This window comes from Strix aluco, chromosome 4 (assembly GCF_031877795.1).
Source record: "Strix aluco isolate bStrAlu1 chromosome 4, bStrAlu1.hap1, whole genome shotgun sequence".
NCBI classification, from domain to species: Eukaryota; Metazoa; Chordata; class Aves; order Strigiformes; family Strigidae; genus Strix; species Strix aluco.
The window spans coordinates 36,370,118-36,639,215 of NC_133934.1; the positions used below are offsets into that span (position 1 = coordinate 36,370,118).

At 39.3% G+C, this 269,098-nt stretch overlaps 8 protein-coding genes across 21 annotated transcripts; 4 read left to right on the plus strand and 4 right to left on the minus strand.

The window, feature by feature from the left end:
• The first annotated feature begins 13,687 nt into the window (after positions 1-13,687).
• PDLIM3 (PDZ and LIM domain 3) lies at positions 13,688-37,551 on the plus strand. Of its 3 annotated transcripts, XM_074822716.1 has the most exons (8): positions 13,688-13,907; positions 19,552-19,703; positions 21,377-21,461; positions 26,221-26,288; positions 29,483-29,746; positions 32,393-32,520; positions 34,674-34,785; positions 35,552-37,551. In XM_074822716.1, exons 1-8 carry the CDS (start codon positions 13,815-13,817, stop codon positions 35,739-35,741), a joined length of 1,092 nt encoding a protein of 363 aa, XP_074678817.1. In that variant the 5' UTR covers positions 13,688-13,814; the 3' UTR covers positions 35,742-37,551. The 3 variants fall into 3 exon arrangements, with proteins under 3 accessions (XP_074678817.1, XP_074678818.1, XP_074678820.1); XM_074822717.1 differs by lacking the exons at positions 26,221-26,288; positions 29,483-29,746 and adding an exon at positions 25,586-25,773; XM_074822719.1 differs by lacking the exon at positions 29,483-29,746.
• Positions 37,552-38,506: 955 nt separating this feature from the next.
• Positions 38,507-69,527, minus strand: CFAP96 (cilia and flagella associated protein 96). Of its 7 annotated transcripts, XM_074822722.1 has the most exons (9): positions 69,362-69,527; positions 67,297-67,484; positions 66,019-66,238; positions 62,628-62,765; positions 62,463-62,538; positions 61,611-61,790; positions 59,474-59,646; positions 57,549-57,606; positions 53,329-54,083 (listed from the first exon to the last, which is right to left on the minus strand). In XM_074822722.1, exons 1-8 carry the CDS (start codon positions 69,382-69,384, stop codon positions 57,558-57,560), a joined length of 1,047 nt encoding a protein of 348 aa, XP_074678823.1. In that variant the 5' UTR covers positions 69,385-69,527; the 3' UTR covers positions 53,329-54,083; positions 57,549-57,557. The 7 variants fall into 7 exon arrangements, with proteins under 7 accessions (XP_074678826.1, XP_074678821.1, XP_074678827.1 ...); XM_074822725.1 differs by lacking the exons at positions 53,329-54,083; positions 57,549-57,606 and adding an exon at positions 38,507-38,630 and having other exon boundaries at positions 61,611-61,724; XM_074822720.1 differs by lacking the exons at positions 53,329-54,083; positions 57,549-57,606 and adding an exon at positions 38,507-38,630.
• A 141-nt stretch (positions 69,528-69,668) lies between these two features.
• Positions 69,669-85,226, plus strand: UFSP2 (UFM1 specific peptidase 2). 3 transcript variants are annotated; one of them, XM_074822727.1, is made up of 12 exons: positions 69,669-69,729; positions 71,452-71,530; positions 73,370-73,550; positions 73,629-73,695; positions 74,028-74,185; positions 74,960-75,152; positions 76,657-76,803; positions 77,260-77,424; positions 78,766-78,890; positions 80,979-81,055; positions 82,533-82,657; positions 84,102-85,226. In XM_074822727.1, the coding sequence occupies exons 2-12, from the start codon at positions 71,467-71,469 to the stop codon at positions 84,186-84,188; spliced, it is 1,389 nt and encodes a 462-aa protein (XP_074678828.1). In that variant the 5' UTR covers positions 69,669-69,729; positions 71,452-71,466; the 3' UTR covers positions 84,189-85,226. The 3 variants fall into 3 exon arrangements, with proteins under 3 accessions (XP_074678828.1, XP_074678830.1, XP_074678829.1); XM_074822729.1 differs by having other exon boundaries at positions 74,031-74,185; XM_074822728.1 differs by having other exon boundaries at positions 69,706-69,726.
• Positions 84,688-87,454, minus strand: ANKRD37 (ankyrin repeat domain 37). Its single transcript, XM_074822730.1, has 5 exons — positions 87,266-87,454; positions 86,763-86,915; positions 85,989-86,080; positions 85,225-85,454; positions 84,688-84,941 (listed from the first exon to the last, which is right to left on the minus strand). The coding sequence occupies exons 1-5, from the start codon at positions 87,290-87,292 to the stop codon at positions 84,928-84,930; spliced, it is 516 nt and encodes a 171-aa protein (XP_074678831.1). The 5' UTR covers positions 87,293-87,454; the 3' UTR covers positions 84,688-84,927.
• A 4,166-nt stretch (positions 87,455-91,620) lies between these two features.
• On the plus strand, positions 91,621-101,648 carry LRP2BP (LRP2 binding protein). Of its 2 annotated transcripts, none has more exons than XM_074822733.1 (8): positions 91,621-91,882; positions 92,109-92,221; positions 93,497-93,610; positions 95,135-95,277; positions 95,359-95,464; positions 95,934-96,157; positions 99,144-99,309; positions 101,139-101,648. In XM_074822733.1, exons 1-8 carry the CDS (start codon positions 91,699-91,701, stop codon positions 101,202-101,204), a joined length of 1,116 nt encoding a protein of 371 aa, XP_074678834.1. In that variant the 5' UTR covers positions 91,621-91,698; the 3' UTR covers positions 101,205-101,648. The 2 variants fall into 2 exon arrangements, with proteins under 2 accessions (XP_074678834.1, XP_074678835.1); XM_074822734.1 differs by lacking the exon at positions 101,139-101,648 and adding an exon at positions 100,413-101,122.
• A 695-nt stretch (positions 101,649-102,343) lies between these two features.
• Positions 102,344-187,479, minus strand: SNX25 (sorting nexin 25). The gene is made up of 19 exons (XM_074822731.1): positions 186,768-187,479; positions 174,326-174,410; positions 165,622-165,838; positions 153,488-153,660; positions 152,438-152,624; positions 146,628-146,698; positions 136,675-136,865; positions 130,045-130,176; positions 127,823-128,098; positions 123,672-123,827; positions 119,856-119,987; positions 115,302-115,442; positions 114,603-114,716; positions 113,894-114,058; positions 109,141-109,258; positions 107,871-107,937; positions 105,857-106,038; positions 104,199-104,299; positions 102,344-103,351 (listed from the first exon to the last, which is right to left on the minus strand). The coding sequence occupies exons 1-19, from the start codon at positions 187,215-187,217 to the stop codon at positions 103,277-103,279; spliced, it is 3,033 nt and encodes a 1,010-aa protein (XP_074678832.1). The 5' UTR covers positions 187,218-187,479; the 3' UTR covers positions 102,344-103,276.
• Positions 187,480-194,075: 6,596 nt separating this feature from the next.
• Positions 194,076-229,715, plus strand: CFAP97 (cilia and flagella associated protein 97). 3 transcript variants are annotated; one of them, XM_074822735.1, is made up of 6 exons: positions 194,076-194,176; positions 205,476-206,360; positions 206,449-206,520; positions 217,764-218,026; positions 226,942-227,092; positions 227,808-229,715. In XM_074822735.1, the coding sequence occupies exons 2-6, from the start codon at positions 205,496-205,498 to the stop codon at positions 227,933-227,935; spliced, it is 1,479 nt and encodes a 492-aa protein (XP_074678836.1). In that variant the 5' UTR covers positions 194,076-194,176; positions 205,476-205,495; the 3' UTR covers positions 227,936-229,715. The 3 variants fall into 3 exon arrangements, with proteins under 3 accessions (XP_074678836.1, XP_074678837.1, XP_074678838.1); XM_074822736.1 differs by lacking the exon at positions 194,076-194,176 and adding an exon at positions 194,324-194,400; XM_074822737.1 differs by lacking the exon at positions 194,076-194,176 and adding an exon at positions 204,071-204,089.
• A 4,343-nt stretch (positions 229,716-234,058) lies between these two features.
• On the minus strand, positions 234,059-236,920 carry SLC25A4 (solute carrier family 25 member 4). The gene is made up of 4 exons (XM_074822738.1): positions 236,732-236,920; positions 235,950-236,436; positions 235,255-235,395; positions 234,059-234,900 (listed from the first exon to the last, which is right to left on the minus strand). The coding sequence occupies exons 1-4, from the start codon at positions 236,840-236,842 to the stop codon at positions 234,743-234,745; spliced, it is 897 nt and encodes a 298-aa protein (XP_074678839.1). The 5' UTR covers positions 236,843-236,920; the 3' UTR covers positions 234,059-234,742.
• Positions 236,921-269,098: the final 32,178 nt, after the last annotated feature.

A 269,098-nucleotide genomic window follows, 5' to 3' on the forward strand; every position in this document is an offset into this window, starting at 1 on the left:
TCTTAAGAAAAGTCACAAGACACCAACAAGCAAGGAAGACGGATGCATGAGCAGTGCAGGGTAATGATCTATATTCCCAAACTAAGTGAAGGGTCACCCTGGCAGGTTTAACATTCTGTCACCCGCGCCAAAGCAAAGCATGTCGTCATTCTGCGATGCCTGGTATTTACTAGCTGCCTTTTAACTTCTGATGTACAGAACCGGGACAGGAGCACGAGGTGCTTCCTGTGCATTTGAAAAAGCAGTGCCCAAGCCAAGGGGAAGCTAGAAACATGAAGTCAGTAGCTCTAGAAGGACCTTAGGTCACTGTTAAGTATATTCCCTTACAGCATTTATAGTTGCATGGTGAAACCCTGCCTTTGCTCCAGTTAACAGCAAACGCCATTGAAGTCAACAGATCTCACAGTATTGGTAATACAGTTTCTGTGTTAGCTTGAAAAGAAAATTGCACAAGAGAAGAGCACTAGAGCAACTGCATGTCCAGTTTGGGTTGGGTTTATTATATTGAAAAGTATGAGCACGGGCAGAGACCAGAAACCGCTTCTTTAACTGCTCCCACTATGCAGCACAGCAGATAGTTCCCTTCCCTAGTACCTTAACTGGCAAGTTAACTTCAAGTCAAATCATATGTGGCTCTAAAGTTGCAAAAGCATACTGAAAGGGCCAATAATTCAATTTTTAAACATGTTTATACAGCAGAACCCCTTGTTACATCCAGCAAATATCAATCAGACCAAGACCTGAACCATTTTACAGAGCAAGGGAACTTGCCAGACCAACATGTAGAAATTGCTGCCCTATTCATACACAACAAGCAGGGAAGATGAATTTATAAGGCTTTCTTCTGCAACTCTACAAGTAATCAGTCAACATCATGCTATTTATTTGACTGGATGCAAAACATGCCATTTTACTTTTATCCTTCCCCCAATGGACAGATAGTTAAGTTCCTAAGTCCTATCTAAAAATTGCCCAATAGAATCTATTATTCTCATCAATATAGTGGCCACATTCCTTTGAAAATGAAAAATATTTTTACATATATCTGTGCAGAATATTACAGAAATCCATTGAAAGTGAAACAAGAATGAACTAATTCCTGCTTGCACTACCCTGAGTCAGATACTATTTAGGCCAAAGAAAATTATACTGGCGACATACAGGCTCTCATTCAATTATTCTGTGTCATCTCTGAAACATAAAAAGTTTCTAGGCTAATAGGCAGTTACGAAACCAGGGAAGAGCCTGAACAATCCTGCAGGTACATTTTTTAGTGTAATCCTGCTGGTTGGTTACACTGTGCACCTGCACCCAAAACCCCCAGCTCCTGTTTCACTTTCATCAATGTGAATCCCATACATAAAGCATTACAGAATTAAACCTTCTACTATTTATCTTCTGTTTCTTCAAGAGTCATAGAGAAGGAGCAAAGTTCTGTGTTAACAACTATTTAATATTACCAGAAACTAGAAAGCATTCTTACTAAAATAGCTCTGATGTCTGCAATAACTATCCCACAGCAATTTTTTGAGCAGCCTTTGTGTAGTGATGTCACATCCAACTACAGACTGTGTGCACAGAGGGTTCTGTTCCAGCAGAATGGAATTACATCACAAGTGACACTGGGGGGGGGAAGAAAGAGGAGAAAAAAAGGGAAGGGGAAAAAAAAAGGAGAAAAAAAGAAAAAAGAGGTAAAAAAAAAAAAAGTGTTGACTGACAACCAGAAATGTGGTTGCTAGGTTTATCCTCAGTACAGATACTCACATCTCAACAATTTATGTTTCTTGCTGCCAACACAAATAACAAACTTGGAAACCATTATTTCATCACCCACATACACGCATAGCAAAGTAATCCTCCTACAATTTCCATCCATCAGAGAAATCAGTAAACCACTTTAAAAAATACCCCAAGAATAATGTAATTATTTATTTCTACCAGTGAAGAATTACCAGACAGTTACACACAGTGATCTTGATACTTCAAAAAGGAGGGAGTACACTTCTCTGGTGCAAGCCACTGTTTGCCTTTGCAAGAGAGGGTCCTGTATTCACGTGGGTCCACCTCGGGTGCCTAGCTCTAGCTCCAACTGATTTGAACAGTAGTTTGCTATTTAAGTATCTTAAAGGATCTGGTCCTTTAAGACTTTTTTGGCTGTCTTACTTTAAAATAAAATGGAGGCATTTTATTTCAAGACTGTCTACAAGTGCCACTTAAGAACCAAGAAAATGGACTGTCGTATTAAAATAATAATCAAACCTTCAGTCATTCGCATCAAGACTTTTTTTCTCAACACAGAGTTCAGCATACAACTGAAACCCGCACTGCAGGCAGGGAACACCAAAGAGACTGAACATGTCGTTCTAAGTGGGTCATCACACTGCTTCTGTCGCTGTGATTTGCTAGATAAACCCTGGGCACGCAGTGACCCAACTCAAGCTTCCCCGGGTTAACACTCCAAACTGTAATGTGAAACATGTACAAGTACTGGCTGGCTTAAGACCCACTAAATGTTTTTCTCACACTACCGCAGATTCATGTTATAGATAGGGGTTTTTTCACATGTAACTGGAAATATGTGAACAGGTGAGAACCAACCCCTCCTCCTCCTTAAACCATAAAAGAGGACAAATGAATGTGTCCAGTACGTCTGAGGTAGTAGAGGGCAATACTTAGATGCCACAGAAGAGTTCTAGAAACTATTTATAGATTCACGTCATCTGTTCCTGCAGCCAGCTCTGAGGTACAAGGCACCAAGCAGCACTACACACTATCTGAAGCAGAAAGTATGAAAGCATTATGCCATCAAAACCACAGGAAAACATCTAAGACACACAAAAAAACCCCTCTGTTAGCCACCAAGCCACATATATGTCCTGAATCAAGCAGACGGTTATAGAGGGGTGCAAAACTTTTGTACCCACCATTTAAGTCAAAAGGAGCTCTAAAAAAGAGTTGTCAGAGGAAGAAATTTGCCCAAACCTATATCAGCATCAGATAACAATTTCTGATCATCACAGTTTTACTCACAAAACTTCTGGGTTTTAAGCTATTACAGAAAACTGAATTTTCACTGATAAATGATCCTGAAACTACTGCTTACTATCCAAACCCCCTTCATTTTTTGCACTCTTCCTTTGTTTATCTATTTCATTGTGTGGTCATAAACAGTGCAGGCTTCGAGACAAGAATCAGCTTTCTGCAGCTTATTTGTACAGCATTCATGCTAAGAGGTCCTTGGTCCTTCAAGGTCTTAACCATTTCTTTAATGGGCGGGGATCACTAGATTAAAATAAATTGTGTCACTGAGAGACATATTCACAGGCACATCCTGTACCTCAGATACAGAAACAGCAGATGTTTCATGCCTGTTAAGTTAGACTTCAAAACACACACACATGCACCCCACACCCCCCTCAAAAAAAATAATAAAAAAAAAAAAAAACAGTAAAAAGAAAAAAAGAGAGGCAGGGTGATTACTGGTGGAGAAACAGCAGTCCTTTTAGGACATCAGAGGCAGACAAGACCAGGGGATCTGTTTCAGGCCCAGGAAACAGGATACTTGGCCTATTTCATGGAGCCAGCCTTGTCAGCCTTCTTCCTTCACCACACACCCACTGTGCTTCTATGAATGATACCTCCTCAGAAAAGCCTTAGAAAGGCAACTGTTAAAGTCAGACCACGCTAGGAAGAGAAAAGAGCAAGATCAATGGGGGAAGATACAAACTGCTATAGCAAGTTCAGCAGAAGTCAAGCCATTTCTGAAATTCTTCAGGCTCTATGGGTCTCTTACTGCCCACCCTGAAGGGCAGCCTGTCCTAATTTTCTCTCCTGTTCTACCACTCCTTCCCTTCCTGTCAGCCTCAAAGCAAGAGGACACTGAAGGAAAGGCAGCCCGCCATGGAAGTATGAAACATTGTACAACTGAAAAATGCTGCAATTATGTTTTATCCCATTCAATGTCTTGTTCTCTGGCTCTTGTCTTAACACTATCCAGAGGTCTACCAAAACCATTACCTGCAGCATCTTGGTCATCATTACTGAAAATCCAGAACTTCCAAAGACGGAAGAGGTCTCCTGCATCAGGCCATAAAACGTATGCTGGCTGACAGCTGCCACAGCACATGACCAGAGTTGGTCCTGACCAGAAGGTCCTGACTTTAAACATCCCGACATTCCCTCACCCGAGGAGACCTTGGAGTCTTTTAAACTCTAGGAAGTGCAAAACAAATTACTAAAATGCAATGGACAGGCAAGAGAAAAACCTTCAGGGAGGCTTCTTTCGCATTTCTGAATGTTGTTTTGTTTTCAGGAGTTTTGGTGGGGGTTTTTTTGGGGTGGGGGGGTTAAGAATTGTAAGCAACACAGTTTCCAGACCTTTAGTTCCAGAGAGGTTTGTGTTAAGAGAGGTTTACTCACATTTCAAAGCACTAGCTGTGTATACCATGATTTACCTGTCTTCACATTGTAGAGGAAGGATTATCCTTTGGAAAGCTGTGGAGGGATTACATGCAAATTCTGGCCTGGATTTCTACAGTACTATAAAACTTCAAGGGCAAAAGTTCCCAGCTATGGTATGAATTATATTAACTCCCCACATGCTGGAATATAGCAATAGTGGATGTGCCGAATACCAGTTTTAAGACTGTTTGTCTATATGCATATCTGACAGTTTTCACATTGACCATTTCAGATCCAGTAATTACATGTCAATAAACCCAAGAAGTTCATCCTAGCTAAATTTCTGCTGGTTTTGTCCCTGCTGTGGTTGTATTCTTTCTCACAATACAGCCAACTTTTGCAGATGTTTTCTCAAACCTGTGCACTTACTCTCATATTCACTGAGCAAAAGCAGGCAAAAAGTCCAACCAGGGCAAGGTCTGAAATGCATAATTATTTACTTCCATTCAGTATCTTACGAGGAAAATACTTAAAGCATAAGCTAAATTTAAGCATTGTGCCTGAGTAACTACAGTGTGCGTCAGGACCCTAGGATTCAGCTTTGTGGCTAGCTACATTCTGAAGCTGCTGATCTCTGGCTCAGGGCCCACCTTATACTTAAAACAGAATACCATATTTGTCTTTCAGCTGTTGCCATTTGTCATGACCCAATAAACAGGGCTAACTCTTCCATAGCAACTGCGGTTAAAACGCTAAGCCCAAGACACAGGGTGAAAGAAAAATAGATATTGAATCCAGTACTTTATGGAACATAAGGTGATGATTGTATATTGAAAGAAATTCTGATGCCTGTTTCTTAGAGAAAAATACTCAGAAGCTTTGACACTTGGACTACAAGTGACTGTGGCCTTACCTGTGATCTCATCATTTGTTTGTGTATGAAGTCTCATCTCTTGGGAGACCACAAAATAGATCAAGGTATTGATCTAAAAGTTTGACACATGCTTTGCAGAAATCCTGGACTGATCTGTGCTTAGAAAAATCCATGTGTTCTTTCAGGTTTAAGGCAGAATAAGCTGCTTTTTTTTTTTTTCTTCTTTCTAAGCTTCCCAGATAGATTTTTTGGGATCAAAACAATTTACAAAGCAATTGTAAATACCTATTACTAGAGGTGTCTTTCTCTCATACACACAAATGCGCAAAAATACACAGCACTCAATGGAAAAACCTGTCAGCTTCAGTGGTACAGAATAAGCCACCATGGACCATTCTCCAAGTCTTTATGGTGCCCTATGGCCTACATGCAACCAAAACCCTGCAGCAAGCCCAAGGGAAACACCAGGGACACGCTCTCAGTGCCATTCACACTGTTGGAGTATAGCTGCATGTAAACACTTTGCTCTGCTAAATCTGAAGAGTCCTATCAAAGAGCACTATTTTACAGCTGAGGATAAAGACATGGACTAAGAAGAACTGCTTAGAATGAAAACAGGGAGAAACTTCAGAATAAGCCCCAGACAGGATGGGCAGCTTTGCCTCCTACCTTACTTCTGCCTTCCATAAAGGTACTTTGGAGATAGTCGTAGCATTCCCAGACTTTTATTATTTGTTATTTACAATGGAAGGTATTCGCAGTAAGTCAAAAGTAGGATAATAATTTTAAAATTATAGACAGGAAAAGAAGAAAAACAAATTGCTTTAAAGATCATCTAGAGGGAGGCTAAAGCTTAAACCAGCAATGAAGTACAAATCAACCATACAAGCATGAGTGTTTTCTTCTTTACCAAGAAATCACCGTTCTTTTCTTGATACTTCAATTCAGATCTTTTTCCAGATATAAACTTTCACTGACAAAAATAAACTAGAAGGGAGAAAACATACACACACACGCAAGTGTTTCCATGGGGAGAGACATACTTACACTACACACAGGATCTTGAGCTGTCAGTTTCACTACTCCAAGAACAAGCTGCTTCTTATCATGCAGTAATGACTAGAAGTGTTAATCTCTCAAAAAAGCAGTTTTTCCTAAAGTAACAATGCTACTACCTCCTGCCTGACATGTTGCTCAAGTCACACAAATTTTACCATGGATCTGTTCTTAAAGTCTGGAACTTTGCAAAATTCTCTGAAATTTTTGTCGCATAAAATCAACCTCTTCTCCAGTAGCAGAATAGGTAATCACCACACATTGTGTTTCCTGTAATTTACCTTTTATCTTGATTAGTTAAGGAGTGGAAGGTGGCTAGTTCTGAAGGGCTTGTAGTCACTCCACACTGATCACACTTTTACAATTAGAGCATATATTGCTATAAACTAACATAGCAGGGACATACCACAGTGTTCTATACCAGTTTTAGTCTCTCACTAGTGTGGATACAGTAATTCACATCCTATGACTCACACTTGGATAGCAATGACAAAATGCATGTCTAAAAAGAAAGGATGCAATGTCTAAGAAGCTGGGTCTGGGACTGGGTCACATCTGAAACACAGTCAACCAAGAGCTTTAAGGATCTAAAATTACTGCTATTTCCTGAATTACAAGTTAACATACCCCCTCAGAAGAGCTGATGTTACCTCCATCACTTCCACTACCTGTTTCCCTCATCATCTTACTTTCTCTAGGACTGTCGGATATCCTCTTCTCTTCTGTGCATTGCCAATACTTGACTTGTATCATGTAACCCAGCACAAGAAAAGATGCATGGTTAACTACCACTGGCATACTAAAAGCACTCGTACATTTATTTTGGCCTACACAGACACAGGCATCCCTTGCATTTTCAGCCCAAGCACCCAGAAAAAGCACAACAATAGTTGATGCTCTACAGTCTCTGTCCTCCCAAGATATCTGGGGTAGAGAAACTACCCCAGCTACTGCAAAGTGTCGCACGGAAACAGTAATAAAGCCACCAAAAGCACTCCCATCCACTTCTACCAGGGCCCACAGGCAAGGCAGCAACATTTGCTTGTTAGTGGTATATGGGGCAGCAAGCTGACAGAACATATATTCATGCCTGTTTATAGCACTACAAGAGAAAAGCTCATTTGTAAGAATCCTCACAAGCCATTGAGAATAATCTAGTGGTAACATTCACATTTTACCCCTATGGTTTGGAAAGAACAGGAGATCAGTCTCTTGATCCCACTTGATCTCTTCACCATTCCTTTAATAATCCCTTTTCTCTGGAAAAGACAAGGAGGTTAAAGTTGCCATGTAGTAAAAAAAGATTAAATTATAGCTAAATGCATACTATCACAGATTAAATCAACAAATAGGACTAATTATTGTAGAAATGCAAAATGAGACTTTGCTTTTATTAGAGGCAATGCTGGGTGTCCGAAGAGTTATGTTATGGTTTTTGTAGGTACATGTTATTACACACCTAATGAAGTATTTTAATTTTCTTGAATGCTGTTCTATAATATGTATCATGAAAGAAATTTCATAAATCTAACCATTTCGATGCATTATTTGTTCAGGTAATGTTAAATAGCAAACACATCAGAGAGTTGTTTAACAGCTACCTTATTTTGTTTAAAAAATTCTGTGTCAGCACGTCGATTTATGAAGCATACTGGACTTATCTGCTGGCACAGAGCCTTGCTAATTTCATTCCATCTTTACTCTTTTGGAATGAGATTATTCAGTTTCCACTGCCAAAATGGGCTTTAGCTTTAAACCAAATAAGGCATCAGCTTGCCAGATTTGGAGGAGTTTGACTTGCAGCTATTAAAGGGAACAGAACCACTGATGAGTGAATGAGCTGAAAAGAAAAACAACTCCTTCCTCACAGTCAGTTTTAAAATTCTCCATCAGAACTTCTACAGGCTGTCAGAACAGAAGGACAAACCCTTTTCCATACACAACAGGAAAACACATGCTCTCAGAAAACATTCAACTCTCATAAAAGCAATTAAGCATGAAATTTGAAAAGTGCAGCAATTAAGCACAAAACTTGAGAAGTGCTTTGCAACTTACTTTTTGGCTAGGAATCATAATTCTAATAGGAGCTGACATTACATCAGGCTCACAAAGAAACCAATGAAGGACAACAAATTTCTTCCCTAGTCACAATAATATCTAATCCCTGTAAAATAGGCAAAGGCACAGTAGAAATACTATGACAGAAGCAACACCTCAGGTAACCAATGCACTGATCAGAATCTTAGCAACACAGATGGAATGTCAATACATGCGTATGTCAGTTTGCAAACAAGTTATAGACATGAGTTTTCAAAATGAAGGTGAAGAGTACTTCAATGCCTTAATGCGACTTGAGCATCTCATTCCATTCAATATGCTCTTTAGATATTTTTGAAACACTAGTCATTATTTTTATACATGCCCACAACTCCTCCTTTACAGTTTTTGAAAATTAAATGGAAAACAAGAAAATCAGTGCACAAATTTCAGATAAGATGAAAACTCTAATGGGAAAAAAACACATCTGTAATTAAATAAGGGGTTTTTTTAAATAGAATATTTCAATTTCTATTTTCAACTTTCTTAGAAGTTTATGAAACACTGAAATACCATTTCAGTAAAAAGTTTACTTTCCACTCATTTGCTTGTTAATTTAGATCAGATTCTTAACATAGGCTTTAAAAGGCTCTAAGACACTGATTCCACTTGCTAAGTAGGAAGCTTCTTGGAGAAGGTGAGAAGGTTTAAGCCTTCAGTTTCTGCAGTACTCTCAGAACAAATTTATCATCCTTGAAAGATTAATGGGGGGGGGGAAGACATTCCTGGCTTCCTGAGCCTGCAGACAGAAAATTTAAGAAGATGCTTACCAGTTGCATTTGCTACTCAGAACCTAAACAGCAGGGAAAAGTATCAGAGCTATGTGAAAATTATAACCAGAAGTTTAAAATGAGAGGACAGTTGATCCAAATCACTGTTTCAAAACAACTACGAAGCTGGAGCAGGTGGGGGAAAGTTGTAGGAATATCCTTTTCCACCTCATATGTATTTCCAGGCTGGAAATTTCTAACACCTGGGAGAGCGGTACAGTACCAGAGCCCCACTCCTCCTCTCTTTACCAGATGCACAAGAAGAATACCAGAGCTGCTTGTCATACCACCTAGGAAGAGGAAAGAGAGTTTTTCCTGGCAAAGCAGAAATCAAGGGTACTTCTAATTTATCAGACATCCACTAAGCAAAAGCTGATATGAAAAGTGCACCAGGATCCAAGTTATTAACCTTTCCTGCTCCCTGACTGTGCAATTAGGAAAAACTTCAAACTGTACATAAACAGTCATATCTTAATGCTTTGGGTAATTGTTTTAAAATAAGTAACATTTATTATAAGAAGATTTCCCATATACTCCCGTGTTGTGAAATAGAAAACAGGCTGTGCAGTAGGGAATACTCTGGCCTTTCACCTCTGGAGAGCCAGTTTAAGTACATGCTGTACCACATGTGCAAGTGATTTTCCAGCTCCATTTAGTATCCTAGGTTGCTGCTGTCAAAACTTCACAAACAGTGGCCTAAACCAGTACAGTGTATCATGACAGAGACCAAATTCTGAAATAGGAGAGGAGGTTTATGGCTTAAAATGCACACTCTGAAGAGCTTTTGGGTTTGTTTCTGCCTCTACCAGGGTTTATTCTAGTTCTGCAGCCTGCAACAGAGCGCTCCATGAGTTTACAGAAGGATGAATTGGTTTTAAACATTTGTTACCTATAAGTTATTTTTCAACTCTCGGTCTGCCAAATTGTCAGGAAATTAACATTTCCTTGCATCAAAGCAGGGACATACTAGGAGAGAAAATAGAAAACTGTCATCCAAAAATGTTCTAATGTGAGTTAGGAAGCGTGCCTTTCACTAATGCCAGAGAAAAAATGATGCCATGTCACGGGCACAGGAGTTTGATTGTCCAAAGCTAGTGAGGTGGCATAGTATGCAATGACAAATTTGTGCATCATGCTACTACTCTAATGCCTAATTAGTGCCCCCACCCCCAAATCTCAAAAATTTGAGTGATATGAAGAAAGTTGACATAGCTTTCCCCCGGTCCCTGATTCAGTAAAAAAAAAAAAAAAAAAAAAAAAAAGAGTGGTTGTACTCTTTCAGATTGCATTGGATAGAAAGATAACATTTGGCACAAAACTCAAACGAAATACCAATCTAGAGAGCAAGAGCCTGCTTCAAACATGGTTAGTCACACTACAAATCAAAAGACTATATTATGATTCTGAGGAGGCTACTTTATACATAAATTCATAGCACAGCCATTAAATTCAGAGGATGTATATTTGCAGGTGAGAAAAGTTGTAACATTAATGATCTTATAGTACAATGGAACAAAATCTATTAAAAGTAATTGTTCCCTTATATGGAAGCTTCAATGGCACAAGAAAAAAAAAAAAAAGAAAACTTAAAATGTCACATTGCTACATATTTACAAAAATCCATTTTCATAGCTAGAACTATTATGAAAGCCAAAGCGATGAGCAGAGAAAGCTATAGCTAGGTATGCAGTTTGAAATCTGTACTATCATTATCTTAGAGGACTCATCTTACTCAGTTTCATATTGTTTCATCACAATGAATCTTTGATTTCAAGATTTGCTTATTTAGAAGCTGCTCAGTGCGTCTAGTAAAGCCTATCCCAGGACAGTATTCTTATATGTAAGATGCCTTAAAACCTGACAGAAGAAAATAGCTTTTACTTCACTGACAGGAATATACCTTTATTAAATGGATAAAAGGCTCTAGTTTCAATCCAGCTCAGCTGGTCATTTTGGTCTAGTATGTAAAAACAGAAGTGCTTTAGGGAGATAAAACAAAAAATTTAAAACATACTCTGTAAATGGGTGAAGGACTTTCTCAAAAGAAGCCACTGAAAAGAAACTAGGACACAGCCTTACATCACAAGTATCAATTAAGTATTGCCTTTCAAATATGGGGGTTTTTTGAGAATTTTAAAAAAAGAGTGCATAAATTTAAAGGTCAATCCATGATACATCAATAAAACAGGATCTAGCAATTGCTGTCTGAAACAGCAGCACCTTGGAGAGCAAGTCACCCTTCCAGTAAACCAGGCAGAACAAAAAAATCTTTGAAAAAGAAAATGCAAATTGAACATGAAAGAACTCTTTAAATTAATACATCTAATATGCTATGCATTCCCAGCTACAAAAATCAAAAGACATTACAGGATTCACTAGGAAAAGAGCTGTAAAAAAGGGTACCAAAACAGGTATCAGAGAAGAAGAGAATAGGTAAAAAACCAAAGTACTACTTTGTGTGTTCAAGGTCAGAATTTATCACTATGTAATCTAGCAGGAGGAACTGCATAGAGCATCAATATATTGAAGGCATATACTGAATCAACCTCAAAACATGTCAGAACATATCAGAGTATATACACTACTCATAAACAATGGGAGGATTTTTTTTCCTCAGCTTCAAAACATACAACATATCTGAGCTACCAAGACTGAGATACCTCTGACCTAGACACCTGCCTCACCTTATTTCTTTAAATGTGCCTATCTTCCTTCACATCCCTAATGTAAGTTGTTCCTCCATAAGATCATGACAACTGTCACACTGCAAGCTCTTTACGATACGGATATGTTTTCTGATAGTTTACTTGAAAGAGTTACTACTATTTATTTTATTCCAATCAGGGTGTGAAATACACTCTAATGACAGAGAAGGTCTTTGAAATATTCTGGATAAGAACACAAATACAAAAACCCACGATGAACACTATTATCTACTAGCAAGCCACAAGTAAAGGACAAACAGAAGAAAAAATATTCTGATGCTAACCTTCATAGCACTAAAAAAAACCCCTAACACAACAAAAACCAACCAAACACCACCAAAACACAGAATATCTTACTAAGAAGGACTTTATATAGACAGTAGCAGCAGACACAGATAAGGACATTCAGTGTCAGAGTAAGAGGTGGAAGCCCATTTTATATTGAAATCTACAGATAAACAAATTACCCATATCAGAAATTATATGAATGGTATGAACCTGCATTTTATTCTTCCATCTCGCTTACTGCTCTTTTTTTGTCCATCAGAGACTCTAAGCAGGCTACAGCTAGTAAGAAAGGAAAGCGCACGGAGTGAACAGAAGTGGGTAAATCCTCTGCCACAAGGAACAAAACCAAAACTAACAAAAGAAAAAAAAAAAAAGCACACAAAATGCAACCAACAAAACCACAAAATACATAAAAATACCAACCAGAAACTTTCCTCAAAAGTAGAAAAGTTATGTCTACTGTTATTACACTAAAATATATATCCTTATCAGTTTTTATTCTTTCCAAGCTCTCACTGACTTGCTGTTGAGTCATTTAGGGGGAGGAGGAAAAAAAACACCAAACCACACAGCTCACTGTCTGATGAGAGCTGTAGATACTGTCCTAGAACAGGCCAAACTTTGGGCAAAGACATGCTTAAAGAACATTACCCATGCACATATTATCTTTGCTAATATCACATATAAAAAGAAATCTGTAACACCATGAAAAGAAAGTGTTTGAACATGTACACCATCACTGCAAAATTCCCCATCTCTTTTTGAACAAAATATAAGAGATATGGAATTCAGAAGGAAGCTGATCAAGCTGATTCAAGAAAGCCAGAAGGAATGTAAAGTATTTATTCAGGAACACCAAAACCCAACAGAAGGTATCTGCAACTACCTTAAAAAAAAAGCTAAGATTTCTACAAAGAGAATAGACATCATCAGCTAATACTGCATTTCTCTTCTTCAGTATGAGAAATATGCATGACATCAGTCCAGATTTTTCAAGCCATTAGAGCTGATGCATGACATGGTCTCAAGCAACTGTAACCAAAAAACTCAGCTGAGGGGCTGGAAGGACTTTTTAGTGCAATAAACTATTACATTACAAATAAGACAAGATGTAAAACACGAGCTTGAGGGGAAAATCTCCTTATCAGTATTTCTGTTTATGTGAAACAGAATCACGTACAAAGACAGAGCACTGCATTGCATAGTTGAAACAAGCACCAGCAATGCAATCAGCATGGTATCAAATGAGCAACAGGGTTGCTTTAAGAAATCAGAAGGACACTGCATCCTGAAGCTTACTGATTGTTGGGCTGAGGGGACGCTGAAGCAGCAGATAGAGCTGAAGTATTTGTTGTAAACTTTCCAGCATTCAGTCTTTATTTGTCCAAGTTTGATACTCCCCTCTGTGGGTGGAGAAGCCGAGGGACTGGCTGACGTCACCCAAAGAGTGGGGATAAAGCACAGTGCCCGCAGCTGTGGGACGAGTTAAACTTCCTAAGAGGTATATAAGGTCGGCTGCCCTGTTCAGCAGGTGCTCTACTGACAGCACCCTTCCTCCTACAGCTTGGCTCCACACGCAGACCTAAGGAACAAAGAACAATAACCAACAAAAAACTATCCACAATGCCACAAAACATTATTCTCCAAGGACCAGCACCCTGGGGATTCAGGCTCTCAGGAGGAATAGATTTTAATCAACCCTTAATCATAACCAGGGTATGTATTCTTTCCATTTTTTTTTCTATTTATTAGTTGTTGCAGATTTTTGCCTGTTAATTTTCTGGAGTTCAGAGATGCAGACAAAGCTGTGAGTAGATTATCAAGTAGCTGCTAGTTCTGAGGAGAGACAGCTGAATGCTAACAGTTTGTACAAAGTTTTGTGAGACATATTTCTGGGATTGCTTTATTGGTCTAAGAGACTTTAACTGCATTTCTACTTTTATGCCTCAAAGACTTAATTCAAGTGGTTTGGTGGCATGATTTCCCCAGGCATTCAGATGAGAAAATTAGTTTTGAGCCTACTAAAGACAAGACCCCACTTTTATCATTTTCACAACTAGCCTCCATGATCACTGGGGAGAAGACAGCTTGGCAGCAGCTCCTCATGTCTGGAAGTTTGTGCTTTGCAAACTCCTTGCCAACTTTACAAGATTAATCTGACTCATTTAATTAAATCAAGTTCTGATTATTGCCAGCAAACGCAACAGCACCTGTTTTTACATATGCAAAGGTTTTCACTTTCATCGGTGTTAAATCAGTGAATTATTATAAAGTTAGCCAGTCCAGAATATGAAGGAGATGGGGGTTTTCTGCCATATTTAGAAACACACAATTTACTTTACCTCCTTAAAGGGCAAGAATCCAAGCCTTAATTTTTTCATGGATTTTGAGCTATTAATTACAATTCATTTAAGAAAACAGTTACTTGATGAATGGAGCATATAAAAGACTGTCAGCTGCCCTGAATCTACAGGCAGATCTAATCAAAAGACATGATATGTATTTTGATAACTGGTATATTTTGAAAATTGTATTCAATGCACATCAGACTAGAATTAGTTCTCCCTATATTTTTACTGCTTTTCAGAACCTCAGACACACCAAGTGTGTGTTCCATGAACCTTCAAATCACCAATGCTTTTTTTTTTTAAAGCCCTGCACTATGACTCAATATATACACTATGCGTGGCATTAAATAAACATCGAGAGCCTTGAAGGATGGATACCATTGGTGATGCCTTGCAGTAAATACGCTTCTAGACAAGAGTCAGTAAAAAGCTGAAGGACCAACCTTCCACATATTGTACTAGTAAAAAATAATCACTTATTCCCAATTTATCTAAGCATAAAAGATTTTACTTATTTTAAACAGAAGTAAACCAGAATGCTATTATTTGACTGTGTGTAGCTTCATAACAAATACTCACAGGACACAGCAAAGCCTTTGGAGAAACAGGAGATAAAAACATTGGATAAAAAAGAAAAATATCTCTGTATGTTTGGGGGCCTTCATTGCCTTTTATGGGCCTCCAAAAGAAAAATAGTTTCCATTATCTCTAATGAAAAATATTTTAGCAGTGTCTGGTTTGTATTTTCTTTGTGTTTAGATTAAGTGCAATGAAGTTTAAAACTGTAATAACAAAGCATGTTACTATAAATGTAACTTTCTAAAGAATAAATTATTTTGTGATCAACTCATACCTACCAAATGCTTCAAAAGACATAAGCCATTGATTTCTAGCATATTACAGAAATACTCAAAATCACATTTCAAGTAAAACTACGAAATAACATATATATATATAGGGAAAAATTATATGTTTAAGTTTGCTTAGCTCAAATTCAAGAATATTAATGGTAGATTTAATATTTTTGTTGCTGCAGCATACATTTAGAAGAGTCCCTAAATAAGTATTCATGCAGTACCCCTTAAGAAGTAGTAAATATTTCACAAGATCCATATGCCTTGCTCTTTGGGGCCTAGGTGTTCCTTTTGTAAAAGGTATCACCGGCAGCCCATTCACATTTGGTTTAACAGACAAGAAAAAAAAATATTAGCCATTAAAACAATAAAAATATTTTTAAACACACTTTGAATAAAACAATTGGACAGGTGTTAAGTTTGGTTGGCTATAGTCCTTGTTCAACAAGAGAAAGCCTTTACCAGGACTTGTCAAGACAGACAGACAACATAAGAGCTCATCATCCACCTGTCTAAAGAACAGATGTCATCTCAAAAACCCATCTGCGATTTGTTCTGTTGTTTTGACTGTTTCAAGCAAATGCAAAAACCACAGATCATGATCACTGGGAGAGTGGGAAGAACAGGAGGGGACTAAAAATAGACATTCAGATTCTATTAGGGTCAGAAACAATGAATTAACTAGAAATAATGAAAACATTTCTTGAAATCCTTGGAACTTTACATAGATGCAAAGAAATTACATCCATGAAACTAATCAAAACCCTAGTCTTAATGAAACTCAATAATTTCAGTTTATTCTGACTAGAAGATAGTATTTTGTGTTAAGTATTTAGAGGAATGCTATCCTAGAATTTAAGTCATATTGAATAAAGCATTACGGGAACAATTGAAACTGTAGAGGTTGGAGGGAACGGCAAAATTTCCAGATTTAAATTCTATTTTAATATAAACCTTTACAGATCACAATGCAAGTATTTATATTAACTCGGTTTTATATTTAGCAACTCTGTCTGCAGACATTCATACTTCTGTAAGAAAACCCAGAGCCTGAAATATTTATGAAGGTGTGCCATGATAAGCTTCACAAGTCTATTAATAGATACAAAGAGGTTTTCTTCAAAGTTTCACAGAAGACATTAGTTATCTAGCCTCTGATATCATATGAATGCTCAATACATATCCTTGTATTTATCCAAATGTGAGATACCTAGGACACAGGAGCAACAGGTGTGCTATAGAGACATGTCCTGAATAGCAAGGCAAAAATTTTCCAAAAGCACCAGTAGAATCTACCTCATGAAGACAGCGTGAGCAAGCAACAAACACCACAGTCATAATACGATCCTAAGTATTCATAACACACATTTAATGCATCACTAATAAGCTCCTTAAGAAACAGTACCACATTATTGAGGTACCCACAATATCGATATTATACCCATGACATGGTGTAATCTTGCAACACACAACCTGGTCCCTTTCTATAAAATGTAAGCTGCAGTACTTTTGTCTGCCCCCCTTCCCCATAAGAAACAGTTAAGTTTTCCTCCCTGAAATATTGAGAAAAGAGAAGAGCTGGCAGCTGGCCATATTCATCCTACCCCATCCTCGCAGCAGATCTCTTTTCATCAAACCCAGCAAGAGCACATGAGGAAAAGGATTATACGTGGGCAGGTAGTTCTGCACCCCAGAAGGCCTGTGCAAGTAGAGCTCAGCACCCCCACCAAGGTGTTAAGGCCCAACAGACACATCCCAGAAGGCTGGCAATAATTGATTCAGCTAAGGAATAGCAAGTACAGACTCCTGGCCCTTTCCCTCCTTGCTCCCACATAACAATGGTAACCCCATTCAAGTGGTATCACTGCAGCTGGTGACAATATGCTAAGAAAACCAAGGGATTGTGCATTATTACCAGCAACACAGAGTGTGTTAGGTCCTACTAGCAACACAGCTGCAAGGGAAGGTACCATGCTAGGCAGATATGCTACTTTATAAGGCAGGATCATGATCTCAGTACATCGCTGCAGTATACCACAGATACAGCAGATGATTTGTTGTGACACACAAAAAGCATAATCCACCAAGTAACCTATATAAGGATTATTTAAACAGGCTCTTGAGAAGGAACCAAGAATGGCGCTTTTTTCCTGTTTTGGTTATTAGAGCATTAACAGTCACACTCGAACAGTAGGAATTCTGCTGCAGTTTGTCATTTCATGCATGTCCACAACATGGAGTCAGTAGCCATTCCAGGCTAAAGGAAGAAGCATGATCACACCTGTACCCTGTCCTATTACAATAATGTAAGTGGTCTCAGTGTAGTTCATTTACACTTACAGCTGTTGAAGTCTGAGAAACAGTTTTGGAGATTTCAGACTTAGAATTTATGAGCAACTTTCTCAATTCATACTCAGATTATTCAGGCACCTTAACACCTTGTTAAACACACAATACATGAGCCTACACTTTTGGAGGGCAAGGGGTTTAAAGCCTCCAGCTGGCCACAAGTACCCATTTGGAAAGTTTGCCTGACTTCATAATAGCACATGCATTGCAGTTTGTTATAGCAAAATCAAAAATAAGTTTACATGCTGAAATGCAGGAAAAAAAAGCCCACAAAACAAACTCTAAGTTCTTTGAGCATTCAGACCCACCTAACAGAGATGGACACCTGGAAAGTGTGTGGAAAATTTGGCTAATTTTTGCCATTGTTTCAATACTAACACAGCGCAACACATATCAAAAAGAGTATTTCTGTTTGGCTTTTATGCTGACAGTGCTGTTACCTTCAGAGGTAACAAGTCTGCCAGGTTCACTGTAACTGGGGTTCAGAACATACTGGAGGTATACTGGGCAGCTTACTCTCTTCCTCTGCTGGGAAACACCAAAACTGAAAAACATCTCCATAGCATGTTTTCCAGTCCTCCATAACACTTAATTACCTTTAATAATAGAGATAGCTCTTGGTTTGGCTGTAGCAGAAGCCATGGTGAGAAAAAAATCTCTCCAATAGCTTTTTTTTACTTCATACTTGGCACGGATCAGAGAACTGCTCTTGTAAGTAAGACTATATTGATGTTTTTGTCCTTCACATTGGGATTTATTTACTTCAGATAAGCAGCGTTAGTCTAGATGAATCAACCTGTCCCCTTTGTTCTGCTGTTCCAAAAGACCTGAATCCCAGAAGTTTATGTGCTACATCCATCAATTTCATGTTGCTGTCTTGATTATCAAAGGTCACCTAAAATGGCAATACACACCTAAGGGACCTAAATCTCACTTAGTGACCAAAGACCTGTTCAAATGGTATGGTGGTATGAGAAGTCATCTGTTTGCAAATAAAGGCCTGCAATTCTAGAACAAGCTAGGGAAAAAAAAGCAAGCATAGAAAGATGAACTTAGGGCTATTTCTATGAACATCACTGACAGTGGTACGTTTCCATGAGGTATGAATTGCACCACAGAGATCACCTTGAAGGATCAGGGCCACTATTATTCAAATTCAATGGGACTTAAAGCTAAGCACCTTAAGGAGTTCAGGGTCTGGATTGGACATGAATAAAGAGAAAAATGTCATTTCAGGATTATTAGCATATTTCTGATTACTTAGCAATACAGCATGAGAGGCCAGGCTAGCAGAAAACACACTAACTGTTGTGTTTGTCCTTAAATGTGGTAAGACCACAAGTGGCATTCTATATTATACAGTCAATGGCACATCATCCACATGAACATTAAGTATCACAATTTCTTAACAGTTCTATTTTTCTGATATTGCCTGGAGTTGTAAGGGAAAAACTTAACTGTTTTTTTTTCAAGCAAACCACACAATGGCAGTTGAGATATAAGATTCAAAGACAAGTTACAGTAACTACAGAAATCAGAATGGAAACTCTTTAATGCAGAATTGTGAAGATAATTTCCATCTAATTTGATGCTATGATGAATAAAGCATTTATATGGTGATCTGACAATAGAACTACAGAGGGTCTGGCAGAATTAAGTACTCACTTTTTTTTTTTGTAAACAATCACATAGTTGTTTACAGGCCCACTCCCCAACCCAACAGGAAATACGGAAGCATGGTGAAGTTTATTCTCTCTATCAGTTTTCAGGTATGCATGGTGCTTAAGCAGTTAAATTTTCATTTTTCAGATTACACCTGGAAGTAAGGCTTCAGCTGCCAACCTGTGCCCTGGTGATGTTATTATAGCTATTGATGGTCTAAGCACAGAGAACATGACACATAATGATGCCCAGGAGAGAGTTAAAGCAGCTACACATCAGCTTTCTTTGAAAATAGAGAGGTACGTGTACATGTCTGCTTGCTTCTGAAAGAAGAAACTACCCAATCAACTGATTACACAGTACAACTATTATATAGTGTAACTATTTTCAATAGTTTTAAGAATTTCACAAAACCTTTAAAATTACAAGCACCCAGACTTATCTCACCAACTCCAGATCAGGCAAGACTCCCCAGAACATGTCTTCACGGACACAAGAATAACAGCCTCCCTCAGGCTACCCACCACATTTATTGAGATGTGAACCATACAATCTACTGCCTCAGCTGACTCCACAAGTCCTATGTTTGCTGTTAGTAAACAAACAGTTTTCATATTTTTGGGAAATAATAAAACTCTCAGCTAGCTATCACTTGTTCAGTTATCTCTCTGCTCTAACGCTCCCTCAACCACAGGTGCTTATCATTGCCTCCTGCTCCCAATCACAGACAAAGCTGCTAATATATCCTCCTAGTGAAAGAAAGCAACATCGTGTCAGATTTTCCTAAGGGGTGACAAAAAAGGCAGGTTACAGTCAACCTCTTTGGTCACAATGTATTAAGCCAAATACAGGATTCTCAAAGCAAAACAAACCAAAACTTAAAAACCTTCTTTTACCTAAACTGCAGGAGTCCAGAAACATTTTGTGCTCATTTTCCTCAACTAAAGCAAGCAAAAAAACCAATCTGCATCTTCACATCTCCTAACTGAGTTTGCTCAGCCTTTAATCAGGATCACCTAGCGCACTCTCTCAGCTGTCTCCAAGAATCAGAGCTCTGATTGATCCAAGGCCCTCAAGGAGGCATAGCACTTTATTACAGCTGACCACAATATTTCTTTCTAAACACAGAAGGTGGGGGGTTTTTTTAAAGGAGCATTGTCTACTTACTAGAGCACACACCACAGTTAATTCCAGGTTCTGTTACAGATTGATATATGCCATTTAGCAACTAGGAAGCAATTTTCAAAATATGATAAGTGTAACTGTGCCTATGAAATATGTGCATATTTTTAAAACGTTAAATATTTGTATTTAGATAACAAACAGTACTAGATTAATATTTAACACTAATATTACACTATTTTAAAATTAGCTCCCAATTTTTACTCTGTCAATGAAAACAGAATTGTAACAGATATTTGCATATTTGCATGCCTAATGACTGAAAGAATCATCTCTGCAACTTCTATTTACAATTGCACATATACTTTGCATACCTAGATTGCACTTCTCTGACATTGAAAAGCAGGCTTTGCATGGATATTGTGGTCATAAAAAGAGAAATTGATGTTGTTCTGGTTTAGGATTATTACTAATATTTTCACTTAATTGTGCAAAATATTCTGAGGACCCAACATGCATTCTATCAACCATTAAAAAAACAACACTGTGAAAAAGTTTAGTCAGCTCAGGTCAGAAGGGCACTAATTTCCATTTCCCTTTGCATTTAGTAACTACTAACAAATTATTTCCCATGGTTCATGGTATACATAATTTTTATAAAAGTAAATACACTTTTTATATAGTTTACATATAGTACATATTATATAATGTTGAAGTATTTTTCCATAAAAACATTAAAAAAACATAGAACAAACAAAAGCAAATTTTCAAGCTGCGTTATATTTTACATGGACACATACAACTCTGCAAGAATTCAAGTTACTTAAATTCAGCCTTTCTTTCTTTCTAGGGCAGGAACTAAATTATGGTCCCCACAAGTTTCAGAAGATGGCAAAGCACATCCCTTCAAGATAAATTTAGAAGCTGAACCACAGGTATGAATTGTTAAAAGTTACCTAACCATTTTCATGCACCTTTTTACACTCTAAATGATCTCCCTTGTGGTCATTAAAATTCTTTGAATAGCACTTCATCCATTATCTGCCAGTTTAAGCTGGACATCACAATTATGATATCTATCAACATCATTTTATCTGAATGGATGTTTTTGATTATTCAGCTATAACTGAAACAAAACACTAACAAGTTACTACACATCCTCCTTTTTCTTTAAAACTGTAGATATCACCACCGTTTTATTATGGAAAGAAAGTATCTCCATTCTGATATGGTTTAAACTGCTTTAACTCTTTTAGAGGTTCTTCATAATATGAGGAGGTTCTTCAATCAGGAATAAATGTCAAGTAACAAGCAATGCACTCATCACATCACAAAAGTCATTTTGATGTAACAGTCAGAGAGATCCATTAATGCTGGATCTCTTTACTTCCATACATTTTTACAGTACAGCACAGAACTGAAAGTTACAAATCTGTACAAAACCCATGCACTGATCAATAAGCAAACCATTCACTAATTCTGACCAGCAAAGTCTTGATCCTTGTATACCAAAGTAAATCCAATCAATTGAAATCCTCCTCTGTCTTCAAACTCACACCCAGTCCTTTGTGCAAAGCTATGAGCCAAAGCTTCGGTATTGTTAATAGTTAATCAGCTAGCTACTATCTACAATTAGTGCTTTATTCCTTTATCATTCCTCTTTAACCTACATGAACATTTGCTGTTCTCTCAAGACAGGGGAGGTAAAAGCATTCTGTTGATCCTGGAAGGCCAGGATCAAAGCAAGTATGTCAAAGTATTTATTCTGTGCTATCCTAGAAAAAATGTAAATGTAGATTCCATTTCAATAAACCCTACACAATAAATACTTCCACCAATTCTGTTTTCATGGAGACACTCCCAAACACGAATATGGCGTTTCAGTGTTCCAGTTCTCTCTCTTCTTTCCAATCTAGAAACTTACATTAAGTGATACAGCAAAATTCATCAGAAATAACATAGCCTCTTCAGTGGTAGGAGATAGTATAGTGAAGAAACAAAACTATTTTAAATGCATATTTTTGTGGAATAGCTAGCATACACATAAAATAAATGGCAATGGAACAAATTCACTAAAAAAGCTGTAGAGAAAACCATGTAGGCATGTATGACGGGAGTAATCCCTTTGCATGAAAGTTACATTCCTAAAAAGGATAGTTACTTAAAAATAAATCACAAGATTTCACTAAGTGCTATTTGGCAGACTATTGAAAAGCAGTGTCCTTTGGGCAATCAGGAAAACTGTTTCTCCTAGATTAAATAGTCAGCCTCTTCGTTTTAGTATATCTCTCTCTTTCCTTCCTAGGAAAATCAAGAGTACCAAGTATATTTAATAAATAGTAGGCCCCAGAAAGTAGCAATGCTTGTAAACTAATATGCTTAAACCATTCTAGGGATGATTTACATTTTAGATTAAATTCTTCCATCCAAGAACATCACTCTGATCCCCCTACGGAAAAAATATAGCCTTTTTTTCTACAAGTGCTGAAATTTTAAATTAAATTTTACTGCATATTTAGTCACAACACAGGAGACCCACCACTAGTGAAAACAGTACAACATCAAAGTTTCTTTAACCTCATGAATTTTTGGCCATGAAAGACATTATACATTCCTGGGAGATATAAATATACTATACACATAGATAAGCATAAAAATCTAAAAAAGCCCCAGCCCGCTCTTCTAAAAAGTAAGTTTATAGTCTATTACCACTTCTAATCAAGTTTTGAAACAATATAATTGTGCTAGTCTAGTTTTGAGGACCTACCCCCTCTTTCACAACAGCATTCAGAGATAATTTCAGTCACATACCTCCACAATGTAAACATCTGTGTACTGTCATAGCAATTATCCCCAAGGAATGCTATCATATGGTCTGTGTTGGATGCATTTCTGCAGACTTTAGGGGCTACATTCTTTCTATTCCTGATACCTATACCAGTGCAAAATGTAGTTAGCCCTGCAAAAAAGACATCAGTCAGCTAGAAAAAAAATAAGAAATTAAATACTGTAATTCTTGTATATTTCTCTGTAATTCTTGTATATTCCTGATTAGGAATTTCAACAATCTCCAGTTCTCATTTAGCTTTTGAACTAAAAGAGGACTTTTCACAGATTCAATGAGATCAAATAAACACAAGAGCTGGACTATTTTTACTGCTGTATGTTCTGCCACTGACATTTTATATGAATAGATGAGTTAAAAAGAAAACAGAATTTAACTAACTGCAAATACTTGTTTCACAACTGTTACATTGTAAAGATGCTATTATGGTGCCATGTGTCTTCTGTGATGTCTATTTGTCAACAAGAAATAAAAAAGGGGATGAAATTACAATGTTCACAGTTGTTTTTGTTTGTTTTGTATCATACATGGATTTAAATCTATTTTAAATACTTTGACATTAATATCTTTCATTAAGTAGACATGAACCTCATGATCCTAAACACTAGATTATTTCCATTTACTAATACATTTTGTTAACTGCAACCCAGTTCTATTAGACAGAAACAAGGAATTGCAAGTAAAATCTTTGTGCTCATTTATCTGATTGCTGCTTTCAGTAGCCTCTTACAGTGCGATGCTGCTAAACATTTTCATTTAATAAAACTGCTTTTTACTGTTTGCATTTTCTGGTTGCACATTCTATATATCCATGACTTTTCTTTAGGTCTGTTCCTAAATATATTTCTGAATCTGTTGTTTTAAAATAAAACAAAGGGCCAATTCACATTCAGGTTTTCATAATTTTTATAAATTATTCACTGAAACTTTGAACAGAGACTTGATGCTGTCTGAGAAAGGAAATAATGCTCTGAGGAATGAATAAAAATCTACAGATGTCAAAAATGTGTCCATGCTTATTTAATTTGCTCTTATTATCTTGATTTATTCTGTGGATTTGAGTATTCAAATATCTGTTTTGGTGTTTGGTAATAGATTGTATTTTTTCTAAGCGGAAATTTTTCTAGCATTCTTAAAGACTAAGGTAATCTAAAAAAGGCATTTCTGCATCAAAAAAACACTTTGTTTAGAGTTTTATTTAGCAGAACTAGGAGACTAGTTTGTACAGCTTGCAAGACATAAGTGAAAGACCGCAATTACACCTGAATCATTTTAAAGCTGGAGATATTGGGTGTGTCACCATTAAAAATATGAGATAGCAAATACCAAACAGTGTAAACTGTACACAGTGATTAAGCCAAAAGCTCCCGTACCTTAGATACAAGCTTCAACAGTTTGAAATAAATCTCATACAGCGGTATCAGAACTTAGACTGTCTATAAGGTGGGATAGCAACATAAATACAGATATGGTCTATGGTACTGTAGGTGTATTTCTAGTACACCAATCACACTCAAAAACAAAGCCAAGCCAGAGAACTGGCAAAGATCTATGAAAATTTCCAAATTACCCATTTCTGGGTTTTACTTATTTATGATGATTTCACATTATCTTTCAATTATACAGCATCACAATTTTTGACGCACAGGTATGCTTCAAAGTATGGAAAAGTTCAGAAGAATGTCCTCAATCTGATGTACGTTCAAGACTATTTCAGTTAAAGTGAGCGTTAAAAATTTTGTGTTTTCTAGGCAAGACATTTACAATAAAATCTTCATACTTTAGGAGTCACTCCATCAGTATATGACAAAAATGGAGAAGGCAGATATTATCACTTAAGCAAAGCAATTAAGCTAACTATACATGAAATATTTCTAAAAGAAGAACGTAAACTGTTCAAAATCCAGAGAACAATACAACAGATCACTATAATATTCATCTCTCTCATTTCTTCTTAAAGTTGTACACTATTCACAAACATGGAATGCCTTCTGCTTGCCCTGAGGCAGGAAAATAATAGTCTCTGAATGTGTATGGCTTAAGTAGCATATAGAAAGTTCATGGAAAAATATAGTATGCTTGCACCAGTTAAAAAATAACAGTCGCAAAAGTAAAAAATGCAGTGATTAACAATACTGATGTTGTCAGTTTTACTCATTACTAGCTTTGGTGTGCATTGTAGCTTTGTGTATTTTGTCTGCCTATCATGTACAGGAATTCAAGCCTATTGGTACAGCTCACAACAGAAGGGCCCAGCCTTTTGTTGCAGCAGCAAATATTGATGACAAAAGACAGGTAGTGAGCTCCTCCTATAATTCTCCAATTGGGCTGTATTCATCTGGCAATATTCAAGACGCGCTTCATGGACAACTGAGGGGTCTCATTCCTAACTCATCGCAAAAGTGAGTACTGGTATTTACTTATAATACATGATCATTTGTGGTATATCACTATCTGTTCTGTTTTCAATTAAAAAGTCCAGCTCTTGCTGTTTTTTCTGATAATCAGGAGTTTATTGATTATCCAAAAAAAAAAAATGGTGATAAGTGAAGCAATTTTTTTCAACATAGAAAACTATCCATTCAGCTCTGTAGTAGCAACGCTGCAGGTAGCTAAAATATGCCCTCTATGTTGGGCTGCAACACTACCTACCATCCTTCTCTCTTATAACTGCACTTTACTCTGAATGTTTCTGAACACTAAAGTGATCGTATTTTGAGTACCAGGAATGTACAACCTAAACACAGTTACTTCATGGTTAGAATTTTAAAACTTTGTTAGCTACTTTTTAGCTAGAAATAAGTATTTGTAGACCAAAGAAAGTTATTTTAACCCTTTTTTCTTTACAGGATATGAACTACTTTGAACACAAGCATAATATTCGGCCCAAACCTTTCATAGTCTCAGGCCGAAGCAGGTTATAAACTCTGAGTGCTGTGCTGAATTTGGATGCATGGTGTTATTTTTTTAATGGATACTCACGATTCATATTAATAAAGCATACTGATGCATTTGAAATTTACTTATAGTAGCATATAGCTTAACACTGAAATAAAAATTAAAAAAAAATAAAAAATGAAATGGTTGACTTGCAGAGATCAGGCTTGAAATTCAAATTTCTATTTCCAAAAGAAAGCAGGTCCACACTCCCATCTCAGTTATAAGAGTCTGAAGCAACTGTATTCATGAACCTGATTCAGTTTACAGCATAGCACCAGGTATTGTATACTTACAAATCTATGGCACTCTGAAAGTCTTCTGTCCAAATGCAAATACATGTAATTTGCTAACTTGCTAAATTAACGATAGCTAGTTTTATAAGTTACATCTAGGCCATTCAGAGATTTTAAGTTTGTTTTTCAGCAGACCTCTATTCAGAAGGCAAGCTAATGCAGAGCTAAAATAGAACTATGTGATGCCACAGACATGTAAAGCTCTAAAATGCAGAAAAGCTTATATATTTACATCCACCATTTTAGTGTAATATTCCTCTATCACAACTGGGGATGAAATGCCTCACTTACTGTTATTTACATTATTAAATACATAGGGGAAAAAAATGCAAACTCTGTGGCTAAAAATGCAAGGAAGCTCAAAAGCACCTGAATGATGCAATACATTGTGACGCTACCCTTATCTTTTCTAGCAGTAGCAGTTTTTACCAGTCGACTTACTTGGTGTTCTGAAAGTTTAAAATGCCTGCATTTCAATTATACTAATTTAAGTCTGACAAACTAGACCAGAACAGGATGGTAATTGATTCCTGTGTACAAAGGACATTCTCATATGGATTATCAGTTTTGTGAGATGCGTTAAATTTTTCAACTACCTGAATGATAAAGAGGAGACTGTAGAAGATGGATAGAGTCCCATCCTTCTGTGAACAAGAACTACCAATGTAGAACACCACCACAGTGGAGGAAAGGTGTCTGATGCTGATCCAGGATAAAAGAGAAAACAGTCCTTAGCAGACATGCATGGCCTTTAACTGTGGGCAGCACTTACATACAGCACCTACACTAACCTTTGGACCACCAGGTACCATTTACAGGTACCTAATCGTATTCACGGAGATTCAAATGAGTATATCAAGAGCCTAATCTCCTAATTCAGAAACCTCTATTACACAGTATTTTTCATTAAAATATTGAAGTAAATGGCCATTTTTCAGCATGTCAGATGGGGAAAAAACCTGCAAAAATTAACCTGACAGTGACACAACAAGTTTCAGAACTTTAGTTGGGCAAGGTCTGTCAGGTGTTCTAGCACTAGAGAAATCTGTATTTACAAACTGCAGAATCTCTGACGCAGGGTGTTACATCTACAAAACTGTGATTGTCACACTGTTTGTCTGCTACTTTGTCATCAGTTTGGCTCAATATACATCCTCTGTTAAACACATCAAAAACCAAACCACCACCTTGACTGTAAATACCCCTTTGGGACAGACAGCTGACACTATATAGGACTTTTACTAGAAGAGGAGCGGATTCCGAACTGTGGGTTTGAGCTACCAGATTGGACATTAGCCACACTTTTGGACTTTACTCTGGCAAAACTAACTGGAAATTATATTAAATATATAATTATATTTTATTTACACTTAGAATTTATTCTGCTTTAACATTACTTTGGCTGTTCATAGAAAAGCTGTGCTTTTTCTAGCCTTTTCCTGCTACTTTCCATTTACTAACACTATCAGAACTGACAAAACTAATTCTACTGTAGGATCTAAAGGTGGTCTTGATTATTCCAGAAGAAAAGACTGTAAATTTATAAGTTGTCCCTGTGTGAATTTTTTGGCTGGTTCCTGCTAGGCAATGATGCAGAACTGTACTTTTGCCTTAAGGCTTGATTACTGTTTCTGGAATTTGATATGTCTTTGATGGTAGAATATATATTTCCCTTTACATTTTTGAGAAAGTGGTCCTACACAAATTCCACTCTGAATCAAAGGGAGAATTCTGAGTCATCTTCTCCACCCAAAATTAGCTACTGGGCAGAGCACTGTACTATCAAATTGAGTATCCTCCCAGGTTTACATAGAAACATTCAGTTTAGAAGGAACTAACCACAACCCTGATATGCAGGTTGAAGGAAACATATTAAGTAATTATCATCTCATAGCTCCAAATATCACATCAATGGTAACCAATGACTGTGGAAAACCTGGGTTATGTGCTGTTACACAGCAACTGCAAAGAAATATCCCATAACAAAGAAAGCCTCTGAGGGACTATGGAGAAAAGACTGAAGTCAAACTGGTGTCCAGTAACTTTACTTCAGTAATGTCAAGCAACATGAATATTTCTAAAAAACTGTACATCTTTTTGCTTATATAAAAATTATATGTAAAATCTAAAACAGCAGTAAAATTCTCTGTATACATATCCATTGTTCTTGTGAAGGACCACTTTATGTTCTACTGGAAACACTGTAATTTAGAAATGCAAAAGTATGCCTGGCTGGTTTAGTATCTTTTCTTCTTTAAAATGTTCAACAGATATTTAAAAAAATATATATATTGTTAAACTAATTTTAAAAGATTAATAAATATCTTACTGTAGAATTTAAGAAAATCCAGGAAATGTCACATTCATTATTTTACACTACTTTATAGTAGTCTCTTCAACTGTGGACTGAGATGGTTGTGAGGTACAGGACTGGAATGATGTGCAGTTGTTTATTCTGTCACTGACATGGACAACTCACATAACCTTTGTATGTTAGCCTTTTGTAGACATTAAGAATTACTCACAGACAATTTTAGGGAGGCTTAAATAATCCTCAATAAAATCTAGTATTAAAAATGTAAAGTAATATTATGTTCTAAATTATTCAATCCATCAAAGAAATTTTACTATCTTTAAATGCATGCCAGAATGTTAAAGACTGCTTTATAACTGGCATTGATATTTTCTACAGGAAAATACTTTTCAATGAATGCACATACTTTTGCTTTTCTCTACTTTCTATACTTTTGCTTTTCTGTATCTGTTCTATTTATGCTTTTCAGCCCTGTTAACATCACCGTATTCCTGTACTTTTGTCTTTATTCTCTATAATCCAATATGCATTGCACACTCTTCTGTAATCTGGCTATTAACACAGCGGATGCAGCACTCCTTCGGGGATTGACTGTGGCAGTGGACGTAGTACCCCCTCTTCAATTAGCACGGTTAGCTCTATCTGCCCTACCGAGCTGAAAGCAGTGTCTAAGATGGCCCCTAACATTCCCTTGGAAATGGAGCTTCCTGGTGTCAAGATTGTACACGCTCAATTTAACACACCTATGCAGTTGTACTCAGATGACAATATCATGGAAACACTGCAAGGACAAGTTTCTACAGCTCTGGGGGAAACACCCGTAATAAGGTAATTAGAGCAGTATCTTTAATATTTATGAATATACAAATTGAGAGTATACCAAAAATCATGAGCTTTATTAATATCACAGTTTCTATGAAAATGGTTAAAAGTCATTTAATGCCATTCAATATTTTCATTAAAATATTAGTAATTTATTATTTTAACCCAAAGTATTAAAGGAGTCCTTCAGAACTTACAAATAAATATTTCATAGGAAATAATCTTCTATTTGTAGATAATAAATAAAAACTGATGATGCTACCTGGACTATTAGCTGACTGACCACTCCAAATCAAGATTATAATTCCCTCCAAAATTCAGAACTATTTATTACCATAATTATTTAATAACCATTTAATAACTTATTCTTACTAATAATTTATAAATTATAAAATGTTATTAATACTATTATTAACTCAAATTTATTTCAACTGTTGAAATTCAGGTTATGAAGCTCAGGAAATCTTGTAGATGTTCATAATGTTCTAGATATTTAACTCCAATTCAGGACAACTCATTCAGTATGACTAGCTCTTCCAAAAGGAGCCAGATGAGATGTGACTTTGTAGGCCTACAAATCCATCTCTGACTTATGAATTTTATCCATTGCAATGACTAAAATTCAGGTAGGAATCTTATGTATCTGGATAACAATGATGATTATACAATTAGAAGTTTTAAAGCATTTTTTCCAAGGGACAGTTTGTCATTCACATTGCTTTACCTTTTGCATAATATTCACTTGTTTTTCTGTTTTACAACAGTACTTAATTAATAATATGTATGGTGTAAACTAAAGCTAATTACTAATATTTTAAATAAGTAATAATCACTGGCACCAATGAGCCTTCTTCAGCACCTTGCAGACTTGGGCTGTTACTAACCATAAAAATCACATTTATATAGAAGTATTAAGTTCACCCTATCTGATGAAACCAAAACCATAGTTCATTAAGTATTTGCAGAGTGATGTTACTCTACTGCATGAATATTTATCCTTAATCACAACAATTGGAGACTAATAAAAGAAAAATTTGCTTTTTGTTTATTCTGAAATCATGGATTAAACCCAGAGTAATCAGATTTCACAAATGCCTGTGGCATTCCCAGTTTGAGAACTGACTCTCTACACAGGTTTGAAATGTCTCTTTTGTTGTGGGATTGGTTTTCACTATGTATGCATTTAGAAACATTATCTCACACCTTTCTGTCTGGTTTTTTTGCCTTCTGTATATAATTGTATTATCACTTGTTTGATGTTTAGAAATATTTTAGTAAAAAGGAGAGAATCAAGGGTTTAATTAGCCATTGGTGAGAATTGTAAAAACTCAGCTCCTTCTATTCATTAAAAAGCTTGTGACAAGAGAAGAAAGTGGTAGTTTCTTCACCAGCTTAAAGATGGCTCAGAGAAATCTGAAGATGCAAACAATTAACATAAGCAAGAGGAGTCACTGCGCAACTGCTGCTGCTCTCACTCTGCCATTTGACAGCTTAGATGCTACCATGGGGAAAAAAAAACAAAACCAAACCAAAAACAAACCATATGAAGCAAAACCCAGTCTAATTCCTTGTGGAATTAGTTGCTTATTTCCAGTGGAAATTTACCTAAGGTTTAACAGACAGTAGGAGGCCAGTTGTAACAGGAAATATGAACTGGACATTTATGTATATATCAGTGAGATAACAGACTTTATCAAAGTAAATTTGAACCTTTCTAATTAGTCCCAGTAGTGGTTTCAAAAGTACAGATGCCACACATTCAGCCTAATTCCTTGCCAGTGCATATAGTCATCTACTCTTCCTCTCAACTACTTAGGATGTTAGTTATCACGATCAATTTAAAACATTCAGCACAGAAATATTCTCAGCAAAATCTTCAGCTCACGTGTCATTGGAAATTCAATCATCAACTGTTGTTTGGACAATAATTTACTTTACATTTTTATCATAAAATTGGCGTTACGGAAAGTAAACCGTATCTCATTCTAATTAAATTAAGAAATGGAATTTCCATTCATTAGTATTCACTTTACAATGCTTCTTACCATGCAATACCTACTTCACTCTTTTTTGTCCTCTCCTTAAGTTAGATAAGTAACAATTATCTTAGCCAAATAATCACTATACTAACCAATGATTGAGCCAACCTAGAAAAGGAAGAACACCTTCACATCACGATACTCTCCCAAAAGATTTGTTTGCTTAGTTTTTGGCTGATCTTATGTACAGATGTGAGCTGTGATTTTAACAACATTCTTCAGGCCAGCTGCTGTGAAAACAGAACTTCTGGATACCATACCAAAGAACACCTGGTAAGATAGCAGTTGATTACAGGAATGCAACTGCTTTGAGGTTAAACACAGGTACTGGCCTATTTCCAAATGCCATTAGAGACAGAACACTAATTATGGAAATACTTTCATGAGTTTGCAGATTTATTTTTGTAACGATTACACCGATTATTTTTTTCAGCACTTTTTAGATCAAGAAGAGGCTCTATAAAGCAATGCTACCTGGAAGAAAAACTCTTTCAGTAGTTGTAGAAACACACTGTCTTTATGTTTGTTTCCTGTATCATATTCTATGCCTGGTAGAGCTATTGTTTTGAAGTTTGTTAAACTGCTTTATCTGCTCTTCTCCCCTGTGATACAGTGACCCACCTCCCAATGCAGTGCCTCAGTCTGACGTGTACAAGATGCTGCATGCCAACCAGGAGGAGCCCAGTCAACCTCGCCAGTCTGGCTCCTTTAAGGTGCTCCAGAATTTAGTCTCCGAGGAAGGTGGTTAATAATATTCTACCTGTTCAAAGCATTTTTAAATGTTTGTGGGAAGGGGGAATCTGAGAAGAAAATATGATATATCAGAACTATAAGAATTTCTGAAAGCCCAAGTCATTCTAAATCTTATAGATAGCACACCAGCCTCCTAACATTTTCCCCCTTGCTTTTATACCTAGCAATCTCCTGTTTGCATAAAATGGGGATGTTAATCACATTTTTCAGAATCTCTCCTCAGATTTTAAGATTGTTAATGTACAAAGTTGGCTTAACTGAATGATAAAAAGTTTTATGCAAGAGAACTTTTGGGACAAGCTGCACAAACTCATGACACCAAGAAAGAAAACACTCTCTTCCGCATCCAGGAAAACAGAAATGTAAACCAATTTCTAAAATAAGTTTCACCCAACCCCTCTTCATTCTAAATAAAAATTAAAGAGGACAGTATAATTTACAGTCATACTTCCTTCAAATGAAGAAGTTCTGAAAATAACATTATAAAGGATGCAAGTTTGTTATATTTACAGTATGTGTAAAGAATAAAATACAACAAAAATTAACCCAAAGGTAAATATTAAAAAATTTTAATTTTTATCTCTCAATATTTACCAGAGAAGGGATAAATACATCTGACTGTCAATATATATCATTGTGGGATTTTTCTTGGCATTTTCCTATATTTTTCTGTAATTCTCTATTCATATCATGTTATGAATCTTTCTGAATTTGTCATATGGTTAGTTATATAAATAAGAAGCTTTCTAACAATAGGTCTTGACTATGTTATGTTGCTTTGTTAAAGTCAACTCCGCTCTCTCCTGCTTTACCCAAGATCTAATATCAGAGAATTAAATGATGTCTATGAGACAGAGAGCACTATATATATAATCACTTTTGTACTTGCTTTTTGGCTACAACTACACAATATTTTTCCCGATTTCAAAAAGGTAGAATCTGGCCCACTAAACTTGTATAGAGAAACTTTATTGTTTGTTGATGTGAGGGAAAGCCTGTAAATACATCCAGAAGTGTATTTACAGGAAAAGTATGGATGGATGGACGGTCCCAAAGAGTGGTGGTCAATGGGGTTAAATCCAGCTGGAGGCTGGTCACAAGTGGTGTTCCTCAGGGCTCGCTGTTGGGACCATTTCTGTTCAACATCTTTATTGATGATCTTGATAAGGACATAGAGTGTATCATCAGTAAATTCGCAGATGACACCAAGTTAAGTGGGAGTGTTGATCTGCATGAAGATAGGGAGGCTCTACAGAGAGACTTGGATAGATTGGATCGGTGAGCCAACGTTAACGGGATGAGCTTCAACAAGGCCAAGGCCAGGTCCTGCACTTGGGCCACAACAACCCCATGCATCGCTACAGGCTTGGGGAGGTGTGGCTGGAGAGCTGTCTGGAAGAGAAGGATCTGGGGGTTCTAATTGACAAGCAGCTGAACATGAGCCAGCAGTGTGCCCAGGTGGCCATGAAAGCCAACGGCATCCTGGCTTGTGTTAGAAATAGTGTGACCAGCAGAAGTAGGGAGGTGATAGTCCCCCTGTACTCTGCACTGGTGAGGCCACACCTTGAGTATTGTGTCCAGTTTTGGGCACCTCAATACGAGAGAGATATCGAGGTGCTGGAGCGAGTGCAGAGGAGGGCAACAAAGCTGGTGAAGGGCCTGGAGAACAAATCCTGTGAGGAGCAATTGAAGGAGCTGGGACTGTTTAGTTTGAGGAGGAGAAGGCTGAGGGGAGACCTCACCACTCTCTACAACTACCTGGAAGGACATTGTAGAGAGGTTGGTGCTGGTCTCTTCTCACAGGTAATTAGTGACAGAACAAGAGGGAATGGCTTTAAACTGCAACAGGGGAGGTTTAGACTGGACATTAGGAAAAAATTTTTCACAGAAAGAGTGGTCAGACAGTGGAATAGGCTGCCCAGGGAGGTGGTGGAGTCACCATCCCTGGATGTGTTTAAGGGTCGTTTGGATGAGATGTTGGGGGATATGGTGTAGGGGAGAACTTTGTCGAGTAGGGCTGATGGTTGGACTCGATGATCCCAAGGGTCTTTTCCAACCTGAATGATTCTGTGATTTTGTATTTAACTGCATCAGATGCTTTTATATTACCCTGTACATAACAGGATTGTTTTGATTCTCAGATGGACGCCCCATGGGTACAAGAAGTGTGAAAGCACCTGTAACAAAGATACCTACTGCCGTGCCTGGTGTCCAGAAAGTGCCACTGTGTGACAAGTGTGGGAATGGGATTATGTAAGTTGTTTCTTCTTGGTTTTAAAAATCTCTAGTTCAAGCACATGTCCTCAAACACCACTGCAGACTACAGGAATGCTTTCCAAATGATGGTCTTGGTTTCCATCTGCACTAGTAGAGAAATGCTTCTAGAGAACAAAGATGTAAAAATATATTGTTCTAAACCCCGTCAAGGCTTTCATTAAGATTTCTTAGGACCATCTGCAAGTCAATCATTAACACATACATAATGAAACCAGCAGTTACCTGTGCTGCATTGTCTCAGGCTGTGAATTCTCAAGTTTCTTGGTAGTTTAAAGCACCCTTCTCCCAACCCAGTGGGAGTATCCAGAAAGCTCTCTGGGCCTGTTTTAAAACTACAAGATTTCTATGTGAATGACATCACTAACTTCAGCAAAGAACACAGATAATGATAAGCTCGGAGCACACAGTCACTGAGGAAAACAAATGGGGTTTTTAAACTCATTTTGTCACCATTTTGATAGGTTAGACTGTACTTTCTGTGTTGTAAGCAAACTAACATGTTTCTTCAAACTCTACTTTTCCAATGAACTGTTGAACTATGTGATCGACTCTACGACATTTTATGCTACTTAGTCAAACACAGCTTCCAACCTTAAGTTATATAAAGTAGCTGGCAAACAAATCAGATTAACAACCTGAAAGCCTTACGATCTAGAATTTGTTTTGTGTCATATTGTAGTATCTTCTCACTTTAAATTCATATGAATTAATCGGGTTTTTCTTTTCATTTTTTTCCCTATAGAGGAACAGTGGTGAAGGCACGTGATAAATACCGGCACCCAGAATGTTTTGTGTGCTCTGACTGCAATCTCAACCTGAAACAAAAAGGCTACTTCTTTGTGGAGGGCCAACTATACTGTGAAGCTCATGCACGAGCTCGCATGAGGCCACCAGAGGGATATGAAGCAGTTACCGTTTACCCAAAATGTTAGTCTTACATTAACACACAAATATATGCATGCACACAAAAAGCCATTAACAGCTTAGAACTGCAGTACAAGTGTCAGGACTTCTGCCTGATCCCAAAGTAGCAGCTTTTAAACCTTTTCTTGTGGGATTCTGGGAGGTGGAAGTCCCTATTAGCCAGCAGTAGCATATTATACCAGTAAAATTCTGCTAAAATATTATCTTTGAAGATGCCAACATAACTCAATGAAGTATTAACTAAAACAGCTGTACTGGAATAAAAAAAGTGAAACAGCCAAGGTATTACATGATTACTACAGCATATACATAAGTGCTGTAATCAAGACATTATTTTTAACATAAATTAAGTATCTATGCAAACACCAAAGCCATCAAAGTGATACAGGCTGGGCCCTAACAAATGGAGAAACTTGACGGATCATTAGAAAAGCAGCTATTTTACATGGATAGTACAAAATAAGCAGTTGTTCATGTCTGCTTCTACCATCTATTATTCAACTACCATTAATGTATGCCAAAACTAGATTTTGCTTATTTTGCTTTGAATTTGGGGTTACATTGACTTAATTTTCTGAGGCAGCAATGTGATAAGGGATAAATTTCAATTCATACAATAAAATGGCTAGTGTAATAAAGACTTTAGTAAGAAGTAAAACAGAAGTTCTACATTGTTTTAGTGATTTGCAGTGACATCAGCTTTCACATCACTTAGCAGAAAATTGTTCTGAGGCATGCACACATATACATTGTTTTTTGGGGGGAAAAAAAAAAAACAAAACCAAAAAAAACCCCAACCAACCACACTCTAATAGGAACTCACTGCAAATTTAGAATGAAAGTAAATTTAAAAACCTTTCTGCAGAAAATGGTACTGGTTTTTGCATCACCATCTTTCAATTTCCATAACAGAAACAATAGGGAAATATCATCATAATGTCTTTATTGGTGGTAAATTAAAACTTGGACAACTTTAAAAATAAATGTTAATTAAAATAAGCAAAGGAAAGATCTTTTATAAAAAGCCTGGTGAAATCCTAAGGAAAGAAAAAAAAAAAAAAAAAAGGCTGAAAGAATAAAGTTTTAAAACAATTTCTGAAACTTTTTAAGAGCTACATTGCTTTCAGGTAGGTGCCAGCTACATATATACACCTGACTGACAAACTGAACCTTAGCATTTTCGAAAAATATCAGCACAAATCACAAATGATTTATTGGGGTATTTTGAATCCACTTTAAAGTAGAAAAATCTACAAAATTTTATATCAAGTTTAAAAGACTAGTAGGAATTAACAACTCAGTAGCAAAGTATCTTATATACTTCCCCATTCTACAATATAAGAAGCTTAAAATGTAAGAATATGGAATCAAAGTAAGAAGCTGTACATACTTTAAATTTATTTTAAAAATTCAGATGCATCCCAAAGCTTGAAATACAATGTCCACATATTCAAAGACTTTTCAAAATGTCTTGAAGTATTATTTCAGAATTTAAATGTTTTAAAAATGTGTGTGTCACTGCATTTATAATTTATGTATGCATATCAAAAGCAGACATAAAAAAAGTGTTGCACCCTTTTAAAGGTTAGTTCCTGAATTATTTTTGGGCACAAAATGTAATTCTGCTCCTCGTGGAGGCTATCTGTAGCATTTGTAATTTTCCACTGATAAAGCCCATAAAATCCTTTTGAAAATGAGAGTGCACATAATGTCTATTTTTACAAACCTAAAATGTCATCTGTGTTTTAAAATATTTGCTTAATGTTCATTTATTTGTGGGGTAACTGAAGGTAAAAATAAATCTACTACATATGATAATGATTTTGTATTTCTTTTCAACTGGTATGAAAAACGAGAAAGTGTGAGTGTCAAGTGACTTGACAATAATAGAAGTTTGGCATTTTCAGCCTGACAGAGGAGCATGCTTTGGATTTATCAAACTACTGGCAAGAACAAAACACAATTTTTGTATTAGGCCTTTTGAGTACTTTTTGAGTACTTTTAGTTAAGCAAAATTAGCTTTCTAAAACTAAATGAGATCATGTGCTTTCAAAGCTGAAGACCCAAAACTGCTCTCTCTTTAACAGGCCAAACTTACCAATTGTAAATGTGGGGAAACTCTCGGAAATGTAGTTACAAGAAGTGTTAGGTTAAAAGAAAGTCATAGAACATGACCTGATGCCAAAACTCTGGGGAAAATTCAGTGGTATTGCATCATCACATGAGACGTTTTGAGACGTTTGAGGTTGGACATGATTTTGATAGAATTAGAAGGTAGGCCTATCTAATTGCAAGTACCGACCTATGTGAAAACATTTACACCAATATAACATAAAGGAAACAAGGATTTTCAGTTAATGCAGATTCTAAAATCCTTGATCCTGATAGAGGAGAAAAATAGGAAATCTCATCCTACAGTCACTTTAGTCTTGGGGAATTGAATATAGAGATTTAAATGTGAGAGAAAGGTATAGAAATTCTCTCTATCGCATGCTCAAGGCTGAATTCTTTGTGTCAGTAGGGTGTCAGTGGTCCCTGGCACAAATCCTTTGCAAAGTGTCCAGCTAAAGAACTATCCACTTTATCTCTGGCTTAAGAATGGCATAGCCAGTAAATCACAATAGCTTAATGTTACTATGCCTCTCAGCTGTGACCAGACTTTTATATATATATATTATAAGCTGAAGAGAGTCATGGCATTTATTTTTAGATGGAGAGAACGATAGGAAGTGTGACTTCACATGCTTGTTATCTTGAGTCTTCAGATGTTGATCAACAGGTGTGAAAAGGTTTCCTCAGCTGTGCTACTGCTGCACAAACAGCAGGGCTGTTCTGGGAGATGTTAAAAAACTTTGATGAAACTGTAATTCTCCAAATGAGTAAGCCAAGAATTGCATCTGAAAATACACAGATTAATTTATATGGTGCTTTTGTATCAGTTGTTCCAAGACAAATGCTTTAGGTCTTTCAGGTAATGCTGAAGTGTTGCCAACAATTTGAAATCTAAAAAGTTCTCTAAAGCAGTTCAAAGAAACTACGTTGTTTCCATCAACTCAATAACTTTTTTCAGTTTTCCAACCATATTTCATCACTTCAAAAATTAGACTCACTTTTGTCCAGATCAGAAATATGCCATTGAAAGTAAACCCACCACCACTCCTACTTCCTTCATTTTGTTCTACATCACACAACAGCTTCCGAGTGCACAAAGTGGTTTCCTTTACAATGAAATTCAACTAGAAGATGATCTCTGGGAGCACTGCTAATGCACACCAACCACTAATGGGAATTCAGTCCATTAAATCAAACAAGAGCTAAATAGCCCCTCCCTGAATCACATATTAGGTAGATGCCAGGTCCTCAATACCGACTGATCGGCTCCTACTGCACCATGCTGCCTGCTAACGCACACGTAGCTTGAAGCATTTCTTGCAACTTTCATAGAGAAAAAGTTTCTTAACAGAAATTAAATGATAGACTGTTTAAAACTAGAGATATATCTAGTCTCAGAATTTGGAACCAGACTTCAGATGTTCCAAAGCTCAGAGGTGTTTGATCAAGAATTTTGGTTCAGATTTCTATAAACCATACAAAAGGGAACAACTGTGCAGTTGGGTATAGATATGACTTCAATGTAAAATGCATACATTTGATTTAAACTCTATTTTATGGCACCTTTTCACGAGGACAATATTATTATTATTTACCTGGTGGGTTCATACATTTATAAATAAGATGGTGGGAAATAAAAGACATGTTTTGGCATATATCCAGCAAATTTTATCTCTAAAGGCAACTATACTCTGCAGATTTGCCCTTTTGTGTTTCTTTTTTTTTCTCCTCTCATCCAAGCAAGCTACTCAGATAGTTTTTTCGAAATTGTTAACAAGAAACTTTCACAGATTATTTTTTCTTAATATATGACATTTTAAAACAAAATGCATACAAGTCTTCAGCATATGCTCAGCACCATCAAGTAAAATCTTCGTCTCCACAGCATATGGTTCATAAGTAATATTATCTACACAATGTTCACAAAGGATTTTGTTTCTATATATGGTAAAGCACATTTGTTTTAGCATACTGAGTGTTTTTAGTTACACTCAGTCTACTTAATCCTCCTCCCATACCAGGGCATAATCCAAAGACCAGTAAAGCTTTTAGAGAGTCTTGTAAGATTGTATATTATAGTACTCTGAAATAAATGCTCTCCTTGGCACAAGTTGTTCCTACAGAAACCATAGAGTAGTTAAAGGTGATTATTTATTAATCAGAAAACAAAATATTTAGTAAATACCAAGAGGAGTCTGAGCAAGAGGAAACACCTCTTGCGAGCTTTTCACAGTCTTTCTTTTCCAAACACTGTTCAAAAACAGAGTTTTATAGATGTCTCATTCTCTGTATAATGATTTTTTTTTAAATCTTTTTAGTATATTCTTAATTTAAGAGGTTTTTAATTATCCTGCTATACCAGCAGCCTATAAAAAATTAAATATTAATTAGACCAGATACACTAAAGAGATATGACTGGAACAACATGTGAAATGGCAAAAAAAAAAAGAAAAAAAAGTAATACATGCAGCCAAATTGTCTCAGCACATTCAGGCCAAAACCAAGTTTCCATATTACAGGAGCAGTGTTGTTTATGATTTTACGCAAAACCTGTAGGGTGTCAGTAGCAACACCTTACACTCCTGCCACAAGGCACAGAAATATTCAGCCATTTGCATATAGAAAGGAATCTAAGTTTCCCAGCACCAGTTTTGCAGCCAGTTCAATTACAAGGTGTTTGCAAGTTGTGCAGATACACAAAGAACAGGCAGAGGTAGTTTTCTTTGAGCAAGAGTAAATCCCAAAGAGAATCTATGATTGCACAAATTACAATCAGTCTTCTGGTCTACTTAAAGGTCTGCTTACAGATAAAATATCCTTTTCACACATTGACTATTTAGTTTGTGTACAGAACTCATTCAACCTCTTAATTATAAATGAATGCTATCTATTTAGTAATCATATTTCTGACTGAAATTTCTCTAATTGGCAGTGTCACAAAAAAATCTCACTACTGCTATACTTTGTGGAGATTGAACTTGTAACATTTTTACTTCTGCAGTTTGCACATTTAAGAAAATTAGGAGTGGGTTAAAACTGTCAAATGAGAGACACTTAATTAAGAGACTTTTATTTTGGTTTTCTAATATTTTCCAAGAATTGCATCCCTTTCTGCTGTTTTACTCTTGTAAATTCCCTCAATTTCATTTTACTTCCACTGCAAGAAGACCCCTACCTTCCAAACCACTGTCACTTTTACAGAGAGCTCCTGTTTGCTGCCCTAGATCTCTTGCACCTCTTTGAGCAAGCCAGTTCAAAACTATATGCAAGTAAGATGTATGAGGTGAAAAGTATAACTGTTTCAAAGTGAGATTCTTCCACTGTCTACCTTGTCTCATTTTATTACTTATAGCAAATAAAATAAAGCAAATATTACAGGAACACTCAGAAGCCCAACCATATCAGCCACTGTATAGAGAACAAGAAATAATTGATTGCCCACAGTTTAAAATTCAGACTAAGCAGATAAGGCAGTTACAATATGGAAAGGAAAAGACACAATATGAAGGATAAATGACATGATAATTTAGAAACATTTTGTTCATTTGCTTTTTTTCACAAAAAAAAGTTGACTGAGCTGGTGGACTGAGGTTGAAATAAAGAAGCTGTAAGAGTTACAAAGGGAGAGAAAAAAAGCACAAAAACCCGTTCAGCAGAAAGAAAAAACACAGAGTAAAATGTGTAAAAACTGGTCATATACCAAGACACCAGCAAGACCTTTTATCAGCTGATCCAGTTCCTGGCTGGCTCATAACAATTTCTCTCTTCCCTAAACTCAAATGAATTGGAAAAATGAGAGACCAGGTAAGGATCCTGCACTGCGTCAACAGGACTAGTTGTTTACACTTCTGTTCAAGTATAAATTAAGTTATGACTACACAATCTCAGGGATTTCAGGAGATTCTCTGATCCTAATACAGGATTATACATCTAAAAGTGTTCACTTATTTCTTCTCTGACTCATAATTCATCTACCCTTTTCTATTCTCACTGCAACTTGTTACGAGATTCTTCTCTATGAATACATACACTGCACAACTCTGTTAATTGCCTTTCCTACATACTTCCTATTCACTGCTTACTAACAACCAGCTTCCTGAACCAAGAGCTACTCTCACCGTTGATGAAGTATGAAAGTGTAGCATTTCAAAAATGATGCACTGAGATACGTGCTGTCTTTCCTTACAAGTCCACAAAAACACTAACGAGGTAAGTCCCTTTATTAAGTGTCTTCTAATGACTCTGTGACATAAAGGACGTTCTTTGAAAGTCACAGATAAACACAGATGTAGCTTTTGATGTCTGTTAGCAAAAATTTTATCAGTTATTGCTCTGCTCTAGGCAGAAGTAAGGACTGAGTAAAATATGTGTTACAGTGGTAGCATCTGGGCAAATAACGAGCTATCAAATTCATGGTTCTGCTGTGGCATGTAAGGAAAAAGGCAGAACCTTTGAGGCATTCAGACTGCAGTGTTGAACTGGATCTCATTGCTGTTTGCCAAAAGGCTTTCCACGGTAATTAAATTTCCTGAAAACAACCCCTCCTTCTGGATGCTGAAAGGGCTCAAACTCATGTTGTCACCATGATACAAGATAATATAGTAATCTGAAAGTAGGACAATCTTTTTTTCCCCAAATTACAAGGTCAGACAAAAATGTTAAGTGTCTAACCTTATAACTTATGTACCAATAATAGAGGATACTGGATACACGGTAAAAATTAATTAGTAGAGTAGAACAATATAATGGTTACATTCATAGAGATTCCTACACATAAAAGTGGGCAAGTTTGCCATAGTGGTGATAAAAGAATTCCCTTTTGAATTTATATCTTAAATGATTCTGCCCTTGATACTTCAGACCTCCCTGAAAGATGTCAGTTTATGTAAACTGACAGTAGCTCTGACTTATACATTGCCTCTCAAGTTAGAGAACCAGACTGACATCTCCAAATATTTAATGTATTCTGTCTCTATGATCACCCTGTCAGATCACAATGCCTCACATACTTGTATACTTACTGCTATCATGTCTTAATAAACTTGTCTAGGTTGCACCTGTTCAAAGGTTCATGGAGCATGTCCACTCATCATCTCACAATAATCAAGAGGTGACAGCTGTCCCTGTAGCAGATTCTAACATTTCTATCATATTCAGGGACATGGACAAATTTAATTAGCTGCTCATATTTAGCCCACGTTTCCCTAAGAAGATTCATGGGGCTATAAAGATCTGAGCCATGAAGTCTCAAGACAGGTTGACATCTGATAATGCAAGTTATGAGAACTGTTTCCAGATATGTCTCTCTCCTTTTTTTTCTTTTTGAAATTTTTTTGAATAAAACAGTGAATACTGTTGCTGGCTCTTTCTGCAAAAGTTTTCTTTAAGGAAGAGACAATCAGTGTCAAATACCGATTAAGGAAAATACTAGTAATCCTTGGCACTTCTTGCACCCTATTATTAAAATAGTAGTGCCTGCCATTTTTGTGAAGTTTTGCATTAGCTGATGTTGAAGTGTTCTGTAAAATAAATCAGTATTTTTACAATCTTTTTAAGGGTGGGGAATGTATTCAGCATCAGTTTTTAAAAAGATACTAGTTCTGATTTTATTCAAATTATTAGCCTCTGATCATACCTGCTTATTGGAATCATCAAAAAAAAAAAAAAAAAAAAACGAACGAGACGCAGAATTCTCCTCCAATCTTCCAAATCTACCTTCATCTTCAGAGACTGTCTCTTCCATCTTAAAATGACTGCCTCTAAGAGGTAAGAGAAAGACTTATATCATAAGATGAAATGCTGCTTCACATCACTGGCTATTAGCAATCTCTTCCAAAGGTCTCTTTTTCCTGCTTAGCTAAGCAACTCAAGCCAAGGGCCAAGCAAGCACAGGGTTTTTCCCAGGCAAAACATTCACTCAAAATATATCACTTGCCCTTCCCCCAAAGAAGAATGTTTTCATCCAATAAGATACACATTTTTCTAAGCATCAAAGAGGTTTAGATGTTCACAGATAATGACCATAGCTGGAAGAGGCAAGAAGTTGGTATGTAAAGGATGCTTCCTTTCCACTCCTTTGAAATGAGACCTAAAGACTTCTCCCATCCCTTCTCTCTATCTGCTCTTGTCCAGTAAACCCACCAAGGGAATAACTTCATGACAAATAACTGACTACTTTGTACATACATTTATCCCAAAAAGACATTTTTAATTGATCTTCCTCATTTATTGGAACTTGTTCTACAGTTCATATACTCTTCCTGAGGTGTAGGTACTCTTTGTCAAAAAATAGTTATTTACTTTCTCTTTGTCATTTCACCTTCACATACAATTCACCTATCCACAAAGCAGAAATTATTTTCTGGTGAGGTGACCAAGCAATTAGAGACTTTCACCCCACAACCCCATTTTTTTTTTTCCACCAAACCCTTTAATGTGACATTAGGTTAAAAGGGATCATCTTAAAAGGGATCCAGTCAGCAGCCCTCAGCTCTTAAGGCAAACGGTGGGGAATGAGGTGAGCTGGCCACCCTAAGTACCACACAAGAACAATGGCATCCACACAGTCCCATTCAGAAACTAACGCCAAAACCATCCTTCAGGGCACAAAGGAGATCTCTACCCATGGGGTGGAGAACATGGTACATGGAGAACAGGACTGTGCAACGTCTCCATGGTACATGGAGAATGGGACTGTGCAACAAGGGTTCTGCTGAGAGATTTCTCCCCTGTTCCTGCCTTGGTAGCCACAGAAGTCCTGGTCCAGCAAGCTCTCCAAAGAACCTCTGCGTCCCAAGTCATGGAAGAACATGGGCAACTGGGAGGTCTTGTAAGTTACCCTGGAAATACTTCTCATCGCACAAGGTGCCATACATTGTTTCCTCATAGGTTTGTACTGCCCCTGTTTGCTGCCTTTGTTAAGATGGTTTATGCTCTTGTACATACCAACTTGTCACTGCATTTCTTTATTTACTTCCATTAAGTGCATGCCTAGTCTTCCCTACAATGTAACTGCTTGCATCATAATATCTCCTCCTTATAATTTTGACCTTTGCCCCTGCATATTTCAGCAGGTTTTCTTTTCTTTCCCAAGATTGCAATCTGATAAATTACTGATAAATTTATGAATCCTACAAAACTCAAAAATATCACCTTTAAAGTGAACTTTAGGCTTCTTCTACCAGAGTTTGCCCCATTTTTTACTCTCTGATCACCATTAAAATTTGAGGCTGAATTCTGGATTTATCTGCAATTCCAAGCTAGCTCAACAGCCTGAAAACTGTTAAGAATGCTTCATAAATTTCTTCATATTTTAAATGTCATATAAAATTGATAACCTTTGGAAGTTGGTTTTTTCCCTCAAACACTACATTATTCCTCAAACTTTGTAATACAATCTCATAAGTAATTGCCTTGTCCTTACTCAGGTAACTACATGCTGCTAAACAAATCCTGTATCTCAGAATCCTGGTACTCCTTTCCTCATTTGACTTGTCACTGCTTCCTGAATTCCATCCACTCATTGCTATGTTTCTGGTGATTTTCAGATGCACTGAATTTTAGCCACTGCTCTATTTTATCTACTCCCGTCTTTGGTTTTCAGTTTCTTCTCCCTCTACATCTCTAGGGAAAATTTTTCAGTGGTTTTTAATAAGAAGCCTGCTGCACTGGAGCTGCAATTTAGAGAATTCTTTATCTTAACGACAGGAAACAAATATTTTATGGAAAAGAGCTCATGAGAGAAGGAAGGACATTCTACATATATCTCCACTGACTGCTAACACAGAACTAACTCAAACTGGCTAAACAAATTCTTCATTTGCAGTCAACTGCCTAACGGCCCACTGTTGTTTTCTGTAGTTTCATGCAGTGTTTAACTTCCTGGCACTTCTTTCTGCATTGGAAAATTTTCCTGTACCTTGCATAAGAAATCCAAAAAGAACATTCTGTTATTTTCACTGTTCATCTTGCTGGAGAAGTACAGAGGATCCCTCATGGGTCAATTTCTGGACATGTGTTTATATAAAGTGCACAATACACTTTATTTCTAAACAAAACAAGGTACTGGTCTTGTTTCAGATAAACATGTACATCAAAATTTTACAAAGATCATAATGTTTTCAGGTGAAGACTTCTGTATGTTTTCAGGTCAAGACTTCCATACCCATTCTCCATTTGTCTCAAATTCGGAACTAGTCATTTCTCTATTTAGGAAGTTTTCAAATAGCTGATCTTGTTTATTTAACTGCAAATAGGAGCTGACAACTCCAGAAGCCTTTGTTGTTGTCCTCATTGTTCTTACAGGCTTTTCAGGAGTCCAGGAAGATCACAATGCAGATATACCAAGAACAGTCTCTATACCACACACACCCTCTGACAGCACAAACAGGCAGCAGAATACCATGAAGAAACTTCCAAGTAAATGTTCTTTTTCAGGGTAGGTTTATAGTTTTGTTATTTAGAACTCTTCTTTGGTCTTTACTCAGGATTCACTCTCTCCCTGACTGAGATTCACACACAGACTCCTGGTAATGCTAACTTGATGTGTTGTGCATGTCAATTCCTACACATATCAGTGGCAGAACTCACTGGTCTTAATGGTTCTATTTTCACTGACAAAGAAGATGCAATATTCTGAGAAATTTCCACAATTTGCATGGCTTATACCATAATCATGGAGGAGCTGTGTAGGAGTCTGGGCCGCGCTGGGAGAAAGTTAGTGCAGACAGAAGAATGCAAGGACGAAGACAAGGCCAGCAAAATAAGGCTGGCAAAAACACACAAGATAGCAGATAAGTGAGAAACACCTGTGGTCAGCAAAAGCACACAAGTCTGAGCAAAACAGGGTATGAGATAAGGGAGTTTTGGCAAGTTTTGGGCTTTATGTGCTAATTGCAATTAACCAATGCAAATGCTTGTAGAGGTGCGTGAACAGCGCGTGTAGATGACCTGTAGCCTATTAGAAGATAGATGAGTGTGTGCACGGAACTTAGTAGAATATAAATGTAACCAGAAAAGGAAAAATAAAAAAAAGAGATGGACGACCTGATCATCACATTGGTGTTGCGTCGTTTCTGTTCCCGCATGGAGAAATAAGGACCCCGGCTAATGGTGACCCCGACAGAGCTGAGCTTGAAAATTAGTTTTACATTTATTGAAATGGTGAATTGTTCTTGCATCACAAGTTCATTCTTCTTCCTCTTGAACTGCTTGGCAGCAAAGCCGCCTGCTGTCTTCCAGATCTTTCATAATACAATATGGTCTTTTACAACTTACGAACATTTTGCAAGTTATCTTTGACAAAACAGCCCAATATAAAACAAGTCATACTTGATTTGTCAGCATAGCTTAAGGACAAGCTGAAATGCCTGATTCAAAAATCAAAAACATTAACTGTTACAAAGAATCATTCCCAAAACTTTAAGGGCAAATTTCTCCATCAGTGACTCCCAGTAAAATGTTCTGATTCTAATTCACAGAAGAGTACTGAAGAAATATCTCTGGAGGCAACATTGTCACTAATGTTAGAAAAGGGTAAAAAAAACCTCAAAAATTGTAAGCAGGGGACAGATTACAGTGACAGATTTTATGTTCTATTAATTATGGATTGTAAATATAAGCCAAAACTTGTTTTTCCCCTTATCATGCCACAAAAATGAAAAGAACCTATTTCTGGGCTGGAAAGTAAGAAGCTAAATATAAAATTTATGTTTGTTGGTGTTGCGCAATACTGCTGGACTAATTCCAGCCACTAAACTCTTCAGCTGTCCCTCAACAGGTGTAAAGGGGTTTCACTAACTTTGTACTTCTGCAAAAACACGTTAGAACTATTTGGAGACCCTGAAAACCTTGAACATTACAGCTATGCCATTCTTGAGGACTGAGAGTCATGATCCCAATTTAACTCTTTATCTACATAATTGCAAACTGTCCTTCCAAAAAGATGTACCATTATCAATGTCTTTGTCAGTCTGTGGAACTATAATCTTCCAATGGTATAAGCATGTGTAAACTTTTAGCATAAGCACTGAATGGCCAGTCCCATGACTGAATATTAAAAAACTCAAATTTCTTCAACATCTCCCACCACTAAACTAGTTAACCAATTATATCATAGATTTCATCCACTTTCTATTTAAAAAAAATAAATAAATGAAATAACTACACACATTTGAATGTGAAATAAAAACAGAGGTTGAATTTGTTCTTTCATCGACACATCCCACCAGACGTTTAGCTTTCATGCAATATTGGGTTTAAAATATTCCACCAATTAATTGTCATACAAGCTTTAACTTAAAACCCTGACACAGATCAAAATTAAAATAAAATTTTTAAAAATCACTTTACCTTTGGTAGTACGGCTTTCCGAAATAATGTCAATGACATATGTTAGCAGCTTCTTTTGCAACGAAAGGTTTCCCATGTACATCAGGCTTACAGGTGCTTTACAAGACACAGTCAGGCTTAACAACCTGTGTCTAATATTACAGACTTTATTTACCTGAGCCCCCTGTTCCTTGAGGAGTCTTTCAGTGAGTCTACTCACACAAATACAAGTAATTTATAGTGAATGCCTGTTTTTATACTTCAAGCACAGAAAACACTAACAATGAATATCGTTCATATACTTTATAGGAGCTTCAAATATTTTGGTAGAAAAACTTTTTTCTCTTTCTTTTTTTTCCTGGCAGGATGAAACTACACTCATACAATCTGTTTAAAGTTAAACAATGTATGGCAGAATATTACTTTCAAAATGTAAATGACAAAAACAGGTATCACAGATGCGAGTCCGCTATAGAGCAAGCTCGCCCAGAGTGACAACATATGGAGTTGTGTGAAATAAAAAGTTTAAAAAAAAAAACCAAACAAACAAACAAAAAAAAAAACCACAAAACAACAACAACAACAAAACAAAAACCACCACAACGGGAAGTAGGAGGCACTTGCCGCGCAGGCACGCTCCCCTCACGTTGCCCAGGGACGATTCTGACTGAGCAGGCCGCTGGACCCGGACCCTCAGCGACGGCCGCCACGCCGAAGGGACTGCCGCCGCCACGGGGGTGGCGGGTCAAGGGTTGCCCCGCGCGGGGCAGGGGGAGCCTCCCGGGTCAAGGGTAGCCCCGCCGGGCCGCCCGTTCCCCCGCCGCCCTCGGCCCGCCCGCGGGGAGCTGAGGCCCGGCCGGGCCGGGGCCGGCGGCGCGCGCTGCCGGCGGGCAGAAGGGTGTCGGGCAGCGCCCCCGCGTGGGGACGGCGGGCCGCGAGGGGCGGCTCGAGCGGGTGCCCTCCGCGCGGGTGGCGTCACCGCCAGCCGTGACGTCATTGTGACGGCAAGGAGGCAGCAGGCCCCGCCGCGCCCGGCGGGCGCTGGGCTGTACCGTCCATGGCGTGGCCAAAGTGGCCTCCGGCGGAGCTGCCGGCCGGCGGGGCGGTGCCAGAAGCCCCTCGAGGTACATGTTTTGCCACGGTTGCTTCTCTTCTTCCGAAGAGACACCCGCTCTTGGCGGAAGCCCGGGTGCTTCCTCAGAGACCTTCCGGGCACCAGTGCTGCTGCAGATGATCCCGTCCAGCGCCAGGAACTGCAACAGGGCTCGGGCAATCCAGAGCGGGAGAAATAAGCAATTATGTCCTCCCTCAGGCTGAACAGCAAGGCTGAATTCTCTGTTTTCTCTTGTTAGAGCGGAAATCACTCTTGCTGTGAACTTCAAGCTCTGCTAATTGTAGAGGTGTCATTTTTATTTGCAGATAATCCCACAGTAGGAGCAGAAGACCCAACTGACCTGCGAACAGTGGAAGTAAGCTGATTTGATTCTGACTGCAGATGGCAGCAGGATGACTGGGCATAAAGAGTCCTAGCTAGCAAAATTTCCATATGGTGTATTATTTAAGTATATGGAAGTTCCTGGTGCCAAAACACCTCCAGTTGACAAACTGACCTGCACCAGACTTCACCAGAGCAGCTCAGGCTAGCTGCTGATCACAGGTGCCTTACTTCAGGAGCTGCTCAGGTCAAGTGTTAGTTCTCGGTATTCACAGACTTCTCTAATTCAAATCCAGTCTCAACAAATGTGAAGGGATTAATAGGAACATAAATACAGTGATTGACTGATTGTTTCAGTATACCTCTGTGTGCAGGGCTATGACTCTACAACAGAAGCTGTCCCCCTGTCCCTCTTAACTGATGGTTTTCAGTAAGAAATCAGATTTGCTGAAGTATTCTGAAATTGACAGCATTACTTGCAAACTACAATTTCCACTTGAATAATGACTAGCAAAGAGTGTTTGGGTTTTGGTTTTAGTATCGGTATAGTTGAGTAACTCAGGTATACGATGTACAGTACTCTGCCTTTTATATTTTGGGGAATTTTCTTCCAAAGCAGAACACATGGAAAGCTAGACAAATTTTACATTCTGCATATGTTCATTCCTTTAGCTGAGATTTTCATGAACTTCTGAATTCCTGTGACCTAAAAATGATTCATTCAGAGAAAAATCCTTTGATCTATGTAAAGCATTTGCACAATTTTAAAGCACTTCTAAGTCATTAGAGCTTAGCCAATATTACTTCTGTTAATGCAGAATACTAGGGTTTCCCTTTACTAATCCTAGAGACGGTCCAACTTTCTTATATTGTCCAACCAATACACCACGGTCTAAACCAGAAAGATGATTTTTGGAACTGGAGTATGAATTCTAACAGAAGCACATTTGGTCTCACTGCAAAGACTAAGATCTGAAGTAATGCCAGATGTGACAGTGCCTTCTGTAATGGGAGCAACTGCCTGTGAAAAATGATGCTGAGTATACTACAAATAAGTTTCTAAATGGCTACTGAATGGTGAAAGAAGCATTTGATAAACTCCCGTTGACTCAGGCTGAGTGAAAACAATCTTGTGACTGGAAAAGAAACATAATTTCAACTGAGAAAATATCCTAACTCATCTCTATATTTAAAACAAACAACAAAAAAAACCCTATTTACCAATTTTCTGATATTTGTGTTATACATTTTAGGTTCTTCAGCAACAGCTGGAATCCTTTCAGACATTTCAGCAACAGATTCTAGAGAATATTAAAGTAAAAGTAGAACACAAATGCTCTTAAAATACAAAAGCCTCCTGCTGCATTTTTAGATACTGCCATAGCTGTTTTAAGTAAGATCTATTCTTAGACTATTGTGTACATTAAGTATCCATCTTAAAAAAGTTGATAAAATAATCTCACTTCTAGGTTCTTGCTCTTAGTCACAGTATTATTTGGGGCCTTATAAAACCTATTTTAAAACCTAAAAAAACGGAATAAAAACAAAACTGAGTTAGGAAAAAAAAAAAAAGAGGAAGGACTAGATCCTTCTCTCATTTATATCACTGTAAGCTCAAGGAAGCTCTGTTGTTTTCAAATAAGTTAATTCCGCCTTATGTCACTGTTAGTAGAACCTGCTCTGTTGGTACAAACCACCATGTTTCACAAAATGCTAAGCCACCTTTTCAGGAGCATTTTTCTGCCATCGTTTTAGCTGGTTCTTTATATAAAACCTAAATAGCTGATGCTGGAAGGACATTTAGCTTTACACTTTGTTGGTTATAAACAATTCCATATGCCTCCATGCCACTTCCATCTGGTCTGGCCTTCCTAAAAGAGAACTTGAGTAATAGGATATGTCTGGAAAATTAAATATTTCTACATTTCAGTTTTCTGTAAACAATCTCAATCTTTTTCAGGCACAGTCTGAAATCCATGAGGTGCTAAATAAAAATATATTCGAAAGGAAAACTCCACTACATAGTTCAGCCAAGATTCCGATGACTTGCACACCAAGTGATGAACCTCTGTTATGTTTAACAATTTTTACCTCCAAACAATTTATTATTTAGCTGGACCTTGGGTTTTGAGTGTGACATGTTTTTTTGAAAATATCTGTCCTGGTTTAACCAGGATAGGGTTAAGTTTCCCCAGCAGTGGGGGGGAGCTCTAGCCGGGTTATTCAGATACCATGCGGAGGTCACATCCTGGTGCGTCACATTTTCCTGGCGCGGAGCGCGGTGCACTCGTGGTTTTATACATCGTGCTTCAAACTGCTGTATTTGGTAGCTATTTTGCTCTGTTCATTGCTATCACTATTACTGTTATTGTTATTGCTGTTGCTTGTTGTGTTGCTATTGCACTGTTGTATTAAACCTTTCCTTATTTCAGTCTTGGGGCTTTGTATTTCACTCCCTTTGTGGGGGAGGGGCAGCGGCCGCGTGGTCTCAGACCCCGGCAGGGGCTAAACCACCACAATATCCCAAAGGCTATTCTGGATTAAAAAAAAAAAAAAAAAAAAAAAAAACCAAAACACAAAAAAACAGTATTATCTTCCTGAGATTTTTCTGGGTAGCAGAACCTTAGCCATAATTACATATACTATTCCCTCCCACCCATTATGATTAAAACTCAACTTTCTTTTCTGCACAGGTAAAACTGTAACCTGTCTTTGCCAAATTAATTTGGATTATCTTCAGTGGGCATGGAATGCAATGCAAAGCATATAGGGAGACAAGGCAGAGAGTCAAGGAGAGAAGAGAGAGAAATGAGGACAGGAAATAAATTTTGTCCCTCTCCTATGAGATGCTGCAAACCCCCTACTTTTTCTGTCTGTAGTGTGACTTCCAGTTTGCCCTTATTTCATAGGGACTGGCATGACAAAAACAAAGACAAACTACAGTCTCCTTAAGTTCATCTCTCCCTTGCTGGAAATATAATCAGTTTAAGACACTTGATATTTTGTGCCTGCTCCAAAGCCCAGTACTAAATGAAATGGGGCCTATGATAATTGTTTATGTTCTTTTAATGGGTAAATGGCATTAGCAGAGGTAAACTGTACAAGTCTTGATTGATAAGTGGCTTTGGTAACAATGTAGTTGACTTGTGCTTCCAGTACTGCAATGTTTCACAGTTTTTCCAGCATGACAGTTTTTTGTACATTTGTTTTTAATTTTGTGGGGTAGCTTATGGAAAATCCTGAATCACTGCCTTCTAAGAGAAAAGTTCATCATGATCAACAACGCTATTCAGATGAGCATATGGAAGCAAATTCCAATACTGGAAATATCATCAGTGATATAAAAATTCCACACAGGATTTCACTTAAAACCATAGCAACTGAAAAGGTTAAAAATTCAGAAGATCTGTTTGGAAACAACAGGATACTTGCAATCAAAAATGAACATAAATGTGAACATTTGCTATCTGGCACTGAGCTGGAGACAGAACAGTTGAATGTTGCCCATGAGAAGGTCATTTTGAGTGAATATAAACATCATATACCTTTTCCCAAATTTGGGAAAGAATTTCATAAAATAGACAATACTAACTATCCTACCAAGTTGCTGAAACAAGAATTTCAGAAGTCAGTCTCTAATGATTTGGATTTGTTAGCAGATAATACAGAAAAATCTGGATTTTTATCCAGAGAAAAATTAAATAACTTAAGTGCAGAAATTGTGACCTCTTTACATGAATCACATATTGGTTTAATTCCAGTTAAAGAAAATGGCCTACATTTTGATCAAGAATTTTCTAAAGACTCCAGATGTGGCAGTGTAGGGGGTGGTTCTCCTATAACAGTATACAGTGTATACAAAAGCAGAATCTCAAAGCAAAAACGTACATAAAGAATTTAGAATCAATTACAGTGAAGGTGACAGATTCCAATTTTCCAAGGTCGTGAAAAATAAGCTAGTAATACTTGATAACAAAGAGCAACTAAAGAACAAAAAAGAACAGCAACAGACTAAATCAAACATTGCTGAGGCCAGGAAGTTGGAAGTTCAGCAAAATCAAAGTAACTGTTGAATGTGATGGCAAAATTGACACATTGCAAAAGTCCCTGACAAATTCTAAGCATTTGCAAAAAAATAGTACATGATCTTCCGAATGAAAATTTAGCTCTCAAGAACAAAGTGGAACCTCTTACCATGCAGTCTTTGAGAGAAAAAATATCAAAATGTCAGATGCAAATTAAGGATTTAGCTGAAGAAAAGCATACAAATCCAGTTGGTTGAATCACAAGAAGATAACAAGGAATGTATTAAGGAAGCAAAGAACTCAAGAAAATGCGAAGAACTCCAAAACCAGAAAAACATCCTTGAGGAAGAGAGGAATCAACTCCATAGTGGAAACCAACATTCAATGCAGACTCAACATGATTTTCAAATTAGGAACCAGAAAGCAGAAGAAAAGATGACTGCTGTTACCTGTGAAAGTGCAAATGAAGAATGCAAGAGGTTATCAAGAGAGGTAACAAACGGCAGAGGAAATTCAGGAATAAATTCAAAACATTTCCAAATATGAAAGTGACATTAGAAAACTGACTAAAAAATGCTCACTATTAGAAAATCAACTGTTGACTACTGAAAATGAGATGTATTGCAGTTTACCACTTGCATAGGGATGGTATTTCTCTCTGACACCAAGCTACAGCACTAGTCTGTGGGCAAAGGAAACTTGGTTACAGTTCTGCTACCATGCAATATAACTGTTACTAGGAATATTCCACTACAATTTGTACAGAAATTTCTGTTCTAAGTATAAAGCCTTGGAATACAATTCACAGGGTATGAGCTTTACTCTGCAATATCTTATTAGCTGATTTTATTTTCCAGGCAATTCCTCATAATCTGCAACAACCTGTTGCTTCAAATAAATTGTAATATACCATTTTGTAAAACATTTGCAACTCTGATGTCTAGTCATTTCCATGGTTTTTGTATGTTCTAAAAAGAACTGCTTGTTTTTTTGATACTTGGCTGAATTTCACAGATTCACAAAAGCAGATCCTTACACAATTTAAATAGTATAAAGAAATTTAATGAAACTGTGACAGTTTACAGGAGATAGAATTCCGTCCCTAGGATTTCAGAGTCAAAATGGAATCTTAACAACCTTTTAGCTGTACAGCTGAGTACATGCCACATTTCACTGCTTATCTCTGCAAGTCCTAAATTACGTTTAATCTACATTTACATATGTTTTAGATAACACTGAATTCTGGGCTATGTTTAATCAACACAAGGTACCCTTTATCTCTTTATACTAGATACTGACTTAGAAAGTTTATTAGTTAAAACAGGAATTTTAACATTTTCGGAGTAAACATATTCAAAGAACATGGTCATAGCTATGAAAGGTGCAAAAATTATCCTCTTGGATATAATCACTGCAAATACTCCTGTTTCCTCAGATAAGGGAAGAAGAATTTCTCAAAAATACTGCATGTAATATTCTATGAAGTTGAAGCTGCCTGTATGCAGTGTCTCCATAACACTATTAGGACTATTTTTTTACGAACAACTTTTGTTACTCTTTAATAACTAAATCCATGAAAGTAAAACCATGTTTTTAGTTATTTGTGTTTCCAGATTTAGAGGTAATTATTTATCTTAACTTTCTTATTAGTACAACACTAGGTGTACAAGCTCCTGGCCAATAAAGGGCATGATCGCTTCAGAGACATAAAAATAATTCATTTCTTCCTATTTCTCAAAAAATTCATAAAGACTGATTGCAGCAAATTAACATTTATTTATCTGGTTTGTAATACAAGACTGTAAACATAATAGAGCCTGTTTTTGTATCATGTGTATCATGACTGATAAACATAGTAGGATGACTAAAAACTACATTAAAGATCTAAGTCTAGTTTTTAACGCTTTTTTCTATTAAAAATGCTTACAAGATACAAAAGGGTTTGTTGCAGTTTTTTACTGAAGATAGACAAAAGTATTACGCCACAATTTTGCACTGCACACCCAGAATCAATAAGGACATTAAAATGGTAAATACTTGGGCTATTGAGTAGATGGTCAGGTGTTTAACGCTTGCATAAGCATGAAGTTGCTTCAGATTGTAACTATTAAATTCTGGTCAGAATCAGTTATAAACATGACTGGCTATATCTATCCATAAAGATGTTGGGAAGCTGTTATTATGAAAACAATGTGAGTGATGTCTAATGTCCTCCTTACCTTAGATAACTGGGTAATGAAATTCAAGAAAGTTCTAAATTCCACCATCACAGTGAAAGGTACTGCCAAGAAGCCAAGGGACACAATTATCACTTGTATTAAAACAGCATACTGAGGCCCTAGCTAGAACTGGGTGTCAGCTCCTTGGGACCACACATTTTCTGGTGGGGACTTATCAGTTGAAGATACTGGCTTCCACATGATGACTGCACGAGGCTAGTCCACATACACTAACATCACCAAGCCAGATTGATTTTTTTTTAATTAAGCTCCATACATTTTAATCAGCTTTCAGTATTTCCATCTTCTTAGTGAATGAAAAGATTATTGAAATACAGAATAAAATAGAAGAGGAAGACTTGGAAAAAGAGACAGAAGGACATAAAGAAAAACTTCAGAGCAGTCTTCATCAGCTGTACTGCATCAGAACAGCAGTTAGGAAGAAGTACAGTGCAGTTCAATCTACCTAGGAGTGCTGTGTCTGCAGACTTCGGAAGTGAACACCTGGCAAATTCTCCTGATACTCTCTACAAAGATGACGTTAAGGTAGCTAAGGTCAGCAGCAGTACCATTATCTAATAGAATGTATAAACAAAGAAAGAAGGTCTTTGGATAGAGAAAACATCAAAATTCGTGTATAAATTAATATTTTAAAATATTGTTGGGTCCTGTTGATCTCAAGGTAAGGGATTTTATGCTTGGGTTTAGTTTTCTTTTCACTGATGCCAGGAAATGTGAGATCCAGTCTGGAATTTCTTTAAAAAACTATTATCCTGTGAACAGCAGTAAGGATACCATTTCATGAATATTCTACAGTGGTATGATAAATCTTTAACAAAAATTAATAAAATTTGTCTTCATGTAATAATTCAGATAAATAAATGCTGAGGGTTTTTTAAATTTTTGTAGTAAATTAGCTTTGATTTATACGAATTTCTTGGACCACATCTAAAAACCTGACAAAAATTATTATGATGGAGGTAAGATGTACATTTAGGATCACAGTTCCACCTGAGAAGAAGCTAATTTGAAAGACGGATCAGATTTGTTCGGAATCTTCCATGTACACAAAGTGAAATTAAGTTGCTCTTGCAGAATATGGCAGCATTTATGGTTGTCAGGAAATTGAGGAAGAACAGTAGATAGATGCTGGTAAATAGAGACAACTCCTCCCTTCATAACAGCCTGCTTGTGGTCTGGTTTTTAACAATGGTTGATCATTTTGAGAAGGTCATCAAAACTAAAAATTACCTATTTTTAAGACAGTTCATACACAAATTATAATTGAAATAAAGTGCGAGTTGTAATTCTACTAAAGGGAAACAATGACCTTAGTTTCACTGTGGGCCACGTGACTAACTTGGTTAATACATACACTGATACTCACTTTAAAATATATGCACTTTCTTCCACTGCAATATATAGTCTATTTGCAACCTAATTTATTCATGTTTCCTAAAAGTACCTTTCAAAAGTCCAGTTAAACAGTAAGATGAAAATTTATATAAACATACACCCTTGGGCTTGATAAATTATCTTGAAATATTTATTATAGCTTTATATTTAGAAGCAAAAGCTTTCATTCTCAATAATTAAGCAGATTGGATTGCCCTATATACTCAAATTCCACTTTTCACATTTTTATTTGCTTTGTTAACAGTTTACAGAGTCTAAAATGTGTACCCTTCATTTCACCTTTTGTACCTAATAAGATGTCAGCTGTGCAGTCTTGTAGTTCTTTACATTTAATGATCTGAAATGTAAATGAAGAGAAACTTCTTAGATTTTTTTTATCTGAAATGTAAATGAAAAGAAACTTACTAGATTTTTGTAGAATATCACTGTACAAATTGCAAGAGTTTCTGTAAAATGAAAAACTGTGGTATACCCAGTCCAGTAATTAGATTTAATGACTTGAATCCTCATAAAGTCAAATTTATTTAAATAGAATCCTGCATGACAGCAAGAATCTAACTAGCAAATCCAATTATAGGATTATGGTCCAAATATCAGAAGATAAGATTTCCATTGGAAAGTACATAAAGAATCATAATTCAGTGGGGAAGCAGATGATTTGAAAAATGTCTTACCACATTTCTTAAAAATCTATGAGCTATAAGCGTCATACTTCTAATAAATTCAGTTCACAATTCTCATTCTATTAAACTTGGGAATAATGAACCCAAAATAAATACATTCTTTGAAATTCTTAGGAGAGAAATAGTAGTGTAGAACTTGAAATACTAGTTTTAATTTCTCTCTGCGGAATTTCTGTTGGATATGTGAAAATTTTACAAATATTTTTAATGAATCCACCATAACTGTTTCTGTGAGAGTAGTGATACTTCACAATCAGTCCCCCCCTTTCAATTTTGAATCCTACTTCACATACAGTTAGGGTTTTTTTCCCATAAAAACATTTCATTTGGGAACATGAATTTTTATTCTGTTGATAAAACAATAATACAATTACACTGATAAGAAGGCTACTCAGACCAATATACCATTATTTTTCCCTTTTACTAGTTTAAAAACACCAATGCATGCATGAAAGGTTGTACTTTCTTACATCAGTGTTGGTAGTTGCCACACTTTTTGGTGTACCAAAAAGTTATTTTCAATTCTTTCTTACTTTCCATTAGTAATGAAAAGCAATGTGGAGTAAGTAATATGTAGCTTCTGGTTCTGCCTTGTCAGTGTAAATAAAAACTTCAAACTATCCTTCTAACTTAAAAATTATGCAAATGCCAATACGTGGTGAAATAAAGTAAATAGAACAGCAATGGGTGAATACGGGAGGTGTATTTTTTAAGACTTCACGTATGATACGTAAAAGACAAATTACAAAGGTGAAGCAGATTCCTCTAAGACAGTTTTTCAAATTTTTATCAAGTCTTTCCAAAATATTTCATGGAGTATGCAAAATCATATGCTTAACTGTTCTCCATGCAGTCTTAGAAGTCTGCATTTGCAAGTGATTTCTCTAAAATAACTCTGAAGAACACAGTCTTGATTTTCTGCTTGAATTACAACAGAGCCAAAACCAGAAAATAAATTTGTTTAAATATAAAGGTTATAGCTTAATAAGATTTTAAAAAAAATGAATTATGTGCTTATCTACCCGTATACATATACTGTGTACTATAAATCTCCTCTAGCGTTGCACAGTGACATGTTTGTAGTTAGGAACCCAATTTGAGTGCTGTTGTTTCAAAAGCTTCACGGGCTTTGATTCCCTAATATGTTTGCCAGCAGAGGGAGCCAATTTTATTCTATAAACATAAGGGAAAACAAAGCCAGATTTTGTTTTTAACAGAAACATTCCTGGTCTTTTTACATTTATCAAGTCAGAAAGGAATAAGAAATAATAATTTTTCAGTGACATCTGTATAGCATGATTTTGAAGGTCTCTGTGATCTGTATAGCCTTATAAAGTAACCTGAATTTACAGAAAAGAATAGGAATACATTTTGAAAGCCAAGTTCCTTATACATTTCTTATCCTTTTGTTAATGATTCATTCCTTCATTTATTCAATTAGTTTAGACTAATAAGCAGCTGTGCTAATGACTTCGGGTAGACAGCATACATGAAACATCAACACAAAGTAAAGGAGCTTACCTTGTGACATTTAGAGTTATTATGCTTCTAACAGGTCTGCTTTTTGGTCCAGCAGGAGGACGAAAAATCTGTCGTCCTTTATTAGTTGTGACAGCATCAGATTTTTTAATTTCATAAGGGTCAGTGGAATGGCTTGGGTAAGGATCAAATGTGCCTCCTTTCATGCCCCCTGACTGAAAAAAAAGAACTTTTCGAAGTGCCAGTTTACAATATAACTGAGTTAAAATATTTTTCATGCAAAAGCAAGTAAGAATACTGAATAGCAGATTGCATCATATTGTATAAAAAAAACACAAAACAAATATTCCTTAAATTTGCAGTGGAAACTTTAAGAAAAAATTTAGTCATTATTTTGATGAATTCTTAGTTTTAAATGTTCTTTTGTAAGTCCAGATTTTGAGGAAAGGATCTTAAAAATGTGACAGAAAAATTAAAAACATAACTCACTAAAATGAGCTATGTTGTGACAAAAACAAAGGAATTCCTATGTCACTATTAGTTTACCAGTACACCTCCACATTGTACTGGTGTAGGGATTGTTACGTACAGCAGGCCTTAGGCATTATTATCAATATGCTTTCTGACATACAGGATTAAATATAGCACTGGCTTTTCCTGAAATGTTATGTCCACTAGTACTACAAGAGTGGCAAATTTTAGTTAAAAAATATCCAGAGACCTGATTAATTCTTTGCAATCCTCTAGTACAGCTAAACCCCACAGTCTGCTGAGGCTGCATTCCTGAAAAGTGCAGCAGTAAGCAAGTCAATCAACAATAAAGCAATTTTTCCCCATAAGAATTTATAAAGCAGAAAGGGAAAGTGTACAGTAGCTTGGGAAGTACACATAATTTAAATACAAGGAAAGCATATATGTATGAAGGATGGGGAGCCTGGAGCAGGATCACCAGCACTGTCAGTCAGACAAGGTACTGACTTTCTAGCAGCTAACTTTTCTGAACATATTTCCATTATGAAATATCTCAGCTGCCTCATCTAATGAGGCCAAACAGCCCACACAATTATTCCTTAGCTTTTTGCTGTCTCTTTCTGAACAGTTATATTTTCCTTGCTATCGTCATCTTCCTCAGATGAATCAACGTCAATCAAATAAGTCAAGGGTGAAGGACATAAGAATAGGAAAACAGTGAGTAGCAGAGCACAGTATTAAATGACTGACAATGGAACTCCAAAATGAAGAGCTGAAAAGGGACAGATTAAGGGATGTTACTGTATTAGGTATCTTGAGTCATTTAAGAGAGATATATTTATGCATCTTAAACCCATTTCAAAGTGAAATTAAGGTTTAGCCTAAGGTGGATGGCATAAATTTAGTATCTCATCTCAAAAAAAAAAAAAATATCATGATGGAATGCAGAAATATCCATTTAGATTTTAAGAAATAATGGCAGTAAGCCACTGTAACTAATGAACTATGTTCCTATATATTCTTCATGCTAACTCCAGGCTTTATTTCTTATACTGTCTAAGCCCTCCCACGTATATTTATTCCCATCCTTTTCCTTCTTCTAACTACTGAAGAATTGGAAAATTCTAAAGCAGATTCCAAATTTGTGTCTGCTGATAGACAAGCAACAGGTAACTGCTGAGTTTGTTCTGCAGCCTTTCCCTGAGCAGAGGAACTAACCTGAGTATTTCTGCTCCTTCCAGCTATCCACTCCCATTCTAGAAATTATCTTTTAGATGTTCGTCTATATAGGCTAGGAGTAATTAGCAGGTTCAAAAATATATGAGTGACTGACAGAGTCCAAAATAGGAGCACGTTTCATTTTGCTACAGTAATCTAGTCTTACTGTCATTTATTGTATAACCTTCTGCTTTGTGCCTTTTTGTGGTGTATGCAGTCATTAACTGTATGTTAACAGCATTTTGCAGATTTTAAAGAGAAACACTTTTTAGGTTACTTGAAACTGGTTAGCAATTGTTGGGTCAAACAAGATGTCATTGCTTTATAAATTGAAAACAAAGTAAATGGAATAATATCTTTTGTAAGTAAAATAAGAAATGAATAGCAAAACCAAATATTTATTTCTAACTTATGTACTATAAGCAAAGCTTTTAACAGGAAATACCTGAATATTTATCTTCTGTCTCCAGTAGCTATAAGACAAACTAACCTTTTTAGCAGGAGAACTTGGTTTGAAAGGTAGTGCAAGTGGCTTCTCTGGAGGTGGTTTCTTCACAGGTGGCAAAGGTTTGTCATTAATATAGGGATTCATGTCAAAATACTCCTGGGGATATAGATTTAGCTTGAAAGGCCCTCCTTTAACCAACCGTTTATGTTCCTCTTGCACTTTCTGTAAAACAAATACTTGGAGAGAAACAATCTTGAGGATTTTTATGGTATGTTAGTCTAAGAGAAAAATGGAAAGCATTTAAATTTAGTCTTGGAGAATGTTCACTCTAACTTGTTTTGCACTGGATGCTTACTTCTGACTCTGAATTTGTCTCACCTGCAGGTAAGTGAATTGTTTCTTCTAATCTTGTTCTTACCCTAGACCAAAAAATGTCCTCCTGCTGCCATTTTTCACTACATATGATGAAAATATACAGGATAACTAAAATCAGTGCAAGCAAATTTATGAGTTTTCTTAGATTTATGAACTTACATGACAAAAGGAACAGAGTTTTTTTATATACCATCTATATACCATTCTTCTGGCAACAACACAGAAGTATTATTGTTCTTGCTATTGGCATTGTTTGGCCATTATTGCATTGTAGCTTAAGGTCTCCAACTAAAAAAACAAGGTCAAATACTGCCAGATGTCATAAATAAAAAAATAATAAATGAACAATACCTAAATCTTTTTTATACAGGATGGTCATTTATTTGTTTTCCTTCCTCCACTTTGTAAATAAACATTTGTGATTTCAAGCTAAAGAAAACACCACAGGGAACAAAAAGCTCATGTAAATTGTAATAAATAATCATAACACTAATACATAATAAAACCAAATATTTTTACCTTTGCATTTATTCTTTCTACTTCATACCCATCAGCTTCATGCAAATATTGTTCACCTATGGTAAGGTTTGCATAACTGTAATTAACAAAATTAATTACTTAGGTGTTCAAAACTTAAGAAACATTTAATAAAATACTCTGCAAGAAGCAATATTGTAGAGTTACCCATATCCAGTTCCTTTCTTTCCTGGATTAGTACAAAAATTCTTTCCAGGAGGAATGTATCTTCCTCTGGCTTTCAGTTGTGGACTGAAGTATGCATACGAACCTCCTATGGTTCCATAATAGCTGCCACGTCCACATCTGAAAATAGCAAAGGAACACATTAATTAATGTTTTGCAAATATTTCAGGCTTTTCAGATTTAGTGTGCCAAAATGACAGTAAGTAGAAAACCCAAACAATATCTACATCTCAAGAGTTAAATATAAAACCAGATCAGATCCACCATCCGTGGATCTACTACTACAGCAATTCCATGCACAGCATTATGGACAAAAAAGAAAGAAGATGGTGGCAGAGATGGAGTTTTAAGGTATCTTAATAATATAAATATCCTTAATAGAGGTGGTTTTAATTTTACACCAACAAGGTGAAGTAATGCTGGTAGAGACAGATTCCAGAGACCCAGAATAGGTTAAACAGATTTGATGCTTGATGACAAGAGGACAGTCTTTCCCACAAGTTTACAGAGAGCAGTAAGTTAGTGTTGGTAGGGTACCTGTCTGAAAGGGGGTTTTTTTGGGAGCTGTTAGGACTAGTTAACTTTCTATCTTGTCACAGGAGGAAAGTAAAAGGAGGCACAGTTCATTTAGGAGAAAAACCTCTGTCTACAAAGCTGTGGGAATTCACAAAAACGTTTTTTTAAAGACCAACTTGAAAATCAATATTTGCTGACAAGTGTATGACATGCTCTTCAAGTACATGATCATACAGCTGCTAAAGGAGAAAAGGACTGAAACAAATTAAATAGCTGAATGGCAATTTGGTCCACTAAACTGCAGCTACAGTGGTCCAAAAAAGCCCTAGACAACCAACCCTCTATCCCCATGCCTCAAAACCCCAAAACAGAACAGAAAAAAATAAACAGGGGCTACCGTATGAGATCTGTCAACTACTCCAAATAGCTGAGGTAATCTGCTTTGCCTGTACTGCCTGCAATTATTGTGGGGAGAGAGGAAAGTGTCTCAGTGAGGTCCTACTTAAAAGGGCCGCTGATGAATACTGACAGCATTAGGATGCCAAGATAACATTTGTCATCTTTGCACAGAACTCTAATCTGCCTGTTCATTACCCTCCCTTTATTTAGGGACTTCATAAACCCATATAGAGAAAAAAATGGGCAAACTGACAATGCACAGATAACCTTTATCTTGGTGTTCCCTAGCTCTTAAGCACTTTATTTCATATTCTTTAAAGGTCACTTGGGTGTGTAGGCTTTTTATATGCCAGTAATAAAATAACAGAGAACAGACTTGAAGAATAGAAAAGAAAGGCCCAGGATTCAGTCACATCTTCAGAATATGACATTTTTGCAACCTTTCCATTTGCAGCCAACAACAAATGTGGCTGCAACATAAAGGAAAGATTCCCAAGAGCCACTAATCATTCAGGCAGTCAAGAACTGTCGACGCGGAAGTCTCGGACACAACTTAGACAACCAATTTGATCAAGTTGATGTCACTTTATTAAAGGTTACACAGCAATTTATACTCTATCACAAGCCTCACACGCCGCTCTCTTATTGCTAATAGGCCAAAGCTACTTGTTCACGCGCCCTTTTGCCCCCTACGATTGGTCCCAGTGTGGTGTCCACGCGCTGCTCTCCCCCAGGTAGACCCCCTGTTTTTGACATTCCAACATCTTTATCTCTTGGGCAGGAATGTAGTTTCTCAGGCCGTCTCGGCCTTGTTTATGTCCTTGAACACAGCTGCAGCTTGCTGTTACAGTGAAGCCCCTCGGTCTGGATCACTCATAATATGTCCGTTATTTTTCAACCATTCCACAAAGAACAACTCAATGAACAGCAACAGAGCTTTGTGCTAGTTCCTTAGTTAAAATGGGAGTCAGTTTTCGATATAAGAAATGTATAATCACTCTCCATAACTGCTTCAGGATTCCGTTAAAAGACAACCTACCCACTTATCCAGCCTCTGCTTCAGACTACTCTGTCAGTACAGATTTAGGGGAGGATAAAGACAATAAAGAACCTGTCCTAAAGTTCATGTCTAGAAGAATTCAAAGGTCTTACAACAAGAGTGAGAGCACGAGCTGCAGCACCCACAGCCAGCAAATGCATTTGTGGAGGCAGTACATGGAAAAAAGCACGAGTAGTCTTCATTGTAAGCGAGACCCCTCCACTGTTGGACGCAGAACCCAGAAAGTAAGTGAACAGGGCTCTCATTGACTGTCACAGATTTGAAATCAGTGCCTAGGTGTTTCTAACAGTTAAACCATTATAAATAATCTGGCTGCTATAAATTTAATATAAATATATTAATTTATAATGCTATAAATATCCTTTCAAGTTGTACTTGAAAGAATGTTTTGAACATAGGGCTCACGCATTGTCTGTCCCATCAGAAACAGCACACATATATCCAACAGAAGGCCTACACACCATGTCTTCATTCCTATTAAAAGCTAAGATGTTCCCGTAACATACAAGAGAACATAGCTAATCCCTGCATCCTAAAGTATAATTATATAAAATAAACAAGAGGCTACTCTCCAAACTTTCCAAAAGCAAAGCTGCAGAAAGATATGACTAAATATAACCATGAGACTGTAAGAACTAGGCCCTGTACACAAATTGAATCCTCCCATGTCTTATTGCAGAAACAAGAACAAAATAAGATTGTATAGTTATAATTGAGTAACCAGGCTCTGTTTTTTACATGTGAATAATAATAGTTATATGACACCAGCTGCATTGGTATCCTTTTGTCATGCAAATAATGTTGTGCAACTAGCAAAGATACATTTATTTTAATATTCTGCATATATTCCTCAGCTCTTTCATGTTCTGGTCATCTTGTAGGATAATTGGTATTATTTCTAGCAAAAAGATGATGGATATGGGTTCACTGAAAGGAAAACATTGCACCTGGTTAGTGGCCCCTTTTTCTACTGTTTATGCAATATATATGCCATCTCTGTTTTGGGAGGCTCAGAAATGGGAGGGAGAAGATATTGTATCTGACAAATTCCAACAGATTTCATCCTAAATTAAAATGAAATACTCATTTGTTAATTATCCACACCCTTTTCCCATAGCCATCTTCATTTTCACAGAAAATAAAAAGCTAAGAGGTAAGAAAACTGTTTACAGTAAAATACTGTAGTTAAGAGCAAGCATCAGGACCTGATTTCTACCTGGGTTCAGCCTTCCCTGTGTTGCTGCTCAAAATTCTTTGCTCATTACTGACTAACACTACATTGTATAAACAACAATATCATATTCTCATTACAGGTTTTATAAGAAATAATCTGTGAAAATTATCTTTAGCATACAGAGAAGAAAAAGTGTCAATTTAAAACATTTTTACAACACTTACGGCAATTTGTCTCCATTACTGGGAAGAAAAGCTTTGCCCAAATTTTTCTTTGATTCTGCCAATCTATAGCGTCTCCTTAGCTGAACAGGGTTTGAGTAGGCTTCACCATTGAAAATCCTCACAAACTGAGGCTCAAAATAACCTGCCTGCAGAGCTGACAGTGTTTTGGTCCCCCCAGGTAACATCTGTCTGTTCTTGCTCGCAGCTTCGTTAAAAGGGCCTTTAAAAAAGTAAGCACTGTAAATAACGGTTCGATGTTAGTGCTTCTCTTAGCCTACACTAAAAAACTAAGGTATGGATCTGGGTGGCTCAAAGAATGTAATACAGAGCATTTAACTTACAAATCATGCAAGTAAATGGTTGTGTCTGAAAGACAATGCTATGAAAAGGTATTCACAGTACCTAGTTTTAGTTTTCTAACCCCTGCACTTGCTTTACCAGCAATGGAGAGAGATTTGTTACTCCAAACTACGATTCAGAGCCAGAGCTGAAGCCTATTTACATACTATGAGTAATACTTCAGAGGAGCATCTCTCTCTCCCACTGATTACAGACCAGGTAGAACAGCTTAAGTGCCTCCAGTTGGGTTTTGAATCCCCAGCAGCTCAGTGTTGTAGAAGGATATCATCTGGGGTTCTGGTGGACATGTTCATCACTGACACAATGACACAGCAGAAATGTCTGTGTTGAGAAGCCAGGATTATTTTGCATTATCACTTTGAAGCAGCTACTGAGGGTTAACCTCTGTAACCTTACTAGTTACAAAAATTACCTTTATCAATGAGTATTCCCATTAAACAACAAAAAAAAAAGAAGAATATTCTTTAAAAAGACAGGATGGGGAATCTCACACATGTGAGTCAGATCAGAACAGAAAAAAAATTGCAACACATTTAAAAATAACGACAGTGTAATTGTCAATAACAGAAAACCTGCTGAAGAAGCACACAAAAAACACCACTGTTTTTCACAAAAGCAGGAAAACACTGGTAACCTGCAGATAATTAATATTAAAAAGAAATGTATACACTAAAAGATTTTATCAGTCTACTATGCATACATGTTTTTCAGTTTTACTGGATTTCTCCTTTCTTTGATATATGTATTCCAACATATCAAGCCTCTCTCTTAATAATACAGACCTGAGCAAAGAATATGCATGAAAAAGCAGTTCCCTCTAACAAAAAAAAAAATATTAGAAAATAGTGATTCTGAAAGCAGATGGATACTACAGGTGGCCCCTATCACTAAATAGTAATTAAAATTAAATGTACTTACACATATGATGTGATACATATTTATCTCCAATGGTAACATAACCTATTTCACTGAAGAGGCCAATCCTCTCCATATCACTTTTCCCTTCCGCAGGCATGGCTGGATCTGTATGACAGTGCACTGCACTAAAAGGGTTGAAGTATCCTTGTTTATCTGTTCTACTGCAAAAGTCTATAAGCAGTCCACACCTGTAAACAAAAAGCTTAAGTAAAATGCAAGAAGTTTTAGTTAAAAATATATTAATCTGAAGAATCTGAAAAAATTGGAAATCTGAAAAATCTGAAAAACAAATTAATCTGAAGAAAGTAATCTAGAATATGATTGACAGCTTACGGGACAAATGGCCTATGTGGGATTTAGACACCATTATTCCTCCTCTGTTAAACAAATTCAAAACATGAGCAGAGAGAGAAAATCAAATGCATTCCTCATACAAATGGTGCAACTCTTACTGAATTTACAGTGTTTGGTCAAAATTTTTGACAGGTGTCTTCAGAGTACTAAGACGAGAGGTTTCAGTGGCATTAACAGCTAGTATAAAAACACGCCGAGCAGCCTCCTCCTTCATCTTGTGGGTTATGTCTAGCAATGGTATAGAACGTCAGTATATGGACAAATCTGGGGTAGAACATCTAAGTGGAATTTTGGAACCCCTCTAACTAATCCAAGACCAGGTCATGGTAAGCATCTCCAACTTCTTGCTTTTAAAGCAAATGATTTCCAGTAAATGTTAGTTTTTCCTCATCATCACCTTCACTGGAACCTGACAGAACTAACGAAAATACCTAGTCAACAAGTGAAAGGAACTCAAGGGCTTGAAAAGCGAGCAGATTTAGCACTAGGATTACCAGGGATCTGATTTCCAGAGTGAAAACTAGCAGAGATGGGAATCAGAATCAGCTAGAGGAAGAACTGCCTTGAGGAGGAAAATAACAATATATGGTAAGTTCACCAGGAATGGAAATTAAGTAGAAGAAATTGGTTACTATGTTAGGAAAGCTATTTCTTGAAAGTCATGAAGAAATGTCAAAAAAAATCAAGGATATGCAAATAAATAGCTGAAGTATTTTGTGTTCACACAGCTCAGAAGATGGCAGGGAAGTTAAGATATTAAGTTGGAATACAGATTAAAGACAATGTAGATCAGGTCCCATGTTGGTATCAACTACAGGGGCAAAGGCAAGATGGAAGATAGGAATGAAAATAGGCAGCAGAACTCTTGAGAATATTATCACGCATTAACTGTATCCGGCATGTGAGTGCAGAGCAGCAGCACAGCTGTGGAAATCTATATAATAATTTTATATATTTTATTATAAAAAATAATATGCTGGAACACAGCGTACGATGGAAGGGCTAGCCACACATAGCTTACGCTCAGCACACAGGATGGACGGCATGCAGAAGTTTTAAGAAGTTTGAAGCAATTTTTTTTTGCAACCTGTGGAAGTTCATGCAATGTAAAATGATCATGGCTTCATCAGGTAAACTCAGCACTGTTGATTATTGGTAGATCTAGACATTGGGCAAGGAACCAAAGGGCAAGCAACAACAAACAGCACTGAAAGAAGATGCCAGTAAACTGACCCTTGGAAACAAAGTTAAGGGTTGGTGGTTATGAAGCTAGTTGACATTATTGATCAGGAGGATAGGAATGATTTATCGAAAATAGACCTGGAATTACATTCTACAGTGTAAAGCAAAAATCAAGGGATTAATGGGAAGGATCTCTGGACCTCAACAGTTTGCTGCGACTAAGGAGATGTAATGAGGTGGACGAGCCTGGCCTTGAAGCAGCAGGACTGGGAGGCAGCAGGCGTGCAAGCACGGTTCTGGAGCGTCCCCCAAGGAATTTGTAGGAAAGGTGAGGAAATACCAGTATTTTGCCACAGAGCGCCGATACCACATAAACTGAATTAAGCACAGCTCCGCCTGGCCGCCCAAGCTAAAGCAAGCTCAACTCTACGCACCGCACCGCCCTGCGCCGGCCCACCGGTACGTGCGGCAGCACCGCAGGGGATGGAGGGCCGCTGAACCCGGAGGCAGCCGAGCGGCACCTCCTTACCGGAGCCGGTGCCTCACTCGCATGAGACCGCCGCCGGCAGGAGCGAGAAGCGGCACAGCGAGCGCCCGGAACCGCCGCCCGCCCTCTGTTGCTGCCGGTTGCCCAGGAGGCGGGAAAGTTCAACGCGCAGAGCGGGCAAGTCGCACCTACCCCCTCACTCCCCCCTGCCGGCGTTGGTACGGCCCAAGGCGATGGCGGCGGCAGGGGCGGGGCAGGAGGGGCACGGGCCGTCACGTGGCTCGCGCGCACCACTTCTGCCGGCGGGAGGGGACCAACCGTGGCCCTCCCTCTCCGGCTCGTGGGCGGGAGCGCGCGTGCGCGCGGGGGATGTGGCCGGGCTCGCCCCCGCTGCGGCGCTGACGGACGTGGTGAGTCCGCCCCTCCCCCGGGGCCCGCGCGTGGGGGCAGCGCGGCGGAGCCTGACGGCGCCGGAGGGGAGAGGGGCTGGGTGGGGGGTCCGCCCTCAGCGGGGAGGGGACGGGAGGGCTCCCGCCTGGGCTGGGCTACCAGCGGGGCCGGGAGCTTGCCCCAGAGGACACACACCCCCCGCCCCCTCGAAAGGGCTGCGGGGGAGCGCTCTGCGGCGCTGTCCCGTCCTGTGGCGAGCGGGGCGGGCTGGGGGCTAGTGTCCGCCCGCCAGCTCCCGCGTGGGTGCTCCGCGGCGGCGGTTGGGCCTCCAGCCCCGAGGGGCACCTCGGGAGGAGGTCTCGAGGCCCCTGGGGCAGCGCAGGGTGCGAGGCCCTTTCTGCAGGGCCCAGGCAGTGTTGGAGGGGGCAGTGGCTCCTCCCGCGCTGCCCCCTTCGCTCCTCGCTGCAGCCTTTCCCCGTCGCCCCCGGGGAGGTACCTTGGGGGTCTGGGCCGGTGCGGCTTTTGCCGGGGACTTCTCAGACCTCATCATCCACGATAAGCTACTATCAAAAGGCCAAATCCTTCCTCCTTTTACAGAGCTCTGCTTTTTTTTCATGCACGTTATTCTTATGTTGTAATAAGGCAAATAAAAAAACATCTTTCACATTAACCCAGGCAATATTTCTTTTCACGTGGTGACACCTGTGGATCCCACACTCCAAAACCTTTTTAAGGTAGATAACTGTGTTATCTCAAATAGTTCAGGATTATGCTTCAGAAACCGAAACAAAATATTAGACATTGCAATCTTGCCTTTTTTGTTTCTTGGAGTAAACTTTGGCACTCCAGAATCGCAGAAACCTGAAAATCCTTTGCCCAGAGCTAAAAGTGTAGATGCTTATATTTTCATCAGGGATACATATCTTTTTGTATATTTCTGCTTAGAATGCTTTTAATGGGAAGAAAATTAGTCCTATGTTTTGATTCCTTTATTTCATGAATAATGATAGCGTTACACCTGGAACTTTCCCATACTTTATAAGCAAACATTTACACGATAAGTCTTTCCAAAGGGTCTTAGTGTAATTATTATTACAGGTGTTTGGTGGGTTTTTTAGAGCAATTATGGCCATGAAGCATTTCTTTTTGTGGACTGTTACGATTGAGCAATACGCACACTCTTCTGGGTCATCACCTTGTAGCGGTGTGTTGAACTTGTCTGGGAATTGATCTGGCTGAAAAAGTCTTCTCACTGTAAAAGGGTGGTTTTCCATCTGGATGAGGTTTCTGATGAAGTTCACATTAAAATGTCTGCAACAAGCAGTTGTGGGGGGACACAGCAGGGACTTTGGAAGGGGAAAGAAACAGCTGGATGGTCTCTGTGCTGGCAGCTTTTCTGTCGAATGTGAAACTCAGCCTGGCTTCTGAGGGGGGTGGTGGGGTGGGGTGGTGTGCGTGTGTCCCTGCCCTTTTTTTTTCTTTCCCTGAGTATAGAATTTCTTGTTTAAATAGGAAATGTGTTTTAAGGGCTGTGTTTATAGCAATACCCATGTAATTGAGGTACTGGCTCTGGAAACTATATGCTGCTGTGCCACCCTGTTTGTTCACTGGCCTTTCGTACCCTGAGCAGCTGCAGTAATTACCGGTGTGCTTGCGCACTGTGGTATAATAACAGTCAATTGTAGTTTGAGAGAAAGCATGTTGAAAGCGATTCATTTTCATTGCTTCTTTTTTCTCCTTAGGTAATTCTAGAAGCTATGGACGTACTCTTTAGAATAAGAGGAGGCTTGGATCTTGCATTTCAGCTAGCAACTACTGATGGTGTGTCTATAAGACTATAATAGATTTCTTAACATTTATATAAATAACCTGTTATTAACTAATAATTTGTGATGTTTATTTTCGTGGCATTTCACCAGATGTTAATTGCTTCTTCCCAAACCCATAAAGATTAAGTACATAAAATGTTATTCTTTATCGCCATTAATTTTCTGAGTGTCTTTTTCCATTGTATGTTTTTTATTTTAATTTGAAGTAAAGTTTAAATTGCCATGTTTAGGTCATCTTATTTACATATTTTTCCTACATAAGGCTATGGAATTGGGATCCCTTTTCAGTTTGAATCCAAAGTTGGCCCTGAAATTCTAAGCAAAAAGAGAATAACTTAATGACAATTAATTTGTTTATAACAGGGTTATATTAATAATACAGTTTTGAGATTGTGGTCCAGTCGTTCTAGAAAAATAGAGACAAACAAGCTAACTAGTTACTCTACAGAATTTTGGCCCAATTGGCTACTGCAGTTCCATGTGATAACAAGGAACTAGACCATATGGTGTTAAGAGGCTCCTCTAGTCCCACATTCTTACAGTCACGTAACATTCACTTCAGAAAGTCTGCTCAAGTCTATCAGTGCCCATTGAGCTATCATGGGGTGCAGCGCAGAAGGAGGATGTCTTTAGCTCAACTGTAGCTCATTCTGCATTTTAAAGGGCATGTCTTTACTAGAAACTCTGGATTCAGTGCTAGCGAATCTTGAAAAGGAAATTGGGCTCATTTCAGATCATGGTGTTGAATAGGTTGGCCTAACGCATAGCAACTTTTTGCGAGTCGCATCCTCAGAAAAAAGCTATTTATTTGGCTTTGTTAAGAGTGTAGTGAATTTTAACCACAGTGAAGCAGAGTGATATGCAGATTGTCCAAGTGCATGGTGTTCACACCTGTTAGTGTGTAAATATGGCAGACCACTCCTCTTGAAGGCAGTGAGGTTTTCTTTTTGGAGGAGTTTTGTTTGATTTTTCTAATACTGTAGTATTTACAGACTTCTACTGCAAAAGTCAACTAATAGTGTCCAAGTCTTAATGCATTAAAGAAATACAATTCAGCATAGCCTTTGATAGCTTGTTAGGCTTTGTGTAACTTGTTGCATTCTAAGTAATAGTTTTTAATCTCCTCAGTGAGGAAAACAATGCTGGTAACATGCAAAAGTTGTTCTGTCATATCCAATATCAATGCAGGTTGTAAGGAGTGGGTGAAACTTAAAAAGTCAGGTCTGCCTCTAAAAGACAGCTGTCTATACTGGTAATATAGATTCAGGCTGACCAGGGTGTGGCTTAGAATTGCAGGTTTATGCTGGCCAAAATTTGGTCTGCAGCTGGAGTGTAGGCCCTGCTTTTCCAAAAATTTAGTATGTTTTTGGTTTGAATAATGATATGAAGTTTGAATAATGATATGATAATGAAGTCAGAAACACATGACTCAGATTGAATCTTTCCAGGATTTAGTCAAAAGACTAAATATAACCATATGTAGAAGTTTGTCTGTACGTAGAAGTTTGTTTGCAACTGTAGGCACGGTTAAGGGTTATTGATGTGAGAATCAGCTACAGTGTAGGTTATTCTTCTGTAGTTCATTCAGTTCTTCATATCTGACAGCATCTGTGAGAAACAGTACACTTTTCAGGCAGGTATGAATGTGAATGTTTGAGACAGACCTGCTAAGTGAAATCTTATCTCAGTTTCCGTTTACATAACCATTTTTCTAATCGTAACAGCACTTTTATTCCAAGCCAAAACATCAGGTTTTTTAAAATGTATGTCCAGCAGCTATAACACAAGTGAGGGAATTTTCTAAGCTAATTGTGTCCTGATTGTGTTTCAGAGGCATCAACAAAAAAGGCATTAGGATATGTTTTCAGTGATCTTGCAAACAAACTATCCTCAGATGTTCTTGTATTAAGAATTTGCCACAGTTCAGTCTACGTGTGGCCGAACAATGGTATGAACACTGTTCCAGAGCTGACTGATGATTCTGCTTGTAAGGAGATAAGACGATTTATACAGTGAGTATATTTCATTTTATTTTTTTTTAATAGATTAATTTCATATTATAGAAATTTCTCTTTCTGTTGATGCTTCAGATTTGACCAAGATGATGAGACCAAACGAAAGCTTGGCAAAAAAAAGGATAAAAAGTTGCAAGATACGGTATGTGTCTCACATCACTAATAAATTATATCAGACAACCTATCATTTAAACATTTTTAGATCTGCACTCCCTAGGCTTTTCTGTACGCAAATAGACATTGATATGACTTAAAAGAATTCTTTTAAAGTCATTTTGAGACTCAGCATGAATGCAGAGACACGTCTACAGTAGATCAGCACATAGAAGTTTGTCTTTAATGTTACTAGATTTTTTTATTTTTTATCCCAAGTATTTCATTGCTGAGTTTGTTACCAAGTATCTAAGATCTTATTTCGCCTTCTTGGTGCATGTGTTGTTGGAGATGTACTACTGGTGTCTTTATTCTCTGCAGCAGCAGATAGTCAATATAGACCTCATGTTGGAAATGACGTCTTCATTAGCTGCTTTGGCTCCAGTCATTGAAAGGGAAAATAAGGAACACCACTACATAAATGTGACATTACCAGTTGATGTTGTTGTATCTGTTTCTCCAGAAGAAACGTGGGGAAAGTAAGTGTTATCCTGAACTTGTAATTTTTCAGCTTCATTTCTGCTTTTTCTTGAAATAATGAAGTAAAGCTATACGATTAATCAGTTTAATGAAGTAGCATATAGTATTTTTGTAATGGAATTTAACTGTGTAAATAATAGCAGCTGTCTTGAGACACAATCCTTTTGCTATTTACAAAAAAATCAGCTATCAATGTCTGCTAGATTTGACAACTCGTAACAGTTGCTTAGCAAGGAATTGAGAAAGTCAGGAAAATGTTCTAAAAACTCTTGTAAGTATGTGAGTGTGTATAAAAGTGAGAGTTGGAGTGTATTTGATGAGTCTTTGTAATCTCAATACTATGTTAGGGGCTGCAGCTGAGTAGGTGAAGGTGGAACATGTTAGAGTCTTTCTCTGTACTTTCTCCTTGCATTTTTTCCGTAGGATTTGTCTCTGAAGGATGCTAAATGGGGTGGATAAAATGCAGAAAAACCCCAGTATAGTCGTATATGTACCTTTTGTTTCAGCAAGTGCTTATACTGGTTGTGTTTCTGATAAAAGACCAGGGTACCTGCACTTTGGAGGGTTGAATCACTAGGGAGTAGTTTCTACGTGCAGACGTGCTTCGAGTAAATCACAGTGAGGTTCTGTCTTTCTCTATGGGAGCAGAAGCATGGAAGTAATAAGTTCATCAGACCAGGTGCAAATATGCATATACGTATTGTGTAACTGTCAGAGCTATGAGAGGAAATGATCCACCATCGCTGTTCTGCTTTTTAAATATTCTTTTGCAGGGTACAAAATCTCCTGGTGAAAGCAATTCACAGGCAATTAAGTGACATGGAAAGATGTATCATGAAATATATGAAGGGAACATCGATTGTGGTGCCAGAACAATTTCATTTCATGTTACCAGGAAAAAATCACCTTGTAACAATCTCGTATCCTACAGGTATTTCAGAAGATCAACTGGAAAGTTACAGAAAGGTAAAGCCAACAAATACTAACAGAACCTAATTGTTTTAAAACTTTTTAAAAAAGTTGTAACTGAAGCAGTGGTAAGGTTTTCATTTAGCCAATGTAGAATAAATACTAACAGATGCTGCAATTTTTTTTTATTTTTATTATAACTGAAGCAGTATACTGAATGTGGAAGCTCGATTTATTAGAAATTATTTTATAAAATGTGCCAGATCTCATTTTTGTAAGGGGACAATAGCAACTTCAAAACTACATAGGATTAGGTTTTACCAAAACCAAATATCTAAATTATACTTTTGGTACTGTATTCTTTGAATTTCTCTACTTCCAGGGTAGAATATCAGATTACTTGGTAGCATGTTATTACTTTTAGGCTTTAGCACCTGTACTGAAAGGGTTAGGGTTGGGGGTTTTTTGTTTGTTTTGGTTTCTTTGTTGAGGTTATGTGTTGTTGGGTTCTTTCTTTGGTTGGGGAGGAGGCTGCTTTTTGTGGCTCACAGCTGACCAGCCTTAGCTAGCTTTTGTTTGTTTTTTGCCTTCTGGGTTGGCACATCTAGAAAAAGGAATATGGATGAAGTGGAAAAATGTTCTGATGTGGCAGCCCTTTCAGATGGAGACATGTGCCTGACAGATACCACTTCAGGTCACACATTTACACATACTGAGAGTGGGGAAAGAATTTTCTGCTACCTTAGAGGCGTAGAAGCCGTGGGGGTTTTTAATTTTCTTCTTCTATGTGAAGCGTTATTGGGTATATGAAATCTAATCTATTCCTTGCATTTGCAGAGGCCTCAGGCACTGGTGGCACATCAGGTCTTTCCAGCTCTCTGTCTTCTGTTCACTCTTATCCACTGATTACTAAGTGTTACTGTAGCTAATGTAGTGTTGGGTTGGGTTCAGTGTTGGGTCATCTGCGTAAAATGTATTACCTGTGTTACACACATTATCCTAGATGATCTCCTCATTCCTTTCACTCAAGCTCTGTGCAATAAGACAGTATATCTCTTTAAATGTGGCTGCTGTGTTGTAAACAGTGCTTAAGAGATTTAAAAATAGACTGAATCTGCTTAAACCATAAGCTCAGTATCTTTACTTTGTCTCAGTGTGTGGTATTTGTATATCTTCAGTATTAGTTAAGATGTAATTCAGAGTGTGTGTATTTATACTGCTACATAGATAAAACTGTAATCCTTTACTATTATGGTGTATCTTATACTTTCATAAGACACTTGTCACTCATGGTATCTTCCATGGGGCTCCAGCAGCAGGCGTTATGTAACAGGACTGCATAAAATAGTGGGCCCTTTAGATAGGAGGTAAGCCTGCATGAGCTTCCTTTCAGAGGTGAGATCTAGTAGTAAACGTACATGCTGAATATTTAATTAAGCAGATTTTAATTTGGTGAACTATGCTGCTAAAACTTTTTATGTCTTTATGGTTACTGACAATGTGATTCTTTTAATCCAAAATTTGAATTGTGCTCTTTATTTTTATTCGAACTTGCATGTAGGAATTGCACGGGTTATTCAATCTGCCTTGTGACAGACCATATTTCAAGAGAGCAAATGCTTATCATTTTCCAGATGAACCATATAAAGATGGGTATCTCAGAAATCCACATTTACATCTTAATTCACCTGGTACAGAGTCTGGTATGGTAAGTTTAAATTGAAACATTTGTAAGAAAGTACTTTTTTTTTTTACATGAGATTTGTTATTGAAAGAAGTAATTTAGATAGTCAAAATTGTATAGATGAGAAAGTGAAATAACTTATATGGCCTTTTAAGCAAAAGGGCTTCTCTGCACAAAATGGCATTGCTCTAGCTATATTTGTCCCAAAGAAATTGCATTTTATTGGAAAAGGATGTACCCATTTTTAGCATGTATTTTTAAAGTTTCTCAGAACCAAGACAAGAAACTAAACCTATGAATAGAGATGTTTAGGAAACAAAAACAGGAGGAGTAATCATGTGTGAATAACAACCCTTCAATTCTTCCAAATATTTGCAATCCCCAGTTGAAAGCTTTTACAGTTCTAGTGACAAGTCGTATGACTTCTCTGAAAATTGATACAAGTGTGATCAGATTGATTTGTCATCCGTTTCTGTGCAGGTTTATTTAGTACATGGTGTATATAGTTATCACCACTATATGCAGGATCGGATTGATGACAGTGGTTGGGGCTGTGCCTATCGGTCTCTGCAGACGATCTGTTCTTGGTTCAAGCACCAAGGTTACATTGATACACCTATACCAACACACAAGGAAATTCAACAGGTACAGAACACTTCAGCAGATTCATTGTTTTATGCATATTTGTCTAGAAAAGTTTGTATAGATTATTTTTAAAATATCGAATTCATATATTTTAGACTTCAGATTTGTGTGATATTTTAAATTTATCTATTAAATTGAACTATAGTAGTTCTGAATTATTATTTTTAACAAGTTATATTACAGGAGATCTGTCTCCAAATGTTTATTAGTGTCGGGTGACATTATCTGTACAAATAAGACTCGTTAAAGTAGTCTTCTAAGTATTTGCTTGGATTCATGTTCTATTAGAAGCTCAGATTATGACATTTTCACCATTTTTGCCAAACAAAAGAAAACAAAGAAGCCGATGTATCATACTAAAATCAGTTTTAAAACTGACTTTCATATTCAGTGACAGCTGGATGCTATGCCTTGATTTACTGCCTTCCTTTGCAACTTTGCCTTTGAGAGTAGTGGGCTTTTGCTGTTTTTTGAACTCTCCTTCACTTCTTTTTCTATTGTGAATTCAAATGCATACGTGAATATGTTTGTTTCTGTTAACCTCACTGAAGAAAAACTGTAGGCTTGGGTAGCTAATATTGTATGTCTAGCAAGAAATACTGCAATTATCTTCAGTCTTCTAAAAATAGTTCTTTGTGATATATTTCTTTACTGAGCATTTTTAGCAAAGTTTGATTCAGTCAACTTTCATCATACCTAACAGGGATATGAGCACTATGGTTAAAACTGCATTTCCTGAACATTTCTCATTCCACATGTAAAAGCAACTGAAGTCCATGCAGTCCTGTAGTATCTTTAGACATCTAGAAGAGGGCAGTAGCCTTCAGGAGACTTTGTGGGCTTTGTGTCCTGAGCAGAAAAGGCCCCTCTCATGTGCCGCATGTAACATATAAGCGTCAGAATGGAGAATAGTTTAAAATAAATCACCACCTTTGGTGTATTTCAGTGGCCTCTTCCTCAGAGCACTGTTTTATGGATCCTTTTCTGAGATGCTTTGAATGGGAATCCAGGTATTTCAGTCTGTGAAGTGGCTTCTGCAGTACAAATGATGCACTCCATTATCAGACAGCTCAGTGCTCACCATCCCAGCTTGAAGTCTGCCTGTGGAACTGGGATGTTACAGTCTGTGCTTGGAGGCACTGTTCTGTATTAGTGTTCAAGTGACATTTCCAGAAGTAGAACTGCAGTGAATGAATTCAACATCCATTTGTCTGCTTTTGACTGGCTAGGTTCAAAACACATTCCCATATATATAAACCAACTTTGTTCACAAAAAGTGGTGGAATTGCCTACTATATGTTGTTGACACTTGTTTTCCTTCTTCATCGTGATGTTGCAAAGGCACTGGTTGATGCTGGAGACAAGCCTGCAGCATTTGTTGGGTCACGGCAATGGATTGGTTCAATTGAGGTACAGCTTGTTTTGAATCAGCTTTTTGGAATAACATCCAAAATATTATTTGTCAGGTAAGAATCAATACCTGTTTAATATCCCAGGAATTATGAAAAAGCCTAAATGCCTTAAAATGCAAATTACCATTATGATACATGGGAGAATAGAGATAATAAGAGATAAATCTTTTAAGGGTTTCTTGTTCATAAACCCTGTATTCCTGCCTTTGATTGTGCTAAGTGCTTACAAATGAAGATGTTGCTAAATTTTTGGGGGGCTTGGAGTTTGTTTGCAGTTGCTATATAACTTGCTTAATGATATGCAAACTGATGTGGAATTCAGTCTATTCCTTTGCACCACAAAGGTAATTTTTGAAGCAGGCACACAGTCTGGTGATCATAATGAACCGAAGGCATGCTGATGGTAAATTATTACTTTGTCCACAGAGCTAACCCATCATCAGTTCAGGATTGAGGCAAGCTTCTGAGCAGCCTCAAAATAGTGTTCTCTTTTCTGAGTTTGTGTGACAGATAAAACAAGGGATTTGTTTCCATTCTGACAATCTGACACTCCCATACACCCTACAAATATATTTGTGAGAAAAAGAATAATGTTCAGCATTTATCAGAAGTAAAATTACTGGGTTTTTGTCATTTAGGCAGCACTAAACAGACTAACAAATCCCTCAACATTTTGTGATAAATACAATAATGAAATAAAGAATATATACTAACTTAGCATGTATGAAAATTCTAGTCAAACAAAATATTGCTCGTGAGTTATGTTTATTTAGAGCAAATTCTACTACAGATATTCTAAAAGAGCATGTGACCATGGTGATTCTTAACGGTTCAGTTCTTCAGTATTTTGTAAAGCTTTATGCAGCCAATTTTAATCTTTTTTTTTGTTCCAGAGCTTATATTTGCAGATGATCCACCTATTATTTATAGCAACTGTGACAGACACTGCCACTATGAAGGCTGTCATTCCTTCACATAAGAACATAGAATAGATTCTTTTGTGAACTGGTTAGAATTGCTCATAGTGCTGCTACAAGGGAGCACCAATGTTTTTCAGGATTATGAAAAGCCAGCATCACTTCCATGCTGAGAAGAAGAAATGTCGTGCATCTTTTTCAGCTGGTCACTGGCAGTTGATAGCACTTTTGTCTTGGGCTTATTTCCAGCTAGCACCTCTAACTCTTTATGAAAATAAGACTTCACAGCTGCACCAGCAACACTAGTACCAAATCCATGACTGTAAATGCACCATTTCCCAGAGTTCCAGTGTTGTATTCTGTCTGCATTTAATCCATCTCTCCAGGAACTTGAGAAGCAGGCACACAGGCTTTCTTTGGGTTTTCGAAAGGTTAACCACTATATGAAGAAATAGAAAGACAAGATACTAAAAGTATCTGTACTGATTTCCTTGCCTAGCTTCTGTCACCACTTTTGGGAGTACTGTCAGTCTTCTAAGGAGAAACATGAGTCTCCGACAGACATATGGCTTCAGCTCCAAATCCTGGAGTGTGTGCATGTGTCGCCTGTGTGCCTTTCTCTTCCATGTAGACTTACTTTGTCTGTGACTGGTCCCCATAGTTGAAAAGGGAAGCAGGAAGATTATAACAAAGCTAAATTCAGTGTTGCTTTGAACACATTACTAATATTATTTGAGATTTGATTTTTTAAAGCCAACTTGAGTATGAGTACTGGAATTGCTTGTGCGCTTACAGTGGAAACCTGTCTTAAAAGTCGTTATAAACACCTTTATCAATGCCTTATTTTTGTTGTTTCCGAGGAAGTTCTGTTACTTCAGACTTCCCCTTGCTGACAGATGTAGCCAGTCTGTTTTTCAGCCACTTGGAGGAACCCATTGGGGTTTACCAGCTGTCCCTACTGCAGGAGACAAGCAGCAGACACTTTATAGAAGCTGGGTGACTCCAGGTGCTCCAGTGGCAACTAAACTTACAGCAGATTCATTGGTCCAATTAGGATCTGTAAATTGCATTAAAAAAAACCTTTTTTCAAATTGCCCCAGGATGTTTACACAGGAAAACTCTTAAGCCACTTTCTAATCAGTTACCTATGCATTTAAGGAATATAATGGATAATTAGAGAATTAAGCCTAATGAGGATGACAAATCTGTTGTTTTTCTTACCTAGCCAGGGTTCTGAACTAGCATTGCAGGGAAGAGAGCTTGCTAATCATTTCAAGGCTGAAGGAACTCCAGTTATGATTGGTAAGTGCTCAAGTATTGAAGAATGCCAATGAAAGCGCGTGGCCTCCCTATGCTGAATTTCATTTCAGTTAGAACTCACTCAGTTTACTGTACGAGAGTTAATCAAAACTCTAGATGAATTAAAAATTACACTTTTTCCAAGACAGTTTAGAAAATGATACAATTTAGTCTGGCTGGTATCTTTTCATTCAGTATTCTCCCAAGCTCTGTATTAAACCTGGTAACAAAAGTCAATCTGAATGGTGTTCTTAAAAACTGCTGTTAAAGTCAGAACTCAGGAGCTGACTTCTCCTCTCTAGAGGAGCAGAATTTTATATAGTTCCTCAAAACTTCCCGTCACAGAAGAGTAGTGTTTGTCTGGCTTTGAAGAGAAGGGTATTATCCAAATTCTTTTTAAGACTAGTTTTAATAATCTGAAATGTTGGTAACATAAGAATGCCATTCATAAAAACACTGTAACTTTAATTGAACTATTTCCAAGACACCTGTGGTTTAGAAAATGAAAAATACTGAAAATATCATGTTCAGCTTTATAAAATTTTGCTTTTAGCAATTTTTGCAATCTGTATTTGGCACTCCATAGTGTTACTCTCTCAAACTAGAGGTGCCAGAAGTCCAGATTTTGGTATGAAATATTCTTGGCCTTTCAGCAGCCTTTTTGTCTGAATTTCAAGAATTTAGAATCCTATATTGAAAAATCTTTGTCTGTAACTTCTCCTTCCCTGTAATGCTCTCTTGTAGATTGGTTTAACTCTTGTTGTTGTTGGAGGGGGGGAGATTGGCTTTTTGGGGTTGGTTGGGTTTGGGGTTTTTTTTTTTTGCTTGTGTACTTTTGTGGTTTTTGCAATTCCTATGTGTTTTGTGGAGTCATTACTACAGTATTCCAAGGATGTAAACTCCTCATGCTGTCTGAAAGAAACATGCAAGAGTCAACCTGTGGCCACTTCATCAAAACATCCCCTCTCCCTGTTTGCAGACTAGAGAAGGGGGAGTCAGAAATTACTACTCTGCCACTAATATCCATTGATGGAACTTAGTAGAAAACAGCAGATAACCCTTACCCAGAAATTCTGATTTCTGTTCTAATTTTAGTCCTTTTACAACCAGGAAGTTTTCCAGATTCCTTTTCTACAGTTAACTTTCTTTAAAGAAAAAGTAATCAAAACAGATGGTTGAAATATTCTTGACTTCATCTGGTGGAAGTGTTGAGGATTTAACCCGCCTTGCTGACATGGAAGAACTTTGGAAAGTAAATTCTCTAGTTGTAGTAAGTAAAGTGAAATAAGTAATCTTCCCTAGTTGTAGTAAAGATATGTTGCTTAATAATGTGAAGATTCTTATGTAGGACAGCTTCAGAATAATTTTGATAACCAAGCTAATCTGTTAATAGAAAGTGTTGACGTACTTTTATTTTAAGCTTACACATTTAGCCAGTCTCAGTGAAAAATTTTTAGCAATTTTTGTTCCTCTATTTTAGGTGGAGGTGTTTTGGCTCACACAATATTAGGAGTGGCTTGGAATGAGATTACAGGGCACATAAAATACTTGATTCTAGACCCACATTACACGGGAGGAGAAGATCTGCATGTTATTTTGGAAAAGGTGAGGCTTGATGCACATGCACATATATATAAATATATACACACATATGTATGTATATACATGTATTTTAGCATAAAACAAATGACATACAGCCAAATACAAATTGGTCTTTCTATGGCTTCTCCATTCCTTGTGGAGGAAGTGCTGACCCCAGTTAACGTGCATATATGCTGCTTATTGTTAGTTTCTGAAACTTAGTGTCTTTGGAGAAGATATGTTGGGTCAGCAACTACATAAAGTTACTATAGTACAAATAAATGTTCTTTACTTTCTCTGAATTAAACCATCTCCCCTTTTAGCCAGTAGTATATACAGAATATGTGTTTGTTATTTTGAACAGAACATAAAAATCTGTTCAGCCTGTAAAATGCTGTTCCTGAAGCAGAGAAGATAACCATTTATTTAAAATTTTTAAAAATGTTTAAAAAATCCAATACTAGGAATTCTCGGATTAGGCCTTGAACCAATTTTAAAGGGCAGGTACTGAGCTGTTCTGAAAATCTGGGAAAACTCTAAAGAACTAAAGGATATATAATGTTATTTCCATATTTAAAGCTACTAAAAGGGATGACACAGCACATTACATTTCTAAGTTTTCTGTTTGTAAACTGTGAAAGTGGCCAAGTCATCCTGTAGGTGTTAGTAATCAATTTATTTTCTGTTCTTCATATTAAGTTGCAAACGGCAACTTTTATTTCGTATCTTTATTTGATACCCTTGGGTTGAAGAAACATTTTGATAGCCCTATAAGGATCAAAGCTTGAAATTAATACAGAAAGAAACAATTTCCAAAGGACAGATAGAACCAAAGGCTGTTATAGAACAAGGTGTTAAGGAATGGTCCGGGATAAAATACGTGCAGAACCCACTTTCCTCATCAACAGTGGCAGGGAAGGAACTGAGGTGGACTGTAAGTTTGTAGCCCTTTTCTTCAAAAACACTTCATGTAAATTATGTGGTACTCTGCAAACTTAAGAGCTTTGTTACTGTTTTTCTGCTAAATCTTGATCAACAGCACACCTGATATTAAATGCTCTGTTTGGCTCTAAAATATCAACTGTTACCAAAGAAGGCAAAGGTTCATGACAAGAGAAATGGAAACTGAGAATGATAGTGTTTCAGAGTAACATTAGTCTCTCTGTAGCAGCAGAAGGTACTGGGAAGGGGTGGGGGTGGGGGGGGAAGATGATACTTTTTAGGAAGGGAGATGGGGTGCAGAGGAAGGAAGGGGGAAGAGAGAAACTCTATAAAGTGTTTTCCATTAATGTGTTTCCAGGCATGTAGAGAACTTTCTGAAAATTGTGTCACTGCATTCTAGAGATAGGTGAAAAGAATTCTTACAGCTTAGATTAAAATTAGTAAAATAAAATATATCCAATAGTAGTAGGTGGGAAAAACAGAATTTGTAGCAGATTTAAATGGCATCTTGCTTTTTCTTGGACAGGGCTGGTGTGGATGGAAGGGCCCAGAGTTTTGGAACAAGGACGCCTATTATAATCTGTGCCTACCTCAACGACCGAAAACTTTTTGAATTCCACTCTTAAACTGGAACATGCTAAACCAGAATACTAGCTGATCTAGATAGAACTGTCTTGTTATTTATCAAAATATTGCTTTAGTCAATCAAACCCAGTTGGAATAGAAATGTTGCTTAATTAAATTATTATTTTTTTTTTAAATGAAATCTAACATAAGAGTTGTCTGCTGTGAACTGTATTTCTTACAAATACATTCATTAGGTTACTAATACTCTCTTCTTTTGGCTAGGACAACTTTGTTTATATAACTTTTGTTATGCTAAAATCCTTACAGATTAAATGCCCTGTCCTTTTATTTTATGGATTTCTTTCTTGCCAAAAAGAACCTTTCAGGTTTCATACAGCCAGCTGTCCTGTGCACGATGAATCTGTTCAAAGCCAGTATTTGCTGCTGATACCGTTGATAACAGCATTTTAGAAGAGCAGTGGGAGAAAAATGGCTATATGTACTGAATTTTATGAACTTTGTACTCATTTACACAGAAAAAAATGTGAATTATTCTATACTCATTTATTTATAGCTGTAGGAATACAACTACTCTAGAAAAAAAACAACCTACAACACAGTAGTCTTCTGTAAGAAGTAAAAATAAATGAGCTTTCCTCCTTCTCAGAAGGAGACAGTGTACCAGCATACACATCTGGCTGCTCAATGCATAGTCCAGTCCTGTTTCTTCAGACTTCGGATCCCCTTGATTTCATTTTGGGATTACAAGCTGGGTCTTTTGTCAGCTAGGAGAGGAGAGCTGTCATATGAACAAACACAAATAAGTCTGTATCTACTCTGTCAGTACATTAGTAAAAGTACCCATGATTTTTATTTCCACCCCCCCCATGTTAAAGTAGCCTTTTCAGTCACATTCCCCATGCATGATCCATTTTCGATAATAACCTTAACTACCTATGCAAGTTGATCCTTACTAGCAGGCTTCTAAATCCAGTTATGTACCTAACACCAAATGTATTTACTTAAATGTTAAAACCATTAAAAAAAATTCTGAATTGTAGTAAACAAACAGTATTACACACCATCTGATCGTCTCCTCTTCCTGCTTATGGATCTGCTGGTTTCACTTCCGTGTTTCTGTGCAGCTGGATCCTCTCTCAGCAAGCCATGTTTGTCACTTAGTGAGTAGCCAGGCTGTCCTCTCAGTTTCATTGTCTGAGTGTGCTGAATTGTTGTGAGGAACTTGGCACATTCCAGAAAGCCATAAGCCAGTGCGAGGTCTGCTGCTGTTTGTCCGCTGTTGTTGCACAAGCTGAAACACAGAATTAACCATTCAACTAAATTGGAATATATATTATAAACAAGCACAGATCAAGATGAATGAAGTGGTAACTTCAGACAGTGGCATAAAATAAGTACAGAGAATCTGTACCAAGAAGGTTTGAGAAGGGTAGTGTGGGGCTCTACTCATAGAGAGGGCTGGTATTAAGTGCAACAAGGAATAATTATTTTAAAATAAATTTGTCATCAGACTATGACTGGCTTAGCATATCAGAAAGGCAAGCAGAAAGTGACCACAGCATTAGTCAGAATGGAAAACTAACAAAGAGAACTCCTGCTCAGAAATACTCTCTTAGTTACTGTAGAAGTCTTTAACATGGAACTAAACAACAGCAATATGTATGGTCTATGCTACTTTGGTGTTTACGGCAGTTTTTAATACTGCTCTTATGACTACAGTCATGTTGTATTTACAGTCTTCACACACTCTGAACAAAAGTACTGTGTAAAATATATGTATCCTTTGACACTGTTAACTGAAATGAGTAAATGTAGCTCAACTTACTCAATTTTGGCATCACCAGCAACAAGGAGAGCAAGACATTCCAAACTGCCAGCTTTTGCTGCTTTATGAATCGGGGCTTCTCCAAGGCAATCCTAAAAACACAATTTATATATAGCAGTCATTTGAAGGGAGGGGAATAAGGTGAAGCTATCTTGTTCTCCAAGGTGACTTTATGGCGTGTTACTCTGTGTAGCAGTCTCTTGCAAGGTGGGAGAGATTAAAGGAATGTAGCTAGTAAAGTGTACTCAGTAATTGCCATTAAATGTTTAGTGTATTCATCACAGCAAAATAGAAATAATGTCCCATGCAATACTCATTGTTTAACCTTTATCTTCTAAAAGATTATTTCCACGGAACACACTCTGTACGCTGATTAACAGCATCTTTCAGCACCATTGAGGGATCGCTGTGCCCAACAGCATGCTGCTACCAGCTCAGAGGTATAAGCAAATTAAACTTTGCAGCTAGAGGAAGAATCCTTATGTTTACTGGAAGAAGGGGAAAAATTTCAGAGGAAAAAGGAATACTCATTTGTGTAAAAGAATTAAGTTCTTTTGACATCTTCATGCAGCACAGGAAGAGTGAAAATTGCATTATACACAGCAAATGAAATTGCTAACACAATATAGACAGCATTTCTGGTTCGTGCTAGAATAAAGTTACTCTAAAATAAGCAAGCCCAGATACCTCATGCCATACAGCTGTGTATATATAAATTGGATTTACTGACATGCCAGATTAGAAGTGGGAGAAACAAAACTTCTGTATTTTTACCTGTTGGTTCAAATTCGCTCCTGTCTGCAGTTGCCAAAGTAGGAAAAAGGCTTCACCGCCACAAGCAGCCAAGTGAGCTGGAGACTGACCAAAGGCATCTGCAGGTGCGTTCACACCGGTTCCTGCCTCAAACAGATTGCTGAAACTATCGGCCTAAAACAAACAAGATACCGGGGTAAAAAAAAAATAAAAAGCGCACAGTGTTATTGCCAGTCTAAGCCGCGGCAAGTCTAAGAACGCTGCATCGTAGCAGAAAACCCCCCTCGCAAAAGCATCGGACCTTTACGTCCCTTGAGACTGCCTTTAAAAAAAAAGGGGGGGGGGGGGAGCAATCCAAAAGCATGGCTTTTTTGGCTTTTAATCTCTTAACCAGAAACCCCGGTGGACACCGGCAGTGCCCCAACACACCCAGCTGCAGCTCCGGGCAACCTCCACTCCGCACGGTTCCGCGGCTGGGCTGCCGGCTCGGCGGGCCCGGCAGAGCGACCTTCCCCACGCCTCACCTCTGCACCGCCGCCCAGCACCAGCATCGCCTCCCCTGCGCTGCGCACGCCGGACTCCGGTGGCTCCGCGGCGGCCGGGAAAGCGCCTGATCCCTGCCCGCCGCGCCGCGCCAAGCTGCAGCGACCGGGGAGCCCGGGGTAGGACCCCCGCCCCGCCGGCGGCGCACGTAGGCAACGCGGCGCCCATGGGCGGGGGCCGCCCGGCGGGCCCTCATTGGCCTCCCCGGGGCCACCGCCCCGCCCCGCCCCGCCCCGCCCGGCCCCGGCGGCGCGAGGCCGGCGGCCATGGCACGCGGGGCGGCCCGGCACGTCCCTCACACAGCGGCGCGGCAGCCCCGAGGGGAGGGGAGGGCGGGAAAGGCGGGGGTATCTCACACCCCACCCCGCACCCCCGCCCCGGAGAGCGCTGCCCCGGCCGCCGCCCCCGGGCACCCGGCAGTGGCGGGGAGCGAGGGCCCGGCCCTGGGAAGGCGCCGCTGGAAGAGCCTCCGGTCGCCGTCATGGCGGGACGCCGAGTTTCAGCCGAGACCCAAGCTCTGCGGGTGACCGTGCTGCCTGGCTCGCTGCTGCCAAGTGCCGCTTCCCAAGGGGCTCTGCCAACGTGCCTTGACGCCGGTTCGGCAAGGCTACCTCGAGGCAGGCTTGGATCTCGGTGAGAAAAAAAATAGAGGATTGACTTAGAATTTTTTCCCCGAAAAGCTTAAATCAGCAGGAAGAAATCCCGGCTGTTTTCCTGCCCGAGCTCTGCCACTGGCTGAAGGAGGCTGAGCAGGCACGTCAGACTCTGTCTGTGAAACCTGAGGCTCCCACTTACAGCGTATAGTTACAGCAAATCCATCACCGCGCTGAGCTGGGCTAGGACTGGGGGTTGTGGAGGTCGGGACAGCCAGCTACTACATCTCCCCCCAAAGCACATTTGCAAAAACTGAATTTTAATTTTCACTGCCTTGAGCACTCAATATCCCAGAGAGGGTCAGACCACACGGGCCAAGGTCACAATGTTCCACCTATAGGCCTGCCTGTGCTGGAAACCAGAACCAGCCACACTCAAAGGCAGTTACCATCAAAAAGAATTGGTTGACATCTATTTTGAACACGGTGACAGTAACGTTTCATGGTGAAACCTGCCTTCCCACCGCAGAGCTTCCGGACTCGGTGTCCGTGCTTGCTGGAGAAGGCAGGGCTGGAAGACCTGAATGCCCACGCGCACAGAAACCACCGTCCCCGTCACTGACTGCTTGTGGTTTTCAAAAACAACTGCGTAACTTTGTTTTGCACGGACAGCCTTTGCTCAGATTACGTTTTAAAACAACTGCCCGTCCTTTCCATGCTCTAAAATCCAATTTGACAGAGGATTCAATAACCACTAATCATGCTTCACAATTAAAAGCCTGAAGAGCATCTTACCCCCGTGTCCAAGGCATATAATTCTGTTTCATTAGCACTATAGTATTTTCTTCTGTGTCAGGTGCCTATGTTACTGATCGCCACTGATTTGTTATTGAGTTGATGATTTTTGGTGATTTTGATAAGGAATGATTAGGACTAATCAATTAAATGGAAGCTCACAGAAATACCATTTTTTTATGAAAGATAGTGGTGTAATGTTTTAAGTAGTCATAGAGATGATGTTTAAAGTAACCATACAACCAGTTACACTGCTGGACAAGGTACCATTGTTAGACTGTTCGGTAAGGATGATTTATTGCCCTGTAGACCAGGTGTTTAAAAGCTGCATTGTGAAAGGGCCTCGAAGCATGTTAAAATTGTAATGTGAGCCAAAGTCCTTGAGTCAAGGATGTTGGGGGGGTCTTTCTTTTGAGTCAGTAGTCTGTGGTGGTCGCAAAAGCAGCCCCCCGACTCATTTCAGGACTCAAGTGTGCATGACCAGAAAGAGGTGGAATATGAAAATGAGTTACAGGAATTAGCATGTTTATGTATGAGAACTTGATTAACATGTATTACTGTATCCAATATAATCAGCATGTTACACGAGTTAGGTGTGCGTTGTTGGTGAGACAACTCCCCTGCGCACCCGGACGTTAATACAGGAGTGTCTGCTTATCTACATCACATTGGCGGGGATAAGTTCTTTATACCTTTTTGGTAACACCTACATGTTTGTTATGGAAGTTACTCGTAATCACTACCATCATTTAAAAAAAAAATAAATCAAAAGCCATGTGTTTAAAAAAAATAAAATTGCATAGTTTTGGTAAACAGAGTTGATGGAAAAGAAGCCTAACTGTTCCTTTAGGGTGTATATATAGTTCTGAAATAAATGCACAAACATTATGACAATTACCTCCTGCTTCTACTTTGGGAAAGCAAATGCAAATTATTTAAGTAGTGGAATATGAATATACACAGTATCGTTTCTAAAGGTGCAGAAACCAGGTAAATAGGAAGTGTAGCAATTCAACAGTTATTTCAGTAAGTGGCAGTTTTCACCTCTCCTTTCATATGGAAAGAAATACACCTGTGTAATTACCAAATGGGTTTTTTCCTGAACAGCTAGCCAAGCAAATTAGTTAATAAACAAATAAAACCCCTACACTTCTACCTATGCATTGTTAGGGATGAAATACCTCTGCATAGATGCCAAAAATCCACAGTCGTTGTTTATGCAACTATAAAGACTCTTCTGAAAACACACATATCCAGAAGTAGCTTAAGACTAAACAGTCTTGAATCACCCAAGAGGGCTTTTTAAAGACCTTCTCTCCCCTACATTACCTCAGCAATTCGTAGGTTTCAAGCTGCACTGAGGAATCCCATCTTTCCAGCCTAACCACCTCCACAAACTCTTGCATCCTGCCAGTCACAACTCTCTTCAAAGTCTTGCTATTAATTAGTTCCTGAGCTTCGGGTCACATTTTGCTCACCTCATTAGTGCCTGCAAAACCCTTCTGCCTCTGAATAACTGATACTTGTATTATTCATAAACACAGATGCAACAATTTTGATCTATTTTGTACGGCCCAGCCCAAGTGCCACTTAAGGACGAGGGTTCCTAGCTATGGCCTTTCTGGAACATGACTTGCTAAAAATTCCTCTGCGCTTCGTATCTCAGACCGCACATCCTGAATAGGTATCAAGAAGATGAAATTGGAAAAACTGGTCCTAACAGATGTGTGTAAGCAATGTCATCAAACCAAGGCGTGCTGCCGTGCAGCCCAGTGTTAATTACCTTTGCTGAAGGGTATTGTTGCTGTCGCAGGCTATTCTTTCACTGTGCCTGTTGCATCAAATAATTCATTGATGCTTTAGAAAAAGTTTGTTTTCCTGTAGACTTCTTAGGCTGTATCATCTACGCAAAATGAATCAGGATGAGTTTTAGGAGTTTTGTGGCACTTAGTTGGGACTGTTGGAAAACATCATGCAGAGCCCACAGGTTTAACCACACCCGCAAGCATTACTCTCCTGTTTTGACTGTTGCTTCTGTTCCTGTTGCTATAGGAACAGATTGCACTGCCAAAAATGGAAGGATGATAATCACCTGAAAAAAAAGCAGCAAGCTGGGAATGCAGCTAAAGATTATTTTAAAAGCACTCTCGAAGCATTTTGGTATTATATCCTTTATAATATAATATCACTTATAATATGTCTCTCCTACAAAGCCAGAAGCTATCAACAGAAGTGGAAACAATGCCTTACATTTCAGAAGAAATCACCTTCAAACAGCATTTTCCCTCAGTTACCCTTCTCAGTTTTGTAGTATCTATGTGGGGAAAACAAACTACATCACAACGAACAGTTTCTGATCACTGGAAGCAGTGAAATCCCATTTGCTGGACTGAAGTTTCACGGCCTAGTGCCCTTTTAATTGAATTGCATTCAGCGTTTCTGTTATTTTTGCCTATAATTGCTTTCTGCAGAGTATTTCAGGCTTTGTGTTTAATTTGCAAGAGGACTGGTGGGTAGTGGGCAAGATCCAGTGGATGCCCAAACCGCAGCCTGTCCTATCTGTCACGTAGTTTCACATTGTTTGGCACTGGCCAACAGCTAGACGTCCACAGACCGCTGGCCTACAGGACACCATCACTCTCCTTTCTTTGGGAAAATGGACCAAAACCCAAAGGGAAGACACCACCGTTACTCTCTGTGCCTCCCTCCTCCTGCCTTGTCGAAGGCTCTGGGACCCCAAGGACCGACGACGGAGCGGTGCTTGATGCCACCGCAGGCTGGGCTGGGCCGCTCTGGGACTGCGAGCGGGACAACGGCCACCGGCCACCCGTCACCGGCCACCGGAAACCGCCACCGGCCACCGGAAACCTCCACTCGCCGGCCGCCGCTTCACACCAAGGGGCCGCTGCGGAGCTCCCGAGTCACCGCTAACGGCGGGGCGGGCGCGGTTCCCGCCGCCTGGCAGCTCGGCCCCCGGCCCCTCCCGGCTGCGGGGCCCCCCGGAGGCCGCTCGCCGCCGGGGCGGGATGAAGCTGCGCGGGGAGCGCCCGCCACGGGCCTGCGGCGCCCAGCCGGGTCCTGAGGCAACGGGGAGGGAGGGAGGGAGCCGCCTCCCGCCGCCGCGGCTGGGCCCCGCCGGCGCCGGACCCCTGCGGCTCCCCCGGCCTTGCTACTGCCTGGCTGCAGCTGAAAGGCCTTTTGTGATGCCAGGTCCGCTCTTTTGTTCAAGTTGGCTTTTAAGGTCTTCCAGGTTGGCGAACTTAAAGTTCACAAGGGCCGAGTTGTCGTCACTGAACGTTTCCTTCGTATCAAATAGTCCTCTCTTCCATCTTAGTCTTTTAAAAAATGTAATAAAAAGGGGACACCTTTAGTGTGCTTATTGATGCTGTTCTATCTGTTTTGAGAAAAAACCAAATGTGTGTCTATTTTTACACAGGGAACTGCAGCCGTGCTGCTTTACTTGCAAAAGCAGAGGAGCTGTTGGCAGAGAGAACATCAGGTGGAGATCCTCGGGCACGTTTTCTGAAAGGACAACTGTACTACGAAGAGGTTGTGGCTTCCTTCTTTTAAGTAAATATTATAAAGCTGACAACTTTCAATATGGTTTCAGTGGGAAGAGACACCTTAAAAAAACTACAAGAGATGCCTATGGCTGGTTTTCTTCCATCAAAATCACCAGGTGTTCCCCCTAAATACCTTTTTCCTACACCTTCCCCAAGCATCTAATGCGGTCTTCCAGTTGCCTCCCAGCTTTGCCCGATCAGCGTCATACAACTCCTTATAGCACTGAATTCTTAGGAAAGGTGAGAGTACAGGTGCCTCCTGTACTTCTTTTTTTATACTCACGACAGCTCGTTGTAAAAAGTTAGGGTTTTTTTTTTTTCCAAGAGTTCTTTAAAAAAAAAGCCCACACAGTCATAACAGCTAAGCTTCTGAGACAATTAGTAGTTTAGACAGTATCAAGAAGAGGCATATCGTCACTGTGAGGATGCTTGACTATTGCACTATCACTCAGTTCTAAGCTTTTGCAGTCTGGTATTGTTTTATCAAAACATGCAGAAAATTTGAAGTGTAGAGAAGACATTTTAATTTCAATAGTATTTACTTCGTATGTTTATACACATGCACAAAAATATTTTCATAAGGACACCAGGCTCAGTTAACTCTTACATTACAGTTGTTTAACTGTGTATTTTTAAATATAGTTTCTTCTTTGACTTAATGCAGCAAGTACTCTCTAAGATTCTTTCCTGGAAGTGCAAGTTATCTCTGCTGTTGCAGGTGATGCCTGCATCAGAAATGTGCAGCAGACAGCTGTGTCCATAAAGTCTTCGGACATCTGAGTTTAGTCTTTGTGAAACCAACCCCTAGTTGAGATGTAAAAGCAGACTCTTAAACCCTCGGGGTATAAGAATAGCTCACCTAAGTTAAGGGATGTCAGCTAGATAGGACAGGGCATCTGAATTAAGACCCTTATTAAACTAAAAAGCTGGCATTTCGAGGGAGAGGAAGAAAGGTTGTCAGAGCATCTTTTGGTTTCAGAGATGATGTTTGTATACCACTAACTTATATTTAGGGTTTTTTGAATGCATATCAAATCAATGAAAACTTTTCTGAAAGCCCTAAGCACTTCCACCCCATCCAACTAACTTGTGGTTTCTGACTTACTCTATTTCCAGTTTCTGCCCCTTCTATCTATGGTTGCAATTTTTTGTTCTTTGTTCAATGCTCCAGGTTGAAAAACTGTAAGTGTATGCTAGAAAGTTAAGCTGCTGTACGTACTCTTTGTTCTGTGTACTTAATTTTTTGTTCTGTCCTTCCCAGGGGTTGTATGAAGAAGCATTAATACAATTTGAAAAAATCAAGGATACAGACTTTCAAGCAATGTATCAGCTTGGTGTAATGCATTATGATGGACTAGGCACTAAAGAAGACCCTGTGAGTAATTTAGCTGTACAATTTTTACTTTAACATTAGCTGATAATTGCTAAAAACTTCTTTAGTTTAAAATAAACAGGTCTTTGATTTAGAATGAGTTTCATAAAGTACAGATGTTTACAAAGTGTCATTAAAGAGAGAGGGTTCTGGGCTGAAGGAGTTCTCAAAAATACCTATAATAAGTTTATATGAAAAATATAATTTGTATTTTAAAATAGAACTTCTAAGGGTTTGGTTGTACTTTGTGTGTGGAAGCTATGTTTAAAATTTGCTATTAATTTGTTACTTTTTAATAAGCAGTATATATAAATAAAAATATGTAAAAATGGAAATCAAACAACTATATTTCAAAGTGTAAAACATCTGTTTCACAAAGATGTTTTTTAAGGTACCTTCTATTCTCTTAACATGGATGCTAAGGAAGACTGTGTTTCTGCCAGTGGTTCGCAATAATATTTTTAAATTAGACAAATGAAGAATTAGTTTGCAAGAATTCGAAGAATTCAAATTGAAGAATTACATTACAAAACCAGAAAGACAAAGGAATTAATTGCTACAATAAGAAGAATATTGGAGAACATGATCTTAAAGAATGGTATAAGGAAAGAATACAAAGAGGATGAAAGAATGGGTAGATAACAAGACAGGAGAGCATGAAAATTAACCCAACCGTATTAACAAATCAGATTCTTATCTGGTGCTTAGAGGATTGTCAGCAGAGCAGAAAATATTCTTTTTAGGGGTGGTTCATTTATTCTGTGTGCTGTATGCCTGTATAGTTACCGCATTGGTGTACTTGCAACTAAACATTTTAGTAAAGTTTCTTTCTTTTTTTGTGTATTACAATATGAGAGGTGAATAAAAGAGGAGCCTTTTATAAAGGACTGTTTTGTTTCTAGTATATTAAAACAGGGTGTCCATGCTAAATCCTAACAGCATAGATCTTGTTTCCAAAATACTTATGAGGTCCTTGGATGATACACTGTACAGCTGCTGATACACAACATTTTCCATTTGCTTATTTAACACGATCACTTTTTTGTCCATTATTAATCTAAGGTATTTTCAATGGAGGGACTTCAGAGCGTACTATTGTATTGCTTTGCCTTCTGTTAAGGTTGGTTTAGGATTTCAGATATATCATGCAATGCAAAAAAAGTTTACAGAAGTCTAAATTTGAAAATGTAGCAAGTTTAGGATATGACATTCATTTATGTAAGCACAAGAATATTTCTGAGAAAATTTTTATCAATGGGGAAGAGTAATATTATATTAGATGAACGTTTATAAGGAAATGTTTCACATTAAAAATATGCTGGAGTAGAAAAATCTAGGGGCTGCCTAGTAACTAAAGGTCAGTTCCGCTTTGGTATGATACTGTTCTCCAGACTGTCCTATCAGTATGCCTCAGCCTTTCTTCAAAGTGGAAAAAGTACCGGTCTTGCAGAAGTTAGTGGATTCTCAGGTTCTTTATTTCATCCTCTTCCCAGTCTGAATGTAATAATTAAAGTATCTCAATTTTAGGAAAAGGGAGTGGAATACATGAAGAAAATACTCAACTCTGATTCCCCGAAAGCAAGACACTTGAAGTTTGCAGCTGCATACAATCTTGGCAGAGCGTATTATGAAGGATGTGGTGTTAAGCAGTCAACTGAAGAGGCTGAAAGGTAATGGCAGTCAGTAATTTTCCTGAGGAAAGATGCTAAGATGCTGTGTTACTTAAACTTCCTTTGTCCCCATTTTCTTAGGTTGTGGCTTATTGCTGCAGACCATGGGAACCCAAAAGCAAGTGTGAAGGCCCAGAGTACTTTAGGAATGCTTTATTCTGCGTCAGTTCCAGAAGATCTGAAGAAGGTAAAGCCCACTTGTACCTTTTGAGTTTCATGAGTCCCATGAGTTTCATGAATTTGGAATTTCACAGGAAGAGTAGAGTGATATATTTGACTCTGAAAGCTGTATTTTAAGTACTGCTAGGTATTGTCATCCATTTTAAGCCTATATGAACAGATGGCCAGAATCCCTCATTTTGACTCACTTGACACTGCTAGCTGGGATTTTTTTTGGTGGGAGGGTAGTATCAGGGAGAAGGATATAATGGATTAAAATGTTGTCAGTCTTGGCACCCTTCAGAAATGAAGCAGGTGTCACTGATTGACAGCTCCACCAGTAAACAAGGCAGGTTTAAAAGCCTTACAAGGATTCTGCTTTCTTTTATATACAAGCACTTCTTACAGGCTGGTTAATGTAAAAGCTTTTATGGAAACAGTATGCAAGAAAAGCAGCTAAAGTGAATATATACTCCAACTTTCTGCCTCTTGTTTAGGCCTTTTTCTGGCATTCGGAAGCATGTGGCAATGGAAATTTGGAATCACAGGGTGCCCTTGGTGTTATGTATCTCTATGGACAAGGTATATGCAAAAACACTAAAGCTGCTTTGGAGTGTTTGAGAGAAGCAGCAGAACGTGGAAGCATCTATGCTCAAGGCCTTCTTGTCGAATATTATTACAACAGAAAATTTTATTCAACAGCTGCTGCAGTAGCCAAAAGGTGAAGTTAATTTCACTTTTTTTTAATTGTAGTTCTTCATGTAAGACCGTGGAACTGAGATTAAAATGATTAAGTTCAGTCTCTTGTGTCTCAAACTCAAGAGACGTTTGAGATAATGAATTGCAAGACCTCATCTTTAAAGAGGGAATAGCAAACCACAGACAAAACTAATACTCTAAGGGTCTCAATTATTCAGTGCAGTTGAACTTTACTTTCTGATCCCGGGAGGCAAAATAGCCTTGAACTAGGAATACCAAGTAGAAGCCCACACTCAACCCTGCCTTCCTGTCTTCTCGGTCCAGAACCTGCTCTAGGCTCCTGCCTTCACCATTCCCTTTTGAACCCCTACAAGTATTCTTCTGTTTTCCACATCCCCCATCTTAATGTCATTTCTACCCACTGTCTCCCACCCCAGCATTTCCTTGCTCTGTAGCTTTGTGCGTTGGTCCAGTTCCTGTGTCCTTTACAGGAAATGCAAGCACTGATACTGGGCGGGATCCTGCAGGCTGAGCAGCACGGCCTGGGGCCTACAAGCAGCTGCTGCACAGTGCCAAGTCATCACCCTTTGGCTTTCCATCAGCTGCTGCTTGTGGGGCTGCACACCGCATAAGCATTTTCAAGCCTGGGCCACAAAACAGGCTTCTGCACGCCAGCGGTTTCTGGCAATTACCTGCTTGCGTAGAGGTACTGGTGTGAGCCACAGTTCGGCAGCACTGACTGGCCTTTCTACAGTCACTGTGGGACTCGCTGCTCCACCTACATACTCCCGAGTGGTTTGCATATTGCAGAAATAGCGGCTGCTGGTACAGGCTGCAATATTAAACACAGCCAGTCTGTATCTTGAACCAGGGGGAAAAAGAAATAAAAAAAAAAAAAAAACACTGAGAAAACCAGTTCTACTAATGATAAACAGCACATTTCTGTGACAAACCTCCAGAGCTGTCCAGTGCATATTAAAAGCTCAATCCGTCAATCAGATTATTAATTTGCTGGAAGTAAGATGCAGATACACTGACTACTTATACAAGCTCCACACAACAGCATTTGTGCTTTTTGTGGTATGTTTATGAAGCTGCGGCTGCCCAGCAATAAACATGTCACAACCTACCACCTTACTCAACCTACACCATAGGTAGCACTGCATAGCAGCAGCTCTGGTCATCCAGTAGTTCAGCAATGACTGCTGTTTGCTCCGCTTATTGCTGAAAAGGGTTGTTTTCTCTCTGAACTGCTGCTTTTTCTTCTCTTGCACTGAAAGTTGACTGATAGCTAGCTTGTCTCACTTGGAACCCATTCCTCCAGTCAATGCTGCACCATAGATTATTCCAACAAGAGTGCACTTCATCAGCTGCAATTGTGATTGCAGGAAATAGCAATGAAAGCCCATACTACAGCCAGGAATGACTGTTTCTGAACCAAAAGATACTGCCACCGTACTCAAAACAGTTCCACTTAATTGGGACTGCTGTTGGCCCTGAGGCAAAAGTCTCAGAGCAGTTCAACCCAGTTATATCAAGCACCTCTTCTGCTAAAATTTGTTTGTTCTTCTATGTTCTTACCAACTACACAGTTTGTTACATTATGTACAAACATACAAACATTATGTGATTACGTACAGTATAACCTTACCTAATATTTGGAGTCTAGATGAGTTACTGATACTTCACCTCAGTAACAATTTTGTTATCCCATATAGCTGTACTTACCCATTGCTACGGTGTGTTGCTGTTGAAGGCAGCTGTGCTGAACTAGAATTTTTGCCCAACTTGACTGGGTATTGTTATTTGCATCAGCATCCTGTTGTGTATCTTTTGGAAAGGAAGGCAAAAATGCTATATATCAGGAAAGATAAAAGCAGTAATAGGTTACTGTTATATTTGAATGTCCTTGCTAGTAAGTCTTGGTTGGTTTGGTTTTTTATTTTCTGTTGTGTTACTGTATTTGTGAATGGCAGCAAATTAGGTGGGAGAACATTGCTCTCAACACATTCAAGTGGTTTAGCAGGCACTGACTTCCAGAGGGTTAGTTCAGAACAATCTTTCATAAACACTGATTTACAGGGAGCAGTTATAAACTGAAATGACTTGCAGTTTTCTTTTTTCTGTCAAGTCTGCAACTATTTGACACAACAAAAAACTAAAATGGTGTGTGAAGCAGCATGTAATTACTGTTATGTATCTGGAAAGGATACAGGGCTTGGGGGCTTCTGTTTTAAGACAACAGTTAGAAAAAAATCAATTCTCACTTAGAAAATGTTGTACCTAATAGTATGGTAACAATACTAGGTAATTATAGCCTGATAGTTAAAACAATGTTCACTTTGTCCCTCTGATTCTTAAACAGTTCTTAGTAAAAACAACAGGCTGAAAATAAGGTGACAGCAAGCAGACAGATGCATGCAGGAGAAAGAAAATAATTGAGCTGAAACAGTCATAAGTGGTTGTCATAAGTGGGTCTTGTAACCTGAGGCTCTCGAGTATGTCTAGGATCTTCAGATTACTGTGATTTGCTAATATCCTAGTAAGAACCTGGAATTTTAGAATCATGGAATAGTTTGGGTTGGCCTTTTAAAAATCATCTAGTTCCAACTCCTCTGCTGTGGGCAGGGACATCTACTAGATGAGATTGCTCTATTACATAAGAGCTTTGCCTTTCCTCCACATATGTATTAATTTCCATGAAATATTTTAATAGGAACAATTAGCGTAAAACATGCTGCCTTTTATAACTAGTATAACTATAGTGAAAGTGACTGCAAAAGTTACATATTTGTTTGCAATTTAATATCACAATATTCAAATAAGATTAACTTCAAGCCAAATACTGAATAGAAGAATCCTCATTGGGCTGCTGACTACATGTAGGTTTCATCTTATTTTAGAGAATGATGTAAAGGGAAAGGAAGCATTATCAAGTCATATATGGACAACTTAAATTATTGCTTGAAATAGCATTATCAAACCTAATGCTGTAAATTCCACAACAGGATTACAAAAAACGATGACATCGATACGCTAGCAAAGATGACTGATTGTCTTCCTACATATGTAGCCAAGGGGGTTGCTATGGCTGCTTTCTACCTGGCTAGATGCCTCCAGCTTGGCCTAGGTGTACAGCAAGATCAAGCCGCTGCTAAAAAATACTATTCTCAGGTAAGTTGGGAAAGTTTTGCAGACTAATTTAATTCTCATGAAATTGAGTGATACCTCGGATTTGAGTCTTTAAACTTGCTGTTTGGTTAAAGACTCCAACATTATTTATGTAAAAAAAAAAATATATATCTGTGCAAGAAAATGAAGAGTGATAAAAGTATATTGAAAACTACTAAAAATATAGTCTTGATAGGATACTATCTGCCCACTTGCTTAAGCAAACAATGCTTTCAGCCAAACCACAAAATCTGTGATAATCACCACAGCAGAGCTTGATAACCTGCAAGATAAATTAGCCAAACGATTTGAATAATTTTATTCCCAACTGACTTCCTGTCTGTCATTCTCTGAAACTTTCCTGTCTGTCATTCTCCTCACTTTTCCTCTACTTTAGATACTCCAACAATTACAACCTTCACTTATAATACTTAAATCAGTCATAACTGATTGTCATGCTTATTTTTATATTTACATTTTTAGCGATAGCTGAGGATCTACTGTTACTGATACACAGGGGAAAATAGGTCACCTTTTTTGAACGTTGTGAAGTTGAAGTCAGATTTATTGCTTGAGGAAAAAGCTCAATAAGGGCTTCTAGAAGACAAATCTGCTAAATAATATCAGTGATGCCTAAAGGTACAGTCCAGGCAAGATGATTATGCCAACTGAAGGGACTGCAGCAAGACTGGATGTGTGCTTCAGAGAGACTACAATTTCTGTGCATGTAGAGACCATTTGTTTCTGCAGGTAGAATACTCTGATGTTCAGCTTAGTGCAATCCAAATAAACGGAAAGTTATCTAAATGATAAATTATCAAATAGCAATTTTTGTGGCTCCTTACTCAGGGAAGCCACTGATACAAGAGGTCTACCGAGCAGGTGATCCTCTGAATACATACATTTTAAACATTTTGTTCTCCTGCTGTGAAAAGTGTTACACAGGGTAGGATGAGGAGGAGATCAGGAGAGGAATGTAAGATGGGCTGTTATCAACACTGTAGCCAGTAGTCCTAGGTAAGTCCTAAGGCATGGAAGAGGCCCATCAGGATTAAATTGCTGCATGGCTTTGTGTGTGTATAGCCCTTCCCACTGTCTTCCATCAGGTCTATTAATACGATCACAACTGAAAGAAAATTGCAGCCTTTACTCATCATGCACTAGCTGTACATCTGAGACTGATCTAGAAACATCACTAGCTTCTTAGTATAAAAAAGATTCTTTCTATTGACTGATGCCAAGCATCTCTACATCAACAACAAAAGAGAAGGAACAGAAAATAAACAAGGACGCTACGCGAAGCAATAACTTTAGGACGAACAGAAGACAAGAGTTGTGGGTGTGTTAATTTTCTTTTGTGCCTGGAACATAATTCTTGTGTTAACCATACAATTATACCCATTTAAAATTAAAATCTTGTTTGCTGTTTTAATTAACTGCTCAGCTGTGGTTTTGACCTACCCTTCTTAGACCCAGTCAGTTTTGAAAGAGGCAAGAAAGAGAAGATGGGCATCCCAAAGGGTACTGATATAGATGACGGAAGTGAATGAAACTGATTCTGTCTGTAAGCAGATCTATGTTTCTGGCTGTGGTACCAGCACACACCATACCAACAACCAGAATAAAAAAATAAAACCAAGCCCAACACTATAGTCAAGTACACTCTTATGTGGCATCAGAAACAGGGATTTAAAGCTGAATATATTAACTCTTAACAAGGTGATTATCTCAGATAATGTCAACAAAACTTAAAGACCTTATTAATGTTATATTGACAACATACAATTTTATTTTAGCTATAAACTAGAAATCCCTATTCTTTGTTTTCAAAGGCATGCCTTCTGGATCCTGGTGTTGCTTCTGACCTTGAGCTGGCAGCTAATCTTGGGAGAATTTAGTGTTTCCTTTAACTGTGACTGGTATATAAGTGTGTTTCCTACAATAAACCACCTTTAATCTCCAGTAATTATGGACTGTTCACCACTTACTGCTTGCTTTTCAATTTTCTATAAATGATTACTTAAAGCAATTTACTGATTCTCTTTTATCTAAAAAAAAAGAGAAAGCAAAAAGCTCACACTCATTCTTTAACTGAGATGAAGCAAAGGCAGACTTTTAAAAATGGTATTGAAGGCTTAAGGTTTATTAAGGACATTTTACTAGGACAGATGTCCTGTGTCTTCTTCATGTCATACTGCTATATAGCACACGAATCAAACCAAAACCAAATTAAAATGGTTGTCTCCTTTCCTGCATTTTTAGTATTTAAACATTAAATTTTAATATTCCAAAAAGCTTGAGCCCAAACTTGTCTAGTTTTCACATACAACCCATTCACAGGTCACGACTATTTTTAAATCTTACCTTTCTTAGTGGTGCATGTACCTTCTTTCGCATGCTTTTCTAATGCATCTAGATCTACTGACATGTCTTAACACATTTTACTCTTGGACTGAAGAGATTCAAAGTTGGAAATTGGCCTGTATGACACTAAGCTGTACAGTTCAAACCATGTCAATTTCTAAAACTAGAAAATACTGCTTACAGAACTATGGGAAAAAAGACATTAGTACGAAGACATTCAATATACATGTCCTCTGCACAGCGCCTGTTCTCCTCAATCCTTCTTTATATTGCACTCACACTGCCTCTGTTTGTACTAGAAATAGTTGAAAACCTCTTGGCTTGGAATGCATATGCCTGAGCAATGTTATGCTGAATCTTTTATCAAAAGATACTTTGATTAACCACTAGTAAATTTTACTGATTGCTATGGTAAGCTTGCACATGTCTAAATACCTATTCACTTGTCAAACTGTGTACGTGCAGAATTCGGCTTGCTTCTTAGGACTGTGCCGTGACTTGAAAACTTTTTTGAACCTCTTGGAACAGAAGGCTAGATGTTACTAGAAACATTGATTTAAATGTAGCATACGGATTTTATGTACCTTACAATATAGCCGGTCTTAACTGCAAGCAGCTTTTCTAAGAGCACAACTGTACTGAATTTACAAGAAAGTAATGAGTGTCACCTAGGGATTTTTGATGATGTTTAATTATTTAGATGTGCATTAAGACCATATTTACATATTTTTACATAAATTAAAAAACCACTGAAGACATAGTTTTCCTTCCTTGTATAAAATAAGGGAAAGATTTGAAGGTTGTTTGAAATTGGGGTATTTGAATAAAAGAGCCCTGAGTAATATCAGGGAAGTTATTAGAATGGTTTAATTAAATGTCTACTTAATCATTCATAGAAGCAATTCATAAGCACTAATCTCTGAACTAACACTTAACACAGGCGTTCTGTTAGGACATACTAGTTTACAACACATATTTTTGACACAGACTTCAAAGTAACGTAAATATTCCCTATGAAACTAGTGCTGTCAAACTCATTCATTAGTTGTCAGTACAGCCTCGTTATCAAGTACTGCAATCCAGTTGTGTTATTTATTGCTTACAAATGCTTCAAACTACGGGAAGTCTTTGGTAAAAACAAAATTGATAAAATTTTCACAATAGCTTTACATGTAGTATTGCACGACAAGGCTTTTTCAATACACAAGAAAAAAGGAATGCTCAAATCCTCAGTGAGGAGATTAGAACTGTACAACATTCATTAGTTTACCACTATAAGCAAAATTTCTTTTCATAAATGTTTAAAATATTTTCTGGTTTCTTTCAGCTTATATGAACATTTATTTTTCAATCTATATTTGAAACAGAAGAGTAGTCAAATAGAACAATTTAAATAAAAATTGGCAACTATACAGCATTGTTTTGTCTACCCTACTACAGCATCAGATCTTTTCAAGTCTGTTTACTTCACAAAAAACTCAAGAGGAAAGAAAAACGCTAAAAATAATCATAGTCCTCAGCCCTCTATGGAAAAGAGGAAAATAAGTTTCATGTCTATTATTGGACATAGACATTTCTCTAGTGGTCCAATTGTGCAGATTCAAACCTAAGTGGCATTAAGCTGCTCTAAATGAGCTCTTAGCTCAGGACACACTTCAGTTAGCAGCAGTTCCAGCAAAACCTGAAAAACAGAAAAGAGTTAAGATGAGCGCAAGTCTCAAATGAGAATTGCTTTTTCCTTTCTGTAATGTTTAGAGCATCACAGATAACAGAAGCACATAGGGTCATTCTCATCAATCATGCAACTACTTTTCTTTCATCCTAAAGTTGGCATGTGCCCTACAGATAACATGGGAAATGCCTTAAGGCTGAAAGAAGGCAAGTGCCAGGGGCAGCTGCTTTCAGGTGGGCATTTGCCACTCTGTATAAACTGGTGCTGTTCTGTCAAAGCTGTGGCAGCTACACGAGCAAGCGCCAGGGCATGCACTCCTGAGCGGGCTGCATCCACTCCGGCGCTGAGGCTACGTTATGTGCCTGGCTGCTGCAGGAAACGAGCCAGAAGAGACGACTGAGAGGGAAGGCGTTATGCTGGGATCCAGCTGCGTACTCCGACCAGTCCCAACCAACAGCAGAGGAGTGGGACTTTTGGAGGGCTCATGTCATAACTGTGAGCCAGCCCTGGAGCTCTCCTTCTCTAGGATTCTCCAAGATACATTTATGTTTCTCAGCTACATGAAGAAATCAGTTCACACCTTATGAAGTCAGGCAAGTTGGATGTGGCAGAGGCTCTTTTAGACAAAAGCAATACTGTTTTTAAACTTTAACAGCTTTTTGTTATACAAAATTAGTCAAATGATGGAACCAAGTAGATTTTTTCTGACTGAATAACAGAAAAAGTTAATTGCACACGGAACAACGCTCCAACATAAATCTCTGAAAACACACACCCCAGGCTTTAATACTGAGTGAGCAGAGCTCAGCAATTAACAGGATTATAAAGTTAAAAGGCTACTTTTATGGTTACTCACATAGAGTAGATGCTTGTTAGCCTTTCTTTCTTGCAAGGCATTGAACACTTTCACTACACCATGACGGGCATTTTGTTGTCCAACAAGACTCTGTAGAGCATCTGCAACAAATGTTACCTCAGCTTACATTGTTTCACTCACACTAGGCAAAACCTCCAGCTAACACTACTACCCATGAAGGAGGGAAACCAAAACCACTGCACTTCATGGCCCTTGGTTACAAGATGCATAGTCCCCATTCACCAACCTTTTAAAAACACATATAGGTCACAGGTTGAAAAGATACCCTTATTCTCAAGTTACCCAAGGTAAATAATAATGTATGCATCTCAGTGACAACATTTAAAGTGTTTTAACATGATACACAGTACGCCTTTTAGGTGGTTCACCTCGCAGACTCAAATCTAATCTCATACATTATTAAACCACTCACTTAAATGCACCTTCAGCCACAAAGAATTCCTAGAACAGTTAAAACAGATTTAGCACTTTAATCGCCTCTCAATCTTCACAGAAAATACTTCCCACAAGTAAGCAGATAAGAGAATTCTAAGTCAATTATTTACATTTTGGATTAGGGAATAAATAGTGATCCAATGCTTCATCATTAATTTAAAGTGCATTCAGCTATGTCCTGACATATCTCTCCAAACTCAGAAAAAAACAAACCAAACCACAAACCAACTAGGGAAGGCTCTTCTAGGTAAGCAGGTGAGGAGTATGTAACAGAGAGTAAATGGAGGGTTAGTCACACATCAAATGACGAGTATTTTGCATGCATACCTGCTGCTATTTTTGCAGTAGAAGTTGATTAAACCTAATGCAAGGGGGTATATGAGATATCTCAGTGAAGCCATAAAATAGCTCATTAAAGTACATTCTATTCAGCTGGAGGGGAGACAAAATGCATTCAAGCTATGTTTAAGTGTGTTTCCAAGGGCTAAATGGAATGATTTCGGTTCTTCCCAGATAGGTGCCTTTGGGTTTATGTGATCTCTGAAGAGTCAGAATTATGAAATGGAACTCCCTGTCCTGTGAATGGGACGGGATGGAACATCTCAGAACGGTGCCCCCAGAAGCACGCATGCCAAAGAGGAAGCTGCCTGGGCTTGGGAGGTGAGGGCAGACAAGGGAAAGTACTGGAAACTCCACTCAATCTAGGATGCTTCTGTCCAAGCTGCAGGTCCCTCTAACATTCAGTGCCCTGAAACCTCTCATCAGAAATAGACAGCAACACACAACACTGACAGTCTGCCCAGACCTCCCTCTTCAATTTTGAAATAGAAAAGGAAGAAGTAATTGGGGTGGTACCACTCTCCCTATTTGTCAAGTAGTTCCAGGTAGCAGAACCACCTGATACTTGCTCACAGAGAACCAGCAGAGAGCATCTTGACTTAACTTAGGTTCCTTGATGAATATTACATACAGAAGTACAGCAAAACTGGATTTTGCATCCACCAGTAACACCCAAATCCATGCCCTTTACCAGATGTACAGGAAAAGCAAAGAATATGGCCAAAATTATCCTTACTTATGCAAATAACCATAATTTACAACTCTACAGGAAAAATCTGAAAATGCAGCAGAACAGTATTTGATTAACCAGTTTCCTTAGTAGTTATTAAATCTGTGATTAAGCAGAATGGAAGTGATCTCACCTGGAATGTTTTCAAGTAGTTTTTGCTGTGCTCTCTGTTTTGTCTCTTGCTTTTGTTCATCGCTCTTAGCTCTCGATGGTGGTGCTAACTTTCCATTTGGCCAAAAAGCATCTCGAAACACACCAATGTAGTAAACAAGCATTGGTTCACTGAACATCCAGTGTACAGTGTCACGGATTTGCCTGTAAAGAAGTGTAGAAGGGAGCACATTAGAGCTGGTCTTTCACGTTTTATGCAGATTTATTCTTTTTCCTCCTGAAAGCAGTGGAAGTGATTCTTGTTTTCATGTAATTATCCCAATTTATCTGAGCTGATTTCACCAGTATCACAGCAAGACATATTTAGCTCTGGGTCCTCTAGGGTCTAGGTCACTCCAGATACCTGACTGAGATGTGAAAGCAGCTACATTTCAACATAATCCACAAACATATGTTACAAATTACAAGTACTACACTGAAACGTGTATATATTTCAAGGATGGGCAGTACAAAAGCTCCACTGGGTCAAGACGTAAAAATTAGCTAATTGTAGCGAACTCCAAACTAGTTGCATGCACAGATGTGCCTGGTGGGATAAAAACAGGTGAAGTTTTGATAAAAGCACAGTAAATTCCCTCACAGATACCAACAGCACTTTAGTGAAAGGATTACAAACAGAGATGGCAGGCTCCTCCCGTGGCTGCAGGCACTCTCTGTAGCCTTCAGCTCGAGGAGTCCGAGGCAGACAGCAGGCTCCAGGCAGTACTGCCTAACGGTGCCACAGTACAGCTGAAACCCTTAACATCAACAAATATAAAAGTTCAACCAACATGTAAAAAGCTACACAGCAATTTTGCACGCATGCTGTGCTCACACACACACATTCCTCCTCTGTCCTCTCTCACGTGTCTTTCATGCTAGTTCTTAGTAGTGTGTGAACAAATTAACTAATCAATTAAAAACCCAGTGAATGGATACTGCCAGAGACCATCAGTTCACCAGGAGCCAACTGTGTGACCTTCCATCGCTTCTTGTCCCATTGACCACTACATAACATATGTGGCAGGTTTTAAAAGTCATCCAGGTGTGCAAATTTAGTCACTGACTGGACGAAGGACCAGCCTGTTCCACTGGTAGATTTCTCAGCTGTGACACCTGAGTAATAGTCCCACTGCTACACCAAAGCAAAACAATGCATTGCATCAGATTCTCAGAGTGGCCCTTTGCCTATATGAATGTGCTACAGAAATCACAGATTTTCATAAGAAAAACATCAGCATGCATAAGAGCTTCAGTACTGATCGAAGAGTCATGGGAAATGTGTTTGTATCAATCATCTGCTCTATTGAATCAAGTTTTCCTGTAGGCCTTTCTTTGTGTCTGACAAGAAAAGAAATGCTTTTCCAAAATTTTTCTGACCAATGACACAGCTTTCTACATGAAAGGTGTGTACAGACACACATGCTTACTTCATTGCCTTGCCCAGGCCCCAGTTGGCAGACATGTCTTCAAATGATATAGAAAAATACCTGTATGAAAACACTGTTACACACGTACAGGTTTCATGTTATAAATTAATGGTTCCCATCAAGTACAAACATTATTTCCGTCACTTTAGAGAAACATGTATTTGATTTGAAAGAAATTACTTATAATGGAAACCTAGTTTCAGATCTGGCAAAAATTTTCATGCGACTAAGATAAAGCACAAACTAATAAAAGCCATTCAGAGCCAGGCCATTCAGAAAAACAGGACAGCATGTCATTTTATATATATGTAAAATGAAATCCTATGAAATACTGTGTTCTTCCAAAAGCAAAGCCCTGTGTAGATGAAAAAATAATGGAAAAGGTAATTCACATATCTGTGTCTTCTCTAATCAGCACATTTGTAAATTGAGCTGTGGAAAGCAAATGCAGATTTCGTATACAACAGAATGTTCAGATTATTTTTTTTTTTTTTTTAACAATTCTGCTCTCAAGTCTTTTTTTCATAGAACAACAGTGCAGGTTCAGTTAAAGTAACACCTACTTACTTGTTGATAGTTCTTCCAAAAGTGACTTGTACTAGTGCAATTAATGTTCTTCTGACCCACTTGAACACTGGAACAATGAAAAATGACAGAAAATAAGGATCAAGAAGTTAAAAACATTAGGGAACCCATGATCATGTCCAAAACTTTCACTCCCATCCCCTCCAATAAAAACAACCCAACCTGCCCCTACAGTAAACATATCTGTTATAATCCTTTATAAGATTTCACTAATTGTACACAGGTCTCAGTTTTCTTAACTGCTTTCCCTGTACTGTTTGCTACATAGTTTTTAAGCGCTGCAGATTACATAAACATATCTGTAATATGCATTTGTAGTTTACACTGTAAACTTTTATGTTTATGAATATTTTAGGTTTGAGCCATACAACTACCCAAAAACTCTTTTTCTACTAGAAAAAAGAAAACCCCTCAAAATTCACACCCTGTTCATACCTACTAGTATAATGTTTTTTACACAGAGCAGCATCATTAAAATTCTGAAAACATTTTCACTCAAATAAACCAAGCATTTAGCTTTTCATTACAAATAAAGGAAACAAATGTGAGTGCTTCCTAGTAATTACTGGTTAATCTTTCATGCTGTTCACCATCAGCACAAGAAAGTCTATATTTGGAAGATACATCTGCCATTTTTGGAAGGTGCTGCATTTTGTAATAGTTACCCTGTAAATAATTTTATAGAGTGTCAAGTGTGGCTGCACATTCAAATGAAAACAAAAGTAGTTTATTACCATCATTCAGTTACGTAAAGGAGGGAAAAAAAAAAATCTGGTACTGAAAGATGCCACAATTTAGCATCTTTTCTACCATACAAACTGTAGAACTAAAATGCATACATAATACATTTAAAATGGACATTAAAATTACATTGGTTTGTCAGTGACATGTTCTGTAATAAAGCCATCTTTCCTTCCTCATAATTCATACATTCTAATACGCAGCCTATTTACAGAAAACATGCTTTTGTACTCTGTTTTTTCCAGTTTTTTTAAATTAAAAACTTAAGAATATTGAATGCAGATGCTCTCCCCTACCAGCTACATTTTTACTGCTGTGTTATATTGGAATCTCACTTTTGAATGAAAGCACCAACATTATGAACTACTGAAGAACAGCTCCAAACAAACTATCTATATAGATTGCAAGAACATTTCCACTTATTGAAACAGCCCAAAAATTAAAATTACAAAGTGCCCCAGATTTCTTGGCCAACAGATTCCACTAGCAAATAAACAGGTTTAAAGCTTACTTCCTCGCAGCTCAAAAATCTCTCCAATCAGCATGAAACATGGTTCAGCAAGAGAGTCCCTTTTCCCATCCACCTCCTCTCCATAGTCCGACAGGTCACTGTCCTCTTCCGTTTCTTCCTAGGAAGAGAAACACAACATGGGTAGGCACTGCAATTCCCCATCCTTCTTCCAGAATGGATTTAGTTACTCTGGGGAAGGAGCACAGCCAGCCCTCTCAAGAAACAGTGTTATTACTGGCAGGAGCTGGCAAACAGGAGGCAAAAGCCTCCTTTGACACAACACCCATGAAGAACATTCAGGATGGGGAGCTAGCCAGCTAGAGCCGCTTGCAACGCAAGCGGCTAGGAAGAAAGGGGGAGAATCTGTTTATTGCATAGGGAGAAGCAGGTAGCTGGCTCTCCCGGAGAGCAGATAGTGCCTTGCACACCTGAAGCCACTCAGTGGGATGAGGCATCAGCAAGCTGGCCTTGCAGTAAGCCGGGAACCAAACCCAGTGGCAGAAGAGGAACTGGCCACTGCAAAGACAAGCACGGTTAACGAGTACCTGTCCCAGGCAGAAACATAATAGGTGATACTTAGTGACCTGAGCCTGAGGAAACCCAAGCTCAGGGTACTGAAGGTAGTAGAGCTCTTCAGAACAGACATGGGAAAAGAATGGATTGAACCACCTCAGTTTTGGCAGTACCATTTGTTGAAGAATGAAGAGCAGACAGCAGGTTGTTTCTCAGTGTCATGAAGATCTGCTTCAGCATCAGGACTACATCACCTACCATAACTCGTGGCAGCCAGCACATCTCTTTGCTTTCCTGATCTTCCCCTGCCCGTCTATGCTTAGGGCGTGCTGTGGTGAGGTAGACCTGACCTCCACTGAGGCCGGTGCAACGCTCCAGTCTCTGGTTCAGGAATGGTCAGAACAGCGTGCAGACAAATTTTCTTTTTTCAGCCCTGATTTTCAAAGAAATCCATCATCTCTTCCTTGTCATTCCAATATCTGGGTTTTTTTCCCCTCTTTTCATGTATCTTGGAAAACCTGCTTCATGCTCTATTTCTCCTGCATTATTTTGGTGTCTTTCTTGGCCTCGTTCTTATTGTCACAATCTTTCAGTCACCCCTTGCCTGTCATTTGAACCCTGCTACAGAGAGTATCCTACAGTGTTTCAGCTGTACATCAGTTTGTCTTACTCCTTCCTCACACCCGCCAAATCCCATCTAAAGCCCATCACTGACTTCAGCTGTGCTTCCTCCCTGAATCTTCTCCAGACACAGCACTGCACAGTTGTCTATAAATAAGTAAATCCACAGTGTTGCATATTCCAACACTTACATATCTTGTACCCTTCACTTCCTGTGTCACATCTGTCATTTCCTCAAGCACTGCTCGAGATGCTGCTTCTCTCCTTGTAACCAGAAAAACAAAAGAAAACCAGCCCATAGCACTGAAGTGCACCGTGAACATCCACATAGACTCCCCTGTTTATCAACTTCCACAGCTTGATGAGTCTCCAGCTTTTAAAGCTTTATGCCAATGTTAGGCTAAGCTGTGACTGAGGGCAGGGAACAAAAAGCCACACCATACTGACAAGAAATGCCACACAAGGAAACCACAAATCATTACCCATCTTACCACACAAGCACACAAATTCACTGACGATGAACAGAGTTTTTTCCAGGGACACAGTCTAGAGCAAACTCCAGTCCTGCTCACTATCTTCCTCTGGTCAACAGGCTTCTTGGCCCTTCATTATTTTAATTATTCAAGAAACTATGTTTTACTTGATTTTTCATGGTAGACATCATTCTATATTTTCATTAACCACTTGGGCCACAGAACAGAAAATAAGCTTACTGAATTTGCCCGTGAGCTTACTGAATTTGTCGTTAAGCCCAGAGGGTGCACTTTGATAAAGACAGATACAAAGCAGCAATAACTCACTGTATAAATACAGGAAATGGAACAATTCATACTGATAAGACTACAGAAAAATATCCCAGGGCCATACTGCTGTGGAAAAGGCCAGTGTAATACCATGATGTTTAAGCACGAACACCGTTTGTACCACATACATACACATATAGATATAAAAATTATTTTCATACATGGGAAAGGGCAAACCTAGTGAAAGCATCAGGTTTCAAATTTTAGTCACCATATTTTCAAGGAAAATATGGATAATCAAGTAAGTCCAGAGAAAAACCTTAAGAACTAAATAAAACATAACCTAACAAAAACTAGGAGAAATTGTGGCTGCTCAGTCTAAGAAATAAAATAATAAAAGACAAAAGGAAAGTAGTAACTCCTGATAACCGAGATGATCCTAACCCAAACTGTTCTGTGTTTGCTGCAGACAGGACAAGAGCTAGCTGGCTAAAGGAAGGAATGTTTAGGTTGGACAGTAAGGAAATGTTTCTAACCACGAAGATAGCTGGCACTGGAATACACTGCCTTGCTTGGCTAGAGAACACCAACTATCAGAGGTTTAAAAAAACACATCAGTCAAACATGTGCCAAGAATTTTGCCAGTGCAGCTGAGTCTGCTTGGAGCAGAAGGGTAAACCTGATGACTATTCCAAGGTCCCTGCTCTGTTTTTCTGGTGTTCAGTTAACTCCCCTATCATTTAGAAAATGCAATGAGAAGTGTAAATTATTACACCACCATGTATTTTCTATCCATTAGCACTTCATATACCAAAAAGCCTTTCCTATAGATGGCATCAACTGCATTTTTTCCTCTGATTTGGTTTTGGCCTTGACAGCTCAGAAATATGTTCTAAAGCTAGCCCTGTCCAAGGAGCTGTATGTAGGAGAGATCTGAAATTGCGGCAATACCTAATCTTGAAAACAGCACTCAAGTAATATTGTTTCTCTAACACATATTTGAAAAATGTGAAATGAGACATAAAAGGCAAAGACAGAGCTGCACAAGAGCATTCACTTCTACAAAGTCCAAAATACAAACTAAACTAGGAATTCTTCGTTCAAATAGAACACAACTGTAACAGCTTTATAATGTGTGGTTTAACACAACTAACTCCATTAATGACCTTGTACCAAATCATTTAACCCTAACTGCTTTAGTAAATTATCCAAACTGCTATCACTGGGCAAGACTGAGCTCATCTAAAGGTCATGTTGAAAGACAAGGGTGTTCAGGAAAAATCAGAGCTGATCCCAGACCACCTCACAATTCCCCTCCCTCCACTTAATTTTATCATTATTTTTAAACTATGACAAATGCTTGCCATACTGATTCAGAAGTCTAACAGTTTCTTATACTTCCCTCCATCTGTATTCTGTTGCCTCATCTTATGTTTAAGCTTAGGAAAGGAGGGGAGAGGAGAGGGAAGGTGGATGTGGAGTAGGATGATTTTTGCATTTGCACAGTGCCTGGTATAATATGGTCTAGCTATAATTAAGCTCCTTGTCCCACAAGTAACAAGTAAATATTATTAAACTGAATAAGAAGCCATGTTCCAACTCCTCTCTTGTCACATTTTTGCTCGACTTCCTTCAGTTTTTCAGTACCAGTTGCTTCATTTCTGCTTCATTTCTCTGTTCTCTCTCCTCTCTCATGCACTCTCATTACAAACTCCCTTTACTTCTCCCGTATTTCCTAACTATCCTCCTACACACTCCAGTAAATACAATATACATGCAGTCTTCCTTTTTCTGAAGGATGTTTTTCAATTAAATAGTGAAATACAAATAACTTTATGCTTCTATGCTACTTCTACCAAACAGTCATTTTAGTGAACGCATTTTTGTTTTTAGAACTGTTATCGAAGTGTAAAATTAGTTTCTCAAACTTTCTTTACATTTATTACTCTGAAACGAGACATATGCATTCAGCATCTAGGTGCAAATACAGTGCAATTCTGAAAAATGAAAATATATAGGATTCTCTTATTCCTGAGAGATGCATGACCACCTTTTTGCCTATTAACAGACTAGAACTGTACAAGTTCCTCAAACTCCATTTATGCTGCAGAAGGCCAATCCATTGCAGACAACTACAGCATGTAAGAAAAGAATTATTTAATATAACATATAATTAAAAAGGGGAATAGAAACAGCTCCTTGGAAGCTGCATATCTGCAACATGAACCACACAGAATAGAGAGCCATGGAATTATGGTCAATTTTAGTCGATGAGGTATTTTAGTCACTAATCTATTCGTCACTGCATTTTGGAAGACAATGGGTTTTTTACGGATTAGTATCAAATTCTTCAACTGTTTTTTCCCCATGGGCTCCCACCTGTGTTTGAAAATTCCCTCAATGAGCCTGTACCATTTGCCAGAATTCTTTGTCAATACTAGCTTTGCTTCAGAAGTTGTCCAGAAATTATTAAGGACACACAGCTGTTCCCAGCCAAGAGAAGCTTCTTAAGAGAGAACTATTTTTACCTGTCAAAAACCCTCTGAAATATGCATGTCAAGAGCACAAAAAGTGGGGAATTCTGCTATAAAAAATAAATAATCCCGCATGGACTGCAATTCATTTATTTGTGATAGGTTACACATTTGCCTATATATATTTATCAAAGGGCAGGAAACTTATTGTACTAATAAACAACTTTTAAATTCATAGACAGCTCTTATTTCTGACTCTTTGTTCACCTACAGTAAATTAAAATCCACCTCTGGAAATGACTTCCAATATTACCTGCCACTCACATACATTATATTAACGGCTCTCCGTGCTTAAATTGTATAAGTAATTAAATTTGGGAAGATTACTTTTCTACCACTTACCTCCTGATGAGAAAACAAATCACCAGGAAGTCGTTCTAGAAATGAGGAGAGCGAAAAAGACGATTTCTTTCCTTGCACATCAATAACTTTGAGGTGCTCTGGGGAAGGGCTCAAGAAGGCGTAAAGTGCTTCACTCTGGCAGAGTCTTTCATCAGAGAGCAATTTCTATGAAAGAAAAGTAATGACAGAAACAGCACATCAATTAAATATTTCTTATTAAGGAACAAGATGTGTCAAGCCATCCAATAAAACTGATTAAGACATGGCTCAGAGGTAGAGTGAGAAAAAAAATCCATGTCTCAAAGATACATCAAAGATACTTTAGGAAGTTAGTTCTAAAGTGTTAGAACTAGTAAGATTAAAGTTTTTAATCTTACAACTTTCTTTTTAAATAAAAAAACGTCCTAATTCATAAGAAATTTGTTATGAAGTGTTGTAGTTAAAAGTGGTAATTACAGGATTCATTATTTACTATTTCTTAATTAATCAAAGTTTACATTAACTTATGACTAGAGAATGGTTACTATCAGCCAAATTCATCTCAACTTCAGACATTTTAGACAACTTTGACATTTATAGCGTCAAACCTTACATCTGACCTATTTGTTCCAGGCTCTCTCTTCAGTCAACGGAGAGACAAGATCCACTCCAGAGGCATGATTCAATTCTCCCGTTTAGACATCTGTTGTTTTTGTCTTTGTTTTCTTACCTGCAGAAAGTTATTAAGCTGGTTCTTGGATTTCTCCATGAATTTCTGGTCTATGGATTTGAAGGGCAGCTTGCTGAGAGAAGGCAACTGAACTTTCTTTAATGATGGAAAACACTGTGTAAGAGAAAGGAGAGCTCACTTAACATACATGTGCAGAAAAACACAGAGTAGTTAGAACAGAAACGAAGACACTAATCTCCCTTCCACAACCCTCTCAGCACCTTGAAAAACACCTTCCCTTACCCACTATGGGCTGACACATCTAAACCCCTTCCCTTCACACCACCATCATTATTTATCCTTTACTGGGCAGAAAGGTTAAAGTACTGTAAAAGGAAACCTTCTCTGGCCCCAAAAGCTGTGTCTTCTAATAGCTCCCTGGAAGCCAGAGACAAAAATCTAGTTTTTAAAGCAGGCTCTTGCATGACAGTGCAGAGCATATACCACTTTGACACTGGGGTAGTCCAGTAAACATTCATTATTAAGAACAAGAACAACAAAATTATAAACAAGTTTTATAAGCATCTGGTGGAGGCCAGAAACATGCAGATAGAAAACTAGCTCTAAAAGGCTAAAAGCCAAAAGGCTGGCATAAAAAGCAGCAATATTACATTTTTATCTGGTTTTCCCTTCTCCAAGCTTCAATCTGACAAATTTTAGCAATTTGCTCCTTCTCCCTCCCCTAAGCGAGATCCGTACCTCACTGAGTTTCCGGTGTAGGTTCTGAAACTCACTGAGTTTCCTGGGAACAGTCCAGTTCTTAGTTTCAGCCCCACCAACTTCTTGTAAACTCACCATGACAGAGTAACAGGGCACTTGTTCTCCATTCTCTTCTAAAACCTTGTGGGGAAGAAACCAACAGATAAGCTATTCTACTTTGAAAGCAAACAGTGGAACATTTGGGCTGCCAGATGACTGGCTTGCAAATTCAGTTGTCATCACTGCCCCACGCTTCTCTTTCAGTTTGAAGGCTACACATGGAGCAATACCTTTAATGGACTAAACTTTACCCTAAATGCTATGTCAGTCCTGGATCAGGCTTCGAGCTAGCCACTACTACACTTTACGTACAGCTTTGCAATCCTGTCCATCAGCAATCAAATCACCCTGAAATGTCTTCTTCAAACAGCTGCGTGTGTTATTTCCATTTTTCAGGTACCTACCATGTAGCTTTCTGACTGCGTACCAATACTCCATCTGTCCCGTCTGCATTTTCCTGACTGTTCTCCCATTCTTCCCACCCTCCTTTCCCAGTGCTTGTGCCGAGGCTCACCCACACGTCAGGCACAGCAGCTCTGCAGCTGGGCCCTGTGGCAGCTGGTGCTGTCTCCGAGTAACTTCTCTGCTCATTTGAGCTATTCTGCATGCACAGACCATGTGGTATCCATGCAGTGCTTATTTCTGAGGGGCTCAAAACTTTACAAAAATACTAATGAATTGAGCTACACAACAGCCAGAGGAAGGAGGAGTGATTAAACGTTGTGCAAATGGGAAAACTACAGCAAAGAAGTTACATGATTTTTCTTGAGACAACGGCAGCAGTGTGACTATGTTATTTCTTAATTTGATGAGCCACCCAGAATTACACCTTTATGTCCTAATGGTAACAAATTTTTGTTTACTTATTTTAAGGAGACAGCTAAATAGATAATGAAAGGCAAGTAAGGGAAACACATGAAATACATAGCTGGTTTTGGCCAAGCCAAACTCTCAAATGCTTGTCTTAATATACATGCAAATAACAGAAAGGTAATTATAAATACAACTCTCACACAATCGTTTTGAGGAAAGTAATAACTGTTAAGCTTTTTGGTTGTTTTTTTTAAGGAATATTTAACTAATCTAATTAGGATAAGAATAAACTTTAAATTAATATAATTATGACACATTTTCTGAGAAACCTGATGTGCGGCTACATCACCGCTGTATAACACACACAGCTAAAATGTATTTTCTTATTTTATGGCTGTTCAGAGCTGTACATAGAGAATATTCCCTGCAATGCACTCCTAAAGCTGCACATGGACTACTGGGAAATCCAATCTGAGGCCTAGGTTTCACACCTCTCTAAAAAAGCCTGCAGCAGCACCTGGACAGAATAAAAGGACCACCTCAAATATCTGAAAACGTGCCTTGTTTCCAGTGCATCTATTTGGGGAACTGCCTTTCTCCCACCACACTACTGCACAAAGACATGCTTGAATAGCCTCCAAAATGTAGGTCAGAGGGACCTGGCACAGAGGGACTGGGATCTCCTGGGACAGTCCCTGTCCTGTCTACCCCAGAGCTAGATTGGATTTGTGTTTGTAGGTGACTCAAAAACACCTCCCAGCAGCCACTTTTGAAAACTGGGAAATCAGTGCTGAAAATGCTGATCTGAGTCACAGGTATCATTCTCCATTACACATTCGTCCCCAGGGCAGGGATTTGCATGTGCACAGGGTCATCTGAACTGTAATTGTCAGGAGACAGTCATTCCTCTGGAAGGACATTCTTAAAATGGAAGAACTCAGTACTCCTCCTGCTTTCAAGTTAGGATCCATATGCAAAATCATTTAAATTCTAATTACTAGATGGAAACATGTTACAACTTCCTTCAAATAGCCTCATATCTTCTTAAGGAAGCAAAATTTTTGACCAACTTAAGTACTTGTGCATTTGTTTTTCCAAATTAATGTGTCAACAGGAAAACACACAGAAAAATGGGATTTTAGGGGGTCTTCTAAACCAGGAGACCTAGTCCTTTGCTGTAACAGGCATCATCTCATGCAAGTGCTATAATGAATGAATTCAAACTTGTGAACAATTTTTTTTTTCCATCCCTGTTACACTAAAAGTCTGCTCTAGACCCTCACCCTGGTCACTGGAAGCTTCCTTTCAATTTCCAAACTCATTTCCCATTTGTTCCAACAACTTTTCACCCCTCCTTTACCTTTATCCTTATTGATGTGTTTTTATAGACAGCTTTATTCTTCTGAGGCTCTCTTTTGCTAAGCTAAGCACATGAAAGTGTTTTCAAAATCACATCTCATGGGAGAAGTTCCTCATTCAATCCACTCAAATCCACCCTTCTCAAACACAACAGCCCAGCAGTTGCAGAGCAACTGTAACACTTCATCTCAAATGGAAATTCCTCTCTCTCCTCATATATTTGAGGGCTGCATCTGCTTTTTTCACATCTGCAGCCCACACAAGACAAACTGCACATCTGACAAGCTACCAGCATACCTACTGCTTCCAGCCAGAAGGTGCTCCAGCAGGTCAGAGCAGGAGCCCAGAGTTCCTGCTGAATGCCAAACCTTGTGTGCCATGCTGTAAGATTTCACCGCACTTCTATTACTCCCATCCTAAAAATCATCCAGTTCTTTCTGAGAACCATCCTAACCCTCTTCCAGCTCTGATTCTTCATGAGCATAAACTTAACATTTATGCTCTGGTTTGGTTTTCCAAGTCCAAAGGTCATGTGATAGTCTCAGCCCTGTTTCACAGCACTGGCAAGGGCTCTCAGAATTAGGCCCTAGGATGGCATTTCCACAAGTCTCCTCCTCAGCCCCTTCTTAGTCCCCTTCCTCAGCCTTTCAGGTTATTCACTGCTACTGACCTGGCAAAGACAGAATGAGCGCTCAAGTACACAAAGAGGCTTGAGACTATTGGGGTTTTTTGCATTGGCAGTAACTCCATAGCCTCAAGACAATGTAAAGATTAATTATTTCAGAATTTACTGTCTACTAGCATGCCATAAACACCTAGTCCACAAAGGGCAAAGATTTCTACCTTCTCCCTATGAGGCACAAAGTCCCGAAGTGGATAGAGATATGAACAAGGATGTTGACACAACTACATCCATTAATAAAAACTAAAAGACACACACCAAAGGTAAGCACCTCTTACCGGGGTGCGCGGTGTGGTAACAGTAAAAAACATTCCATGAAATATTGCAAAAACAAAAGAGGAACAAAAATTATTAAATAGTTTCCAGAAGCTATAGCTACTAGCTGCAGAAGGTAAAATGTAAACTTAACATTAGCAAAAACTGTAATAACAGATCAGTAAAGCAACAAGCTGCCAAGGAAAGCCATTGAATCACCTCTTAGAAGCACTAAGAGCTGGTCCAGACATCCATCAGGAATGATTAAACATTAACAAAAATCAGCCCAGTCATTAAAGCAGCAAAGAACTGTATGACTCACTAGAAACTTCCTTCAGTCAGACCAGATCTTTGAAACAGCCCACCCAAGCTATGCAGCAGTGATATAGGGGCTAACCAGACTGCTGTTAAAAAAAGAAGTCCCTTAAAACTCCCTTTTAAACATAGAAAGACCATGCAGAAGGCATATCAGGCACATCATTTTCCTCAATTCACAGGCAGCTAATTACCTTAACTTTCATTGAGCATAAACATGCTATATTCCAAGATATTTAAATGAGTAAGACAAGCTATTTTTTCACCTTATTCAAATCTACAAACTCCATTCCTTACAAAAGTAGAGATCCAATTAATCTTTAATTCTCTGAAGTGATGCTGTCCGGAAGATTGCTTACGTACAGCGTGAGCCTACAGTTACTACATAACAAGCATTTACTGGGTTCTTTTCATAGCAAGCATTAATAGAAAGCCATGAGATGGTAGTACTTTGTTACCATTACATTTTACATTCATTCTACAATTGTCTACCCACACCCAAATGGAAGGGCAGAACAAGACACACACAAAAAAAAAAAATAAAAGAAAGAAAAAAAGAAAAAACTTAACTTCTCCTTCAACTTACTCACAGATTTAAAGCACTTTCTTTCTGGGTATTCTAACTGCTTGAAACTGTACTGCCATTAAATATAATAATAAAAACACAAAAAGTTTAAGTACTGCGTCTTTGAGACATAGCAGAGACCCAAATGCACCCAAGTGTGCTAGCATGGTAATATAACAAGAGACAGTTCTCATGAAAACCAATGCCCCTAAGATAGCAAATTACTTTACCCAGTGCCAGTATCAGTTCATGTACATGCAGGTATTTTTATAACTCCATTACAACAGTGTCTGAGGACTAGAAATATTGTATATGCACTGCAGTAGTCACTGGGGAAACAGAGAAGTTCAGAAGAGGTTAGGGTTTCCTTTCCCACCCCCAAGTAAATATGAAGTATACACAGTATGCACAAAGATATAAGGAAAGTACATACAGGTTTTTATTCTTCTCTTCATGCAAGTTTGAACTGACCCAGAAGATAAAAAGCCATAGAAAAAAATTATACCTCGCCTGAGACAATGAAGGCTTTCCACATGCCAAGATTCTCACACCACCAGTCCGTTCTTGCAATGTGCAGCTGAAGGTCATTGTGCTCTCTCTCCATCAGAGTAATTTCATCCTTCAGCTTAGAAACAATCTGCACAGGAAAGTTTTTTGATTACAATTGGTAGGAAAAAGCTTGTGCAACATGCCTAGTTGTGTCTAGTCTAGACACTATTCAGAAAGGAGAAAAGTTCAAAAGAAGGGAGAGAAAGACCAATTCACATGGAAAAAAAACTGTGAGAGCATCTATGATGTCTCTTATAAACTTCCAGAATACACAGGAATCTTAAAGGTCAACCCCGATATGAAAATAAAAAACAAGTTAGAAGGACATGCTACTATCACACGATCAGCATAAAAGGCACTTTAGATAGGATTATATATTACACATTATATGTTTTATACAAACTTGAAATTTCAATTACTGTCTGAAGAACCTGGGAATAGATTTCATTTCTAGGAACTTAGCTGTATTAACAATCACTCAGGAAGTTACCACTTAATTCGATTTAGTTTTGGAAAGGGAAGGATTTATTATTTTTGAAAGTGCATGTTTAAAAAGATGCTCTCATCAAGGTATAGCTCACTGTCATAATCTCAGAAAGGAGAAATAGTGTATCTCGTCACATCAGTAAAGAAATAAGTAACCATACATACTACCAGGAGACAGTATGACAAGAAAAGGTGGAAGCATACTTAAGATGTGACATTAGAAACACAGCAAAAGCAGCTAACACTTTTTTTAAAAAAATATGATATACCACAGTCAGATTTATAAGCCTTGTTGTATGACTTGCATCATGAGAGGTATATTCTACAGAGCTACAGTAATTTTTTTTCAGAACTTTTGCCTCATGTAAGATGTGAAATATTATCTACACGACAGCTATATAACAACCTTCTAGCATATATTTAGCCTTCAGAATAATTTTGTATTTTATTTACTATACAGCTTGCTGTGCAGTCACCTTATATGGACTCCTATAAGCGGCATCCAGGAACAATTGATAAATACAGAAGAACTGGTAAGTTTCATCATAAATAAATAGCTGCTACACTTATAAAACAAACACTGCGACTTTATAATGATACGGGATCCATTTTACTATTCTGTTTCAAATATGTAAATATTTTCAAAGACAAAGAATATTTTAGGAGAAAAAAGATACAGGGAAAAACCCACTACTTTAGAAAGGGTACAATCCCTGCCTCCCCAAGAGCTTAGGTATAGAAAGAATATAGCTATTATTTCTCAAGAATGCAAAGGGAACATACAAGTGGTACATCCATTTGAATGCGACATATAAATGTCTAGTTATATAGTACTTTTCATATCAAAGAAAAAAAATTAAAACTATAATGCTAAAGAAACAAATGGTATGGCCTAACTCACACATACACAAGCACACCCACTTTTGTTTAGTACCTGTTTTGTACTTCTAACTCTTTTTGTTTATGGTGCAAATTTTAACTTAAAATCTAGCTGGTTATAAGAGCACCTCTTACAATTTCTCAAAGTGAGTTTTATGTTTGCTCCTGGTACAGGTCCACTGGAAATACAAAAGATCCGAATGAGTTAACATAAAACTCCTCCAACTTCCACCTAATTCCCGACAAGAGTCGGAGGCACTCTTCCGTTCAGTAAAGTCCCATTTAATTTCAATGATTATGTCGCACAGTTTTGTTTGAAAATAAGGCTCAGCAAGCACTAGAAAGTGTTCTGGGTGGAGAACGTTAAGGTTTTGCTTTGCTACTGAGGATGACAAGATTGAACTCTAGAAAGAATGGGGTCCCTGCACATTTACTGTGGTTGCACAGAATAGCATGAGACTGCCCTCAGAGTCCCAAGGGAGACAGCCACTGGGCTTCGGGTGTGAAACACACACCAAAGGTGGCACCACAGTCACAGAATTCCACAGATCAAGTGATCTTCTATGGCAGTGGGCCTTGTACATCAGAGGCATTGCCCGAGACTGCTTGTCATCTTTTCATGTCATCTTTGCTACTCTTTCTTAATCCACAGAAAGAATTGACATAAGACTTCTCCCTATAGAGCATTTTTATTTTAAAACTAGCAGCTTTCCACATGCAACTCAAATGAGGAGTTTTCTTCCTTGACTGACTGGCATCTGAGTTGCACAGTGCTAGAAGCCACTTAAAGATGTACATACATGTTTTGTATGGGTTTCACAGCAAAGGCTTTTCAAAAAGAGAAAATAACCCAGGAACGGCTTGAGGTTAAAGAATTTAATACAAAATGTCTGTGACATTCCACTTCATATGTCACAAAACTGTGGAATTTTTAGTAATATTTTTTACTTCATATGACCAAGAACCAAATTTTTCTGTCACATCCGGAGGAGAAAAAAATAAAGTCCCTGTGACAACGCACTCTCACACTGTCAACCCTAACTATCCATTTAAAAGCGCCACAGATAAATGTTACTGCAGTAACACAGACATTAAAGAAAAAAAGAAAGGGACACAGCTGTGCCCTTACCACTCCTAACAGTAGTGGTTGGATGACAAATAAGAGGTATCTTCTGCCAGCTGAGGCCACACACAGAGTGGAGCAGCTGTGAGCAGGATACCCCAGAACAGCTGCAGAAACATTTCCAGTTGTCTTCAGTAACCTCTGGCAGAAGGAAGATGAGGAAGGGACAGAGGGAATAAAGCTAGCCAGGGTGGCCTCAAACACTATTGTCTGCATTTTCCTCTTAGTGGTGGCTATCCCCACAGCTGGGGCAGCAGAGAACGACTGGGGTGTCAACTTCCATTCAGACCAGCATCTTAGCACTCACCCTGAGTGAAGGAACGAATGCACAAGGAACCCAGATCCTGAGCAATGGCTAATGCCCAGGTACATTTTTGCCATCCCTCGCAGAAGGCCATTTTAGGGAGATGCCTTGACTACTTGTTCGTCTCACTCACCATCTACCATTTGCAGCCAGTCTCCCTACACCTGAAAAGCTTGACCCAGTTGCATATGAACAACAGTCCTGTAATATCATCCTTGGTAGCAATGCAAATGAGTTGGCCTAAGCCAAATGCAAATGAGTTGGCCTAAGCCAAATGCAAATCACTTCCTTCTGCCTGAATGTGTTCTTAGATTGCTTAACTGTTGCACTCTGCAAAGAGAAAAAGACTTTTTTTTAAAAGTTTCTTTTAATCCAAGCCCAGAGAGACGAAGTTTAATATTCCTCAGAATTTTCAGTCTGATGAAAGTGTGCCCTGAAGATTTCTTCTAGCTCCTTATAAAGGAAATTAGTCACTTTTATAGGTTTGGGGTTTTTTTTCCCCTTTTATTTGAGCAAGCCAGTCACAACTGTAGAGATCATGAAATTGTGCTGTGCCACAGCAAAGCCAGCAGAGGGAGCAGAAGTTACCTAGCACATCCCTCCCCTGCAGTGTTGCAGATGCAACAGGGACACGAAACAAGCTGCCATAAATACACAGATACAGGTGGGTAGAGATGTAAGGAAGAAACACTGCTTGCCACGGACAAAGCAGCAAGACCACTGGGAAAGAGGTCGTTATTCTATAACAAACAAAACAATATAAATCATATTTGCAATGTTAGTTACAATAGCTTTAAAAAAAAAAAAAAAGGAAAAAACGAACCATTAAAACTAAGCTCTGATTTCACTTTCTATAACAGGCTGATTGAAACAGCAATCTGACCTGTCCAAAACCAGCCTGAGACAAATGGATATTGCACAAGTGTATACATTATATACATATATATTAAAAAAAGACTGAAGACACTAAAGGTACAAACCTTTTTGTCGGGTTTTGGTGAATTACATATGGAATTTAGAGCCTGTTTCTTATACTCAAGCTTGTCATTTAGCTGGCGAAGTTTATTTACAGCATAACTGGCCTGCTCATTAATTCTTGTGCTGCATTCTTCAGTAGCTTCTTCACAACCTTGGCTCTAGAAATAGAGGATGGGAGTAACTGCATCATTAATATGAAAAAGGAGACAGTTATTGTTTGTTCCATAAGCATTTTACATGTAAGAACACTTCTTGATATAGATGGAAGTGTAGGTATAACAGATTCTAACAGATATTCCAACCATAAGATCCATCATGAAACGTAAGTCTGTTAAAAACCAAAACAAAACCAAACCGAACAACCACCTCACACAAAGCCTCATTACCATTTATACTACAGCTCCGGCAACTCTTGCCAACTGTGTAAAATGACCTTCAAGCTAAGGTTTTAGTGTAAATGAGAGGGAGAATCAAAGTTTATTTTAAAAGCAACAACAGCTTAGTAGTCATGAATGATATTCACAGCCAGATAGAAAAGCAAATACTTAGCTCTGAGCTGAAAGATAATGAGAAGGGGGGGAAAGACAGGAACAAAACAACAGAACACCACCAGTTCTAACAAACACTCCTGCCTCCCACAGATCTTCACAAAACAGATTTATCAGCCTGCATAACAATCTAAACCAAGTCCTTTCTCTTCATAAACAGATTTTACTGCTGTTTTTAGAAGTGTTAATAAAAATGTGTTAAAATCACATATGCGTTACCCTAAACTCATAAATCACTTTCTTACATTCATTCAGACAAACAAATAGCTTTTTCCATCTTGTGTACTACAGGCATGCAAAAAAATAGAAAACTTCACACCTTTCAGTGACATTCTCTTTAATATCTTTTGGCATTTGCCTCAGCCTCCCCTTTCTTACTTTCTTTCCCCAAATAGGCATGAAGACCTTGAGATCCAGCAAACAGCACCATGATGTTACCATTGCCAAAGATATTTGAGGTCTGCTTGTGACTGAATATATCTAAATTTATCAGTGGGAAGCTATGAATCTAATCTCATGAACAAGAGTTCTGTGTTATTTAATGATATTCCCACTAAGTAAGCTGTATCTTTATATAATTAACAAAAAGCTAACAGAAGGAAGTCTCATACTCTACTAAATTCTGTGAGTTTTAAAGGAGACTATCCTACTTGTAAATTCTGTGGTATTTTATATCTCAGTAAAAAAAAAGTCTGAGGAGAGATACAGTAGCAACAATAATCAATCTCCTTAGTGTGATCTTCATAAGAGAGGGTAACATAATGCAGAAGTCAGGAGTCCTAGGCTAAGAAATCCATGCCCTTTTCCAGCTCTGTATTTGCCTGTAAACAATATTAGCTCTATGCCACATCCTTTCTTCTGTCTATTCTGCATGGACTGTAAACTCCTCAGGTCAGAGCCTAACTCCAAGCATGTGTACAGAGCTCAGCTCATGGAAGCTGCTTGTTGTCTCCTGGCACTACAATAATACAAATAATAATAATTAACAACACTGAGTGTTATTCAAAACACTATTGAACAGAACCATAAAATAAAAAACCTTATACTTGTGGGAAGCACAGAGGTCAAAAAGAATCAAACCTGCTATTTTCAGGATTGAAGAATTAAAAGACTTCTCATATGAAGTTTGGTTTTAGTAATCAAAGAATTGCTATTAATTACAAATTAGTAAGGCTCTGCTCCCAGAGAAAGGCTACATGAATTTTCTGTCATTAACATTTCAGACACTTGCAGCAAAAACCACTGCTGAATCACTAGGTTTATCACAAAAATGCTAGAATTACAAGATACTCATATTCAAATTACTAAAGTTATAAAATAAACAACCAACTCACTCAAAGCTGAGATCATAAAGGATTGTGCTATTTTCCTCCAATTGCTAAACTGATAATGACTTCCATTTCTGTGCATGATGCAGAACTCAGCCTTTGGGCTTATTTTAGCAATCTGACACACACAGCACTGATGCAACTACCAGGCCCTCTTTCCTCAAAGTGGTGAATGCGGGCACTGCTTGCTTCTGTATATTTACATCTACTCATGACCTTTTAAAGGAGGTTTGTTCCAGGAGTGAAAAGTGATGACAGATTGGAAGGAAGAAGAAAGAGCTTGTTCCACGTGCAGCAGAACCAGCAGAGTCTGGCCTTGCCCCAATTCCTATCTTCTGATTTGATTTTCTCACGTATAATCAGGGCTCACCCTTTTGTCCTCTCCTCCATGAGGACACTAGATGGCTTTTTTACCTATCCACGTGTAACAATGAAATTTGTAGAAAATTAACATAGGTAACTCCCACAGCACCCCAGGAAGCAAGGACACTGACCTCCAAAACCCAAACTAAACCAAAATGAATTAGTATTTGCTAACAGTATGGATCCCTCAGGAAACATCAGAATTCTCAGCTGTGGTTTCCTATACATGGGAGGAAAAAACCCAAACCTATTTGTCAGTAGTGCATTTTCACCAACATTTGAAAGGCTACTGGAAGCTTCAGAAAGAATTTCTTATAATTTATTTTCATCTCAAAGACCCTGAAGCATGGCACAGAGCCATTAGGATTGCTCTGAGAGATGCTCTAATAGTATACGCAACTTCATACTTAATTTGTTGTTAAAAATGCAAAAACCCTTTAACTATATAAGCAAACTTGGCAATATATTAGTCTTTAAGGTTTCAGGGCAGATGCAGCCTTCAAATCTGTCACATATATATCCAAGGACTCAGAAGGACAGATGATGCTGATGTCAAAAATCTAATTTTTCCAGCAGCTGTAGTAAATGTTATCTGACAGAGGACGGCTAGCCCTATGGTGTGTCAGTTTTCTTAGAGAAACAGTTATCTCTGTTAGACTCTTTATATAAAAAGAGATTGAAAAACATGTTTAATACTTAGAAAGTTCTGGATAAAACTAGTAACAGTCTTCTTTCAAAGTCCCAATTGTTGCAAAGCCAAGGACAGAGAGCCTTTGAAGTACCTACTACCCTTAACACATAGCTGAGTTAGCAGTGAGAAAAGTAGAAAACATGTCTTGAATGTTTTATCAAGGAAAAGAATACAGGGAGAAACAATGAAAAATTCAGAAAGCTCTAAAAGTTCATATTGGAAATAATTTACTTATCATGGCTCATCTCTGCAGATTTGATGATATGCAGACTATGGAGACTATAATAGCTCACCTACAGAAATGAAAATCATATTTAAGCTGTAAATAAAAAAAATTGTTTCTGAATGGCAGAATGTAGATCAGCACCTCTGCATTCTGCTGCTTATTTATCCAGTTAGATCCAGTTTTAGACAAACTATTCCACTTCACCGTGGTTCTGAGGAAGTTCACATGTAAAAAGAAGCTATCGATGCTGATCTGAAGCAGCAGCCTGACTGAAAGATGCTCACTAGTCTGAGGGATGCTCTTGTCAAAATGTTCTTAGGTAAACATATCACAAGTTCCCCTGACATCAACAATTTAGAAAACCCACTGAAAAATCCTGCCCCGAGAGAGCTACCACTGGGTTATTGCTTATGACATTTTGAATACGCTGTTTTAGTATTTCCAGTTCTAGTGTTATTTTTATCTTCCAACATAGGCTATTAATTTATTCAATAAAATAATTAAAAAAGCACTAAGATTATATTTTTAATTACTTTTCCTCCTCTTTTGTGCAACTTTTAATACCTATTTAGTACCTAGGAAATGCATGGGGGACAGGGACAATGTCTAGACAGAAATCTACTGATGATGTTTCCTTCACTGAAATGTAGAGCAGCTGAGCTTGTATGAGGTAAGCTATGCATTTTCCAGTACTAAGGAACATAACAAAAGATACAGAATATGAAAGGCTTAGAAATCTGAAATATCTGCTTTAACTAATTTACAGTTTAAGTAGTCATTTTGTACCATTTTGTTTCAAAGACCTTGTGAACATACCAGGTTTACCTGATGAAACTACTGGGGTGGTGGTATTTATAAATAGAACATGGGGGAAAAAAAAAAAAAAAGGCAGTCCAAAACTCAAGGACAGAATATGCTACTATATCTATATGCTCTACTCAGGATCATCTTCAGATCACCTTAAATAACAGTGAAAGAAGTTGTCCATATGACTCACCACTTCATCTTTGTCCTCAGAAGTTAGCTGAGTACAACTTCTTTCGTCTTCCTTCTTGACTGATCTCTCGTATAAATCACTGACAATGAATGAGGGGTAGTATCTGTCCTTCAGAGTTTCGTAAACATCTGCCTGAATTCTGTAGAATACTTCAATGCCTTTATTTCCGACGAGACTTTGTTGTATTTCTTTATAAAGGGATTTTTCCACAGGTATTTCTCTGCTTTCCACAAAAAAATTCTGATAAATTTCACTCACCAGTTGAGGTATTTCAGACTAGGAAGCAAGGACGAGAGGGAGGGAGGAGAGAATAATGAGTAAATGTTAAAAATATCAGGATGACTCATGATCCAGGTGCATAATTTGAAGGATGATCAAGCTAATTTCACACCCAGATGTATGAGAACACACCTGTGAATCTCTTACTGAGATCAAGCACTCTGCCTGCGCACCTATGCTAAGCAATTTCACGAGATAAATATCATATTTGTTAAGTGAAGAAACAGCTGTGCTCTAAAATTACCCTGGTTTCCACACCCACTGCTTTTAGAGGTATGCTCCAAAAGCTGGTATTAAGAGGAAGAAAAAGTGCTAGAACAACATTGTGGTCACCATTTTAAGTTCAGATTGTAGAGTTCACTTATATCTGCTCTCCTGTCTTCTGCTGGATAGGATCAACTCACTTTATATGCGACTGCAATTAATTTTTGAGGAGATGAAGAAAAAAGAAGGGGAAAAAAGCACACCTGAACAGACATTTACCAGTACACGAGGCTGGGTATTTCCGCTGAGCACAGAACAGTGCACAGGATTGAACTTTGCAGTAATGAAAAGGAGAGAGGAAGTAATGCAGCACAGCCTGTCATCATCTGTAAATTATTATCTCTCTGAACTGACCTGAATTAAAAAGGTTTTATCCACTCCCTTAGTATGGCACAATGTGCTTGCCTGTCTCAGGTGACAATATCACAGCCACATGGCTGCATGACGCTTACTTTTTTGTAATCAAAGGTGCCCCTGTAGTGGCAGACAACCTTTACGGTCTGTGGAGCTACAGGAGCACAGCATGTTAGAATATTTTTTTAAAAAATGGTAAGTCTTGAATAATGGCACTATACATACTTATTTTGAAAGCAGAGAGAGAAATCACAGCTGGAAGGTCATCAATTTATAGCACCTTTTCCAATCATGAGCAGTTTGCAAATCAAAACTAATCTATACAACTCTCTTCACAGTGCCTGACAAACCCTTTTAATGAACACTTTCTGGCCTGAGTTGGTTGTTAGCCATTTCTTCAGATTGTACTAATGGCTCACTACTCACGCTCCACAATTTACCACTTTGGTTACAGGATGTTATTTGTGTTTTCCAATTGACTAGAATTTTTTTACATAGGAGATTAATAAAATTACAGTGAATAAAAAGTTAACTGATGAATGAAATTTGTATAATGAAATTTGAAATTTGTATTATAGTAATGAAATTTGTATTTCACGCTAGTGTGAATCCTGGAGGTTTAAAACAATTTCCCCCCAAAATCCACCCTACTGCTCAGACAGCAAATTTGTCCTCTGCACCATTGCTCCAGGATACTTCTTGAAACTAAGTGATATTTCCTATCCCTGTCTCAGGGTTCTCACTCCTACTTTATTTTAGGACAAATTACAATATAGCAATGTTTCTTCCCCCTAGCAATACTGCAGCATTCCTGGAGAAACTTAGCTGCTTATACAGCAACAGAACAGGGAGAGGAAGGGGTCCTTTAAAGCAAAATCTCTCTTTCAAAAGGATTTAAAAAACATATATACAAAACGTCCACAGTTTTGGATTGAATGAGCTACCCGTAATGGGCAAGATGAGAAGTTTATGTACAGACTATCAAACAGTAATGCACTTTTAAGTTTCACAGAAGCTGATACAACTAAAGCCAATATATTACTGCAATTTTCTTCTCTGGTGGAGAGGGAAATAATTCCACTACTTTTGCATATCAAGTATCCTTTTTACAGGTGATGTTGCTACACAAAACAGTCCACAATTTTTAATTGCTGTATTATCCTCAAACATTGACATGAAGTTAAAAAAACTAAATTGCTTAGCACCCAACCTATGGTATTGCTATTTCAAAAACATAAATACAAACACATTTCCTAACATCAAGATCAAAACAAGTAGAAATTCCTGTTAATATACAAGCTGCATAGACTTGCAATTTCTTCCACCTTGTTAGCATTCTTCAGATACTCCACAGACTCCCAAAGACCGATCAAAGCCATTTTGTCCATCCTTTCCATGTAGATTCGGAATTGCTCTCGATATGAAGGGTTGGCCAAAATTTCTTCAAACTGAAGAATCTGAAGAAAGGAAAACTAAGAGTAAAACCTGGGAAAATACCTAACTCTACCTTCTCTCCATCTCTTATGAGGAAAATCTTTTCACTTGATGTGCCCACAGAACACCATGCATCCCACAAACACGTACAAGATTCAACTGCACAGACCTACAGTAATAATTTTGCTTCTTTTAAAAAAGAAATAAAAAATACAAGTTATAAGTATTTAGAAGATAAATGCACCTATGCTTCTACCAGATAGATATGTTTCCACGTGTTTTCTGTTCAGAAGGTAAGACTACATTTCAAAGGACTAAGCTGGCATTTCAAGTCATTCATGAAATGCTATTGCCAAAAATTTAACTTCCAATGTTCCTGCAAGGCAGAGGAGCCAAGCTAACTGATCTATTCTTTGCTTAATTCATACAAAGAGTAACACCAGCAGTTTCCACGCCACAGGCCACAGAGCTTTGAGATGCATCTCACTTATTCCCAGAGACACAGAAAAAGATGGAATGTAGTTCTTTACCCTGGCAGCTAGGGCATTTGGTGGCCAGTTCCCATTAACTGAGTGTTATTGAAAAGCATCTATCAGAAATGCAGCCAGGAAAGAGTACAGGCTGTGATATAATGCTCAGGACTCTTCCCGAGATGAGAGAGGAGGGTGTACATCAAGCAGGAAAGGAAATGAAACACAGACTTCCCACACCCAAGCAGAGGTTGCAGCCATTAAGCTGTTGCATTAAAAAGCCATTATCGCTTCCTCATCCTCTACTATTTTTGTGAATCCAGGCCTTTTCTTTGAGACAAACACCTGAAAACAAAACACCTCCCTGACAAAATGAACAGATCTTCCCATGTTGAACAAAATGAATAACATTGCTTTCTTTGAAAAATAAATGAATTTTCAAAACACCCTATCAAAACTAAATACCCCTTCCTCTCCAACTTTTCAGTTCAGCAGCTGAACCAGTTGTTACATAGCTCATTTAGTGCCATTACTTACATCACCAGGAATCCAAATATATCAGATGGTCTTGGTCTCTTACTTTGTACCTCACTGCCACCAACAAACCCACACCTTTTTCTTTGAAAAGCACTCCTTAAGCACTGGGGATAATGAACATTAGCTTCCTAGGACTTTGCATTTTATAGCAAAGATAATTTGGTACAGAGCAAGACATGAATTCCAACTGAGATTGAGGCATTCATAGTTTCTTTCATATGGGTTTTCTGATACTTCATAATAGTACAATTCAGGTCACGTATCAGCATCTCTCTCTCTCAGAAGACCACTTATTTTCCTAAACGTAGTACCACCAAGTTACATTTAGAAAAAACTGTTTGCTGGACTCAAGCTCTATGGGAGGAAACCACATACACACGCATGTATACAATTACTAGCGTAAGTCACTTCCTTAATAAACCAAGCTAGAGAAGGTTCTTTAAAAACTGTAGCTATCTATGTTTTGTCTGAAACAGGTCCCCCAAATTTTGGGCAGTGTTTAAGTAAATTGTGTTTGTCTCAGCTCAAATGCTCATTTTCATCTTCAAAGTTCCTCAGTAAGTCATGCACCATTCCTCTCTTCATCCTTTACCATACCAGTATCTTCTGGACATGGCTTGCTCTTAGCTTCAGAGCTATTCAGGTACATGAACATAAGCTTCTGCCTTTCAGAGCTCACTCTATAATCCTCATTGAATAGCAGAGGCAGGCTTGCTGAAGCTACGCTTCTTACAGAAACGGTGATCAGACTATCAAAGAACAACACAGAGATGACAATACAAAGGCCAGTCTATGGTTCAGGATCATTGCTGTGCATCATCATACTTTTTATTCAGTCATTTTATCAAGAACAATGACTTAAAACACAAGTGGAGGAGGGTCTTCCAGCCTCTTGAACAGAGATCTTCATCTCTGGGCTGTCAGCTCTGTAAATGATACAGAGGTATGATAGATGACAATGTGAAGCACGTGCTGTTACCTCTTGAGTGAGAGGTCACCTTGGTCTCTATGCCTCTGTTATCCAAAGGCTGCCATCAAGGAGGGTAACTAACATCCCTAATGGTGTCTAATAATGTTATTACACAAGCCTCCTAAAAGTTACCTTGCAAACTGAAATACTTTAACATAATAAATTAATGGACAGAAAAGCTTATTTAAACTTCTCTTGCAGAAATGAGACCTCACAAACTTTTTCTAGGTTTTTGTTTAAGGCTTGACTATCCTGGAATTATTAAATACGTTACAAATACGGTACTATATACATTATTAAGACTTCAATGACAACACTGATGGACAAAAGAAGCTTTTAGGTTTGAGGTCATAAGTTATCATAAGGTGATGCAATCCAGGAATTATTCTGTGGAGGATCCTTCCTTCTCCAATTTAAAGAACGAGATTCTGCAGTAATTTGTAATCCTCAGCAAAAGAGCATTTTATGACTCAGTATCACCACGGATTAGAGTACAAAGCTCTAAGCTATGTTGGCACATACACAAGCATTAGAGCATGTGTACACCCTCAAATCTAATATCCAGTTAGAAGATATAATCTTAGAATTATCAGCCTCAACAGCAACCCTTCAAGTCCTTTTAACTCAAGAGCAGCTTCTGGGTTTGGAAAAAACAGCAGCTTTACTGCTGCTATGTCAATTCCCTACTCCAACAGGAGAGTAACTAATATACCACAGCTGATCACAGGCTCTGCCAAAGACTAGAAAGGGGTTAGATTTTTTTTTTTTTTTTCCTAAATCAGGGTGCTTTAACCAGCACCCCTAGCATATGCACACAGAATATCCTTGTTCCTGGCCAGAGACCTGGTCTTGGCAAGTCCTTAAAGATTGTTGCAACCTCTCTCTGGAGAGGAACGTAAAACAACTACTTAATTTGGAAGGGCTTGTATAGGCACCAGACACAGCATAGATGCACTGTGCTACATTTCTTTACAACACACCAAGTTTCCATTCGTTACAACCACATTGGCCTGTAACAAATAACCACAATAAAGCTGGTAACAGCACTGCAGATCATGGGTGGGGTGAACAGAGTTTGGGTCAGTAGTGGAGGTTTCCTGCTGGGACAATGGCACACAGACTGCAGGACTTCTGTTTTGATTTGTTTTTTTTTTTTTTCTTTTTTGTAGAAGATAGGAATAAGAGGAATGTAAAAAATAATACTGGAGAAATGTGTCTCTTTCCAAGCTACATTTTAAAAACCATCAATGAATGCTTTACCTGTACACTGACTAAAATTAAGACATATATTGTTCTTATTATTTTTTAAAAAGAAGTCATCAGAAGGCTGTCACATACAGCAGTAGCTGAACCAAATGCAACAATTAGTTACCTATCAGGAAGAATATACTACATAAAGTACCTGGCTATTTTACTGTACTGACACTAATGGAAAAATCCCTGCCTTGAGACTCACATGTTCACAAACATACTTCTGTCACAAGACACCCCATCTTCAGGTAACAGGGGAACAACAATTGAAGCTTGCTTTCTTTATATCCCCTGATTCTGTACCATGAAGTATCCTGACATAACGTGATCTCACTACCTGAAGCTCAGAAATCACAGTGAAGATCTGGTCAGTCACCAGTTAAATTAGCATCTATCCATGGATGTGGTGGAAGCAGTCTTCTGCAGGTGTTTCAACTTCATCCTTATCAGGATTATGAACATGAACTGTCTGTGCCTCAAAATACACTCAGGTGGTTTCCTTGCTGTTTCACAGCTAGTGAAGGATCAGATCCTCAGAGCTTCTCCTACCACCTATGGTTCACAAAACAGCTCCACTAAGCTGTTTGGAGCTGTGACTCCACATGTCATATCTCACAGATGCGGTGATGTGGCTGTTGTTCTGAACACAACAGATCAAAAAAATGGTTTGCTGAGTAAACACAGACAAGAACTACTGCAGTACAGTTTCTAAGAAAACGGGCTAAAACTGCACTGACTATAAGTAGATTAGAAGAGATGCTTTATATATTACACTAATTCAAACTGCATTTTCTCTAAAAGCACATGTAACACCCAGGGCAGAGTATAAATCAGTATCTGAGCTAGTAACAAAATTCAGATCACAAAGTAGCTGGGGTTTGCTTGTTTGCTTATAAACATTTGATTATAATTCACACATTCAGGATTTCCCTTGAGAAGCCAGATTCAGGATAATGAGGGAAGTAAAACGTGCAAAGTCTACATAGTCCTGTGACTTTCATGTATTTATCAAACAGAAAACTGACACTGTTTTATAATTAGCTCCTGCTGTAAAAGGAAAAAAACCTATTTCAAAACACATAATTTTTGTTTGTTAAACCTGTAAGAGAACACTGACAGCTCTAAATAACCCATCTCCACATTTAAGCCCATAATCAGAACATACATTAAAGACTTTTACCAGCGATGCTATTACTCTGCTACTACTACAGGAAAGAGAAAGCTTTCTGTAGGATGCAGAAGTGAAACCAAAATACAAGTTTAGGTCACTAATCAATTTTTCCTTTCTTTAACTAGTACCAAAAATTCCCCAAAGTTAATAATGTATTCAAGCTTCTGTACTACACTTACATAAAATAATAATTCAAAACACCACCAGTAAATGCCCATTTCTGACCTATTTCATGCAAGTTGAAGAAAGCAAAGCAACCTTCCAGCTTCTTCTACACAGCTAGTTATTCTGCAGGTTAAGTACTAGCCTAACAGAAAAGCTGGCACAGCCAGACTCTAATGAGAAGTTATGGGCCACCAGCAGCAACATACCAAGATTAGCTTATCTATTAAATCCCAAACAACGTCTTTCCCTTTTGCTTAGAAAAAGACCTGAGTATTCAGTCAATACTGCCCACATAGGAGGGGCCAGGATCCAAAATAGCACTGGCTGCCTTGAAATAAGAACCCAGACTGCAGCTACCACAGTGCAGGAAGAAGCAAGAGAGGAGGGAGTCCGCTTCCTCAGCCAAGCCATGGGCATTTTTCTGTGCTCAGAAGAGAATGGCATGGCCCCTCTCTCTCACCCCGGCTCCCTCAGCCTCTTTCCTGGCAACAGAGAGTTGGGGACAACAGAATAGAGAAGCAGTTTTCCTATTTTCTACCCTGACATGGGTAGTGGAGGGGTTCTAGGACTTCTTCACAGCAAAAGCTTAGAAGCAGAGCAGCCCCAGATCCCATTGTTTCCACCATCACTACAGGAAATGCCAGTGCAAGGACTCTTTATTTCTATTAATAGTGCCATTAACTCAATATGGAGCTGCTCGTGGGTATATTTGCAAGATATAATCCTGGGTCAGGAGCTCCCCCCCAAAATCCATCAGGTTATAAAACATGCAACATTAACAACAGGAATTCATTTCATTTTAATTACAATACTATTGTATTTTATTATATTTCTGACCAATCCCCGCCCGTATCCAGTGCAGCTTCACTACCTGACCCCATTCCTGAACAACCTTACACCACCACGCATCTATCCTGGAAAGTCCATCACATCTCAGCAGGCACCAAAAGTGGCATCAGTGGCTCATGTGGTGCTGCCACATGCTTCTCTTTCCTTTCTCCTTGGCACCTCTCACTACACCCAACGTCAGGAAACAGATTAGGACTGCCTTGGCACAATCCATGACACACCATCTGAAATCATGCTTTAAGGAAGAGTGGGGGGTAGGGAATTGCTCTTTCAGACCTCACTCAACAAAGACAAAGCACAAATACCAAGAACTAGTTCTGCGTCACGCAACTTTTTCTTATGTGCCACTAAGTTACAATTATTATATGGACATAATGAAAATTAAAGATCCCTGCACAAAGAGATAACTTCTCTTCTACCTACATGAAAAAGATAAAATCTTCTTTCTAATTTGAATACATCAGTTACTGTGGTTTGCCCAAAGGGGACAGAGTAGATTACACAAAGAAGTCACTGAGCTTATTAAAGTTCAAGAAGGATAAGTAGCCATGACTTTATTTTTGTAGATGCTGGCTAATACGACAGCAGTTTTTCAATTTCAGACTACAGTGATGTTGAAAACCAGCATTCAGTCAACAGCTTCACCAGAATTTTTCTGCAATGACTGCTTTGGTCAATTGCCTTCCACAAGGAAGTGTTTGCTTTTGAGTAACTTAGTACTTGCAAAACCCACAGGTATTTCATACCGTAAATATAACAAGGGCCAAAGAAACATTGCACATATGTTGGCAATCTTTTATTTGCTGCTTTCAGAAAGGTTGCTACCATGTCCTTATTAACTCCCTACATGCATGTGAAAATCACACATGCTTACGGGCCACTCGGTCCTTTATGAAGTTTCACATTTAGCAATATTCCAAGCTGAGTGATCAGTGTGTCTTTTCAGGTACTTCAGAGATCTTTTCCCAAGACAAATAAACTATGCAGCAATTAATTTTTACTTGACTCCTGGGGGAAGGAAGGGATTAATGACAGTGAGGCTAGTACAATCCAGTGCTAACACATTCAGAATGACCTTCAGGCAATGTATGTGCTATTCGATTTATACCTTTTGACTCTGAGGGCCATCACCTTCATCAGAAATGCCATCTTCCTGCTGATCATAAGCAGGCCCTCCCAGGAGCTTTATTCTCTTCTCGCATTGCTTCTTTGCCACCGTCAGCTGATTAATATACCTCTTCACATTGCGAGCCCTCAGTAAGTCAGCTTTCATCGCTGCAGTTTCTCTTCCTTTTGAATCTAAGAATAAAGCAAATCAGAGACAGTCTTTTACAACATGAAATCATCATTGCACCATAGACTCTGTGAACTGCTTGGTCAAAGCATTTGTCATCCAGGAATCAATTATGCACATGAGCAGAAACTGGAAAGTTTGTGTTTGAAACAGAATTACTGTTTTGAAATATTCTCCAATGACACCTCATATAAAACAGTTCAGAAAAAAAATCTTTATTCAAGTGTCCAGTGAAATCTGACCCCTCCAGCTCTCTTCCCACACCTTGTTGCAAGACACAGGCCCAAGACTTGTACTGCAGGATGCACATTTATCAGAGCGTTAGGAAGTTACCTACAGCCATGGTGTATGATAACACATGGAGCTGATGGCTTATGTACCTTACTAAACGTAACACTGACTCCCTAGTGTCATGAGGGACTGGACTCAACGCCCTCCAGCCCAGCATGGCATGTTCCCATGCATCTCATCCGCAAATTCAGATTTCTTGAGCCTGATGTGAACATCATGCAGTATCTCCTCCAGACAACAACACTGACCGAAGCTCACTCAAAATGGTCAGATGATTAAGAAAAAAAAATCTTACAATGCCATGTCAAGACTGCACAGTACTGTTAAATAGTGAAGTTAACATGAAGATGACAGTCAGTTCAACAAGACTTGGTAATAGATGGTGTAATGTTTGTGTATTCTACATTACAGCCTCTTCAGCTAATTACCAGGGCCTAAAAAAAGCAGCAGCAGATAAAGCAGATTAAAAGAAAAAAAATCCTACTGCGTTGAAATAATTCCTGTTTTATATCTGCAGAATGTGACTGATTCACATTTATACACTGGTTTTATTTTCCTCTTGTTCAATGGTAATACTCCCACTTTTGCAGGCTGCAACTAGAGTTTGGTAGCAAAGTACTTGGCTTGTACTTGGCTCTGGATTAATGGATTGCTCAGGGATAATTAATAGAGATCTATTCTACTATGTTTTTGAAATACCAAATGCTAGTAAAATGATGTAGATGAAAACAGCATTTCATTTTCAAAACAGTTGCTGGAGAGATACAACCAGACAGCTAGGTTTGTCAATGCATACACAGAAAAAGGAACTCTTTCAGGAATGATTTAAAACAGTTATTTTAAACACATTTCTAATACATTAAGGTACCTTCTCCTTTTAGGACTGTTTTCATCCTTCTATTTCCCCCTCAAAGCCACATGTAACTACCACATGTGACTGTAAGTTTTGTCACTTGTATACTGAAGGACAGCTCGAGGTACATGAAGCTCCCTGAAGTTCTACATGTAGTGTGAGTACAGATATTCTCCCAATATTTTTTCCCATATTTTTAATCTCACTTTATTCACTGCACGTATTTAGGTATGCTGGTAGGGAACCTTCCTGATTCAAAGACTGTTAGTGTTTTAATGGATAAGCATCACTTGCATCTGAGCTGCCATATAATAGCAAACTACAGAGATGACACTCACTGAAGCAAATGATAAAATGAATTTACCATGAAAAACAATAAGCCATCTGTTTTCCTGGCATGTTATCTCCACAGGGAAGTCAACAGAGCATTTAATTTAGTGTTTCAGTTCCCCGAAACAGAACTGAAACAGAACTGGTCAAGTATTAATGAGAAAAAAAGAAAGGAGAACATCAAAAGGCAGGAAAAGACCTTTAAGGACAAAATAGCTCTCCCCCTCAATTTAAAACATTTACAGCTAATACAAATACGTGGACAGCAGTTTAAAGTGAAGATTAGAACCCAACACTTCCCCTCCTGCACTTGAGTCTAAGACGATTTTTAAAAGTTCTCAATTCTCTCGATAGTTTAAATACTTTGGGCTCAAAATGCATACTTGAAACCCCACAGTTTGAAAACCCACAAACAGTGCTACGCAATGATCATTCAGCCTTCCTAGAACAAAAGTACTCTTCTTAGTGAAAACAAGGTGTTCTTGGAGGGTTTTCAAAGTAAACATGTCTACTTTACCTGAAATCTTATCTTGTGATTGCAGCAGGCCTCCAGGAGAGACTAACGAGTCCTACATTCCACCTGCTTCCAGTGATTAATTACTTTATTTGCAAAGATCCTTCAAAAACATTTGCCTCACTCAGCTCTTCATATCCATAGGGAGCCACTCCATGCAAGAAACACTCGGGGCAAAGTGATGAAGATCACACTGCCAGCCAGTTCCTGCTCCATGGATAAACAGGACTAGTCACCATGAAAGCCTGGCAGCGACATCCCTTCACAAATAAGTAAAAGGCTGATGAAGAGCAGCCCGGCACAATGCGCTGCGGTGCAGGAGAGATGGCGTGGAAGTGTGGACAGACACTGAATGTGACTTCCCTCTTCCAAAGTATGAAAGATAAGCTAGCAGAAATCAGGAAGCGCATTTTCATGTCAACTAGGGAAGGTTAGGCCTATCATTGGTTTTGTCTTAACCCTAATCTCTTTTTGAGAATTCTCAGATTTTCAGATCTAAACTGCTGTTTTTTTCATATTAAGCCCTATCAAAAAGATTTTTTAAGCTATAAAGACAACTTCTCTTTTTAATCTACTCCTGCTTGATCCCACCACCAAAGTACTGAGATATAATTAAGAGCCTTTTTTGCCATTTGAATATCAGCAAGGAAGATGTTTGCTACATTCAGGTATCACTGCATAAACCAAATAAAACCAGAAAAATACAAAAGAAAAGGCTTCCATTTACTTACACACCCTTCAGCAAGCTCCAATAGAAAAGTAATAGATATATGCTACTAAGACACTTTCATCACTATGCAAGAAAAGAAAATGCATCCTTTGGTTTTGTTTTTTTAAAACCAGTAACAACTTTACAGTTTGGGTTTTTTTTAATTATTATTAAAAACAAATAAACAAAATCATTCCTCATCAGCAAGACAATAAAGATGCTTTTTTGGTGCTTCCTCACCACATGAGTTGCATACACATTTACCAGCAACAGCTGAGCAGGGCCTCCATCCCCAGAGGAGCAAAGGGTCTTGTAGTAACTTCCTCCGAAATAATTCTCCTTATCAGGGCTAATTTTGACCAAACATCCCCTGTCATGAACGAACTTCAAAACCCCAGAGGGGTACTGTGCACCCCTCCTCCCAAGGGCAATTAGTACCAAAAGCAGAATTTCAAACTCTGCTTATAGATCCACAGCTGTGGATAATTCAATTTGCATAATTAAAATGCAAATAGTCCAAGTGAGCTCAAACTTACCAAGCAATCAAAGCTAAGCTATCTGTGCAAATCTTTTTTACTTCATTAATTTTTGCATATCTACAGCGATTTCTGACAAAGCTTCCACGTTTTCTTCTGAATCACTCATAACTACCTTGATTTGAACTAGGCCAGAAGCAGATCCTAGAACCCACCAAAACATTTCTGAGAATGGATTCCTCAGACCTAATTTCCTCTTCTTTTTCTGGTAGTTTTGATACTTAGGTTTATATGCATTAAATACATTAAAGTGCAGTGCATATTCACACCATCTTTTTTCAGTCAGAATGTCAGGCCTCGTAAACAATACTTACACCAACAAATGCCACAGAAACTTTATTACCATAAACCACAGCAAAGGATACAACAAAAATCATGTAAATGAAGACATATGTAAAGGCTGCTTAAAGCACAAACTAAATGGTATTGTAATACTGCATGAACTGTCCCCTCTCTTCATAGCAGCAGCATAAAACAAAGTTTTCTCATTTTAACTGCAAATTTACATATGGCAAAAGCATGATTAAAACTGAAAGTTCTTGCTCCTTTACAGCTTCAAGAACTACAGATACCTGACACCTGACAGCGCATACAACAGCACTGACTCATCTGACTAGTCTCCAAAGGAGCTACACACATGCTCAATATCGTATGCATTTCTGCAAGACTTTTTTGCAAGAGCCCAGTTAAGCACAGGCAGTGCCTACTTAAAGCTGTGCTAAAGTAGCAAAGACTGATTTAACATTGGCATATAAACAGTAACCGTAATGTTCTATATATAGTTTACCAATCATTGCAGACCTCTCTGAACTCTCAGAAACTGAATTACACATTTTCAAGCCTACATAGGCCTGGAAAAGTATTTGTTCAATTCTAGAAGAGCAGGCCAGACGTTGAGAACTACACACAGTAGTTCTACTGCCCAAGGTACAAGCAAAGGGAAAACCAGCTCTAACATCATCAGACAATGAGTAAAACAAAAGTGCTAAATCCCAAACACTTCAGGCAACAGATCTGGGGGAAGGGACTTAAAGGGAGATCATGGAGAATTTAGGCACTGATTATTAGCAATATATAGTGCACAACACAGCCTTCCACATCACAGCCACAGCTGAGCAAAACAAAAAAAGTGGCAGTAAGATAAATTTGAGCATGGGAGTAAGTATGTACTATACAATAAAATAACATCCACCACATATAGCCTCTGACTGTAGTTCCCTGCATTCCCTTTGGTCACTTCTATCTGACCAGTCAGCCTCTCCCCTCCCTCTTTCACTGATGGCTATCTCTCCAAACAAATCATGGCCAAGATGCATTATCACCACTAGCACACTCAAAGGATTCTCAAGAGCAGAAAAAACTTGCTCTATAAAATTGATTTGAAAATCACAAATTAAACAAGTCTACCATGATCAGAGTCACTGTAACCTTCACTTTCATCCACAAGGATTCCCTCCACACTTGCTGCTTGAGCATGATGCGCAAGCACAATGTCAGCTCTTCAAGCCTTGCCAAAAAGCTATGCAAAAATAACTGCGTATATGTGTTGATCCTTGTGTGGACAATGGGGTGAGGGGGAGGAATTGTAATACAGTTTTGTCATAATTAACTTAGATGGCATCTGTAATGCGCTGGAATGCAAAAGTATCAATTTTACTTCACTCTAAATTATCATCTTGACAAAACCCACACATCACAACCCACACATCCAAGTTAGCTTGGAGCCCCAGTTTCTAAAAGAAAAGTCCCTTTTTACAGCTGAACATTCAAACCTCTTTTGGAATCACAGTACCTAAGAAGCCTGCCCACAGACAGTTCTGTTTCTGTACCAGTTGTCAGCTCTGCTTATAAAAGCAAATATCTAGACTCACAGTGGGAATGCTCAGCAAGAGAAATCTACTGCAACACAGCAGATCTCTCCATACAGAAATGGCTGCTTATTCAATCTGTTTCGCAATTACTGCTTGAAAAGGAGCAGTTTTCCCAACAAGGATGCCCTGGAGTCAATTACAAGGTGGTGTCTGAAAAGCAGTCCCATCCAGTCATCCAAGGGTGGTTTTCAGTCATGCTGTGAAGTCACATATAAGGAGGGCACAGAAATTAGAAGGCAAATCAAACAAATCCCTTTACAGTGTTGGTGGGGAAAAAAAATAAGTCTGTTGAGATATTTGCTCTGTTTTGCCCTAAGACAAGCTACATGCCTTCGTGGGTTTGGTTTTTTGTTTTAAACAGCAGCTAGTAAAAAGGGAACCTTGCTAAAATTCTTGTAGGATCCTGTAATACAGTATCAGTAAGAGAAGAAACAAAAATGTGTCTTAAAATTAGAACTAGTGTATTTAAACAGTTTCTTATTTACATTACAGCAAATATCAAGTTATTATAGCAACTTACTTTTGTTGCTATTTCATTTTCTTTTGAAGCCTTTTCTTTAGAACAAGCAAGATTTACTCTCGCTTCTGGAAAATCAGGTCCTACCTCATTCATGCTACAATGCCTGATCTGTGTATTTGTCCTCTTACAAACTGGTTTAACTAGATCAAAATGCAGTAAACATTTTCAGATAAAGATTTTGAAAGACTAGAAATGCTTAACACATAGATTTTGTAAAAAACCCTAAAATTTAGCTCAAATTTGGTTCAGTACTTCCAAAGAATCCTTATCGAAAGGCAAGATGAGAAGAGAGTTTTACAGCTAAAGCTGTAGAGAGATGAGATTCTTCCAACCAGAGCACATGTGACTGTAGAGAAGAGCACAGTCCAAAAATATCAATAGGAAGAAAACCCAAAGATGACTAAAAAAACCAACCATGCCCAAACCCAAGGCTCCTCCTACAGTCACTGCTGGAGTGACCCCGACCATTTCAGAAGACGATACGTAAGATGACAGTTTGGAGAATTAACGCAGGTACACGTACACATCAGATTCAGCGCTTTTGTGCTAGTGTACATGAGTGAAGTAGTGTAGTGTCAGCACACAAGATAACAGCTTCTATTTACAGTGGCCTGCACTACTCCAAAACAAACCATCAACACCTCTGAAAACAGTAATGCTATATCACATTTCTTATTCAGCTTTAGCAATGACCAAAAGCAACTCTCCTGGCCACAGAAGTTTTATCATCCACCCACAACAGGCATCATAGTGTGAACCTCTCAAATTATTTTGTCTCAACTTTTTGAGACATTTGACTCTCTCAGGGAGTCAAATGCAAAACTTACTGCTTAACACGAATCAGATGCTTTTGTACGTTTTCGTTTGCTCTCCTATGCACACATGCCAGAAGATTCAAGTGATAGAAATCTGAAAAGAAAAAAGACCCTATAACATGCCATTTTTTACTACAAAGGATTTAATACAATGATGTTTAAAAGTACTTTAAAAGTACTTTCTGCTTTTATTAGAGGGCCCTAACAGCTAAATATTTTGCCAATAGGTGGCACCAACACTAGTTAAATCAAGCGTAAAGAACCCTGTCCTTGCCGAGGGACAAGCCTTCCTCTCCAACCCCTCTGGGCACACCAACATCAAATGTATACTTTCGTATCACCAGATAAAATAGTAAAAGAAGTCAGGCAACTGTAGCTCATATGAAGAGTCATCAGTCTGAAACCTGGTCCTCAGGCTACTTATGCTTTAATAATAGACACCTAATCTTTTTATAAACAAAATATTTTTGGTCAGTTTTAGAATCTTAATTATGCCTCCTCCACCGATAGCAAAGGTGTGCAATCCTGCTCAGGCGTATTCATAGTCATGTATTTGCACAACATTTGCTTTGCTTAGACAGTAGCTAAGCTCTCGCTGCTGCAGAGTATTGGTCACTCCTGCTGCGCTAAGTGCTCCTCACATTTGAAAACGCTGCCTCAGGAAGCTCCTATGTCTCAAACTGATGGAGGCTGAGACTCTATCCATGTACATATTATTCTACACTTGCTCTACTCTTACAGTCTGAGAGTGGGTATCAGGCTCAACAGACTGCTGACCAGCCAAAGTTCAGCTGCTCTAGCAGAACCCGCAGACACTAAAGCAGTTACGTTTTCAGGACCCAAATTTGCCATAGGAAAAAAGGAAATAGCTACCAGTAAGACTATCTCTCACCAGGCTGGAATCAAGGCTAAGAGATGCCCATGACACAAAAGGCAACAGCTCATTTACTACAAGGAAAAGGGAGACCGTCATATACATTGAACACCCATGCTCACACACATTTTTATGGGTATGCAGCAGGTATTGGGGGAACAGATTGAAAGGAGAAAGATAGAATAAGATTGTGCAAACACACTTCCATTTTGCATAAAGCTTACATTTAGTTATTCACCATGAAATCCAGCTGTTGCAGGGTAGCAGCATGCTGTGGCATCCAGAAAGGGAAACATCAAAAGGTGACGTAAGCAATGTGGTGGTCTGTTCTACAAGAGTTCAACAATCTTTGTAGCAGAAGTGAGCTGTGCTGGGTTTTTTGTTGGCTTTGTTTTGTTTTAAGGAAGGTAGCACAGCTTTTTTCCTTAAACTTTTCTTCCTAAAATTCAGGAACATGTTAGATTCATTACCACTTTAGGGAAAAATGTCTCCACCTACTTCAGGAGAAACAAGACACAAAAAAGTCTTCAGAACTAGATTTTAACCCTCTACAGCTTCGGTAGCCCTCTTAAAGTTTACTGTACATAGACTGAGCCTGAAAATTTTTGGTAGATGAAAACCTTAGCAGAATAACTGAAACAGATTAGAAATCTGCCTTAAATTTGTCTAACTATAATAAGATTGTATTGTATGGCTCTGTTGTACACTGTTCCACGTGTCAAGCAAAAAAATGTCACCTTTTTCTTCAGGCACAGTGTGAATAACAATTGGATATTTAATAAATAAAAGGTTTAGCTACAATAGCCCCACTGGCTAATATAGCTAGCAGTGGTAATCAACTCTTAAACAACATAGAAGGTTGCCATAGGGCTAAATTAATAATTAAAGTCAATACCTTAACGCAAAACTTCAGTGCACCAGCTAGGGGAATTTCTATTGGATTTTTTTAAATACAGGTAAAAGACAAGAGCCCATAAAAATGCAGAAAAAATTTCACCACAGAGCAAGTAGAACCAGATCCACTTTGGCAGAATATACAGCAATAATCTTTTTATATCTATTCTGCAGTACCAGGCACTTGTAGCTTCAGAAGAACATCTTCTGTTCAGGGTTTAGAACAGTGAATAGTTAACCAGATAAACTCAAGTGAGACAGAGGAAAGTGAGACAGTAATTAATTGTAGGAACCTAAACTGTATAAAAATACTCCCCAAATCAATTCTTGTCACAACAAAGACCAATGGCAGCACAAATGGAAACATGGGCTTAGCAAGATTGATTCTTCATAATGTACTCACAGTTAATTTCCCTGTTCTCATTTTATTACTTTATGAAACAGACTTTCCATTAAATTAACTTTCGTCTGAGAAATATCAGTATCTCTTTCTGTAATGTACACTTGAGCAAAAACCAGTGCCTATTTTTCCTTTTGCCTTGCTTTGACACAAGCAATTTATCCTACAGAAATGCATGTCCATCTCTACTGTAGAATGCAAACAAAAGGCTTATCAGTGTTGACCACCTTATACTTTCAGAAACTTGAGCACAGATCCCAAACTCTTCAGATTGCCAAAGATTCCCCCTCCCTGCCCCCGGCATGTTTATTTTCCATTTCTGCATTTTTCATTACACTTAAATCACTTTTAAATGCTTTCCTTTGGATAGAAGGAGCTAGAAAAGAATTATTTTTTTTTAACCTGACAGATGGAGTTTACATGAGAACCTACAAGTAAGATCTTTTAGATTTGTTTGTTTACAAACAAATTAACTCATATCATCCATTGCCTTTTTATTATGCTTTGATATACCTTAAGTATATCTGTCCAAGCAAAAATTTGGTTGATAATTTTAACATCAATATAATCTCCTGAAATACCACAGTTTTGGTACATTTTGAGAACCATAAAATGCAGTATATATAATAAATATAAGTACAAATGTAGGATGCATGTGCATTTTAAAAGTCAGACATTGCCAAAACACTCCAGGATTTAAGAGTACTCTGTATTGCAACAAAAACATACTACAATGAAGAGTCAAAATGAAGTCTGACTGACAACTATGCTGTATCATTCCTTCCCCTGTGTTTTGAAAGGAAACCAGATTGAGACTTTGAAGAATGGATTGTATGAAAAAGAACAAGGAAGCAAGATTCTCAGCATATGAATTTATAATGCCAAAAAATCCTAGTTGCAGCAAGTTCTGAAAATAAATGCATCACAGATATGACCTTTCTCATGATCCATCAGCTTAGATGAAGATGGGGTGGGGGCATAATCACACCATGGGAGTTTCTGGAAGAATCAGACAAATGAAACAGAACTGAAATAAAGGCACAGCATTCCTAAAATCTGTCTAAAATTCCCACACACACTGATTGCATATGTATGTTGGGAGTTCAAACAGCTTTTTGAAATGAAAACAACAGATGTGACTTAACAAAATGAAATCTTACCTTTCTGCCTCTTCACTTGGGGAATATTGCTGATTGTGGTTGCCTGAACTATTTCCACTACAATCTGATACCTAGTTTGAAAAACAGTAGGGGATAAGGGTAAAGAGGGAGGAGAAAAAAAAAAAAAAAATCAAGGTAATTTTTTACAATGCGTTCTTCATACAGCAAGCTTAAGAATTAACAAAACCCAAAACACTTCCACCTCCTGCTCACCTGGAAACTGAGTTATTTCTCAGCATATCTGCAACCTAAGGAGCAGTGTGGATATGGAGTACAGTAGGAAAAAAAGGTTATCTTGAAACAAAAGGAAAACATCCAACGAACAGTAATACTGCTCCCTTCTCTCAACTGCTGGCACTGCACAGCCAGTTAATAATGTTCAGTGAACACAATGTAAAGTCATGCTCTTAACATTAAATATAAGTTTTCTGTAGGAAACTAGGATGGGAGTTCAGTTCAAAAGCAATCTTCTAGCTAATGCACTCAGTACATATATGGAGCATATATAACTTAGAAGAAGAAAAAAAAAAAGTATTACACTAAAAATAAAACACTGAAGTACTACACTCCAGGAATAATTAAAACCTGGTTATCATCTAAAACTATACTACACATAATGGAAGACAGCTAATGCAGTTAGTAAACTAAATTTTAAGTAAAACCAATCTTGTAACTAACAGACACCATATACTCAAACAAAATGACTGTCAGTTAAATCTTTCATAAACGTCAAAGTTCTGGTCCTAACAAACACTCAAATTCCTCTCTGTGCACTTACTCTGGCAGCTATTAATACTGGTAATAAAGCAAGTATTCTAGTGAATTTAACTCATTCCTGGAGGAGTTCCCTAACCTTATTTATCAATTTAACTCCTGGATGAAGGCTGAACCCTCCTGGAAAGTCTGCTATTTTCATGACTACTTATTCTCTGTTTAAGAAAGAGTCTATGATCCTTAAAAATATATGCCCCTTCTTCCATGTAACTTCTTTCAGCAACATTATTCAATTCCCCCATTCCTCTTGCCTCCTGTAACTCTTTAAGGATTTGGATTGTCTCTGCCTCTTTGTATAGACACACAGCTTTATACACACAGCATACGTTCACTTACAACTACACTTCCAGTTTGGTTTTTTTTTTCCCTGCAGTAATCTTTATTCTACCCAACTCCTTAAATTATCAAGTTGAAACCTGAGAACCTTTTTGCAAAGCTTTGTTTTTTCTAACTCGATCTCCTTTTGCCACTATTGTATCTTGGTTGTTTCCATCCACCACCACAGTTCTTGCAGAGTCCTTCAGAGGAAGGACAGCTCCATAGTGAGGGTGCTATTTTGGTCTGTAGAAGTCCTGCAGTTAACTCCCTGCTCAGACACAGACTTCCCAAATGATTCTGGGCAGCTCACTTGGACTTGTTGCCTTGGTTACGTCACCTGTAAATGTGTTATAAACAACACTCATTCACCTCACTCGGGCGTTATAAGGTAACTGTGAACATCATGAATTTATCAAACAAGGTGCAGACAACCAAGTAAGTACTGCACATGGAAGGCAGTTTCCACTTCCACCTTGCAACTTTTTTTCCTTCCAAATTTACTCCCGTTTGTTCACATGCATGGTTTTACATGTTTTCATTATCAATACTGTAATACAGCATCTCTTTTTTTTCTGTTGTTCAATATATTGCTTTAACTAAGGGAGATGCTCTGAGTTACATCCTCAAAGATACTATTTAGTCTGTTCCTCCTATGCACTGGACTCTGGCTGTAACTACTCAAATGAGAGTGCTGTACAACACAGAAACACCACCCTGGCTACACTGCCAGACTATGACCCTTTCCCCCTGAAAGTCTGTTGCAAATATTCTAGCTGCTACATATTCTGTGGTGCTGGTGAGTAAACATCTAAGGAACTTTTAAATGTGATGTATTAATTTTATTTTCAAGAAGTGAACTGTACTTTGATAAACAGGACCAATAATGGGCTCACATTCACATTACCTCTACCTTCCCACTCTTATCTCTTCCCTATTCTTTGTTATGTTCATCTCTTTCCCTCATTTCTTAAGTAAAAGATGACACAGACACAGCAATAATGGTCTGTCTTACAATGAATTGTGTAGTGACCTTTTGCTGCTATACCACTAAATATCAGAATAAATATAATGCTCATCTTGAAAGCAGAATGAAAACTATCCACCAGCTTATTTCCTTATCACTATTTTTCTCAGTTATGTTTTTAACTCATCACGTCTTTTTTATCTCTAGTCTTCTTCTGACAGAGCAAGCAAATTTGTTTCACATCTGATATGGAAGAATTCGTATTTTCTTCCTTATTTGTAGCAGACTTCCAATTTATCCACGCTAACTTAAATCTGAGGGGAAATGAAGGTGAAATTTCACTGTTTAACTTTTCTTCTTGAAAGAAATAGGGACAACACATTTTATGGAAACTTGATAAAGCAGGAATAGAACTCTGCCTCCCTTCATGACAAGCAACAATGAAGATGAACATTATAAAGAGTGACTCTGAAGGATGTTCGTAGATAACCATACAACGGTCCCTTCTCTGGCAGCTTTGTTCGTTTGGGGTTTTTTCCCCCGCAAACAAATCCAAATTTTCAGAAAGCAAAAGTATGAAAGGAAATAGCTCCTTTGAAACCAGCAAATGACTTTCTGTGAAAACAAGTATCAGCTCCCCAAGTGTCCCTTATAAAAATGAAAGGGATGTTTCCACAAAGCAATAGAGAGAAGTTCTGCTAAGAGATAAAGTGACCAGATGTTAGATATGTTAGATAAAGTGACCAAATGTCAGATATTAATGAGCCATGAATTTAAAAGTATCTCCAAAATTAATGAGTAGTTTCTGCATCATTTAAAGAAGTTCTAAAAATAAAACCCATAAAAGCAATGCAGAAAATCAATACAATATTTCTTCTTACAGTAATGCTTCTAAGCAAGGAGAGAAAAAAGATTTAGAAAATCCTAGTACCATACTAGCCTTTCAGGGAGAGCTATTTGCAAGGCAGAAAGCTGGTACACTTGCTTACAAGGAGATCCAACACACACAGCCTCCCACTCTTTTCTGGTTTCCTGGCCAAGAGCAACAACACTCTTCACCCACAGGTTTCCACTCATCCAGCTGGGGATTTTTCCCTACTTGCCCCGTAACAAATACCTGGTTCTAACCACAAGAAAGCCTAGCAAAACTCTGTTAATGAAATCACTTTGGAAGGATGCCTTATGAGACTTCTCTCCTGTAATGTCATGTGCATACATCAAGGACCACCCAGGAGTCAAGCTTTCTTGACTACAGTCCATCGAGAGCCTGAGGAATTGTTTGTCAGTGCTTCATGGTCTCTTTCACTGCACAACATATTTTATGTTTATTTTAGTAAATAGATAGTAATTAATCTGCAAAGATAAAGCATGGCAGAGATGTTTCAAAAAAAAAAAAAAAGAAAAAAAAACCACAAAAAACCCCCCACCAACTGTAGTGCCTTGGGATAAATCTCCCTCAAAGCTAAGCCTACACAGAAAATTGTTACTACTTACAGCTGTTCTTTACCAAGATGTTACATGGCAACATTAGGAGTAATAGGAGGAGACTTTCAGTTCATGAATGCCATGTACTAGCTTAGAACAGGCACTGAAAAATGATTTCCAAATAAAATCAAGAAAAGAAATTTTTGATAAACAGACTATTAAGACCCAGAATAGCATATAACTGGGAAACATGTTTAAGTACAACATGCCAGTAACTTATTTGTTGTAGGAAGAGAACCGGAAGCATTCTCCCAACTCTTGTCGCTCTGACAGACTCTAACTGTGTTCCTCAGTGGTAACTGCACAATGGCTTGTTTCTTTCTCTGTATTTCTTTTTGTATTGATTTGTATTGATTTTTCTGTATTTCACTGTTGTGGTTTACAACCTGAAATATCATTTAGCTTGTTCATCTACAATACCACTTTTTTTTTCCCCATCCATATAGGGACCACTGTTTGGTTTCTTTGACATAAATCTGTAAACTTTCACTGGTAAATGATGAAAGCGTTGCAAAATATACTACATAACTTTGAGATGACTACAGGTTGGCCTACCTCTCTCCCACAGTGCTGGAGAACAAACAGAACAGGAATTCCTCCTCTCACAGGGGAACGCTCTTTAACCAGCTTCCCAGAGACTGGCTCTATACAAACTGAGGAAGGATGCACACTGCCTCCAAAAATCAAATACTGTTTCTCTTTGAAAAGAAGATGTTTTCTCAGACATTTTCCAGATCAGACTGACCAACATTACATAGGGTGTAGTGAAACACATCTCAAGACCACGGTAGTTGGACTCCACAGGCTAGAAAGGAAAAACCTAAGTGCAGCCAAAACCACATTATTTCATAAAGTAAATTTGCTATCTGATAGAGAACACAATTTAAGGTGACCTATCATCTAAAAAGAGAGCACATTGAGCATTAATGTGCCTGAACAACAACAGAGGAGTTGGGTTTCTTCTGAAACAAGCAGATCCATTAGTGTGATTATGCTAATAAATATGATGTCAATTAGGTTTTAGACAGAGTCTAATAGAGACTAATTTCTGCTCTCAGGAAAGGCACACTGGGCCAGAGTAAAGAGCAAATTTTACAGCAGATGAACAATAAGTAGCCAAGCAACAAAATCATTTCACCATCACCTAAATGTATTTTCCTATCTCTGAGATGCAAGTGGTTTGAAATCAAAGAAAAGAACAAGAGAAAGTAAGATGTTATTTAAGCATCCCACATACTCCATCTCGTTAAAACCATCACTTGGCCTGACTAAGCCAAGTCTAACAGAAGGTCTGGGTCACAACAGATGACACAGTGGACCAAATGGGATTGATGTGCCTGTATCTTTCAGATGCTGCTGCAGCCCTTTAGGAAGAGAGAAAGGTGACCTGCAGAAGCAATTGAAGAGAGTCAGAAGAGAAAAAAATACCAGTTCTGGTTGGTGGTAGCAGATTAGGACAAACACTCTGCAAATGGCTTCAACAGTCCTCCAAAAGCTTTGGTGTGCTCAACAAAACCCATTCAAGGACATCTAGGAAGATCCTACAACAGCAGTATCTCTGCTCGCTGCTACCCAGTCACTTGTTCCTTTATCCTTTCACTTACATCAGAAAACAGAGGAAAAAGAGCTCAGCTATAAAGGTAGGACAAGCATGAACATCTTGTACCTGGGCAAGCAGGCTTGAGATGCAAGCAGTTATCTCATGTTATGATGAAAGACAGAAGGAAAAGAGATGAGATTCGGGGGGGTAGTGAGGCAGAAATTAGTATGAAAGTGAGCAGGTGCTATCTGCAGCAGAAAACAGGAACTCAAACACCTCTTTCCATGTCACAGAATCACAGCAAGCTGCTCTGAATGCCCAGTGTCTATAGGGTCACTACAGCTGACAGTCACCAGATCACCATGGCCAGCCATACTTCATAAAGATAATGAGGAGATAACCATGCACTAGTGGAAATTCAACATGTTATTTTATCTAACTCCACAGAGGCAAGCTGTAAAGAAGGGTCTGGTCAACAGTACAGTCGTCTCCACTACACTATCAAGAAGAGTTTTTCAACGTTTTCTGGCACCAAACTAAAAAACTGACTATATTAGAGATTTAATGAATGTGGTGGCTTATCATCCTTACTGTCTCTGCTTCATCAAAAGAAACAGAAATCTAGAATTGAATTTAAAAAGAAAAATCACAATTCATTCAAATCTCAGTAATGGGCTGGCAAAAGAAGCATGTTTAGTTTTGAATGAGCTACAGTGAAACATTCAATACCTCAGTTGTTTCAGGAACTCAACATCGGAGCTGCTGTTAATGAGCTTGATGAAGTCCTCATAAGAAGGAGCATATGTGTAGTCTTTCTTCTGATGCTCATTCATCTGTTCTCTGTACTCCAGCTGGCTGAGTAGCGTTCGGTTAATATAATCTGGATCACTCAGCAGTTCCACCACTGGTTTCAATACTGGAGAGGAAAAATATTTTTAAACAAAATCCTTATGCTGAAGAACAACTGCTGTCCTTCAAAAGAAAACTACAGATAAAAGGCAAAAATAAATATGCAAGTTGATAAGAATTCAAAACCAGTCTTCTGGACTACATAGTACATTTGAGATTGGACGTACCTTCTTGATAAAGTTGCTTGTTTATTCTATTAAACAAATTGACGTACATTGACAAAACTGACCTCTATTTAGAAAATTCCAAGTGCCTTTGTTTTTTCTGCTGTGTGCCTTGAAGGCTATGATATTACTGACACTATAAATGAAAATCAAAAGTAAACTGAATTGCATAATATACTTGAGACTTCATCATTCTGAATTTGACTTCAGTGACATAAAAAATGACTAATGTATTTATCATCAGATTAAAGTGTAGCTGATAAAATAAAAAGCAAATTAAGACACCCCTGAATTAAAAAACCACACTGAATAAGTCGAAGTCTGAAAAAATTTCATTAAACCTGGTATCATGATTCAGTTGTTATCAAATCCTTAAGCCTACGGATTCCATGTATCTGAATAAAATATAAAAGGCTAGAATTATTTATATAATCACTAAAAATAATGCCATGGAAGACTGCAGAAGCGTTCTTCTATGAAAAAAATAGAAGAATGGAATGGACAAATTGTGTTTTATTCTGAAAGGTGCTAAACAGCCCAGCATCCAGTCAGGAGAATCAAGTAAGTATATGCTTGACTTTGAGAATATAAAGTATCTCACTGGTTATCACAAAAATTTAAATCAGAGCATCAAGACTTAATGAAGTCTGTAATTACTAATACAGTACAGGTACAAATGGTTAACCATCTCTGATCTTTGATCTACCTTTTGTTGCAAGTATTTCTGCAAGGACTATGCGCAAGCTGACAGACTGGACATCCTTTGAGGGTAGGAGACAATACACCAGAATTTGAGAACATTTTTGCAGGAATCTTACTTCTTCATCAGAGCTCCTCAAGCATGGGTGCAGCAAAAAAGGTCTCAGTGGATCTTCCTGCCTAAGGGGGGAAAAAAGAAAAAAAAAGAAAAAAGAGAGAGAACTTACATATCACTTGTATCATTAGTTGTCGCTACTTGATAAAATATCCAAAATCCATTATCAGATAAGTAACTTCAGTAAAGAAACTTTAAACCAGGTATATTTTTCAAATCCTACTAATTTTCCTTAATGATATTAAGAAATGTTTCCACATTCCTTTGTCCTGTCAATGTTTTCACCTGCCAAAATAGAAATATAGTATTTTAAAACTGCATCAATTAGAACCCAGCAAGCGTGAGGAAAAAATTTTCTCCGAACAAAAAAACCAGTTCTTCCATCACTGAACTTACAGCACGCTAATTGCAGGCCTGAACCTCTAAGCAGAGGATGTGGGATCATATCCAGTTTGAGAAACAGGCCTACCTGTTAGATACTGAAGGTACCATCTCTCCTTTGTTACTGGCAAATGAATCTCCCAGTAAACTAGCCTGTTTGACCTGACATTTCCCAGAACAGCAGTTTTCAACTTGCCACCTGCAGGCTACATCAAATTGGTCTGTGCAAGACACCTATGCAGTAACAGACTTAGCATTATCAGGCATCTACACTGTAAGTGGAAAACCAATTTAGAAAAAGATTTAAAAAAACCCACCCACAGATTTGGAAAGAAGGTGGAATCGTGACGGCAAACAAAGAAAGGTGAATTGACTCCCAAAGCGCAAAAGAACTTGGCCAGACAAGTCCCCTCAGTAGTTCAGCAAGTGAGACTCAACCATACTGTTACCAGTATCAGTGTGGTCTGGAAAGCATGAAACTGGAAAGCATGAAACTATAGGGGCTCAGCGTGTATGTACAACCCCACTTTTGGGACAATATCCCCGTGGGCAGCATGCTCATCCCAGAGGGGGTGAGAGGCTCTGGACTTTAAGCTCTGCTCAGTCTGACAGGTCTGAACCTGCATCTTCCAAGTCACCTCTCAGCCAGATCACAGATTTGGTGAGGCACCTCTTGGCCAAATCAAGTAACAACACTTGCTTGGATCTGGGCATCTCAGACATGAAGAGATCACAGAACTATTCAGAGAAGAGAGAACTTGCCTCAAGCTGAGTTCTCTGATCAGCAAGCTGAAGTTGGAATATGCTCATGTTATATATTAATAAATCACCACAGATTAGAAAAAACAGGTAACAAAGTGACAGTTTTTCTCCATCACCCTAAATGCTTCAGAATCAAGGTTCATCTTGCCTGCCTTCAGTGCAGTCAGATCCTTGCCTATGGCTAATTCTGGTTCAGCTTCAAGAAGGAGCAGGAGAATACTCTCAGCCAGAATTGCTCTCGGCCTGCTGGTGAAGGCATTCACTATCATCCACTCACTCACTGTAAGGGTTATGCAGGCTGGATACTAATGGATGGAGGAAATTCAAAATTTCTTGCTGTTTTCACTTTGCACTTGGAGAAAGAATTAGGCTTCTAACTTAAAGAAAGTACATCAGAGCTGGAGTTAGGACAGGTATAGTGTGCTGTACTATACAGTAACATATAGTACTAATATACTCCTTTTCCTGTCACTGAACAGACAAACAGGTCCTTCCTGCTCCAGGCAATCATGGTAGGTGCATTTTGGGAAGATGGCAAGACAGAGTCTTTCAGAACTAACAGTGAAGGGGGTGGTTGTGCCTCTGCTGCAGCATGAAGCACTGGGTGGGTGCTGTGCAGTAGTGAACATGCACAGCAACATACTGCTGGATGAGCAAGCCCATGATAGCACAGTCTGTGTTGTTTGCAGACTCCCCACAAACAGTTCTTCTGATCACAGCTCTGAAAGAAGCAGGGAGCAAACCTCCCCCACCTTGATTTTGTGCCCAATACCAACCAGTTCATCTCCTCACAGGCGCCACTGGTTTTCTGGACTTCTCAGAACTTGCTTCACTGGACATGCCAAGGGAATGCCTCAGTGCAGGTCAGAGCAGCATCTTTTCTTTACACAAAAATGGCTGTAGAAGCAGAGACAAGGTGCCCTAGCAGTTCTTTCATGGCCATATGTCTGATGCGCTCCAATCACAGATTTAGAGTTTAACAGCAAGGTGACCATGCTAGGTGCTACAGCGAGACAGACGCAGTGTCACCTGAGAGGCACCATGGTAATTTCCAAAGGCAGAGAGGACTGGTCTTCAGTAGAAGGCTCTAAGGTGTTACAAAGGCTCATACCAGTGCCTCCACTCCCATCATCTGCTATAGCGTCTGCTTCCTTCCCAAAGCTGGAGGCTGCTGTCCTGGTTAGAGTCAACTGACTGTTACTCAGAATTGTTCCAAGGCCATTGCCTCAGTATGTGAAAAAGTGACCAAGAACTGCACACAGTCAAACCCAAAGTTTTCAGTTAGACATTGCTATGTGGCCACGAGTGACAGGCAGCATAGTGTAACAACTGACTTTTGCTAGTCAGTCCAGGAGAGAGCAAATATGTTGGAATAGTAACAACACTCTAATAATAGCTCTAATTCTGTTCTAATAATACAAGTCATTTGTCTGAAGGTGATCAAAATTAGTTTAATTAATTTTCAGAACAACAGGAATGTAAAGATGACATGTGGTTTCGATTTGACAGAAGTCTCTTATTCAATCTCAAATGTCTTGTTTTCAAATGTGGATCATGAAGGGGGTTTTGATTGTTAGAAGTAAGAAACATTACAAAACAAGTCCCTTGGAACAGCTTGGATGTAAACATTCTGTTCTTCTGAGGAGCAGTAGTTTATGAAGATGATGTGTAGTCTTCATTATCAACCCAGTGCAGGTGGTGCAGCTGACTGAGCTCAGAAAGCTGTTTATCTTGTTCTGGTAGGATCTTTTCTCTCTGGTAGCTGAATACCTAGCTATTTTCCTCAATGCATTTCCATTCCTCTTGCATATTCCAGACACATCCTACAGCCTTCTCCACACGACATCAAACATTCTCCATCACATGCTCTCCCTAAAGGCACTCATTGTTTAACCAAAACCAGACACATCCCAGACAGATTACTGGCAGACAGAAAGTCTGGGTCATTTATGTAAAGCGACTTCTTATTGGGGAAGTAAAGTCTTACTTTTCTGGACAGGTTGGTCCACCTGAAGTCAGCCACTTAGAAACACAGCCAAAAGCATATGCAAAATGCTGGCAAACAGGATGACTTACACCGAACATCAGTTGACTAGCAGCAAACTAACCTCTCCTAACAACTGATTCCTGTGTATTAACAACAATACAGAGTTAGAACTAAAAACAAGTGGTGAATGCTTTTTTGCCCATGAACACAAAAATGCCATCCTTTTTGGACACTCTGACCTTATTTGTGGGACATTCTGCATAGTGATTAGACCAAGATATACTTTCATAACACGTGCAAAGCACAAAACAGAGCCATAATGCACATAAAATTTCACTAAACTGAGATTAGTCTTTTTTGCCTTCAATATCTCTCTACAAGTTTCCTGAGAACGCCAGTCTGTTTGGGACTGCAAAAAACCTGGAGCATTAACTGCACCTATACTATCAACTGTGCAAGAGAAGTAATTTCTCATAATCTTTGTCTTTCTATTGTACAAATTTATTCCCAATCAACAGCCAATACATAGAGCTTGGCTGAGTTGGACCTGTACCAGAACTTTTCTGATACATAGTCAACAGAACACAAATGGAAAATGGAACAGAATAAACAAGTAGAAAGGCAAATATTTGAGTCTTACCCTTCTAATTTGTCTAATGTGTTTCCTGCCTACAGGAATGAAAGGGAGGAGCGCAGTTGCATACTCTCCAGTTGACAGGCCATTTAAGAAGAGTTTTTTTTGGAGTTATCTCCATTACCTAAGGCGGCATGACTCTCTAGAGGAGGCGTTCTTCCAATTGTTTTCTGAGCTAAACTGTACCTAAAATGTGATCTAAAAAGCAAAAGTGAAGGCATAGAACCCCACCAAATTTTTACAAAAAGAATACAGAAACAAAGTCTTCAGGAAATTCAACTCCAAACAAGCCTTGCATATCAGTGCCAAACAGTTGTGTCAACAAATCCTGCAGTTTTCATTGCTGTTTGGGCAAGAGAAATAAAGGGGAGACTGAAAGCAGGAGAGGAAGCTTGCAGGGAGGCTTAACAGCTACAAACCAAATCAATATGCCAGCAGTAAAACAGACAAGACATCCAGGCTTATACCCTCCTTTACATTTATACATGAAGCATTACACTTCCATTTGCTTCAATATAACCATTGATCAGCTTGCAGGGAAAATATATTGTGTGTCAACAAAAGGTCTGCCCAGAAAACAGTGTCCCTTATAAATTGGGCTTCCCCTTCATAAAAAAAATGAGTAGTGAGCAAGCACAGAATTATTAACACCACTGCTCAACTACCAAACCAAGACTGTTCACTATACTGGAGCAGGAGCTAAGATGTCCTGATCAGGAGTATTCTCAAGGCTTGATACAACACCTAGATTCTCACCTTTGTAGGAATGTGCTCAAGAGTAAAGAAAGGCACTGTTCATTTTGCAGAGACCAACAGGAAAAGCTGAAATTTAACTGCAATCTGCATGCAGATACACAAAGCAGAGTGCTGCTACATCTCTTCAGTGTCAATAAAGATATTAAGTGCTATTAAATATCCCAAATAGTAACACAGTCATTATTTCTCTTCCTATCCAATTTTGAACATGTGTTATTAGGACTGTGTGGTTGGATTTAAAAAAAAAAAAAAAAAAGAGGTCACTTAGTAATCACAGAAAACTTAACTAAAACTCTATGCAGGTATTTTTAGAGAGCTTTGAAAGTCCAGCCAATTATCCATAAATTCCGAGCACAACTGTGTGCAGTGAACTAATATAAATGTGGCACTCCAGCAAACAGTTCCAAAACAGACATGACACAAGCTTTATAAACCAGGCTTGTTTAATCTGCTTTAGGCAATAGAAGAACAATGGCAACTTAATTAATTTGTGTCTTCTTTAACAATCAAGACTGAAGTAATAGTGACATATATTGGTGTATCAAGATGCAGGTGACTTCAGTGATTTAAAACAGCAGACAGAACTCATGCTTTACACAGCATGCTTACAGGTCATATCCCTCTTCACTCCCGTGAGCTACAAAGCCAGACATAACTTTTCTGTAAGCCTGCTCTGAATTTTTAACACTATTCAATCCTATTTCATAGCATCAGAAGCAGCAGTCTGTGAATACAGATCCATAGGTAGGGTCTAACAAAGTGAATTCCTTCGTACCAGGTCTGTTCCAAGCAGTACTTTTCTTTGGAACCAAAATGACACCTACTGTAACTAGCCCCTGCTCTGAGATTGTTTCATGCAGTTACTGAATGTGCATCCCACTGAACGTGTATCCCACTAACATCATCAATACTAAGACTTTACCCCTTACTGCTGCAAACCTGCGAGTTCATTCAGTACTTTATAAAGGAAAGCAGAGCAGCAGATTTGCTTTGGTATTCCTGAAGATCAGCAGTTAAAACATTACCAACATTACAGCAATACCATCATTTCCTTCCCATGCTATAACTAAGCAACTCTGAGCCAATATTAACCACCTCTTTAACAACAATCCTCACTTCTCAGGAATGCAGGACCCGTGGCAGCTCTGTAATACTAGACTATCATCTATGACTGGGCTTCCAGGTTTCCCATACAGGGACCTCATGGAAATACCTCTTTTTATCTAGGATCTACTCTAGATACCCACAGTTTTAATTAGGACCATCTGGTAACTCCTTGTATTGTAAAGACTCATTACAGTCAGGAGTATTAAAACTCTCTTGGTGTTTGTGGTTTGGTATATATGCTCCTAACATGAAGCATTGTCTTTATTTTTACATAGTCTCAATGCTCATGATGGCATGGAAGAGCTTAAAATTTAATCCTAAAAGGGGTGAAAAAATAAAAAGCCAATCCCAAAGTTACCATTTACAATGCCTATGCAACGTGGGACTCTGTAGGTTTGGGGTTGGCAGTATCACTGGTTCAAGGGCAAGACACACCAAAATAGGTACACTGATTAGGAGACAGGTATGACCAGAAACTTAATGATGACAAACAAGATAAATCTGTCTGGTTTGAAAACAGGAAGCAAGCAAATAAATAAATTATATTAAAAAAAAACAACAAACAAACCCCAAAAACCCAAACAAATAAAAACCCCCAAGGAGCCTTTAAAAACATTAACAACTCTACAGGAAATCATGTAAGGGTCCTTTCTCTTTAAGTAAATAAATAAATCACAAAATGTTCTCTTCAGCCTTGCTGTTTCTTTAATTAGTCTTTCAAGAGAGTCTTGTAGAGTTACATTTAACTCTCAATCAGTGCAATTGTGAGCTGAAGTGCACATGCAACTCATTCTAAATGGCTTTCATCAGTACATTCAACACTCACCAGGCACTTTTCATCAAACTGATTCTGAGAACTACCAGAACCACATGCAGCCTGCATCTCTTCACCTGTATCACCCTCAGATCTCTAAGCTTCTTGACAGTGCAGCAGAATGAAAACCACTTATCTATTTGAACTTTATAAGAAATAAAAGAAACAAATTTAGACCTTTACAAGCCAGCATCATAAACACATCTGAAAAAAAGTACCTATTAAAAAAGCCAAACCTCTGAAAATAAACCACACCAAACCCAAAAAGCACAACAAAAAACAAGGACAAAGCCCACCAAAATTTCCACAGCTGCTGTTTTTATCAAGATACATTAGCAAGTTTTATAAATCACTTTACCTAATATTTACTCTGAAGAAAACCATACAACTTAATACACATCACTGTTACATCCTTCAGGAAAAGGCATTTGACACATCATGTTGATAACAGACCCAAAGAATGTATGAATGGCTTACAAGCTGTGGCATGATCATATCAGCACTAGGAGGTCCTAATGCTTATTGTGGTGTCTAGATGACACTCAGTCATTAACAGGAAACCCAAACTTCCCACACTGAAGCTTGAAGGAAACGTCAAGCTTTAGACCTGGTGCTACCCATGACTTAACTTTAATAACGTGCTAAGACCTTGGCTTTTCGTGACTCTTGTTCTCAGCACTTTCATATAGTTCTCCCATTGCAACAAACCTCTACAATTTCATACTAATCCTCTTGATACTCCTTTCCAGAGGCTGAGTGTGATAAGCAGTTCTTGGTATTCCTGGTTTGTGGGTGGCAAATAGAATTATAAAAGAAAAACAAGAACTGTGGGAGGTGTTTAGTAGCTATCCTGACAACTTGGATGCATCTATAGGATTAACCAAGTTAAATCTCAAGTGCTTAAATTCCCTTTGCATCAATTCCTTGGCAGTTTGTGGTGGCAGCACCTTTTATTTTTACTATCTTACCACACTACATATTGTAATCACAAAAAATACAAGTTATATTTCCTATGTGTGCAAAGGTATTCACATGGGCCAAGAAAATTAAGAATCGAGTTGTCCTCTCTCCTTAACGTATCAGTAATATATAGAAAACAAAAGGAATATTATTAAAACGTGTACAATGCAAACTTAAATCCCCAAATCTCTTGTCATACTGATCACTCAAACAGCAACTTCCCCACAGCACTTCCCCCCTTCACACTTTCCAAGAGCTTTAAGCCCTGAAATATGGGTTCTGAAACAGCACTGGGAGTAGCCTGCAGCCCCCAAGCATTCATTTTGCTAAGTCATGACTTATGCTGCAAGACTGGGCGCACACACACAAAACCACTCTGAGCATTGCATCAGATGTCATGTAGCAGTCAACGTGCCGGAAGCAGCCTGCAACACCACATATCTGTATTTGCAGAAACCAATTCTTCCTCTGTCTTTGGGATCAAGGTGCCCTAACTGTAGGTTAAAGACAAACACAGAACACTCCCAACCAAAAGATGTAGGAGAAAAAAAAAAAAAGTTAACAAAATCAGCATCACTGTGACCTTTCTGAGATTTGTTCAAAAAGCACTGCTTGTCAGGAAGTTCAAGAAGAGGCAAGGATTAACTATCTTCAAATCTCATTTACCTACTTATCTCATGTAGGCAAATCTCATTTCGTCTACACTGCAGTTTAGAGACCACCAGCACAGGGTGTTATTTATCAAATGTTAATAGTTCTGTAGCGATATCTGATGTGGTTGTTTTTAGCCCACAATATGCAAAAGGAACTTCCTCTTCCTTTCATGTGGACAGCTTCGCAGAAAGACACTTACTATTTGTTTTGACTTTGCTAAGTCCTTCTGATACTGACTCTGCTTTCCATCCAGAGGAATAGTTGGCTCTTGCTTTTAACAAACATGTGTTACCAGAGTGGTAAGTCTAGCCCCCAAAAAGTCAATGCTGCACCAACGTACAAACATGAACATTTCCAGTATTACATACCACCTTACTCAGCTCGTGGTCCAGACTCAATCACATAAAATGGCATTGCCAGTATTCAGCTAGCTTATATTCTGCTTAGAGTAGCCAAGGAAAGACACTTGAATGAGGCATAAAGGAATGAAGGGTTAAAAGCTGCTATAAACCAAGAATGGCCAGATCCTACCCTCTCTACCCAGCAGGATGCACTTGGCTAATCCTGTTATAAATGTGCTCCTGATTCTGTACAACATAGGGGAAAATATTGGTGGCTTCTACCAATAAATCCAAGGCTGATTTTTTTTTTTTTTCTGTATCTCAAGCTCATAGACTAGCTAACACTGGACACAGGGAAGAATCATATTCCATTTCTATGCTGAGCTAATATTAGGAATGAAAAATATTCTGAATTGCCACAAATATTGTAACTGAAAAGTGACAGGATCCTTTGGAGCACCAACTGAACCTCAAGGTACACCCTAGCGATGCATGTAAGATGAAGTTGGGAATTGTCTTGCCTACAGCTTGCATGGCTCTGTGTCACCCCAGGCAGTTCTACCGATGGCTAGAGGAGCGTCTCTGCCTTATTTCACTCTGAGGAATTGTCTGGCAGGCTCAGGAAGGACAGTCACTGTTAAAGAAAGCCAGGGAATAGACTAAAGAAAGGGGAATCAGACCTACCACTGCCAGGCTTCTTCCGCCCAATTCCTTGCCTCCCACTGGCCAGTGTGGAAGTGGCCTCTCCTCTCATCATGCTCTCCCTCATTCAGGGAAGCATTTTTCCCCATCTGTTAGCTGTTTATTACTCAGGGGAGCCTTGTGATGATTAAGATAAGCCAGAGGGAAAACAGAAGTAAAGGAAAGGACTGTAACACCCTTCCTCATTCTGAAAAGTCGCAGCCTATTTTCACCCCTTCAGACATCCTGATCTATCAGGTATCACAGGCTGAAGTTAGTCAGTGAATGCTGAAAAGTAAAGAGATTTCTGTGGCTGATGTGCACCCAGTGACAAAACACATGAACTTCACACTGAAGAAACAGACATCTCCATCCTCCTGGGCACAGATGGTTTCCTTCCATTACTTTGGTGTGTTTATCTGTTGTCATATAGGAAAACTGAGACAAAGTGGCTTAGGTGGCACCCCCTCCAGAGATGGTACAAGAGGTATTTCAAACCTGTCTTAAAAAAGAAGACAGACAAAGTGCCCTTCGCTGTCACACTGCAGTATAAACTCAGCAGTGGAAATGAGATGCAGTGCTCCAATGGGCACCAAAACAGGAAACAGACTTTGCTCTAATTACAGTCTCTGTTCCAATATATTTATCATCCCATTATTAGACACACAGAGGGAAACATGTGAATGCCAATTTAAATTTACCACCATATTTAAAACGTTGACAGAAAGCAAAAGTAGATCAGGAAGATCTCTGTGTTCCCTACCTTTGGAAGAAGAAGTTTCTGTGTTTGAACTGGGGCAATATAGAAATGAATTGAAGGCTTTCCAAGCTAGAAGTGACATACTTTGTAGTTCTCAGTCTGTAGCTTAAAATGTCAGCAGGTTCTAGCACAGTAAACTCCATAGCAGTAGGCAGTTTAGTACAAAACTCAAATTATTCTTAGAACCACAAATTCCTTTAAAAAGAAAACAGTATCAGAGTCTTCGGCTGTGCTCCCAGGTTTATTACACGCATGCTCAGACCACTGGGCAGTACAAATTCAATCTGTGGCGTATGAACACAATGTCACATTTCTGCTGACTTTGCCATAGTACATACATAGCATTTAAGCCCTCTCTCCACCTGCCAAGAAAAGGTGAGCCCTGTGCAATTTCCATAAAGCTTCCTGGACTTTTTCAGCAAGTTTGGATGAGCAGCACAAGGATATACTAGTGCTTCACATTTTGTATTATGCACCATCATGCCCCTGATCTGCTGTTTGGCACCTTAAAACCAGACCTTCTTGCTTGTGAATTCACAGCCTTGCAGTATGTGAAAAACAGTCAATGGGTCCAGCTTCAACCTATTCAAAATCTGCAGTTACAGCTGTAGGGTTTGTTGGGGTTTTTTTAACCCACTATCACATTAATTCTTGATAGGATTTTTTTCATTACCATGTTAATGCAGCCTGCCTTATCCAGCACTCACTAAGGTGCATTTACCATTCCAAAGTGAAAAAGTTAGTTGAAAAATACCCAAGAGAATTTATTTTAGTTCTATATAGTGGAAATAACAATCCAACAAAGACCGATAGGAAGTGGTCATAATTCTCAGTAGATAAGGAACCACATCAAGAATCAGCATTAATAACAATTAATAATTCTGCAATTGTAGATTCTATGTGCCTAGCTTTAAACAGGAAAAGATTTACACTTTAAAAAAAAAAAGATACCATCCTCATCCTTTAACTGTTGAAATCAAACTCTTCCCAAAAGCAAGTGCTTTACTGTGATAAAGGATAAGGGCAAGCATATTGCTTAAAAATCAGAGAGCACACTTAAGAGCTTTACCTGACCAAGAGATTTCTACCACATTCCAGAGCTTAAAGAAAGTAATACCTGGAATCCAATGCAAGATTTACTGCAACGTGCATACAACTTAATTTCTTCTTTTCTTGAATGTAACCACTCTTTAAATTTCTTTTTTGTCTTTATTTGCTATACATTAGCTTACATAAAGCTGCCATCTACCACAAATACATTAACCCTATCTTCTGCTCCAGTACACAAAAAAGTATGAATGACACACAGACTGGTCACTGACAGAAAACAGTTGATATTTTTTCTCCGAAGGGGTGTTAAAAATATGTGGATCTAACTCTAGGCAAAACAACTTTACAACAGTGTAAAATGTATCGTCTAAGTCCGAATGACCAAAGCACATTTCAGTTAGGACAACTGAAATACAGGTAAGGGCTGATTTAAGCCCAAATTCCATGTACAATTACACAAATTGTGCATTCAGATGTGGGAACTGCATAGGCTGAGTTCCTATTAGCAATTACAATTTGGGTACAACTGTAGTATTTAGTGGACATCTGACCTTTTTAAGTGGACAAAGAGAGACTAGCCAAAAAGGAAATTCATGGAATTAGCAAGATAACCTAAACAGAGAAAGAAAATCCAGTCAACAATTTTTCCAGTAGACAAATCTTGTTACTGCAGGAAAAGCCACTCACAGAAACCACAACACTTTGCCTCCCAGGGCTAGAAGAAATGAGAAACTGAATGGAATTAACCCTGGTGCTATTTTGGGAAAGGTGCAAATAACTATCTTCTTGTCATCTTCTTGATGACTTGTCTGACAGCACCTCTCCTTTCTCTTGCAGGTTCACATCACTTTTAGGAACTGCTCAAAGAGCCCACCTCCTACCGTGAGCAAAGGATTCAAGGAGGAAATGGAAACAGCAGTGAATCTGAACTCTGAGAAAAAGGAGGACAGGTGTTTCCTTCCACAGGTCTTATAGATGTCCCGAAGCCTGCCTGATCTCTGAAACTGGTAATAGGCTTGAACTGTTTTCTTTATTAGTTGCCTACAAAAGTGTTACAGTCTTCATTACTTTAATATAGCACATCTGAAAGCAAAGAGAGAAGCAGCAAACTCCAGTGAAATGCAGAGTTTTATTTTTACCTGGTGTTGGCTCCTTTAAGGTCACAGAAGTGTGAGAGTAAAGCTTTCACTACATCATTGCAGACAACTTTAACTACATCAATGTGACTCAGCCTCTGTCGCAGCTGCTTGGCAATCTCCCAGAAGTCTTCAGATAACAGCTGGTACAGCTGTCCTTCATCTCTGCTGAGTTGCCCATACCAGGACAGGATGTAATCTCTATAGCTGTAGTCAAACACTGAAAGGAGAAACAAAACAATAAATAGCAAAAACTGCAAAAGGAGAAGGCACACCAATAAAGGAAAAACTTAATCCTCCACCCTTCTCCTCAAAAATTAAATTGGTAATAGGCTTCCTATCTTCTTCTTTGGGTTTTAAATTCTTGCCAAAGAAAGTAAGGTTGGAGAAATCTGCACCTAACAGGTTACTGGAGGTCACTCTGCAAAGCAAAGCAAAGCCTTTAAGTGGCTTTGCTCAGGCAGTCAGGTTACTAGCTACACACAAACCTCAAACTAATACCTGTCTCTCAACAGTGGATTTGGTTATATGAACTACCATATAATGTGACTGTGTCTAGGCTGTTGCAGACTGAAACCAGCCTTCTTTACATAGGAATTCAAATCACCATTCCAAAGTCACAAAGGGAGGTGGTAAGATTTTTGGATTTCAAGAGACATTTACAATACTGAACAACACTGCAGAAAGTACATTATAGGATCAGAAGAGCTAGAGATAAGAGAGAACAAGTAGATTAGCAAGACAGCATGAGTTTCAAAAATGATGAGGTATTCCTAACCATATCTACAAGCAATAACCAAGATTACAGTAATTGCGAGTCCCATGGCAACACCATCTTCTACCATTCTGACTTTTCTTTTTGACAACATCTGTGTGCCTCCAGTTTTACTGACATTTCACTATAGCAGATGTCCCTGGAGGTCTGGGAAGGAGCAGGAGGTGTTTAGCGAGCACGCACAAGCCATGTTTAGCAGTTATAACAAGACGGAGAAAAAGCTGGGGTGGAAGGAGGAGTCCGTTTGTACCTACCAGAGGGATAACGGAACAAGGGGGAAAATAAGTCGTGTCCCTGATAATCTGAGTAGCTGCTTTACCAGACATGCTGATTTCAAACTTTTTATATCAAAAGTACGTATCATTTGTCAGTGTAAGCCCATGGTGCAAAGTAATCATATAACTCCACCATTTCTTACTTCGCACTTTGATAGAAGTTGTTTGTTTGGCAGCTTAGTAAACTATAAAAAGCTCCCTGGCACTGCAACAAGTGAACTAATAACATACTAATAGCAGAACAACCTAAGCTGAATACTTTTGCCTGCCTGAAATACTAGCAGACCTCATCCAATATCACCTTGTTAAAAACATTTCAAAAGAAAAGGCTAAAATTGATAAAAGTTTCTAGTCAAATGCTTCATAAATCAACTTCCTCAGGTTTATAAAGAAACAAGTCACTTCACTGAGTATGCCAAAATATATAGTTAAAAGCCTTTTGCTAAGTTATTTCAAGGCTTTTAAATTATTCAAAAAAATATTTCAATAAATAAATAGAAGTTTTGATTCTTTTTTCTGATCCAGGAAAGAAAAAAAATATGCCAAGCCTTATTGCAGGATAGGAACTTCCAGCACTGAAACACATCCAATTTCATTACTTTTCTAAAACAGAAGAAATCATATTTCATTGAAAACTCTCACCCACAAATGCTACAAAGTGATAAAGACAGTTATAAAAAGTAGTGGTCGTCTTATAAGCAAGCTGAGAAATAATCCCTTGATACACTGAAGAGCAACTGGGAACAGCATTTAAAAAACTGAAGTTTATTACTTATCTCAAGTCTCTCATCACAATACACATTTTAAGTATTTTTTCACAGCTGTCCCCATGTCCTTCTGCAACCACGTTTTTCTTATAGCTTGGTTACTCTTGTCGGTGGCAATACCTGAAATGCTGTGGAAAGCCAATCATAGCATGGATTCTTCTTTTCATCTACTCTGTAAGGAATCCACTTCTCAAGCGCATTCAAAACACACTGCGTTGTGGTATTTGTTATCATCATCACTGGCAGATAATTACTTTTTCAGATTTTCTTACAGACGCTTTGCAAGGGTGCAAAGTAGCATATTTATTCAGCATCTTTTGCCTAAGAAGCCAAATCATAGTATACAGAGTGGTGGCTCCTATAGATATCTATTGCACAGAACTCTGCAAAACCAGAGTACAAGAGTAAAACTTGTATCTTGATCCCTTAGACTATATTCTCTTTCAGAACACATATCCATTCCCACTGACCCTTAATTTATAACCGTATTTTTAGGCAACTCCTCTCCAAAATGAGCTCAGTTCCTAGTTCACTCCATAATCACTGTCACATTCAATGTTAAGTCTCTGTGCTCTGGTAAAGCACAACATTCAAACATATAACAATGCTAATTAGTAAACTATTATGAGAAAACAACTCTTGCGACTTTACTATACTCACATTTGAAATACCCAAAGCAAGATCTATTACTGTGGGAAAACTCCTGCTTAGACACAGCAAGGTGATGGTATGGTTCTTCATCTAGGTGTATCAACATGAAAGAACCATGAAATCTAGTGGCAATATCAAACTAAAGACCAAAGATCACCAATCATCACCAAAAATTAAGCCACTCAAGTATGAAATATCTCACTTGTGTTTCTCTCCACCAGTTACACACTTTCAACACCTTAAATGGATTAGCCCACTTTAAACCATATTTTCCTGCACCTACCTTTTATAACTCTCTTCCTTTACATACTTTCTATAGTTTCCTTGTCCCTTCTGAGTCTTGTAGCCCTTCCTGCATCACAACAGTTTAACCATACTGTTCTCTATAAAATTCAAGGTAATTAAGAGCCCAAAATGAGCAATGAGACAGCTTTCAGGACTTTGTTTAAAAAAAAAAAAATTTAAAAAAAAATCTAAAAAGGGTACCAGCCACAGACACTAACAGCAGTCTGTGCTGGGGTAAGACACTGCCTCATCCATGTGTGTCATCCTGGACATGATGCACTTTGCTGCTTTAGCTTCATGCCTACTGATGCAGCTAGTGCCTCTTTCAGCACCTAAAGAAATACAGAAAACAAATCTAAGAATTTTACAGAGCGCAGCTTGCTTCCTTCAGAGGAGAATCTGCTCATGCATCTACTCTCATTATTTTTACACTGAACGTTCTCTAAAACATTGAAAACAACTGATCAGAAGACAAGAAAGGAATAAAAAGAAAAGCAGAACACACTTTCAAGACAATACCTTACTACACTAACTCAGCCACTGCAAACATGAATTCCTTCTGATCAAATCAGATGCAGTGACAGCAATGAGTCTGGCACAAAACTGCTGAAACTTCTACCGGGTTTTCTAAAGTAATTCAGAAGATCCAAGTCCCCAGTCATTATAATCTGATTAAACATCATTCCCACATGAAAGTGAAGTTGAGCCTCTTCAATTACTCTTTTTAAAGACTGTAAACTAAAAGAGTGTTGGGAGTAGAGAGCTGGAAGCTTGTGTGCAGGTTAGTGAGGACAACCCTCTAGACCTTCTTACTTCATTCCTAACCCCACGTAGGTCTACAGTTAACTACTATCCCTTCTTCTTCCACATTCATTCGTTCATTCATTCATACATTCAGAGGTTCAGCAGCAAAACAAGAGCCAGTAGATCAGACTGGCTTCAAATCTGCAATTTGCAGAGCTTCACATTAGACAGCTTTTATACTGCTAAGATTCATTACCCAACTTTATGAAAAGTAACTTAAGAGTAACAAGGACTAAATGTCTACCCATTTTCTCAAAGCACCATTAAAAACCAGATCAGAAATATTCTCCCTATGCAAATGCAGAGACCAGCTTCCAAGTTTCAAACAAGAAGTAAATATCCTTTCCTGAAAGCGCTGGAGAGACCAGAACCATTCCATTAAGTTACGGTCAAATCCAAAACTCTCCCGTGACTGTATGAACAACACAAAAGAAGGTATAGCTACAACACTGGCTTGAGTTATTCTACAACAGCAGGGACTGCAATCTGTAAAATAGAAATGCAACATTAATGTGAACTGTGTTAAAATCCTGCACCAGGAAACCATCATCAAACAGCCAAGAAGCATTATCATAATGCTGTGCTACTACAACACTAGATTTAACATGCATGATATGGTTATCATAAGCTATACTTAAATAAAAGTACCTTCAATAAAAATTTAATGAAAAAGATGACAGACTATACCACTGTTAAGTACCCAGCAAAGAACTTTTCTATAGAAGTAAATGTTAAATGCTTACTTGTTACAGCTACTACTTTTCCTCCCTGTCAAAAACCAATTCAGTCAAAAAAAGCACTTTATCTTCATCTTCAAAAATCAAACTAAAATATTAAAGCCCGTATGTCGAAGTCTGTAAAAATTACTAATAAATACTCTGAACATGCAACTCTATCACTTCAAGACATTGATTTTTAAATTTAAAGAAATAAAGGCCATTATTCACCTACTGCATTTTAGACTTTATTATGTTTTAGCTATACAAATTAAGGTGATGAGGTTTTATTAACATTATCTTTACTTATTGACGTTCCTCATGCCCACTGATTCAATATTTAGGCCATGGTGTTAAAGGCTGGCAAAATGCTGTGTAAATGCCCAGACTTCAGTGACTGGGAACCAGCCCCAGTCACTAGCAATAGTGATTTACAGATTTCAGTTCTCTTGTTAAAGTTTGTGTTTGGAAAAACACTAGCATTTCTTGGTTTACTTGCATCTTACAACATTATTCAAACTCTACGAAACTGACACATTTAAGAGACAAAATCACGCACAGATGGATAGCCCTGGTGCAAAAGAGATCATACCCCAACAGTCTCCCATTCACATTGTTTGGTTTCTTTTTATTGAAATTTTCTTGACATTTGTTTTTTTAATAATTATTATGAATGTGCAGAAAAAAACCATGAAAAGTTCCAAATATATAAACAATAGAGGAAAAAAATTAAGAAGATCTAGAAAATGCATTAAAAAAAAAAAATCAGACAAATTTCTGTTCAAAGAGTTTCACCCATGTATGCTTTGCCAAGAGTTCCTAGCTCCAAGTGTTTGAATCCCAGTAGCAGAGAGAACATGAATTCAAGTTAAGTCTTGCTCATATTTTGGACCCAGATAACTCCTTTTTTGAGAGCTGTGAAAAAAAAGAGTACAGCTTTTCAAACAGAGTGGCAGAAACTACTGCAAATTTTTTTTCTAAATGTCAATCTGTGAATCCTAAAGTGAGAAATGAGATAGATTGGGGGAAAACTTATGTAAGGGGAAGTCCTGCCTTCTATCCCTTACAGAGTTCTTCTAAGGGGTCACCAACAACACAGACAGGCAAGATCTGATCCATGCGTACAATTTAATTAAATTCCCAAAAATATTTCTAACAGGGTCACCTCAACATAAGGCTTAAGGAAGATAAGCCACTATGCAAGAAGAAATGGCTCTCTGGCGTGAAATATTTTAAAAGCTAAGAAACACAGGATATGAATGAACAGTCAATTTTCACAGCAGAAGAATTTCACCAGTAGAGTTCTGCTGGGATTTGTGCTATGGCCTATGCTGTTTTACTTACTCATAAATGATCTAGTAAAGCAGGTAAGTAATATGAAAACCAATTTTCCTGGCACTACTAAAGCAGTAGAGACAAAGACTGACTGTGAAGAATAACAAAAAGACCACAGGATATGGGGCCATAAAAATGGAAGATGAAATTCAGTTCCTGGGAGCCCAACTACACACATGGCATATAAATCTGACAGCTACACCCCGCAGCCCAAACAGTACACTGTACAACAGCAGCATGAGTCCAACTAAGCACAGTCTCTCTTGAGACATGTTCCTAAACTACCATTTAGGAACTGTAGTTACCATATCTGGTAACTACATGAAGTTACCAGACAAGCAACAGGAAGCACTAAAAGACTAAAAGTATTTGTAAAAGTGGGTCATCTTTTCTTTGCGTTAAGATAAATGAAGGACAAGCAAGAATCAATCAATCTATCAAGAAAAAGCATGACAAATACTGAAAAAACACATTTCAGTGTTAGTCACTCAAGTACTACTAGCTAGAAAAGGGACTCACGGGTTTAAAATTAAAATGCCTTCTCTTTCTGCCATATTCAACAAGGAAAATCTTTTTATAACATTACACTTGTTCTGATTTTGCGCACTTTGATTTCATAAAACGCACCACACAGTAGCAGGGTTAATTCACAGCTTTCCCTCACCTTGTATCTACAGTTTATTCACTCTGAAGTACCCCCTTTTATACCACTCTGTTGTCAATGGGAGATAAGAAAGAAGTTTAGAACTGAGCTGTAAACCAACATGAACAGAAGTTCCTTCTTGGTGGCACTTAGTGACCGACATTGTAGACAGACAATTCCCAACAACTCTGTTACACTGGCTTTGACAGGATGAGAAGCTATCCAAGACACAGGAAACTATTATCAGCCAATGACCACCACAGGAAAACTATCTAAGCACCATACTGTTTTTAAGTTCATTGAAATAAGACTGATAGTTAAAATGGAAACACGCATGCCCCCTTCAATTAAAACTAAGGATGATCACTGATATCCATCCTTTCAACTACATTAACAGACTATGATGAGAACATCAGGAAAAACGCAATAAAGCATGTGACAGCTTGTCAAACAACACACACCACAGAACCTCCGAAAATGTTATCCTTGCATCCCTAAGGTAAAGAGACATAAAATCTGATTTTAAAAACCACTGTGAAACGCCATCAACTGTGATAATCTGAAAACGCCTACTCAAAACCTCAAGTGGCAGTACGAATCTGAACTCGTCCCCAAGATTAAAATCTCAGAAAAACCAGAAGTCTCCTAACTAAATGAACGAGACTTTTTAAAGCATTTTGTTGAACAGTTAGATCTAGACAGCAAGAAGTTGGCAAAAATTCCTGGGATTTACAAATACTTTAATCCTCATCAGTGTAAGACTGATTAGCATTTGAGTATGGCACTAATGAAACAGACATACAGACAGTATTTTTTATATCATTAGCAATAAAGTTTTATTTAGCCATGAACTTGTAAAAAAAGCATTCACAATATCAAGACAACTACAAATTTCGAAACTGTCACAGGACAAGGAATGTGTCCTGTCTGTTTTCAGACAGACTTATCATTTTAGTCTTAATAAAAAAGTAAAATGTTTCTTTTTGGGATTCATTCAATATCTCAAACTTAAGTTGACTCGAACACCTTCCAAAACCAAAAAGCTTGCTTAAGTCTGCACGTGCTAGAGTGAAAAGTACAGTCTCATCCTTGTCAAACTGCATAACGGAGAAGTTGGCTTCGTTAGTCACTTAGGCTTGGAAGAAATACAAACAAATCTAACAAGTTTGCTCTCCAAAATTCAGAGTGAGAATGGAGGATAAAAGCTACTCTGAAAAGAAATAGCAGAAAGGCAAGCAAGCTGTCACAACAGAAGGTCCTCAACTCTGAAAAATGAATCACTTAAATATTGGTAACTTTCTTCTAGCCTTACTGAGTAAGGATGGACTTACGCATCCAACTAAATGATCTGCGGGATAAATACCTTAGATGAAGACAGCTCCCATATTTTTTACAGACACGTCAGTAACTCCTAAGTGCAAGTAACAGGAGGGAAGTGTAACTCAACTATCTTTCCCCCATTATTGCACAATACAATTTGTCTGTCTCCAGATAACTCCACTACCTCTGACTGGGCCAATGATGTCAAGGCTTCATTTTAGACTCCAGTGCAGGTTATCCAAAACATAAAGTACACATGTGAGAATACAGCAAATAAACTGTTATGTTTGTTTTATACATGTAATGTTTAGACTTCACTATCCTATTCACGTCATTAGAAATCCTATAATCTGACCGATTCCACATGAAAATGGTGCTTAAAACCAAATTATGACATAATAGTTCACCTTCACAGAAACATGACATAGTAAAGTGTTCTAATTTTATATTTTATCTACATATCCTGCTAACAGCTATTCATAAATAATAAACATTAAATAAAATTAAAAAAACCATTACACATCCCAAGAAGTTTTCATAAGACAACCAACCTGTTTAAAGCAGTGTTAATTTTAAAACATATTCTCCAGATGTGAAAAAAGATAAGGGAAAAAAATAGTACTGCAAAGAAATCTTAAAGGAAAAAATATTCACAATGTTCACAATTTACAGTCTAAAGCCCAGTGACTGTACTGGTGATCCACAGATTTCATAGACTGTATCAGCCGGAAATACAAATGTTGATTTTTAGATTCAGTTTTCATGACAAGAATCGCACTAACTGGGAAGACTGTTTGCAAGAGTCTACAGGATTTATCATTTCAGGACAACCCAGTCAAGAATCTTTGAAATGTTACCTTTTTGTTTTATGCACAAATAGGACGGAGTATATTTTAATATATTTCTGTAAAAAAACAGCCACTAAAATGACAAGATATCAGTTAAACTGCAAAAACACAACACATTACTTACTACAGTGGATCTCTTGGGAAGACCAAAACCTTGCACTTTTCTTTTGTATCAAGGAATAAACCAAGGTCATATTCTAAAACCCTGGAATATTGTGCAGTCATGGTTTGCTAAGAGGACAAGAGATATTCAGAGTCTAATGCTTCTTTGTCCAAGTTAAGACTCACCTTCTTTCAGTGCTTTATCCATGTTGTGAGAAATGACCACTCTCCTTGACTGGACTGAATCATGGGAGCTTCCAGACCAATTACTCTGAAATTCGAAGAGAACATTCATCATAAGAAAAAGGAATAAACCAAAAATGACAGAAGAAATAAAACTGGAATTCAAGGTGATAGTACTATATAATTTGGGTTTTATACAAATATTGTCACCTCATATGATTAAAACAGATGAGTGTCAGTTGTCTATGAGGTTATTATACATCGTTTGTTAACCACACATTCATACCCACTGTTGTGTATTGTACACTGTACAACTTGCCAAATTATCTTAAGGTTGGGTTTTTTGGTAGAAGGGAGCTGTATCCATTTGCAATTCAATGCACTGAGAATAGGACATGCATTTAATAAAACAACTGGAACTCTTCTATTCAGTATTTTCACAGCTTTAAGATCTCCAAGAGATAGGTTAATAGCAAATATAACATCTTTACAGCCTACTGTCACTATGTCATTTAGGCTCATAAACCACTTTTAAAATAAAAGCAAAGCGTTTAAATCTCCTACAGTAATTTTGGTTCACATTCTGTTGGGTTTCTTCTTTCAAAGACACTTCTGGCTGCTGCATTTTAAGCTGCTGTACTATACAAACATTTGTCTATATTGAAGTATTAGCTCTTACAGTGTCCAAACAGGTGGGCGGGCAGAGAAACGTTTTTCAGGGTGTAGACAAAAAGCAGTGATTCATGCTGTCTTTATATAGAAAGGAGCTTAATTCAAATCAGAAATAGAAATTGTTCCCACTGCTACTCAGCTTACTTCACTCCCCTTGATGGGAGCTCAGACTCTCCTCGATGAGGAGACAGTGCATCAGAAACATCCCAATCCCTCCAACATTCACCAAATAGAGAAGAAAGTAGTATAAACTTTAAGGGGGGGGGGGGGGTAAGTAAAAACACTCGTTAAAGTTTTTTAAAGTAGTATGCCATTATTTCAGCCAATCTGCAGGCTAATAGTGTATTTCAGTGTAAGGTATTTTCCTTCTACTGCAGATACATGCATGTAGAGTGTAGTATAAAGCACGTCTTATGGGACACAGATGAAGGAGTCTAAGCACTACCCCAACAGCAAAATAAAGCTGTTTAGACTCTCTCACACCTAACACACAGCATGTCTAGAGATACTTTCCAGGCCTTGAGTGTGCTCCTTTCACGCACAGTTAATTTGTTCCAGCTTTTGGGTGAGTGTAGCAACACTCCCAGGCACTACTCTGAAACCACAGGTGTGGTCTCCAGCCATCATCTTCCCCTTTGACAACACTATCAACGGCAAGAGGAGCAAGATTTCAGCATGTTTGCCTTCATTTGCAGCCCCTCTTACTATCAAAACCGTAGTTAAGGAGGGGTAGGAACAGAGTATTATCTGATTAGTGAAGCACTACAGATTTTCATTGGCCCCCTTTTACCTGAACAGGATGCTGGTAAAAGCTTAAGCCACACCCACCTAAATGGCCGCAGAAAGTATTTTGGCTGTCTGGAAGAGCACCTATTAACAGCATTTGTAAGGCTTCAATACATCAGCTCAGACTGCTAATGTTGTGCTTCTACTTCGGATTTTTCCACTTTATTTGCAGCAGCAAATAGGATGATTCATAACCACTCCAATTTAAAGAGAGACAGACTCACAGAGACATTAAACATCCCAAATAGATTTGAGGAGGGGAAAGGGATTCAGAAAGCCCTATTAAGCAAAGTTGCTCAGGTATTTCTGTGAAGAAAGAGCTCCTAAACATGAGGCCACAATCCTGACTGAAGCTCCATGCTCAACATAGTCCATCTTCCTTAACACTAACACTAGCTTGGGTATCCTACAAGACTAATCCTTCTGCTAAACTGAGTCATACCTGCATAGAGATCAGTAACCTCAAGCCCATAACTTAGTTCTCACTTGTAACAGTTCTCATTTGTACATAGTTTGCAGGAAGTGTTTTTCACGGCCTAAAGCATCAGTAAGTGTTCTCACGAAGTGGTAGCCAAATTACTCCTTTCAAATCTAGTTTAAACACAAGCTGAGATAAGAAAACTATAAATGCTGAACTCTTACTTTTGCCTTCCTACCTGCCTCAGTTTCAGACTTATCTACAGCAGATGGAAGAAAAAAAAAAAAAAAAAAAGGGCTTCAGAGGGGATCCATGGTTCCAAGTAGCTTGCTCCACATCACCACACTATGATCCAATCTACACAGTTCCACAAAGCAGGAAATGATCCTGTCATGTTTCAATCTTGAACATTCAAGTTAACAAGGCAGACTATTACTGCCTCAGTGAAATGCTGCTTCTTAGAGATGAAGATACAAACTTACATTTCAGCTTGCAAGAATATGTTTCATTGCGAGCGTCCTCTAGGGTTGGTGTGTTGGACTCCTAAAACGCACCAGCTTTTCATTAAAAAAAAAAAAAAAAAGAGTAACATCGATGTTTAGCAGGAGAAGGTCAAGACAGAAAAGTGATCAAAAAGTATTTAAAAGCTAAGAAGTGAATACCACCACTACCGATGGCGATTTTGCTTTTGCACAGATGTAGCCACTGAAGGGCAAATGAAGATGCACAGTATGTTGGATTTGGAGAAATTTTCCATACTCATACAGGTATTGCATACATCATGAACAATCTGAGCAAAAAGCAATGAGCAAGAAACAAACCTCATTTAAAAACAAGGTTTCAACTTTGTTTAAAAACAAATTTTGAAGAACAGATGAGAATCTAACATTTGAATAAATAAGAATGTTTAAATGCACTGGAGTCATGTTGGCTGGGTTAGTTCAGGCTTAAGAAAACAGGGGAGATCTTATTGCTGTCTCCAACTACTGAATAAGAGGGTACAGAGAGGAGGGAGCCAGACTCTTCTTACAGATGCAGAGGACAAGGGGCAAGGTTGTAACACAGGAAATTCCCATCACTTACAAGGCAAAACTATTTTAATTATCAGGCTGGTCAAATACCAGAACAGGGGTGCTGAGAGGCTATGGAGTCTCCATCCTTAGAGATATTCAAAACTCGACAGGAGAAAGCCTGAGCAACCTTACTCAGCTGGACCCGCTCTGAGCAGGAGGGTGGACTAGATGACCTCCAGACATTGCTTCCAACCTGAACTATTCTGTGATTCTTGACGATCCTTCAGAAAACTGTGAATTTAATTTAGTGACTGATAATGGATCTGATCTTAAGTTGCCTTCTCTAAAACAGCTGCTCAAACTCCTTTTTCCTTTCAGTCTCACAAACTCACATTTAGCAGAATCAAGTCTTAAGTCTTGTTAGCTTAGATTTGCTTTTAAAAAATTCTGTTTCTGTGACAATAATGATGAATTAACTGAAAAAAACCCTAAAAAACTAACAGGCACCCCTGAGTTGCCTGACATATAGCAACAAACACCATAAAATCAACAGTAACAACACAGTAACACAGGTTTACCAGCACCTGTGGTAACATAAGGATTTCAGAAAATTCACAATCCAAACTCAGCTCTAACAGCTGAGAGAATGAAAAATCCAGCAGATTTCACTAGAAGATCTTCTACCCACCCTTGCCTCGTCAGATGGAGGATGTATGCAGAGAACAGGTTCAGCTAGAAAGCCTAGACTTAAATGTTTTCACATTTTTCTTCATGTCGCTCATCTAAAGGAAAATGGTGCTACATGTCATGAAACAGTTGGCATAACCCTGACTGAGCCAAAGATGTTCGTAAATGGATTTAACACAGCTCAATGCTCTAGCTTCGATGCTGTTTTATACTGATTAAAACCTGGTACATTCCCTTTAGTCCTGACTTGCACAATCACAGCCCAAAAATTGGGCTCTACTCCACATTCTGTGAAGAATGACAGAAACCAGACTGAAACTTAAGTTGACAAAATGACTTTAAGGGGTAGGGGTGGAGCACATTTGGAAAGCTCATGCAAAGAATGAGGTTGCTAACAACAGGGAGGCCTGTTTCCTGAAACAGTTCAAGTTTTCCCCAATTCTGACTTTGTTTACAGGGTTGAAGAAAAGGATGTGTGTATTTCCTGGAGACTTCTGAATAATACTCACTGTTTGATGCTTTTGAGAATAATTTAAGTTGAAAACAACAGTCTGAAAGGCCCAGGAAAAAAAACCCAAGGCTGGCATTGAGCCTGAAGTTTTTTCTTAGGTTCATCTATAGATGCAAAAAGTTAATATTATGTATAGGTTTAAACAATTTAAGTAATTTAGAATTAGTTTTGAAGAAAACAATAAAAGTTAAATAATAAAGAATTAAGAAGGTGTTTCAACAACTACCCTGAATAAATGACAAAGCACAGAGACCACAGGAGTACCTTCCACTATCAAGAAATCCATCTGCAACACTCAAGTCATCAAATCCAATTCTTATAACAGCAGATAGCCAGGCACATACTAGAGGCTCGCCACACGCAGAATTACTCTGCCATGGAATTAAAGCCAGAAGCAGAGAAAAATTAACAATTATTTCTATTACATTAACTCAATTACAACAAAACTAGAACAGAGCTCAGGACAGATCCCACAATATAAATGGGTACTGTGCATGAGACGTCCAGTTTAATCACTGATTTAAAAGGCAAAGACTACATCTAATTCAGCATACAAGAACTACCCAGTTACTCATAGCTACTTGCTCCACCCACTGCTGCTCTATTAACTTTCTTCTTTTTGTTGTAAAACATACATTAACATCAGACTGGACTTTGCTGATAGAAAGTCACAGCTTCAAATAATACTTCACTGAACTCTCCATAAATTCAGCTTTAACTGATCTGGATAGATGTTTTCTTACAGTAGTAAATATTACTTCAACTTATGATGCAAAAATAAATATTCTATTCACAAGAGTTCATATTTTTAATTAATACCTATAGTTCTATTTTAGATTACAAAGCAAGTATGTATGTGTCACATTAAGCATTAATCTACATATATTAAGGGATACTATAACTACCAATTTAAAAATCAACATACTTAAAGCATATTAATCCTATTATGTTAAGCATCATCATCTCAATAACTATTTTATAGTATCAGCGTATCTTATTTCCACCAACATAGTTGCTTCTGGGACATGTAAACTGTGTGTATTATATGGGGATCTTCTATCTGAATGTACCATGTTCAAAACTGATAAAACTATAGTGGTATAAAAACTTTATAATCAGGGCAGAACTTCCTTCACTTGAGATTTCATATAACACTAGACAGATAAGAATATGAAAATGAAACATTTTTCAGGTAATATTTTCATTCCCATCAGTACAGCTAAGAAATAATTGGTAAATTAGCATTTGAATTTCTGCTCAGCGAGAAATACAGCATTATTCTCCGCTGGGATCTTTAATATTACCATTAAAATAAAAGCCTACATGAATTCTCAGGGTACATGCACAGCCCCAGTCTACTGAACATCTCCACACTCTCCTCCTCTGTTAAAAACAGACAACAAGAACCTATGGCCTATTCTTCAAGGCCAAGAGAACCACATGCTATGAAAACTGAATTGTTGGCAAGCCAGAAAAACCTGCACAGACTCATGTCTCAGCTGCAGAGTCTCAGCTTAACAATCAGAGAGAAACTCCTGCATTGTCTACTGCTATACCCTCCCTCCCACATGACTTTTCACCATACAAAGGTAGCATGTTCTGTCTTTTTAACAGAACATCACAGAACATGAATGAATGAATTGTCATTGTTCATTTTATTAACATTAGCTCTCTCTCTTTCACTGTGCGTGCTTAATAGTGAAAAAAATGGTACAGAATGACTAGTCATTCAATCCCCCCACGGACACAACAAACTTGATCCCCTTATGACGACACAATTTATTTTTTTTATTTAAATCACTTAACAAGGTGGCAGCTTGGGAAAGGATATAGCATTCTATATAACTGTCTCTTTCTTGGATAAATTTTGCTCCTTTTCTTTGCAGAGCACAAGGAACCAAGACCTGGCAATAAGAAGGAACTTGATCAGATCTTATTTTCAGAATGTTTCTGATACATGTGTAGAGTATTTTCAATCCCAAAGTGTATCTTCAATACAAGATGCTTTCTCTCTCGATGTTATTACAGAAGTTTGGGTTTCACCTTTCAGACTCCCCTGCCAGAGACCTGGACAGCAAGATCCCAACAAGCCCACCATCCATCCTTCTTATTAATTCAGCATGGCTCAGTTATCAGGAAAAATGAACTAGCTACCTACTTACACTGTCAGACATAAAACACTTTTCAAGTGAGAAGCAGCCCCTACAAAGGTAAAAGCAGCCTGATTCACAGCAAAGTATGAAATGTCAATCTAACACAATGTTGAGAAAATTAAATGTCAAGCACAATACAATGCAGAGCTGAAGACAACACAGGATAAAATGGAAGGAAACAGAAAGGGTTATATGATAAGAAATCTCTGAATATACATGATGGATAACAGGCCGTGTGGAAAACTTAAGTACGCTCACCACTAAGGAGTTATGGGACAAATAAGTGAGACACAGTTTGAAAAACATTTCATTTCCCGGGATCAGTTTCCTGTGAGAATAAAGTTATCACTTCGAAGGTACACCTGCAAGTAATCAACCCATGCAGTCCTGACAAAACTTCCAATTCTGAAAAAGCTTATAAATCCCTAACAGATATTCCACAGATCCCTAAAAATAAACTGTAGCAGAAGTGTCCAAACTACAGGCCCCGAAATGTAACAGGCCCCCACTGAAGTATAACTGATTGTTTGCAGTTCATGCATTATTCTCTTACAATTTTAACACATTCCTGAAATTGGCAGGCAATGCTACGATACCTTTTCATTATTTTAATTTCAGGACTTGCCTAGCAGTAAACTCATCTGCATCATCAAACACTGACTGTTAACCTGCCTGTGTAAGAGATAGCACTAAGAACAAAGTTCTATCAGTTCTGTTAAAAACAAATCAAACTTAAACATACATTCTCCTTTCAATCCAGAAACAACTGGTAAATTAAAAGAATGGCAGTAGATCAGAATATTTGGTTGCAAGCCCAAGAGGATCTAAAACAAGCATGACGGAGGAGCAGCAAGCAGAGACTGTAATGACGGTCAGAAGTAACAGCAAAAATCCTGCAGTATCAGAGCCCTCAATGTTCCCTAATGAACCAAAGAATGAGACAGCCTGTAGAACATGCTTGGCTTTAAGTTGATACAAACCCCATAAATATTTTTTGAAGACTTGCTAAGGCATAAAGATCAAGACTGAAAGGAGTGAGGAAGTTTCTCCTCTCCCTCACAGCTGTTCCAAACTGCTCATTACCTCAAGAACTGTCTTGCATCACACTTGAAATTGATGCCCGCAGATGGCAAAGCTTCCACTTCCTACAGCTGCTGAGGGTCCTGCACGCTTGCCTTCGCAAGCTTCATCTGATGGCAGAAGTCCAACAGCGAAGGAAAACAAAACTGTGCATCCTTTCTCTCCACTTCCCTCATGTTCCTCAAAAACAGCAGAGCAGTCAGCTTGGATACATACCACGGCAGGTACTCAACCTAGGTTAAGCCGCCATCCCATTTGAATCACCTAGACAATTTCCAATAATCTCACTACTCATCCTCCTACAGCTTAACTAAAAACCAGTACTAACTTCCAGGATCCAGAGATTTCAACAATTACCTGATCCAACGAGAACAGATTTACCCATGCTCTCCCATTACTGCCAGATCCACTAAAGTCCACATTTGAGGATGGAACAAGCCTTCAGGAACATAAGACATGGTCACATATGTCTCCCTCAGGGCCAGAAAGTAAGAGTAAACTATTTCCGAAAATGGAGCGCTACTAAACAGAAGCGAACAAGAGTGACCAAATATGCCAGGAGCTGAGTTTTAAAGAAATACTCAAAATCGTTGGCAACTGTTAATCATAGGAAACTAAAACCATGACATCAGAATCAGCATACCCTTTTTGCTGGAAAAAACTCACATTTTTTACCTTTCTGTTAGTGCTGTAAGACAGGCTAGGTAGATCATTCTCTATACAGAGTATCATTCATTTAATCTGAATTTAAAATGCAGCATTTAAATCTAATAAACTAATTGGGGTTTTTTGTATTATTTAAATTGATAACCCAACTCTCTATTATTAAGAGTTTTTGCTTTGAATCGGAGTCAAAACACTATGCTGAAAAGAAAACTCTCTCCTGCCAGTTTTTTTGGCAGAGAATCGACTCACACAGGAAATGTGGGGAAAAGCATTCTCCTTCCCCTTCCCACTAACTTGGTTAACATGGTTCTTCATGAGTCCAAGCCATGTGCCCTACAACCACATAAGTTAACAGCAGTGTAGGGAACAAGCTTGATTTTAATGTTCTAACTAGGGCTATCTTTGGTATAAGCAAGTCCACTGACACTTGAAAAGTGAAAATCCCCTTTGAAACAGACATTTTTACAAAACTACGGTTGGGTCACAGTGCCTTTTTGCTGTCTTGCGTTTTGCTGTTCTCCTCTACCACAAATAATCTTGTCCTAAAACAGCTCCTGAGAAGTGCTGAAAAATACCTGACAATAACATAACATACAATTTCAAGGTGTTGTTCTATTCCCACTATTTCAATATCAAGAGAAACTATTTACCAGTATTATGGATGCCTGCAAGTACTTAAATTAAGAAGTAAAACAATATTATGAGTTGCCTGTACACGCCTCTTCCCTTCTCTTTCCAATGAAAATATAAAAGAACACTGCAAGAAACACAAAGTTTTATGTGGAAGACAGAAGTCTGCCCAGATATACCTTGCGATCAGAGCGCTCACACATGGGAAGACTATGTTGAAAGCACACCTCATCGTGGGGATATAAATGGCACACCTCACTCTGCAGTTCTCAGCAGGTTTCAAATGCTCTTGCTGAGATACCCAAGTTTAGTAGAAAGTCTTCACCCTACAAGTCCCAAGTATTTAGGACAAAGCACGGCTTCACATTTGGAAAGATGGCCTCTCTAGTAGCAAATTCAAGCAAAATGAAAAAAAGCATACACCTTGCTCTTCTGAAGTCTGAACCTGCAACACAGCACTTCCTCACTCAAGTTATTCACTTGCATGAACAGGTCCATGAAAATCAACAGCACTAAAATCACATTGTAAGTGCTTGCAGAATTGAGAACTTACAAAAAACTCTCTTTTTTCAGCACAGTATAAAGAACTCTACCCAAGTCCCTTTGAAGTTGATCAAGAGTACTCCCACTCACTTTCCAAGAGCTAAGCCTGACTCCCACTAGAGTAAATATTTATTATTGAATACTTACGTTTCTTCATTTGTGAACCCCAACGTGAAAAATCTCTCAAGAAACAAAAAATTAACCTATCTGCCTTGAGTTCGTGTACATACAACACATGCAGAGCAAGATGCCAGCCATAAGACTCTTCAATTTAAAAAAATATGTATTTTTTTTAATTATTAGTCTAACAGAGGGTTCTTCCCTATTCTTGAGGAAAAGACATGACAAAGCTGAAGAAATTCTAGCTTTACAGTCATCCTACTACCGGCTCCCAGAAAAGAAAAAACAACAGGATCATGAGGCTCCATGGAAAATGGGACAGTAAGAACTGAATGGTAATAAAGCAGTGTAAATACAAAAGGATGTATAATAAAAAGATTAATCTACAAATTTTTCAAAGATAAATGTATGGAGAAAATTTTGCAAGAAACATTTTAGTGAATGGCTATGCTGCCTATATAGACATTATTTCCTCCACCTACATGCTGCTGAAGCACAAATTAGGAAATCTGCTAAACATACACCAAATTGTGTTCAGAAAAGGTATGTCAAGGAGCTTTGTGGACTTGAAGCCATTTTGTATAAAAAAAAAAAAAAAAAAAAAATCAACAAAACTGTAAATTGAAGGCATGAGAAACCCAAATAATACGCCTAGAGTTACAGCTCCTAAACAGAAGGGGTAAAATACCTCGCTCCTTTTTTGACAGTCCCTTTCATACAACCAGGTTAAATTTTGAGAACAGTGCAAAGAGGGAGGAAAGAAAAATTTTAACTGAATCAGGGAGAGGGTAAGGAAACAATCCCAGAAGAAGGGTTGCAGCAGGTACTGCTGCTTTAGCAGTGACTTTTAAATACTAGATTTCAATTCCCTTCTGAAACAACAGAGACATACCATAGAGCTACAATAAACCCAACCACCACATACTAGACCACAGAAAGCAAGAGCAGGTGTGCACTGTTTACATATGCAAATCCCATGGATGGACACAAAAGGAGAACACATCCTGAAGAGAAACAGGCAGTAAATACCACAAAAAGAAACTTTCACTCCTGTTCAGCAGGCTTGTGTATTATGTTTTTCACAAAGGGGGAAAAAAAGAGATAAATAAATTTAATTTTTTTTCTTAAATTCTCAGCTTCCCAAATTAAATCAATTTTCATTGTTTGGCTGTTTCACAAATCTGAAAGTTGCTCCCATTGTGGAGCAGGGATATTTCAGTTACGAAGTTTAATATAAAGGGGTTTTGTGCTATGTATACAATATGTTCTCCTAAAAGTAAATTAACACACATCCAGATGTTCAGATAAGTATACCAGCACATAAATGTCAGTGGAGCTATGGCATTATCACCAAAATATTTAATCTTGCAAATCCGAAGGCAACGGGAATTTATTACTGGTGCATTTTTCTTTTTTTTTTTTCCATTTGGTGTAAGGTAGTTGAATGTTGCAATGCAAAAGCATATAGTCCTTTACCACTCAGGTGCTCATGCACTTAATACACATTTGTTCCCCAGCATTCCTACAATAAAAACCAGCTGAACAATCCCTAGCTGTACCCACTCAATACACTATATACAGGACAGGTACCTTCTGCTTATCGGTTACTGACTTTGTGCATTACATCTTCTCACTTCCCCATTTCCCACTTCTAACGCTTGTACACGCTATTTATTCTTCACTCCAAAAAGCTGAGTATGATGTTGAGTCTTCAAAGAGGATTTTAAAAAAGTCTACCATGAAGACAAAATGAGTATCTCCTACACACTGCCACAAATAGATCCCAAATGCACCTTTGCAAGTTTTATTATTTACCGAAGTCACCAACCCCTGCCCAAACTATCCCCTCTACTGACAATAATGTCCTGCCAGTTTCCATTAAATACAGGCCTGGGAGAACATACTGCTCACAAACACAGGCTCTTTGTCTCCCTAGGTCAAACAATGAAGGAATAAACCACTACGGCAGGTCATTAGCTGATTTGATTGGCAAGACAGAACAGCCAACTGTATCTGCAAGTGATTTCTAACAGGTTCCCTGCCCTGCCAGCACCCTCTGCTTTCTGCAAATTCAGCTGCATCGACTGCAGCCCCAAAAACACAGAAGTGACAGCATTATTTATCTGCTGCTAACAAGAGTACACGTACTAACCGTAATGAACTGGGTCACCAGAACAGCCAGGCTGTACACCAAGGTGGCACAAATTATGCTCCTTTTTCTTTGTAGAACACTCTGGTATCCTGCATGATGCCATCAAAGTGAAAGAGCACTCAGGTGGAACTGTCGACCACTGCAGCACTTCACGTCCTGACACACCCCACTAAGGTCGACAACCCACCGGTGAGGGGCCAAAGGCACCCAGCCAGAGTCACAGGCTGGGATGTCAACTACCACCTCCCTGCGACCCACGGGCAGAGCAGGAGTGCAGGCAGATCCTCATTTCCAGCAGTAGTTTTTCAGGCCTGTCTAGGATGAACTCTGGAACATTGCCTGACTTGATGGGGGGCAGGGGCATGGACGGGAGGAAAGTTATTTTGACTAGCACCTGTAGTCAGTCTCCAAAAATCCTGTGTTACCAGTTCCATTCAAAAAAACCCAAAAAATGCTCCTAAGCAGCAAGCTATAATGAGCTCATGAACATGAATTAGTACATTTTAGAAGATGTACAGAAAATAAATGTATCTTTCGCAGAGGTCTGGTTTGAGAACACACTGGCACTTCCTCGAGCAGTGATGGTAACACTATCTAAAGCCGCCCGACTTCAGAGCGTGCATTTAAGCAACGCTCCGCTGGCTCTTTGAGCACGTCTCCCTCCTCTACTAATGACATTTCAACTGGGGGAGCAGAAAAGGATTTGATACACAGCCAACAACTTGCCGTGCGAGCGTTCCCGCAATCCGAAGGTCGCTCTCAGAGCAAAGACTTGATTTTTCCTGCCTGCCTGCCACCCTCCAGCGCAGCTTTTCCCATTTTTAAAGCCCCGACGACCGGGCAGGCTCCTGCGGCCGCCGGGGGACAACGGGGCACGGGGTTTGGGTGGCCCGGCGCTCCGCGGCGGAGCGAGGGCCGCGCCACCGCCGTCCCCCTCCTCCCCGCTCTCCCGCCGGCGGGAAGGGGAGGGCGCGTCGCCGCCACCGCGAACCCCGCTCCGCTGCCGCCACTTACCCCCGCGACCCGCAGGACCGGAGCGGCGGCGGCGAAGTCCGGCGGCGGCAGGCGGCGGCGGCCGCGGCACATCAGGACGATGAGGGTGCCCAGCGCGGCGGCCGCGGCGGCGCAGCCCGCGTAGAGGGCGAGGCGGAGCAGCAGCAGGGCCAGGCACGGCGGCCCGCCGCCCCCCGCCTCGGCCCGCTCCTGCCCCAGGTGGACGACGGACACGGCCAGCAGCCCCAGCCCCGCCGCCAGCACGAAGCGGGACGAGCCGGGATCCTCGTCCTCCTCGTCTTCCGCCGCCTCCTCCTCGCCGCCGCCGCCAGCCACAGCGGCGGCCGCCGGGGCGCTGCGGCGGCCGGCCTCGCCGCCGGGGCCGTGCGAGCCCAGCTGGCCGGGGGCGGCGGCCCCCGCCGCCTCGGGCTGCCCGGCCGTGCTGCTAGCGCTGTCGGCACCGGGGAACATGCTGCTCCTGGCGCCGCTGGGAACAAGAGCATCTCCCGCCGCGGCAGCTCCCTGCGAAGGTCGCCGCTCCCGGGGCCCCCCCTCTCCTTCTCCTCCTCCGCCGCCGCCTCCGCCGCCGCCCGCCGCCGCCGCTACTGGCACCGCTGCGGCCGCCGGGGGAGCCGGAGCTCATGCCCGGCGGCAGGCGGATGCGCGGCGGCCCGGCCGCTTCCTGGCGGCCGCTGAGGCGGCAGCGCTGCCCGCCGGTGGGCGGCGGGAGCCGAGCGCCGTGGCGGCAGCCGGGGAGGCCCCGCCGCGCCGCTGGGTGTCCGGCGGGGGGAGAGGGACGGGGCGGGGCGGGGCCGGGGACATGTGCGCCGCGCCCCGGCGGGGCCTGCCCGCCCTGCGCCCGGGCCTGGCCCGCGGCGTTCCACCGCGGCAGGGCGCGGAGGCATCACCGCGCACAGGCCGGAAACAACAACGCTCGGGCGAAACGAGGAGGGGAAGGTGCCCACCCCGCCGCCGGCGGCGTGGAGCCGGGTCCCGCGGAAAGCTCCTGGGCGCCCCTCTGCCACGGGCAGCCCCGCGGAGCGGGGGGGCTGCAGCCCGCAGGCCGCGGCTCGGCCCAGTGCGGCCCGGGATGGTCTGGCTGCAGCACCGAGGCCCTGGCCTGAGGTCAGGACAAAGCCTTGGCCTGGGGCATCTCGGAGGTCTAGACCCCCTCCTGAGTGAGCGGTGTACACACCCCTCTGCCTACACCCCGCTGATCAGCCGAAGGAGTCCATAAATAACTGGGTTTCAGAAATTAAAAGTTGACAGAACAGTGGTTGAAGTGACACAACAGTGATTCTGCAAAACCCAGCCCCACGACCCCGAAAGAGGCCTGCCAGCACTCCGTGGCTACCCTCCCTCCACTCGTCTGATGTTTGATAACTGCTCATGACAGATACTCCTCGTATGGCAGAAGCCTTGCCGTACTTGAGCCGTGCTCAGGGTGCACGTTCACCTTGCCATAGGTGTGGGGCAATCACAGCCCCTCTGAATTTCCAGGTTTGTAGCAGCTATCAAGCACAGCCAAAGTGGGAGGCCTTGATCTCCAGAGTGGGAGTAAAGGGCAAGGCTTTCCTTAAGGAAGCCAGACTGTGCAAAGGTGGATTTACAAGCATTTGCTCATGGGCTTCCTTTTAAGGGCAGATAGCCCATTAAGAAAGTTAAGCGCTGTACAAGTGTTTACAGGTATTGAGACTTCCTGGAAGCACTTTTCAGATTGCTGCTGCTCTGGTGGTCTTAATGTGCAAAATAGCCCTGAATGTTCTCCTTCAAACAACAGCTATTGGTGCTGAGGTTGGAGTCCTTCTGATTTATTCACGTACTGTAAAACTTCTGTTAAAAAGTTACTTATGTGAAATAAATGATACTAGCCTGATGAAGAGAAGGCATGAATACCAAGGCCCTGGTCTCGTGAACGCTTACATATCTGTGTAACATAATCCGTTTACCTACCTGTGTAATTTCAAGAGCAGCTATCACCATTTTAAAACCAGACACTAAACTTCCCTGTGCTTCTGTGACACTAATCGAGCCAAGGCCTTGAGCACAAATAGTACATCCCTGACACTGCACGCTAATGGGGCGTCAGGTGTCACGTCATGGTGCAGAACTGTGATGGAAACATGCACAGTACAGGCACGGAGCTAGTCTGGATTCTAAGTTACAACAAATGTTTTACTCCATCACAGTATTTTCTAAACTAGTTCTAACCTAACCCACAGTGTCTGATGGTATGGCCTGAATCATGTACAAAATTGTCTCCATATATACATGCCTTTATCTATTAGAGGTTTGCAGTGTATTTCCTCTTAAAATCCCAAAGTAGTTTTGAGGCAATTTTAGCTCCCATTTTAGTCACTGACCAAAAGAGACACTGCTCCTTAATCTGATCCAAAGTCCTTACAGTAACTTAAATGTAATTTTATTACACAGTTTATTCTATTTAGTGGATATTAAATTGCACAAAGACCTTTTAAATGCTAGCTCAGACCATTCACAGAGTGTCCAAAATTGATTATTTAAGTAATGTCTCTAATGTGATTAAAGGTGAAAATCATCATAATAGTGAAAATACTATTGCAATGACAGTCCATTCCCATGTGAACTACCATGTGCCAAAACATCCTGATGCTTCATTGAAGGGCTTGGAGACCAAGGTTCTTTCTGATTGTTAACACCAACAGAGAGATTCTTGCAGAGTCTGAAACCTCTGGGTAAGGCCCAACATGCCAGAGGTTTCCTATAAAGTTGTTTTATTCTCATCAGGTAGAAAACAAAAAGCAAAGATCCATCTCCCAGCACACAATTTATTCCTCAAAGATTTCAGAAAATACAGGGCTTTGGACTGAGCTCAAGATCTATTCCGGGATCTTAATAAAGATCCACAGAAGAAACCAGAGTGCGTAGAGGCCTTCTACTGCAAATGCATTCAGGAAACTGGCTGGGCCTCTGTCAAAACTACTTAAGGGAATTGAATTTTTTAATTAACCTGAAGCAGAGCATGTAATGTTGGTAGTCCTGTGTAAACAGAGATTATTTTCTTATTAGAGTATTAATTCTCAGAAGTGGAGAGGAAGATAAAAAAAATAAACCTACCTGCAGTAACGGTTTAGTCCTGCAGTGCTTACGCACAAAAACAGTTTTGTCTGAATGAGTAATCCCACCAATTTTAGCTAGGATTTACACACCATACCCTGATTTAGATATGTCAAAGTCAACTCAAGTGTATATCCATAGAGCTAGAGGGAGATTTGATTGTTTTTCTTTTAGCTTTTAATAAGATTCTATGACTTTTCAACCCAAGGTAGAATTTTAGATGACATCCTAGCTCCACTGAAGTCAATGGTAATTTTCAAGTTTACCTCAGTGTTATCTGAACTTCCCCTTTTGTACTTTAAAAATTACTTTTCTATACAAGACAGAGGACTTAAGAGGTCAATTTTCTGAACTGGGGGTTATTTTATTCTCCTTCTGCAACTATTTACTCAGTCATGGAACTAGTTTATGAGATAAGAGATTCAAACTACCTTATTCAAGAATTACAGCAAATATCCTTCCTACAAAGATGAGACTATTTTAATCTTGTTTTAAAACAGAAATTATGTCTGATTTGGGGGAAAAGTCAGCATCTTCACTTCTTTCCTTTGAGCTGAGAGTATAATTTACCTGTTTATAACATACCCTAGAGAAAGCCCCACTGATCTGAACACACTTTCACATCTGTCTTTAGTGACAATCTTGCTACTTTCACTTTCACAGTACTGCAAACTTTAAACGTCAATAAATTTGCACCTTTAAAATGTTTAGACAAGTTTAAAAGGAATATTTTCCTAAAGTTTTTTTGACATTTACTTTGTTTTGAGAGGCATTCTGGCTCAGACCCCATTGCTATAAAGGTTAGCAATTTACCACTTGTCAATTGAAATAGACATTTATAGGCAAAAAAAGGTGTGTAAAGTGTATAGTTAGTTTATATTTTTAGCATACTCACAACTTTTAATGAATGACATGCTCTTTTATGACTGCTGTGGTGCTGCATTGTAGTTACAGTCATGTTAAGAGTTTATAGAAATTCCTAAAAGGCTCTCAGGAACAAAACCCAGAAGTACCCATCAACTTTTAAACCTGGTGGTATGGAAGAGTGGTAACTAAGACTGTTAGAAACAATCATAGGAATGAGAGAAAACAGATTTACTGGGTAGCAAATGCTGTTTATTTCATGAATATAGCTAATAGAGCAAGAGAAAAGGAGATTGTCTGTTATACTTCTCAATATCTTGAATCTTATTTGACACCTTTCAAGAAACTCAAGAAAATGATTGTGATTATTTCTCAAAGGCTTGAAGAATGAAGGGGCTCAAAATTGTCAATCTTCTTTGCCTTTTGAAACTTTTCCTGAAACAGTAGATGCTTTGGACTTGATTGAAAATGTAAAATACAGACACATTTCAGTGGAAACCATATAAACAACCTGTCTCTATAAAAGCATACATAGCCTGCCTGATAACACTTTACCTCAGTGTTTATATATTACAACTGCAAAATTTCTACTTACAGTTTTTTTCTCCTTACAAGAATGTAATTCATAAAGACATTATGATACAGACTTTATATGATCATATACTTTCCATTAGTCCCTGTTCCTCCTTTACTGAAAATCACTTGAGCTGCTCTCAGAAGATAACCACTAATTTTTGTTGCCCACATTTCTACAAAATATGTAAGTTACACTAATATTAACAGATACTATTTTTCGCTACTACTTTTGTGAGACAGTGGTATTGTATTTTGCCTGTTTGCAGACAGGAAACTGACACACAGGAAGAAAGGACAAAAGCACCTATTCAGTGTCCAGTGTGAGGTACCTAAGACCTCACATTGTGAGGTCAGCAAAGGCTCAGCATTTTGTAGCACTGGATGCTTTCTAAATACAGCTTCCATTGATTTTAGCTACAGTTGTGATTATTCAACATTTCGCAGAATAACAGAATCATTCAGGTTGGAAAAGACCCTTGGGATCATCGAGTCCAACCATCAGCCCTACTCGACAAAGTTCTCCCCTACACCATATCCCCCAATATCTCATCCAAACGACCCTTAAACACATCCAGGGATGGTGACTCCACCACCTCCCTGGGCAGCCTATTCCACTGTCTGACCACTCTTTCTGTGAAAAATTTTTTCCTAATGTCCAGTCTGAACCTCCCCTGCTGCAGTTTAAAGCCATTCCCTCTTGTTCTATCGCTAATCACCTGTGAGAAGAGACCAGCACCAACCTCTCTGCAATGTCCTTTCAGGTAGTTGTAGAGAGTGAGGAGGTCTCCCCTCAGCCTTCTCCTCCTCAAACTAAACAGTCCCAGCTCCTTCAATTGCTCCTCACAGGATTTGTTCTCCAGGCCCTTCACCAGCTTCGTTGCCCTCCTCTGCACTTGCTCCAGCACCTCGATATCTCTCTTGTATTGAGGTGCCCAAAACTGGACACAATACTCCAGGTGTGGCCTCACCAGTGCAGAGTACAGGGGGACTATCACCTCCCTACTTCTGCTGGTCACACTATTTCTAAATCAAGCCAGGATGCCGTTGGCTTTCTTGGCCACCTGGGCACACTGCTGGCTCATGTTCAACTGCATTTCAACAGTGAGTAGAGTAAGGCTCCAGAAAAATAAGAATGAAACACATGACCAAGTATGAAAAATTAGCCTACATGATTTGCAGAACATCCATTAAACACTGTGTAGCACAAGTAGGACTAGACTCTGGTTAACATAGCGACATTCAGTTGTCTTAAGATTTCTTGCAGTGTCCTGACACATTCACTATATGTATTTAAAAATATGTGTGTGTGTATGTATACACACATACATACATGTGTGCCTCTGTGTATGTTTACATGGCAAGCGAAATAGGGCCATATACACAACAGTTGTCTTGACTGCACAGCCCTGATTCAATTCAAAATTCAGTATGCTCAGAAAGAAACATGTGATCATATCATTAAATCTTTTTCGTGATGAACAATGAAGCCAAAGTAGAGTTGAATTTTTAGTTTTGAATGCGTGGATCAGTAATCTGGAAGTCTTTCTTTTCACATAATTCTTTCCTACTTTGTTAAAAAGGACCATTACTGTTACTAAAGGAATGCCAAGGTCTGATACTGCAACTGACCCCTTCAAAAGAGCTGGAACCTTTCCCATCCATACACAGGACATTGCACTTCCCAGTGGCAGATCACCAGTAGGTAGTCACCACTTACCTTGACAGTGCTAGAAGTAATGAAACTCTGCCTGAAGGCATCATCCATGTTTCTGCAATAATTATACTGAGATTCAAGGATGCTGAGATAAGGTTCACTGGGGGAAAGGTCCTGACCCAAACCCGAAGATTTGGGTCAGATGTCCCTAGAAGCCCTCCAGATCAGTTTTCCCTCTCCATTTCCTCAGGATATGTCACTTGGTGCCACAGCTCTGCCACTAGAATGTAGGGGCCCATCGCCTCGACCCAGGGTCCTGTTGCCTTAACATGGGGCACCGTCATCTCAAAGTGGGTCACTGTCACTTCAGCCTGGGACACCATCCCCTCAGCCTAGGTCGCCATCCCTTGCATATGGGCTGCCAGCACATCAACCAGGAGTGCCATCATTTCAACCCGGGGCACCATAATCTCAATCTGAAGCACCATCACTGCAGTCTGGGGCGTTGTCACCCCAACATGGAAAACCATCACCTCAGCATGGGGCCTCATTGCCTTAACCTGGGACACCATTATCTCAACTTGGGATGCCATCACCTCAAGATGGAGTGCCAGCAACTCAACCTGGGGCACTGTTAGCTCAACCTGGGGACCATCGCTTCAGCATGGGGCCCCATCACCTCAATCTGGGGACCACCACCTCAACTTGGGGCACTATCACCTCAGCATGGGGCCTCATCACCTCAGCCCAGAGCCCCATTATCTCAGCCTGGAGCCCCATCACCTCAACTTGGGGCACTATCACCTCAGCATGCAGCCCCATCACCTCAACCTGAAGCACCATCACCACAGCATATGACCTCACCACCTGAACCTAGAGCCTTATCATCTCAATCTGGGGACCATCACCTCCACTTGGGACACTATCACCTCAGCATGGGGCGCCATCGCCTTAGCGAGGGTCCCAGCTTTTTCCCCTCTTTCTGCGGAGCCGAGAAAGGCGAGAGGGAAGAGGACACTCGGCGCCTGAGGGGGGCGGGAAGGGAACCGGGGGCCGGGACCTCCCACCGGGAGGTCCCGGTCCCCGGCTCCCTTCCCGCCCCCCTCAGGCGCCGCCTTTCTCCGCCGACGACGCGAGGGGGCTGGCCCGGGCTGCGTAGGAGCCTGGTATCTAGACGGCGGCCGCAACGCTGCGCCGTTTCCACTTCCCCTCTTCTCTCTTTCCCTCTCTTCCCGTGCGCGTGAGTATCCGCCCTGGCTGCCTGCGCCGTTACCACAACAAAGCCGGGGAGGGGAGACGGCGACTGCTGCTTCCCGGGGACTGCCGGCCTGGCCTGGCGACGGCGGGGCCTCCTCCCCGCGGAAGGTGCCCGGAGAGCGGGTCTGTGGCGGTTGGGGGCGGCGGGAGGGGGCGATAGGCATTTTCCTCCCCCTGCCTGAGGTATTTTTTGCCAGATCAAGCAAGGTGAGAGACGTGTGTTGGTTTTATATATATATATATATAAAAATTCTAAAAATCATTATGTAATTCATATGTTTATTATTTTTTAATTTGTTGTCTTTCTACTTGGGTCCCTGCCTGAGCGACACGTATGTAGGTGTCTCCCAAGCATGTCGCACATGCTATATTTGGAGGGCTTTGGCTGGCGTTGAGCTGCCAGAGTTTAGTCATGCCGCTGCAAGGTGTATTTTATGCCCTGCTTCAGTGCCGTGCCTGCCTTCTTTGCTCCTCAGGGGAATTGGAAAAGAGGTGGGAGATTTTCTTCTGAGGCACTGACCCTCATTGGTATCGTAGTTGTCGGCTTTGGGAGCGCGTTACTGTGTCGTGCGTGCCATCCCTAAACTTACCGGACTAGGAGGGATAAGTTGAAGCAATGCTCAGAGTTCAGTGAAGTGTTTTCGTTGGGTGTAATTAGTAGAAATTAAGTCAACTGAAATGACCATTTTAAACAGCTTGCCGCGAGCATCTTAAATCATTGCGATAGTCACATTTCTGCAGTTTCCTCAGGACGACAGTATTGTAACTCCCCCTGCCCTGCACAGGGCTGTGTTCTGCACTAACAGTTCCCAAGCTGGGGCTGTAGTTTGGAAAAATACCTACCACCGAAGCTCTTGGCCCCTGTGGATTTGTATGAAAATCACAAAAGAGGTAACTTAACTGTAAATCCTGGGCCTTTCTTGGCAGTCATTTGTGCAGCCCCTGCAGCAGAGCAGAGTACTGAATTCATTCCAAAGCATCTCACTGAGATGGTACAACCAACAGCAATGTATGTCATGCTGGTGAAGCTCCGTTTTTCTGGCATTTTCACCGTGTATTAGGGAAATTGGCATTTTAAAATACAGATTAGCATGGCTTCTGGCACAACCTAATTTAAGGTCATGTAACTTCTATGCCTTGCTCAAGTTTTTCCCTTGCGGCTCTGTTAAACACAATTTTCAGAAACTGGTTTTATTATACTATGTACATGTTTACACTTGTTCATTCTTACTATACAACATACCTAAAAAGCATCTAGTGTTTGCATTTGGACATGTATATATTTAAAAATTGTGTGGTTAAAATTTCTGTGCAACATCATAGAAACAGCAGGAAAACTATGTGGCATGGAATGAATATAACAGAAATAGCAGTGCTAAATTTTTTTTGTATCCCTGCTTTTGTCTGTTATAAGATGCTCAGTATAGAGCTTAGAGTGCATTGTACACACTTTTGCTTCTATGAAGAAATAGGTAATCTCTTTTTCTTGGATAGAAAGCAATCGCTGGAGTTGTCAAGGGAGAGAGAACAAAGTTCCACAAAGTTAAGTTCTTCAGAGGAGCTATTTGAAGACTAACATGAAGTCATCATTACTAGAAAATTATTCACCGGACATTAGCTTAAAAAAGGGTTTGTAAAATAATTAACATTTAAAAATATAGTTTCCAAAAATTCAGACTCAGCTTTTGGAATGCTTCAAGCTCTCCCACCACTTTTTCCTGTTGTTTTTGTAGTGCGTATGTTGTTCCTTTGTATTTTCTCAGCCCAGATTATAGAATAGAGACCAGCAAAAAGGAAAGAATAAGTAATTTGGGGACATCCTCTTCCTTTTCTTGGGACTTAAAGCTCTTATGACCTACTGGGATTTTGTTTTGTTTTTGTGCTTGCCCATGTTTTTACAGAGCGTTCAGAGGGTCCCGTGTTTCTGCATAAGACTTAAATGGTCTCAGAGGGCCATCAGGACTGCAGAGCCTGTTGAGGCTTTGGAAGTGCAATTGGCCAATCCCTTTAGAGGCTCGACCCAGCAGCACGTACAGGTGGTTCTCTAAGGAGTCTTTCAAAATTTGCAGGATGGGTGACATATGGTCTTCCATGGCACAGGTGACAGGAGCATTTACAAGCTTTTTAAAGTCTGCGCGGTTGGATGACATAATAATATACCTGAAGCTTAGAGGTGAGGGTCTGAAAGTGAGCTGGCTCCTAGTTGAGCCTAGGTATCTCCTAAAATTCACAGGAGATGGGCAGACTATTATTAGGATGGATGTACCTTAGTGCTTCCACCAAAGCTGCTTTTAATTTTTTTTAATTCTTTGCTTCCTGGTCGGCTCGTGATGGAATGGTCCAAAACATGACCTGTGTTCCTTGACTAAGGTTCTTCCCATCCAAGAATCTCAACTGGTGATTGAGTCACAATTCAGTGATGGGTACTTGTTGTTCTTGAAGTGTTTAATTTTAATAACAAAATAAACACTGGAACTTCAGGAAACCCATATTATGTTGAATGGAAGAGAGAGCCCTATCTTTCAGCATTTATCTGCTTTTCCATACTGATATTTGTCATCTGAAGAAACGAGCAAGTCATAAAAATCTAATGCAAGAGAGGACCTCAAGAGACCTTTACCTCATTTGTCCCCAACACACATTCTGAGGAAACATAAAAATACTTAGACTATTCCTAAGTGATATTTGTTTAAGCTGTTCTTTGTATATACTGATTTAATGACTGAATTGCTGTACTTCACCCTGCTCATCTGTACCAGACAGTGCTTGTTCCTCTTACATAGAAATATATTCACTGAAAATTAAGAGTTGCATATTATTGTCAGTGGCTGTGGAGAATGTGATCGCTCTCTGTGAAACAGTATTTTCCAAACTGCGATGGTAGGTGTCGTGTGTGGTCACAAAACTCACATCTATTTGATCTGTGTGGAAGCATGTCTATGCAAAGTGTTGAGGGAAATGTTTAGTCAGGTCACTAAACATACTAAATCTATAACATTAGAAGCATGAACAAACTTCTAGTTCAGCGAGCATTTCCATTGGAGATAGTTCATGTGTTGTGCCACTTAGTAAGGGTGGCCTTGTATTCTGGAGTGTGCTGTGATTTTATCTGCTGCTGGATTCAGTCAGTAGTTTGTGAAATGGTGTAGTTGCTTCCTTTGTGATCCTGTGATCTACTTCAGGACTGGCACAGAGTTAAATGCAGAATATGCTGAGGTTAAGTGACATGTGCCCAGTATAGGTGGTCGGCTCTTGGATGAAAGTTTCAGTGCTGTTGAACTCTACCGTCGATTTATTTTTGAGGTCTGGCTTCCCAACAGTAGCAGATGGCCATCTGTAGATTCTAAACATTTCTGGGCTGTATTTCTGCTGTGTGCAATGAGTGAGGCAGGAGCACAGACTGGGCACAGCTGGCCTGTTACAAGGTGAGAGTAGGGGGAAAGTTACTCTACAGTTATTTCACCAATATTTGTTGTTTCCCATTTACTTTTGAACTGCAATGAAAGAGGGGTTTTATGCCTCCATGTAGTTTCAAGTGGGGAATGATCAATGGTGGTTTGAGAGCTTGAAGATGTACATGGAGACCTTTACTGAGGCCTGAATCATCCTTGGGCTCTGCTCCTTGAGACAGCTGATGAGCACAAAGCGTTGCTTACATGAAGCAGGGGAATTGGTGTATCCATTGTCATTTGGAAGGTGGTAACACCTAGCTCCCAACAGTCAGCAGCAGTTGCTTGGATTAATCTCAGCAGATCCCAAGGGATCTGATCTTTGAGTGCTGTGCTTGGAGCTCAAGGAAGGCACACACAGGTAATCCCTCAACTGGTGTACCACGATGATGGCACACGTAACTCCAGCCTTTACGTAGCAAATTTGCTGAAGTTTAGCTTTAATAAGAGGAATTGTTTTCCTTTTCTTGCATGCCATCATGAACTTCAGATGTGGACAGCCTGGTTGGATGCATGTTGCCTCAGTATTTAAATCTTGATACCGGACAGAAATACTCTTCATACATACACACGAGTACAGCAGGAGCAAGAAAACTCAGCTTCCTTTTACCTTGCTGTTCACCCTCAGTACTTGGCAGTAGAGTCTGTCCTTTTCTGGGTTTTTCGTACCTGTATACAAATAACTTTGCTGCCAGGAACTGTTCAATATCTGTCTATGTTATTGAAAGTCTGTGTGCATGGGTCACTTTTGGGAAGGGTCAGTGACCAGTTTCCCCTTAGCATCTTGCTGCCTTTTGGTCCCTGAAGTAGCTGGAGGTGGGAGTCTTCCAGGTAGTGAGAAATGGTGTATGGCCCATGAGACTTTGATGTGGGTGGTGTCACTTATGCTTGTAGACATGGAGGGCCTTATGAAGGGAATCATTCCAGAAGCTGCTGATGCTTTTATCAAACAACATATTATTCATTGTCTTTGATTTTGATTGTAAGCTGCTTCTGTTCCCTCTGGGTTTCGAGGGTTTGCTGGTCATTTTCTTGGGATTCTCAGCAGGGAGTGACTAGCTGTGGGTATCAGCACTCGGGAGGTCTCTGACTCAACCTTTCTGCTCATGAGGTCACAGGGTGACCTTTGCTGAAGAACAAACATTTAATGTGTGCGTATGAGTGAAGTCCTGGAGCTACAGATCCACACCTCAGCATAATGTATCACAGTTTTTCATAGTAAGGGAATGGCTTGGTTTTGGCTCAAGAGGAACTACTTTTTCTTATTTTTTCTCTCTTTTTTTTTTTTTTCTTTTATCCCTTCTACATTAACTTGAAAGCCTTAGCCTTACAATCATCTAGAGCTGTCTGGTGGTCGTGTACTTTCATTTGCTCTAACAGATGATGGCAGTTGACTCTGTTCCAGCACTTTCTAGTGCCCATTTACTGAATGGAATCCTTGCTTGAAATAGCCGGGAGACTCAGTACTTTTTGTTGGAATCCTTTTAAAAGGACTCCAAAGTACTTTGGAGCATCTCTGCTGGGCCTACCTCTGTTTGGAGACAGAACTCTGAGGGCTAACTTGTCATAGGTTTGGGAGTTACTAAACTATATTTTGCAGCAAGCAGGGAAAAATCTTGTCCTTTGTGTCCAGCAGTGAGAACCAGGGCAAAAAACAAACCAAAGCAAAAAAAGGAAGCAAAAAAAATGGAGGAAAAAAGGCAGCAATGGCTGGGTATATTGACCCCATAGATTTGAAGTGGCAGGTCTTCCCTCGTTCCCCTTCTGGAGCAAGGAGAGAGAGAAATACAGTGAAAGGCATTAGAGCCAGCTGCAAATCAACTGACAAGTGGTTTCAGATGCCCTAGAAACAATGGTAGTTCCAATCTGAGCTTGAATTAGGTCCTGTCAGATCTCGTCTGTGAGGGACAAATGGTGGTTCCATGGCCTGTTCAGTTTACTCAGTTCAGGCGCAAGCCTACTACTGTGTCATGAGCAAACAACAAGAAGTTTGTCGTGAATCAGCAGTAAATACTTACATGTAGGTTGTAATCTGAGCAAAGGGATTCACCCCAACGTAGCTATGTCTAGGTGGCTGATCAGCAGGAACATGGTTACCCGTAACTGGACAGAGCCAGATTTTTCTTGGAGGTACACCATGGAAGGATAGAAGCTAGTAGTTGCAAGATGTGACATGGGAAATTTTGATTAAAATAAAAAAAAAATCACAATGAAGGTTGTTAAGCACTGGAGCAGACTCCCACATAGAACGTGAAGTATTCATCCTTGGAGTTCTTGAAAACTTGGTTGGACAAGGCCCCGAGCAAAACTGGGCCCAACTTTGAAGCTGACCCTGCTTTGAGCAGTGGACTGGACTGGATAATGTCCAGAGGATCCCTTCCAACCTAAATATTTCTATGATTCTAATTCCAGCTCCTTTCTGCTTTGTGGTATTTTTCTGAGTAACTTGCCTGTGCCTCAACCAGCCCTTCCATCTCAGGGTGTAGGAACAGGTCCAGGGCAGGATGTATAAAACTGTGTGGAGGAGCGGAGCTTGAATAGATTTGTAGTTTTGGAGTTTAGTCTGAGCTGGGGTTGAGGCCTTGTGTTTCATAGATTGGTTATGAATCAGTCATGGTTTGGATTGGGGAAATTGGTACCCCAGTTTGGAGAGCATATGCTGTGCAGAACAGCTGTAGCAGGCATTGTGCTCTGAGCTTGGAAAATTAAGAGTATCTACTAAACAAGCTGGTTGATTCATTCATGGGGGGTTTCCCTCAAGGGAAGTAGTTTCCTGAGAGATGTATTTCATCCTTTGCAGGCTTTGTTGTTTCCTACTAGCAAAAATGAAAGCTTTAATTAAAGAACAGGTAGGTACGGCTGGTTATGTGTGGTTTGTCACATGGCTGGAAGCAGCTGCACTGGTTGATCTTTATCACTGTTGATTGTATCTGAGAACAAACTAAGTTTTGGGTTACTCTGTTTTACAGGTTTTAAGACTTATGTGTCCCCTCTTTTAAACTAAACAAACCCTCAGAAGTTGGACTTTTCTAATTGTCTTAAAATTTTTATTGCTGTCTTCTAGACATTTTCAAATTTTCTTTTAATGCCTCAGCCAAAAATGAAGAAGGGAGGGAGAAAGAGGGGGGTGGGGTTTGAAATGGTGTGTTTTTACATGGTAACTCATTTAATGATTGCTATTTTTGAAAATGTTAGTCAGATGGTATGTTCAGCATTTTCACCCTCACCCAAGTTCACCATACAAAGACATGACTTGGCAATCAGCAGGTTTAAGGGGGCAGGATCCTTAACAGAGGGGCAATAATGAGTAAATAGAGGATTTTGGAGAACATCTGCCATTGATAGTGTAAATCTTTTAATTAAAACACTTTAACCTTCCAACCTCTTGGCTCTCAAACACTTGTTTCTGCTTTCTGAGATCAGCAGGGTGGGTCCCTGTTCTGAAGAGGTAGAAATTTCCAGCTGAAAGTAGAGGTGCCATCTGTGGGAGCACTGATTGTATGGGCTGGGAGAAGGTTGCCTGCTTGGTTACTTCTTTCAGTATCAATTATACTTACAAAGCAACATTAATAACCCTAAACCAGAGGTTGACTTATTGGAGCCGAATACAGCATTATTATTGCTTCTGATACTTTACATATACGTTTGTTAATACATCCTAAAATGATGTCTGTTCCTTTTTGTTGCAGGAAACGTTGCTGAGTCATCTTGAGTGTACTATAGTTGTGCTGTACAATGGCCTCTGTGGTGATGCACAGTGTGCACGCAGTAATACCAGAAGTTTCTGATTCAGCCCACCACATGCTTAAGGGACTTTTTTTCCAGTTTTATTATATCCAGAATTTTAAGATGTCCCAAAAGCATTTAGGGCCTTCAGACGATGTATAGCATACAAATTCAGAGTGTGGTGTTCTGCATTCTAGGAATTTGTGTGTTACTAGATAGAAAAAAAAAAGACTTTCCTCTCTATATGAACTGTCCTCTTCCTCAATTATGAAAGTAGAATGCTTAAAAGAAAGTTGATTACTGCTTGTAATGTTGAGGTTTTTTTCTTATGTGATTTATTTCAGTACTCTCTGATGCATGTATTTCAGATGGTCTGTATTTAAAAAAGTGAAAGATTGGTTGGATAACTTTAAGGTGTAACCAAGGTTCAAATACCTTGAATCTTTACTTACTTAATGTTCTTCATAAGTGTTAGTTTTTAACATTCAAAAAATGTTAAAATCAAAAGGCAGTATATGTTCAAACACAAAACCGCATCTAAATCTATATCCTCACTATATCACTTTTTATGTACTATCCTACCTTTGTATAAGATACTTTATATAGCAGGCCTTTCGGCATGGCTGCAATTAGGCATTACCTAAAAAGATATTTCAGGTGATGCTGCAGTTGGCAGGGGAAAAACACTCAATACATTTAGCGTGAATAAGGTCTTGATCTTTGTTTAACACAGAGGAGGATGTTAAAATGCTGCTTGTCCTTTGGGCAGGGCAGTAGCAGGCCGTGGTCAGCCTGTGCTGGAGCTGAGTGGTCTTTGCTCTTCCAGTGGCGGGCTGGTGAAATCATGGATGTGGTCTCGGTAGGTGGTCAGATGCTCAGTGCATCAACCTCTTGATGAGAAAGTGTGGGTCCCTGCTGCCCTGACAGCCAGAGTGTGTGTTTTCCTTGGCTGCTTGACCACTGCTTTCTGATCTTAAATGAGTCAAGCCTGGTGTTTACAGGTGAAGGGATTAAGAAGTGGTATAAACTAGGAGGAACTGCAGTGAGGAAGGGACAAAGACGGATGGGTGTGCTTGGCTGGGATGATGGGTGGGTGTTACAAGAAATAGGGGGAGAGAGGTAGAGAATTACATGGAAAGAGGAAATACTACAGTAAAAAAAAATCTGACAAATAATTAATGGTCAACCTGCTCATTTGAGTTGATCATGTTTGTGTCAGTGTTTCATGGCAGAAAGCATATTTTTTTGGTAAATAAATACAATAATTAGCAGTTAATGATAAGTATTTGATGCTAATGACAGTTTTCTTGGGATTTCACTTGTTGATTCTGGAGTCACTTGTTGATTCTGTATTTTAACAATTGATAACATAACAGAATTCAGTACTTCTCAAGAAATAAAATTACACTCTGCCCTGTATATAAAAGAGTGTGTGCGTGTGCGCACAGACAGCCAATTTATTAATTAAGGCATGCTTCTTCTGTATTGCTGCTGCTTTGCAAATTCCAGCTCCCTTAAAGACATTCTAGATGCATGAGGGGAATAGAAGAACACTATCTCTTAATCTATTTCTTCTTGTTTGTTGTTAATGGAAACTACAAAATTAATTAATGCTTAGTTTGTGAATGATTAAGAGTGTCAGTGACAGAAATTGGCCAACATAGCATGTGTGTTTGCCATTAAGGTGAAGGCTAAAGTCGTTAGGGAGTTGTGCCAGCAAAGTGGAAGGAGCATTTGGCAGTAAAATGACTGGTGTCACAACTGGTGCTCCTTGGGCAGAGTCAGACTGCTAAACTGCATTTCTCCTGTAACAGTGGTTGCTGTCTATGAATCAGTTATGGCTCAGGCTTCATGGAAAACAGCCCACTGGCAGGTAAGCTGTTCCTGAGTCAGGCAGAGTGGGAAGATGTGCGTTCCTTGGCTGGTGCTAATGGTGGAAAGGAAGGTTCAGGCTCTTTGCTATTTTTTATCACCTTTTGCCACTGTTTTAAGTTAAATCCCATTTCAGAAAAGCAGGATCTGAAAGTCATGACGTGACTACGTATTACATTCTAGCTGATGAGATAGTGTTAGTCTCCTTTGCAGGAGTAGGGTTACATACACACATCCATGGTTTTTTTGTTTATTACACTCAACAAAATTTTATATTTCAAGCTGTACTAGTTGTTCTGCACCCACCTGCAAACCTGTTTTTTGCCTTATCCCCTTATGCTCTTACATGTAAAACAGTGCTAACAGTACATCAAATCTATGTGTTTGACACAAGTGGAATACACCACATGCCTACTTTTACCAATCAGTCATAATCTTTCTGAAGCTACAAACTGGTGACGTGCTAGTGCCTTAAGTAATGAGAACCTTGCATCATGGAGAAGGAAAGTTTTTGGTTTAATTTTAACACTGTATTTCCTCTATTAATTTTCTTCATAGAATTGACTTTGCCCAAGTTGTACTTGCTAAATAAATAATTCATGATATATAGTCTACAGGTAATGCCAGAAAGTTCTGCTTGATTCCCTTCTGGTTTAGGTTACATGAAGTAGAAAATTAAATGTAAATAATGTGTTACTCTTCTGAATTTTTTTCTGTTTTACATGTTTTGATATATTAAAATACATTATCCTTTTAGAAAGCTACTCTAGGAAAACTTCCAGGAGTTCACACGACAGTCGGGCATTGCAGACTATGCAAGTTGCCTGAAGCCAGGGATCACAAGAAGTGGTATGAATATGAAAAATTTCCAAATTTCATGTAGCATATCAAATTAAGAGTTCCCAGGTGTTTTACTCCTTTGTTCTGTTGCTCTTGGAGGAGCTAGGTGCTTTAAAGAATTTCTTTTCATGGCACTCTGCTTCTATTGTTTAATAGCGTTTTCAGCTTTATACAACATCTAACCTTATTAAGTCTCTTTTCAGTTCTTTGGCTTTGTGAATCTTAAAACCACAGGAGATTCCTCACCTTCTGCTTTTAATGTTGTGCTTTTTGTATTTTGGTGTGCGTATTTCAAATTCCAATAAAACTGAGTATTATTTGAGAAGTGGCAAGATAACTGAGTGACATAGACCTTTACAAATTCTGTATTTTGAAGTAATTTTAGCTAGAAGCTTTCTCTGGAATAGTCTTGCAGTTTCAAAGCAAGTTTAGGCATTCCTTTTTCACCTTTGTTTGCCATGGCAACAAACTATATGTGGTTTAAGGGAGACCATCCATTTTGTAAAATATTCTGGTTGTTCCGCCTCGTTGCTTCCACTGTCTTTGGTTTTGGTTTCATTGGCTTTAAAGAAAGAAACATAGGAGCAGATCTGTAGAGCGTAACGGTTAGCCTTGAGGATCTGATATCCACACTGTATGTATTTGGGCTAGCCATAAACTGTTCCCATGGACTAGATGGTGACTGCTGGTTTAAGTGCATTAGTTTCGTGTCTGCGGCTCACTTTAAAGGTTAGTTTCATTTGAAAGAATCACATTTGCTCACTGTACTATGCAGTGTGAGTTAGAGGACTGTGAAGAAAAGCAGGCTCCTGATCCAAACTAAAACACTGGCACTGACATACCCTACATCTATTACAATTTAATCTATAGAACCATGGATCTTTTGATGTAAATTGAAACTGCTTGTACTTTTAAGTGCTGAAAGTCTGTAGCTCAAATGGCTGTGTCAGCCAAGATGATGACCACCACATACAAACAAGGTTTTTAATATAAAATCCAAACTAATGATAGCTCATTAGTGGCTCTAGTTTAAAATGGCTTTAGCTTAAAGGGACAAAATAAGTCACAAATTGCTTGTTTGTAATAATTAAGAGTCTTCAGCTGGTAACAATGTTTGACTAATTTTCTAAGGAGTAAAAGTTTCGAAATCGTGATAGGTTTTGTTCGCATAAAGTAAAGCTTTTTTGTCTAATGTGTAAACTGTGTACAATGAGGTGACACTAAATTTCTTCATAAAACTCACTACAGAGTTGTCCCTAGCAACATAACGTAATTAATCACAGAATTCTAAATTCTAACTAGAGCTAAAAGAATAAAGAACAAAACTATTATACTAAAACTGTACTTGGATCTGTTTTTATGCTAACCTTTGGAAACCTTTTGTGATGGTTGCAGGTGGCACTTCATATTTCAGAATGGACCGGTTTGAAGATGTATCAGATGGTGAAGTGGATCATGCTTTCTTTGACAGTGATTTTGAGGAAGAGAAAAAGAAAGCTGAAGAAAATGGTGAATGTGTAGAGAAAGGAAGTACAAAGGCAGCTCTTGCAGACCCTGATTTGGTTTCTAATTCAAAGGATGCAAAATGTTGTGAGGAGGAAAGTGAAGGAAAGCAGAAAGATTTTCAGAAGGATCAGTCTGTAGAAAATAGCACCGATCATCCTGAAGATGTTTCATCTTTGTCACTTTCTCCGGTTGTTGAGAATGCAGGTACCTCTGGAGCAACATCTGCAGCAAGTAGGGGAACACAGAAGAATGTTCCTGCTGGAATCCCCAAAATAGTTAAAGAAGGTGAAGAAGATTATTATACAGATGAAGAAGATAGTAGTGATGATGGCAAAAAACAGAAAGTTAGACCAAAGTCAGTGAAGCAGTCAAACAACATAAAAAAGGCTAGCAAAAAATATACTAATATCAGCTCCTCTTCCTCGTCTTCCTCTTCCTCCTCGTCCTCCTCATCCTCATCCTCAAGCTCAGATACAGATTGCTCTGATACAGATTCTGATAGCTGTTTATCAGATTCATCACATTCTTCCTCAAAGAGGAATCCTTGTAGGAATGCTCTTCTGTCTCCAAAACAAAAATTCAAGTCAGCAATGAAATTAGCAGAAGGAAAACCAAAGCTCGGTGACTACTTGGAGGAGTCTGAAGACACGGTGACTGACGTAACACCTCTGTCAACTCCAGACATCAGTCCTATCCAGTCTTTTGAACTTGCAGCATCAAATGATAAGAAACTAAAAATAAAAAGACAGGAAAATGTGAACCAAGAATTATATGGTAATTTTTAAGAATTTAAGTACAACACAATTTGTAAAACCTATGGGGCTGGGAAATCCAATCTTATGCCTGTATTTTTTTCCATTAGATTCTGAGTTTGATCGCAGATATAGCCGAAAAGTCTTGCATGATGCCATGGACCTGAATCAGCTTTTAAAAGGTGACTTTTAAATTCTCTTTTTACAAAGTATGACATCTGTACATTATCGAGAACAGTTGACTTTTAATGGAAGAGAATGAGGTTTTAATGTGCCACATGTGTTTTGAAAACAGTTGTGTGATTGAGCTGCGTTGATCTAATTCTTTGAACTCTTATTATGTAAATAGTACTGATTCTACAGTGGAAAGAAGGAGCATGTGTATGAGCATGTGTTGGTATGCATATGCCTAGAAATAAGATACACAGATGGGGTAAATCTCTAAATAAGATTTGATGTATTAACAAATTGAATAATAAAATTGCACATGCATTTTAAGAAATCAAAGTTTACTGGACTATGCCACAATTTACTGTCTAAATTAAAACACCATGATAAAATGCTGGGTTATCAACCTTCAAAATTGAAAGGCAGTCCAAAACTGATTGCATGATAAATAGTATTCATATATTTAAATTTCTGGTACCTTTTTGATAATGAAATGGAATTATTTGAAATTATTTTTCTGAACTAAGTGTCTGACTTCTAAAATGCCATGAAGTTGAGTAAAGGTATTTTAAAGGGAAAAATAACAGCTAATCATTACTAAAATCTGAGTGTTTTCTTCTTGCTGATAGATTTAATAAATCTTAATAATGAAGTCTAAGAGTGAGAGAACTTAGAATCTCTTTCACTGCATTCATTGCACAACTTCATTGTATGGGGTGCGAATGCACTAGATGATCTCATGTGCATATTTTAAGGTCTACACAGTGCTTTTGCACTTGTTTTCATTAGTAAAAGCTATAGAATAAAAGAGTCTTGTCTCAAGAAATCTGCTGATAATGGGTGAGGAAAGCTTCTTACAGTCTTAAGTCTGGTACATTTCAACGCAAGTTTGCTGTATTGCGGTAGGTCTGACATGACTAAAACTGCATGTGTCATCTTTCTTCACTTTGCACCTTGCCAATCTGAGCCTCTAGTGACTAAGAATTCAAAATACATTGTATGCATGATTTAACTTTCCTATGAGTAGAAGTGAGGGTTTTACTTGTATGGAACTTCTAATGGTAAGAAAAGCAGAGCTAGCTATCAAGAAAGGTAGAGCTGATTCTCCTCTCTGACAGTCCTTGTGCTCCAGCAACTCTTTCATACTAGAAAAGGCTCTAACCACTTGTCAAAACATGATGTTAGAAGAGTTGTTGCTAGGCAATTGAAATTATGATGTCCTACATCTTTATTTGTTCCCTGATAGCAAAAAGCTATTTAATAATTGGTGATTATGGAAGGATTCAACTCATCCCTAAAGCAAATGGGTATTATAGATCAAAGTGAGTATGCTCAGAGATGAAACTCTGTTTGGAGGGGAGTGGAGTTTTTTCTCAAAACTGAAAAACAATTCTAAATAACAATAATAAAGATTGAGTAATGAGAAGTAGAATTCATATAATCTGGCAGCTAATGCTCCTGATTAACATGCATATTACTCCCAAGTGCCTCTCTAAATTGGCAAGCACAGCATAGCTTAATTACTTTGGGTATTTTGAAGTTTAAATGGGGCAGGGTTATTAATGGTGGAAAGTAACTAGTCTGGAAAAATAGGAGCTAATCTTATTCTGAGTTATTGCTTCCAGGTTTTTCCGTACTCTCAACAAAAAAAAATGTGCAAATCATCCTCTCCCCCGCTGCATTAAATGTTCATCCGAACTGCATAGGCATGAACATTGCTTCAAGTGAGAACACTATAAACCCAGACCTGAGTGCATGAAAGAGTGTTTAAATGATCATCAGGATGCCTCAGATTTGGTTTTAAAGTATAATATTCTTCCAGTAATCTATGCTGATGAATCATTTAGTTTAAAATTTTTGTCATATATGCTTACAATATAGCTGGGCCTAAGCATTTACAGCAGTTATGCTAGTTTAATTTCCCAAGGTCCTCAGAAACTTGCAGAATTTCAGTGTGATCTATTACTGTATTGTTTCTAGGGGGTGTGCAGTAACTCATTTGTACAGTTCTGTGCACTGGTAATATGAACATTTGGGAAAACTAGAATCTCTTGTATTAAAGAATCACAAGAACAAAGAAAGGGAAGAAATCTGTTAAAAGCACATGATATTCAAAGAACAAGTTTTGGACTAGGACAGGTCTGGTTATTAAGCAGTGAGGTAGTTTCTGTATCTTAAAATCTATTTGAAGCATTTAGAAGAAATGTTGCAGTTAAATTAAAAAGCAGTTGAAATAGTTTTTCCTCTATATTATATGCCCTCGATACATATTTGTGCTTATATTGCAAACTATTCATTTTTATAAGCATTTTAAAAAATGATTTTGATAAAATTTATCATGCTTTTACATCTAAAGCTATGCTTGTTCTTGATAGAAGCCAAGTTTTAAGTTATGCTATTTTACGTAATTTAAAATCTCACAAGTAACATAATTCTGCTTGTAAATCTCACAGTCTCCATGCTGTGTACTGCGCTTTGAATGCTTTTTGGGTGGGTGTTGCTGTGCGGCTTTATCACTGATTTTAGAAATATTCTTTAGTGACCAGAACTCCGAACAAGAGATTGATAAAGATTTGTGCTAACACTTGGTTACTACATCTGAAAGTCATGTCATTTTGTGTGTGCTGTTAGTGAAGTGAGCATTCATTACCAGGTATTGCAGCTTGCTGTGCAGCCTCCATTTGCTCTATGGAAAATAACTGAACTAGTTTTAGTCAGAATGGCAGAAATCTACTCAGTAACAGTAGTGGGGCAAAGTGAAGATTATGCTTGAAAACTGGAGAGAAGCAGGTTCTGCATGTTGCCAAAGACAAAACATATGAATGTAGGCCTTATATTGGCATTTATTAGACGGGAGTCGAGCCCTGTTTCAAAGGGAAGGAAGAAGTACAATAAAATGTGCAGTTTTCAGAGCCTGAGGTTGTCTGGCTGTATTGGCATGACTTGGCATGCATGTTGATGTAGGAGGGGCATGTGAACAGTAGAGTGCTCTTGAGAGCAGATGCAGCATGAAGGAAGACAGATAAACATATGCAGTGAAGGAATGGTGGAGCCCAGGTATCCAGAAGCTACCATTTAAGGTAAGGGGTGCGCACTCACACTGTTTCGGTTGTAAGGAGACCACGGTTTGCAGTGGGAACAGTATTGCTAGAAACTGCAGGCCATAGTGAAAGCAGAGGTGGTGCAGGGTGGATGGATAAACTCAGAACATTTTGAATCAATCTCTGTTGTTTGGTTCTATATCAGTCCTGTGGTAGTGTCTGATGCTCAGTTCAGAGTGGCTTGGAGTTCAGGTGGAGGTAGCACCCTCTCTCTGGAGCAGAGCCTGCCCTGCTCGCTGGTACTGAAGCCCCATGGCTGCAGAACCTGCAGTACTAAAACCAGCCTGGGTCATGTTACAGTCTTAAGTCCACCTGGACCATGTTGTTCAAGTTACTGGACTTAGAGATATTAATTACTCCTGCATTGTGCATAAAAATTCTTGGGTTTATCTGTGATACTGTTTTGGTAGGTCTGAAGTACTGAATTGTTTAATAGTTCTTGCTAGTGGTTTTTACTTCTGTTCATGAAAATCACTTGCTGTTTGGGTGGAATGCTTATTAAAAATGTATATAAATGCTAAATATATGATGCTTGAATCCTCTCATTTTTACAGACATAGAAGTTGATGTTTAGGAGGCTTACATCATTTCATTACAGTGCTAAAGCTGATGTCACATAGCTGTCATCATTATGATGTATGACTATAAGAATTATTGTAACGCTGTGGAGTCAGCAACACTACTTAGGAAATTAAATATCTTAGCAGTGTGGCCAACAATATAGGGACTCAAAATTTCAGTTATTCAAGGTTAGTAGGGTTTATATTTTACTGACCTCTTCTTAATCTTTTTTTTTTCACCACCTGCATGGAAAAAAATACAAGCATGATTATAATTTTTGAGGTAGAAATACAGTTCTTCACTGTTCCATGATGCTATATAGATTCTTGTATGTCATTCTTTTGTGAGTCAATGCTGTTTCTACTTTGCTATAAACCTTAAAGATCTTTCAGAAAATTAATAACTAAGAGCAATATTCAAAGCCCATAATAATAAATGTCAAAGTTATCTCCTATGCTGTAATCTGAAGCACAAAAAGAGAATTAAATATGGCAACGCAAAGAAATAGATTGTTGAAAATTGGTTTTGGAAGTGCTTTCATAAAGGTCCATGTTATAAAGCTGGGAATAAAAAAATTGGAAACTTTTCTGATGCTGTTTTGCTTGATCCTGTATCTTGACCCAATGTCACATGTAATTTTAAGGAATTGAGGCTATGCAGTTAAAGAGATGGGTTAAGCATACGAGTGTGAACTAAGCACTCATCCATTTCCATCCCATTATGCTCCACGCTTGCCCTCTGTCTTTAGACAAGTCTCTTGATTTCTGTAGTTCAGAATGCAGAGTTGTATGCTAAAAATGTTGTGTATCTCTTTATCTGAATTTATGTTGGGTGTCAATACACTAGTAATGGGATTGCACAAGGTATATAGAGTGCTAAAGAATTCAGCACTTTGTGTTTTCTTCTCTGTAAAATGGTGTTGATACCTACTTATTTTACAGAAGTGTCTGTGAGAATTAATCTGTAAATCCATGGTATTAGCTATTATTAACTTGAGGAGGTGATGTGATGGGGTAAGTAGGACAATGTGCCACAGGTTAATTCTATTCTTGAAGTTCTCACTGACCTGTATGCTGTGTGATAAGTCTTTTTGCCTCTTCTCTGCCTTAGACTTTCTATTGTAAAATAGTCAGAGCTCACTTGGTGAAAAGCACTGTGATATAAATATCATTATTGTGAAAGTAAAAGCTCTGTCTTTCTGAATAAAAGCTATTGTAGAAAACTAAATAGCTTCAACTGAACATGTAGCAATTGCTTTAAATTTTTATTTGCTATGATTTGTCACTTGGGAAATACAATAAGTTTTTTATAAATTAAATTTTCTTCTCTTAGGGACATGTTATCTGTGTGCTCATTCATGCTGAACTATTATATTTGTAGAGTAACTGTTAAACAATATCTAAATTTAAAGTAGACTTTTAAATATATGCATAACACCCAAACTCTACAGTTGAACTAAACATGTATAGCTTTTTCACTAAGTTTTGTTTAGTTTGTATGTTCGTAGTTTGAACTAATTGTGTGCCTGTGTGTATACATATGCATCGTTTTTGCAGGTCTAGTAACTCATGTTGAGGTAGAAGAACAATTATCAGTTTATTCTTCTATTTAGAGTTTGAAAACTGATTGAGAATCTTTAAGGCTGTAAAAAGATCCAGACTTTCCCGATATCCTTAAGAAAATGCATAATTTTCGGAAAAACTAATTTCTGCACCTGTAGGGTATCTGTTGTCTTTCTCATGACATCAAGAAGTAACCAGGAGCCTGATTTAGGCATATTTAAATAGGGACAATTTATACTTGAAAAGCACATTTTCCTTTTCTTAAAAAAATATCAGATCATGAATTCTCCAAAATCCTTTTGAAAGAGTTCTGTGACATGAAATAATGGATATTTTAGGAAATATTTGTTTAGTGGTACAACAGGGAAATAGTTTTAGATTGAAACTATTAGACATTAATGAAGAACTGTAATTTAATCCTTTTGTATTTTTCAAATGTGTTATAGATGTGGTAGTGCAGCAGTATAAAACAAAACAGGCAAACTCAAAAGTGTAAGCTCTGAAGCAATTTAATGCTTTTTTCTCTACTGGGATTGAAACAGATACACTGAAACATGTGTGACTTTAATTTTAGCCTTAATGCCATTAAGACAGCTGTATCATCCTGTCCTAATGCATTTGATTTGCTAATTATCATTTGTTTTTTATGTAAGGTTTGTCCTTTCTCACTCTGCAAGGTCATTTCAGTGCTTACAAATTGCAAGCAATAAACAGCTTGTTTCTTGCTTAAGTCAGGTGTCTCTCCATGGAAACCAGCTTTCATAGAAATCCTGTGAATACCAGAGAATTTTCTTTTCCTGCTTACCAGTGCATGAGAAGTAGACTGCATATTGTGCAAGTCTTTATGCAAATGCTGCTGCTTGTTAATCCCCCTCCCCCAAATTATTGATTTATGGTCTGTCTGATGATGAAGTGATAAGTAGGATTTAGTTAAATTACTCGTTACCCTCTGATAGAGTATGAAGCTACAGGTCAATCATATTTAATTGTTCCAAGACTTACAAACCTTAAATTGTACCATTAAACTGTAGTGTTGCATCATGTTGTCATTGGCCACTGCAAAAATAGGTAACCATTCAAACACGCATTGTGATTAAAGAGTAGTGCGGGTGCATTGTTGAATAAATCATTGAAATAGCTTTGAAACTCAAATATTTGAGTTATACAACACTAACTGTACCTGAAGTATTTAATAGCATTTAGAATAAAAGCATTAACTTCGTACATGGGATCTTGATTCTTTGTGTATTGATGGTGAATTGTCCCTGGTTTTGCAGGCTTGTGCTGACTTCGCTTAGACACCTACTGCCTTTGCCATGAAAGCAATGTTGTTGCCAGTGAACAACATTGTTGTTCAGAGAGATGCTGTGTAAGTGGTGCTTTGCAGAGTGCAGGTTGGACAGATTTACAGCCAGGTAACTTGGGAAGTAGTGGAAACTGTTACTGCTGATTTCAAGTTTTGGGGTCAGAACCTTTTGCTCACTGCTTTGTTAGACTGCTACTGTGGTTTATTTGAGCATTGTTTAAGGAGTAGTGATTTTGTGGATGTCCCCTGCCTTCTGCTTGTTTTGTTAGGAACAAGCACTTACTCTGTAGTATTAGTGATCCTCTTTCAGTAAGTGATACAGTATGCATTCTGTTGCTTGTCTTTTTTTCCTACTAAACTTTAAAATCTTCTGTTGCACAGTTCCTGAGGAGATCAGTTTGCTGCGATTTCGAGAAGGTTATCTGTGGATGGGCTTAAGTCAGTTACGGTTTGTTTTGAAGTTGTGTTTGCAGCTTAAAGTCTTCCTTAACATAGATCTTCACTAAGTAAAACACAACTCTTAATTTATTAATTTATCAGCTTGAAGAGCAACAAACTAATTTTATTGTGTTATCTGATCCAATGCCTTGGCGTATTGCAGTACTATTGCTGCAAAGAGCTACTTGTGAAATTTCAAATGTGGTTTGTCCTTGGGTCGTACAGAAGGCTAACTAGAACAAGGTCAGTTGGGGAACTGAGGAAACTAGTGAGTAACTAGAGAGTTTTAGATTGCTCTTTTCACCCCAGCTCCTTGAAGAAAACTTTCTGCTGCACATGTCGTATTGGGTCTGAACTCTTGGTGCAAAATTAATGAGTCTTCTGTACAACGTATCAAGAGATTACTGGTTTTTGGCAGTCTTCTGCTCAAGTTTCACTGAATAACTTCACAGCTTCAAGAACCATCACCATGATCTTAACAATTCTTTCACTTTATTAATATGTTTCTTTTGAGTTGTGATAAACTTGATATTATCACTGTTAGCAAGCCCTTAACCTCAAGAGTTGTCAGAAAGCTGTTGGCAGTAGTAAAGCCAGTTTCTACCCTAAGTAAGTGTAAATAATAATGAGGCTAAGAATGAACAGCATACTGAAGAAAGTGAAGCATACTGAAGCAAGTCAAAAGATAAGTAATTACCTTGATGCTTATTTATCTTTTAAGCATTTTTAATCTGTTTACTGGTTATAGTTCATAGCTGCATCATAAAAGTATACACTCTCCACCAAAGTATAGCCAGTTACCTTATAGAGAATTAAAACATCCATTTTCCGGTGAAGACGTGAAACCTGTGTTTCTAATTAAAAATGTCCTCATTCAGAATGCCATTGCTTTAAATGGAATTTGACTAGTTCACACCTTTCACAGAAAGAAAAGAGCTGTCTGGAACTTGCACTGACAGTTATTCAGAAGCTTAAATGTCCCTTGTAAGAGATTGCATCACCAGTAGCACTGGTGCCACAAAGCTAGGTCAAGGCTTCAGTTGAACAACTGTTCTTTGCCACAACCTGATTTCCACTCTTACATGTGCAGATTTGTTTAACCTATGAGATGCTATGGATGTAAGGCAAAAGATGACATTATCTTTCATAGCTTCATAATAACACAATTATCAATTATGTAACATGATGTATAGTAAATATCTTCTTCATATGGTTGTTCAAATTACTTTCTTCCAGCTGTGTTCTGCAGTGCTGGTTTTGCATGTTCCCATAAGGACATAATTTATTGTTTTTTACTGAGACGTACACTGCAGCTTGATGTTATTGTGTGAATTGTGTGGCTCTAGTTATTTTCTCTGCATTTCTTTTTGTCCCTTGTAGGTGTATCCAGATGAGTTCTTATCCCAGGTTTGTCTCCAAGTGGTGTTGATGGCTGTACTAGTTTTCCCTTGAGAATAACTTACAAAATTGTAAAGATGCCTTTCAAGGCATTTATACTTCATTAACCTGTTGGTTGGCACACATGATCTGCACAAGTTTGCATTGTGTCTTGGTTTTGAGGTGATTTGCGTCTTTTCTTGACAAATCAAAACAATATTTGCTAATGTGGACAACCTCACAGTTAGAACTGCCTAGGGGCAGTTTTTGCCTATATTGGCTAGCATACTGATGGTGCAAGCTTACTAATTTCCAGAGGGATTTTTAAATTGATGAACTGTTTGGATTTTGAGTTCTGGATACTGTTTCTAAATTTCTCAAAGACAGTAACAATATTTGCTTGCATCAGTTCTGGAATAAACTCAGCTCAGGCACTGCAATTTTATTTTGTTCTGAACAAATTATAATCTGATTTAATTTCATTTTGTTCTGAAGTAAGAACACCCTCATCATTCTTTGAGGTTTTTAAGCTACTAAAGACTGCCTCAGACGTCCCTTGCCAAAAAATTGCTGATGTGGAAGTGTTTGCTGAGGAAATACTATTGCATGCCTGTTGGTTTTTTTTTTCTTTCTTTTTTTCTGCTTTGGATGCTTGTTTTGCTTGTGTGTGGCTTTTAGGGGTAAGAGTGGGGAAGGCACTGTGATAGTGGAGGAATGTGGGGAATGGCTTAAGTAAGGCATCCTTGTCTGTGTCTCAGCTCCAAAAATCTGTTTGATCTAAACTGGTACCACCATTCCTGTACCATAGATAATGCAATGGTTTGATGAGGTAATACCATGACAGCAAAGCTCTTAAAACAGTTGCCAGAAGATCTACAGCAGAGCCTTAGAAAGAAAAAGCTTAGAAATAGGTCAATAGCAAAGCTCCAGTGGAACCAATAAACATAGCTGGCTCTGGCCGAGAGTGAAGTTTACCAGTTATTATCTTACCTTGCAATTGTGCAAGTCTGTCTTGCTGTGTATTTTTAAGTGTGCATTCTTTGTTCTTTCATCTTGAAACCTCATATCCTGGTTTAATTTGTTGGATTTTTTACTGTTTTAAGCTGCCAGGCCCCAGTAACTTTTCTTCTGTTACATATGATTTTGTTGTGGTGAACAAAGTTAAATCCAGTTGGTGGCCAGTCACGAGTGGTGTCCCCCAGGGCTCGGTTTTGGGGCCACTCCTGTTTAACATCTTTACTGATGATCTAGACGAGGGGATCGAGTGCACCCTCAGTAAGTTTGCAGATGACACCAAGTTGGGTGGGAGTGTTGATCTGCTCGAGGGTAGGGAGGCTCTGTAGAGAGATCTGGACAGGCTGGAGCGATGGGCTAAGGCCAACTGTATGAGTTTCAATAAGGCCAAATGCCGGGTGCTGCACTTTGGCCACAACAACCCCCAGCAGCGCTACAGGCTTGGGGAGGAGTGGCTGGAGAGCTGCCAGTCAGAGAGGGACCTGGGGGTGTTGATTGACAGCTGGCTGAACATGAGCCAGCAGTGTGCCCAGGTGGCCAACTGGGGATGAGTCTTTTTAACCAAGTAATAAGCGATAGGACAAGAGGGAATGGCCTCAAGTTGCACCAGGGAAGGTTTAGACTAGATATTAGGAAGCGTTTCTTTACAGAAGGGGTTGTTAGGCGTTGGAATGGGCTGCCCAGGGAGGTGGTGGAGTCCCCATCTGGAGGTGTTGAAGAGTCGGGTTGACGTAGCACTGAGGGATATGGTGTAGTTGGGAACTGTCAATGTTAGGTTAATGGTTGGACTGGATGATCTTCAAGGTCTTTTCCAACCTAGACGATTCTGTAATATGCTCACTCATTTCTCTCCATCCATTAAATTTAATTTTCATCTTTCCCTTTGCAATTCCTGCACCAACATGATGTAGGATTGCTTCAGGAGCAAAGGATCAAGAAAATCACTCAGGAGATGCATTTTGTGTCTCTGAGTCATACTTTCCCAGGGTCAGTTTTCTGTCTGAAACATCATTTCTGTTCTGCCTCTCAGCTGAGACAGATACTCTAGATATCTTTGGAGCAAAGTTTAAATCTCTTTCCATGTGCAAATATCTAAGTACTAATTTATGGTTTAATTCTTGATTCTTTAAGTTACTTTTAGTCCTGGCTTCCTGAAGCTTTGTTTTCTATTGCTTGGAAAACTTCTCTGATGCTTATATTGGTGCCACAAATGATACCACTGTGATGATGATTATGTTCAGTGTTGCTTTAGTGCTGTATATTGGTAGCCCCATTAGCATATATATAAAATTGCCTGTACTGATTGCTGGTACCATAGTAACTACAGTAAAAATATTTGAGGATGGAAGTCTGAGCATATTGTGTCAGTTTAGGAGCTGGGCAAGCACACTGGTAAAGGTGGAGATCAGGGGTGATCAGAGTGAAAGCGGTGATCAGGAATACTGACCATGCAGAAGAGCTGACTGTGCACATAAGGCTGATTTATATTCTGATTTCTAAATAACAGATACACACTACACAAATACTTAGTGTCTGTGTGCATATTGGTAATTCTTCTGTATTGCTCAGTTGTTCACTGCATCTGTTCAATTCCTCTGGATTACCAATCATAAATGGGGAGGAGGGGGCTTCCTAGTGAGAAGGAAGCAGATGGCTTTTAACTAAGGCCACAATTAGACTTGATTTTTTGTGGTGAAACTTGCATAAAATCAATGTACTGAGGACAACTGAGCATCCCTGAAAAATTCAGAAATGCATAAATCTGGAATTCAGATGGGGGGAGGTGAAACGTACTTTGTTTTTTCAGGTCTGTAAATAGATGCTAATCATAGAATGCAATATTTGTATTTGGTTTGTTTTTTTTAATCTCAGTATTTTACTTTTTTGCCATTTTAAAGCTTTCCTACAGTTGGAGAAAAAAGAACAAAAACTAACCATCGATCAGCCATCTAAAGGAACAAGGAAAAATTATTCTTTCACAAATGAAGAAGTAAGACAGATTGATCGGGAAAACCAAAGGTTGCTAAAAGAACTGTCCAGACAGTCTGCAAAGCCAAGAAGAAGTACCACATTGAAGAAATCAGCTGTACCGCCTCCTAGATTGTACCACAGTGCCCTCAACAGGCAAAAGGAGCAGCAAAGAATTGAAAGAGAAAACCTGGTAAGTTTTGAGAACTGATGTGAATCAGTAAATTGAGAAGGACTATTTGATTCAGATGACCTACTGTTAAATACTTACAAAACTGATAAGGCAGCACTTGGAGCTTTATTGCAGTAAGTCTGCAATGAATTTTCATTACTACGCTGTTTGCATAATTGTTCATGTGGTTTTGGGCAGGGGGGAAATGATGCTTTTCTCAGATGAAAATAGATTTTAGTTTGAGTTTGCTCTGCTTTAGTATCCTTCAATTTAAGAGGAACAACCATTATTGTTAACATGCTCATAACTTTGGATAGCAGTCTGAGTATTCATCCGGCTTCATGCATCATGATTACTAGTCTCTCAAGAACAGTCTTGCAAAAATAAAGGAATCAATATAATAGCATCAAACCCACTGTATTTGAAATACAGAGGATACAATGTGAATGTCGGTTTTGGTTTTTGACTCATTTTATAGCTATCCATCTCTCAATATTTGTAGTGCTCTGCTTGTCACAATATTTGAATGTAATAACAATCACAGTAACTTTAGTGGAAAACAAAAATTCAGACTCATAAGGATGTTGGCAGAGTTGTCAAATGAAAAAAAAAATATTGGTTTGAATAAGATATTTTTAGTGATTGAATTGTAGTACATATGACATTTTCATATCTGCTAGTTGTTCATTAGTGTGTTTGAAAAGGAGATAAATTTTCCAAATATTTTAACTACTTTATAGCAGAAGTAATTCACTTTTTTCTTCTGTGTAAGTGTAGGTTGCAATTTCCTTTCATATAGACAGAGATATAGATTTAGCATGGAGAAAGTCTGATTGACCTGTTTGGGGAAAATCTGTTAGGTTTTAGTTCTTCCAGTTTTCAGACATCTAGATTGTTAAAACTTTTCGAAGTAGGAAACTTTATCCTCAGCTTCACTAGACTGTGGTTGACCAAAAGAACATCACACACGGAAAGAACTTGGCATAAATACTTGTGTGATACTGCTCACTGTTTGGGGAAGAAAAGTTTTTAGGCTTTGGTGTTTTTAGGTTGGTAGGAGGGCTTTCTTCATGTGTTGTGGGGAGCTTTTTTTTGTTGTTTCTTGTTTATTTTAAACGTTGAAAGCAGGATTTGCTCTTCCACATGAACCTTGATAATAGTGTGTTCGTAGGCTGTGGGGAGGAAGTGCTGTATCACAGTCATGATCTAATAGTAGTATGCTGTACTACTGTTTTGCTGTTCGAGGATGCCAATTAAACTCAGACACCAGAGTGAAAAGAGTAGGCTTATTTTGCTGTTAATAATTAAAGGTTATAACCAAGTAATACAGAAAATAAGCAATAAGAAAAATACTGAATAGTACAGTTAATTATTACTACATATAGTTAACTATAGAAAATAAGAATAAGCAAGGTAATGCACCTACACAATAGGGAGAATAGTGATTAAGAAAGATACATCACCACTTGCATACATTACCAACATCCAGATCTACAGTGGCTGGGGAGCCCCTGTTACAGCGAGGATTTGGAGAGCCTTTCCCTGCAGGTGGGAATTCCTACGCGATGTGTCCATCCATAGGTGAGGCATCCAAAGTCGCAGCAAGAGGGTCCAGCCTTACATACCAAAAATCAGCAAGTCGGGATGACTTGCACCTTTGTTTTGAGCGGAAACATCTGGTTTCATTCTCTGTTGGATTCCACCCAAAGCCTGGCCAGGGCTCGGGGGGGAGAACCAAGGGAGTTTCTAACAAGGCCAAACACTTGGGTTCTCAGCCTTGAACAAGGCTAAACGAAGAAAGTTGGATACATTCTTGCAGCATTTCATCCTCACTACATCCTCACTGTCTAAGCTACATATTTCACTAGTGAGCGTACATATTTCGTTAATGATCAGATACTAATTAATTAACGCTAATGGTAATACAGATTTTACTAATTAGCAGATACTAATAATGGATATCGTTTGGTTGTGAGGGTCATCTAGAGGTCAACTTTGTTTCGGGGCCTATTATTCAGGCCCTAGCACTACAACTACGTAACAATAGATGATTGCTGTTAATTAATGTATGTGATATTTTACAATACACTTCTGTTTACTCAAAGCCACAAACCTTTTCTCTTATGATATATTGCAACATTGTGTCTAAGAATGTCTTGCCTTTGCAACTTTTGGATCAAAAATTCAGCAAACCTAAACACATACAGTCATTTCACACGTTGTTGTTTTAATACATGCTAGAGATTAATGGTGGTTGCTTGTAGTCTGAGAAATAATATCCTTCATTTACTTATTCATTTATGCTTTAGTTGTTGTCATCAGCAAGATGTTTGACATCAGAATCGTTCCTTAGAATTTATGTTATGACATCATGATATTTATGACTCTCAAAACATTTAGTTTATTCTTTTCCCTAAACTCAGGATGATACACTCTGCTCTTCTTTTTGGAAGAGTGATTCATCAGTACAGCTCTTACGTTTTGTTTAACATTACTGTCATTTTTGAGCAATTCTGTATACTTTTTTATTCTGTTTGAAGTGTATGTGCACCCAAAGCATTATGGTTGTAATATTTATTGATTTTTCTAGCACTACCTTTTGGGTTTACAAGTATGACATATTTTTCTCAGAGACTGTAAATGAAAGAGCTGCCCTACCCTGCCCATTGATGAGGTTCTTTTGCTTTATGTAGCTAAAAGTATGTGCTTTATGAGCTTGTTATTTTCTTCTGGTCAACAGTTTTCTTCACCTTTCTAGACTGAAGAGCTGGAATTCCATGGAACTTCCTTATCAATCTTCTGTTACTTGACAAGAATTTTTTTTTATGGAAGGCCTGAGATACTGCATACTATGCTACTCGATACACCTTTGAAATGTTTGTTGGAGAAGGATGCAGGGTTTTGTAAATAATTCAAGAACAGAAATCTACAACAGAAGCCTGTGCAGGAGGTTAAAGAGTTCTGATGCAGAGATTTATTTTTTTTTCCCCCTGTTTGCTTACAGTTTTCATAATTTCTTGTCCTGAGGTTAACACCTTGTCTAGGGAAAACTTTCACTTGTTCCATTAGAACATTCTTGGAGTAATGCCTATATTTATGGTTATCAGAAAGACAGCTTGATTTCTGGTGCATCAGAGGTGATGCAGGGAAAGTAATTAAAATATTAGGAAATTAGAGAGGAATCTAAGTGGTTTGGTGCTCTGGCTTTGTGAAAGAGTGCGAGGTACAGGGCATATATGTTGCTCCCACAGACTCTGCTAGAAAGAGCTGTGATGGAATAAAAAGGTGCATTGTTTGGAAGAACAGTAGTTATAAAATAGTAATTGACAATTTATGGAAAACGCACAATTAGCAAAATAAATCACTGTTAAAATTAATGTCAGAATTTTGTACTTGCTGCTTTTGACTGTGTGCTTTCATAAGTGGAACAACCTGCTTTTGATTGCTTATCTGAGCTATCAAGACTAGAGTGCATCTCTTGCCAATAGAGGATGCTGCTGATTCAGAAAACATTCCACTCTTGTCTTTGAAGATACCTCAACCCTGTCTCCTCTCCAGCGGAAAGGGAAATAAGTGTGACTGATGTGTTACTTTTTTCCCCTGTCTGCTTATATGTGTGTGTGTCTGTTGACATATTAATCATTATTTCTGCCAGTATAAATAAGGTACTCAACTTCATAGACTGGACACTATACATGATTTAAACTTTTAATGGTTTATTGTGTGATGCAAAAATCTATATTGGTATATACAGGTAAGTATTTGGGGACCTTGAAATACAGATTTACAACCACCACACCATTCTTCAGTCACTTCATCTAAACTTAGAACTAATTCATATCTCTGAGATATGAGCTGCTGTGTTCAGCTAAGTTCCTAGGGAAAAAAATGCCCTTTTGAATTCACACTGGAAGATCTCAGCAGGTCTGGGACAGCAGTTCTCAAACCTTAGATCAATGTGAATGAGGGTGTTCTCCTTTTCTGTGGTTATTTGGACTTCCCACACATCCCTGTGCATTCTTCCTACCCCGTGCTATTACGGCTCACTGCACATAACACTCCATGTTGTTCATTCCCCCACCTCATACTCCCTAAAGTGTACCCTAAGCCCCAATAGATCCAACTCTGATCCCAGTTCCAGTATAGTCACCCTCCCACACAAATAATAAAAATCACTTACTGTATTTCTCTGCAAGGGCTGTCTTTCTCTGTTTACCTACTTGGTTCCCTGAGTTGTCTGTGCTGCAGATGCCATTCATGCTTCTCCCCACCACTTGCTCTAGTCATTGTGGCCTCTACCAGCACAAAGATCCTTCAGCAAAACCGTTTCACTTCTCTTGCAGTCTGGGCTGCCTTTGTCTTGCTGGCAAACCTGAACCTCCTTTAGGAATGCAAGTAGTATACTGCTATAAATGAATGTATATTCATTTGTGTCTGCTTGATTTAATGGTGCTGTTGAGCTGTGGTAATTGGGTGGGAAGAAGAGGGCAAGGGAAGGATAGTGCCTCTGGTCATCCCCCTAACTGGCTGCCACCACATACTAAGAATATACCTTATCTTGAGCCACAGCCTGCAGTCGTGTGCTGCGCTGCACCTGCCCTGCCATCTGTGTCATGCTGCAACCAGGGAGATCACTTCTAGGCATGGAAAGAAACAGGAGGGGGAAGGCAATGGTTTATCAGGGTTGTGCCTGGGCACCTTGTACTTCCTCCCTCAATGTATTCTGCACTGCTTTTTTCTCTTAACTTCCCTTTGTCCTGTCTCCAAGGTCTACCTGCAGAGTCTGAGAGCATCAGGCCTCAGATGCTGCATACTTTGGGGTTGTAGAAAGGTTGTTTGGCCTTACTGGTCTCAGTCTGGAGGAAAAAGTGTAGGGAGTGCGGTTGTGAAAGAGAATGTTGTCTTTGGGGTCACCTTAGGAGCTCAGAAATATTAGTGTTGGGTTGGTGGCTCCTTAGAAACTCAAGCACTCAGGGTTTTATAAGGTATTTTCACTTACTTCAAAGCCATTGTATGCCAAGACTAAAGACAAATGTTGGTAGTTCCTGAGATTACAAAGTGCTGGGGGGTGGGGTGGGGAAGAGTTTCCATGGCCCTCTCATCAGGAGAAGCTGTCAGGATGTGGGATTGGCATGCAGATGTGCCTGGCTAAAACATACTACAGTATGGTGCAAATATAGTGCAATTCTGTGATCACAGTATTTAGACCATAGGCTCTTTGTGGTCAGATTTTTTTTGTGGTCTGCCGATTCCTGACCCAGACTTGAGACTCCTGAACACTGTTGTGGTAATTGTAATAGACTGACTAAATGACAGGTTCAAGGAAAGTGTTGATTATTTTGCACACTGCTCAATTTTGCTTTTTTTTTTTTTTGTACTCTTAGCCTACTTTCTTTGTGGTGACACTAGCCAGTAAACTTGATAGCTGTCCAGTTTAATAGACTTTTCTGTAGACTGAAGAACTTCCAATAAGTTTTTTGAAATCTAGACTTTGTCAGGTTAGAACTAATTAATGCAACTGACAATTGAAGAGAAGTACAAATACTGTATTGATAAGAACAGAAAGCTGTCCTTGAATGCACTGTTACCTACTTACCCTCCCCCACCTGGACTCTGCAAAGGGACAGTGTGGTCACTAACATCACTGACATTAGAGGAGGCATAATATAAATAAAATTGAACAGCTGTCAGGGCGTACTAGTCAGCTGGTTAGGATTCAAAGGAGGTGAAACCGAAGCCTTCATGCATTTAAAAAGCAAAGTAAAACAAGAGAAAGTAACATTTTTTACCTTCTCTCTGTAGTCAGTTTAGGAGTGCTGCATTTTTCAGTCTGTTGTTCGTTCTTTTTCAACATAGCTGCAGAAAACTTTGTACTGATTTTTTTTTTTTTTTTTCTTTTCCTTCTTCTGACAGAGAGTATTAGAATTAGCTATAGGGTTCTCCTGATATGCCCAAATTGAATTAGCAGCATTTATCTTGGCCCTTTATATAGCACCAATCTTTTGATACAGTGTCGGATTCCTTTGTTCTCCCATTGTTGGCAATCTGATGTTTCCTTCTGTCACTGACAATATGTATTTTAGTGTCTTTATAGATACTAATCTGTGTCTAGATGCCTAGGTTTGTAAAGGATTATCCTATTCCTAGAACGTAATCATGCAGCTACACCTTCTGTGACTTTTTTTTCTTTTTTTTTAATATTAATATTCTACTTTTATTGTAAAAAATTATAATAAAGTAAAAGAAGATGGGGGAAATGGAAGCCTTGGGAGGCTTTTTTCAAGCTGGGAGGTCATCAGTGTTATGATATTATATATGTTTTGAGCTTGAATTAAAAGCTCTGCGGAGCTACAATGCAATTAGAGCAACTAATGACATTCCTGCTATTGGTGTCTGTTACTCAATTTTTTTTACTCCTTAAATCTGATTTGGAACATCTGTTTGGTTCCAAACACCTGGATTATGTTGTGTGATCTGATTCTTTGGTCATTAAGATCAATGATTAAATTTCTATTTACTTTAGTGGTGCAGGGTTAAAGCTTCAGAGTTTTAGCACTTCAAAAGAACAAGGAAAGTGCCAATGTTCTTCAGTCCATTTCTCAAAAGGAGAACATAATGAAAGAATTAGTAAATTTATATGTGTAATTGAAAAAGAACATCTGTTCAAGGTGCTTGTAACATTGTACAAGGTAGTTCCTTGGTTAAGGACCTCAAGATTTTAGGGTTGGTAATAAAAACATAAGAATTAGATTAGTTCTGTGTTACAGATTTAGTCCATCAGGACTGCCATTTCAGTGTGTTAATGAGTTCATTTCTGTACCCGGCAGGCTGTTCTCCAAACTGCAAAATTCACAGCTGCAAATAGCTTGTAAATTAACATCCTCTTGGTACAACTCACAGCAGAGGGCAAGGGAACCACAGGTGCTATTCTCTCATTCTCTAGAAGAGCTTTTCTTGAAGCACTTCTGCACCACAGAATCTGTATCTGCTCTTCCCGTAGCTCAGGGCTGTATCAAGTCCGGTGTAAACTGTTCAGAAAGTAATGTTTTAGTACTGAGAGGTGTCTCTTTTTGCTTTAGTAATTGGGAATTGATACTTGTCAAAATACGGGCATGAAAGCAAAAGCATAGAACTGTAATTAAACTAGAATAAAGCAGGCATATATAAATATGTTCAGAATCAAGCTTGAAACTACTGCAGTGTTAAGGTGTGCAAATTCTACGAGGCTGGTAGAGTTGGAGTGCAGACTTGAAACATGCTTGACTTGCATAAGGAAGTCACTTCTGCAATTTACCTGATACATTTGTAATTGAACTGAATATATTGAGAGCTTCTATTTTTAATATTGAAGGTAAATAAGTGGTCTCTGCAAGTCTAAATGTATGTAGTTGTATTAGGAGATGCAGATGAAGTTGTGAGTAAAATGTTGAATGTAACATTTAGAGACAAGTCTGCTATTTCATGTTCTGCAACTGGCTTTAGTGAAGAGCTATTTCTAGCTGAAGTCCTTCCTTTGACTTTTGCTTACTTCGGTATTTCCACTTGATGATGAACTGACTGGCACTTGATGCAAACACTTGTGACATATTAAGTCTGAGCCAAAATCACTTGTCCTTTCTCTCTTGTGCACTCTGTGCAGGTTTCCAGTGCCCATGCATAAACTACCAAGAATTTGTAGGTTCCTATTACAGCTAGACAATGACAACTGTCATCCTGTGAACACTATACAATTTCCTAAGTCACTTTCTGTAAATTTTTTTGTTCTTAAAAAAAAAAAAAAAATCGGTACCTGATTGGGAGTGGGGAAGAATGATCATTTCATACAAAGTGCAGTTTAATGGCTATAGAGACAGATTCTTGACTTCTACCATGGAAGTGTGCATCTAGACAATACATCCTTATTAACAGAGGTATTTTTAGTACTTTGGAGGCTCATGTAATCCCAGTCTGCATTGTCTTTCATTGATAGGATGCACGTCATAACTCTGACCAGCAATGGTTGTGTCCTTGCTGAATGTATTGAAATTCGTCAGTGGAGGGAATGTATAGATCTATGCGAGACACACACTGGAGGCAAAATACATTAAAAATGTGAAGTTGTTAATTGGAAGTTGTATGTAGCTGGGTACTTTCAAATTTGTCCTGCCATCAGGTTGTTTGGGGTTTTTTTTGGTGGTGTTTTTTTTTTTTTTTTACATAAGGGATATTTATTAATCCAATAAATCCTGTTTCACGTAGAAGTAGTTACGCAGAATGGGAAACTGTCTTACAAATACTATGTAAGTAGCTGTTCTAATTTAATGCTTGCTGCATGATTGCCATGGTTAATCTCAACAAGAGGAAATGATGTCTGTAACAAAAATTTCAACTAGAATCTCTTAAAACTACATCATGGATAAAACAAATAGTGTCTGGTGGATGTTTGTGCTTTCCTTTTGACATTACTTTCACAGAACTGAGGTCAGTAATTCTCTCTGGTGATCCTGTAGGGCAATATAAAATGATGTAAGTGTGTTTGCAAAGCAAAGATTAAAAAAACCCTCAACTTCTTATCCTTCTGGAAATTTAGAAGAGAGGAGTAACCAAAGGTAGGATTAGAAGAGCGCAGCTCATTTTCTCACCACCTTTCCTATTGCCAAACAGATGTGTTGTTTCAAGATGTTATAAAGTACAGAGAACTATGGTGTACTAGAGATGTACTCAACATAGAACTGATGATATGTAAGGGATAGTTACTGTTTGTGTCACCCTATAACACTGAGAGAAGAGTTGAATGTGAGCAGAACAGCCTATGCTGGTCACCAGTGAAGGAGCTTGTGTTGTGCAATGCTAAAAATTTGGGGGTTTTTTTCAGTTCCAATAAAAAAATCAATTTGTGAATGTTTGTTTTGTAGCTTCTTGTTCATTCTTTCTTGATATTTTTCTCTGATATTAAGGCTTTCCTGAAAAGACTGGAAGCAGTGAAACCAACAGCTGGTATGAGGCGTTCTGAACAATTGATGGACTATCAGCGCCAGATGAGTTACCTAAGTTCTTCACCGTCTGTAAGAAGAGGAAAATCTGCTTTCAGCCAGCTTAGTCCTTCAAGTAAGTACTTTGAAGTTGAAGATTCTTGCATTTCTTTGCATGTGTTTATCTCTTTATAATTCAGAATTGTGAAGCACTTACTGCTAAGAATAGCAAGTAAGTTCCTTTTTCTGTCTTAGATTGATCATTTATCACACAGAAATCATTATATTTTTTTGAATCATACCAAAAGTATGGTGACTGTATGAATTGTTTACTTACCATCCTAAATTTCTAATAAATTATCTTATTAATCATCTTTTCCAAGAAGGTCAAAAAATCCCTCTTGTAAAGAAATATTTCTCGTTTTGCCAGTACCCTTTACTGAAAGGAAAAGAGAAAGGGAAAAACAAACAAAAAAACCCCCAAAACCTAGAAGAAAGCCCAACACAAAATCCCCAAAGAAGGTTCAAACTGTCATTCAGAAAATATAAATCTACTGATAGTAGCCTTGTTTCTCTTAGAAATTGTGTGTGTAACATTTGGAAGTAGATCGTGTGTCCCCATAGATCCATACATGTTGGGTTAAAGAACCACAACACTATGGCATAGGCTTGAATTCTTTGTCCTGACGGTTTACAAACAGCTCATAGCATTTTGGGTTTGTATTCAACTTAGTGTGATTTGTTTATTTCTGGAAACTATGGTAATGAGTGTTGCAGTATTAACACAGTGTGAAGTTTTCTGTTGTACCAAGCATAAGCATGCTCATTCTTTTTTGTGTGTGTGTTAACAGGGGGCACTTCAAGAGCATCCAATGTACCAAGTACAGTGAGCCAGAGGAACGAAAAACCTGTGTCTGATTCAGCCAGTGGGGCATTACAGAGACCTAAACCCAGTAATGTTCGTGCTGCTTGGTTATAAGTGCATTCTTTGCCTTGCATTCTGAGATGATCCTCAGACTTCGATTTTTAGTGCTTTTGTAAATTCTATGTGCAAAAATATCTTCTGCATTGTTCAGTGATTAAAATGCATTGCATATTATATAATTGCTTATAAAACGGTTTTAAGTGAACACTTTCACTTCAGTGTTTTCCATGACAGGAAGAACTTACGAAAGAGAAGGAGATATTTAAATGGACAAGTTAAATAGAAATTGCTAATTATTATTTTATTCTTAAATCATAAGTGGGATTTGTATCTGTAACATGGAAGGGCAGAACTGCTGCACTACAGGTGCAAGATGTAAAGAAAATCTTTAATAATATTTTGAAATATTGCATTAAACTCGAAAGCATATGCTTAATTCCTAGATTGTTCTTGTTTTTCATCCTGGCTTTAGGTAAACCTTCTAAACTTTGTGGGTCAGGTTCTTATGACTGAAAGAATCTTCTTTCTACAGTAGCATGAAGGGGTGAAGAGCAGATTGTGTATTCCTGTGTGGTTACCTAGAATACTGAGGCTGCAGAAGATGTTCTGCCACTCTTGCACTCCAGGTGTTGAACATTTGTTTTGTACCCAAGGCTGTGTCTCTCCCAGATTTAAAACAATTTTGGAAGTTCTATTGGGACCTTTATGTAGGAAAGAAACATCTGATGCTATTTGAAAAAGAGTAAAGACTGAAGTGAGTAACAGTTTCAGATTCACTCTAAACAAGTCTTAAGTTTTAGTTACTTCTCAAGCTAGAGAAGAGTAAGCAAGGGAAATATTTCAAGGCCCTGCTTTTGCAGATCCTTGCCCTTCTTGGTGGGGAGACATAAACTTGAGCTGCAGGAAATTTGGAACATCTGATTTTGAGTGCGACTTCTAGCTAGGATTTAAAAAAAAATTAAACTAAAATCTTGTCATGCGTCATAACCTGTTTTTTAATGTCATGTTCATACCAAATATTTACAGTAGTGTCAGATAAGCTTCAGTAGCAACATCCATTTAGAAAGGGAGCAAAATTTAATGGAATTGGCGATTGCAAATAGTAGGTGGTATGCTTTATTTCTATACATAAAGGCAAACTTACAGTGAGCTTATTTTGTAGGACTGTAGTCTTATGAAGAGCATAAATTGTGATGCCACTATCCCTGGATATTGCTGGAACCCTGCTTGCTTCCTCAGCTTCTTCCCAGGAGAGATACAGGAAATCTCTTTGTATTATGCATAAAGAAAAAAAGCTGTATTCAGTAATGCTGGGTCTTAGCCCTGTGAAAAGGAAAGTTTATTATTCTTTGCTCGTGCTTGCATGAGGGCTTAGGCTTTCAGGTATTCTGCATTGTAACAAACTTTTTACTTGGTCCTGTGTGATAGTTTGGCAGAGCTTCTGCACCTGGTGACCTGCGGATCAAATTTAGTTGTTTAGCAATATTTGAACTTCTAACTTTAAGCAGCATTGTGGCAAACAGATTTTTATTGCAATTATTTCTCATTGATGGGGATTGTAAGGAATTTTTTGCATAGTGCTGCTGTATTTATTTGTACTATTGTGCTAATTAAAATTATTCGCTATTTAAAGATTCTTGTCCTTGAATGTGAATATCAGGGTCACAGTTTAAATAGATTTGAATGTTCATATGATAATTTTTTTCTGTGAAGGAATTCACAAAATGGCTTACTTTTAATCGCTTCATCTTACTTTATTTAACTTTGGTATGAAAGACTGTCAATTTTGTATGTCATTTTTGTAAATCATAAGAAATAAAATATTTAACGTGAATTGTTTGTCATTGCAGTGGCTTCTTTCAGAATTTTATAATTGGTATTAAAGTGCAGAGGAAGTCATGGGAGAAGTGTGTTGTACTACACGTAGTGGAGGAAAAATGCAAAGAATCAGTTTATTCATTGATACGCTTGACCTGTTAGTGACTTTGGTGTGGGTTTTTTAAAATAAGCCATATTGAAGGGTCTTCATTAAGTTAGATAATCTCATCAAGATTTTTATAACAAAAAATCCTGTTTCTAATAGACTTGTTTTCTGTCTCTTTTGTAAGCTGCCACTTTATGTTCACTTCTACTTTTTTCTTTTTTTTTTTTTTTTTAACCCCTTCCAGAAGATCTATTTGAAAGAAAAGTGCAAGCTGTTTTGCTTCCTCCTTCAGTGAACTGCCACACTGGTTTGACACGTGGTTTCAGGTAGGAGCCAGTCTCCCTGCTGAAGTGACAGGATTGCCAGTTTGGGTGACAGCACTGGTGTGTTGATCTTACTACTGTGAGCAATGGCCTGCGATGCCTCTATCATGTTTTTGCTCTGAAAGTGTCCCTGCCTCATTGTGGGCTCCGTTTCTTCCAGGATAGGGTTCTGCTGTGTAGTCTTTTTACAATACTGAAGGTCTTAAAGAAGGCCCTAGCTCAGATCACTGACTGAGAAGAGCAGGGAGTGATGATGTATCCCTGTCTGGATAGGTGACATCTGAAGGGCAGTTTTCCAAGCAGACCACTGAATCCTTTAGAGCTCAGTTTTGATCCCAGCAAAGCTAAGAGACTTAAGCTAATTTGGAAGAATCACACAAGGCCGTTCCTCATATGGAATGTATAGGCTTTCCCCTGTGCCAGATTGCTTGCAGTCTTTACTAAAGATCCTGAGGCATCTTTGCTGTCATCCTGCCACTCAGATGGGGGTTTGTCTGATTGTCCTAAATCAAATGGCTGTCTGGATTTATGTGGCTTCTGTGATATATGTAGACTTCACACTGGACTGTATTTTCCTGATTGTCATCTAATGAGTTTCAGAATAAACCCCTGTAAAAAGCCTGAGATGCTTCCTTCTAACAGGTAACCAGTAACACTTTTACCCCAGTTCTTTTTCTTGTTATTCATGGTCAATAGATAAAAATAAGCTCCTGTTTTCCCAACCTCGGTACCTCAGTGAGTCCTCTGGTAAGTGAGAGCTTGTGCTTTTCCCTTGGGTCTGCACATCAGTGTGGTCTAGATGAGGGCAGTGAGGTCACTTGCATCAAGCTGCCTAGCTGCACGGTCATGATCATCATATGCAGGCAATAATTATTGTGATATATCAACAAGAAAATGGCGGGAGAGGGGAAGGCTTCTTGAGCATCGAAGTGGTATATCTTATGAGCCAGGTACACTGGGCATCAGGTGCAATCTTTGTGGTGTTTACCTGCTCAAAGTCTTGAGCAAAATAGCAGATGAACCACGTCATTTCTACCTGATGAATGAGAAACATAGAAATAAGAGCTGCATCTGGAGCCTTCTTCCAGGACTGAAATTATGTTGAGGTCATATTCTTTCAGATACCAGCAGGGATTGCTAATGCTAGTTTGCCTTCAGGATGCATGGTTCTAATACCTTGGTCAAGAAAGCTGCTGTATGTCTCCTGGCCAAGGTGAGATAGGATTTGGTAACATTGATCCTTGTAGCTGTCACTTCTGGTTCCAGGACTACCTATGTTATTCACTGCAGAGTCCTAAAATGCTGTTCTCCATGATTTTTATTCCAGGCTCTGATTGTGTACAAAAATCAGTCCTCTCCACTGTATTATGTGGTCAGAGCTTGGAACAAAAATGGCAGGTCTCAGTTCTCTCCACACAGTGGCTCCTAGGACTAGAACTTGCTATTGAGAAATTTTGCTGGTTTAAAGCAAGAGGGCCTTCACAGGGGGAACGCAGGTGACTTGAGTTTTGCCACCTGGGGCATGATGCTTCTTTCCCTGACCTCCTAGGTTGGTTACCGGTACTCTCCATCTCCAGCTGAGATTATCCAGTAATCCTTAAACTGTGGCATTCCTGCAGATGGATTTTGGACAATTTAGCAAGGTTTTTCAGCAAGGTTTTTCCCTTCTGCTGTGCTTCTCACCATGTCTTAAACTCTTCCCTGTGGCTTTTAAAGAACAGATGTCTGCTCCTTCCATGATGAATGTAGGGCAAAGAGTGGAGGCTATCACCTTCAGAAAGGCAGGGAAAGCTCCATCTGCTGCCATAGATGCTCCCCCTCCCACTCTCTGCAGTAGGTTATGCTCTTCAAAGACAGATTTATCTGTCAGACTCGCCTGAATTTCCTAACTTCATCTCATCCAAAAGATGAGTACACCTCAGTTCCCTCCCCAGGTAGTGTCCTTTCAGAGCTGGGTAGTACAGTATATGCTAGATGGCAGGTGAGCTTTGTCTTTTTGTATTAGCAGGTTGTATTACCAGGCTATTCAGAGCAGGTTTCCCAGTGTTAAAGTGTGAGATGTAAGGGAATAATAGTTTTGAGCAGGTTTTTGCCTGCATGGTTTGTGACTATTGCAAAGGTGCGAAAGGATTGGAGCAGTGCTATCAATTGTCTGTGACAACTGGAGTTCAAGTAGCAATTAGAGACTATCTGTGAAGTCTTCTGTTTTTCAACTTTGCAGAGCTGATAGCTGGAGATTAGGTTACACTTTCAGCAAGTGTTCACTGAGTGTGAGGGACTCAGTGCAGAGCTGCTTTCAGGTGAATGGTTATTTCATTGACAGTTTTGAACTCTGACCCTGAGTATCTTTATGGAGAGTACTGCCTGGAATCTGCCACAGGCTCTGCATGTGCATAAGCATTCAGGCAGAAGTAAGGAGTCATCTACCTGTCAGTGTTTTCTGTATGTATTATTTCATGTATTGTCTCTTCCCCCAGTGGAATTTTCCTGCATTGATACTACTTGTTCTCCTTTTTAATAGCCTTTACTCCTCCTTTGTTTTGCCTTTTTTTTTTCCTTTCCTTTATGCTCATCTGAAGTTTCTTTTGCTTCCTCTTAATTCTCTTGTTGCTCATTCATACGTAACACTTCCCCCTAAGGTTTGGTCCCTCTGCATACTGCAATCTGTCATTGTCTCTGGTATCTTTGTAGCAAACTCAGATCTTCTCTAAAACATTCAAATGCCATATGCAACCTTGTCAGTGAGGTAAATATGAAATGAACAGTTGCAGTATGTTAGCAGGCTTCTCATAAGGAACCATTAATGTGTGGAAGAAGGAGAAAAGGAAGGGGAGAAGCAGGCAGGTAAAACTTCTAACAAAGATTACTGCAATAATAAGCACTTTGTGAAGAAAATCTTTCTACTGTTTTTCAAACTTATGCTTCAATAGGTTGCAACCCTCATTATTTACTACTGGGAAGAAAACAGACCTGGTATCTAAAAAAGCATGTTTAAGACAGTGACCGTGAAAGAAAGGAGATGAAATGATCAGGCCAGATTGAAGAGACACTATCATCAGACAAAATAAATAAATTTAGGTAATTTAAAAATAGACTGTTGATAATTTCTGGACCATTTTTTTCCCCAAATGCTTCAGTTCTTCAGGTGGCTAGATGCTGCTTCTAGATACTGTTTTAGTAGCTTGCACCTGCCTTCAGGGAGAATGGAGCTGCTGGTCTGAATCTGTAGCAGACACAGCCCATCATGCTAAGTGACAGAACTAGGACTACCTGCATCTGACAATAAATTAATTTCAAATATAGGAAAGGAATAATTGGAAGCCATACATATAAAGTAGTAAAAGATGCAGCTGAAATAAAAGCTTATTTGAGTATTACTTGCTTAGTCCTACCCCTTTTCCTAGGTGGTTATATAGCAAACATTTGTTCATGTGTAGTCTACCTGAACCACTGAAATAGACACAACTCACTTTCCCTCCTTTGCCTAATTAGAGCCTATTTTTCACTGAGTTCCCAACCATGAAGCATCTAAAGTATTGATCATGTTCTGACCTCACTGGTAATTAATAGTTCAAGTTGTTAATAATGGTGTAGTTGGAAGTATACTTATTAAAATACTCAGAAGCATTCCATTCTAGAATACATTTTCAGGTAAAATAAGCAGCAATGACTTCCCTATCAAATGAAGACATGGAAGAATTATCAAAGCAGGGAAGAGCAAATGGTGGTTTATCTGTAAGACAACTAGCTGTAGTACCCTCAAGCTGAATCCACTTGGTTTTGTTATTGTAGAATAACAAAGGCCTGTTGAAAAAAAAACTCGAGGCTTAGGCAGTACCAGACAATCACTAAGATCATGCTGATTAGCAGATCACCTTAAAGGACATGTACTTGTAATGTGTTCAGTGCACTGAAAACAACAGGAAAAAGTCATTAATATATTAATTTATTTCATGATTTCCATTTTAGTTCAATTGAACATTAGAGCAGACAACTTTTTGCTTTGTGAAGATATAGGGAATTTTTGAAACACTATATTTCCATATGCTACAAAGTACATTTGAAAAATCAGATTATGGTTTCAACCATATGATTGTAAGATGTGTCATTGAAGAGGCTGCAGTTAGAAACTCAGCCTGGTGCTTTAGTATAATTTACATTGTCATACATGCTTTCCACTTAATATCATATTAAAAATACAGCTTTAGAAGAAAACATGATTTTAATTCATGTTATAAATGTCACACTGTTGGGTAGCTAGAGACATCACTTAGAAATACCTATTGTACCTCATTCTATTAAGAGTTCACAGTATTAGATTTTATAATAGGTATAGACTGCCTAAGTCTTGGCTCTAGACAAAATGTATTACCTGAAATTTGAAGTATAATATATACACAGGTTCCAATACAAATGTTGGAGGAATTTTCATACAAAATGTAACTGATGTAGTAGACAACTTTTAAATGAATGCATCCTCATCTCAACCAGATATGTTACTCATAAATTTTACTCTGTTTCCCTAGGAAATATTTTGTTGTCCATTACATCACAATAGCATATTTTTTAAAAAAGTTGATTGAGAACAATTGAACTACATTGTGGTGTTAAGTTTTAGACATATTTCTTGATTTCATCATAAAGTACTAATACAAAAGCTCCGCCCATGCCTCTCAACACATTCGACCAGGCACCTTTGAAGAACGCTTTGGATCCTTCATCTTTGGCTATCTTCTTCCAGCAATCAATTGTGCCCTTGTACATAATATCAGCTGTGGAAACAGACATAAAGGTCAGAAGGCTTGAAGTTATACAGCAAGTCTTTCAACTTTCATGTATTTAAAGCAACAAGGAATAAGCAAAGTGTAGCCAAGAATTTAAAATTAAGTAATCGACTCATGAAAAGTAACTTTAATTTTCCACATGGAAATCGCAACAAAACAATTCTCAGCCTTTTAAGTAAGGATCACAAATAACCAGCAATGTGTTTCCCTCAGGTTTTTCTTTTTTAAGGATTCCAATAAGAAGGTAATTATTCATAAGAAAAAATACCCAACATCTCCCATCATATCTTGATGAAGAGATACTTTTTGCTGCCAGAACACTATAGGAGCACTTATTCTTACCTCCCTTTCGTCCAGACTGCATCATCATCCTACGTCGCACAGTATCAAAAGGGTAAGAAACCAGCCCTGCTACTGCAGTGACAGTCTGGGCAATCATCCAGCTCACTACGATATGCACATTCTTTGGATCAGGCAACATACCTGTCATCAAGAACAAATGAGTAGAGTCAGTACAGAGGGAAAAAGGGTTGTGAGAAAGATGGCTGTGGAAGAAACAATCACCCACTGATTCTAGGAATCACTCAAGTCAACGCAATCAAGACTGCAACTTCTCCCTTCATCCATATTTGACTATTAACAGGTACTACAAGTGAAATAACTTTACAGGACTGTTAGATTTGGGGATCTAAGCCCTCCTCATGCTCCCTGACCTCAAGGTCTCTCCTGCAGAACCTTCCCAGGCTTGGGTCATGAGCTGCAATGAGTAACAAGCTACCCTACAAGCCCATCTGTACAAGCCTTAAGACAGAAAGAAACTGCAGAGTGACCAAAAAAGCCGCAAACCCAAGGCTTCTGCTCAGAGCAGCAAGTTAAGGGAGGCAGGAATGCATTTCAGAAACACCTTGCATATTCTAGCACTAGCAGCCTGAACTGGGGCTGAGCCAAGCCCTGCTTGTCCTTGTACTGCCCAATGCCCTAGAGTGCCTTTGCCGGATGGATCTTCCCTTGCAGTCACTTCTCCATGCACTTCTTACCCTTGGCCGTGTCATAAACCCCAAAATAGGCTGCTCTGTAGATGATGATGCCCTGGACAGACACGCTGAATCCTTGGTACAGGCCCTTCAAGCCATCAGACTTGAAGATCTTGACGATGCAGTCGCCCAGCCCAGTGAACTCCCTCTCAGTGGCTCCTTTGCCCACATCAGCCGCCAGCCGGGTCCTGGCAAAATCCAGCGGGTAGACGAAGCAGAGGGAGGTGGCTCCTGCGGCACCCCCGGACGCCAGGTTCCCTGCGAAGTAGCGCCAGAACTGCTTGTGCCTGTCCACTCCCCCCAGGAAGATCTGCTTGTACTTGTCCTTGAAGGCGAAGTTGAGGGCCTGGGTGGGGAAGTATCGGATGACGTTGGCCAGGTTGCCTCTCCAGAAGGAGATGATGCCTTGCTCCTTGGGGATGCGGACTATGCAGTCGATGATGCCCTTGTACTGCTTCTCTGCCGTGATCTGTTTGCTGGCATGCTGGACCTGTACAGGGACAAGGAGGGGTGGGAAGGCTGAGAGGGGGGCGCTGCAGGGGTGACCCCGCACGGCGGCCCGTTGAAGGGCAGGGACGGGGCCTGCCCCGCCGCCTGGCCCGGCTCCCGCTGTCCCGAGGCAGTGCTGAAGGGCCCAGGCAGCTCCCGCGTAACCGGAGCCAGCCGAGCTTCTTCCCATATTTAGTCACGCCGGCCAGCGCCCGCCGTGCCGGCACCCACCTGTGGCGCGGCCCCGCCGGGCTCCCGCCGTCGCCGCCGCCCCCCGGCCCCCGCCGCCTCCTCACCTGCAGCAGCAACTTCACTCTCTCGATGGGGGCGACAGCTGTCTTAGAGATGGCGGCAGCGATCCCGCCGGCCAAAAAGTCCTTGAGGAAGCTGAGCGCTTGGTCACCCATGCTGGGAGCCGGTCTGACAGCTCCTGCCCGGAGACAGCCAACGAGCCGCGCACCGCCCCACCCCGCCGCCCCCGCGCCCGGCCGGCCAAATGGCACCCGGCCTCGCGACGTCCCTCTTATACCCCGCGGCCTCTCGCGATAGGAGGAGGTGTCCCCCCGGGGCGCAGACATTGGCTGGGGCCCCCCCGAGCCCGCCCCCGCCGGGGGGCGTGGGCCAGCGCCGCCATGTTCGCTTGTGGAGGGAGCTCGAGGGCCACTGGGCTCCGGGCGTTTAAAGGGCAAATTAAAGTTATCTGGTCGCTGCCGGGGAACGCTATGTCAGAGCATGTGCCTGTTGTATTAATAGCTCCCGGGAGGCACAGGAGGGGACTAAGGAAGCTGGCAGGAGTACCTCAGGCAGCGTTAACTGTTTTGTGCAAGCTGGAGGCTGGTGCTGGGGGCCGAAAGCTTGTCCAGAGAGGTCTGGATGCAGCGGCAGGTCAACTTGTTGACCAAAGTCAACTCAGAGAAGTCAGAGTGCTTTAAGCCTTGGCTTCGTGTGCGTGGATTCACACCGTGAAGGGTGAGGGGGATGTGGATGCTGGGCAGGCACCCTGGTGTGGATGTCATGCCCTACAGCAAAGGTCACTGGGGATGCATAGTCAACCTGGAAGGTGGTGCAATGGTGCATGGTGCTCATGGTTCGTGAGCTAGACCTCTCTGAGTCAAGGACAAAGAGAGCTGCTTCACGTGTGATAGAATCTGTGAGCTTGCAGGCGTTGAGACCTTTAAATACCCTGGCATGGTCCAGGACCTGTCTTTCCCAAAGAGGAGACAGGATGCCTTCCTGCATTGTACCCTCATTTCAACCCTGCAATGTCAGACCCTCACAAGAGTTGCAGTCAGTTCCCTCTGAAGGAGGGAGGGAGGGGAAGGGACTCTGGGAAGCACGTGCCCAGGCACACTTAAGTTGCTTGACTTGCACCAGATGTGAAAGAAGAGTAAAGGCTGTAGTGGAACCCTGCCTTCATTCAGTGTCTGGTTATTAGGGAAATGTTCAAGTCTCAAATGAGGATTACATGGCTCCCTTACTAGTTCCCTGTTTCTCATCTGTTATGACTGACCCCCATGAGAAAGTGAGAGCTTACGATTCACTGATGGGTGATTTTGTCACGTGGAATAGTTTCATGAAAGCCAATGCAGCGAGTTGTAGATGCATACTTAGGAGTTTGCCTTAAAAAGGCATTAAGATGTGCCCCTAGGACAATGTTATACTGAGGGTGTACATAGGGTAATGGGGTCTGCTTTGATTTGGTAATATGGTATCAATGGTGGAAATAAGATTCATCTTAATGTAGGTGCTAAAAGATTGGCCGTTCCATGAAGAGACGTTCTCTTCAGGACAGCAAATCTCTTCTCACTGACGTGTTTGTTAGCACGAGTCAATGAGACTGTAAATTTGATCCCCTGTCTCTCTTGCCCTGTGCCACTCTTAGGTCTGTTGAGGTAGAGGTCTCTTCTCATGAATCTCAGCTCTGGGAAGCGGACGACAGCTTTAACTTCCAGGAACACCCTTTGCACCTTGACCATCCTGAGCAGATGGAGCCTTTCCCCAGCTTCTAAGAAAGGGGGAGAGAGCCCCCCCCGAAGACACCTTTTCCCCGAGCAAGGACCAAAAGCAGATGCAAGCACGAAGCATAAGGGATCCCTACAATTAGATTGTGAGTTGAGGGAAGTATTGTTTAATGTGTGTAGCTGCCTGGTACCCTTGACCTTTCCTTTTTCTTCCTCATACTTCACTCACCAGGTCTGGTGTCTCCTCTTTTCACAGGAAAGTAAATATCCCTTTAATGTCTCAGGCCTTCTACTGCTGGTTTCACACAGACCCATGGGATTGTGATGCTCACAGCTGCTGCCCGACCATGCAGACTGATAAGGTCTTCTCAGTGTGTGCACTCAGGTGTCAGCCAGTGCCCTGCTGACTGGTGTATGCTGAGAGAGGCAGTGGGATGCTGCTGGGGGGAGAGGGAAGTGAGGGGCCTGGAGTGAGACTGGGGTGGGGGGAGTCTAGCCTGAAACGGTCTTTTGCCTGCCCCTCCCCCACCATCTTTGGTTTAGCTCTTTTAAATTGCCTTTTTTTTAAAATGACATTTTTTAGCCCATTTAATTTGCTTTTTTAAAATGACTTTTTAATAAAGTCTTTATCATAAGAATTACAGTTAGTTTTTGAAGTTATTGTTGTGCATCATCATCCCATTCCACAGAGGCTCTTTCGTTTAATAGATGTTTCTGTAGCACTATTTACCCATGACTGTCAGTATTTGAAGAAAGAAGTGCATAGAAAGTGAATAGTCACTTTTTCTGCTTCTGCTCTCCCTTCCCTGAGCCCAGATGTCTATTTCGAGGAGATACTCGGCTTCCAAACAGTTTTAACAAAAGCAGGGCTGGACATGTTTCTGCTACTCTGAGAGTTATTCTTCATTTGTTTGATTTTTGCTCCAAATGCCTGTTTTGATCTTTCCTATGTATAACAGTGAGGCTTTTTATGCTACTTGCTGTAGGAGTTCAAATGTATCCCATAACAAATTTGTTGCTAACTCCACCAGTACCACCAAATTTGAGCATAAGCATTTCCTCTAGCTGGAAATGCCATTAAAAAAAAAGTGAAAGGAACTTTGGCTTTTCATACAGTTAGTTGGTGGTTGGTGTTCTATATTCAGAAGAGTTGCTGTTACTTTCATGGAGAAATTATTAAAACAGTTTTGAAAAATGCAGGCTTTCCTTTCTGAATTATTGAAAGCCAGGTGTTAAGCCTCATCTTCCTTGGATGTTTGCAGCTTGGGAAGGATTAGCTGGCTCTCTAGGCTGAGTTTGTGGGTGCTCTGTACTGCTAACATAGCATAAAGACACTGGAATTTGTTCCTAAAGATTTGGAGCTAAAAATAATAATCTAGATCTACATTTTCACAAGAGATTAGTGACTAACTGCATTGTGCTTTGATGTGTGAATAGCCAGCTTGAAACTACAGGAGATCAACTTTTACAAAGTATTGTGTACCCTTGTTTATTTGCATTTGCAAGACACTGGGAACCCTAGTGTTGAGGCTAGGCCAGACACACAATAAAAAAAGCTTTTTCTCAAAAGTCAGCAGTCTGAGTCTGACAGCAAACACAAGGGGGAGCGCAAGGAATCAGTCAGACCACCCTGACCCCCAGCATAGACAGTGATGGTATATAGTGTATTGGCAAGATGCCAAGAAGAAATACATTTGTTTGTTGTTGTTTTTTTTTTTCATGAAAGATTTGTAGGGTTGTAGTAAATTCTCACTGTATAAGATTGGTTTATGTTTGTGGCCAGTTCCTCCTAAGTAAGAGAAAAAGCATGGGAGAAGGCAAAAAAGTGACAGTTCGAAAATGTAAGCAATGAAGAGTACTTTCATGGTCTGATTGATCTGGTTGTAGGCATGAGCCAGCATTTTCACACTAGGCCGTGCAGGGCTGTAAGAATAAACAAGGATTGCTCATACTTGATGTGATGGAGAACCATTAGTCAGTGGAAAGACACAAACATAGCAATAATATGGAAAAGGTGGTGGGTTAAGTCTATGCACCATGGTCTAAATGTGTAATAGGATTGTAAGACAGCATTTTTCAGACCAGAAAAAAATAAATGTTGTATCTAAAGTGATGAAAGCTTGGATCAAAGCATTATCTGTGTGAATGGATAGAAAGAAGCACAAGGTCTTTTTAATCTCCATTGGCTGATTTCTTCTTCATGCAAGTGTGTGGCCAGTGATGTTATACTTTTGACATTCCCATGAGGCCCTCTATAGACAGATAGGAGCAGCCTTACGTTCACAAGCCCTGGTGCTCATGGGGGACTTCAGCCACCCCGATATATGATGGAGGAACAACACAGCAGGACATAGGCAATTCAGGAGGTTCCTGGAATGCATTGATAACTTCCTCTCCAAGAGACAGAGGAGCCAATGAGGAGAGGTGCTGTGCTGAACCTTGTTCTCACCAACAAGGAGGAGCTGGTGGGGAACATGAAGTGCAAGGGCAGCCTTGTCTGCAGTGACCATGAAATGGTGGAGTTGAAGTTTCAAAGGAAACCATATCCTGGTTACCCAGGATATGGAGAAGGCTGAGGTACTCAACAACTTTTTTGCCTCAGTCTTCACCAGCAAGTGCTCCAACCAGACACCCCAAGAGGCAGAAGGCAAAGTCAGGGGCTGGGAGAATGAAGATCCACCCGTTGTAGGAGAAGATCAGGTTCGAGACCATCGAAGGAACCTGAAGGTGCACAAGTCCATGGGACCTGATGAGATGCATCCACAGGTCCTGAGGGAACTGGTGGATGAAGTGGCCGAACCACTATTTGAGAAGTCGTGGCAATCTGGTGAAGTTCCCACTGACTGGAAAAGGGAAAACATAACCCCATTTTTAAAAAGGGGAAAAAGGAAGACCCGGGAAACTACAGGCCACTCAGTTTCACCTCTGTGCCCAGCAAGATCATGGAGCGGATCCTCCTGGAAACTATGCTAGGGCACATGGAAAATAAGGAGGTGATTGGTGGCAACCAACATGGCTTCACTAAGGGCAAGTCGTGCCCGACAAATTTGGTGGCCTTTTATGACAGGGTTACAGCATTGGTGGATAAGGGAAGAGCAACTGATGTCATCTACCTGGACTTGTGCAAAGTATTTGACACTGTCCCACATGACATCCTTGTCTCTAAATAGGAGAGACATGGATTTGGTGGATGGACCACTCAGTAAATAAGGAATTGGCTGGACAGTCACACTCAAAGAGTTGCGGTCAACGGCTCGATGTCCAAGTGGAGGGCAGTGACGAGTGATGTTCCTCAGGGGTCAGTGTTGGGACCAGGGCTGTTTAACATCTTAGCTGGCGACATGGACAGTGGGATGGAGTGCACCCTCAGCAAGTTTGCCAGCGACACCAAGCTATGTGGTGCGGTCAACACATGCTGGAAGGAAGGGGCCTGGACAGGCTTGAGAGGTGGGTCCATGCAAACCTCATGAAGTTCAACAAGGCCAAGTGCAAGGTCCTGAACATGGATCGAGGCAGTCTCAAGCACAGATATAGGCTGGGCAATGAGTGGATTGAGAGCAGCCCTGTGGAGAAGGACTTGGGGGTAGTAGTGGATGGAAAACTGACTATGAGACAGCAGTGTGTGCTCGCAGCCCAGAAAGCCAACTGCATCCTGGGCTTCATCAAGAGAAGTGTGAGTAGCAGGTCGAGGGAGGTGATTCTCCCCCTCTACTCCGTTCTCGTGAGACCCAACCTGCAGTACTGTGTCCAGCTCTGGGGCCCCCAACATAAGCAGGACGTGGACCTGTTGGAGCAAGTCCAGAGGAGGGCCACAAGGTTGATCAGGGGGCTGGAGCACCTCCCCTATGAGGACAGGCTGAGAGAGTTGGGGTTGTTCAGCCTGGAGAAGAGAACGCTCCAGGGAGACCTTATAGCAGACTTCCAGTACTTAAAGGGGGCCTACAGGAAAGATGGGGAGGGACTCTTTATGAGGGAGTGTAGGGATAGGACGAGGGGTAACAGTTTTAAACTGAAAGAGGGCAGATTTAGATTAGATAGGAGGAAGAAATTCTTTACTGTGAGGGTGGTGAGACACTGGCACAGGTTGCCCAGAGAAGCTGTTGCTCCCTCCCTGGAAGTGTTCAAGGCCGGGTTGGATGGGGCTTTGAGCAACTTGGTCTAGTGAAAGGTGTCCCTGCCCAAGGCAGGGGGGTTGGAACTAGATGGTCTTTAAGGTCCCTTCCAACCCAACCTATTCTATTCTATTCTATTCTATTCTATTCTATTCTATTCTATTCTATTCTATTCTATTCTATTCTATTCTATTCTATTCTATTCTATTCTATTCTATTCTATTCTATTCTATTCCTGTTTCTATTCTATTCCTGTTTCTATTCTATTTCTATTTCTATTCTATTTCTATTCTATTCTGACTGAAGTAGAAATGAAAGTACATGTGTTGACTAAATTACTTCTACTGTGTTAAGGATTACCTGCAAAGAGTATCAGCAATGTCTGGGCAGGTATGTTATGGGCTGAAGCCCTTTACATTTTCCATAACACATGATAAAAGTTCTTCTTGCTGCTAGCAGGTAACATTTTCCAGCAGTAGCGTTCTGTTTTACATCCTGATCAGGAAAATTAGTTCTTCACCAAGTTCTCCTGCTTACCTAGTGATTTTTTATGTTTGTTTGTTTTTAAACTGCAGAAACATTGGTTTGTGTGAATGCAGAATTCAGATGCACCTGCCTAAGTTGCATGACCTGATTCGTTTTCAAAGCTTAGTAAAGCAAAGCTATTGGAAAGCAAAAGTATTAAAACAGGTTTTTCTGACTTGAAGTTTGCAACATGCCCTTCTTCAGAAAATCTTTTGGGTTGAAAGGATGTCTAGTAAGTCATAAGAAAGGAAGGAAGATACTGTATTAAAATACATTCTTAAATGTTGCTATATTGCATGAAATTAATATATACAGTATGTACAGTTGTATTATAGGTAGGTATGAATTAATATAGGCTGTAAAATTGTCTTACAGGTCAACCTGTAGAAAGAATTGTCCTTTTGCAGCAAAGGAAGAAACTGAGCTATTATCTATCTTCCATACAGCTAAAATGGGAAAAAAAGAGAGGGGATGTTCTGAGTATATATAGTGGGGAAAATGGAGATTGTGGGAACAATCATCCAGACATGAAACAATCTTGAAATAGACTGGGATCAATTATCTGGACCTTCTAAGTTACTTCCAGAATCATAGTGACAGAGGGGTCACCACAAGCTGTATGAATCTGCTGCTTGTATATTCTTTGCCATTCCTTTCAGATGTTACAGTGTTGCAGGCTGGCACCCCATTTTCTGTGCATAGAACTAGACCAGTGATTCAGGTCAGAAGTAACAGTTCAAATACAACAGATAGATCTTTATGTAATTGAACATAGTCTCTGTGTCTTCCATGCATTTCCATCAATGCCATGCTTCATTTCTGAAGTTGCAGGCTTTCTCATTCACTGGTAATAATCCACAGGTAGCAAGAGCTAAAAGAATGAAAAGCTGTGAGATGGCAGTGTCCCTGGTATCCAGCAGCTTATTATTATACACTTTTCCCTCCTGTTCTTCTCCTCACCTCTACAAAACAAGATTAAAAAGCCCCTTAAGCAGAGCACTCTTTTTTTCTTCTCTTCCCCTCTTTCCTCCCTTTCTAAAACACCCCCAGTTCCAGAGAAGAAGAGATCCCATTGACATGGCTTTTGGGAAGACTACCCTAAAGCTGTGCACTTTCTCCTACTGGGCACTGCTCAGCAGGGGAGGTTGTTCTCAGCTTTAAGCAGTAGTAATGGGGGTGGGAGGAGGTTGGTTATAGCAGGGGATGAGAAGCATGCATTTACATAGGCTCCTTTCCCCGGCCACCTCTCCACTCTCCAGCAAGCACGGGTTTATTTTAGCATTGGCCTTCTGAAGCAGGATTAATTTTCCCCTGAATAGGTCAGCCTGGGACAGAGCCAGGATCCATGGCCTTCCATAGCTGGGGTGACTCGGGAAGCCGGAGATATCTACTAAGTAGACAGAGCCTCTAACTGCTGGGCCTATGCCCAGTGCAAGAGAAGTATCCTGGAATAACCTTTCTGATAAACAACAGAAAAATCTGTATGGGGTCTTTTTTCAGAGGCTGGTGCCAGGCTGAACCGGGCTGTAGTGCTGCCCTCTGCTGTTGGGCTTCGGGAAAAACGTAAAAGTCGGTGATCAAATCCGGCAAAACGTTAACAAAGTATAACTAGGAAAGCAGCAGTGTGTGAATACGTAAATTATTTCACCCTCTCATTTCGTACAGTGCCTCAGCCAGTTGAAATGGGCCTTCATATCTTCACTAGCAGTTCAATTCATAGCAACAGAATATAGCTAATAGTTCTATTGCTTTTTAGCACTAGTAGTGTCCTCGTGGCTGTGCAAAGCATCTTGTGACCCAGAAATCTTACTTTCTGGCATGCTTGTTTGTGTTTCAATATGCAGTGCGGATGCAGAGGGAGTAATTTCCATCAGTAATTCAGATTTTTGTAACTTTTTAATTTTTCTTCTTATTATATAGAATTATTAAATTCCTTACTTACAAGTACTTGAGATAAAGATGTGTAGAAAGCTACAGCCATCCAAAATTGCTCTTGTTTAAGTACAGGATGCATAGAGTTGTCTAGGACTTTTTTTCCATAGCTGATCTGTGAGCCAGTATGGAAGAAAAATGGAAGTAATCTGATATTTCCATCAGAACTAGAGGGAAGTGCCATTGAGGAGCATTTCCTACCCCTAATGCAGTACACCCCTGCTAGACTTGGAGCATGCATAGCCCTGAACCCTTGCACCTCTGCAGATATCCCTGGCAGCTGTCAGAGCTGTGTTCAGGGCTCTGTTCTGGAACATAACAGCAACATCTGGGCTTATTTCATGGCCCTACTGAAGTAAATGGGTTTTTGGTGTATGATTCAGGAAAACCACTGCTTCACTTCACAAAACATGTTATAATGTTAAGCCTTGATTCTCAAATGCGATACTCATGTTTTGCTTTTTGATACTGGTTTTAAAATCCTTGCCTTCAATTTCTTTGCCTGACATACTGCCCTGACTGTGTGGGATTTTGATTTAGCTATCAACATGCCTTAGGAAACACAAGTGGTGGCTCCCTTTCAAGGAAAAGAAACTTCTCACTTTCTGACTAGTACCAAAAAAAAAATCTAAAAACTATAAATAAAGGCAGAATGATCAATAACTCTGTGACTCAACTAATGTTGTACAGTGATAAATAAAAGCAACTGTATTCATTAGTTCTGTCAGCAACTCAACAAATTGTTTTACATTGTGCAGAGGTTTGCAGTGACTTGTTTATGCAGGCAGTTCATGAATGATAAAATAGATCAAACCTTCTATCAAAATATGTGAGTTTGATTAATGATTTTTAGAAGTGTGATTTCGCTTTGGGAAGTGGCTGTTAACAGTGTGGAGCTGTGAGGCTGTTCATTGGCTCCCCCTGCCTTCAGGAGTGAGTATTTTTATTTCTGTTTGAGAAACCCTTTTCTAACATTCAGGCCTGCAACCTCAAATTGAGCTTTAAAGGTGAGGACTTTAAAGGTGAGGTGCTTGTGTTGTAAACAGTAATCACGCTATAACTCTGGGCCCATTTGGGGGAAGACAGAGAACCAGTGGAAGTGCCTGTTTAATCTTCCTTTCCACTTGGTTTGCTCTTCAGTTTTGGGATCATTTGGCTTCATTTCCCAGGCTTCTGATAGCAGAACAGAGAGGAGAGAGACTATACCATTGCCCGTTTGGGTTGCTGATTTGCACACACAATATTCACACCTCAGCCAGGGTGGCAGGAGGACCTGGCTAACTAGAAGTGATCATATTGCTCTCTACATAGTCCAGGTTTTTGCTCAGCTAGTATTTGGTTCCACCACATCAGCATTTGCAGCAGAAAACAATTCTAATCAAAGATAAAAAACAGATCAGTTTTACTTGTAGTCTCAGAACTTGAGGATACGAGTTGAAAAAAGTGGGAACAGGTAAAATCTGATTGTGTCTTTTCTTTCACAGATTTCACAGAGAAATGGGAGATGGAAGAATCAGTCCAGCATCTGGTGTGACTGCAATTGAAGCCAAGTTGGCAAACTCGTTTCAGTCTGATTTCATTTCCCTCTTGGCCACGTTTTAGTCAGCATCTGTCCAATCACATTTATTTTGTTTAATTTGTGAGCACTATGTGAGTGTAAACTGCTGAAGTCTGTGAAATTTGAAACACCAAAAAATCACCTGTGAGAGAAGAGAGGGATCTTTTTCCAAAGATAATAGTCTTCGGACAGGATCCCACTATTTGATGCTACCACATGGGTACACTTCTGAGATGTATTAAAAAATCATGCATTAGAAATGTCTGTATCCCTCCATTATAGTTAGCTAGTTGACATGTAGATAAGGACTCTGAATATCTGCACTGGGACAGGTGAATTGCACACCAGTTTCCTGCCTGCACCAATCCTGCAGTGTGAAAGGAGAGTTGCTGAGAATTTGTGAGCTCCATTGTATGGAAAGTGGCAACATCGCCAAGTTCATTTCAGGGAGCGATATTTGCATACACTTGCAAAGACAATCAGCCTTCTTTCATTTAGGTGGCTTTTATATATCCTAGGTGTTTGGATACTAGGGTGGATCTTCTTGATTTTTCTTTTTTTCCTTTTTTTTTTTTTCTTGGTTACTCTGAGTTGCTCTGCAGAGCCTCATCTAACAGTGTGCTCTCAATTCCTTACAGAGGCTGACAAAACACAAGCAGTGATCAATGGAGAAATCCTGTCCTTAGCACCTTTGCACTTCTGCAATATGAAGCTGACAGATAAATGGTTTAAGGAGCCAGGTGGAAATATCCCTTGTGAAAAAAATCCCTGGTATCTTAGAAACTTTGGCACCTGGCTAACTGTCAGCTGGTGGGTGGCTGGCATGCTCCATTCACTGCCTACTTCTGCCCCTCAGTCACCAGAAATGCTAGCTGCTGGACCCCAGAATGATGCCTGCTCTCATCTTTGCACAATGCTGTGTCTGCTCTGCAGTTGGATTTTGGCAGTGTTAGCAAAAATTGAGTGTGGATCTCATGCTATATATTTTTTGCTAATGCTTCTTGACTGGAGACTGGGGTGTTTCTCAGTATAGTAGCTTTTATTCTGCAGGAGTTCTCGTCACAGAGGACCAGTTCAGAAGTAAATGTTTAGTTGAAACATGCCAGGAAAGTGTCCTAAGTGATTCACTACTGTGCTCAGTTGGCTATTTGAGTTCTCTGATATGTTGTTTACATAAGGCAGTATTTTTGTAAACTCTGTTAAGTCTTATGCCATTCCTGTATAGTGTGGGCTGGAGCTGTGTACTGGGAGGAGAAAGGGAGACAGTTTTCCACTTACCTTATAGGGTAGGCAACATATTTGAAATGGAATTGGACCTTTTCTCCAAGTGATGGAATCTCTGGTTAAAATAGGTCTATCTTTTCACTAACCTAGGACTCATTTGTTTTCAATGTGTGTGAAATTGTGGGTTTTTAGTATTATTTTGTCTTTTTTACATTTTTCTCAGAAAAACTGACAAATTTAAGAGAGAGTAGTCAGCAGGAGTTTCAGGCATCAATTGAGTGCAGATAAGAATTATTTTCTTTATCTAGAACCATCTAGCTGTGAGGAGATAGAGTTTTAACATCCTAGGAGTGTTTCCTTAAGCACTCTTGTTCACAGTCCCTGCAGCCAAGTGCATTCAGGGCACACATGTTGTGTTTCTGTATAAGGGAAACTATGTGAAGTAGCCAGATTATTTAAGGGGCAGGGAAATAATGGATTTTCTAGTTGGTTTTTCATTTTCAAGCCATAGCTGAACAATCCTCTGCCACCTCCCCATCCTCAGTGTGCCCAACATGCTGATGTTCTGAAGACTAAAAATCTGGCAAGCTTTTCATCACTCTTAGAATTATTATTCTTGCATGTCTCAGTCAGTCACGTTTGAGATTCTTGTCCTTTGTCCAGGGCAGTGTGGCATCTGTAGCTTCAAATGATTGTACAGGTCACTAAATATCCTATATCTTTAATATTGCATGATTACTTGGTTTTATTTGCACTCAATTCTTAATGGTTACAGAGAGCAGTTCACCCCTACTACCAAGTAAGCAAGGCAGAGACACGTCTGAAGCTTCAAGAGTTGTCTCCCTGTGTACACATTTCCTGCCATCCATCTCTAACAGGGAGATCTCAGCACTGTTCAGGAATGAGTTTGACAGCTCCTGATAATGCTTTGATTACAGTCTGTCTGAATGCGTGGAGGCATCAGCTTCATGGTGGTTATTAGTCACCAACTTACATTGCTTCGGCATGAATTTTCTTCCTCTTCAGAACTTTCCTGTAGGTCAGATTTATTTTAGATATGGAGTTTTTACAGCTGTCAGTGTTTTCACAGCAACAGATACCTTTACATAAGGGCTCTCCTAATCCTTTCAGATGGAAGTCCAGCTGCACCCAGCTTCTCTTTTTTTCTGGCCATGGTATACCTGTGGATGGCTTGCACTGAATGTCCATCATTTTTTAGCCATTTCACCCATTTCACTAGTGGGCATTTCTGGGTGTTGTCCTGGATAGAGGGAAGTCACTCTGAGCTGGAAAGTAACAGGTGATGGTTGGAGGAGGTCCCACTTCCTGCTCCCACAAATACCACCCAAGTCTCTCCAAGATTGTGGGGGATGTGAAGCTGTCAAACAGCTTACAAACTGGTGTTCATAGAGAGCTTTCTTCTGTGTCCACCTCTGGGAATAGATTCCTTTTTTGCATTGCTTTTTCCAGGCTGGGAACTGCAGGCTCTGCTGCACATCCTAAAGTCTCCTTTCCACAAGGAAATAACAGGTGTCTTGGTTGTCACTGGTAGCTATAATTCTTCACTGCTTCTTTCTACCTCAATTTTCCTTTGGGTATATTTAAAGACCTCCTTGTCTTGGAGGTGCCATTTCAGTACATTGTTGCATTGTCAATGGAGCAAAAGACCATCAGCTCTGAAATGTCTGCCTGTGGTATCTGCTATGAAAAGCTAATTGGATGGATGTGGTGGGTTGGTCCTGGCCAGCAGCTGAGTACCTGCACAGCTCCTCGCTCACTCTCCCCCAGGCGGAACAGTGGAGATAATAGGAAGAGCAAAAGTGAGAAAACTCTTAGGTTGAGATAAAGATATTTAATAAGTGAAGGGAAAAATACAAAGTGATGCAAAGGCAATCACTCACCACCTCCCACAAGCAGACTGATGCCCAGCCAGCCTCCAAGCAACACTACAATGGTTACCTCGGAAGACAACCCCACCCCCCATTTTTGTTACTGAGCATGATATTGTATGGTGGAATAACCCTTTGGCCAGTTCCTGGCTCTGTTCCCTCCCATCTTCTTGCGCTCACCCTCCCCAGCCTACTCACTGGAGGGGGGCAGCATTCAAAGAAGAGAAAGCCTTGATGCTGTGCAAGCACTGTTCATCAATAGCCAAAAGACTGGTGTGTTATCAACAGTGTTTTAGTCACAAATCCAAAACGCAGCAACATATGGGCTGCTATGAAGTTAACTCAATTCCAGCCAGATCCAGTACAATAGAGCTGCTTAACACTAATGCACGGTAGATCAGAAATTGAGGGTACACTTTCACAGTTGGCATAAGGATCTTGATGACTCAATGGCAGCTCTCAGCTCCTTCTCCCTTCCCATCACATGTTTCCCATCTCCTCTCACGTCAGCACTAGCAATCATGCAGCCTTGCAAAAACTGAGTTTTCAGCACGTCCTCAATAGTGAGTTGAAGCTCTACTTAGGCAGGGGGCTGGGAATGTCTGGCTGGGGCTGGGGAAAAATGACAGCAGTGACATTTCTGGAATAGATGTGTCAGTTTGTAACATAGCTGAGTGGTTGTTATACTGTGGTTGTACTTCATCATTCTTGTATACCACTAATTAATGTCCCCCACCCCCACTTATTTCCTTCTAAATGATTACAATCACCACGTGGTCTGTAAGTCCTATTTCATCTTTAGAGTGATTAGCTAGAGAAAACTGTATACAGAAAGAAGTATCCAATGGTTTGGTTCTCTGAAGCTATGATGCATGAATCTCTCATTAACAGTTAACTATAAAAAGGAACTTAGTATTTAATGTATGCTACAGAACTAGATATAAAATTTGCTCATATATTATGCATTTCAGTGCAATATGGACAGAGGAGATGAACTTTTTACTTTGTGTGTTTTTTCATAGTGGCTCTCTACATAGGTCTTTAGAATGTGATATACAGTTTACAATGTTTTGCAACTTTTTTTTTTTTTTTTAGTTAAATCTGAAACATGTACAACAATGTGGGAAGGTTTCGATATGAAGTTCCTCTTCTGAAAAACCGAAGTGGTATTTTTGGAATCTCCTTGCCACTAGATGGCAGGGCGCCCTTTGGATAAAGAAAGCACTAAATAGACTGTTCAGCACTTACTTGCTCTCAGCCTGGCAAATCTCTCATTGAATTTATCGAGAGTTTTGCTGGAGTGAAGAGCGGTGGAGTGCTGGAGAGAACTGTAATTATGTTATGATCCTTTGACAGCACTGGCATGCAGTTTTAAATTTTCTCCAGTACAATAGATATCTTAATTGAATTCCACAGAGCTTGACATAATAAGATAATAAAGAAAAGCTGTGTTTTAACCACAATTAAACCACAAGTCTGTGTTGGTGAATTTGTTGGAGAAATCTCTGCCTCTTGTACACGTGCTGCATTTGCTGTGCCAAGTTCTGAAGTACTGAATGGGTCCTTGAAGTGAATTGCAGAGAGGAGACTGGCCCAAGTTGTGACCTTGGAATCTGGCTTTAAATAGTTTGGACTGACTGTTTGCTGCAGGTGGAAGATCCACTTAGCATTTAGAAGAGTTAAGAACTCTGATTTTCAGTCTTTCACACCAATTTCATCTTAGTGTGATCCTAATAAATTCAACAATGAAACTTGTGTTATGGTGCTAAGAAACGGGATTGATTTATGTTTAGGCTGCAGTTATTGTAGTCATCAGAATATTAAGATGAGGAAGTTGTGCACATTTACTGATCCCAAATATATAGGTGCATCTGGGCAAAATGGGTGTAACACCCCTCCATTCTCACATGGAGCATTACACATTGACAAATGGAAATGACCACACTAAGGTCAGGTCCACATCACTGAGTCTGTGAGCTAATGAGAACTGAAGGTAAAAGATATACCAGACTGGGTGCTTTGTCATGGTTTTTGTAGCATTATACTTCTCTACTAATACATCTAGAAAACTTGTAGGGAAATTCTCAAAATTTTGAACTTTTATCTTTTTAGTTGATAAAAAGCTAATTTTTAAATTAGTTGACTCATTTTAAAAGTCTATGACAAGTTACCATTGATTCTATCAGGGCATATGATACTCAACACAATTGCTCAAAACAAAATAAACTTTCACAAAAATGTCAGCATTTTCAAGTTTATATGTTGTGGTGCTTGAAACTGATGAATTTCTCTTTTTCTGGAACAGTTTTTTATATTTTATTCAAAAAATTTAAAAATTCACTTAAAAATATTTTAAATTACCTTGTTTATAAAAGGAATGTGGCTGACAAAATGGAAAGTGTAAGTTCAGTGAAACAAATACTTCGTGAGAAGCTGTTTCAGAAAGGGCATTGTTCAACACATTGACTTGTGCAAAAGATATTTTCAAATGGTGTATGATGTGGCATGTTGTGCAATTTTTTTAACACATTTTCCGAAGCTACTTACTTGTAGTATTGGCCACTGGGCTAAGCTTTGCTACAAATGACACTGCTTAAGCCTGTTGGATTATGGCTTGGATCCTTTGGCTTTAATGAAATAAAAGAAATTTTTTGCCAAGTTTTGCCCACACAGAGTTTGAGAAAGATCTATGTCTGCTTTCAGAGGAAAAAGGTATCACCTTTCCTAGTCTGTTACACAAGGGTGTCTTGAGGCTGCCTGCACTGCACATACACTACTTGTACACTACTAGCCTTCCTCTCTTACTCATCTGCATGCAAGGGCAGATTTTAGAGCAGGGTGACCTAAATGGTGGACTTCCAATCACATCTGGACTGGAGTTGAACATGTATTTTTCCAGGGTATCAGACATGACGTATCTCTTGCGCTCCAGCAGGAGATGCTATATTTTTAGCATCTTTGTGGGCATGAGGGAGCAGCTGCAGTGTGCAGATCCCAGCTGTGAGGAAAGCAGGCGGTGCTGGCAAAGCTGCAGCTGATACACTGCTTCTTGCTGAGAGGCGCTTGGTGGAACTGCCCAGACAGCCTCAGTGAAAATGAATAGAGTAGCAACTGCTTTAGTCCATATAATGTAAGATTTCTGGTTTGCTGTAGCAAAAATGCCTCCAAGTTAGTTGTGACATTTTATAAGTTCTTTTTCAGAGAAAACATCCTGTGTGGATGAAAAGCTCTTCTTCTTTATATCACTATTATTTTCTTTTTGTTCTATAATACTCTCTTTTGCTACCTGCATCTGAATAGCTTCCTTTTGCTGTGTGCATCTAACTTCAGAAATCTGCTGTAACATCTCCAGCTGTTCTTCAGGGTTGGGAAACAGCACCTCTTGTACCCTCCAGGTACCAAACACTGCAGTTCTTGAATCAGGAAGCTGCTTCTGAAAGAAGTCCTTTTCAGCAAGAAATAATCCTTTATTCTGTTCTATAGCGTGTTACCCAGCCTGGATTTTTCACCCATGGTTTATAGGTGTGACAGTGTTCCTAGGATCAGCCAAAGCAGTTCACACCCTCCATTGCATGGGATGTCGACATTCCAGATGAGCTGGGGTTTACATCATCTTCCTTCATAGATGTCACATAGCTGATGAGAGGCTGCTGGGCAACCCTTAGATAACAGATGTTCTCAGGCCTCAGTGGCTTGAAAGCTAGACCTGAGCATAGTGTAAAGCAGCCCTGAGAGTGTATGTGCGGGACACAGCAATGGTCCTGCATGGTGTCCCTTATGACATCCTCTCTGAGCTTAGCACCCAGAGGAAGATAACTCCGATAATTCTTGATCATGTGTTCTGGCAGAATCCCCATGAAGCCTCTCAAGATGGTTTTTGACTTGTTACCTACCTACTGTTGGAGCAGTAGTAAGAAGACAGAACTAAGGCCTTATACTTCCCATAATTAATGCACAGTTGGCACTGTAAGTCTACCATTGTCATTTGGTAAATTGACTGACTGACCTCTTGGGGAACGTGCTACAATACAGAACCCCAGTATCTGAGAAAAGCTTGCAGCTGGAGGTCCTTACAATGCTGTTGTAGCTGTCTGTTTTACCATGGAAAGGTATTTAATAGTCAAGCACAATTACTTTTTTCCATTTTCATTTTCTCCCAATTCCTGTTGTTTCTACTACTTATTCAGCATCAAGAGAGGCTGCTGCTATAGCACATTTAGTACAGACAGGTGGTGACAGCTTGAAGCGTTTTAACCACTACTTTGCTTAGACCTCCTCTGAGCATGAGTTTTACAGTACTACAAAAAACATATGGTGGCATTGAAATAGCTTTGCCAGAGGGGAAGATGCACAGAACTGGGATCTGGGAGATTCCTTTGGTAAGGGTGGAAAGGTATTGGACTAAAGGTGTGGTTTAAGAGGCATGATATGAGAGTTCCTGAGACCGGGTTTTATTTTCTAGCGTTGGGTGACTGTGGACAATGCATCCCTTCTCCCTTCTATGGCAAGCAGAGGTCAGTAACTATAAAATCACAGAATCACAGAATCACAGAATTGTCTAGGTTGGAAAAGACCTTAAAGATCATCTAGTCCAACCATTAACCCAACATTGACAGTTCCCAACTACACCATATGCCTCAGTGCTATTTCAACCCGACTCTTAAACACCTCCAGGGATGGGGACTCCACCACCTCCCTGGGCAGCCCATTCCAACGCCTAACAACCTGTTCTGTAAAGAAATGCTTCCTAATATCTAGTCTAAACCTTCCCTGGCACAACTTGAGGCCATTACCTCTTGTCCTATCGCTTATTACTTGCTTAAAGAGACTCATCCCCAGCTCTCTGCAACCTCCTTTCAGGTAGCTGTAGAGGGCGATGAGGTCTCCCCTCAGCCTCCTCTTCTCCAGACTAAACAACCCCAGTTCCCTCAGCCGCTCCTCATACGACATGTGCTCCAGACCCTGCACCAGCTTCGTTGCCCTTCTCTGGACACGCTCGAGTAATTCAATGTCCTTTTTGTAGTGAGGGGCCCAAAACTGAACACAGTAATCGAGGTGCGGCCTCACCAGTGCCGAGTACAGGGGTAAGATCACTTCCCTGTCCCTGCTGGCCACGCTACTTCTGATACACGCCAGGATGCCATTGGCCTTCTTGGCCACCTGGGCACACTGCTGGCTCATGTTCAGCCAGCTGTCAATCAACACCCCCAGGTCCCTCTCTGACTGGCAGCTCTCCAGCCACTCCTCCCCAAGCCTGTAGCACTGCTGGGGGTTGTTGTGGCCAAAGTGCAGCACCCGGCATTTGGCCTTATTGAAACTCATACAGTTGGCCTTAGCCCATTGCTCCAGCCTGTCCAGATCTCTCTGCAGAGCCTCCCTACCCTCGAGCAGATCAACACTCCCACCCAACTGGGTGTCATCTGCAAACTTACTGAGGGTGCACTCGATCCTCTCGTCTAGATCATCAATAAAGATGTTAAACAGGAGTGGCCCCAAAACCGAGCCCTGGGGGACACCACTCGTGACCGGCCACCAACTGGATTTAACTCCGTTCACCACAACTCTCTGAGCCCGGCCATCCAGCCAGTTTTTTACCCAGCAAAGCGTGTGCCCATCCAAGCCTCAATCAGCCAGTTTTGCCAGGAGAATGCTGTGGGAAACGGTGTCAAAGGCCTTGCTAAAGTCAATGTAGACAACGTCCACAGCCTTTCCCTCATCCAACAAGCAGGTCACCCTGTCGTAGAAGGAGATCAGATTTGTCAAGCAGGACCTGCCTTTCATAAACTCATCAGTTTCATAAACCATCCATCCGTTGATGAAGGGTGCAGGTACTAGGTTACATGTCATAGTACTAAAAAGTCATATAACTATCTAGACATGCTGAATAATCTGGTTTATGCATCTAAGGAGTGGAATAATCCAAGATACAGAAGGGAAGGACACACAGCAAACCGGTCAGTTCAGCAAAATACTGTACACGTACCACATGCTGCATTGTTAATAACAATCTCTTAATAACAAACATAAATTTTGAAACAGTATGGACTTGCTTGCGCTTTCTTACAATGTGTACGGGGAATAATAACAGGGAAGTATTTTTCCTTTGCTTCTTGTTTTTTACATGAGTAACGTCAAAGCCTTTTCCTTGAGGTGTTACTAAGGGGGTGGGTAAGAGAGTTGCAGTGATTGTGAGACTGTAGGGATCTCAGCTTTCACGTGATCCAGAGCTTAAAACATGGTGATCTGTGCAACCCCCATTGTCAAACTCTCACCCCTCCCCTCCCCACCCTGGTGCTGTTGTGTGCTTACCTAAACGTTAGACCTTTTTTTTAATAGGGAAACAAAAGGGAGCCAGGCATTTCTGGTCCTACCCTTCCTTTTCACACTGTTCCCATGGAATAAGTTTTTCTTGCTCTGATTGTATTTAAATAGTAAAAATTACAGGAGACTTTTAGGCCAAATTTAGAAGGCATTTAGGTGGCTCGCTCCCCCTGGGAGAAGATCAGGCTCTGAAAAGCCTGTGATGTGATCCAATATCCCTGGCAGTTTATTGCCTAGAGCAGGATCTGAATGACAGTATAAAAATAAGAACTGGAAGGACTTGAGGCTGTAGGAGCACTGTGTCACCCAGAACACTGCGTTAAGCCCTACTTGCTGCTGAAGTGGGCATCATTCTGGCTGATGCTTTACTGGAGAAATTGTGATGAAATGGGAAAATAGTTGTGCTGTTTGCCTAAGTGGCTGAAGGATTTGGTTTTTGAATTAAGGATGCTCTGAAACAGCATTCCAGTAAATCTAAATGCCAAGAATGGAGGGGCCTGGTTCATGTGATGTGTTGGGGAATATCTGTGAAAGGGGAAAAAAAAAAATTGATTGGAAAAGCATCCTGCAGGAAAGATGTTATGGTAATGGCATGAACTAATGATGACTTGAAGTTGAATTGCAGTACCTGGGTTATTTGAAGCATTACAAACCAGAGAGCAACAGCATGTAAAGAAAGAATGAGTAGGAGACAATCTGTTGTTTTTTTCTGTTCACCGCCTCTAAATCTTGCAGGCCAGTTTTCCCAGGCAGTATTTCACACAGAGATTGCGGTGGTTCAGCTTTCTAAGTCTTATTTTTACATGTTAGGTCTCTCCATCAGGAAAGCTGCCTGCCAGATGAAGACTGGTGAGATACATCTGGTGTGTTCCTTGAGAGTGATGAGAGGATTGAAGGGCCAAATAGGCACCAACACCCCAGATGAGGACACACAGATATTTTTAGTGTTTGTACCATGAGAGGTGGAAAAGGGAAGGTTTTCTGGAGGGAAGTGGAACCTGTGATTTATGCCAATAAAACATTTTAGTTTCCTTGAAGTCCATTGTTAAATTATCTTTTCATAAATATTTAAGTACTTGCTCAACTTGTTGCTGTTGATGCCTTAAAAAATGCTAAGAGAGAGATTGCTTCTGATTCCTTTGTGACTCTTTGATTCATTAATGTTGCTTTCACAGGCAAGATACCTGGTGATCTCTTTATAAAATGCACAAGTGCTGAGGAGAGGCTGTGTTTTTATAAGCAAATGCAGCCTGTAGTGAATTCATGCTCTGCCTGCCAGCAAAACCATGATTTCCACACACATGTTTGCACATAGGAACTGTATGGCTGTGCACCTCACAACTGCTGTTTCTCAACAACTGGAGGTCTCTGCCTTGCCCTTGTTCCCTGGACAGATCTGAGGTCACACTACTGGAATAATCCCCTTAGCTTATCTTTCTGGCTATATCATGCCCTGTTTGAAAATTCCTCCCACTTACTTCTCCTTACAATCAGATCACTATAAACGTCTCATTCTTGCTTCAAATGCCCATCAGAGTTTTTGGCTTGCTTATCCCTCTGACCTGGTCTGCTGTCTTATTTGCCTTGCCATCTCTGCCCCTGTAGCATGCTAATCTCGATACCTTATTAAGTTCTTCGTCTCTGCTTCCTGTGCTTCTTCCCAATTCCTTTCTTGCAGAGGATGTTTTTTTGCCTGTTCTCTGTTCCACTAATGACCTTTTAAAAACACGCTGTTACCTTGGTACCCAAGAGTGGTGTCTTTATAGATGATTAAAAGACACTTCAGTAACTGACTGAAACAGTTGCTGAATTTCCCAATGTACCTTATCTTCCTCTCTGTCTCTTTGACTTAAGATTTGAGAGGTGAGAACTGCCTTTATTTGGGATATTGCAGATATTAAACATAGGATAAAGTTGAAATAACAATTTCTCAGTTTGCATGTGCAAATATAGGTATTGCTACGATAAACCACATGTGACTCTTTGCAGGTGTTCCCTTTGCCAGGGTTCTGGGCTTCTTGCCAAAGCATTTTTTCTCAACTTCGCTGTTAACCAGTCCCTTGCGTTTTGCATCAGCTTCTGTCTAAATAGGCTTAGCCCTCCAGTTAATAGATATCTTTTTCTCAAGCCCTGCCCATTGCACCTGCCTTTGAAAATGTGCCCTGGAGAACCCTGTGATTCATCTGTTGTGTGCTGTTGCTGTTTGATTAAATCATTGCTTAGTTTCAGGTGGCTGCATTTGCGTGCTGGAGCACTTGATCCTCCTGTTTACTGCTTTTGTATATCGTGGAAGTGTTTGTAAAGCTTGAGGGGAAATTCAGAATGAAAAGTATAATATCAGTGTTTGGGATAACAAATGGTATAGGCCATACACTCTCTTCATTCAATGCTTTTTCTGTTTCCACACCAGTGAGCACGATGGATGTAATGTAGTCACAGCATGTTTCCAGAAATCCTGAGATCAGTAATGTAAAATAGGTCTTTGGAATTTTAATAATGGAGAAAATGTCAGTATGCAAAGTTGGTGCAGCCTTGTTCCTCCCCCCAGTTTTACTCTTTTAGACCATTCTCTGTATTTTCTGACCTTGCAGATATGACATAAGGTGGGGTCAGGAAACCCTCCAGAACCTTGCATTGATTTGTCTCCTGTTCCAACAGGATTCATCACCCTACAAAGTAAATGTATACAGGTTTACTTTTAGACCAGACCTTCAGGAACAGCTCCTATCTCCCTGGATGCATTTGGGAAGCTTGGGGACCTTCAACACTGAAATGACTTTTGACATCTCCTAAGAGGGACTGTGGCACCCAGAGATCACTGGGTTCTTTCCAGACCACTGTTTTTCCCCAGCCACATTCAGGGACAAGCGCGTCACTGGCAATGCTTCAGTCAAAACAGTTTGAAGGCTGTTTTGTACTACCAGAGATGAACAGTGAAGTGTTGAAAAGAGCATGATTCTGACCCACCCTCCTTGTAGAAATTATATTATTTATTCAGCTCATTAAATGATTGTGGTATTTTTCTCATAAAATATATTTGTACACTGTCATGTGTATGTCTGGGGTTTCAGAGATCAGCTGCCCAGATCAGGTGTCACAGATCACAGTTATAGGCTAATGCTGGGAAAGGGAAATTATACAGATTAAAAGAGATAGTTAATTCTTCCATGTGGGTATAAATAAGTCTACATTGACAGTTCAGTAACATGCTTGAGCACTGAACTTAGACAACCCTTTTTTTCAGTAGTCTCTTCATGTAGCTTGATATGGAGAGCAGTTTGAGACATTCTTAAGAAAGCAGGATGATCAGAAGTTGTCACTGTGATTGCTGCAGTGGCATGGTTCACTCTGCATTAGAGACTGCCTATCTAGCTCAGGCTACCAGCCAGTAACAAGTTATCAGCCTCCCTAAGTGAAATTAAACGAGCAGTTATTTTTTCAGAGCTATAGTGAACCTACAGAATGAGAAACAGTCTCAGTAACAAGTCACGATCAGATTGGGTTCAGTACCAAGAAAATCCTTACTCATTTGCCTATCAAGGGGTTTTAGTTGTTTGGGTTTTTTTCCATTTGGTTACCAGAAGTAAAGATTTTTCTCCCTCATTTTACATCAAAAATCTTCTTGTTCAACAACAAAATATCATAGTTTATGGGGTTCTTTTTTCATGCAAACACTTATATTGACACAATCAGAGCACCCATCTTTTGCTATGGGGAGAGAAAAATATAATCCAGAGCCCCTAGAGAAGTCTGCCTAATTAGTGATTGAAAGATTATTTGCAGCTAAATGTGATGGAGTGATCTGTGTGTGAATTTCTGTCTCCTTCTAGGCTTTACAAAAATTCTTGTACTCAGGCAAATGCAAGTTGCCAGAGAAGTAGGGCCTCCCTTCAGTAATTATTTAGTCTTACTCTAAGAGAGGACAAAATGGATAATAAACTTTAAGACATAACTTCCAATCCCATGAGCCTATTTTCTTATTCCTATTTTTCAGATCACAGCAATTCTTTGTCTTTAACTCCAGAACAATGTTCAAAAAGCTTCATTTTGCTTTTTGACCAGTTTGTGGCTTTGTTGCTCTCCTGTCTATTTGAGGATAGTGATGATAAATATGAAAAGGCATTTTCTTTACCCCAGATACGTGTGCTTGCTATACCAAGCCATAAATGTTGCACTAAGTGCTGTTCTTTTTCTTCCTTGGATCTCACGTGTTACTTTATGTGGAACCTGTTTAGCTTTCTTTGCAACTATGGTTACACAGAGAGAAGTAATATAATGACTAAACAGTCTATCTGTTTTAGTTGCAGAGCTAGAAATGGGCCAATTTACCTAACTTTTTGGTTCTCAGCATAAATCCCCCACTGCTTATGCCTTATATACAGCCTAAACTCTTTTCCAGGATGACATCCCTTGATGCAAGTGATGGGGAGAAGGATTAGGAGATAGCAACAATTGGGAGATTTTGTTTAACTGATCATGTGAGCAAATAGATTTTGTCCATTGATCACGTATGCAAATAGCTAGTCCTCAAATGACCTGTGCAATGGTGTTTAACCCCAGAACAGTTATGGATTCCTGAAAAGTTGTTCTTACTGACACTCCCCAGCCAACTTAGGTTTTATATTCTTCATAGGTAAAAAATGCTACAGGTTTATGTTGTTTCTGTGTGGTTTTATGGAACTTAAGCTGCCCTAAATGCATGTGCCTGAATGAAAAGTGAATGTAGATAAGTGAAGTTGAAAGTCAGTAAAATAAGATACTGTCAGCTGAGGGCAAATCCAAAAGCAGCTGTATCTGCCCTCCTCAGCAGACTTCCTCAGAAATAAAGCAGGGTAAAGGATTCTACAGAATGAGCCATTCTCCATGCTCCAAACCTCTGAGTGAGAAATCCCCTAAATAAGTTAGGGACAAATGGCATTCTAACAGAAGGGTTTCTTGAGTTACATAAAATGGGAAAGCATGATGATGAAACCAAAACAACAAATAAATACTATGTTTTGTATACCCTTTCATTGCCTTGCCAAAAAGAAAATATATCCCCCCAAAAGTCAGCTGAGTTTTATCAGCTTTGCAAAATGATGAATGAATGCCTTGTTCTTTATTATTGCTTAAGTCATTCCTGTTTATGCCAGTATTTCAAGGATTATGTTTTGATTGTTCTGAAGAGGTGAAAACACTTTCTTGCTGATGAATAAACACTGCCACTTTTAAATATTTGTATGCAAAATGTCTTTAAAGCCATTATGAAATGCTTTCCAAAAGCATTAAGAAGCTGTTTCCCGAAAAGACAGTTTTTCTCTACATTTTCTTTCATGCTAAACAGTCCAAATGAAAAGCCTTTCAGAGTTAACTAGTTTAAGCAATACCAGTGTTTTAGTGTAATGAATAACTTTTTATAGAGGACAATTGCACACAGTTCAATATGCTAGTATTTCTATTTCTGTGCCCCACCAATGCCGGGATTCTAGGGTAGAATTTCTTTCTTTGAGAAAGCTGAAGCGATCAAAACCCTGATTAACCTCTGATATTCACGTGGTGCTCTTGATCTTGAGGACCGAAGCAGTAACAAAGAGTTAATGGCAGCCATATGCTCAGGGTATTGTGGGTACTGTTGACCCAAATGTGAACTCCGCAACTGAGTGCTGCTAACTGCTGTTTGTTTCAGGTTTGGTGTGGAGATTACTGATGAAGAGTTTTTGCTGCTACTTGACAGAATCCCCCTTGATGAAGATGGAAATGTCAGATACCCCCAGTTCATGGTCAGGTTTGATTCCTGGTATGCAGCATATCCTTTTTATTTCTCATTTGTGAGCAGAATTATTTTTAATCTAAAAGGCTCACATTTCCAGACTGATTCTCATTTCTTAAATGTGCTCCTTTATGACCTATTTCTTGCATGGAGTATGCTGATTACATTTAAAATTAGCTGATGTTATGGGTGTACACTGTTTATAATTTAGTTGCTCTTTACATGCTACTTACATATTTTGGAAGAAAGACTTCAAATGTATGTAACATACCTTCATGCTTTCTGAATGCTGGGAAATATGACAGACTTCTAAATAAAAGCTAATTATTTCCAAAAAATGGTGATATGATAATGTACTTAGTATCTCTCTGAGAACTTGAAGCATTTACAGGCCCTATAAGTAGTCTGAAGTACTTCTGAGATGGTGATATTGGGTAATAGAAGGTCTACTCAGCCTCCAAGGCCTAGCTGTGACTTAGAGTTTGCTTAAAATACAGCAGCACTGGACTAGATAGAGATACTTTGTTTTCCAAAAATTAGGACTCGATTCCCAAAACTGTCACGCCAGTAGCAGGGCAGAAGCCAGTGACATGGCTGAGGTGAGTGAAAGTCTTGTGAAATCTGGGACTGGAGAAAGCCATTCTACCCATGAAATCTGGAGAATTAAATTCCAGCATGTACTTGCATATACAAATAAAAGTTAGTCTGCTCAAAGAGGAATGCAAATGTTTTTGAGTTATTTAGCAGGTAAGAGTATATCTAGTTTGCATACACACATGAAGGGTATGTAGAAGTCTGAGTTCGCTGTACTGAAACCGCATGGGGGACCTTCCTGCACTTTAGGTAACAAACCAACTAAGTATTGCGAATCTGATGGGACTGCTTCTTCCTTCCTATTCCATGAATTGCTCTTCCACTGTTTCTTTTCCTCAGTCCTTGTCTTCCTGCTTCAGGAAGCTTTGGGGCTGAATTTAGCTGTCCACATGTCCGCACACAGGGCTATCAGATACGACACAGGATTCATGAGATGCATATGACCTTCTAGAATGGTATCCCTTAGGTAATCCCCAAGCACGTCTCAAATGACCCTTGAATACCTTTGGGTGGGCTCCTGTTCCTCACGTACTTTTACTGCCAAGGCCTCCTCCCCAGTTCTTTCTTTTCTAGCCCTCTGACTGGGTTGCAGCTATCCTGGATTTGGCTGTGCAGGAATTTCTGTGAAGTGTCTCAGCTCCAGGAGTGTTCCCTGGTTGTCCTGTGTTAAGGCTGTAAAGAGGAGACAGAGGATAAAGACCATCTAGCAAAGCTGACCAACCTTTGAGAAACCAAAAACATCAAAAGTAAAATATACAGAGATGCACAATGCTAGACCCTACAGCCTTCCTCTTGCTGTGCACTCAGCTGCAGTAACCCTTCTCTATGCTTCCTGCCTTTCTTTCTCACACACACACACACATTGCTTCAGCTCCCATGCCCAGGTGAATTCTGAAAATTAAGAGAAGCTGATGTCCCTAAAAGAGGCAAGATGCTTCTTCTCAGCAGTGTCTTGTCTTTGTGCATCAATTCATGGATTACGATGGAACTGGACAGCACATTTGTTTCTGTTTCTAATAATTTTCTTGTATTTGCTTATTGTTAAAGTGAGACATTTTCATGACAAAGGAGCTGCATTTAGCCCGGTGTGTACCACTGGCTGCAACCTTGTCTTGAAGTGTGTCCCCAAGAGTGTTCACAGCTACTCATAGCCCTTCAGGAGAGCTATCACTGAGCCTTTATTTCAATAGCAAAAAACCCGTGCTGTGTAATATTCTTGAGGATGTCAGCAAGAGAGCAGTTAACATGCAGGCTTGCATCTGACATTCTTATGGGCCAGGAGCAAAACTGAACACCATTATTTGCAGGGACATGTGGGAAACCAAATTTGTACTAACCTATCTCTGCCACCTTCAGGCCCTTTGCAATCCAAGGTGAGCTGGAAACACACAGGGAAATAAAAGCCTACCTCTAAGGTGGACATCTACCAGGGAACCACAGACAACGTCCAGGACTTTGCTGCTGAGTTTCCAAAGTAATTTAAAACACTTGGTCCAGCTACATTAAGCAGTGAAGGAAGGAATCTACAATAACTGGCAAGTTAAAGCTACCTGCTACAAATGGGAGTGCACTGGGAAGGGAGCCTGGATGCATAGCAGACAAATGCCACAGGAAGTGCAAAAAAAGCTTATGGAGTTATGAAGGCTCTTTTCCCCAGGTCAGCCACAGACCTATGGACATGCCTGGGCTCCTATCTTCCCACAAAAAAACATGGAACCCTAGAAGCTGAACTACCATCTCTTGCCAGTGAAATACTAAGAGATCTCCTCAGAACCTCTGGAATCTGAATGGTCGACTGCACAAGTTGAGTTTTATATGGGCCAAGTCTTGTATGACTCCCGTACTCGTTTTGCTATCAAATGCTGCCAAGAATAGGCTGAGGTTAGACATGTGGGCACCAGCAACATCTGGGCTTCTTTGACAGGGAACCCTCAGACATACTAACATTGTCAGACCCAAAGGTAGACCACATATATGAAAAAAAGGATCAATAGTATAAGAAGCAGCGATCTGTCTTAATTGCAGGAGAAAGAGCTGTTAGATTAGAAACTCAGAATAAGGGAGAAGAGAATTTTAGGGACTAAAGTTACAGCCTGGCTTTTGCCATAGTAGAAAGAAAAGAACCTGATCATTTAGTGATGAAATGCTTTCTCTGCAGTCTTTTTTTTTAACTGATCAGTCCCATTTCCAAGTCAACCTTCAGGATTCATTAAATCTAGCAGTTCCAAAGATTATTATCATGCTTACACCTGTTGGTTAGAAATAATTAGTGTTTATGCAGAAATCATTATACTTTCCGTAGCATAATTCTGTATTTGAACCTGATCCAAACAAATAATTATATGTGCTCACTGGGACTATTGTTGCTCAAGTCAAGTGGGAGAGAGTGCATAGACCTCATAGCATAGTTTACGTCATAGCTCTTTATTTACTTTATGGTGGGAACTGGAGGCTAGGTGCTTCTCTCAGATTACTTCTATGTTAATGTGGGGTAATTTAATTTACTCCAGTGCAAAACTGGAGTGTAATTGAGAACACAATGTAGGACTGAGATATAATTTTCACTTTCATCACCCGCCCCCCCAATGTCTTTCCTCCTATAAAAACAAATGTTTCTTGCAGGCATTGTCCCAGATTCTCTGCTCTATGTGGTGGGTTGGCCCCAGCCAGCAGCCAAATTCCCACCCAGCTGCTCACTAACTCAGTGGGATGGAGGGAGAAAGTAGGAGGAATAGGAAAGAGAAACTTGTGGGCTGAGCTAAAGACAGGGACATCACTTACCAATTTCCATTGCGAGCAAAACAGACTTGACTTGGGGAAAATTAGTTTATTGGCAATTTTTATATATATATGTATATATTTAATTACTACTTTAGGAAGAAAAAAGACAAACATTAAGACACATCGGGAAAAGCCTTTCTCCCTGCCTTTTCCAGAATCAGCTTCACTCTTTCACTCCAGACTCCTCTACTTGTTACCACCACCAGTTACACTCAGTCCCTTCAGCGAGGAAGCCAGTGGAGCAGTGTGGAGTGCGGAGGGGGTTATGGTCAGGATGTAGTGGTTTCTCTCTGCTATTCTATCCTTCCTGCTCTTTTCCTCTGCTCTGTCATGGTCCTTCTGTGGGCTGCTGTCCCTTCCAGGGTGCAGGGGGCCTGTTCTGGAAGGCAGGAGGTATGCATTGTGTCTGCAGTAGCTGAGTTGATTTATATCACCTGTAGCTCCGAGACGGTGCAAATGTTTTCTTCCTGCCTTATGCAGCTGCTGCTTAATGGGCTTAGAGGACCTGACCTGAGACAGCTGCCATGTGCTGCTGCAGAGAGCTATCCTTGTGAGTGTGCCTGCCTACACATGGATAAAGGGCTCCTTCTCAATGAGCCTTTGATATCTAGTTTGCTGAAGGAGAAATTACAAAACCACCATTAGGATAAGGTAAGGCCACCTCTAAATCACACAGTTTGTGTGAGTTTCAGCATGCCCTGGAGCCACAGCTCCATCTTCTCCGTATTAAGGATGAGTCTGAAGTATGTTGTGGTTCCTTTCTGGGTCTTCCCACGGACAGCACAGCGTGGGGGAAGGAGATGCATTGATAGACCTATTTTGCTTGAATGGATGTATGATGTAACCTCAGTACATAGCCAGGCTGGGAGTCTGGAGCTGCTTCTCAGTTTAGACATAGTTTCAGAGTGTTTCTTGCTTCCATGGACCTTTCTTGCTCATTTTCTCTTAGGGCAGGAAAAAGCTTGCTTCTTCATTCTTTTCATACCTGTTCACCTTTAAATAATTTCTGTGAAACAGGAAGTTAAAGACACATTTAGGAAAATCTAAGATAATGTCATTAAAATGGCAATGAAGATGTTTCATTTACTGAAATAACATTGAATTGGGAATTCAGTGTACTATAAATGAAATGTGTTATCTTCAAATAAGGTCTTACTTTGGTTAAAAAAGAGCATTCTAAAAGATCTCAGTCTGGTTAAAAAATGGCTGTGCATTTGCTTGTGATGGCTTCCCCTTTCACAGAGTTATCTGTCTTCCCTCTCATCCCTCCCTCATTACCCAGTCAGGTAGGCAGTCCTGAGACAAACCATAAAGGTACAGGGTAAGCCCACTGTTCAGCATCTGAACAGTGTGTTCTTTCCCGGTCTCACAGGTATTAACAAGAGGAGAACTGAAAGAATTGCATTGACTGGAAGCAGAAGATAGTTTGTGAGCCTGAGTGAATATAATCAGTAAGGATGATGTGGAAACTTTGTCCACGATCATAGATAAACCGCACAGAGGTTTAGTGTGGCAAGAACAGTAGAATCTAAATTTTTTTTCTATAGTGGCATTTCATACTAGTGAGGATGGTAAGTGGTTTAATAAAGACAAAAGTTATTAAGAATCTGCTATAGGTATTTTAGACAGAAGTGAGACAAGGTTTCTAAGGATATGTAGTATTTTGAATAGTACCTTTGAAACATTAGAAAAGGCTTAAGTGCCTAAAGTGGTATTTACTGCTCACAGACTTCAAGAAGAGGAAGCTACTCCAGAAAGCAAATACCTCAGTAGCTTGGCTCCTACTGCTCAATCTGCAAATCACTGACTATAGCAGTATCAGACTGTTTGCATGCATAAGATAGAAAGGATATATTATGGCAGAATCAAGGCACTGGTTGCCTGCCTCTGACCTCTTTCCCCTCACAATGCATTCATAGAAGAAAGGTTTAGACTGGTTCAGTTCTCTTGATTTAAGTTTAATAATGGTACTTTTGATTCCTTGTCTCTTACAGTGGTGCTTTGTTGTTACTGTTGCCTTGTGAGAGGCACAGCTGGAACTGACTCCTTCAGTTTTTGAAGGAAGATTATGCTGTGTTCGTTCCTCGTACAGTACATGCAGGAATAAATTATATACACCAGTTATGTAGAATAGGGTTTGAGAAGTGCTCGACAAATGCCCTGATGTCAGTGAAAACTGTGGTTAAACTCCCTCCCAAACTTCATTTTTCATATTGAACAACTAGATAAGAAATGCTTTTGAAAATCCTAAGTAATTTGCCTTGCCAAACTTATTTTTTGATATTCTATAAGAAGAACTTAGAGTGCTAAAATATAATGTGAGCTATTCTCCCAGCTGATAGCTTCATTAGGGAACGCTGACACTGAGTCACTTGGGTGAAAAGCAGAGAGCCATATAACTCTGCAGAACAGTTATTTTGCCCTGCAGATGAGCTGTTTAAAGGTTGTATATTTTTGATGATGCTGATTGAGAAGTTCCAGTGTCACCTATAGACCCCAGTGAGCTAGGCATGGTTCAAACCTACAGAGGTATAATAGTCCGTACAGCAAAGTGCATACATGTTAGCTACGCCCTTGTAGTTTGCTGTATCATGTGTAGTTACACTGATAGCTTCAATCCGTGCTAGATTTCAGAGAAAGTTTGTGACAACAGGCAGGCATGAATGAATGTCAGCTTTCAGTGCTGTATCTGAGAAGGAGCTAAGGTGAGAGGCCAGCTACAGGTCCCATCCTTGCGAAACTGCATGTGCCCTTGAATCTCCCACCCTCTAAAAATAACCTTCTTTTCTCTGTTGTCTCCCCAAATCCAAACTGCATGTAGGAGGTGAGTGTTTTGGTCTTCTGATTGCCAGTCATCCTCTCACACACAGATTTTTCATTCCTGACCGGCTGTCAGACACAGCCCCCTGCCGCAATACCCAGTGAGTTGCTTTTCCCTCCTGCACTCTCTGCTGGCCCTGTAGGTCAGCCAGCTTCAATACAGCTTCATTTTGTTTCTTAGTTTTCTAGCTTTAAGACTTCTTTTTTTTTCCCTAATTGGCTGCCTACAGGTTTGGAAAATAAATGCCATAGTCACAATGTTAAATTGGAAACAAAATCTGGAGAAGGAAAGGAATATTTAAAGAACTACTTTCTTCAGATGTGATTTAAATCCTGTGAACTTTGATAGTGCAGAAAAAGTCTGGCAGAAAGCCAGACAGCAAGGAGGCTCTCCTACTCGCAGGAGAGAGAGAGAGATTAGCTGGAAGGAGTAGGAGAGGAAAATGACAGGTGATGTGAAGAACAGAGAAGTAGGTAGGAAGACTAGGTCAGTGAGACAGGTCAGAGCAACGCTGTGTTACCATCCAAGAAGAATTTTTATTAGAACCTGAAAGATGAGACATTTGAGGATGGACCCGTGACGCCTGCAGGTCTTTATTGCTATCAGTTTGAACAGCAGCTCACTCATCAGTTAGTAGCTCAGACATGCCATGTCCAGGTCCGTCCCTAAATGGCACAAAGCTTTTCTTCAGTGCGAGAGGTGCAGCCAACCAGCTCATCTGGGCTATATTTGTCAGCAGAGGGGAATATGTCCCTTAGGGGTGGTTTTAAATATACCACATGGGGTCTGATGGCCAATTTCCTACACACTGCAAAAAGTCATGCACATGCTGGCTAATACCGGATCTTGCAGTCTTGCTGCTCTCCAGTTAAGTAACTGTACTCCTGAACTGTAAAGTGAAGAGCAGCAGTAGAGATCTGAGATGCTCTGTCTGCGAAGTATTGCAGGACAGGAGACCATAAATAATAAGATTCACTAATGTATGCCAGTGTCTTTTCTAACTTTCTTTTTGTGTTCTTTCTTGTCTCTGGCTTGTCGTGTCCATCTGAAGTTTATCTTTTCTTTTGTCAGTTTTTCTGTTGCTTATTTTTGCCCTCTTTTATCATCCACTCCTTTCCTATGCCTGTGCTCTTTCCTATCTGCAAGTGGTCTCTTTCCCTCTTTCTCATGTGCCTGTCTGTGAGCTGTCTTCTAGC

Bases quoted from the DNA above. Each gene is read 5' to 3' on its own strand.
- ANKRD37 (XM_074822730.1), bottom strand. From the start codon at position 87,292: ATGCTGGTGCTGGGCGGCGGTGCAGAG. The intron at 86,916-87,265 runs GTGAGGCGTGGG...TGTTTGTTTTAG, and splicing joins TGCTGGGCGGCGGTGCAGAG to GCCGATAGTTTCAGCAATCT. The intron at 85,455-85,988 runs GTAAGTTGAGCT...TCTGTGTTTCAG, and splicing joins GCTGGTGATGCCAAAATTGA to CTTGTGCAACAACAGCGGAC.
- PDLIM3 (XM_074822716.1), top strand. From the start codon at position 13,815: ATGCCACAAAACATTATTCTCCAAGGACCAGCACCCTGGGGATTCAGG. The intron at 21,462-26,220 runs GTATGAATTGTT...TTTTCTTTACAG, and splicing joins ATTTAGAAGCTGAACCACAG to GATATGAACTACTTTGAACA. The intron at 29,747-32,392 runs GTAATTAGAGCA...CCTGTGATACAG, and splicing joins GGGGAAACACCCGTAATAAG to TGACCCACCTCCCAATGCAG.
- CFAP97 (XM_074822735.1), top strand. From the start codon at position 205,496: ATGGACCGGTTTGAAGATGTATCAGATGGTGAAGTGGATCATGCTTTC. The intron at 206,361-206,448 runs GTAATTTTTAAG...TTTTTCCATTAG, and splicing joins TGTGAACCAAGAATTATATG to ATTCTGAGTTTGATCGCAGA. The intron at 206,521-217,763 runs GTGACTTTTAAA...GCCATTTTAAAG, and splicing joins CCTGAATCAGCTTTTAAAAG to CTTTCCTACAGTTGGAGAAA.
- LRP2BP (XM_074822733.1), top strand. From the start codon at position 91,699: ATGAAGCTGCGCGGGGAGCGCCCGCCACGGGCCTGCGGCGCCCAGCCG. The intron at 96,158-99,143 runs GTGAAGTTAATT...ATTCCACAACAG, and splicing joins GCTGCTGCAGTAGCCAAAAG to GATTACAAAAAACGATGACA. The intron at 99,310-101,138 runs GTAAGTTGGGAA...TTGTTTTCAAAG, and splicing joins CTAAAAAATACTATTCTCAG to GCATGCCTTCTGGATCCTGG.
- SLC25A4 (XM_074822738.1), bottom strand. From the start codon at position 236,842: ATGGGTGACCAAGCGCTCAGCTTCCTCAAGGACTTTTTGGCCGGCGGG. The intron at 236,437-236,731 runs GTGAGGAGGCGG...GTCCCTGTACAG, and splicing joins GAGTGAAGTTGCTGCTGCAG to GTCCAGCATGCCAGCAAACA. The intron at 234,901-235,254 runs GTAAGAATAAGT...CTGTTTCCACAG, and splicing joins GCAGTCTGGACGAAAGGGAG to CTGATATTATGTACAAGGGC.
- CFAP96 (XM_074822720.1), bottom strand. From the start codon at position 69,384: ATGCGAGTGAGGCACCGGCTCCG. The intron at 67,485-69,361 runs GTAAGGAGGTGC...TTTTGTTTACAG, and splicing joins CGAGTGAGGCACCGGCTCCG to GTGTGGACTGCTTATAGACT. The intron at 59,647-61,610 runs GTTAGTTTGTCT...CTTTTTTTTCAG, and splicing joins CAAGTTCTCCTGCTAAAAAG to TCAGGGGGCATGAAAGGAGG.
- UFSP2 (XM_074822727.1), top strand. From the start codon at position 71,467: ATGGACGTACTCTTTAGAATAAGAGGAGGCTTGGATCTTGCATTTCAG. The intron at 74,186-74,959 runs GTAAGTGTTATC...ATTCTTTTGCAG, and splicing joins CCAGAAGAAACGTGGGGAAA to GGTACAAAATCTCCTGGTGA. The intron at 75,153-76,656 runs GTAAAGCCAACA...ACTTGCATGTAG, and splicing joins AACTGGAAAGTTACAGAAAG to GAATTGCACGGGTTATTCAA.
- SNX25 (XM_074822731.1), bottom strand. From the start codon at position 187,217: ATGTTCCCCGGTGCCGACAGCGCTAGCAGCACGGCCGGGCAGCCCGAG. The intron at 136,866-146,627 runs GTAAGATTTCAT...CTTTATTCTTAG, and splicing joins CCAAGTGAAGAGGCAGAAAG to ATTCAAAAGGAAGAGAAACT. The intron at 104,300-105,856 runs GTGAGATCACTT...CATTTGTTGCAG, and splicing joins ACTACTTGAAAACATTCCAG to ATGCTCTACAGAGTCTTGTT.